This window comes from Scyliorhinus canicula, chromosome 4, assembly GCF_902713615.1.
Source record: "Scyliorhinus canicula chromosome 4, sScyCan1.1, whole genome shotgun sequence".
In the NCBI taxonomy this organism is placed as follows: Eukaryota; Metazoa; Chordata; class Chondrichthyes; order Carcharhiniformes; family Scyliorhinidae; genus Scyliorhinus; species Scyliorhinus canicula.
This window is the reverse complement of record NC_052149.1, coordinates 150,560,670-150,849,027: the sequence shown is the minus strand read 5'-3', so window position 1 is coordinate 150,849,027 and position 288,358 is coordinate 150,560,670. Positions and strand designations below refer to the sequence as shown.

Below are 288,358 nucleotides of genomic sequence, written 5' to 3'. Positions count from 1 at the left end.
TTAAAATGGGGACTTAGGAATTAGTTAATAATAACCTTCATTATTGTCACAAGTAGGCTTACATTAACACTGCAATGAAGTTATTGTGAAAATCCCCTAGTCGCCACACTCTGGCGCCTGTTCGGGTACACAGAGGGAAAATACAGAATGTCCAATTCAGCGAACAAGTACGTCTTTCGGGACTTGTGGGAAGAAACCGGAGCATCCGGAAGAAACCTGGTTAATAGTTAACCAGTTGTATTAGCTGCATATTTTATTATAATTTTTGTTATAAATCAACAGTAATCGTGTTTAAACTTACAAACCTGGTAACTGTAATTATTGGGCTGCCAACGGCCAAAGACTTTGGGTATTTTATAAGAATTGATTAATTCACTTGCGTTGTGACTCTGGGACAAGTGGGGCTGGAATTGACAGTGCCCTTACCCAGGGTGTCATCACAATAGATACACTCAAAACAGGGAGAGAGAGACAGACTGGCTCCATACTGAAACACACCAGGGAATGCGACACACCAACATACAGGGAGAGAGAATAGGGTGGGAGGGTTCCAGGGACCCACACAAGCATAGAGAAAAAACATAGGTGCTGGACAATCTCAGCATGTCTGACCGCATCTGTGGAGAGAGAACAGAGCTAAGGTTTCAAATTGGATGACTGTTTGTCAAATCTAGGAAAGAAAGTCGAGCAAAATTATGCACTTGAGATCACACAGGTTAAACTGGAATATCCAGTATCTAGCCCATTAACTAGTCTCACTGAGTTTTTGCAGGCGGGACTTTCCTGTATGGGTTGACATAATGATCATTAAATGTACAGCAGAAAGTGAAATCTTATCATTACGGGCATAACAACAACTTATACTTGTATAGCAACTTTAATACATTAAAAAAAATGATACAGAGCCACGTACAGAGATATTAGATCAGAACACCACAAAGATAGGTTTTAAATTAGGAAGAAGCAAGATGAAGAGGCGGATAGGTGTGGGGAGGAAATGGCAAAAATTGGGGCCGAGACAACTGGAGGTACAGACACCAATGGTGGCGAGATTAAAACTGGGGCCAGGGAGGAGGCCAGAGTTAGACAAGCACAGATACCTCAGAGGGATGTGGGGCTGGAGCTAATCACAGTGATAGAGAGGCACAAGACCATGGAGGAAGCTGGAAACAGTTTGTGTGAGTTAATCCATGGGCAGCTGAGCTTTGGATAGCCTCAAGTCTACGGAGGGAAAAATGTGGGAGACCAGTCAGGAGTAGGCTGAATAGTGAAGTCTAGCAGTAATAAAGGAATGAATGAGGGTTTCAGCAGCCGGTGAGCTGAGGCAAGGGTAAAATCGGGCGATGGTGCAGGGTAGAAATAGTCAGGCTTCAATAATGGCGTCAGCTTGAGGTCATTGCCTTTTCCTGAATGGACTGTGATGCCATGGTTGGGAATAGACTGGTTTCATCTCAGACTGTTGCCAGGGATAGGGATGGAGTCCGAAGCCAGGGAAAGGAGTTAGGAGTAGGGATCAAAAACAGTGGCTTCAGTCTTTCCAAAATTTAGTTGGAGGAAATTTCTAATCAGCCATTACTGGATGTCGGATAAACGGTTTGATAATTTAACAACAGTGGTGGAGTTGGGAAAGGTGGAGCTGGGTGTTGTCAGTGTACATGTGCACACTAACTGATGTTGCCAAGGGGTGGAGTTGGGAAAGGTGGAGCTGGGTGTTGTCAGTCTACATGTGCACACTAACTGATGTTGCCAAGGGGTGGAGTTGGGAAAGGTGGAGCTGGGTGTTGTCAGTGTACATGTGCACACTAACTGATGTTGCCAAGGGGTGGAGTTGGGAAAGGTGGAGCTGGGTGTTGTCAGTGTACATGTGCACACTAACTGATGTTGCCAAGGGGTGGAGTTGGGAAAGATGGAGCTGGGTGTTGTCAGTGTACATGTGCACACTAACTGATGTTGCCAAGGGGTGGAGTTGGGAAAGGTGGAGTTGGGTGTTGTCAGTGTACATGTGCACACTAACTGATGTTGCCAAGGGGTGGAGTTGGGAAAGGTGGAGCTGGGTGTTGTCAGTGTACATGTGCACACTAACTGATGTTGCCAAGGGGTGGAGTTGGGAAAGATGGAGCTGGGTGTTGTCAGTGTACATATGCACACTAACTGATGTTGCCAAGGGGCAGAGTGTAGTTGGGATACTGGAGAGGCCAAGGACAGATCCTTGGGGGACAACAGTCGTCATGATGCAGGAGCAGAAAGAGAAACTATTGCAACGAATCGACCTAGGCACCAGAAATGACAACAGCAAACTAGCTCAGTTGACCCTGCAGAGTCCTCTTACTAACATCTGGGGGCTTGTGCCAAAGTTGGGAGAGCTGTCGCCAAACCAGCCAAGCAACAGCCTGTCATAGGCATACTCACAGAATCATACCGAATCATACCTGTCTCACCACCAGGACAGACCCAGCAGGAGTGGCGGGTGGCATAGTGGTGTACAGTTGGGAGGGAGTTGCCCTGGGAATCCTCAGCATTCACATGAAGTCTCATGACAGCTGGTCAAACATGGGCAAGAAATCTCCTGCTGATTACCATGTACTGCCCCCCCAATCTCACCCCTCAGCTGATAAATCAGTACCCCTCCATGCTGAATACCATTTGGAGGAAGCACTGAGAATCACAAGGGCACAGAATGTACTCTGGGTGGGGACGTCAATGTCTTGGTAGCACCACCGCAGACTGAGCTGGCTGAGTCCTAAAGGTCATAGCTGCTAGACTGGGTCTGCAACAGGTGATGAGGGAACCAACAAGAGGGAAAAACATACCAGACCTCATCCTCACCAATCTGTCTGCTGCAGATGCATCTGTCCATGACAGTATCGATAAGAGTGAGCACTCAACGGCATTACCATTGCTCAATCCCAAATCAACATCCTGTGGGCTACCATTGAGCAAAACCTAACTGGACCAGCCATATAAATATTGTGGCTACTGTTTTGTTATGCTCTTGACGTAGCATAAGCCGCTTCCTTGATGTGCACTCTGACAAAGGAAGGTTCAGACGTGGAGATAGCTTCAACACATTTATTAAACTATTAACAATTCTCCTACTTGGATTCGACTCCACTGTTAATCCTTCTATAGCTACTCAGACTGACGAACCAGTCTGCTACAATCCACGTGGTGGGTGTGATGTTCAATCACTGAGTGTCTCCACTGGAAAGAGGAAGATGATGTGTGCTGTGTCCTTTATATATGGGTTGATGTAATGCCCCCCTGTGGTAGTGTCACCTCTGTGTGTATCGTGAATGCCCATTGGTTGTGTCCTATCTAACTGGCCTATTGGTTAAATGTCTGTGTGTCATGTCTCTGGTGCTCCCTCTAGTGTCTATCTAGTCTATGTGTATTTACATTAACCCCTTGTGTATTTACAGTGATGCATATCACCACAGCTACAAGAGCAGTTCAGAAGCTAGGAATCCTACGGCGAGTAACTTACCTCCATACTCCCCAAAGCCTGTCCACCATCTACGAGATGCAAGTTAGGAGTGTGATGGAATACTCCCCACTTACCTGGATGAATGCAGCACCAACAACACCCAAGTAGCTTGACACCATCCAGGACAAAGCAGCCCACTTGATTGGCACCCCGTCCACAAACATTCACTCCCTTCACCATCGATGCACAGTAGTAGGTGTGTGTTCCATCTAAAAGATGCACAGCAGGAACTCACCAAGGCTCCTTAGATAACATCTTTCAAACCCACAACCTCTACCATCTGGAAGGACAAGGGCAGAAGACAAATTGAACACCACCACCTAGAAGTTCCCCTCCAAGCCACTCACATCCTGACTTGAAAGTATATTCAACATTCCTTCACTGTTACTGGGTCAAATTCATGGAACTCCCTCCCAACAGCACTGTGGGTGTACCACACCACATAAACTGCAGTGATTCAAGAAGGCAGCTTGCCATCTCCTTCTCCAGGGCAATTAGGGATGGGTGATAAATATTGGCCTAGCCAGTGATGTCCACAAACCATAAATGAATTTTTAAACAATTGATTGTCTGGCTATGATCAGATAGATGAGAATGGAACCAGGCAAGCACCCTTTTAGCAATGTGGAAATATGTTAATAACTGTTTATCAGCCTTTCTGGTATTGAAATTGAACTGTTAGAAGCGTGGAGTCTCATTTCTTCAGGTTTTGAATTTTTAAAATGCCATATTTTAAATACAATTTTATTTTCTCACTTTATCGTTTTGTCTCTTTTATTCTCTCTTAATTCAATCTCTTTCCCTCTTTGTATTTCTTTTTCTGCACCTGATTTCACCCCCACACCACCCTCATACCCACATCACCCTCACCCTACACCACCCTCACCCCCACACCACCCTCATACCCACATCACCCTCACCCTACACCACCCTCACCCCCACACCACCCTCATACCCACATCACCCTCACCCCCACACCGCCCTCACCCCCACACCACCCTCACCCTACACCACCCTCACCCCCACACCGCCCTCATACCCACACCACCCTCATACCCACACCACCCTCATACCCACACCACCCTCACCCTACACCACCCTCACCCCACACCACCCTCATACCCACACCACCCTCACCCTACACCACCCTCACCCTACACCACCCTCACCCCCACACCACCCTCACCCCCACACCACCCTCACGCTACACCACCCTCACCCTACACCACCCTCACCCCCACACCACCCTCACCCCCACACCACTCTCACCCCCACACCACCCTCATACCCACACCACACTCACCCTACACCACCCTCACCCCCACACCACCCTCATACCTACACCACCCTCACCCTACACCACCCTCACCCTACACCACCCTCACCCCACACCACCCTCACGCCCACACCACCTCATACCCACACCACCCTCACCCCTACACCACCCTCACCCTACACCACTCTCACCCCCACACCACCCTCACCCCCACACCACCCTCATACCCACACCACCCTCACCCCACACCACCCTCACCCCCACACCACCCTCACCCTACACCACCCTCACCCCCACACCACCCTCACCCCCACACCACCCTCATACCCACACCACCCTCACCCTACACCACCCTCACCCCCACACCACCCTCATACCCACACCACCCTCACCCCTACTACACCCTCACCCTACACCACCCTCACCCTACACCACCCTCACCCTACACCACCCTCACCCTACACCACCCTCACCCCCACACCACCCTCACCCTCACACCACCCTCACCCCTACACCACCCTCACCCTACACCACTCTCACCCCCACACCACCCTCATACCCACACTACCCTCATACCCACATCACCCTCACCCTACACCACCCTCACCCCCACACCACCCTCATACCCACACCACCCTCACCCCCACACCACCCTCACCCTACACCACCCTCACCCCCACACCACCATCATACCCACACCACCCTCACCCTACACCACCCTCACACTACACCACCCTCACCCCCACACCACCCTCACCCCCACACCACCCTCACCCCCACACCACTCTCACCCCCACACCACCCTCACCCCCACACCACCCTCACCCCCACACCACTCTCACCCCCACACCACCCTCACCCCCACACCACCCTCATACCCACACCACCCTCATACCCTACACCACCCTCACCCCCACACCACCCTCACCCTGCACCACCCTCACCCCCACACCACCCTCATACCCTACAACACCCTCATACTCTACACCAGCCTCACCCCCACACCACCCTCACCCTGCACCATCCTCACCCCCACACCACCCTCACCCTACACCACCCTCACCCCCACACCACCCTCATACCCACATCACCCTCATACCCACACCACCCTCATACCCACATCACCCTCACCCTACACCACCCTCATACCCACACCACCCTCACCCCCACACCACCCTCATACCTACACCACCCTCATACCCACCTCACCCTCCTACCCACACCACCCTCACCTCCACACCACCCTCACCTCCACACCACCCTCACCCTACACCACCCTCACCCCCACACCACCCTCACCCTGCACCACCCTCATACACACACCACCCTCATACCTACACCACCCTCACCCTACACCACCCTCACCCTGCACCACCCTCATACCACACCACCCTCACCCTACACCACCCTCACCCCCACACACCCTCATACCCACACCACCCTTATACCCACACCACCCTCATACCCACACCACCCTCACCTCCACACCACCCTCATACCCACACCACCCTCACCCCACACCACCCTCATGCCAACACTACCACCCGCCACTCACACGCCCACCCCCACTCCCTCCCACCGGCCCGTGGTCTAATTATGCATCTTGTCTTGTGTCTTGCAGGACCTGCTGGAGATGGGGTGGGCCCATCAAGCGTCCCCCACCTCCAGCACCACAACCGGAGCCCCCCCCACCCCATGAGCCGAGCAGTGATGTGAGCAGCTCGGACGCCCCCCCCCCCCCCCCCCCCCCCCCCCCGCCCGAGACTCAGGAGACCCCAGAGATCGTGTCGGAGGATGACACAGATTCCCCGTCACAGCTGTGTCCGACGCCCTCCACCATCCCAGAGACACTCACCTCGGTTGGGCATTTTACTGAAGAGGCTCCTGGGACACTCTGGTGTGCACCACACAGCTGCTCCAGTACAGCAGGTGGAGGTAGGAGCACCCGAGGGGGCAGACGGCTGGAGGGCGGGCTGACCCGAGGAACTAGCTGCTGTCCAGACGGGTGTCGAGATTCTTGAACAAAGATCCCATCCCACAGTTCCAGAGGGCGATGGTGCAGTCACAGGCCCAGAAGCTGGTGGGACAGTCGCAACATGATGTGGTGCAGTCCAGACAGAGATAGTCCACTTCCTGTGCTCCACAGCCGCGAGCGTGCAGACCCTGATTGGTCACTCCCGCAGGGGAGGTGCCGGAACACTGCAGCACCTCGGACTCCCCCCACCACCTCCTGCCCCTTGTGCATCTGGTGGGCAGCGGGCAGAAGGGGGCAGCACCACGCCACCCAGGACACCCGAGCAGTATGATGACGCCCGCCAATGGGGACCCATGATGCAGGGCGGATATCACAGCAGTCCACCTCCACTCTGCTGTACCATCTGGGGATCTACCTAAATGTAGCATTAGGGCCCGTAATGATAGCAAGTTAGACACCAGTTAAGTAGGCACATGTGCAGGGCACAACTTAGTTCTCGGGGCTAGGGCACAAATCTGAATATATTGTACCTATTAAACACATGTTGCCACCGTTACAACCTATCTCGGTGCTCTGCCTGATGGGTGTGAGGGTGGGCTGGTCTGGGCTGGCCGCGGTGGCGGGGGGGAACGGGGGGACGTTGTGTGGGGGGAATGAACGCACCCTGTGGGTGGCCCGGGCTCTTCCCCCCCCCCCCCCCCCCCCCGACCGTCCCCAGGGATCTGATGGGATCGTGTGATAGAATTGCCAGTGGAAAGTGCTACCGTGGGCAGGGGTCAGACGTTGTCAAACGATGCCGAGCACCAGAGCTCATTGCAAAGCGGCTTCTCATCAGCCTCCTTCCCACCCCATGGATCAGACCTGTTGTTACTGTCAACCCAGGGCTCCCAGTCCACAGTGCGACAGGTATGTATCACGGAGTGAGTTGCAGGCGGGATTGGGGGGGGGGGGGGGGGGGGGGGGGGGGGGGGGTTGGCCGGGGGGTGAAGGGCGGGGAGTGAGGTAGTGTGGGGTTGGGATGCAGTGTCCGTGCCCCTCGCCAGTCCACCCCTCCACCCCTTGGTGGGGAACCTGGAGACGATCAGCGCGTCCCATGAGTATTGGCCCTGGCGTACACATTGTTCGGCCTCCTGTGCCAGCCTGTGCTCCATGTCCTGCCCACCCTGGTTGCTATGGGCATCGTTGTAGCGCGTGTCCACATCGGTCTGTGTCCTCCGGATAGGCGTCACCAGCCACGACCATTGTGGATACCCCTATCGCCCAGCAGGTGGGAGGGGGGGGGGGGGGGGTCTCAAACATGTCAGGAATCGTTGACTCCGCTCGTACAGCCGCAGGGCATCCCCAGGGTTGCGACCAGCAGGAAGCCACCATTGCTGGTTGAAGTCCAATATCCATTGTCTGCAGGGTATGAAAGGCCGACATGTTAGCCTGGTGCGTACCCCCGTGACCAACCAGGTCCACCGGGCTACATGGTGGCCCGGGTTGGCACTGGGGGTCCGCCCCCCGTATGTCCCTTCACCCTCCCCATCCTCACACCTCTGTTGAGGGCAGGCACCGTGGAGGCCTCTGGCCTTGGCGTTCGTCCCTGGTGGGGCCAATGGTACCATTGCCTGGCACTGCCCCACCAGGGGTAGGCACCGCAGCCCCTGTATGGGCAACTGCAGGCGTTGCCCTGGCTGGGCTGCTGGTGGAAGGTGGTCAGGTGGGGTTGGTTGTGGCGGAGGTGGGAGGCGTGGGGGTCACCCATATTGTCGGTGTAATTCTGCAGACCGGTGTGGGTGGGCAGTGGGTGCACAGCAAGATGGCTGCCTTGAAGGCTGCGGTAACGGTGGTCCGATGACTGGACACCGGTCCATAACTGGACATTTCCCCAGTCCAGTGGGGAATCACCCCGGCCACTTGGCCTTTCCCCCCCCCCCGGCCCTGACCGGCCCAGCCGTGGCTGACACTATCGTTTAAGGAGAATGCACTCAGTTTGCTCATATTCTAGAAATATAGGGGCAGCACGGTGGCCTAGTGGTTAGCACAGCTGCCTCACGGCGCTGAGGTCCCAGGTTCGATCCTGGCTCTGGGTCACTGCCCGTGTGGAGTTTCCACATTCTCCCCGTGTCTGCGTGGGTTTCGCCCTCACAACCCAAAAATGTGCAGATAGGTGGATTGGCCACGCTAAATTGCCCCTTAATTGGAAAAAATAATTGGGTAATCTAAATTTTTTTTTTAAATATTCTAGAAATACCCTGATGCCTGTCACCCCAACTGACCTGGAGAACGGCTGAGGATTATGGGATCTGGCTGAATAGATTTTAGCTTATCTAATCATAAAATGACTTTTAAATATTTTACACTGCATCAACTTGGAAGCATACAATACCTCCAATTTAAAAAGAAAAGATTTAAAAATAAACAATTTTGGACTGACCATTAATGTATTATGATGGGTTCCAACTGAGTGACAGCAGTTTGAGCTCTGATTTTCCACAGAGGGTGAACGCTGCCACCTGCTGCCAGGAGATGGGATAACGCCCACAGCTTCCCTGATTCCCACAGCTTCCTGAGCATCGGCTCAGGAAGTCACAAGGTGCTCCACAGCCAATTACGTACTTTTGAAGTGTAATGTAAAATCTGTACGCAGCAAAGCCCCTCCAAAAACAGCAATGTGATAATGGGTCAAATCTGTTTGAGTGACACTTAGTGAAATCCTGATCAGCATACTGGCCCGACCATCCCTGCTGTTGTTCAGAATCGTAACATTGCATTTTCTGTGTCCAATTGAGAGGCGCAGACAAGGCCTCAATTGAACATCCCGTCCGCAAGATGGAACCTCCGACAGCACAGCACTCCCTCAGCACTGTACTGGAGCTTCGGTCTTGATTTTGCATTGAAGTGGGACTTCAGCGCAGACTTAGTGAAGAATGGTACCCATCAGCCATAGCTGAACTTATTGGGTGCGTTGAAAGCCATGGCACTGCTTATGTTATGGCCGCAGTATTGGAGTACTGCCTAGGAGTGGGTCGATTCCTCAGGACATCAGCACATAAGCTATGTCGACACTTCATAAAATCTCAAGATAATTACAAACTGCAAGGTCATTTCTTTTAACTGAATTATCATTAACAATCTGCTCCCATATCCTTAACCCCACCCCAATGCAGCGCCCAATCGGTTCTGAGATGATCCTGGGGCTTTTACCTTAATTTGTCCTGAATTATTTTCTTTCTTTATTTAACAAATAAAATCCTCTTATCACCCCTAAATCCGTGTTTAATGCCTTCGCCTCTTGGCTCTTTATCATGCTCTGACAATTTGCTGTAAATTAATTTTACAGATTTATGTTTTCTAAATCACTTACTACGTCATCAACCTCTATAAGAGCACCTGCTGCTACCGCCTTTCAAAACTGAGAGCGCACATTTCCTAAGTCTTTTCTCATAATACAGACCAGGGGTCAGCCCTGTAGTTCCCCTCTGCACCTCACCCAGCACATGAATCCCTCGTGTCTCTGACTAGAACTGGACACTGTGCTGAAGGTGAGCTCTGTCATAATATACATCTATGTATATAATGGAGTGCAGACAGGCAGTGATTGACACACAGGATGACCAGTAAGCACACAGAACAGAGCAGCCAATCACCAGACAGGACACTACCACTATAAAGCCAGAGGGCACTAGGTTTCTCGCCCTCTCGGGACCCAGACACTGAGACAGTCAGAGTTCATGAGCTAGCCAGTGTAAACACCATGCGGTCGCTAGTAAGTCTGGTCAGGCTAGTACATAGGTCTCCAGTCAAGTCAGCATAGTATCAACCCACAGTTAAATATGTATAGTAGTTAAGACATTAAATAAAATCGTGTTGCATCTTATCAAGTGTTGGAAGTCTGTCTCTCGCTACATTACATCAAGTGCAGTCCACATCGACCCAGCCTGCCCAACACATCATAGTACCAGGTAGTGATGCTGAAATTTGACGGACGTACCTTGAGTGAATCAGCGTTGACCAGCAAACAGCCATCCGGTGACATGGAAAACGTCTGCCCTCCTCCGCAGCTCCGCATCGCCGGCAACCTTGACGCCAATTGGAAGATCTTCAAACAAAAGTTCCAACTCTATCTCGAAGCCACCGACCTCGAGGCCGCATCGGACGCCAGGAAGATCGCACTATTCCTCTCCACAGCGGGGGACCACGCTATCCACATCCACAACTCCCTTACATTCGCTGAAGGGGAAGACAAGACGAAATTCAAAACAGTCCTGCTGAAGTTCGATAGCCACTGCGACATCGAGGTGAATGACAGCTTTGAACGGTATGTTTTCTAACAGAGGCTTCAGGGTAAGGATTAACCTTTTCAGTCCTTTTTGACTCATCTCCGCATCCTTGCGCAGTCATGTAACTATGATTCGACAACTGATTCCATGAACCGGGATCAGATCATTTTTGTGGTCCACTCCGATTCCCTTCACCAGCAGCTCCTGAAAGTCAAGCAGCTCACCCTCACCAACGCCATCGAAACATGCGTTCTCCACGAACATGCTAACAATCGATACTCCCACATCAGGGCGGCAGAAACTGCAAAGCTAGCCTCCCATGAGGCAGAACGGGTGCAGGCCATCGCACAAATGCAGTGCTTAAGTATCGACGAGAGTGGCCATTTTGCGCGCTTTTCCCGGGCCCCTGCGCATGCGCGCCACGACCGAGGGGACGGCGAGACAGACGAACAGACTGCGCAGGTGCATACGTCATTCGACCGCACTGCGCATGCAGGATGATGCACGGAACGCGCTGACGTTGGCGTCATGGCGTGTCCGAATTGTGGCTCCGCCCATTTAAAGCGGCAATGTCTGGCAAAATCATGACGATGTCTACAGTGTGGCAAGCTTGGCCACTACGCAGCCCTTTGCAGATCTGCTCCACTGCCCAGCAGCCAGCGAACCCAGCCATGGCGCAGAAGCGTCCGTTCAATGCAGCAGGATTCAACACGCCAGATTCCGACCCCGACAGCCCAACAGATCCTGATGATGAGTGCCTCAAATCCCCATACCGGGTGGGCATCATTACGAAGCATGCGCTAACTCTCTCCAAGATAGTGAAGCACCTCCCGATCCTTAGCGTGGATCCTGACGCCGAGTGGTGTGCTGTCCTCACAATCAATGAGGCTCGCATCCGGTTCAAACTGGACACCGGCGCATTAGCGAACCTCATCTCGAAATCCGATCTCGACACCACCCGCGTCAGACCAAGCATTCTTCCACCGATCTACCAGCAATCCTGCTGATCCCTGCGACCACCGCATTGGCGGCGGTCCCGCCTATCCAAGTGCAGGTGGCCCTTGATCCACCCTTGCAGCGATCAACCAGAATTTGTCGCCCACCACAAAGACTAGATTTATAGACTGAACTTTTGTACATCTTGTCACCTCATCGTTTTGACCTCTGTAAATGTCGTTTTACTGTTTCATCTGCCCTATATCTGCACTAGCGACGCCTTCCTATGTATATAAGTTCATTTTAGCTCATTCTGTATATAGTCAGGCACATATACACATCCCCACACACATGCACCTTAATATTTATTATCTAAAAAAAAGGGGGGGAGATGTCATAATATACATCTATGTATATAATGGAGTGCAGACAGGCAGTGATTGACACACAGGATGACCAGTAAGCACACAGAACAGAGCAGCCAATCACCAGACAGGACACGATCACTATAAAGCCAGAGGGCACCAGTTTTCCCGCTCTCTCCGGACCCAGCCTCTGAGACAGTCAGAGTTTGTGAGCTAGCCAGTACAAACACCATACGATAGCTAGTGAGTCTGGTTAGGCTAGTACAAGGTTTCCAGTCAAGTCAGCATAGTGTCAACCCACAGTTGAACATGTATAGTAGTTAAGATGTTAAATAAAATTGTGTTGCATCTCATCAAGTGGTGGAGGTTTGTCTCTCGCTACACTGCATCAAGTACAGTCCACATCAACCCAGCCTGCCCAACACATCAAGCTCTGTCCAGGGCACGTTACAGGACTCTCCCAGACTCAATTTGATTGTTTTGGAGTTACATTCCGTTATTCTCTTAGTTCAAGGGCAGAAAATGCTGGAAATGCTCAGCCAACCTGACAGCATCTATGGGGAGAGAACCAGAGTGAACTTTCCGGGTCCAGTATACTCTTCGGAGCCGCCCTAGTGGCTGGCTCCTGTCCCAATTCCCTGCGAGTGTCAGCACAGATTATGGTAGGCACAATGGACTCCTAACCTTCTGACGCAAAGGCGGGAGGGCAACCCATTGAGTCAAGACTGACATTTGAAGAGCAGCACGGCGGCGCAGTGGGTTAGCCCTGCTGCCTCATGGCGCTGAGGTCCCAGGTTCGATCCCGGCTCTGGGTCACTGTTCGTGTGGAGTTTGCACATTCTCCCTGTGTTTGCATGGTTTTCGCTCCCACAACCCAAATATGTGCAGTGTAGGTGGATTGGCCACACTAAATTGCCCCTTAATTGGAAAAAAATGAATTGGGTACTCTAAATTTTAAAAAAAAGACACATTTGAATAAAGTTTGAGACACGGTGTGGTCGGTCTTCTGACAGCTCAATTAGGCCACACCTGTAGACATCTCAAGACCTCAGAGAATACACCAGTGCTCTCCCCTTCCCTCCTCTGCAGAAAATAAGGAAATACAAAGTTTCTACTATACTTTTCATGTTCTGTGAGCATCCTGATTCTGTTCACAGCTAATGTCATGACTGTAAGGTAGGCAAACACAGGAGTCTTGAAATTACCTTGGGCACCTGGCACCCTCCAGTACCTTGCACGCGTAGGTACTGTGGGCGGTGGCATAGCACAGTGGGTAGCACTGTTGCTTCACAGCTCCAGGGCCCAGGTTCAATTCCTGGCTTGAGTCGCTGTCTGCGTGGAATCTGCATGTTCTTCCTGTGTTTGCATAGGTTTCCTCCGGGTGCTCTGGTTTCTTCTCACAAATCCTGAAAGACGAGCTGTTAGGTGAATTGGATATTCTGAATTCTCCCTCTGTGTACCCGAACAGGCGCCGGAGTGTGGCAACTAGGGGATTTTCACAGTAACTTCATTGCAGTGTTAATGTAAGCCTACTTGTCCACATTAACCCTTACCAACTTTTACAGGTGCACCATAGAAAGCATCCTATCTGGCTGCATCACAGCCTGGTATGGCAACTGCTCAGCCCAGGACCACAAGAAACCTAAGAGAGTCATGAACACCGACCGTCCAGTCCATGACACAAACCTGCCTCCCATCAATTGACTCCATTTACACCTCCCGCTGGGAAAAGTGGGCAGCATAATCAAAGACCCTTCCCACCCAGCTTGCTCACTCTTCCAACTTCTTCCATCGGGCAGGAGATACAGATGTCTGAGAGCACGCATGAACAGACTCAAAAACAGCTTCTTCCCCACTATCACCAGACTCCTAAATGACCCTCTTATGGACTGACCTCATTAACACTTCACCCTGTATGCTTCATCCGATGCCAGTGCTTACGTAGTTACATTGTATACCTTGTGTTGCCCTATTATGTATTGTCTTTTATACCCTTTTCTTCCCATGTACTTAATGATCTGTTGAACTGCTCGCAGAAAAATACTTTCCACTGTACCTCGGTACACGTGACAATAAACAAATCCAATCCAATCCAACTTGTGACAAGAAAGATTATTATATTATAAAAAGTGGATTTGAACAAGGGGTATATTGGGAGAAACTATTTTCTTGTGTTTACTTTTCATTTCATTCCAACTTCCTCACAACTTGACTCCAACACCCAGAGAGTCTAGGACCAGTGGACAAGGTCAAAAGGTTAGAGTCAGAACTTTCAGGGTGGAATTATCTTCACCTGAAAGATGTTAGAGTTTTGGAACTATCTTCTGCAAATGGCAATAAATAGTGACTTGATTGTTCATATTCAAACTGAGATTGATAGACTTTTTGTTAATCAAAGATATTAAAGGATACAGGATGAAGTTGGGTGTTGGAGTCGAGTTGTGAGGAAGTTGGAATGAAATGAAAAGTAAACGGTTGGATAAAAATAAACCGATGGGGATTTAGCTGCACTGAGGACTTCTGAGAGTTTCCTCGTAGCAGGGTGAAACAGATACTTTGTTAAGCAAATTAAAAGCACAATCGTCTTAGTCCCAGATGACTGCAAACTGCTTTCCCCTTTGAGGGGGAGAAGAACTGACAGGTGGTGATTTAACCTGAGGATCACCACACCTCGGGCAAGGTTGAAGGGCAAGGATGAAGGGCAAGGTTGAAGGGCAAGGTTGAAGGGCAAGGTTGAAGGGCAAAGGTTGAAGGGCAAGGTTGAAGGGCAAGGTTGCGAAGGTGGAACCTTCATGAATAACCTCAGCCAGTCTGGGAATTGAACGCGGGCTGGCAGCCTAACTCTGTTACACAAACCAGCTGTCCTGCCAATTGAGCTACTAGCAGTCTAGAGAATAAGATCATAGGCATGCCCAGTTGCAAAGCAGAACTCTCTCAGAAAGAACAAGCAGTTGTGCAGGAAAGAAAGTAGAAGAGGTCCGACTCTGTCAGGCTCTATAAGTTCTATCTTAAGCGAGAAGGAAGGTTTTCCAAAAAGAAAGATACAGGTCCTGTGCGGTAATTATTTGTTGAATTTAGCTCATAGTTTTAAAACCTATGGGATGGTGTTTGGGGAAGGCATATGCTTGGCGTTTAGGAAAGTAGAGTTTAATAAATGCATTGTTATTTGAACATCTACTCACTGGCTTTCGACTCTTTTCTCACATTTCTTTCCAAATCACAAAAATAAATAATTACGAACTGGCACTTCACGATTCCCTTCTGGGATTTGGGATGCCCTCGATCCTAATAAAGTCACAAATCAGCCATGGTCTCATTGAGTGGTGGCATAGGTTTGAAGGGGTAAATGGTCTACTCCTAGTCTTGTGTTCCTGTTTTATCGATGTTTAAACTTTGACAGCGGCATCAAGACATTCCTTCACAGCAGTTATCATATTTGAGTGGAATCAATTGACTCTCAACCCCTCAATGCCTTAAATTTAAAATTCTCATCCGTCTGTTTAAATCCCTCCTTGTTCTCACCCCTGTTACCTCCTCAACTTCCACCTTTTCTTCTCCCAAAGTTGCCTGTTCTTTCGTGCATCTCTCTCCACTCTTCGCCCCACCATTGGCGGTTGTGCCTTGAGCAGTGTAGGCCTCAGACTCCAGGAAAACCCCACCCTTTATTTTGTAAACACAGACTGGGCCCAAACCTAGGCCTATTCTCACTGAACAACTCGTGGGTAAACCCACTGAGGTGACTGGTATGTTAGGGGACTTTTGTTTTGAAAAGGCTAAAAACAGATGGAACTCTGCATCCTCAGGGTCAGAGCTAATCACATGATTCTGGGAAGCCAACAGTAACACATTGCTGATCACACTGATGATTGTTTAAAAAAAAAACCCAGATTCCGCCAAGACAAGAGCAGGAAATTCACTTATTTCACTCTTTCCTGAACCTCCTGAATGACATCACAGGCTGCCTTGGGTACAATAGGTTCTGTGTTCTCTGCTATTATTAATAGACGCCACTTCCTGCTGGATCCATTTGCCAGTCAGTCAAACACAAGCATTCCAACATATGCTCACTGTTTCTGAGCAGCCAGTGATTCGGAACTTAAAAGTTACCACATCTGCCAGTACAGTCGCAGGTCCGACCTTGCCGCAGCCTCTGACCAGCAATGACAGGTTCCTGAACTCAACTTTGCTCCACATTTTACTTTTTACTTAAAAATGTGGGTGTGAGCAGGGGAGTATTCATGAAATGTAATCCCTCATGGAGTTTAACAACTGGAGCCTCAATGACTGCTAAGTATTGAGCAAAGATCCAGCACTGGTGACTCCTCCTCCACGTTCCCGAAACCAGCGGTCTGTGAAAGTAGTACACAATTCCGCCTTTGGATTTGCTTCCCACATGAGGTGATGAAATTGGTCGCCCCATCCGCAGCTAACTGTCCAAGCTGCTGGACCGGTCCCGACACCTTCTTCCCCATTCCCGCCTTTGCCTTTTTTTGAAGAGCATGGTCGCATTTTAAAAGTTAACAGTAATATTGCCACACTTAACCCCCCCGCCCCCTCCCCTCCTCACAATGGAAAATGTCAATGTGGACATGCCCCTTCATTCTTTCCAAGTGCTGACTCTCCCCACTATGGCATGATAAGCACCGGGCACACACAGCCTCTTGGTCCAAACAGCCATCGCTCAGGTTTGAGCCTCAACGGTGACTGTTGGCAGGCTGTTCGACTGCATGGGGCATCTTCAACCGAGTTTGATTCTCTGCCTCTCAACATCCGCAAAGGTCAAAGGAGATAGGTTGGGACATGTCTGAAGAGTGGGATCATCACTGCCATGCACTGTAGCTCCCCTAACTGTCCCAGCTGCGATTGGTACAGTCTAAGGGTCTCATTTAACCTACTGCGTTGAATACTCTTCTGAAGAAGTAGAGTTATATTTGACTCAAAACATTGGGCGCGATTCTCCGAGCCCCGCATTGGGCCGGAGAATCACCACAACCGCGCCATGATGCCCCGACGCTGGCGCGCAATTCTCCGAGGTGCGGTGAATCGGCATCATTTGCGCTGCCGCGTTTTTTTGATGCAGCTCCAGCCGCAGGCTGCTGGAACTGGCAGGGCCGCCGATTCTCCGGCCCGGTTGGGCCGAGCGGCCGCGTGGATACGACAGAGTCCCGCCGGCGCCGTTCACCCCTGGTCGCTCCCGGTGGGAACTCTGCGCAAAGGGTCGGGGGGCGGCCTGTGGGGTGGGGAAAAGCTATCCTTTAACGGGGGGGGGTGGCCTCCGATGGGGTCTGGCCCGGACAGAATTGGTCATCCCCGTGCCAGAGTTTCGCGCCGTCGCAAAAAGCGACGGCGTTCACAGCGGCGCAAACACTTCATCTCCATTTTGGAGAATCGCCCTCATTAAGTCTGGGTGGAATTTTCTGCACCCCCTATGTTTTGCGACGATGGAGGGAGCGTACCATAGGCTGTCGGCAGAACTTCCGCTCCCATTCTGTCAATGGGTTTTCCTGCTGCCAGGGGACCTGCAAGGGGGGGGGGGGGGAGAGAGTGGTGGTGGTGGTGGCAGGGGGGGGGTTGTCATCATCGGGACCAGAAGATCCCATCGGTGCGAACGGTCGGGGAAATTTCCTCTGTCTTTCTCTCTCCACAGATTGCCTGCTGTGTATTTCCAGCAATTTCTGTTTTTATTTTAGATTTCCAGCAACCGCAGTATTTGGCTTTTACTGCAGGCAGGGCGAAGGAACCTTCTGGTTTGTAGGACTGAGCCTTCATCACCTGAGTGACATTTCAGGCTTGGGAACTCACCGGGGGATGAATCTGAATGGACTCTCATTGGAGATTCAGCTGTGAACATAACTCAAACACGTTGGGTAATCTAAAAACTGGAATGTCGCACATGGACTTTGTGACGGCAAGAGATATTTATAGACGCACAATGTCACTTCTCCAGCTATCTCAAGCCACCATCATCCCACTCAGAGCAGCCAGGTCAGCTCAGATTGACATCGTGTTGGACATGATCAACAGATTTGATAGGGTAGATACAGAGGAAATATTCCCTCTGACTGCAGAATCCAGAACACTGTTAAGGTTGGAAACTGGGCATGCACGGGTGAAATCAGGAAACATGTATTCACATAAATGTTAATGGAACTTTTGGCTGACAGGGTAGCATAGTGGTTAGCACAGTTGCTTTACAGCTCCAGGGTCTGAGGTTCGATTCCCGGCTTGGGTCACTGTCTGTGCGGAGTTTGCACTTTCTCCCCGTGTCTGCGTGGGTTTCCTCCGGGTGCTCTGGTTTCCTCCCATAGTCCAAATATTTGCATGCTAGGTGGATTGGCCGTGTTAAATTGCCCTTAGTATCCAAAAAGGTTGGGTTGGGTTGGGTTACTAGGATAGGGTGGGGGTGGGGGTAGGGTGCAGACTCGATGGGTCGAATGGCCTCCTTCTGCTCTATAATTTCTATGATTGTGTGATTCTCCCCCCCCAAAAAAAAGCTGTATACAGAACTCATTTGGAGTATTCAAGACTGAGGTCGATAGAGTTTTTTTAGGTAGTGGCAGCAAGATCGATGGAGCATTGGCCGGTAAATGGAGTTAGTTAAAATACACATTAGCCATGATCTAATTGAATGGTGGGTGGAACAGACTTGAGGTGCTGAACACGCAGAGCGCAGCAGGTAACCAGGAAAGTTAATCAAATATTGGCCCTTATTTCAAGGGGGTTGGAGTATACGAGTGGGGAAGTCTTGCTGCAACTGTACAGGGTACTGGTGAGACCACATCTGGAGCCCTGTCAGCAGTTTGGGTCCCCTTACCTAAGAAAATATTTTGGGTTGGATTCTCAGTTTGGGTGATTTGGGGTGGGATTCTCCATTAGCTGATGCCGAAATCGGGAAAGGTGATTGGACGGAGAATCGGTTCCGACACCAAAATGTGCCGCCAAATCGCAACGCTCCATCACCTCGGCAGCGGCACCAATGCGTTCCGGAACGCATGTACAGTAGACACCGTTTGCATCTCATTAGCGGATCAGACCCGGTATTCGCTGGGGCCTCCGCGATTCTCCACCTCCGATGGGCCGAGTTCCCAATCGCGTGGTTCACTTGTGCTTTTAAAAATCGAGAAACTGGCATGGCGGCTGCTGAGGGAGAGAGAGGGGGTATGGAAGGTGTCCAACATCACCATAGTTTGCTGACAATTGTGCCGCTGGTCAGGGGGCTTCTGCCAGAGCTGGGGGGGGAGTAGTGGGGAGTGGCCAGGGGATGGGCTGTGGGGTCGGGGTAGATGGGCATGGAACACCATTGCCATAGCCGGCAAGGCAGCTATACAACTGCGCACACCGCGAACAGCTCACTTTGAACTTGGTGCCACGGGTCACATCGGTGTCCCCCCAGGTCACCCTGCTGGGTGCCCTCTGCCCCAGCCTATCCATCAGCTCCAGCACAACCAGTGCCATGTTTTTGACCCCCCCAACCCCACCCCCATCGTCAACACCACCTCCAACAGCGAGGAGGGCGGTTGATAAATGTGTGTGGGGAGTGTAAAGTGTATGTGAGGCTGCAGCTTGTCAGCCTCCCGAGTGTCGATCACGGACCTGACAAATCCTGCACCATTGTTCACTGGAATTGATTGTGTTCCACGCGGGACTGGTGATAGCCCCTCAATGGTAGCGGAATCGGTCCAGGTGTGGTGCCAGTTTTTCTGTCGTAAACGTCCACGGATTCTGCGTTGGCACCAACACGTAAGGCCAGATTCTTCGATTCTGAGGCTAAGTGCAGAGTATCTGTAGCGTTTTACATGGAGAAAATTGGCGGTGCCCCCTCACCGATCCTGCGGCCGGTTAAGGGCTCGCAGCCGCGCCACGTAAAACTCCTGGCCTCCAAGGAATTGACCGCTGGAGATTGGCCGAGTCCATGGCTGAGCATGCGTATGCCGATGACCTGCAACGGTACCTGGTCCAGGTAGCGTTATGTGTGGGTGTCTGGGGTACAGGGTGTGGGGTCTGGTGAACAGGGCCCCCCTGCAGTGGCCGGGGGTTTGTGGGCATGGTATGTTGGATGGCAGGAGATGTGGCAGGGGAGCAATGGGGGGACAGGAGGGTCCAGAAGTGGAAGACTGTGTTGGCTGTCAGTCTCACACCCTCTCCAATTATTTACAGATATCAAACAGTGCAGGGCCCTGCCCCAAACCCAATGAATCCGGCTGCCCATCAAGCCAGGGAAGGACCCTGATGGGTAGGACTGCAATGGCCCAAGGTATACAGATTCGCTGGTCGGTCGAACAAATGACGGACAGTGAGCGTCGCAGGAGGTTCCATCTCAAGAAGTGGGCGGTTTGTCACCTGTGTCATGTCCTCGGACTTGGCACCATGTGGAGGAGCTGGATACCCGCTCCCGGTGGCCTTCAAGGTCACCGCTGCCCTGAGCATTTATGCCTCAGGATCATTCCAGGGCTTGACCGGGGATTGTGTGGCAGCTGACAGGCTACAGCCCACATGTGCATCCATGAGGTCACGGATGCTCTGTTTGCCTGGGTGACTAACTATATAAAGTCCTCAAAGAAGGAACAAGGATGAGGAGACGCTGAACCAGGAGGGGATGGAGGACAGGCGGTAGCAGCAAGGGTCCGGCAAGCCTGGAGGGCCAGGGAGGCCCTCACCATTGCCTGCTTCACATAGGACGTGACATCGTCTGTCATTCCTCCTCTCCTTAACCCCCCTTCCCACTCCCCTCCGCCATCCCTCAGCCTTCTCCTCCATTACGGCCCCTTCATCCTGTTGGTGCCGCCCCACTGTCCTCACACCTCCCAGACCCTCTCCTCACCCTTTCCCCCCTCCAACAATACACCCAGCCCCCTTACCATCCCCCCCCCCCTCCCACCGCCTTCGTGCCCTCTCAGTGATACTCAACCTGATTAGCCTGCTGCCTACTGCACCCCATAGCCGGAGGGCCCCAGTGCACTTGCCAGTGCCACATGCCCTGCCATGTCACCATGTTCTTGGTGCTGACTCCGAGGCCGTTGTCAGTGGGGTGGGCCTCGGGGGAGAGGGTGTGAGCTGTTGCCATCTGTAGGGTGGCTCCAGGTTGGCAGCCAGCGTCCCTCCTCCTGGTCTGTCCCGTCGGGCCCTGGGGTTCGCCTCGGGACAGAGGAGCAGCTGGATCGAGCCCCAGCCACCCGTGCATCATCTGGATCTGCTAGCCCTGGCGACTCCCCAATGTCTGCAGCACTGTGTCGCGCCTTCGGTAATACTCCTCAGTGACTGGAACATGCTCTGCAGTGACTCAGCAATGCCCATCTGAGACTGGGACATGTCCTGCAGCACCTCAGCTATGTCCAAATGGGACTGGAGGACCTCCCCTAGCAACCAGAAGGTGCTCTGGAAGGCCTCGGAAATGTTGACCTCAGACTGGGATATGTGTTCCTTGTGTCTTTACAAAGCTCGTAGTCTCAAAGTTGGAGAAGATGCTTTATTGTGAATTTGTTCTGTCTTCAGAGCTTAACTTACAGCTACCTCAATGCTGCCTGCCTGTGTCCGTGTCTTGCTACCAGTTCTCCCTTCCATGAAGTGTGTCCTCACTTCCTGTCCCTGTGTATTTATAGCTCTCCCGTGCTCCCTCTAGTGCTTGCTCAGTTGTATTGCATCTACATTGATACACAATCACCACAGCAAGCAGCATTTGATACGAGTTGAGATTTATAGAGGGGTGAATGTGGAAGGTCAGCAGAAGAGCATTGGAATTGTTGTGTCCAGTGGTGACAACAATGTGGTTGTGGGTTTCTACACCAATGTGGTTAATGTGGTGGCCAATTGGCACACAGCAAGGCCCCTCAAACAGCAACGTGATAATAATCTGATAATCGGTTTTAATGAAGATGGTTTTGGATAACCAACTATTGGTCAGGCAACAGTGCCAACGGAACTTCGACATGTCAAATCTCCCCTGCTGTTCAGTTTCCAATCTCAGCGAACAGGAGCTGGTGAATGGCAAAAACGTTCTTCTCCAGACAGATAGGAGAATCATCCGGACACTGTCCCTCCCCCAGAGGAGAATCATCCGGAGACCGCCCCTTCCCCAGAGGAGAATCACCCGGACAATGTCCCTCCCCCCGAGGAGAATCATCCGGACACTGTCCCTCCCCCTGAGGAGAATCACCTCGACAATCTCCCTCCCCCCGAGGAGAATCATCCGGAGACTGCCCTTTCCCCAGAGGAGAATCACCTGGACAATGTCCCTCCCCCTGAGGAGAATCACCTTGACAATCTCCCTCCCCCCGAGGAGAATCATCCGGAGACTGCCCTTTCCCCCGAGGAGAATCATCTGGACACTGTCCCTCCGCCTGAGGAGAATCATCTGGACACTGTCCCTCCCCCCGAGGAGAATCATCCGGATACTGACCCTCCCCTCGAGGAGAATCATCCAGACACTGACCCTTCCCCCGAGGAGAATCATCCGGACACTGTCCCTCCTCCAGAGGAGAATCATCCGGGTACTGACCCTTCCCCCGAGGAGAATCATCCGGACACTGTCCCTCCCCCCCGAGGAGAATCATCCGGACACTGTCCCTCCCCAGAGGAGAATCATCCGGACACTGACCCTCCCCTCGAGGAGAATCATCCGGACACTGACCCTCCCCTCGAGGAGAATCATACGGACACTGACCCTTCCCCCGAGGAGAATCATCCGGACACTGTCCCTCCCCCCGAGGAGAATCATCTGGATACTGTCCCTCCGAGGAGAATCATCCGGACACTGCCCCTCCCCCCAAGGAGAATCATCCGGACACTGACCCTCCCCCAGAGGAGAATCATCCGGATACTGACCCTCCCCCTCCCCCAGAGGAGAATCATCCGGACACTGACTCTCCCCCAGAGGAGAATCATCCGGACACTGACCCTCCCTTTCCCCAAAGGTGAATCATCCGGACACTGACCCTCCCTCTCCCCAGAGGAGAATCATCCGGGCACAGTCCCTCCCCCCGAGGAGAATCATCCGGACACTGTCCCAACCGCGGAGGAGAATCATCCAGACACTGTCCCTCCCCCCAAGGAGAATCATCCGGATACTGACCCTCCCCCTCCCCCAGAGGAGAATCATCCGGACACTGACTCTCCCCCAGAGGAGAATCATCCGGACACTGACTCTCCCTCTCCCCAGAGGAGAATCATCCGGGCACAGTCCCTCCCCCTGAGGAGAATCATCCGGACACTGTCCCTCCCCCTGAGGAGAATCATCCGGACATTGTCCCTCCCCCAGAGGAGAATCATCCGGACATTGTCCCTCCCCCAGAGGAGAAGCATCCAGACACTGACCACCCCACCCCCGAGTGTCATTATATACACACAAGTATATGATGGTGCACAGACAGGCAGTGATTGACACACAGGATGACCAGTGAACACACAGAACACAGCAGCCAATCACCAGACAGGACACGACCACTATAAAGCCAGAGGGCACTAGTTTTCCCGCTCTCTTGGGATGCAGCCTCTGAGACAGTCAGAGCCCGAGAGCAACAACTAGAACATCCACCATGTGGTAGTAAGATAGTCTGGTCAGGTTAGCCTCAGGTCTCCAGTCAACTCAGCATAGTGTCAACCCACAGTTAAAGTATGTTTAATAGTTAAAAGCTCAATAAAATAGAGTTGCATTTCTTCAAGTGTTGGAAGCCTGTCTCTCTCATTGCTGCATTAAACACAGTCCTTGCAGGCCCAGCTTACCCAACACATCATGGTACCAGTGAGTCATGCTCGAGTTTGACGGACCTACCTTGAGATAGTCTGCCTTTGACTAGCGATCAGCCATCCGGTAACATGGACAGCGTCTGCCCTCCCCCGCAGCTCCACATCGCCTGCAACTTTGGTGCTGACTGGAAGATTTTCAAGCAAAAGTTCCAGCTATATCTTGAAGCCACCGATCTCGTAGCCGCATCGGATGCCAGAAAGATCGCTCTCTTCCTCTCTACAGCTGGGGACCACGCTATCCACATCTTCAACTCCCTCACCTTTGATGAAGGCGAGGACAAGACAAAGTTTAAAACAGTCCTGCTGAAGTTCGACAGCCACTGTGACATCAAAGTCAACGAGAGCTTTGAACGCTATGTGTTCCAGCAGAGGCTTCAGGGTAAGGATGAACCTTTTCAATCCTTCTTAACCCATCTCCGTATCCTCGCGCAGTCCTGCAACTCCGGCTCCACTTCCGACTCCACAATCCGTGACCAGATCGTTTTCGGGGTCCACTCCGATCTCCATCGCCAGCAGCTCCTTAAAGTTAAACAGCTCACCCTTACCATCGCCATCGGGACTTGCGTCCTCCACGAGCACGCTAACAACCGGTACTCCCATATTAAGGCGGCAGAGACGGCGCGGCAAGACCCCCACGATGCGGACCGGGCGCAGGCCGTAAAACAGCTCCAGGGCCTGAGTCTGGATGAGGGCGGCCATTTCGCACGCTTTTCCCGGGCTCCTGCGCATGCGCGCCACGACGAAGGGGACGGCGAGGTCGACAACCGAACTGCGCAGGTGCACACATCGTTTGACCGCACCACACATGCACGGTGGCACACGGAGTGTCCTGATGTCAGCGCCATGACGTGCAACAACTGTGGCTCCGCCCATTTAAAGTGGCAATGTCCCGCAAAATCTCGACGCTGTCTCCAGTGTGGCAAGCTTGGCCACTACGCAGCCCTGTGCAGATCTGCTCAACTGCCCAACACACAGCGATCCCAGCCACAGCGCAGGAACGTCCGGTCAGTACAGCAACCCGTTGCAGACTCCGACTCCGACAAGATTCCTGATCCCGACACCGAGGGCCTCACATCCCCATTCCGGGTAGGAATCATCACCAAGCATACGATGCTGTCAGCCAAAAAGGTGACACAACTCCCAGTGATGAGCATTGATCTGGACGACGAGTGGTGTGCCACCCTTACGGTCAACAAAGCTCGCATACGCTTCAGGCTGGACACCGGCGCTTCAGCGAACCTCATTTCCAAGTCTGACCTTGACACCATCCGCGTGAAGCCAAGTATTCTTCCACCGGCCTGCCAGCTCCTCGACTACAATGGCAATGCCATTGCTGCCAGTGGTTCATGCCAGCTTGCGGTATCCCATCGCTCTTCAAAAGCAACCCTGCGCTTTGAAATTGTGGGAACCAACAGAGCTGCCTTGCTCGGTGCTCAGGCCTGCAAAGTCTTGAATCTTGCGCAGCGGGTTCACACCATGTCGTCCGCAGAGGCAGCGGCCTCGCCAGATGTCAACTTCCAAACCCAATTAGATGACATCATAGCACAATACCACAGTGTCTTCGAAGGTATGGGCACACTCCCCTACCGATACAAGATACTACTGAAACCGAATGCCACACCTGTGGTTCATGCACCGTGTCGGGTGCCGGCACCCCTTAATGACCGCCTCAAGCAGCAGCTGCATGACCTCCAGGACCAGGGCGTCATTTCTAAGGTCACGGAACCCACGGACTGGGTCAGCTCAATGGTTTGTGTCAAAAAACCATCATTCGCATTTGTATCGACCTCAAAGATTTGAACCGTACCATCATGAAGGAACACTACCTAAGACCTAAACGAGAAGAGCTAACCAGCGAAATGGCTCACGCCAAGTTTTTCACGAAGCTGGATGCCTCCAAGGGGTTCTGGCAAAGACAGCTGGACGCGTCCAGTCGGAAGCTCTGCACATTTAACACCCCGTTTGGTCGTTATTGTTACAACTGGATGCCCTTTGGCATCATCTCCGCCTCGGAGGTGTTCCACCGCATAACGGAGCAAATGATGGAGGGCATCGAGGGGGTGCGAGTGTACGTCGATGATATCATTGTCTGGTCCACAACTCCTCAGGAGCACATCGATCGCCTCAAGTGAGTGTTCCACAGGATCCACGAGCATGGCCTCCGACTCAATAGAGCTAAATGCTCGTTCGGTCAAGCAGAAATAAAGTTCCTTGGCGACCATATCTCGCAGTTCGAACTGCGAGATATGGTCGCCAAGATGCAGACAAGGTGTCGGCGATCAACGCCATGAAGACCCTGGAGGACAAGAAGGCGGTCCTCCGCTTCCAAGGGATGGTCAACTTCCTTGGGAAGTTTATCCCCAACCTTGCATCACACACCACAGCTCTCCGCAATCTCATTAAAAAAACTACAGACTTCCAGTGGCTCCCCGCTCATGAGCGAGACTGGCGTGAGCTCAGGGCGAAACTCACCAAGGCCCCCGTACTGGCGTTTTTCGACCCCGTCAATGAGACGAAGATCTCCACCGACGCGAGCCAGGCTGGCATTGGGGCAGTACTCCTCCAGCGGGATGAATCCTCCTCCTGGGCCCCAGTCGCATATGCATCTAGAGCAGGGGTGGGCAAACTTTTCCGTGCAAGGGCCACATTCAGAAATTCACAATTCACAAAGGGCCGCATAGTATATTAAGTAAAATAATTACTTCACCCGGTTATGATTCTGGGCGCCTCATATAGAACATAGAACAGTACAGCACAGAACAGGCCCTTCGGCCCTCGACGTTGTGCCGAGCAATGATCACCCTACTCAAGTCAACGTATCCACCCTATACCAGTAAGTAACCCAACAACCCCCCCCCATTAACCTTAAAAAAAAATTTAAAAGAAAAAATTTTTTTTTTTTTTTTAATGACTTGGTGGGCCGCAGAAATACCTTTGGCGGGCTGCATGCGGCCCGCGGGCCGTAGTTTGCCCACCCCTGATCTAGAGCCATGCCACCTTCTGAGCAATGATGCGCTCAGATTGAAAAAGAATGCCTGGGCCTCCTCACAGGGATTGACAAATTCCATGATTACGTGTATGGACTCCACAAATTCACGGTCGAGATGGACCACAGGCCATTGGTTCACATCATCCAAAAAGATCTCAATAATATAATGCCACGGCTTCAACGTATCCTCCTCAAACTCCGCCGCTATGATTTCAACCTGGTCTACACCCCGGGCAAAGAGCTCATTGTGGCCGACGCACTCTCTAGATCCATCACCACGCCGTGTGAGCAGTCGGACTTTATCTGTCAGATAGAAGCTCAGGTGAAGATTTGTGCATCCAACTTTCTGGCCACTGATGAAAGGGTTGTGCAAATTCATCAGGAGACGGCCGGGGATCCTTTACTCCAGCGGGTCATACGACATCTCACGGATGGTTGGCAAAAGGGGCAGTGCCTACAGTTTTATAATGTAAAGGATGATCTGGCGGTAGTGGACGGCATACTAATGAAGCTGGACAGGATAGTAATCCCACAGAGCATGCGAGAGCTGGTCCTCAGCCAAATCCACGTGGGTCACCTGGGGGGCGAAAAGTGTCACTGTCGAGCCCGAGAGGCAGTATATTAGCCAGGCATCAGTCAGGATATCGCCAACACGGTCCTCAATTGCCCAACGTGTCAAAGGTTCCAGCCGGCTCAGCCTAAAGAGACTCTACAGCCGCATGAACTGGTGTCCTCCCCATGGACCAAAGTTGGTGTTGACCTCTTTCATGCAAAGGACCGAGACTATGTCCTCCTCGTGGACTACTTTTCCAACTACCCCGAGGTGGTCAGACTGACTGACCTCACATCAGCATAAGTCATCAAGGCATGCAAAGAGATCTTTGCCCGTCATGGCATTCCACTTACAGTTATGACTGATATTGGCCCGTGCTTCTTCAGTCAGAAGTGGACAGATTTTGCTCGGCTGTACAATTTTAGGCACGTCACTTCAAGTCCCCACTACCCCCAGTCAAATGGGAAGGCTGAAAAGAGGGTCCACATCGTTAAAAGACTGTTGTGCAAAGCTGCTGACTCGGGTTCGGATTTTAACCTGGCGCTGCTAGCCTACAGGGCAACTCCTTTGTCCGCTGGCCTGTTCCCAGCACAGCTGCTAATGAACCGCACATTACGGACGATGGTGCCGGCTATCCACATTCCGGACCTTGACAATTTTCCGGTTCTGCAGAGGATGCAACAGTCTCGGGCCCAATGCAAGTCGGCGTCCGACGCCCACGCCACAGATCTCCCTGCTCTGGTCCCTGCTGACCGAGTGCATGTTTAGCTATCTGACTGTGGTTGGTCTGCCACAGCTGTGGTGGTTAAGCAAGTGGCCCCGAGATCGTTCCTCGTTCGCATGCATGGTGGCTCCTTTCTTCGGCGTAATAGGCGGGCACTGCGGCTACTTCCACGCCCGCCACCTGAACGTGATGTCCCGCCTCGCCTGCTGGTTCCTCAGGACGCGCCCTTCAACGAGGCCACCGATCTGCCAGTTCTTTTACTGACCTCTGCATTGGAGGCAGTTCCGCCCGTTCAAGTGCAGGCGCCCCCTGACCCACCCTTGAGGCGGTCATCCAGCATTCGTTGCCCACCACAGAGACTGAATTTATAGACTGAATGTTGCATTACCTTGTGATCCGTTTACACATCTGTACATCTTGTTTTTTCCTAATTTGTTATCTGCCCTCTATCTGCACTAGACACCTTCCCATGTAAATACATTAACATACTTTGTATATAGTCAGGCTCCTGTACACACACCCAATATTTATTGACCTACACACATTTTTTTTAAGTAAAAAAAGGGGGGAGATGTCATAATATACACACAGGTATATGATGGTGCACAGACAGGCAGTGATTGACACATCCTGACCAGTGAACACACAGAACACAGCAGCCAATCACCAGACAGGACACGGCCACTATAAAGCCAGAGGGCACTAGTTTTCCCACTCTCTTGGGATCCAGCCTCTGAGACAGTCAGAGCCCGTGAGTAACAACTAGAACACACACCATGTGGTAGTAAGATAGTCTGGTCAGGCTAGCCTCAGGTCTCCAGTCAACTCAGCTTAGTGTCAACCCACAGTTAAAGTTTGTATGATAGTTAAGAGTTCAATAAAATAGAGTTGCATTTCTTCAAGTGTTGGAAGCCTGTCTCTCTCACTGCTGCAGTAAACGCAGTCCTCGCAGACCCAGCTTACCCAACACATCACCGAGGAGAATCATCCGGACACTGTTCCCCCCAAGGAGAATGAACAGGAATCTGTAATTCATCTTCTGTCCTCCTTTGGTGATCTCAGCCAGGAGCCTGGAGAAGGTAAGAGTGTAGTACTGAAACCTGAAGGCAGGCAGACATCATTGTCCACAGTCCTTGAAAATATAGCTGTCTCAATTTCTCATACCTGTTATTTACCCTCCCCTCCTTAAGGCACCACTCAGGTCAAAGTAAAATCCCAACAATCCAGTCCCTCACATATCTGTCCCATATTTCATAACGTGGGTTTGGAGAGAGAGGGCTGGCATGCAGGCTTATCGACCAAGTAAGGCATCATAGTTGAGCCTGAATCTGTTCTTAGTCAATGTCCACATAAGTTCTTATCTCTAGCACGGTATTGCAGTGAATGGTAGCAAAGAGTTTGAGAAATTCTCACTCCCTAGATCATGGGAGCTCTGAAACCAGTTGTAGATAGCTTACTGCTACATTTCCCAGCTGTCATCAACCAACTGGGGTGGAAGAAGCACAAAGGTGTATGATTTGTACCATACTCTTCATTTACCTGTGAAATCATCTGGGAGCTGTGAGGCCTTGCCAATAGGAATCATTTATTGTGTATTTGTCGGTAACAAGAGGTCCTTGGTGGTGTGCTGTGTCAATGCCGTGTGATTAAAGGCTTGTGGCCTTTGTCAGAATGCCACTTCGCTGCCACAGAATGTGAGAAAGTTCTGGAATTCCGGCAGGGCCATTCTCTGTCCTGGCACATCAAAGAGGGCACCCAGTTGTCTGACAGGAAGAGACGCCACAGCGGACAAGTATTCCAGAACTCCAAAGCCCTGGGAATGCTGGCTTGCGTCAGCCAAGTTATTGAATCTGCTATCAAAGTGGGAACTCCCAAAGGCAGGGAGTACATCATGAGGCCCTGTGAGAAGAAAATAATGGTACAAGAGCTTTACTGGTGCAGGTTAACAACACTTCTGTATTTTAGAGATTCTCCCTGTTTACTTAAACTTATATTACATTCCAGTATGAGGCAAATTCAGGTCTCCTGCTTTTTGTCCCTAAGGCACTGACTCTGGCTGGAGAATTTTATCATTGGCTGCAGCTTCCCTCTGGTGTAATACAGAGAGAGTAGGTGGGACACAGAGAGGCGTGACTTTGGGCTGCCGGGCTGGACACTGGCCGGGCTGGCTGGGGTGAGGGGGCCCTGCCAGGGTCGGGGTCAGGGGGGGTAAAAGTGGAACAGGCCGAGTGGCTGAGGTGACCCACCACGGGACTGGGGAGGTGTCCAGGCACGGACCGCCATTGCTGCAGCCTGTAAGCCAGCCATCTTGCAGTGCACCCCACTGACCACCCACCTTGGCCCCTGCTTCTGCAGAGTGACACTGGTCGAATGGGTGCCCCTACCCCCCCCACCCCTGCACCCCACCCTCAGCCATCCCCCCCCCCACCCAGCTGGCACCCATTGGCGGGCACCAGGCAGCCCATCCAGGGCAACACCCACTGTGGCACGTATGTGGGCGCCGGGTGGGAGTTGCGGAGTGTACTGCTGACAAGAGCAGTGCCAGCCATACCCCTGACATCGGGGACGGGCTCCAGGGCCAGAGGCCTCCACAGTGCCGGGCACCAACAGTACCAGGAGTGCGGAGATGGGGGAGTGACATGCAGGGGCAGAGTCTGCAGTGCTAAACGGGGCACCGTGTAGCCAAGTGAACCAGGTTGGGCATGGGGGTAAGCACCATGCTAATATATTGACCTTTCACCCCTGCAGACAATGGATATTGGAATTCAACTAGCAATGTTGGCCTTCCTCCTAGTCGCCGCAGCCCTGGGGGATGACCTGCAGCTGTACAAGCTGGAGCTGCTTGAGGGGAGGCGGTGCATGAGGCCTCGCGTGTACCGGCAGAGCCTGTCATTCGAGGACCTGCCAGATCGCATTGAAGACTTCGGCTGAGCAGGGAGACCCATGCAACGTAGCTGCCAAATCATGGCACGCCTGACACCATGGGGTATGGGGAGGGCACCTGCTCCCGGTGGCCATTCAAGGTGACGGCCACCCTGAATTTTTACGGCAAGGGTCCTTCCAGGCCCTGCGTTGGGACCTGTCAGGTGTATCCTTGCCATCACAGAGGCCCGATATGCCCAGTCAGCGCAATAGCTCCACTTCAATATGGGCCGTGCCCACCAGGATGTCCAGGCAGCGGGGTTCACCACCTTTGCCGACATGCCCCAGGTCCAGGGGATGATTGACAGGATGCATGTCACCCTATGAGCAACTGCAGATGACAGGCCGCTCTACACAAACTGAAAGGGGTTCCATGTGACCATCAGCTGCACATCATGCACGACTGTGCCCGATACCCGGGCAATGTCCACGATGCCTTCATCCTGGCCTACTCAATGATTCCTGATATGTTCGAGGCGCCCATCCCGGCTGGAGTGTTCGCTACTGGGTGACAGGGCTATCAGCTGCGGTTGCGGCTGATGACACCTATCCGGAGGCTGCAGACTGGTGCTGAGTCCCACTACAACAACGCACATACAGCGACCAGGAGTGTGATCGAGTGGTGCTTCGGCCCCCTGAAGATGCAGTCCAGGCACCTGGCCAGGAGCACAGACACTGCTTCCCAAGTTGGATTCAGCCCCCAGGCATGGTTCTGGGGTCAGGGATTGAACCTGGACCTTCTGGGCAGAAAGACCATGAAGCTAATGAAGCTATTGAGGATGTTGTCTTTGGATTATGTTTGCAATCATAACAGGAACAGCCATGAGTTTGTGTTTCTACCCTCTTATGTATTGGGCTCTTTAAACTTAATTGAAAAAAATATCCCCAGGAATTTTCCTGGTTTATTTCCAGTTTCCTGTTAATATTTTAAGTTTGATGTTTAGAATATTTGTACCCAGGTGTAATAACTGGATTTAAATAACACATCTGTAAATATTTAAGGGTCTCTCACTCGCATCAAAGTTTTATTTTCCAGGATATTTTCAGTACATTTAATTAGAAATATTTCAATCCTGGCTTCAACAATGTCTTTGTATATTTAATTCAAATTTCAAAGTGTGTTTTGAAATCGTTTACCTGTTTTTTCAAAAAATATTTGAAAGCAGGAAAAATAGCGAGAGTTTAAATAGAAATGTACCTCACTATGAACCAAGACCAGCAAAAACAAATAGCCGAAAGAACTCTGAAGTTATTGGAGTGCTGTAGCAACAGACTAAAATCGGGACCGATGAAGAGAAGACTCTGTAGTTAAATTGGCCTCTCCCACCTTGGGAAACCAGAGAAACAAAATTCCATTCATATAATGTTTTTCACAACTGCAGATGCTCCTAAACAGTCCTGTCACTGTTATAATGTAGGAAATAGAAGTTTACCATATAGGAGACCATTCACCCCATCATATCCATGCCAGCTCTTCACCAGCATATTCCAAAATTAATGCCCACTTGCCCTGCTCCCTCCCGATACTCCGGTATCACCTTCTGCTACAAATATTTATCCAAAATCTTTACCTCAACAGCTTCCTGCGGCAAAGTACTCCATGCATGTTTTAAAAATTCATTCATTCATTTTTATTCATTTATGGGATGTGTTTCTGGCCAGGCTAACATTGTTTTCCTAAGAACCTGGACTTAATAGAGTCTTAATGCTGGATATTCTGATTTTGAGGCTATGTCCGGAGGACGTGCCGAGCTTTACAATGAAAAAGTCGGCGCTGCCCTTGCACCGATGCTCCGCCTGGTGGGGGTCTAGCAGCTGCTCTGCGTATAGCCCCCGGCTTTACCTGCAGATATGGATGGAGAATTACCAGGACCGTGGCCTTGCATGCACATGGCGATGATCTGCGGCGGCCATGCCATACAACATGACGCCAGCCACTTGCGGACCCGGCCTGCCAAATAGTACCCCCATGTAACCTCCCTTATCACACCCGGACCACCCCCTACCGGTCCCCCTAGCCCCTGCCAAAGCCTTCCCGGTCAGCGGAACTGCTCTGCCCTCAACTGTGGCGGCGCTGGTCCAGGTCCCTGAAAACTGAGAGGACACGCGACCAACGCTGTCGGGAAGTCAGCCCATCGGGGGCAGAGCGTCGACGAGGACCTCGGCTGACGTCCTGAGGCCATCCCAACAGTGGGCGGCATACTCAGCGATTATGCTGTTTTTGAGGGGACGGAGCATCCGTAAAACGGCACCGCCCTGTTTTTGGTGTAAATTTCGGCGTCGGCAATCGGAGAATCCTACCCATAGAGTTTTACAGCAGGGAAAGAGGCCCTTTTGCTCATCGTATCTGTGTCGGCATCAAGGATTTATCTATTCTAATCCCATTTTCCAGCAGTTGGTCCATAGCCTTGTATACTGTGGTGTTTCAAGTGCACATCTAAATGCTTCTTAAATGTTGTGAGCGTTCCCGCCTCTACCAATCTTTCAGGCAGCGAGTTCCAGATTCTCACAACCCTCTGAATTAAAAAGTATTTTCCTCAAATCCTCTCTAAATCTCCTGCCCATTATCTTAAATCTATGCCCCCTGGATATTGACCCCTCAACTAAGGGGAAATGTGTTTTCCTATCTACCCTATCTATGTCCTTCATAATTTTGTGCACCTCAATCAGATCTCCCCTTCAGCCTTCTCAGCTCTAAGGAGAACAACTCAGCCTAACCAGCCTCTGTGATTAGCTGATACGCTCCAGACCAGGCAACATCTTGGTGAATCTCCTGTGCCCCCTTTCTAGTGCAATCAAATCCTTATATTATCCTCACTCTTAGAGCGGTAACCTCAAAGGATGTTCCCTCATCACTGACTGCCACAAAACTCTAACCCAGCCCTTCATAAACTTAATTTCTTCTTGGCCTTCTTTGCTCCTTTAGAAATTGTCTTGAAGAATCTCTTCAGAAATATAGCTTCCCACTTTTACATTTGAAGTGCATTCTGTGAATCCATGCTGTGAGTTTTCCATGCCTTCAACATCCTCTGTATTAAGTGACATGCACAAATTGCACAAAGCAGTCTAACAATGCCCTTAATATTTTGTATAAATTCATTGTTACTTCTTTACTCTTGTAATCTCAGCTCTCACTTATAAAACCCCAAATTATTTTGGTGTTTATGGCTTTGTTTAACTGTAGACAAACTTTCAAGAGATTATACACTTGAATCACCAAGTCTCCCTTTTGCATCTACACCTTTCAACATCTTTCTGGAACAATTCATTTCCTAAAATTCATTGGGCGGGATTCTCCATTCTCTGGTGGGGTGTGGCCCTGCCAGCAGTGGGATCCTCTGTCCCAGTAGCTGGCCAATGGGGTTTCCCATTGTGGACATCCCCACGCCATCGGGAGATCTGCAGGCATAGGTGCGCTGCCAGCGAAGCGGAGGATCCCGCTGACGGAGAATCCGCCTCATTATCTCACACTTTTGCTCATGAAGTTGTTTTGCATTGCGTCTGTCTTAATGAAATATTTTACAGCCCTCAGTGCTGCCTGCCAATTCTGCCCAGGTTGTGTTTCCTATACCCAGGTCCAAACCATCTATTCAAATGCTGAGAGAGTGTGTGGCTCCAGCAGTGATCCCAGCAAATAAACCATTTCCAATCCTTATGTGGTACGAGCAGCGTCTACGTACCCTGTTTCCTTTTTCCCAAACAATTTTCTATCCATGTTGCTATATTCCTTCGACATTGTATATCGAATATTCCTAAGCTAGCCTCTCGTGAAGCTCTGAATATTTTCTGACGTTCCATGTACTCTACGTCAGTTATGCCTCCTTTATCTCCTTGATTGGTCTTGGAAGGTTTGCAGAAGAAATTTACTGGAACAGCACAAAGGATGAGGGGCTTCCATTATGTGGAGAATCTACAGCAGACGGGATTGATCTCCTGAGAGCAGAGAAGGTTTAGGAGAAATTTAGCAGAGGTGTTTAAAATTTGAGTGGGTCGGGAGAAACTGTTTCTGCTGACAGGTAGGTTGGTAACCGAAGGACACAGGTTGAGGGTCATTGATTGACTCATGGATTTATAAATACAAATTAATTTGACCCCAAATGGTGAATTCTAAGAGTTTGCCCATAATTGGCAATGGACAAATGGACGCCAAAGCTGTGTGAGAATTATGGAAAGGTTGTAGCAAAGAAATCATGATCTGGCTCTGTCCCAAGATCCTGAAATGTTACAGAGGAAAATTGAGAAGGTTAGCCCAGCTCAGTGTCCTCTGGCTCTCCTCGTACTCTTCATTTTCACTAATGATTTAGAATCATATAGGGTTACAGAGCAGAAAGAGGACATCTGACCTGTCATATCTTTCCTAGCTCCTTATCTTTGCAAAATCAACGCCACTTGACTGGTTTATTTGCACTGTTGTTTTAATGCGTGAGGTTCATGCGTGATAGTAGGGTTGCGACAAGAGACAAAGTTGCCAGGTGAGAAAATTATTTGACATTCTGCTAACCGTGATCTGGAAAGGTGAAAGCCCAGCGGCGTGCAGAGGTCTGGTGATGCCCGGGGCAAATCTTGATTGTATGCCCCAAAGACTCAAGTAAAAGGCCTAATATACTGAGAAATATTATGAGAAAGGAAAACATTTTGAATATATAAACACAGATGAAACATGAAATAAACGCTTTATTCGATTTTAATATTAATCAATCAAATTTATTAAGTTCTTTTCCCCAAATGATACCTCCTGTCACAAAACACCTGAACTACTTCACTTTTTACATCAGCTGTGAGAAATTCTTTTTCAATGCTTATTAAAGCCAGGTTGGTCAGTCGCTCCTGTGACATAGAAGACCTCAGATATGTTTTTATTAATTTCAGTTTTGAAAATGACCTTTCACAGCTTGCGACTGAAAATGCAATTGTAAGCAGTAATCTGTATGAAACACACAGCGTCGGAAAGACATCCCTCCCATACTGCAGTAAAGACTCCAGAGCATCTTTAGGATCAGGGGGAACTCTATTCCCTCCAGCTCGAAGGAGCATCACAAAATCAATAATTTCGTCATATAACTGAATTGCAACCACATCATTGTCATAATAATTTGCAACGTCTGAACATTCCTTTTTTAATTTCTCTCTTTCTTGTTCATCTTCAATCACTACTGAATTGAAGTTCAGAAGAAAAGAAAATCGGTCACTGAGTCTTTGAAGACGGACACTGCGGTCTTCAATTTCAGTTTTTAATCTGTTCACAATCTCTACCATTACTCTATTCATTTCTTCTTGTGCCGTCAGTCCACTATCTCTTGCTGACTCTCCAGGCATTCTTCTTCTTCTCCTTGTTCGTGCAATTGGTATTCCCCAATTTTCACAATATTCATTGGCTAAATCTATTGCATTGTGGATAATTTCGTCATTCTTCAAATTCAAGATATGAATAAGTCCTCTCAGATCACAAGAAGCTTCATGGAACCCCATTTTAGGATCCTGCAAACGTTTTGAGACTTTCTCCACTGATGATAAAACTGAGTACCAAAAATTTAATAAAGCTATAAACGGGAACTGTTGAATAGAGTTAAGTAGCGATCCTGCATCAGATTTAGTTTCCCTTGAAAATTCTCCTTCCAGCAGGTGTTGAAGGCTTGCAATAACGTTGTCACACTCTTCGTGGATTACTTGCACAGCATCATGGCTGGAACTCCATCTTGTGTCACACTGTCTTTTCACAGTCCGAGTGACAAATGATTTTAACACTTCCCAACGAGAAGTAGATGAAGAAAAAAAAGTAAAGAGTTTTTCTAGAATGCCAAAAAATATAACAACAACAGGTTGCACCTCACTTGCATGGACACAGGCCAAATTGAGGCTGTGGTTCTCGCAGTTCACAAACACAGCTTTTGGGTTAACTTCAAGAATTTTTTGTTGAACACCTCCTCTCACTCCAGCCATAACTACTGCGTTATCATATGCTTGACCACGACAGTCATTCATGGAAATTTTGTCTTCTTCCAATCTTTCCTGAATTTTATTTACCAGGCTGACTGCATCTTTCTTGTTGACTTGAAAAAATCCCAGAAATGTCTCCTTTATTTCTACTTTTCTGTTTTCATCAATATGAACATAACGCAGAATTTCAGAAACCTGATCTTCATGGGCAATATCTGGAGTTGAATCCAGCATTATGCTAAAATATTTTGCGTCCTTAATTTCGGAAATTATATTTTTCTTGACAGTTTCACCAAGAAGATTGATTATTTTGTTTTGAATTCTGTTGGACAAGTAGGTGACACTTTTTGGTTTCTCTTTCCCTCTCTGCAAGTGTTTTGCTAAGATGTCATCATATTTGGCCAAAAGTCTGATTGTTGCTAGAAAGTTTCCTGTATTTTCACTGACTGTCTCCCCTGGCTCTGATAACCCAGATATTCCTTCTCCTCGATGTCCACGATAGGCCAGATTCTGTTTTGCCAGAAAGGATATAACCTCGACAATCCGTTCAGTTATAGCTTTCCATCTTTTCTTTTCAGCAGACATTTGCTGTTGAAGTTCAGCATCTATCGTAGTTGAATGATGGAGTCGAACTACAAGGTTCAGGTATTCCCTCATGTGAGCTCTATGAGAAGGGCTTTTCTCATGGTCAGGTATTGTTGGATTTAATTTTCTCCAAGTGGAGAAACCGTCTTCCTTTCCAAAGTTTGACACGGACGACAAATGCTCCTTTGAAAACAGAAAGCAAACAAAACAGTAGCATGCTTTCCGATATGGAGAGTATAACAACCATTTTCTCTCCACAATTTCTCCGTTTGTGGAAACTTTATCAAACCACTGTTTGGAAAATGATCTCCCATCCTTCTCAGCAAATGGACCACTTTTATTCTGATATCTTTCAGGGCCATGTTGTAATATTGTCATCTTCAAATGATCTGGAATCGGTTTCTTCAAACAGCCAAAATCGCTTCTTTGCAAAAATATGCAAATATCGTCTTTATTTTCTTCACATGGATTATCATCCTGACAACGAGACTGAGGAGAGAGAGTATTATGTTCTGACCGAGCTGAATCCGTATCAGAAAATTCCTTCTCTGCACCCACATCATCTTTTACTTCTCCAGGTTCTCCTACTTCTTCTTTACTTCTTTTTATCCATGCATCTAATGCCCCTCTTTGATGGGACTCTTCTTCGACTCTGGCCCTCTTTTTTTTCCTGTTCTGTGCTCCACTCGGTTGTACACGAAATACTCGTAACATATCATTTTCTATCTCAAAAACCGTAAGACGCATGAGAAAATGGGAAGAAAATGGTAAACAATCGGTCAGTTGCAGACGGATAAACCATATTTCATTTCTTTGTTCCTTCGTATCAAATTATTTCACACTGATTCTCCACTGATAATTTTGTGCAATTTATATCATAGACTTGCAAATTAGTGGTATCTGTATTCGAATATTAGCATGTTAAGGAATAAATGTCTCCTATTCCGAGATTAAATGCCATAGCAGTCCTCTGATCATCCAGGCTTCACTTTTACTACATCCCACGTAAATATTTCATTAAATATCGCCAAAAAACCTATAAAAACCATAGTTGCACCTGTTCTAGAGCTATTCACTGACCTGAGTAGGTAAAAGAACTAATCTAGATGCACAAAAAGCTGAAGAAAAGACGAGTTATGATTCGAGGAAACGCAGGAACGAACAGCCACGTCTGCTTGTTGCTTTTTATGGTTGCACCACATACATCATCTGCATGCGTGTGGGGGGATGGGGAGAAGGACCATTTTCTCTAGACAGAAAGGGTACACCATGTTAAAGGAATAAAGGGCTAACAACTGCCTCTGCAGTGTGGTGAGCCTCCAAAAATTGATTTATCACCGCTGAAATTTTAAAATTACTATCTTATTTCCTTCTCTGGGGCAGCACGGTGGCCTAGTGGTTAGCACAACCGCCTCACGGAACTGAGGTCCCAGGTTCGATCCCGACTCTGGGTCAATGTCCGTGTGGAGTTTGCACATTCTCCCCGTGTCTGCGTTGGTTTCGCCCCCACAACCCAAAAAATGTGCAGAGTAGGTGGATTGGCCATGCTAAATTGCCCCTTAATTGAAAAAAATAATTGGGTAATCTAAATTTTTTTTAAAAATTTTTTTTAAAAATTAAAAAAAAAAAAAATTTTTTTTTTTTCCTTCTCTGATTGGATGCCCCCATCCAATGGATGCCCGGGGCCAATGCACCGTCGGCCCCCCCCTCTGCACGCCACTGTGAAAGCCATTTGTATCGTGATAAGCAAACCCCTTACACACATCAATGTTGACCCAAGAAAAATCTTTAAATAATCATGTGAATGGAAACGTTCTTTGGGATCACAAGATTACACAGGACACTTACTGATCCAATTGAACCTTCGGAAATATCCTCTACCATTTTACCTGCTTGTCTTTTGCGAGGAACTTCCTGATTTTTACCAATGTATTTGTTTGAACCTGGGACCCCTTATTCGACTCCCAACATACCTTGAATGCTCCACATGGCAACAAGTTAAGTTTTCTAACCATTCTTTGGTAAAGATGTTTCTTCTGAATTCTTTATTAGATTTATTAGTGAGCTTCTTGTATTTATTTTTTATATTTTTGAAAATCTTTTTATTGGCTTTTCTCATATTTATAAACAGTTGTTGCTTAATATACATTACATTTTTCTTGCCCGCGCTAATTTGCTTTATTTTACAGAGAGGTTTGTTTTGTCCTTCATTTAACTAACTACGTATATTTTGCTGCCCTCTGGATTGGTCTATGATATCCCTCCTTCCTCAGCCACCCCATTGGTTTCAGCACCCTTCCTCTTCTTCTGTAGTTTCCCCATCCTCCTCCCCGGCCCCCGGGTTGCTCAGTCCTTTGAAATGAAAAATGAAAATGAAAATCGCTTATTGTCACGAGTAGGCTTCAATGAAGTTACTGTGAAAAGCCCCTAGTCGCCACATTCCGGCGCCTATCCGGGGAGGCTGGTACGGGAATCGAACCATGCTGCTGGTCTGCTTGGTCTGCTTTAAAAGCCAGCGATTTAGCTCAGTGAGCTAAACCAGCCCCTGTGAGCTAAACCAGCCCCTGTGGTTCCTCATCTTTTTTTCCCTGGCTTACTCCTTGTTGCTGGCCTCGAACAGGTGTTGAAACAGGCAGACAAACTGCCCCCAAGTATCCAGGAAGCCTTCCTCTGACCCTCGGATGGCATACTTAATCTTCTCCAGGTGACGAAATTCCGAGAGGTCAGCGAGCCAGTCTGCAGCTGTGGGTGGTGCTGCCGATCGCCAGCCGAGCAGGATTCTCCGGCGTGCGATTAGGGAAGCGAAAGCAAGGTTGTTGGCCCCCTTCCCCATGTGTAGCTCTGGCTGCTCCGATACCCCAAACATTGCCACTATTGGGCATGGCTTCACCCTCACCCCCACAACCTTGGACATTGCCTTGGAGAAGGCTGTCCAGAACCCAGCAAGCTTGGGGCAAGCCCAAAGCATGAGTGTGTGGTTGGCTGGGCCCCTCTGGCACCGCTCACATTTGTCCTCCACCTCCGGGAAGCACCTGCTCATTCGGGTTCTGGTCAGGTGTGCTCTGTGTACCATTATGAGCTCCATTAGGCTTAGCCTTGCGCAGGAGGAGGTGGAGTTCACCCTGCTCAGTGCTTCGCTCCAGAGTCCACATCCTACCTATGTCCCCAGTCATCCTCCTATTTTTGTCTGGTCCCGTCCAGCTGTGTTCGAGCTCTGTCCAGTAGCTGTCTGTATATTTTCCCACACAGCCCACCCTTCTCGCTGCTTGTGCCTATCAGGTCCTCTAGGAGTGTGCTTTCTGGGACCCCGGGGTACCCTACTGTCTCTTTGCGGAGGAAGTGCTTTATTTGGAGGTGTCTCAATTCCTGTCCTTTTGCTAGGTTTCCACTTCCTCATCAGTTCGTCCAGTGTTGCCAGTCTGCGCCCTACGTAGAAGGTTTCTTGTATTTATGGCTCTTAGTTTTGGACTTCTCAACAAATGATGTTGAATAAAATCTATGAGCCTTAGTAGACTCAAAGCTTAACTTGTCTAATCAATACAGAGGAACAAAGTTAATAGAAGGTTGACGTAAAATCCCAAAGCACAAGGGAACATACCACACCTACTTATGATTAATTAGTTTCTGCAGCTCCCTTTTGTTAATTATTGAGCTCGGAGACAGTTGGCTGACAAATACATTAATTGTGAATTTTGGATAAGTCCCAATAGAAAATGTGAATTCCACATATGTTTTAGTTTGTAAATTGAAGGGAGGGCATTCCGCTCATGGACGTTCACATTTTAAGAAGTTTTCAGAAGTATGTTCAGATGTGAACTAATCCTTGTGTCTGTCTGTCAGGGTTATCTGACCCTCGGTGGCCATCTTGGACTATATTTTGACCATGTTTAAAGTTATTTTCAGTAAGTCCACAGCTTGGAAATTAGGAAATGATATCCTTAGTGGGCATGACAAACCTTATCACCATGTGACACTTGACAAGATCCAGAGCTGTAGCCAACAACGTTCTCATCTCTTTGTGCTTTCACATCCATCCTGCAGTGTTCAGCATCATCAACAGCAACACCAGCACCATTCCAACACTTTCAAATTCTCTGTCATCACTATCTCACCACTGCTTTACCAATGTTTTGACCTGTTTTCCATCTAACACGCTGTCCCAAACCAGTGAATGAGCCCTGAAAAAACTTATTGCCCCCAAACTATCTATTTACATTTCCCACCATTCCCCATTTGAGTCCATCCAATGTGGTTTCTGATCTGTCCACAGCGCTGATCTCTGCAAAATGCCATCCCATTTGAGTACAACTCACCGTCCCTTCATATTTCAATGACCGGTCTCTTAATATCCTATTGACCTGGCCTTTCACACCCAATTGACCTGGCCTTTCACACCCAATTGACCTGGCCTTTCACACCCAATTGACCTGTCCCTTCACACCCTATTGAGCAGTCCCTTGACATTTTCTTGACCTTTTCTTTCACAACTTATTGACCTGTCCCTTCACATCCTATTGACCTGTCCCTTCACAACTTATTGACCTGCCCCTTCACAACTTACTGGCCTGTCCCTTCACAACTTATTGACCTGTCCCTTCACACACGATTGACCTGTCCCTTCACACCCAATTGATTTGTCTTTCACACCCAATTGACCTGTCCCTTCCCATCATATTGACCTGTCTCTTCACATCCTATTGACCTGTCCCTTCACACACGATTGACCTGTCCCTTCACACCCAATTGATTTGTCTTTCACACCCAATTGACCTGTTCCTTCACATTCTATTGACCTGTCCCTTCACATTTTATTGACCTGTCCCTTCCCATCATATTGACCTGTCTCTTCACATCCTATTGACCTGTCTCTTCACACCTTATTTACCTGTCTCTTCACATCTTATTGACTTATCCTTTCACAACTCATTGATCTATCCCTTCACATCTTATTGACTTATCCTTTCACAACTCATTGATCTATCCCTTCACATTTTATTGACCTGTCCCTTCACATCCTATTGACCTGTTTCTTCACATCCTATTGACCTGTCCCGTCACGTCCTATTGACATATCCCTTCACATCCTATCGACCTGTCTCTTCACCTCTGATTGACCTGTCTCTTCACATCCTATTGACCTGTCTCTTCACATCCTATTGACCTGCCCCTTCACATCCTATTGACCTGCCCCTTCACATCCTATTGACCTGTCCCTTCACATCTTATTGACCTGTCGCTTCACCTCTGATTGACCTGTCTCTTCACCTCTGATTGACCTGTCTCTTCACCTCTGATTGACCTGTCTCTTCACCTCTGGTTGACCTGTCTCTTCACCTCTGATTGACCTATCTCTTCATATCCTATTGACATGTCCCTTCACCTCTGATTGACCCGTCCCTTCACCTCTGATTGACCTGTTCCTTTATATCTGATTAACCTGTCACTTCATCTCTGACTGACCTGTCTCTTCACCTCTGATTGGCCTGTCTCTTCACCTCTGATTGACCTGTCTCTTCACCTCTGATTGACCTGTCTCTTCACCTCTGATTGACCTCTCTCTTCACCTCTGATTGACCTGTCTCTTCATCTCTGATTGACCTATCCCTTTACCTCTGATTGACCTGTCTCTTCACCTCTGATTGACCTGTCTCTTCATCTCTGATTGACCTATCCCTTTACCTCTGATTGACCTGTCTCTTCACCTCTGATTGACCTGTCTCGTCATCTCTGATTGACCTGTCTCGTCATCTCTGATTGGCCTGTCTCTTCATATCTTATTGACCTGTCCCTTCACATTTGATTGACATGTCCCTTCACATCCTATTGTCCTGAACTTTCACCTCTCACTGAATTGTTTTTATCTCCTATTGACCTGTCCCTTCACATCCTATTGTCCTGTCCTTTTATCTGTTATTGACCTGTCTCTTCATCTCTTATTGAATTGTTCTTTCATCTCTTATTGACCTGTCCTTTCACCTCTCATTGACCTATCCCTTTACCTTAGATTGATCTGTTCCTTTACCTCTGATTGACCTGTCCCTTCACATCTTATTGACCTGTCCCTTCACCTTTTATTGATGTTCCTGCACAATTTCAATGCTTGGTGGCTATTTAGTCGTTATGAAATGTAGACCTGCTGTTGTTTGTCTCCTATCTCCTCTAATGTGGCCACTCCATTACCCCAACCATTTTTATTTGCTCAGGTGGCACAATAGAAGGTGAAGGGCAGGTCAATAAGAGGTGAAGGGCAGGTCAATAAGATATGAAAGGACAGGTCAATTCTGGGTGAACATTTCCGATCTTAGCCATTTCTTATTCATAATTTGCACAAATCCCAAGCAATCGGGGGATGGGGGTGGGTGGGCTGGTTGGCTCAGGTGGCTGGATAGTTAGTCAGGATCAGATTGGTGCCAACAGCACGGTGTTCGATTCCCGTCCGGCAGGGGTGGATCAGGGACCTGCTTCCTTACCCTACCCATGGTGGGAGTAGGACCGGCCTTCAGACAGGGAATGGAGGAAATGTTACGGCAGTGAATACCTCAGAGAATATCCTTCATAGGAATGAGTTAGGGTACCAAAGCTAAAATAAGGGAGAAGGCATTTGTTTGATTGTGAAATACAAAGATTGAAAAGTGACCAGTCAGAAAGGAGAAAAGAATAGGAATAAAAATATATTTTCAATCTTTCATGAGAAGTGGGCTTCGCTGGTGTGGCCACCATTTGCTGCCCATCCCTTGTTGCCCTTGAACAGAGTAGCCTGCTTGACCATTTAAGAGTCAACCACATTGCTGTGGGTCTGGAGTCACATGTAGGCCAGACCAGGCAAGGATGGCAGATTTCCTTCCCTAAAGGACATTAGTGAACCAGATGGGTTTTTATGACAATGGTTTCTTGGTCATCTTTAGGAGTTTCAAGTCCAGAGTTTTAAAATTCAATTCAAATTCCACCATCAGCTGTAGTGGGATTTGAACCTGGATTGCCAGAGCATTACCCCGGGTCTGTGGATTACTGGTGGAGTGACAACGTCATGATGCCACCGCCTGCCCGCAGTGGGAAAGAAAATGGCTGAACTGATTGACGGTTACAAGGCAAAGGTTTCATTGCTGTCTCTCTGGCTGCTAATTGGCACAATTAAGTTGTTCTTTATATTTCAATCAGAAATAGAATCACAGCAGTGACCAGATACTACTGGAGTTTGGGAAGGTTGCACTGAGTAAAATACAACACCAGAGGGAGGCAAATACCACTTGCTAACAATACCGACTAGTTCAGTGAATAGTGGTGATTGGGATCTGTGACACACTCGCCTGCTGATGCCTCGTGCCCTATACCTGCAATGCACCTGTATGTTTGAGAAGTGGGTACTAAACTTCATACCAGCAATGATCAATCTGGTGAGCGATGACTGCTGTCCATGGTCAGTTAGTGGATAAGCAGATCGGCTTCATTGGTTGCTTTGGTGCTGAGCACCACACTTCCATAGGATCACAGAATCTTATGGCACAGAATGAGACCACTCAGCCCAGTGTGGCTGTGCTGGCTCTGTGAAAGAGTGATTCAGTTAGTCCCACTCCTCCTGCTCTTATCCTCACAGTCCTGCAACTGTTTCCCTATTGTAAAGCCCCAGACAAGCGACCACTCGGAAGCGATGACTGTGAGAAACTCAAATATCTAATATACCTATTATATTACACCTCCTGCTCCTAAAGGGTCTTACATGCACAGCCCACACTTGGACCAGAGTATTTATGCTCCAGAGGCCCCTGGATTAAGGGGGTCGCTCAGCCCCCTCATTTAAGTAGATCGTACTCAGGTGAGGCCATAAGGTTACAGAGGTTGAAGATTCCTTGACCTCCTATAGGGCTATGACACCCCATCCCCCACGTCCAATACGTCTTCCGTCTCAATGGCAGGAGGGGTGAGACCTTTTGCCCTCTTTGCTTGCAGTTGTCTCCAGAATGCCCGCTCTTCTGGGTCTGGAGTGATATAACGATTCGGGAAGCGCCGTTTTCGGGCAGAACGCCTGGATGGTTTCGCTGCGCTTGGCCTGGCGGTGGACCCGCTTCGACTACCGTAGGGAAATCTCCATGTCGGAGTCTGGGTCAAATGAGTCAACCTCCAGCATCTCTGACTCGAGAGGTTCCTTTGCCTCGCTGGGTGTCATCAGTGGCTGCTCCGGAGGAGTGAGCACCACTGGTCATGGGGGCTGATGTCTGTCCTCGTGGACCTGTGAGGCCTGGCTGCGGAGGTGGTCCACCTGTCTGTTTGATTCTTTGCCCTGTATCCATTCAGAGAATGAGACCGACCTTGATCCGTTTACTGTGGCGTGTGGGGTGGCAAGGCTGGTCTCCGGGGAATATGAGGTCTGTTTCCGCATGCTAAGCTTAAACGTCAGAACTGCCTGTTCGACCATGCATTTGGATGCCGACTGGTAAGGTGCAGTTCATACATGATGGACTCTGTTTTGCTTTAGAAAGTTGGCAAATTCGGAATTCCTAAAAGCGGTGCCATTATCTGACACCAATACCTCGAGTAACCCGTGAAAATTAAAGGTTTGCCTGAGTTGCTCAATGGTGGCTCTTGATGTTGTTGTGGTCATTTGGTAGACATCCATTTCGAATGTGAATCCATAATAATGATATGCATTGTCTCTTGAAAGGGCCCCACAAAATCTAGGTGGAGGTGGGACCATGTTCGGCCGGCCTCTCCCATGGAAGGAGTGGAGCTGCAGGGGGGAGCTCCTAGTGCTCCCTGCTGCAGCTCCACGGTGCTCCTGGCACCGTGTACATTGTTTCGCCAAAGTCCGAAAGCAGTGTCACTTCCGGCCACCATACATAGCTCCAGGCCAACATCTTCATTTTAGAGACTCCCAGGTGTCTGCTGTGGAGGTCTTGCAGGATTTCCCCCTTGGCCACGCTCGGGGATGACCACCCGGGAGCCCAACAGCAGGATGCACTGAGTTCGGCCACCTTCGTGGTGAAGGAGCGCAGATCCTCTGAGAGAGGGTGACACTGGGCCCCATACAGCACTATGTGGCAGACCCTGGCTAATAATGGGCCCGTCTGAGTCCATGCCTTCACCTGGGCCACTGTCACTGGCAAAGAGCCCATAAAGTGTCGGGCTGCGATTACCTCACCTGATACAGCAGGCGTCGGCATGCCCATGGGCAACGGGAAGCGGCTGAGAGCATCCATGCATGAATCATTGTTCCTGGGTGATGTTCCAACATATATTCATACACCACCAGCAGAGCCTAATTCTGAATGCAGGCAGACGCCATAGAGGGATTGCCCTATCCTCCTTGAACAACCCCACCAGGGGCTTATGGTGCGTATAAGCCATAAATGTGTGTCCGTAGATGTACTGGTGGAATCGCTTCACTTCTAAAACCAACGCCAACCCTTCTTTCTCGATCTGTCCGTAGCTCGGCTCTGCTGCCGTCAGGGTGCGTGAAGCAAACGCGATGGGACACTCCATACCGTCATCCATTTGGTGCTCCAAAACAGCCCGATGCCAGAGGGTGAGGCGTCGCAGGTTAACAATAAAGGCTTGGACGGGTCAAAATGAGTCAGCAGATGCGAGGATGTTTCACTTCACCTAAATCCTTTGTCGCGGTCCGTTCAAAAACCACCATTGGCCTTTATTGTCTCGTTCTCCTGTGCAGTGCAAAACTCTGCAAACCCAGCTCAATTGTACTTACGCTTGCCACCGGAGATACATACAACACATGTGCCCATGCCAAAAACTTCGGGCCAAACCCAAACATACCCAAAATTTAAAAAAATACCTCCACTCCACCCAATCAAAGGCCTTCTCCACCCACTGACAGGTGTTATAAGCACATTTAACAGGCTCCTGATGTTACTAGAGAGCTGGCTGCCTTAACAAAACCCATTTAATCCTCAGACACCACTCCTGGCACAAACCCCTCCATCCTCCCCATCAACAACATAGCCAGTACTTTCACATCCGTATTCCACAACAAAATGGGCCTATGCGACCCACACTTCAGTGGATCCTTCCTCTTCTTTGGGATTAGCATGATCGATGCCTGGGTGTCAGTGTCTCCAGATCCACCCCCCCCCCCCCATCCCTTCTCCAACGCCTCACTAAACATCTCCAACAGATGCGGTGCCAACTCAGCCAAAAACACCTTATAAAACTCCACCAGGAAACCGTTTGGTCCTGGGGCCTCCCCTGACTGCATTCCCTGATACTATCAATCAGGGCAGCAGGGTAGCATGGTGGTTAGCATAAATGCTTCACAGCTCCAGGGTCCCAGGTTCGATTCCCGGCTGGGTCACTGTCTGTGTGGAGTCTGCACGTCCTCCCCCTGTGTGCGTGGGTTTTCTCCGGGTGCTCCGGTTTCCTCCCACAGTCCAAAGATGTGCGGGTTAGGTGGATTGGCCATGCTAAACTGCCCATAGTGTCCTAATAAAAGTAAGGTTAAGGGGGGGGTTGTTGGGTTACGGGCATAGGGTGGATACGTGGGTTTGAGTGGGGTGATCATGGCTCGGCGCAGCATTGAGGGCCGAAGGGCCTGTTCTGTGCTGTACTGTTCTATGTTCTATGTTCTAACTCCCTCAGCTCCAGCGGCTCCTCCAACGCCTGCCTCCTCCCTTCCTCCAACCTGGGAAATTCCAACCCATCCAAAAATCACCCTATATCCCCTTCCTCTCCACCCGGCTTGACCCTGTACAGCTTCTCATAATAACCCGTGAATAGCTTGCTTATCCTCCCGACCCTGAAACCACCTCGCCCTTCTCTGTCCGTACCCGTAGAATTTCGCTAGATGCTGCTTGACTCCGCAGCTGGTGGGCCAGTATACGGACTGTCTTCTCTCCATACTCATATTGCACCTTCCTCGCCCGCCGTAACTACCCCATCGCCATTCCAGTCATCAAACTATCAAACTGCTCCTGCAACCTCTTCCTCTCCACCGACAACTCCTCAGTGCGAACTCCCGAGCATCTCCTGTTCACCTCGACTATCGTCCATGCTTCTCCCTCCTCCTCTTATCCATGTGTGCCTTGAACAAGATAATCTCCCCTTGGACCACCTCTTTCAGCGCCTGGGCAGCATGATAGCACAGTGGATAGCATAGTTGCTTCACAGCTCCAGGGTCCCAGGTTCGATTCCCGGCTTGGGTCACTGTCTGTGCGGCGTCTGCACATTCTCCCCGTGTCACAGTGGGTTTCTGCCGGGTGCTCTGGTTTCCTCCCACAGTCCAAAGATATTCAGGTTAGGTGGATTGGCCATGATAAATTGCCCTTAGTGTCCAAAGAAGGTTAGGTGGGGTTACTGGGTTACGGATATAGGGGGTAGGTGTGGGCTTGGCTAGGGTGCCCTTCCCAAGGGCCGGTGGAGACTCGATGAGCGAAATGGCCTCTTCTGCACCAGAACCCAGAACATGGCTGATTAATCTCCACATAATCCCCAGTCGCCAGCCTCACCTTTTTATAAAACACCTTGGCCGGGATTCTCCGGTATACGGTGAGAGGGCCGTACCGGCGCCAAGCAGTGGCGTGAACCACTCCGGCATCGGGCCACCCGGAAGGTGTGGAGGATGTGGCTAGGCCGGTGCTGGAGTGGTTGGCGCGTGCCAACCGGCGCCGAAGGGCCTCCGCCAGCTGCCGAGAGTTGGCGCATGCGCAGGAGCGGCAGAGAGTTCACAGAACTGCTGCCATATTTCCTGCGCATGCGCAGGCGGTTTCCTCTCCGTGCCAGCCATGGCGGAGCTTTACACAGGCCGGAATGGAGGGAAACACGGCACAGGCCCGCCCGCAGCTCGGTGGCCACCGATTGCGGGCCAGGTCACTGTAGGGCCCCCTCCTGGAGACTGATTCCCCCCCCGCCCCCCCCCCCCCCCCCCCCCCCCCCCCCCCCCCCCGAGAACTCCACAGGCCGCCCTCAGAGCCAGGTCTGAAAACGGACCCCTACCGACACGGTGCAATCCCCGCCCCCACTAAAAAAAACGCCGCCGGAGAATTTGGCAGCCCCCGTTGGAGCGGCGGGGTGGGAATCACGCGGCCCCCCACCCCCCCACCGGTGATTCTCTGACCTGGCGTGGTTCGGAGAATCCCGCTCCATGGTGTGCCGAAGCATCCAAATATAGTCTCCATCCCGGCCTCTGCACTTGGCCCGAGCTAAGTCTCAACTCCAGCCAATGCGGCCCATGATTGGATATCACAATTCCTGCACACTCCGCCCCCACCACTCCCGACACCATTCGACTCACCACAAAGAATTCAATTCTAGAATACACCTCATACACGTGTGAGAAGGAGTACTGCCTTCTCCCTGGGTACCTGAACATCTACGGATCAACCATTCCCATACGTTCCATAAACCCTCCCAACTCCTTCGGCATCCTCGACATTCCCATTGACTTGGGACTTCATTGGTCCACCTTCGGCTCCATCACACACGTAAAATCTCCACCCATAATCACCTGGTGTATATCCAAGTCTGGGATCGCTCCCACTAACCTCTTTAAGAACTCTGCATCATCCCAATTGGCCGTAGATACATTGACTAGCACCACTGGCATCCCCTCCAGCACCCCATTCAATATCACATATCTTCAATGCCTTTGAGCCGGAGCTGCCCAGTGTGCGACCACTCACTCCATGGCCGCCATCAGAAGTATCAAGCTGAAACTTGATGAATACCTTGCCAGTCACCACCGCACAAGTTTGCGATTGGACACAGAAGGACCCTGTATTGGCAAAATTACACCATGTCATCTTACACTGGGTTCAGAAACGGAGACTGCCTGAGGGACGACGGGGTTTTGAGACCAAGCAGCAAGAGCTCAGAGTGGAGACGGCATTCTCGTGGGGAGCTCGCGTTATAATAATAATAATCACTTATTGTCACAAGTAGGCTGCAATGAAGTTAATGTGAAAATCCCCTAGTCGCCATATTTCGGCGCCTGTTTGGGGAGGCCAGTATGGGAATTGGACTCGCGCTGCTGGTCTTGTTCTGCATTACAAGCCAGCTGTTTAGCCCACTGTGCTAAACCAGCCTGTAGTCCCTGATCCCAAGTCAGGGCTGACAGGACATACTTCAAGATCTACACAATGAACACCCGGGAGTGTCAATGGAGGAAATGCTAGCCAGGAGCTATGTTTGGTGGCCAGGCCTGAATGACGACATCAGAGGACTGGCTTAGCAATGCCAGGAACATAAGAAGCTCCCACCAGTCGCACCCCTCCACCCATGGGATGGGTGATTTTGCTGGACCTTTCCAAGGCTCAATATTCTTGCTGATAGTAGACACCCATTCCAAATGGTTCGACATCCATCGAATGCCATCCACCACTTCAAAGGCCACTATCGAGAAGCTATCACCCTCATTCCAGAGGAATACCAGAGGTACCACGTTCACTAGCAAGTAGTTTGCATGCTTCATGAAGACAGACGGGTGAAGCACAGCTGGACATCCCCATACCACCCTTCCTTAAATGGTCTGGCTGAACGAGCAGTGCAGACTTTCAAGAAGGGCATGAGGAAACAGGCCAGGGGACCCAGAGAGGCGAGTCTGGCGCGGTCTTTGTTCAGCTACCGTACCTCACCATGCATTATGACCGGAGTGGCACCGGCAGAGCTGTTGATGAGCCGGAGGCTCAGAACCCACCTTAGCCTAACGTTCCCCGAAATTATCAGGAAAGTGGAACGGAGACAAGACCTCCAGAGGCAGTACTGAAGCAGACGGACGCAGGACAGAAGTTTCCGACTAGGGGGAAACGGTATATGTCCAAAACTTCGGAGAATGTGCCCAGTGGATTCCAGGGGCCGTGGTGAGACAGACTGGATCGGTATCTTACACACGAACGAATGGCACGGAAGCATCTGGACCACTTCCGGAGCAAAGAGCCCGTGTCAGGACCAACCCCATCAGAGGAACTGTTTTCCAGCCCCACTTGTCTGGCACAGGGACATCCCCCCCTCGGACCCTGACACTGAGATGGGTGAGATGGAGGATTCATGATCCAACATGGCGACTCAGTCATTTGGATTTTTGGATGCTAGCCTTGACAGGAGAATTATATAAATTATTTTATGTACCGAGTTGCTAATCGCGGTCTAAAAGGGTAGTGGATGCAGACTGCATCATAACTTTCAAAGAGGAATTGGATCAAAGCATGATCGGTGCTATAACTCCACAGGAGGCCAAGGGATCTGCAACCTTAGAGCCCCTAGGGCCTCACCTGACTACGATCTACATAGATAAGGTGAGGTGGAACTGCCCCCTTAATCCAGGGGCCTCTAGGTCATAAATAGCCTGGCCTAAGTGTGGGCTAGATATGGGGGACCCTTCGGGGAGCCGGAAGTGTAATCTAATAGAACATGGAACATAATCTAATAGGTATAATGAGTACAAATGAGATGAGTTTGTAGAGTTTTGCACTTCACAGGAGAACAAGATAGGGATGTCCGTTGTCGTTGCTGCTGTTCGCGCTAGTGATTGAAGCCTTGGTGATTGGCTCTTAAGGAGTCTGTGGAGTGGCAGAAGATTCTGAGGTGGAGCAGGGAGCACCGTGTGCCATTGTACACCACTTCAAAGGCCAGACCTGTTGTTGTTTGTGTCGGAAGAGTGTGGGCAGAATCATGGGAATATTGGAGCCTTCTCCGGGTATAAGTTAAATTACAGGAAGAGTGAGGTGTTTCTGGTGAACGCGGCGGGGCAGAGGGCCAACTTGGAGGTGTTGCCGTTCTAGGTAGCTGGGGAAAGGTTTAGGTATTTGGGGATTCAGGTGACAAGGGAATGGCTCAAGGGAGTGGGTCAAGTTGGAGGAGTCCTGCAGGGGATCCAGTGACGGCTCCACTGCCGCTAGCTCTGGGGAAGTATATGGGGAGCCCGGTGGTGCAGTCGATGGTCAGTGTGTGGAATCAGCTGAGGAGACATTTTAAGTTGGAGGGGATGTCGATGTTGAATCCACTCTGTGGGAACCAGTGGTTCAAGTCGGGAGAGATGGATGGGATGTATGGGAAATGGAGGGAAGCGGGGCTGGAGAGGGTTAGGGACTTGAACTCGGAAAGGAAGTTTGCAGGTTTGGAGGAGTTGCGGGAGAGGTTTGAGTTACCGAGAGGTAGTGAGTTTAAATATATGCAGGTGAGAGACTTTGAAGGCAGCATGGTGGCGCTCTGCTGCCTCATGGCGCCGAGGTCCTCGGTTCGATCCCGGGTCTGGGTCACTGTCCGTGTGGAGTTTGCACATTCTCCTCGTGGTTGCACGTTTTTCCCCCACAACCCAAAGATGTGCAGGGTAGGTGGATTGGCCACGCTAAATTGCCCCTTAATTGGGAAAAGTAAATTGCGTACTCTAAATTTATTAAAAAAACAGGCGAGGGACTTTGTGCAAAAAGAGCGGAGGACATTTCCCAAGATGCCAGAGTACACTTTATTGGAGCAGCTGCTGCTCCCGGATGAGTTGGGGGTAGGATTCGAGAAATATACGGGTGTTTCGGGGAGCAAGTGGTGAGGATCAAGAACAAATGGGAGGAAGAGTAGGGGGAAATAGGCTGGGGGCTGTGGTGCGAGGCAATGCGGAGGGTTAATTCAACTCCCTCCTGCGCAAGGATGAGCTTGATTCAGTTTAAAGTGGCAAATAGGGTACTTGGGCGATGATGAATAGGTTCTTCTAAAGGGTGGCCAATGAGTGCGAGAAGTGTGGGCGAGGGCTGGCAAATCATGCGCACATGTTTTGGTGTTGCGAGGAGCTGGAGAGATACTGGGAGGCGGTGATCAGGATGCTGTCATAATATCCACTCATTTATATCATGAGATGCAGACAGGCAGTGATTGACACACAAGATAACCAATGAACACACACGGCACAGAACAACTAATCACCAGACAGGATACCACCACTATAAAGCCCATAGGGCATTAAGGCTCTCCCTCTCTCACACGACACGGCCAGGGAGATAGTCACAGTGCACAGGCCAATGAACATCATCACCATGTGATCCTGCAGTGTGTGTCTTGTGGTGCAGACCCTGCAGTGTGTGTCTTGTGGTGCAGACCCTGCAGTGTGTGGTCCTGGCGCAGACCCTGCAGTGTGTGTCTCCTGGTGTAGATCCTGCAGTGTGTGTCCCCTGGTGCAGATCCCACTGCGTGCCCCCTGGTGCAGTTCCTGCAGTGTGTGTCTTGTGGTGCAGACCCTGCAGTGTGTGTCTCCTGGTGTAGATCCTGCAGTGTGTGTCTCCTGGAGTAGATCCTGCAGTGTGTGTCTCCTGGTGCAGACCCTGCAGTGTGTGTCTCCTGGTGTAGATCCTGCAGTGTGTGTCTCCTGGTGCAGATCCTGCAGTGTGTGTCTCCTGGTGCAGATCCTGCAGTGTGTGCCTCCTGGTGTAGATCCTGCAGTGTGTGTCTCCTGGTGCAGACCCTGCAGTGTGTGTCTCCTGGTGTAGATCCTGCAGTGTGTGTCTCCTGGTATAGATCCTGCAGTGTGTGTCTCCTGGTGTAGATCCTGCAGTGTGTGTCTTGTGGTGCAGACCCTGCAGTGTGTGTCTCCTGGTGTAGACCCTGCAGTGTGAGTCTCCTGGTGTAGATCCTGCAGTGTGTGTCTCCTGGTGCAGACCCTGCAGTGTGTGTCTCCTGGTGTAGATCCTGCAGTGTGTGTCTCCTGGTGCAGACCCTGCAGTGTGTGTCTCCTGGTGTAGATCCTGCAGTGTGTGTCTCCTGGTATAGATCCTGCAGTGTGTGTCTCCTGGTGTAGATCCTGCAGTGTGTGTCTTGTGGTGCAGACCCTGCAGTGTGTGTCTCCTGGTGTAGACCCTGCAGTGTGTGTCTCCTGGTGTAGATCCTGCAGTGTGTGTCTCCTGGTGCAGACCCTGCAGTGTGTGCCCCCTGGTGCAGATCCTGCAGTGTGTGGTCCTGGTGCAGACCCTGCAGTGTGTGTCTCCTGGTGCAGACCCTGCAGTGTGTGCCTCCTGGTGCAGACCCTGCAGTGTGTGTCTATTGGTGCAGACCCTGCAGTGTGTGACTCCTGGTGCAGACCCTGCAGTGTGTGTCTCCTGGTGTAGATCCTGCAGTGTGTGTCTCCTGGTGCAGACCCTGCAGTGTGTGTCTCCTGGTGTAGATCCTGCAGTGTGTGTCCCCTGGTACAGTTCCTGCAGTGTGTGTCTCCTGGTGCAGACCCTGCAGTGTGTGTCTCCTGGTGTAGATCCTGCAGTGTGTGTCCCCTGGTGCAGTTCCTGCAGTGTGTGTCTCCTGGTGCAGTTCCTGCAGTGTGTGTCTCCTGGTGCAGATCCTAATGTGTGTGTCTCCTGGTGCAGTTCCTGCAGTGTGTGTCTCTTGGTGCAGCTCCTGCAGTGTGTGACGCCTGGTGCAGATCCCACTGCGTGCCCCCTGGTGCAGATCCTGCAGTGTGTGGTCCTGGTGCAAATCCTGCAGAATGTGCCTCCTGGTGCAGATCCTGCAGTGTGTGTCTCTTGGTGCAGCTCCTGCAGTGTGTGACGCCTGGTGCAGTTCCCACTGCGTGCCCCCTGGTGCAGATCCTGCAGTGTGTGGTCCTGGTGCAAATCCTGCAGTGTGTGACTCCTGGTGCAGACCCTGCAGTGTGTGCCCCCTGGTGCAGATCCTGCAGTGTGTGGTCCTGGTGCAGACCCTGCAGTGTGTGTCTCCTGGTGTAGATCCTGTAGTGTGTGACTCCTGGTGCAGACCCTGCAGTGTGTGTCCCCTGGTGCAGTTCCTGCAGTGTGTGTCTCCTGGTGCAGACCCTGCAGTGTGTGTCCCCTGGTGCAGTTCCTGCAGTGTGTGTCTCCTGGTGCAGACCCTGCAGTGTGTGCCCCCTGGTGCAGATCCTGCAGTGTGTGTCTCCTGGTGTAGATCCTGCAGTGTGTGTCTCCTGGTGCAGTTCCTGCAGTGTGTGTCTCCTGGTGCAGTTCCTGCAGTGTGTGTCTCCTGGTGCAGATCCTAAAGTGTGTGTCTCCTGGTGCAGATCCTGCAGTGTGTGTCTCCTGGTGCAGATCCTAAAGTGTGTGTCTCCTGGTGTAGATCCTGCAGTGTGTGTCTCTTGGTGCAGCTCCTGCAGTGTGTGTCTCCTAGTGCAGATCCTGCAGTGTGTGACGCCTGCTGCAGATCCCACTGCGTGCCCCCTGGTGCAGATCCTGCAGTGTGTGGTCCTGGTGCAAATCCTGCAGTGTGTGACTCCTGGTGCAGACCCTGCAGTGTGTGGTCCTGGTGCAGACCCTGCAGTGTGTGTCTCCTGGTGCAGTTCCTGCAGTGTGTGTCCCCTGGTGCAGACCCTGCAGTGTGTGTCTCCTGGTGCAGTTCCTGCAGTGTGTGCCTCCTGGTGTAGATCCTGCAGTGTGTGCCTCCTGGTGTAGATCCTGCAGTGTGTGTCTCCTGGTGCAGACCCTGCAGTGTGTGTCTCCTGGTGTAGATCCTGCAGTGTGTGTCTCCTGGTGCAGACCCTGCAGTGTGTGTCTCCTGGTGTAGATCCTGCAGTGTGTGTCTCCTGGTATAGATCCTGCAGTGTGTGTCTCCTGGTGTAGATCCTGCAGTGTGTGTCTTGCGGTGCAGACCCTGCAGTGTGTGTCTCCTGGTGTTGACCCTGCAGTGTGTGTCTCCTGGTGTAGATCCTGCAGTGTGTGTCTCCTGGTGCAGACCATGCAGTGTGTGCCCCCTGGTGCAGATCCTGCAGTGTGTGGTCCTGGTGCAGACCCTGCAGTGTGTGTCTCCTGGTGCAGACCCTGCAGTGTGTGCCTCCTGGTGCAGACCCTGCAGTGTGTGTCTATTGGTGCAGACCCTGCAGTGTGTGACTCCTGGTGCAGACCCTGCAGTGTGTGTCTCCTGGTGTAGATCCTGCAGTGTGTGTCTCCTGGTGCAGACCCTGCAGTGTGTGTCTCCTGGTGTAGATCCTGCAGTGTGTGTCCCCTGGTACAGTTCCTGCAGTGTGTGTCTCCTGGTGCAGACCCTGCAGTGTGTGTCTCCTGGTGTAGATCCTGCAGTGTGTGTCCCCTGGTGCAGTTCCTGCAGTGTGTGTCTCCTGGTGCAGTTCCTGCAGTGTGTGTCTCCTGGTGCAGATCCTAAAGTGTGTGTCTCCTGGTGCAGTTCCTGCAGTGTGTGTCTCTTGGTGCAGCTCCTGCAGTGTGTGACGCCTGGTGCAGATCCCACTGCGTGCCCCCTGGTGCAGATCCTGCAGTGTGTGGTCCTGGTGCAAATCCTGCAGAATGTGCCTCCTGGTGCAGATCCTGCAGTGTGTGTCTCTTGGTGCAGCTCCTGCAGTGTGTGACGCCTGGTGCAGATCCCACTGCGTGCCCCCTGGTGCAGATCCTGCAGTGTGTGCTCCTGGTGCAAATCCTGCAGTGTGTGACTCCTGGTGCAGACCCTGCAGTGTGTGTCTCCTGGTGCAGTTCCTGCAGTGTGTGTCCCCTGGTGCAGTTCCTGCAGTGTGTGACTCCTGGTGCAGACCCTGCAGTGTGTGTCTCCTGGTGCAGATCCTAAAGTGTGTGTCTCCTGGTGCAGATCCTGCAGTGTGTGTCTCTTGGTGCAGCTCCTGCAGTGTGTGACGCCTGGTGCAGATCCCACTGCGTGCCCCCTGGTGCAGATCCTGCAGTGTGTGGTCCTGGTGCAAATCCTGCAGTGTGTGCCTCCTGGTGTAGATCCTGCAGTGTGTGCCTCCTGGTGCAGACCCTGCAGTGTGTGCCTCCTGGCGCAGATCCTGCAGTGTATGTCCCCTGGTTCAGATCCTGCAGGTTGTGCCTCATGGTGTAGATCCTGCAGTGTGTGTCCCCTGGTTCAGATCCTGCAGTGTGTGTCTATTTGCGCAAATCCTGCAGCGTGTGTCTCCTGGTGCAGACCCTGCAGCGTGTGTCTCCTGGTGCAGACCCTGCAGTGTGTGTCTATTGGTGCAGACCCTGCAGTGTGTGTCTCCTGGTGCAGACCCTGCAGTGTGTGTCTCCTGGTGCAGTTCCTGCAGTGTGTGTCTCCTGGTGCAGACCCTGCAGTGTGTGTCTCCTGGTGTAGATCCTGCAGTGTGTGTCCCCTGGTGCAGTTCCTGCAGTGTGTGTCTCCTGGTGCAGTTCCTGCAGTGTGTGTCTCCTGGTGCAGATCCTAAAGTGTGTGTCTCCTGGTGCAGTTCCTGCAGTGTGTGTCTCTTGGTGCAGCTCCTGCAGTGTGTGACGCCTGGTGCAGATCCCACTGCGTGCCCCCTGGTGCAGATCCTGCAGTGTGTGGTCCTGGTGCAAATCCTGCAGAATGTGCCTCCTGGTGCAGATCCTGCAGTGTGTGTCTCTTGGTGCAGCTCCTGCAGTGTGTGACGCCTGGTGCAGATCCCACTGCGTGCCCCCTGGTGCAGATCCTGCAGTGTGTGGTCCTGGTGCAAATCCTGCAGTGTGTGACTCCTGGTGCAGACCCTGCAGTGTGTGTCCCCTGGTGCAGTTCCTGCAGTGTGTGTCTCCTGGTGCAGACCCTGCAGTGTGTGTCCCCTGGTGCAGTTCCTGCAGTGTGTGTCTCCTGGTGCAGACCCTGCAGTGTGTGCCCCCTGGTGCAGATCCTGCAGTGTGTGTCTCCTGGTGTAGATCCTGCAGTGTGTGTCTCCTGGTGCAGTTCCTGCAGTGTGTGTCTCCTGGTGCAGTTCCTGCAGTGTGTGTCTCCTGGTGCAGATCCTAAAGTGTGTGTCTCCTGGTGCAGATCCTGCAGTGTGTGTCTCCTGGTGCAGATCCTAAAGTGTGTGTCTCCTGGTGTAGATCCTGCAGTGTGTGTCTCTTGGTGCAGCTCCTGCAGTGTGTGTCTCCTGGTGCAGATCCTGCAGTGTGTGACGCCTGCTGCAGATCCCACTGCGTGCCCCCTGGTGCAGATCCTGCAGTGTGTGGTCCTGGTGCAAATCCTGCAGTGTGTGACTCCTGGTGCAGACCCTGCAGTGTGTGGTCCTGGTGCAGACCCTGCAGTGTGTGTCTCCTGGTGCAGTTCCTGCAGTGTGTGTCCCCTGGTGCAGACCCTGCAGTGTGTGTCTCCTGGTGCAGTTCCTGCAGTGTGTGCCTCCTGGTGTAGATCCTGCAGTGTGTGCCTCCTGGTGCAGATCCTGCAGTGTGTGTCTCCTGGTGTAGATCCTGCAGTGTGTGTCTCCTGGTGCAAAGCCTGCAGTGTGTGTCTCCTGGTGCAAAGCCTGCAGTGTGTGTCTCCTGGTGCTGTTCCTGCAGTGTGTGCCTCCTGGTGCAGATCCTGCAGTGTGTGCCTCCTGGTGCAGACCCTGCAGTGTGTGTCCCCTGATTCAGATCCTGCAGTGTGTGCCTCCTGGCGCAGATCCTGCAGTGTATGTCCCCTGGTTCAGATCCTGCAGTGTGTGTCCCCTTGTTCAGATCCTGCAGTGTGTGTCTATTTGCGCAAATCCTGCAGCGTGTGTCTCCTGGTGCAGACCCTGCAGCGTGTGTCTCCTGGTGCAGATCCTGCAGTGTGTCCCCTGGTTCAGATCCTGCAGTGTATGTCCCCTGGTGCAGATCCTGCAGTGTGTGACTCCTTGGTCAGATCCTGCAGTGTGTGTCTCCTGGTGCAGATCCTGCAGTGTGTGACTCCTTGGTCAGATCCTGCAGTGTGTCCCCGGTTCAGATCCTGCAGTGTGTGTCTATTTGCGCAAATCCTGCAGAATATGCCTCCTGGTGCAGATCCTGCAGTGTGTGTCCCCTGGTTCAGATCCTGCAGTGTATGTCCCCTGGTTCTGATCCTGCAGTGTGTGCCTATTTGCGCAAATCCTGCAGAATGTGCCTCCTGGTGCAGATCCTGCAGTGTGTGTCTCTTGGTGCAGCTCCTGCAGTGTGTGACGCCTGGTGCAGATCCCACTGCGTGCCCCCTGGTGCAGATCCTGCAGTGTGTGCTCCTGGTGCAAATCCTGCAGTGTGTGACTCCTGGTGCAGACCCTGCAGTGTGTGTCTCCTGGTGCAGTTCCTGCAGTGTGTGTCCCCTGGTGCAGTTCCTGCAGTGTGTGACTCCTGGTGCAGACCCTGCAGTGTGTGTCTCCTGGTGCAGATCCTAAAGTGTGTGTCTCCTGGTGCAGATCCTGCAGTGTGTGTCTCTTGGTGCAGCTCCTGCAGTGTGTGACGCCTGGTGCAGATCCCACTGCGTGCCCCCTGGTGCAGATCCTGCAGTGTGTGGTCCTGGTGCAAATCCTGCAGTGTGTGCCTCCTGGTGTAGATCCTGCAGTGTGTGCCTCCTGGTGCAGACCCTGCAGTGTGTGCCTCCTGGCGCAGATCCTGCAGTGTATGTCCCCTGGTTCAGATCCTGCAGGTTGTGCCTCATGGTGTAGATCCTGCAGTGTGTGTCCCCTGGTTCAGATCCTGCAGTGTGTGTCTATTTGCGCAAATCCTGCAGCGTGTGTCTCCTGGTGCAGACCCTGCAGCGTGTGTCTCCTGGTGCAGACCCTGCAGTGTGTGTCTATTGGTGCAGACCCTGCAGTGTGTGACTCCTGGTGCAGACCCTGCAGTGTGTGTCTCCTGGTGCAGACCCTGCAGTGTGTGCCTCCTGGTGCAGACCCTGCAGTGTGTGTCTATTGGTGCAGACCCTGCAGTGTGTGACTCCTGGTGCAGACCCTGCAGTGTGTGTCTCCTGGTGTAGATCCTGCAGTGTGTGTCTCCTGGTGCAGACCCTGCAGTGTGTGTCTCCTGGTGTAGATCCTGCAGTGTGTGTCCCCTGGTACAGTTCCTGCAGTGTGTGTCTCCTGGTGCAGACCCTGCAGTGTGTGTCTCCTGGTGTAGATCCTGCAGTGTGTGTCCCCTGGTGCAGTTCCTGCAGTGTGTGTCTCCTGGTGCAGTTCCTGCAGTGTGTGTCTCCTGGTGCAGATCCTAAAGTGTGTGTCTCCTGGTGCAGTTCCTGCAGTGTGTGTCTCTTGGTGCAGCTCCTGCAGTGTGTGACGCCTGGTGCAGATCCCACTGCGTGCCCCCTGGTGCAGATCCTGCAGTGTGTGGTCCTGGTGCAAATCCTGCAGAATGTGCCTCCTGGTGCAGATCCTGCAGTGTGTGTCTCTTGGTGCAGCTCCTGCAGTGTGTGACGCCTGGTGCAGTTCCCACTGCGTGCCCCCTGGTGCAGATCCTGCAGTGTGTGGTCCTGGTGCAAATCCTGCAGTGTGTGACTCCTGGTGCAGACCCTGCAGTGTGTGCCCCCTGGTGCAGATCCTGCAGTGTGTGGTCCTGGTGCAGACCCTGCAGTGTGTGTCTCCTGGTGTAGATCCTGTAGTGTGTGACTCCTGGTGCAGACCCTGCAGTGTGTGTCCCCTGGTGCAGTTCCTTCAGTGTGTGTCTCCTGGTGCAGACCCTGCAGTGTGTGTCCCCTGGTGCAGTTCCTGCAGTGTGTGTCTCCTGGTGCAGACCCTGCAGTGTGTGTCTCCTGGTGCAGTTCCTGCAGTGTGTGTCTCCTGGTGCAGATCCTAAAGTGTGTGTCTCCTGGTGCAGATCCTGCAGTGTGTGTCTCCTGGTGCAGATCCTAAAGTGTGTGTCTCCTGGTGTAGATCCTGCAGTGTGTGTCTCTTGGTGCAGCTCCTGCAGTGTGTGTCTCCTAGTGCAGATCCTGCAGTGTGTGACGCCTGCTGCAGATCCCACTGCGTGCCCCCTGGTGCAGATCCTGCAGTGTGTGGTCCTGGTGCAAATCCTGCAGTGTGTGACTCCTGGTGCAGACCCTGCAGTGTGTGGTCCTGGTGCAGACCCTGCAGTGTGTGTCTCCTGGTGCAGTTCCTGCAGTGTGTGTCCCCTGGTGCAGACCCTGCAGTGTGTGTCTCCTGGTGCAGTTCCTGCAGTGTGTGCCTCCTGGTGTAGATCCTGCAGTGTGTGCCTCCTGGTGTAGATCCTGCAGTGTGTGTCTCCTGGTGCAGACCCTGCAGTGTGTGTCTCCTGGTGTAGATCCTGCAGTGTGTGTCTCCTGGTGCAGACCCTGCAGTGTGTGTCTCCTGGTGTAGATCCTGCAGTGTGTGTCTCCTGGTATAGATCCTGCAGTGTGTGTCTCCTGGTGTAGATCCTGCAGTGTGTGTCTTGTGGTGCAGACCCTGCAGTGTGTGTCTCCTGGTGTAGACCCTGCAGTGTGTGTCTCCTGGTGTAGATCCTTCAGTGTGTGTCTCCTGGTGCAGACCCTGCAGTGTGTGCCCCCTGGTGCAGATCCTGCAGTGTGTGGTCCTGGTGCAGACCCTGCAGTGTGTGTCTCCTGGTGCAGACCCTGCAGTGTGTGCCTCCTGGTGCAGACCCTGCAGTGTGTGTCTATTGGTGCAGACCCTGCAGTGTGTGACTCCTGGTGCAGACCCTGCAGTGTGTGTCTCCTGGTGTAGATCCTGCAGTGTGTGTCTCCTGGTGCAGACCCTGCAGTGTGTGTCTCCTGGTGCAGACCCTGCAGTGTGTGCCTCCTGGTGTAGATCCTGCAGTGTGTGCCTCCTGGTGCAGATCCTGCAGTGTGTGCCTCCTGGTGCAGATCCTGCAGTGTGTGCCTCCTGGTGCAGACCCTGCAGTGTGTGTCCCCTGATTCAGATCCTGCAGTGTGTGCCTCCTGGCGCAGATCCTGCAGTGTATGTCCCCTGGTTCAGATCCTGCAGTGTGTGTCCCCTTGTTCAGATCCTGCAGTGTGTGTCTATTTGCGCAAATCCTGCAGCGTGTGTCTCCTGGTGCAGACCCTGCAGCGTGTGTCTCCTGGTGCAGATCCTGCAGTGTGTCCCCTGGTTCAGATCCTGCAGTGTATGTCCCCTGGTGCAGATCCTGCAGTGTGTGACTCCTTGGTCAGATCCTGCAGTGTGTGTCTCCTGGTGCAGATCCTGCAGTGTGTGACTCCTTGGTCAGATCCTGCAGTGTGTCCCCGGTTCAGATCCTGCAGTGTGTGTCTATTTGCGCAAATCCTGCAGAATATGCCTCCTGGTGCAGATCCTGCAGTGTGTGTCCCCTGGTTCAGATCCTGCAGTGTATGTCCCCTGGTTCTGATCCTGCAGTGTGTGCCTATTTGCGCAAATCCTGCAGAATGTGCCTCCTGGTGCAGATCCTGCAGTGTGTGTCTCTTGGTGCAGCTCCTGCAGTGTGTGACGCCTGGTGCAGATCCCACTGCGTGCCCCCTGGTGCTGATCCTGCAGTGTGTGCTCCTGGTGCAAATCCTGCAGTGTGTGACTCCTGGTGCAGACCCTGCAGTGTGTGTCTCCTGGTGCAGTTCCTGCAGTGTGTGTCCCCTGGTGCAGTTCCTGCAGTGTGTGACTCCTGGTGCAGACCCTGCAGTGTGTGTCTCCTGGTGCAGATCCTAAAGTGTGTGTCTCCTGGTGTAGATCCTGCAGTGTGTGTCTTGTGGTGCAGACCCTGCAGTGTGTGTCTCCTGGTGTAGACCCTGCAGTGTGTGTCTCCTGGTGTAGATCCTGCAGTGTGTGTCTCCTGGTGCAGACCCTGCAGTGTGTGCCCCCTGGTGCAGATCCTGCAGTGTGTGGTCCTGGTGCAGACCCTGCAGTGTGTGTCTCCTGGTGCAGACCCTGCAGTGTGTGCCTCCTGGTGCAGACCCTGCAGTGTGTGTCTATTGGTGCAGACCCTGCAGTGTGTGACTCCTGGTGCAGACCCTGCAGTGTGTGTCTCCTGGTGTAGATCCTGCAGTGTGTGTCTCCTGGTGCAGACCCTGCAGTGTGTGTCTCCTGGTGCAGACCCTGCAGTGTGTGCCTCCTGGTGCAGATCCTGCAGTGTGTGCCTCCTGGTGCAGACCCTGCAGTGTGTGTCCCCTGATTCAGATCCTGCAGTGTGTGCCTCCTGGCGCAGATCCTGCAGTGTATGTCCCCTGGTTCAGATCCTGCAGTGTGTGTCCCCTTGTTCAGATCCTGCAGTGTGTGTCTATTTGCGCAAATCCTGCAGCGTGTGTCTCCTGGTGCAGACCCTGCAGCGTGTGTCTCCTGGTGCAGATCCTGCAGTGTGTCCCCTGGTTCAGATCCTGCAGTGTATGTCCCCTGGTGCAGATCCTGCAGTGTGTGACTCCTTGGTCAGATCCTGCAGTGTGTGTCTCCTGGTGCAGATCCTGCAGTGTGTGACTCCTTGGTCAGATCCTGCAGTGTGTCCCCGGTTCAGATCCTGCAGTGTGTGTCTATTTGCGCAAATCCTGCAGAATATGCCTCCTGGTGCAGATCCTGCAGTGTGTGTCCCCTGGTTCAGATCCTGCAGTGTATGTCCCCTGGTTCTGATCCTGCAGTGTGTGCCTATTTGCGCAAATCCTGCAGAATGTGCCTCCTGGTGCAGATCCTGCAGTGTGTGTCTCTTGGTGCAGCTCCTGCAGTGTGTGACGCCTGGTGCAGATCCCACTGCGTGCCCCCTGGTGCAGATCCTGCAGTGTGTGCTCCTGGTGCAAATCCTGCAGTGTGTGACTCCTGGTGCAGACCCTGCAGTGTGTGTCTCCTGGTGCAGTTCCTGCAGTGTGTGTCCCCTGGTGCAGTTCCTGCAGTGTGTGACTCCTGGTGCAGACCCTGCAGTGTGTGTCTCCTGGTGCAGATCCTAAAGTGTGTGTCTCCTGGTGCAGATCCTGCAGTGTGTGTCTCTTGGTGCAGCTCCTGCAGTGTGTGACGCCTGGTGCAGATCCCACTGCGTGCCCCCTGGTGCAGATCCTGCAGTGTGTGGTCCTGGTGCAAATCCTGCAGTGTGTGCCTCCTGGTGTAGATCCTGCAGTGTGTGCCTCCTGGTGCAGACCCTGCAGTGTGTGCCTCCTGGCGCAGATCCTGCAGTGTATGTCCCCTGGTTCAGATCCTGCAGTGTGTGCCTCATGGTGTAGATCCTGCAGTGTGTGTCCCCTGGTTCAGATCCTGCAGTGTGTGTCTATTTGCGCAAATCCTGCAGCGTGTGTCTCCTGGTGCAGACCCTGCAGCGTGTGTCTCCTGGTGCAGACCCTGCAGTGTGTGTCTATTGGTGCAGACCCTGCAGTGTGTGACTCCTGGTGCAGACCCTGCAGTGTGTGTCTCCTGGTGCAGACCCTGCAGTGTGTGCCTCCTGGTGCAGACCCTGCAGTGTGTGTCTATTGGTGCAGACCCTGCAGTGTGTGACTCCTGGTGCAGACCCTGCAGTGTGTGTCTCCTGGTGTAGATCCTGCAGTGTGTGTCTCCTGGTGCAGACCCTGCAGTGTGTGTCTCCTGGTGTAGATCCTGCAGTGTGTGTCCCCTGGTACAGTTCCTGCAGTGTGTGTCTCCTGGTGCAGACCCTGCAGTGTGTGTCTCCTGGTGTAGATCCTGCAGTGTGTGTCCCCTGGTGCAGTTCCTGCAGTGTGTGTCTCCTGGTGCAGTTCCTGCAGTGTGTGTCTCCTGGTGCAGATCCTAAAGTGTGTGTCTCCTGGTGCAGTTCCTGCAGTGTGTGTCTCTTGGTGCAGCTCCTGCAGTGTGTGACGCCTGGTGCAGATCCCACTGCGTGCCCCCTGGTGCAGATCCTGCAGTGTGTGGTCCTGGTGCAAATCCTGCAGAATGTGCCTCCTGGTGCAGATCCTGCAGTGTGTGTCTCTTGGTGCAGCTCCTGCAGTGTGTGACGCCTGGTGCAGTTCCCACTGCGTGCCCCCTGGTGCAGATCCTGTAGTGTGTGGTCCTGGTGCAAATCCTGCAGTGTGTGTCCCCTGGTGCAGTTCCTGCAGTGTGTGTCTCCTGGTGCAGACCCTGCAGTGTGTGCCCCCTGGTGCAGATCCTGCAGTGTGTGTCTCCTGGTGTAGATCCTGCAGTGTGTGTCTCCTGGTGCAGTTCCTGCAGTGTGTGTCTCCTGGTGCAGTTCCTGCAGTGTGTGTCTCCTGGTGCAGATCCTAAAGTGTGTGTCTCCTGGTGCAGATCCTGCAGTGTGTGTCTCCTGGTGCAGATCCTAAAGTGTGTGTCTCCTGGTGTAGATCCTGCAGTGTGTGTCTCTTGGTGCAGCTCCTGCAGTGTGTGTCTCCTAGTGCAGATCCTGCAGTGTGTGACGCCTGCTGCAGATCCCACTGCGTGCCCCCTGGTGCAGATCCTGCAGTGTGTGGTCCTGGTGCAAATCCTGCAGTGTGTGACTCCTGGTGCAGACCCTGCAGTGTGTGGTCCTGGTGCAGACCCTGCAGTGTGTGTCTCCTGGTGCAGTTCCTGCAGTGTGTGTCCCCTGGTGCAGACCCTGCAGTGTGTGTCTCCTGGTGCAGTTCCTGCAGTGTGTGCCTCCTGGTGTAGATCCTGCAGTGTGTGCCTCCTGGTGTAGATCCTGCAGTGTGTGTCTCCTGGTGCAGACCCTGCAGTGTGTGTCTCCTGGTGTAGATCCTGCAGTGTGTGTCTCCTGGTGCAGACCCTGCAGTGTGTGTCTCCTGGTGTAGATCCTGCAGTGTGTGTCTCCTGGTATAGATCCTGCAGTGTGTGTCTCCTGGTGTAGATCCTGCAGTGTGTGTCTTGTGGTGCAGACCCTGCAGTGTGTGTCTCCTGGTGTAGACCCTGCAGTGTGTGTCTCCTGGTGTAGATCCTGCAGTGTGTGTCTCCTGGTGCAGACCCTGCAGTGTGTGCCCCCTGGTGCAGATCCTGCAGTGTGTGGTCCTGGTGCAGACCCTGCAGTGTGTGTCTCCTGGTGCAGACCCTGCAGTGTGTGCCTCCTGGTGCAGACCCTGCAGTGTGTGTCTATTGGTGCAGACCCTGCAGTGTGTGACTCCTGGTGCAGACCCTGCAGTGTGTGTCTCCTGGTGTAGATCCTGCAGTGTGTGTCTCTTGGTGCAGCTCCTGCAGTGTGTGTCTCCTAGTGCAGATCCTGCAGTGTGTGACGCCTGCTGCAGATCCCACTGCGTGCCCCCTGGTGCAGATCCTGCAGTGTGTGGTCCTGGTGCAAATCCTGCAGTGTGTGACTCCTGGTGCAGACCCTGCAGTGTGTGTCTCCTGGTGCAGATCCTGCAGTGTGTCCCCTGGTTCAGATCCTGCAGTGTATGTCCCCTGGTGCAGATCCTGCAGTGTGTGAGTCCTTGGTCAGATCCTGCAGTGTGTGTCTCCTGGTGCAGATCCTGCAGTGTGTGACTCCTTGGTCAGATCCTGCAGTGTGTCCCCGGTTCAGATCCTGCAGTGTGTGTCTATTTGCGCAAATCCTGCAGAATATGCCTCCTGGTGCAGATCCTGCAGTGTGTGTCCCCTGGTTCAGATCCTGCAGTGTATGTCCCCTGGTTCTGATCCTGCAGTGTGTGCCTATTTGCGCAAATCCTGCAGAATGTGCCTCCTGGTGCAGATCCTGCAGTGTGTGTCTCTTGGTGCAGCTCCTGCAGTGTGTGACGCCTGGTGCAGATCCCACTGCGTGCCCCCTGGTGCAGATCCTGCAGTGTGTGCTCCTGGTGCAAATCCTGCAGTGTGTGACTCCTGGTGCAGACCCTGCAGTGTGTGTCTCCTGGTGCAGTTCCTGCAGTGTGTGTCCCCTGGTGCAGTTCCTGCAGTGTGTGACTCCTGGTGCAGACCCTGCAGTGTGTGTCTCCTGGTGCAGATCCTAAAGTGTGTGTCTCCTGGTGCAGATCCTGCAGTGTGTGTCTCTTGGTGCAGCTCCTGCAGTGTGTGACGCCTGGTGCAGATCCCACTGCGTGCCCCCTGGTGCAGATCCTGCAGTGTGTGGTCCTGGTGCAAATCCTGCAGTGTGTGCCTCCTGGTGTAGATCCTGCAGTGTGTGCCTCCTGGTGCAGACCCTGCAGTGTGTGCCTCCTGGCGCAGATCCTGCAGTGTATGTCCCCTGGTTCAGATCCTGCAGTGTGTGCCTCATGGTGTAGATCCTGCAGTGTGTGTCCCCTGGTTCAGATCCTGCAGTGTGTGTCTATTTGCGCAAATCCTGCAGCGTGTGTCTCCTGGTGCAGACCCTGCAGCGTGTGTCTCCTGGTGCAGATCCTGCAGTGTGTGACTCCTTGGTCAGATCCTGCAGTGTGTCCCCGGTTCCGATCCTGCAGTGTGTGTCTCCTGGTGCAGATCCTGCAGTGTGTGTCTCCTGGTGCAGATCCTGCAGTGTGTGACTCCTTGGTCAGATCCTGCAGTGTGTCCCCGGTTCCGATCCTGCAGTGTGTGTCTATTGCGCAAATCCGGCAGAATATGCCTCCTGGTGCAGATCCTGCAGTGTTTGTCCCCTGGTTCAGATCCTGCAGTGTATGTCCCCTGGTTCTGATCCTGCAGTGTGTGTCTATTTGCGCAAATCCTGCAGAATGTGCCTCCTGGTGCAGATCCTGCAGTGTGTCCCCCTTGGTGCAAGTTTGACCACCAAGGTCTCTCTCATCAACTCACAATGGTTGGGAGAAGTAGAGAACTCAGAAGCTGGGGAGTGCCGGGTGTGCTGAGGATTGGTGCCCACCCTCCCCCTGCCGAATGCTTGTTCAACAATTACTTTTTTGCAGTTCACCAGAGAAATTCTTCAGATGCAACTCTGCCGGAGATGTCAGAGGTAGCTGTGCTAGAGGACCTCACACTGGAGTATCTTATATTTTGCCTGTGCATGAGCCAACAATGTCACAAAATAAATACAAGGCATCTTATTTTTTTAATTAATAAAATTATTTGAATTCTCATAAATATTTTGATGAGAAAATATCATCCAATTACATCCTTTGTACATAGTGTTGTATTTTTACCTCATACCATTGAGTATATATACAGTCACGCACTTGCATACCTCAGTGCAGAGGTGTCCAGATATTTGCCTGAAAATCATGGATTAGAGATTTAGGGGTTGAGCAAACAAGCCTTAATTTAGGTTTTCAGTTTGCTGCTAACCCAAACCTATTTCCTGGAACCTGGACCTGGATCACGGAATTTCAGCAGCCATGTAATTATAAGAAAAAACAATAGCTGGCTTTTGTTTATTGTGATTCTCCATTTCTTCATGAGACTGAAGTTTATCAAGAAAGTGGAACAGAGTAAAGCCCTGTGAAGAGAGATAACTTGGCCAAACATTAAACATTTGGGCCTAGTGTTGTCCAAACTGTTAGGATTGCTACCTGCGACAAGTCTAAAACAGAACAGCCTGGTTGGGCCTGGGAGTGAAGTGCAAATGGAACTGCGCCTTGGACTGTGATTTTGTCTTTCGGTTTTTCTGCTTGCGTTGTTGATAATGACAGCCATCGAAAGCTCCAGCAAATTCAACAGCAAAAAGACCCTGGCCTCTTGAGGCGTGATTGTCTAGCTGATAAATGGGCTGTCTTAGAAAGTCAAACTTTACACCTGCCTCGTTTTACATGTTAGACATTTCTGGACACCTTATTCAAAGAATAAAAATTGGACTGCGCAGGTCACAAGTTTACATGCAACAGTCTTATCCGTGAGTTCAGAGAGATTAGTAGTATAGGGAAACAGGATAAACAGACCAAACAAAAGCACCATTCAGAATCTCTTGGAGAAAGTTCAATCCAGATGCCCTGAGCAGCCACCTCTCCAAAACCATCCGGGTCCTTAAGCAGTGGTATTGACCACGACTGCTTCAGTCTGCCTAGTACCCCCTCTAGCCAAGTATGGTTTTTGTCAATGGTGGATGGCCAGAGGGATGGCACTTGAGGCAGGGGTACTAGTTCGCTCAAAGAGACATCTGAAAACTGGGCTGTGGGCAGTGCGTGCTCACATTTTCTTTTTAAATACAAGATGGGCAATGAGATTAGGAGTCATCGTGCTATTTAACACTTGGTGTCCTTTCTTTCGCGAGAGCCCAGCGATGGCAGGGTACAGTGCCAGGATCGAGGCCTTCACAGCTAGCACTGGTAGTGGAAGTGTTGATGTTGGTGGATCTTCCCTTCCGTGTGTGCGTGAGTATGGGTGTGGAAGTCTGTGTAGATCTTGGGGTACATTTTGGGGGTGACCGTGGGCACCATAGCAGGGGCTTGAACCAGCAGGTGAGGCTGGGCCGCCACAGTGAATTCTGGATTTCCAATGGGCATGCAGTCTTTGTCCAGCACCACACAGTCCCGCTGGTGCCGGTGCGGGGGTGGTGCCGACCTGTGCCTCCTGGTCTGGCAAAACCAAAGCAGAATCATGCCGGAGATGAAGATGGCTCCAGCTGGGATTCCGATGATTACCGGCCACGGTAAGCCACTGGCGGCACGCGAAGAGGTGGTTGTCTTCTCGATCTTGGGATCTATAGCAAGCAACAATCCAGGGGTGCCATAGAACAGAAGAGAAAGGAGAGCAATTACCACAGTGTTTCCAAGCTAGAAGTCAGCATTTATTGAGATAGTGGAAAGCTATTCAGTGACAATGTTTTGGGGGAGAGACAGAAATCTCCCAACATTTGCATGTTTAGCATAAATTTCTCATAATTGCACATTCTCCCCATGCCTGTGTGGGTCTCACCCCCACAACCCAAAGATCTGCAGAACTGGCCATATCTTTTATTAAAACAGTAAAAATATATACAAGGCCAAAGGGTACAAACACTAATTTTGTGTTGGAGAAACAGGGTACCCTCCCCTCAGTACCAATTTACAGGGAGGGGGGTGTGGAATACTCTGATCATTAAAACAGTTCACAACACATTTCTACAAAAAACAACTGCGACAAGCACTAAGCTTTGCACTGGAGAGACCAGATACCCTCGCCTCTGTACCAACAGAAGGGAAGGGATGGGGGTGGTGGGGAGGGAGCGACTCGGGGTGTTTGTGGAGGGGAGGGCTAGGACACTGCCTGAACTATCTACGGAGGCAGGAAAAAAACAGAACCCTCAACTATGATGTGCCGGATTCCGGGTGTCCCCCATAGGGGGTGAGGGGCGACACAGTGTCAGGCTTGAGTGAGCCCCGCACCCAGCTACAGAGCGTCTCTTGTCCATCCCTAATTGCCCTTGACAAGGTGTTGGTGAGCTGTCTTCTTGAAGCACTGCAGTCCACGTGCTGTAGGTACACCCACAGTGCTGTTCGGAAGGGAGCTCCAGGATTTTGATCCCGTGATAGTGAGGAATGACTCAGGATGGTGTGTGGCTTGTGCCTATTAAGTTTTGAGCTGGTGTCAATAAGGGTGGGACCTGTACAAAAGGTAAATGGCTTTTGCACTATGTTTATGGTTTCATGTATATTGTTTATTTTGTTGTCACTATACCAAAAATACCTCAATAAAATGTTTATCAAAAAAAAAAGTTTTGAGCTGGTGTCTGGCTTGAGCCTGTCCACATTCACCTTGCATAGGATTTGTATGGCCAACTAGGCGAGCAAGCTTTCATTAAACTCACATCTGAGATAGTGGACTATGTGTTAAGCTGGTTCACTCTCTCATTTGTTATTACAGCATCGATAATGGGAAAAATCTTGAAGAAAACTTACTTGGGGTAGACATTGGAAATGCTTTCTAGAGTTCTGAGAAGTGTTGAAAAGACCCTCACAGAGTCCTTAAATTCCATGTCAGAAAGCCATTTTGGGATTTATTAATCATGACGGTTGCCATATTAATGAGGATTAGGAAATACATTGAGCAACTTCCTCCCTCCCTCTTCTATCTCAACATCTGGAGAGGTTACAGAATCACGCCTTTTCCAAATAGATTCCTCAACTTAAAGCAAGAGCGGTTGATGGTTGACCCACCTGGAAGCACAGTGAGAAAGGCACTGCGAAAACTGTAGCCCATCGTATTGGCCCCTAGGCAGATGTACATGCCAGAGTGGTCTTCAGTCGCCCGTGCTATCAGCAGCTTGTTCAGGTAAGAACCGTCTGGGCGGAACCAGACATCGCCCGCGGGCAGGACCACAAACTTTTGCCCTCCGACCTCGATGGTGGAGTTGTACTTGTTCTCCGTCCCATACTCCACACGTTTTAACCACTGGACGACAGGCTTCACGTCACTGCGCACTTTACATTGGAAGGACGTCGTGCCTCCATATTCTACAGTTGTGTTAACTGGATGAGTGCCAGTCAAAACGGGTTTGGATCTTGTCCTTTCTGCAAGAAAAGAAAATTGAATAAAGCCTAAACTGATTGGAATGAGAGGAATTTGGCAGAGTACTTTGTTTCCATTAGTGGCCCTGAGAATTTGCGATGCTTTTATGTTTTTCCAAGAGGATCACATACTTTTGGAAGGTGCAGCAGGGAGGTAGAGAAGTGGTAAGTGCGTAGTCATTCTACCCAACCTATCACTAAGATGTGGGACCACGAGATGAATGAGCCCTGATAGACCAGCTTGACATTTAGGAACACAGAAACAGGAGTTGGCTATTCAGCCCATCAATCCTGCTCCTCCCTTCAATATGATCATGGCTGATCATCCACTTCAATGCCTTTTCCCCCACACTATCCCCATAACCCTTTACATCATTGGCATTTGAAAATCTGTCAATCTCTGCTTTGAACATAGTCAATGACTGAGCTTCCACAGCCCTCTCTGGGGTAGAGAATACCAAAGATTCACAATGCTTTCTCGGTCCTAAGTGGCTTTCCCCTTATTCTGAAATTATGTTCCCTGGTTCTAGGCTCCCAAACCAGGGAGACATCTTACCTGCATTAACCCTGTCTATTCCTTTAAGTATTTTATAGGTTTCAATGAGATCACCTCTCATTCTTTGAAACTCTAGGGAATACAAGCCCATTTTCCCAAATCTCTTGTCATTGAACAGTCCAGTCATCCCAGAAACAAGACAGGCGAACCTTCATTGTGTTGTATATGTGGGCTATTGTTGTGTGTAAAATGAAAATGAAAATCGCTTATTGTCACAAGTAGGCTTCAAATGAAGTTACTGTGAAAAGCTCCTAGTTGCCACATTCCGGCGCCTGTTCGGGGAGGCTGGTACGGGAATTGAACCCGCGCTGCTGGCTTGCCTTGATCTGCTTTCAAAGCCAGCGATTTAGCCCTGTGCAGAAAAAGTGGATGTTGTGGGATTAGAACTTAACGTTGTTTGGGAAAATGCACCCTTGCAGATTTCCTGTCTATAGTTGCATTCCGCCGCCACAGCCCCCCTGGATATTGTGGCCTTTATCTCTGTTCCAGGCTGAACAGTAGTCAGTTGGGAAATCCAGTAGCTAAAGAGAGGGCAGGCCAGCTGGATAAGTGCCTTTCCGGCGCTGCTTGTGGGCCAAGATGGAGCCTCCTGTCCTCTGGCCTACTAAATGTTCCAGCTTCCAGTTCATGAACTGGCCCCTTTCACATGTTTGGCGGGGGGGGGGGGGGGGGGGGGGGGGCTGTTAGGAATCATTGTCCAGCCTGGATGACACAAGCACACCTTCCAAAATGACTTCAGTGTGGCTCGCTATAATTGGCGAGGTTGAAACAGAATTGAAAAGAGATCACCCCCTGTTAAATTCAGCAGGACCTATAGGACATCTATATTTCTGACTGTCCTGGCTTCTAAACCTCCCCACCACTTCCTTGCTGCCTCTCCATTATTATTCGGGCTTTTGCATCTGCAGAATAATGAGGGGGGGGACCCCATTTTGTGGAACAGTGTCCTAGCAAGGAGATGGGGAAAAGAATTGGAAAGAAAGGAACGCTGACTCCGAAGGATTGTACAGTTCCTTACACATTAGACATAGTTAAAATTAATGCCCTTCAAAAAGTAGAAGGGAGTTGCAACCATTTTCAACACTGGCCTTGCTAAAGCCGATCCTGTGAATTGTGTCTCTTATTTTTTACAACAGTACATCTGCCATTGAGTATTTCTTGCTTTTGATATAACCTAAATAATATTGCAATATCTGAAATGTCATTGTTCTAAATGTTTTCTAAAGTGTGACTTCCAGGCAATGCTCGGTTTTTGCTCTTCATTCAGTATCAGTTACTCACAAACTGTTCTAGTTTTCATGTTTGGTTCGGTATGAAAGTTATCCGGGAATATTTTGATATTTGCCACTTTAGTCCGGATAGCAGAATGACTTTATATCTATACATATATATATTGTATAAAAATATTTTGCTAAACTGATTTTTATTATTCCAGTATCATATAATGGAAGCTAAAATAAATGCACACTGTTGAGTGACAATCAATAAAGTGCAATATATCTGCAAACATATAATGTGATTTGTTGTGCCAGGAAGATGAGAGAGGTGAATAGTTGTATTTGGAAGTCATATGCTAAACCTGAATGTCTTACTTTACATCTGCATTTACTAGTTTCTGTAGTGGGCACTAGAATTGGACAACATTTAAGTGCCTTTAAACACTGAAGCTACCTCCATGCATGTAAAGCTGTAAGGCACCGATTGCTACAAATAAAGTTTCTAAAACCAAATAAACAATTGTTGTTGTGTGTAATGTCTCTTTAAGAACCAAGTCACATGACATGCGTGACATCATCGGCTACTTCACCAGCCTTTTTAGTGACAACCTACTTAATAAACTTCTGTCAATGTTGCTTTCAACCCATGAACATTTGTGATCCATTTCTTTTCTGCTGTTAGTTTTAAAGACAATTAACAAAAATAAAAATTATTTTAAGAAGGAAGAGGAAAAGCAGCACTTCAACAGTCACGACGGCCGTGTAGAAGAGTTGAGCTGCTTCAACAGGTCAATCGATCAAACAGTTAACAGAAATTTGAAATCACACTTGGCATCGGAACCGGTTAAGGTTTTTGAGGCAAGAATTCAAAGGTAGGGCCTGTACCGATTTTAAACTAGCAATCAGAGACATTCAGGCCGCAAAGCTCACCCTGTGTAGTAGAGTAAGAGACAGAGGTAGAGCAGGGCAGAGAACCAAAGATTCTCACAGCTTGTGATGCGAGCTAAAGCTGTTACAAATTGATGATTCAACTTTATTTAACTGGATCATTCATTTAAGGGAAGTTGGAAGAACATTATAATACCATTAAAAATGGCGGGAAACTTTAGCGTGGTGGGCTAATTTGATGAAGACTCAAGAGAACCGAAAATCATACTCAGAAAGATTTCATTAGTATATTCTAGCTAATATGATTTTACAAGATATTAAGGTACCTGCATTCCCAAGTACAATTGGAAGCAAAACTTTGAATTTGTTAAAAAGCTTGGTTCAGCCTGAGAAACCTGGGGTTAAGACATATCAAGAACTGGTTAAAATATTAGAAGACTATTAGGCACCAAAGCAATAAATTATTGTAGAGACATTTGATTACATTAAAGTGCAAAGGGGCAAATATTGTACAATTTGTCACAACCCTCAAGGGACTTGCAGTTTTGTCAATTTGGCGACTCGTTAGATGACACAATTAGAGATTGTTTGGTGCGCGGTTTAAAAAATGAAGCCATTCAGAGAAGATTATTAACGCAATTAAATCTAAGTCTGAGGACTGCATTAGATCTTGCGGTTTCGATGGAACTTGTAGGTAATGAGTCTTCTCAGCTAGCAGCAAGTACGACGATCCATAAACCAACTGCAGGTCAGAAGGAGTTTACCCAACAACAGGTGTGCAATCGCTGTGCGATTACATTCCAGACATATTACCAGACATTCACAGGCTGAATGCTGGAACAAGGACAGCCAATGTAAAAATTGTGGTATAACTCGCCACATAACAAGAGCTTGCTGGAGTAAAATAACTTCTCCAGAGAAGAATGCTAAAAGGAAGATACAGAACTCACTTGAAGGAAGAAACAAAACAAATTCAAGTAAGGAAATTCACAATCTGGAAGAAAAGAACAAGAAGTTGATTCAATGTCAGACTTAAAGACCATCATGGGAAAATTCAGTGGCGTTTTTGAAGACACACTGAGGTCCATGACAGGAATAAAAATGGCGCTGAATATTAAGGAAAATAGCCAGTGGAAATACCTAAAGGCTAGAGCAGTACCCTATGCTGGACGTCCAAAAGTTGAATCTGAACTACTGGGCCTTGTGGAAAGCGGACTCTTAGAATCTGTCACTACTAGTGACTGGATAACCCCTATTGTGCCGGTCATGAAGGAGGATGGGCTTTGTGTCAAGAAAGATAAGTGTGACTTCTTTCAGACATCCATCCAATATTTAGGACATGTAATTGAAAGTAAGGGAGCACCTAAAAAGATGGAAGCTATTCTGGAGGCTCCATGACAAACGAATGGAACTCAACTTGTATCATTCTTAGGGTTAATCAACGACTATGAAACCTTGTTGTGGGCAAAATAGGCATGGCAATGGTCATAAGAATGCAAAAAAGTACATCAATCTGCAAAAAAAGCACTGAAGAATTCGGAAGTACTGGTACATTTCAACCCGAAGTTACCTTTAAAACTTCCCTGTGATGCTTCACCGAATGGTGTTGGAGCGGTGGTGCCACATATTCTACCTTCAGGGGAAGAAACACCAGTAGCTTTTACATCTCATACGTTAGCAAGTGCAGAATCTAACTGCGCTCAGTCGAAGAAGGAGGAACTGAGTATTATATTTGATATACGGAAATTTCACCAATACCTGTGCGGTTGTCACTTCACATTACTGCCGGACCACAGGCCCTTAAGAGCTACTTTTGGGTCACACAAAAGTTTCCCTTCGTTAACTGCTAGTAGACTCCGAGAATGGTCTTTAATACTACCTGCACAGTTCTACATGATCAAATACTGTCAGTAAGAAAATCATGCCAATGTGGATGCATCATCACGTTTGCCTTTACCAGCTGGTCAGATACTACCTAGTCGTGATAATATTTTTTATTGTGCGCAGATCATGAATGTTCCAGTGATTGCAGTTCAAGTCCAAAGACATGCCAGAAATGATCCTGTGATGAGAAGATACTGGGAATAGTATTAAAGGGGAGGATAGCAGGAAAACATCCTGAATTAAAACTGTACATTTCCAGGAAACTCGAATTAACAGCACAGGACGATGTCTGTTGTGGGGGACAAGAGTAATTATTCCATCAAATTTGTAACAAAGAGTATTGGAACAGTTACACGAAGGACACCGAGATATAGTTCGAAAGAAGGAACTTGCACGGAACTATTTTAGTGGCCAGGAATCGATGCTCAGACAGAGGAAAAAGCAGGACTGTACCACTGTGCCAGTCAGGTGCGTGATTCAGGTACACACCACCGTTGTCCCATTGCATCCATGGGAGTGGCCTAAATTGCCAGGGCAATGTCTGCATGTTGACTTTGCTGGTCCATTCGAGGCGCGCATGGTCAATGTGGATGCAATCAAAGCGTCCGAGTTGTTCCATTGAAGTCAACTACTGCAAAACAAACGATTGAGAAACTTGACGAGATCTTTGCGAGATTCAGAAAATTAGAGCAGATTGTGAGTGACAATGGGCCACAGGTTACAGCCCAAGAGTTTGAAGACTACTTAAAGATATGTGGAGTTCAACATATAAAGTCAACACCTTACCACCCCTCCACAAATGGTTTAGCTGAAAGGTTTGTTCAGTCCTTGAAGCATGGACTGAAAGCTTCCAAGGACAAAGGTTCACGTCATCGCTGGGTAAACAAGTTTTTAGCAACATGCCGGAATTCGGCACATGCGACTCCATAAAGTACTTCTGATGCAATCTCCGCTTCTGTAGATGAACTGGAAGTCACAGAGTCAGATGAAATGAAATGAAATGAAAATGAAAATCGCTTATTGTCACGAGTAGGCTTCAATGAAGTTACTGTGAAAAGCCCCTAGTCGCCACATTCCGGCGCCTGTCCGGGGAGGCTGATACGGGAATCGAACCGTGCTGCTGGCCTGCTTTAAAAGCCAGCAATTTAGCCCAGTGAGCTAAATCAGCCCCTCGATGTAATGGAGACCGTTACCACTTGAGATAGTTCTGGCACTGGCACACTAATGTGCATTGACAATCATTGATTCGCATGGCATCGCCACATAAGTTTGTCTGTCGTTTGGACCATGTAGGAGATTGGACCCATCTGAACCAATACCGTTGCAGGGACCCACTTCTCACTAGTGGTGTTGCTGCACAATAACACTTGCTTTCCTGGTTGAAACGAGCGTTTCCTTGAGTTACTTTCTCATCTCAAGATCTACGACTGTTAGTTTCGCTCTACAATGTCAGATGAAAGGGAATCTGAGGACTACCTTTGATTCACTCTGACATCTTGAGCGCAAACAAGACTTTGCTACTCCTGTACTCAAATCCTTTTACGATAACCTTTCAGCAGTCCTCTTAATTGTTCGCTGCACCTGCATGTTAGCTTCAGTGACTTATTGACCCGGGTCCGTTTATACATCTACACTTTCTACTCTTACCATTTAAGAAATACCCTGCATATCTGTTCCTCCTCCCTGGCACTAGGGAGGGAACATATCATCTTTACTGTTTACTGTCATGTTTACTGCTACAGAAAATGTCTATTTGATCCCCTGATTATTGAAACCTCTAATACTATTTGACTTCCACTCTTCTTCCTCCTTTCTGGTGTAGCAGAGCCACCCATGGTGCCACAGACTTGGTTATGGCTACATTCCCCTGAGGAACCCTCAACATTATCCAAAATGGAAAACCGTCAGCAAGCGAGATAGACTCAGGGGATTCTTGCATTATCTGCCTGGTTCTCGCAAGACTGCCTGGCTGTCACCCATTCCCTCTCTGCCTGCATGCTCCTAACCTGCAGTTTGACCACCTCCCGAAAAGTGCTACCACGTCATTCTCAGCCTCACGGAATCACAACAATGACTTCAGCCGCAGCTTGAGTTCTGAAACCCAGAACTCAAGCTTCTGCAGAGGTGACACTTCCTGCAGATGCATTTGTCTAGGAAATATAGTGCGTCTATGACTTCCCACATACCGCAGGGTGCACATTCCACTGCCCCTTCCACCTAACTCTGCAACCTTCTCCAACCCAAAATCACCTGACAAGCACTCCGGTATTCTGACTTCAATCCTCTGAATAACCCTCCTTCTCCCTTCATCTAACCAATGGTGGCAGGGCCTTCAACCATCTCAGTCTGGAAACTTCCTTCCCAAACTGCTCTGGCTCTGCACTCTCACCTCTGAGTCATAGGTTATTGGTTCAAGACCCACTCCATAGACTTGAGTGTACAATCCAGGCTGTAACACTAATGCTGTAACTAGGCTGTAACACATCGTCAGAGGTGGCACCTTTTATATCTTTTATTCTTTGATGAGCTGGAGGTGGCAAGGCCAGCATTTATTGCCCATCTCTAATTGCCCTTGAACTGAGTGACTTACTCGGCCATGTCAGAGGGCAGTTAAGACACAAACACATTATTGTGGATCTGGCATCACATGTAGGCCAGACCAGGTAAGGATGCCAGATTTCCTTCCTTAAAGGACATTTAGGAGCTTTTTTTATAACAATCCACAATGGTTTCATGAGCACCATTACTGAGAGTAGCTTTCAATTCCAGATTTTGTTAAAAATTAATTCAACGAGCTGCCACGATGGGGTGTGAATGCATGTCCCCAGAACATTAGACTGGGTTTTGGGATTACTCATCCACTGACCACTAGGCTATCATCTCCACCATAAAGATTAGCCATAAAATCCAGGTAGAGTCTGTCCTTTCTGGTGAAGGTAGAAGATTCCATGGTATTATTATTAAGAAGAGCAGGGTGTTCTTTTTGTCCTTGCCAATATTAATCTCTTAGCGAACATCACCGAATCAGATTACCTGATCATTACAACCTTGCTGGATGTGGCGGTTTGCTGTGTGAAAAATGACTGCCTCGTTTTCTACACTTCAAAAATACTTAATTGGCTGTGAAGTGCTTTGAGATGGCCTGAGAGATTCTATTTAAATGCAAGTCCTTCCGTCTTTGGTGCTAGCTCTTGTGAGAGCAGCAACTTACCAACAACGTCGAGTTTATAGGTGGCATTGATCTCCCCTGCTGTGTTGAAGACCCGACATGTGTACTTCCCACTGCTCTCAGGCTTCAGGTTCCTCAGGCTAAGCGTCCACCTGTTCCTCTTGCTCCCTGACAGCCGCTGGTCGTCCTTCCACCACACAATGTCTGGGCGAGGGTTCCCACTGGCAGTGCACTTCAACCGGACTGAGCTGCCGACAGGCCGTGCTATCACTCGCTGACGCATCTTACTGGGCTGTGTAAACCTTGGTTTAACTGTGTGTGGGGAGCAGAAAAAGGAGGGTTCAGCACATTGATACTTGCCAAGATCATTGATTAGCACAGATCAAAAAAGCCAGAAGCTGGGCAAAAATTAATAAGAGTGTAAATGCTGAAGATATGATAATAAATACAAAAATAAACTTGAAGTCGTCAGCAGATCAACCCAGTGAGTGTTGTGAAGTTATCAGAGTAGCTAAAGCTCCCTCTGGAGTATTATATGGGGCACGTCTGTGACAGAACCCACGTCTCATTGCTTATCATAGAAGTGACTGGCGCAACATTGTGTTTAGCCCTCCGCAAGAGGATGAACTCTGAAGAAGAGAAGAAAGCTCCCTCCCAGCCTACCTATGTCTTACCACCCACTTTGAGGTCAGGAAAGGTTGGAGTACAAGGCATAGTAAATCCTCGCGGATTCTGTTCTACCAAATACTCCCAAGTCAAAATGCCATGAAGGACAGACAAAATTAGTCTTCCCCCTCCCTGCCAGATTTCCTGAAAAATGCTCTTTAAGGTCAACTTCTATGGCACCCTAATTGTGACAAGTTAACTTTTCAACAACACGGGCCGGAATCATCCGCCCCTGCGCCGGGTCGGAGAATCCCCGGGGGGGAGGCGCAAATCCTGCCCCGACTTCCCTATTCTCCGGCGCTGTTTTTCGGGCGCCGGCGAGACTCCCGCTGCGCCAGTCGGGGGCTGTTGACAGAGGCCCCCCCCTCCCCCGGCAATTCTCCAGGCCCCGATGGGCCGAGTGGCCGACGAGTTTTGCCCAGTCCCACCGGCGTGGATTACTCACCTCACACATGGCGGGACCTGGGGGGGTATCTGACCCATGGTGGGCTGGCCCACGAACGGGACCTACCGATCAGCGGGCGGGCTGGTTCCATGGGGGCCTACTGTACTCCGCGCGGGGCCCCTGTAGGGCTCTGCCATATTGCCCAAGGGCCGGCGCGGAGAAGGGAAACCTCGCGCGTGCGCGGAAATTCATTGGCCGTTCTGCGCATGCATGGAAATATGCTGGCTGTTTCTCGCATGTGCAAATTCAAGCCGGCCCTTCGGCGCCGGCTAGAGCTGCGGGAACCACTCCGGCGTCAACCTAGCCCCCTAGAAAGTGGTGAATTCCTCACTTTCAGGGGCCGTTGATGCGGAGTGGTTGGCGCCGGTTTTCATGCTGGCGTGGGGACATAGCCCTATTATTGTAGAATCCCGCCCTCGATGTTTTCTTATCTCCATGTGAGAAGAAGTGCTTCCATGACAATTTTACACTGAGTTGGAAACAATTGGTTCCTGTGGACCAGGTACGACATGGAACAGCAAAATCCACTTCAGCTTCTGACACTGTAAGCTGGCAAAACTTCAACCCATCAGCCCTGATCACGTTAGAAGCCAGGCCTGGCCATGTCACGCATGTGAAAAGGTGTTGCCAGGTGTTGCCTAAAGTGGCTACCTACCCAGCTGCTTTCCTGTGAGCTCCTCACTCACAAGCTCAGATTGGTGTCCTTCAGGAAGGGGCTGGCCACTGCTTACAGTGCTGCTATCATCTGTAAAAGAAAAGCACATCATGTACTTTAACTGAATGGACAGCATCTTTCCACTGAGAAGCTGCCTCTGGGAGGGATCCCGTGTATTGTTTTACTGAATAATTTGAACTGAAAGCCGGCGTGTAATTCAAGCAGCCATCACCCACCCAGATCTTATGATCCAGTCTCCTTGCCCATTCTCTTGTCCAATCCTCACCCTCCAAACATCAAGGGGGGTAATGAGGACCAGCAGAGAACTGACAATTCTGGTTGCCATGATGTGTTTAGTTTGGCCTAACTCCAGGTGGGCCCAGTGACTTTGAGACATCCAGACCCAAGATGTTGCGGTAGATGTCCTCAACTGTGCCACAAACTTGATATTAGATTATTTTTTTAAACCCTCAACTAGAAGAGATGTGAGTTTTGTGCCAGTGGAACCATATTACTGGCAAATGCAGCACTTTAATTTGGTGCTTGCTTATGCCTGTTGCCCCGAGATTTCTTGTAACTCGTCCAAAGAAGATTTATTTTCACTTATTTATTTTTTTTGAAGAACCATTTCAGCTCCGATCCTTAGCTGGTCTCGAAACTGAAGTCAGTTTTTCTGCTGATTTTAATTTGGTGAATATTATTCTTGGATTTTTCCCATTTTGAAATTGGAGGTCTGATTTTAAAATATAAGTTAATTTTAGACTGTGCATTATCTTTTGGTAACTCTAGCTCTGTTTCCCTCTGGTTTTACCAAAGTTTTCCATCTCTCTCCAATACAATTTATACCATCATCTGTTGATGATAAATCGGCACGCAAACTTTAACACCCATGTAGCTCAAGAAATTTATCTTCAAAGCCAGAGCGGCTTACTTTTTATAAGTTCTGTTATAATCCTGCAAAGGAACAAAAACAACCGCTTAATAAAATTGAGTTGGCTATTCAGCTCCTCAAGCTTGTTCCAGCATTCAAATGAGATCATAGCTGATCTATATCCTAACAGCACTGGCTCCTGATCCCTTAATAACCTTGGCCAGTCAAATCTATCAATCGCAATTACAAATTAAACCAACATTTATTTATTTTTATGTCGAAGAGTTCTATACTCCTTACACCTTCTCTGTGAGGAAGCGTTTCCTAACTGCTCCTTAACCCGAATTGTCTAGCTCTGATTTTACGATTATGTTCCCTTGTGCTAGATTTTCCTTTCAATAGAATAGGTTTCTCTCTTTTTATCCTATCAGTTCATTCCAAGATCTTAAAACCTCATTAGGATGAGATTAATCTTCTGTATTTCGGGGAAAGCAGTCCTAGTTCCATAATTTCTCCTCAGAATTTAACCCTTGGAGCCTTGTTGCATTCCAGTGGATCTGTGCAGCATTTCTTTCAATTCTGACATACCCCTTCTAAGGTGCAATGTCCAGAATTGCATACAGTACTCCCCACCTTTATAAATCTGTACAAAAATCTCTTTCACTTTATATTCAAGTCCTCAAGTTCTTCTTCTTTAGTTCTCTAACCGAAGGCAGGGCCAACCCATACTGCCATGATCTCCATCGTGAGTATGGCAAGAGTCAGGTCCCAATTCCAATCCAACTGGAACAGGGATCCAACCATTGCTGTTGGCACCAATCTGATCCATGCCTGCCATCTATCCCCCCAAGATGTCCTTCCACATCACATTGTAGCCTGGAGCTATGTTTAGGGATGGTAAAGGCTCTAACTTCTTTCCATCACATGGGTGGAAATCTCTCTCACTCTTACCACCTGTCATTGTCGTGTGTTGGTAAGATTTACAAGTTTATATTGAACCTGTTTGGTAGCGTTATGAACGCACCTTTCTTGGCCATCAAGTCCTGGGGTGGGATTTGAACCCAGAGTTTCTTGGTCAGAGGGAAGGTTGATACCTACTGCACAACAAGACTTCATCCTCTAGTTATATTATTAGCTATAATATTCCATTAGCTTTTTGATTATTTTTGTATCAGGCTACAACATTATAGCAATCAGAGTACATGGACTTCTAAATCGCCTTGGATTTCCACTGTTCTGAATTCTTCACCTTAAGTAAATTCTCAGGTCTATTCTTTCCTGGCAGAATAGATGACCTCACACGTACCTGTGTTGAAATGCATCTGCTGCAGTTTTACCAAGTCATTTAATCTATGCTTATGTCAACAGTACTTACAGTGCCACCAATTTGTGTGTCATCAGCAAACTTGGATACATGGCTCTATGTTTCTAAGTTAAACTAATAAAAATATTTAATAGTTGAGACGCTCAGCAGAGATATTTGTTGGTTGTCACTTCCTTCCAATTTGAGTGCATGTCCATTATCCCCTACTCTCTGATGTCTAATGCCTAACCAGTCTCCTAACCAAATCAAGCCTTCAATTTCAAGAATTTAAACTTTAGTTCACAGTCTCTTATGTGGAACCTTATCAAGTGCTTTCTGGAAGTCTAAATATATTTATAAACAATATTTCTGTCTGCTACTTTAGTTATTTCCTCAAAAAAAAAAAATTTAGTTTATTGGCGTTCACAAAAGAATGTTTGACTCTCAAATTAGCTCAAATTCCTCTTTAGTACTCAGCCATGTTGGTGTAATTGCAGATTCCAATAACTTCTCCACAACAGCAGTTAGACTAAGAGGTTTATGATTTCCTGGTTTCTGACTCTCACGTTTTTGAGAAAAATGGAGCTACATTTGCAATTTTCAAGTAAGAAGAATCCAGAAGGCTGTGCTGGTTTAAAATTGAGTTGCAAACTGGCCTGCATCAGTGACAGTGGGGTGGGTTGGGACTCTGTTTGATTGACTGTCGAAAGGCCAATGGATTGGCTCAAAAGTCTGTGCTCTGCCTGGTGACTGGATCTGAGCCCATTGGAATGATTTTCAGAGTCCAAGGTTTGAGTTTGGTTTGAGTTTTGTTTCTGGCAGCACAATGAAGAAAGATCCAGCTAACACTCTCCTGAAAGATCCAGCTAACTCTCTCCTGAAAGATCCAGCTAACTCTCTCCTGAAAGATCCAGCTAACTCTCTCCTGAAAGATCCAGCTAACTCTCTCCTGAAAGATCCAGCTAACACTATCCTGAAAGATCCAGCTAACTCTCTCCTGAAAGATCCAGCTAACACTATCCTGAAAGATCCAGCTAACTCTCTCCTGAAAGATCCAGCTAACTCTCTCCTGAAAGATCCAGCTAACTCTCTCCTGAAAGATCCAGCTAACTCTCTCCTGAAAGATCCAGCTAACTCTCTCCTGAAAGATCCAGCTAACTCTCTCCTGAAAGATCCAGCTAACTCTCTCCTGAAAGATTCAGCTAACTCTCTCCTGAAAGATCCAGCTAACTCTCTCCTGAAAAATCCAGCTAACAGTCTCCTGAAAGATCCAGCTAACTCTCTCCTGAAAGATCCAGCTAACTCTCTCCTGAAAGATCCAGCTAACAGTCTCCTGAAAGATTCAGCTAACTCTCTCCTGAAAGATCCAGCTAACTCTCTCCTGAAAGATCCAGCTAACTCTCCCCTGAAAGATCCAGCTAACTCTCTCCTGAAAGATCCAGCTAACTCTCTCCTGAAAGATCCAGCTAACTCTCTCCTGAAAGATCCAGCTAACTCTCTCCTGAAAGATCCAGCTAACACTCTCCAGAAGGCTACTGTGAGGGGTGTTTCCCCCCCAGCAAGTGTTTTATTCTTGAACCTGCAGAGGCCTGAAGGCAAACCTTGAACTGAAAGCAAAGTTTGAACAAAAATAAGGGGCAGGATTCTCTGATCCTGAGGCTAAGTGTTGGCGCCGTCGTAAACGCTGTCGCGTTTCCTGACGGTGTCAACATGGCCTCAGGATCAGCAATTCTGGCCCCTACAGGGGACCAGCACGACACTGGAGCGACCCATGCCGCTCCAGCTGCCGATCCCGGCGTCAACTGGGCGCCATGGGGCCTGCACATGCGCAGTGGCTCCCTTCTCTACGCCGATCCTAACACAACATGGTGTAGGGCGGAAGAAAGGAGGCCCCCAGCCCGAGAGGCCGGCCCGCTGATCAGTGGGCCTCGATCATGGGCCAGGCCACAGCGGAGCCCACCCCCCCCCCCCCCCACAGGCCTCCCCCGGACCCTTCCACGGCGAGATCCTGCCGGGTAAGGCCAGGTTAGAACGGCGCCGGCGGGATCCGGGTTTTTTGTTACGGCCGCTCGGCCCATCCCAGGTGGAGAATCGCTGGGGGACGGCCCCGTGGAGCGGCCCCCAGCCGGCACCATGCCAGCACCAAATGGCGCCGATCGCGTCCCGGCGGTGTGGCGCGATTCGCGCCGGTTGTGGCGAGTCTCCGGCCCAGCCCTGGGCTGAGAGAATCCCGCCCAAGGTGTCTTTCCAGGAAAAGTTGTGAGTAATGCATTTTTAAATGACAGAGAACCTGAATGAATTAATCTACAAAGAAGATCATTACAGGCTGTTAACCAGAATTTAATCTGCAAGATTTCTGTGAAGAAAGTGGGCTAAAGAACCATCATCTGAAACAAAGACTCTTTCCTCCCTCCACTTATGAGTTTTATCGCTTTCCACCCCTCTGTGTTTGTCTGTCTTGTGTCTGTATGTAGAGGATGGGGGCAAGTTAATGTGTGTATTAGATATTAGCTTGTACTTACTGCATGTTTCATGATAGTGCTTGTTACAAATATATAGTAATCGTGTTTATATTTACAAACCTGGTGACTGATTATTGGCAGCCAAAGACCAAATACTTTGGGTATTTAAAAAAAAGATTTATTTGTTAATTCACTTGTATTATAACTCCGGGGCATGTGCAGCTGGAAGTGACCACGCACTAGCCATGGGTGTTATAACATAATTTGGGGGCTTGTCTGGGATCTTTGGAATGGTAGATGGTGAAGTTACGGTTACAGTATAAATTAAAAAGAGACACCAGTTTTACGGTGATATAACAGGACGGCTCTGGAAGCTGCTAAGTACTTTCTTCAGGTGGACGACTTATTTCTGGTTTATTCAAAGGAGCTTCAAAAAGACAACCTAGTCAAATTGGTAAGTGAATGTGTAAAAGAAGTACCAGGAAGAGCTAGGAAGGTGGAGATAATTGAAGCGATTGCTGAACATTTAAATTTGAAATAGATGCGAGGGCACAGGTTAGCCCACAAAGTAGTCTAGCATCAAGGTCATTATCTGGTGGGAACGTTGAGTTAGAGAAAGTTCAGTTGCAGTTAGAGCATGAAAGGGAATTAAAAGGAATAGAAATGGAGATGCAGCAAAAAGAAATGGAGACGGAAATGAGGAGGATGGAATTAGAGAGAGAGATAGAGGAAAAGGCGAAAGAGAGAGAGGAAAAAGCAAAAGAGAGAACCTTCCAGCTTAAGGCACTGGAGTGGAGAGCTGCCAGAAATTAGAGGGAAGCCTAATCTTAGAATGGTGGCACTCAGTGGCACTGTGTTTATATTTATGCAGGCCCTCCCAAAATTCAAAGAGAAAGAGGTTGAAACTTTTATTTAGGGCCTTTGTGAAAATAGCAACCCAAAAGGAGTGGCCAAGAGAAAAGTAGACAGAGTAAATTGACCGGGCGGACACAGTAAGCTTATGGTTCCCTGTCAGAGTGGAAGTCTAAAAATTATGACGTGGTGAAAAAAAAGGCTATTCTGGATGCATATTGTTTAGTTACCGAAGCATAAAGGCAAAAGTTTCGGAATTTAAGAAGACAGCTGGGACAGATCGATGCAAATTCGAAAAGGTTAAGCAGAACAATTTTGATAGATGGGTACGAGCTTTGGGAGCTGCACCTAACTATGAGGCTCTGAGAGAGGTTATTCTCTTTGAAGAATTTAAGAATTCCTTACCTTCTATGATAAGAACCCATGTTGAAGACCAGAGGGTGAAAATTGCTAGACAGACAGCAATTCTAGCTGACGATTATGAGCTAATCTATAAATTTAAACCTTTATTCCATCACCCCGTAATTTTGAATAGGATAGGAAGTGGGAGAAAGAGAGGAAGGCAGATGGTCAAGATAAAGAATAGATAGCTGGGAATGCTCCGAGATCTCCTCCTCAGAGCAGAAAGGAAGGTACTGAGGGTGTAGGAGTGAGACTCAAAAGCTGAGGGACGGTATTCTCCGCTCCCGATAAAAATCGGGATGGCCATCATGAAATTGGCTGAGGTTCACGACGGCCTCGGGGCCCGCTCCCCGCACCTAATTCACCCCCACCCGGGGGGCTAGGAGCGGGCATCAGTCTTTCCCGGCTGCGACCTCGTCACGCCGGTAATGACGTGCAAAACAGCGCATTTGTGAGGTCAACCGCGCATGCGCGGGTTGCCGGTTCCAAACCGCGCATGCGCGAAAGACTTCATCATGCAGACGGCGCGAACCGCGCATGCGCAGTGGCCGTCTTTCTCCTCAGCCGCCCGGCAAGACGTGGCGGATTGATCTTGCCGGGCGGCGGAGGGGAAAGAGTGCGTCTGTTTTGGACGCTGGCCCGAGCACAGTCGTGGTGCTCCCATGCCAATCGGGCCCCTAGATGCCCCAAACGGGCATCTGGCACCCGTTTCACGAATGCAACGACCAGGTGTGGTTGCTGGCGTGTTGAAACGGGCGTGAAGGGCCAGCCGCTCGGCCCATCGGGCTCGGAGAATCGCTGTTCGCCGTGAAAATGGAACAATGATCACCCTACTCAAACCCACGTATCCACCCTATACCCGTAACCCAACAACCCCCCCCCCCCCCCCAACCTTACTTTTTAGGACACTACGGGCAATTTAGCATGGCCAATCCACCTAACCCGCACATCTTTGGACTGTGGGAGGAAACCGGAGCACCCGGAGGAAACCCACGCACACACGGGGAGGACGTGCAGACTCCGCACAGACAGTGACCCAGCCGGGAACTGAACCTGGGACCCTGGAGCTGTGAAGCATTTATGCTAACCACCATGCTACCGTGCTGCCCATAAAGTCAACCAACTCAAAGTGGGATTGAACCCTCAGCCTTTCTTGTCACTGAAAGTAATCACATTCAGGACAAGAGAGGCCGTAAAGCTGGAGGGGCTGAAGAGTGTTTATTGGTTAAGAATGAACCAAATATTTCCCTCAACGTTGAAATGCTGCTTGTAGTTTGTTCCAGGAGTATCTCAAAAATTGGATAAACATTCATTGTACAGTCAGAAAAGACTGATGCATTAAACGAGAGTCAGAAGAGATAGATATAATAAAGATATTGAAAGAGGGGGCACTGCGTTAATTAATTGTGATGTAGACACAGGAAACTCTGAACTAAAAAAGCCACATCGTCCCCAACTAAAACCAAATTGGCTCAGTTAGAAACTGAAACATAATGCATCTTGGGCAACTGCACGGTAGCATTGTGGATAGCACAATTGCTTTACAGCTCCAGGGTCCCAGGTTCGATTCCGGCTTGGGTCACTGTCTGTGCAAAGTCTGCACATCCTCCCCGTGTGTGCGTGGGTTTCCTCCGGGTGCTCTGGTTTCCTCCCACAGTCCAAAGATGTGCAGGTTAGGTGGATTGGCCATGATAAATTGCCCTTAGTGTCCAAAATTGCCCTTAGTGTTGGGTGGGGTTACTGGGTTATGGGCATAGGGTGGAGGTGTTGACCTTGGGTAGGGTGCTCTTTCCAAGAGCCGGTGCAGACTCGATGGGCAGAATGGCCTCCTTCTGCACTGTAAATTCTTTGATAATTCTATGATGTTGGACATGTTACGGAAACAGGCGAAAATGCTGTGGTCCACAGAACTACAAAATGGCGATGCAGGAATAGAGAGGCCAACGTGGGATTTTTTTTCTAAAACTAAGTCCATGCCAAAGAAAGTATTCCACCAGTGAAAAGGAAGCGTTAGCCTTGCTACTAGCCCTTCAGACTTTGAAGTAGATGTCCAACATGACAATAAACAAAGCTTGGTTAATACAGACCATCATCCGCTTGCATTTGTAGAAAAGTTTAAAACTCAGAACACAAGATTATCCCGTTGGAGTTTATTATTACAACAGTTCAATGTTAAAATTGTACACATTCCTCGAAAGGATAATGTGATTGCGGATGCTTTGTCACATGTTTAAGGGCTGACTGGTTACCAATATAGAGACTGGGAAAGGAACTTGTATAACGGGGATGGATTGGTTGGATATCTGTTTATGATTCATGTCTTGCATACCTCATAATGAAACGCCCGTGCCCTGAAGTTTCATTCTTTTAGGAGGGGAGGTATGTATGGGTCCTTCCTGTTTACTCTATTATTTTTCGTTTCTTTTACTTTTGCCGTTACATTTTTGATCTCTGGGTCATTATTAGACATGTCTTTTTAAGGCCTGTATCTTTAATTCAAAGAGGAGAAATCTGGGAGGTTGCGCTGGTTTAAACTAGAATTACAGACTGGTCAGCATCAGTGACAGAGAGATGGGTTGAGACTCGGTTTGATTGATTGGCTGATGGGCAATGGATTAGCCCCAAAGTCTGTGCTCTGCCCGGTAACAGGTGGTGATTGGTTTTATGATCCCATTGGAATGCTTTTCAGAGTCCAAGCCGAGTTTGGTTTCAATTTGATTCTGGCAACACGGTGAAGAAAGATCTAGCTAACGGTCTCCGGAAATAACTAGCTACCTCTCTCCATAAGGCTACTTTAGGAGCTGTATTCTTGACCCTACAGAGGACTGAAGACAAACCTTGAACTGAAGGCAAAGTTTGAACAGAAATAAAGTGTCATCCAGGAAAAGCTGTGAGTAACATTTTTAAACTTCAGAGAACCTGAATGAATGAATCTACAAAGAAGATTATTACAGGCTGCAAACCAAAGACTTTAATCTGCAGGCTTGCTGTGGTGAAAGTGTGCTAAAGAACCATCATCTGAAACAAAGGGAGGGATCCTCTATCCCACCGCACCTGTTTTCTGGTGCAGAATGCCCCCGTTGGCAGCCAGATCCTCCATCCTGGCAGCTGGCCAATGGGGTTTCCCATTGTGGGCACCCCACACTGTTGGGAAATCTGCGGGAGTGAGTGCGCTGCTGGCGAAGCAGAGGAACCGGCCGACAGAGAATCCAGCCCAAAGGCTCTTTCCTCCCTCCACTTATGATTTTTACCCCTTTCCACCCCTCTCTGTTTGTCTGCCTTGTGTGTGTGTGTATATTAGGTATAAGCTTGTCATTAACCAAATGTATTTACTGCATATTTCATGATAGTTCTTGCTATAAAGAAACAGTAATCGTGTTTACATTTACAAACCTGATGACTGTAATTATTGGGCAGCTAAGGGCCAAAGACGTTGGGTATTTTTATAAGAATTACTGGTTAATTCACTTGTGTTGTGACTCCGGGGCATGGGGAGTGCACCCACTGCCACTCGCCCAGGGCGACGTAACAAGTTTACTTTCACCAATCTCTGTCTCATCCTATTAAAGTTCACTGAATCAACAGTTGAAATCTTAGTAACTTTTCTATGTTTCTTTTTTCAAACCTTACTATGAATTCAATTATATTATGATTACTGTTAGATAAATGTTCCTTTACGGTTAGATTATTAAAAAAGTCTGCTTATTACTGAATCTAATTTGATCTTTTCCCCTATTGGCTCCAGAAACTATGCTGCAAAATCTACCCTGAGTGCACTCAAGAAATTCACAACCTTTGAGACTTGAGCTATTCTGTTTTTCCTGATTAAAATTAAAGTTTCCCATTAACAAAAGCGCCACTTTTTGCTGCAGACCTCTGAATGCAACATGATCCGCCAACTCAATACTGCTGTAGGTAATTTGTTGCCTTCCTCCCTTGGTGGTTTCCTCCAACACAGGTTCCTCCAATGAGGAATCCTCCTCTGTGAAGGGTTCATCCCATGAGGGGTTCATCCATGAAGGGCCCTCCCATATATCTGGGACTGTGAATTATTAGTTGAACATTTGCAAGGTTCATTGTTCCCATCCTTGACTCTGGGCTCACATCTTTGCTGTCAATGGACAACTTGCTCCCTTGCTCCAGCCAGTGCGGCCCATTGGCCCGATAGCTTAGAGCAGGAATGACTGCCTTGCTTGCCTCAGCTGACTTGCTGCCCCATTAGACTAGTGACAAGTCTGCATCATGCAGAGTGAAGTTTCACCATGCGTTTTATAAGTGTTTAATCTTCAGTGCTCATAATGCGACAAATATTTGGGTGTGACATTGAGTGAAGACAGGATTGTGTTCAGTTTTAGTGCCCTCCCAATCAAATTACTAGCACCCACTGATTAGCTCACATCTGTACATAGTTTTCATAATGGCATACTAAAACTGTTATAGTATACAAAATAATGCTCATAATCTCACAATACTGGTGACTCTGCTGCAAAGAATTAATTCCACATATGTTGTGGGTCCACTTTTATGGATAGTAATGGATGCTTTCATTTATCTTCTGACTTCAGCACTTAAAGGGTTAATGGCCTTGCTCCATTTGACACAGAACAAACAGTGACTCTGAAGTGCTGGCATTCAATAGGAATAGACAAGGCAAGCACTGACTGCCTGATGGGTACACACCATCCTAGAATTCCCCTAGGATTAGGTTGCTTTTAACAAATACCATGACTTCATGGGAATCTGACCAAGTGCATTCATGCATACTACTGGAGCCATCAGGAGCCTCTCCTCCCCCAGTGTCAGAATCTCCCTTTTTTTAGATTACATTAGCGAGGCAGAGACGTTTGAACTGGTGCGACTGCGAGTGAGGATTTTAATGCTTAGAAACAAAAAATAGTGCAGGATGAGTTTGGGTTCAGTAACCTGCATTCAGAAAGCTATTTTTGGTACCTTTTTGAGTTAGGCAGTGCTAAGCAGAGGTTGTGGTCTCTATATGGGTGGGGGGGGGGGGGGGGGGGGGGGGGGGGGTGGGAATCTGAGATATATCGGGGCCTAGTAGTCTACTATGAACCCTGCCAACATCTCAGGTGCATGCTCTGCTTGTTTGGCAACAGAGATGGATCGAACAGGCAATAGCATCAACTTGCAGTTATAAAGAGTGTTCAATGTGGATAAAGTGTCCCAAGTTGCTTCACGGTGGAAGGAAGGAATCAATGCAAAGCTGGTTGTGGGAGAGTTAGGAGAGGATATTGAAGACTTGGTTGAAGTTTTTCTCGACGTTTTTTAAAGGTGATGAGAGGGATAGGGAGAAAGGTTTTAGGAAGGTAGGAAATAGTCACCAACCCGATCAGGGTCAAGATTAAGTAGACCCAAAATTGATGAAAGACCTGTGACTAACGGGTGAATTGATGATGGGTACATTCTGAGAGAAATAAATGGGGTGCGTGTGAAGCTGTAAGGATGGATCTGTTAAGTCAGGCTTGTAAATGAGAATAAAGATTTAAATTTGCTCCAATGGTGGAATAGTAAGCCAGTAAATTGGTTGTTTTTTTGTGATGTTGTGCATGTGATGACAGCGATTGCGAAAGTGTGGGGTACAGTTCCTGAGGCGAGTTAACCTGGGATTCATGTATTCTACTTACAGAACTAATAGGCTGCTGTGTCAAGAGACCGATAAGCAGCAATTTGTACTTAAATCACCTGGTGGGGATGGTGTATTCTCCGATTTTGCTCTCCACTGACTTTGTGGGCCAGATTTTCAATTGCCGGGAAAGGGTGTGGGCACAATTTGAATATCACATTCCCAGCGGTGGTACTGGATGCTGCCACCTCCAGAACATGACGCAAATTTCAAAGGGAGGGCGCGAGAGGTGAATGGGGAATTCCCCCCATTAACATCAGATTAAGTAAGTGGCTAGGGATTGCAAGAAGGTAATTTTCAAAGTGAAAAACATTGAACCCAAATGTTGATGCCTCTAGTGCACAGTTGTGAGATTCAAAGCTGGCAGAAGTGATTTTTAAAAAAATGTTGAAACAGCTTTGGGGCTGGGGAACTTGCGTTGGATCGAGTGCTTCACCTTCCATTTTACCACTTGACCACTTTTGTAAGGTTGCTGGTTTTCCGAGGAGCTGCACGTGCTCTCTTCTGCAAAGCAGTGGCAGTCCCCATCGTGGCTGCTGCCTGTCTTTGCTGCTTGGCTCTGTAGGCACCTCCCACCTCCTAGTTACACTTGGTGTCACTAACTCAATGACGAGCCTGCCTCCAGCCCATAGGGCATTTACGTTCTGGTGTTTGTATTAGTGATGCAGGTGCACTATGAGGGCAGATGTGGTCAAGGTCTGGAAATTATCTGGGCTTCTGGTTCCCCACTTCGATTTGAACATCACAACCTACGTGTGAGTGTGAAACGGGTTTCCAGGGCGGCACAGTGGTGCAGTGGTTAGCACTGCTGCCTCACGGCGCTGAGGACCCGGGTTCGATTCCAGCTCTGGGTCACTGTCTGTGTGGAGTTTGCACATTCTCCCTGTGTTTGCCCCCACAACTCAAATGCTGTGCAAGCTAGATGGATTGGTCACGATAAATTGTCCCTTAATTGGAAAAAAAGAATTGGGTACTCTAAATTTACTTTTAAAAAACGGGTTTCCGACCTGAACCCCAAATTCCACTGGGTTGTTGTTTAAAAATCGCAGTCGTAAAGTCACCCACAGAATGGCGAGCAAATGCCAAAAGCACAGACCAGTCTGCCACTCAACGTGGAAAGAAATAAAAGCAAAGTGACAGAATCCAGCAAATGTCAAGGTGTCAGACATTTACTTTTTGAAAGCTCCCACTGTTCACTGAGAAGTTGCTGACTATTTGTCCTGGCCTAACTTGTGCTGGGCTGAATGAGGAAGATTGTTCCTCACAGAGCGATTTTCCACACTTTGACCGGCCAGATGCACTTGCCTGTTTCCATCGGCAACACAGCGAAAGCAAAGCAAGAACTAAATCAGCAAACAAGTTCTCAGTCATCATGAGCCCTACCAGACTGATTACAATTACCTAAAGGTGGATACTCAGGGTCCTTCAAACAGTGGACAACAGACTTTACTGAGCTTATCTCTGAGAAATAAGAGAGGAAACAATACTTTAATTTATATGTGGTGTTTTCCTGACCTAACAATGTCTGAAAGCACTTTCCAACCAACCAATGAAGTACTTGTGAAATTGAGTATCACTGGAATAAAGACAAATGTCAAAACTTTTCATCTTGCACTTATCAGGACACTCGCAAGAATATCATAGAATCTTAGAATTTACAGTGCAGGAGGCGGCCATTCGGCCCATCAAATGTAAAGGGCGCAACAACATATAGTCCGTGAGAAGGGAGTGCGAATTGGTTGGCAAGTGGACTCTAATTGCTAAGGGGTTCTCTTCTCCAATCAAGCGCAGGTCCACCTTCACTGGTCAATAAACATGTTGGGATTCCTAAAGTTCCATGCGTTATATGATTGGCTTTATCGCCAACCTCGGAAATAGTGACTGAGCCATTTATCCACTGCACAAGCTTGATGCAGAAATCTTGCAGAGGTCTATAAAATAATGAGGGGCATAGATAAGGTAGATAGTCAACATCCTTTCCCAAAGGAAGGGTGTCTAAAACTAGAGGGCATAGGTTTAAGGTGAGGGGGGAGAGATACAAAAGGGTTCAGAGGGGCAATTTTTTCACACAGAGGGTGGTGAGTGCCTGGAACTAGCTACCAGAGGCAGTAGTACAATTTTGTCTTTTAAAAAGCATTTAGTCAGTTATATGGGAAAGATTGGGTATAGAGGGATATGGGCCAAATGTGGGCAATTGGGACTAGCTTAGTGGTAAAAACTGGGCAGCATGGACAAGTTAGGCCTAAGGTCCTGTTTTCATGCTGTGAACCTCTATGATTCTATGACTCTAAATAGCGAGCATCAAGGGCCTCATTCAGGATAATAGCTACCCTGATCAGATCATTGCGCACTGCACATCACAGAAACTCATGAATGGGCCTAAGGCTGTCACCTTTCGGCCCTGAAAAATGCCTAGTCTATCTCAAATTACCCAGGAAGGGCAAAGTATCTCAAAAATTTGAGCAACTGGTGAAGATAGCTGTTTTACACTGCTGCTCTGCAGTAGCAACACGAGTGGTATTCGCCACAAACCGGATATTGCTGTCAAGCCAAAAAGATGTTCTGCCTATCACACAAATGAGTAATGTGATGTATGAATTTTAATGCCAGTGTGATGCTAGGTATGTATGCCGTACGTTGTACGCTGTCGGCTTTCGGATCAGATCAAACAGCATGTCCTTCAGCTGTTCGCAACAGGCAAGGTACAGATCGTACCCAACCAGCCTGTGCTTTTAAAACTCAAAGCACTCTGTTCAACATTAAATGTGATTCTGCAATTGGACAAGTGCTAAAAAATCCTCAGTCTGCTAAGAACTACGCTGGCAATCAATTTAAGATTATCAGTCAGATCCACAAATGGAACCTCACCAGCCTGACGGAGGAAGTTAAAAAGGACCTGCAAAGATGGAACACACTCCCGCTCTCCCTCGTGGGGAGAGTCCAGACAATCAAAATGAACGTACTGCCCAGGTTCCTTTTCCTGTTTAGATCCATTCCGATCTACATCCCCAAGGCCTTTTTCAAAGCGCTGGACAAACATATCATGGCGTTCGTATGGGGGGGTAAAAATGCTAGGATCCCAAAGAAGGTCATACAAAAAACAAAATCCAGGGGGGGGGCTAGCCCTCCCGAATCTACAATTCTACCACTGGGCAGCAACAGCCGAGCGAGTAAGGGGATGGATCCAGGAGCCAGAAGCCGAGTGGGTGCGTGCGGAGGAGGCCTCCTGCACGGGAACCTCCCTCCGGGCCCTCGCCACAGCAGCACTCCCATCCCCACCCAAAAAACACTCCACCAGCCCAGTGGTGACAGCCACCCTCCAATCCTGGAACCAACTGCGGCAGCAATTTGGCCTGTACAAAATGTCGGACAAGGCTCTCATCTGCAACAACCATAGGTTCAAACCAGCACTGACTGACGCCACCTTCAAAAGGTGGAGGCAGGACGGGGGGACACTGACAGTCAGGGACCTATACACGGACGACAGGATCGTAACACTGGACGAACTGACAGAGAAATTTCAGCTAGCTGGGGGGAACGAGCTACGGTACCTGCAGCTCAAAAACTTCCTACGAAAGGAGACAAGGACATACCCACAACCGCCACGACAGACACTACTGGAAGACCTACTGGACGCAAGTATCCTAGAGAAAGGGAACTGTAGTGACATGTATGACCGACTGGTAGATAGGGACGACACCGTACTGGACGCAACAAGAAGGAAATGGGAGGACGACCTGGGGATGGAGATAGGGTGGGGACTCTGGAGCGAAGCACTGCATAGGGTCAACTCCACCTCCACGTGCGCAAGGCTCAGCCTGACACAACTAAAAGTGGTACATAGAGCCCACTTAACGAGAAACCGTATGAGTAGGTTCTTCCCGGAGGTGGAGGACAAATGTGAGCGGTGCCAAAGAGGCCCGGCCAACCACGCCCACATGTTCTGGTCTTGCCCCAGACTTGTGGAGTACTGGACAGCCTTCTTCGAGGCTATGTCCAAAGTGGTGGGGGTGAGGGTGGAGCCATGCCCGATAGTGGCGGTCTTCGGGGTTTCAGACCAGCCAGATCAATTCCTGGGGAGGAGGGTGGACGCCCTTGCCTTTGCCTCCCTGATTGCCCGCCGTAGAATCCTGTTTGGCTGGCGGTCAGCAGCACCACCCAGAGCTGCAGACTGGCTGTCCGACCTCTCGGAATCTCTCCAAATGGAGAAAATCAAATTCGCCATCCGAGGGTCGGACGACGGTTTTCACAGAACGTGGGAGCCATTCATGCAACTGTTCCGGGACCTGTTTGTGGCCAACGTACATGAGGAAGAATAGTCGGGTGGCCAAGAACCAGGGGAAAATGGACGGGAATCGGGGGAAGGTAGCCGGGGGGAGGGGGGGGGGGGGGGGGGGGGGGGAGATACGGGCTCGTATGGGGGTTTGATGGCAAGCCAAGGTCCAAAACCGAACTATAAATAAATGCCTATAAACATGTGCCTCGGCCATATTGGGAAATGTAAAATATGTATGCTGGCTAAAGGGGGCGGCCACAATTATTGTTATGAAGATGCTTACCTGTAAATATTCATGTTAAATTTTTGTGTTTTCCTTTTTTTCCTTTTTTTTTTTCTCTCTCTCTAATAACTTGTAATTTGTCATATATAAAATATGAAAACTCAATAAAAAAACATTTATAAAAAAAAAAGATTATCAGTCAGGCTCGTAGTGTGAATCACTTATGCGTATTACAAGCTGTATATATTCACAGAGAGCCCTGTTATTTGCAGACAGAAAGAACGTGTACACACATTATGCCTATTTCAATTGAACAAAATAGGTGACAGCCATGCCCCGATATATTCCCAAGGGCAATGCTTTCACCAATCAGAAGCAGTTTGCCTGTCAAGTGGTGCATTCTCCATGGCAATGCCTCTACCAATCAGGGTCCCTTGCCAACCACTCAGCACTCTCTTCCACAAAGTACAAATTGTTGTTCCCTTTACATTTGGAGGTTATTCATGAAGGCCTCGTCTTCTCAACCTTGCTTTTTGAGGTGCGGTGATCCTCCGGTTAAATCACCACCAGTCAGCTCTCCCCCTCAAAGAGGGAAGCAGCTTATGGTCATCTGGGACTAGGTAGACTTTTTAACCTGGTATTCTTATGAATATCCTGGTGAGTGCAAGGCGAAAAACTTTGACATGTGTCTTTTTTCACGCAAGTTCTAGACTGCCAAACTGCTACTTTTGGATTGAAGGAACTGTTGTAATATAGTAAATACGGAAGTGCATTTGTACACAGTTAGCTTCCACAGATGTGGTAATGACCAGATATCAACATGTGATGTTGGTTGAGGGATAAATATTGGCCAGGAAAGTGGGGAAAAGTTGCCGGATCTTCTTTCAGTAGTCCCATGGAATTTTCTCCATTTGCCGGAGGGGGCAGGTGGCATCTCAATTCAACATTCCATTTAAAAGGCAGCACCATCAACACTGTATGGCACTCCCTCAGTGTTGCCCCGGAATGTGGAATGTAGGCCTGGATGAGGTCCTCACGTCTCTGGATTGAGTCTTGAACCTACAACATTCCAAGTCAGAGGTGAGAGTGCTGCCACAGAGTCCCAGCTTACACCTGATAAGTCAGAAATAAGCAAATTGCTCAATGTCCTTGTCCAACCAAATGTGAGTAACTTGTTCCTGGTTCTAGCCTGCATGAGGCTGGCAAACTTTAAAATCTCGTGTTTAAGCAAGTCTTCCCTCATTGAAGGGAAACATGTGGGTACTGGGGCAACAACACTTGTCATGTGCACTACCAGGCCAGTTATAGCAGAATAAAGCTCCAACTAACACTACCCGAATAAAAAGGATCAAACCTGGAACGATACCCACCTACTATAACTGTGCGAATATTTCCAAATCAACAACAACTTGGATTCATGTTGAAAAGTCGTCATGGTTGTGGAATCAAGAAAAAAAAATGTATGCCAAGCTGAAGAAGGAGCTATTGGAAGAAGTGTCTAAATGCCTGATCAAAGAAGTGTATTTTAAGGACAATCTTAAAGCAAGGTGGGGGGGCTGTTGGAAGAGAAGGAAGGCTTTTAGAAGAATCACAGAGCATTGGACCTAAGAATTCCAGCCTTCCCCAATCCGAAAGAGATTTAGTGCCAAGCTGCGCTGAATTAGGAGCAGTGTTGAAGCTTCATAAATCTGCTAGGGGTTGGATAAAATTGTTCAAACTCAATTTGTGTGGGCCCTTTACTGCCAAGACAGCTCAGTATGTAAAGCCACTGGAACCTCAAACCCCATCCTCTCCCCCCGTATTGCTTTCGTGAGGTTCAGGAATTTTGCAACTTATTTGAATTTGGTCCAAATGCCCCACTTCATCAAATGTTGCATGACTTGTTAAAACATCGGAACTATGCTAAAACCTTTCATGCCATTCCGCTGAGCCACACAGAATTACATTGAGTCTTACAGCACAGAAACAGGACATTTAGCTCAACGAGTCTTTATTAATAATAAAGCTCCAAAATGGATCCCCTGTCATCTTACTTCAACCTGTCCAATCAACAAATCTTTCTATCCCTCACTCCTTCACTTGCTTATTTAGCTTTCCCATAAATACATTGATGTTGTTCACCTCAATTGCTCCACGTGGCAGTAGGCTCACCATTCTCTGGGCAAAGGGACCTCTCTTGTTGGATTAATGAGTGATTAATTTACATTTATGAACTTCACACAAGTGGAAACAACTTCTCTACCCATATCTGCATTGAATCCCCTGTTAATTAACAAAATTTCAATCAGGCGACTTCTCAATATTCTCGACTGCAGAGAAAAGAAGTTATGTTCTCTGAAATCTAACTACCAACTGCCCATGAAAGCTCATATCAAGGGTTAAATTCCCAAACTGTCAGTAATCCTGCTTAATAGTTTGACTCACCAAGTCTCTATCAGCAGAGTATCCTTCTACACTCCAAATCTGTGCCCTCTCCAGACCCCACTCCTCCCCCGCCACCAGGTCCATTACCCTCTGGATAACGCTCTTTGTTTTCCCCAGGTCTTTATCATTCCAATTCGCTTCCCACATCTAGTAGTATACTTAGGCAGCATTTTGTCTGTTTCCATAGCTAGTAATTCCCGGAATAGGTTGCTTGCCTGTCGCCAGTGGCTTGAGGGGCACAAGTCCACATCAAGCGTGGCTGACTAGGTGTCGCTCCCGCGCTTACTGTGAAAGTGTTTGAAGGATTTATAAATTGACACACTCAACCTGTTTGCCTGGTCTAAGTGCCTATGGTGTCAGCTGTGTCTCAGTTGCTAGCATTCTTACATGTGTGTCAGAAGATTACGGATTGAAGTCCCACTCCAGAGATTTAATCCAGGCTGACACTGCAATGCAGTTCATGAAGGAATGCTGCACCGTCAGAGGTGCTGGGCGCAATTCTCCCAAAGGGTGACAAACAGCCGACGCCGGAGTGAAACCTGGAGTGTTTCACTCCGGCGTCGGAGGCCGCTCCTCGCCCCCTATTCCCCCCCCCCCCCCCCTCCCCCCCCCGGGACTAGGAGTGGCGGCGCGTGAATTCCGAGCGCCCGGCCTTGACGCTTGCGTCAAAGCAGCGCGCCGGGAATGACGCAGCTGGTGGCGCCTAAGTGACGTCAGCCGCGCATGCGCAGGCTGGCTGGCGCCAACCCACGCATGCGCAGTTGCCGTCTTCCCCTCCGCTGCCCCGCAAGACATGGCGGCTTGATCTTACGGGGCGGCGGAGGGAAAAGAGTGTGTCTTTTAGAGACGCCCGCCCGACGATCGGTGGGCACCGATCGCGGGCCAGACGCCTCTTGAGCACGCCGTGGTGCTCGATCCTCCCTCCGCCCCCCACAGGTCCCACACACAGCGGTCGCGCGCTGTTCACGCCGGCAGCGACCAGGTGTGGTTAGCGCCGCGTGAACCGGTCGGGTTTGGCAGGCCGCTCGGCCCATCCGGGCCGGAGAATCGCCGGTGGCCGTGAGAAACAGCGAGCCGCGATTCTCCGCGCGGCCTGTCGCAAAACATGACACGCCATTTTGGGGGGGGTGGGAGAATCGCAGGGGGTGCCAGGGCGGCATGGCGTGATTCGCCCGGCCCTTCCGCGATTCTCCCACCTGGCGTGGGGGGGGCGGAGAATCGCGCCCGCTGTCTTTCAGACGAAGTGTTAATTACATCGAGGCCCTGTCTACCCTCTCGGGTGGATGTATAAGGCCCTGTGGAATAATGGCATCCTGCGTCAAACCTTCTCCCTTGACCAACATCAAAAAAAAAGTTAACTTGGTCATTGTCACCTTGCTGTTTGTGGGAGTTTGCTGTGCATCAATTGGCTGCCAAATTTCCTACATTACAACAGGGACTATGCTGCGAAAGTACAACATCGGCTGCAAAGCACTTGAGATGCTCAGTGGTTGTGAAAGGTGCTATGAAAATACCAGCCTTTATTTAGTGCTGGCAATTCCTTGACAGTCGTCCCCTTTCAGTTTGATTATCTTCCTATTAGATCTTTTTTGCACTTTGCCAGTGTTTAATATTGAGACTAGAAATGCGCACAGCACTCCAAGCGGTAAATTTTCTGGTCCCTCTAGCCACAGGAACTGTCGTGGGTAGAATTGAAAATTGACGGACAACTGACCTTGGGCGGGAATTTCTGATCTCGGGGCAGGCGTAACCGGATAATCCCACCCCAAGCGTGCGTAACCAAAGTCCTGCATGTTCAGCAGAGCGTCTTTGCTTTTGTATTGTGTCCTTGTAGAGATTAACCCCAATGCTCTGTCCAACTAAGTATGGATACCAATCTACAATATACTGAAGATGTTACCTCATTGGCTCAGAATGGGATCAGAGGTGATCCTGAGGGAACAAAAAAGCATTGTAAGAAACTCTCTGAACGTTAGCTGCTTGTTCCATGACCAGCATCCTCTTCCACACTTCCAGAGCCAATCAGCATCGACTGCCATCCATGCACGCAGAGGGAAACATTAAACCCTCCTACTCTTTACAGTGAATATCGGAGAAACACAGAGATATTAGAAGTGGGAAGAAAGAGTTATTTAAAGCTCCTAAAAATTCAATTTCCTTGGGGTTTTCAGCCTGTGTGTGTTGGGAGGGGTGGGGGTGGTTATAGGACAGTACTTCTTTGTAACACCTCTTGCTTATTTTCCATGGAGAAAGGTCACTGTTGTAAACTTAGCATGGAACCATGTTGACATAACCCTGTACAGGAAACCAGGGGAACGTAATTAAACCCAAACTGCTGCAAACTCTTATATGAGCTCAAGCTTTGTATTGGACGTTTCTGTGCAGTACAGCAGTCTTGTAAAATTACAGCACGCACTCCCATATCGCTCCCATTCACCATTGCTCTGCTTGCTTTGAGCCTGGGCTCCATGGTGGCTAAGAGAATGCACACTAACCTCAGCTCTTTTTTGGATTGCTTTCCCACATCTCAGGCATGGTGTTATTCTGATGACGTGTTATTCTGACTCGGTCACTCTCAATGCAGCTAGGAACCTACAAGTTCCCACTCTTCAGATGTTCTCCACTTCTGGAATCTAACTTCCAATAGCTGGATAGCCTCCTTAGCAACACATTGCCCTTTAACATCATAAGGGCTTATATCAATTTGTGAAAAGTCACAAATTGTCAGTAACCCTGCTTGACTCACCAAGCCTCCATCAGCAGAAGAACCAGCCACACTTCAAGTACCACCTATAGTCTAAGGAACATCTCTGTGCCCCCGTCATACAAAGCCTCACCCCCTGCCCCGGACCTCCACTGGGTCTATTACATTCTGTGTTACTCTCTTTGCTTCCCCCATCTACCCTCTCTATAAAACTCAGTGCCCAGTCTATTATGGTGTCAGCTGTGTGTCAGTAGGCAGCACTCTCACTTGTGAGTTAGAACAGGGGCTCCTAAACTGGGGTCCGCAGACCCGGGGGTGGGGGGGTGGCTGGGGTCAATGAAGGGTTTCCGGGTTCCACGGAACTGGCAGCTGCCAAATGACTGGCAAACGCTGGTTTGAAAGTTACAAGCAATCAATTTCAAAAAATAATTACTGCAATAAATTAGGCCAATCAGAGCAAGTCCTCTTGGAGCACAGGATGCTGAGATCCAAAAGGCCTTTCTCAGATTGTCCTATTTGATTTATACCATCTTGCTGTTGCTGGGTAGGTAACCCAGGGCCAACAGTAAGAATTGATGCTGAGAATGGAACCAATGGCAAAAAGAGGGTATGTGAAGCAGTGAGAGGCCTTAGACAGTTTGGCGGAGGCTGGTGGGGGAGGTTCAGGCATTGGAGAGACGTGCTAGAGAGACAGGAGGTGGGGGTTGGGCCTCAGAGAGACATGTGAGAGTGGGGGAGGGGTGGATTCAGGTCTCGGAGAGGTGTGCGTGGGAGGGCGGAGGGGGTGGTGGGGGCCTTGGAGAGGCATGCGTGAGAGGGGGAGTTCTGGCCTCAAAGAGGCGTGCATGATCGGGGAGAGGTTCAGGCCATGGAGAGGTGCGCATGAGAGGGGGGAGGTTTGCGTCTCAGCGGGAGGTGCATGAGGGGGGGGGGTTCGGGTCTCAGCAGGAGATGCATGAGATAGGGGGGGGTTTGGGCCTCTGAGAAGTGTGAAAGAGAGTGAGACAGGGGGTTAAGACCTCAGAGAGTCATTCATGAAGGGAAGGGATGTGGTGCGTGTGTAAGAGATGGGGTGAGTATGTGTGTGAGAGAGAAGGATGAGTGTGTCTGTGCGGGGGGGGCAATGGTGGTGTGTGTGTGTGTGTGTGTGAGTGGGATTAGTATGTGTATGAGAGGGGGGAATGAGTGAGTGTGTATGAGAGGAGATGAGTGTGTGTGTGTTTGCGCGTGTGTGTGGGAGGGGCTTTGTGTGGGGGCGGGTCATTGTGTGTGAGATAGAGATGTGTGTGAGATAGAGGTGTGTGTGTGTGTGTGTGTGTGTGTGTGAAGGAGAGAGAGGTGCGTGTCTCATATCAGAATCAGCTTTCCAGTATAATTCCTTCCATCAAAAATGCTAAAAGCTAATACTTCAATATTTTTTTAATAAGAGAACTTGATAGATTACCCACTCCTAAAATGAGCACTACTTCCAGGAGTTAACGTTAAGAGGCCATGGGAGGGTGGCTAGCTGCCTTGTAATGCAGAACAAGGCCAGCAGCGTGGGTTCAATTCCCGTACCGGCCTCCCCGAACAGGCGCCGGAATGTGGTGACTAGGGATTTTTCACAGTAACTTAATTGAAACCTACTTGTTACAATGAGCGATTACTATAGAAAAGACTCATTTACATTTGTGTTCGCACCATTTCACGGCAAAAACATTGGGGCAGCACGATAGCATTATGGATAGCACAATTGCTTCACAGCTTCAGGGTCCCAGGTTCAATTCCGGCTTGGGTCACTGTCTGTGCGGAGTCTGCACATCCTCCCCTTGTGTGCGTGGGCTTCCTACGGGTGCTCCGGTTTCCTCTCACAGTTCAAAGATGTGCAGGTTAGGTGGATTGGCCATGATAAATTGCCCATAGTGTCCAAAATTGCCCTTAGTGTTGGGTGGGGTTACTGGGTTATGGGGATAGGGTGGAGGTGTTGACCTTGGGTAGGGTGTTCTTTCCAGGAGCCGGTGCAGACTCGATGGGCCAAATGGCCTCCTTCTACACTGTAAATTCTATGAATGTTTAGCGTTCCCCGATGGTCAAGGGAGGTCCCAAGAGGCTTTGCGGCTCATGGTGTTTGGGGGAACCCTGAGTTAGAAGGTTATGGATTGTAGTTCCACTTCAGAGACCTCAGCAGATGGACAGTGCAAGGCAGCAGTGAAGGACTGCTACACTGTCAGAGGTATGGGGCGCGATTCTCTGATGCCGCGCGGCATCGGGAAAGCCGTCGCTACGGCGTCAGAGGCCGCTCCTCGCCCCCTATTCTCCCCCCTCCCGGGGGGCTAGGAGCGGCGTTTCGAGAAACTCGGCCGCCGGGCCTTAACGCTTGCGTCAAAGCGGCGCGCCGATAATGACGCGACGGCGGCGCCTAAGTGACATCAGCCGTGCATGCACAGCTTGGCTGGCTCCAACCCGCGCATGCGCGGTTGCCGTCTTCCCCCCCGCTGCCCCGCAAGACGTGGCGGCTTGATCTTGTGGGGCGGCGGAGGGGAAAGAGTGCGTCTCTTGGAGACGCCGGCCCAACGATCGGTGGGCACCGATCGCGGGCCAGCCCCCTCCCGAGCACGGCCATGGTGCTCGATCCCCTCTCCGCCCCCCCACAAGCCCCAAACTTACCTTTCGCGCTATGTTCACGCCGACAGCGACCAGGTGTGGTTGCCGCCGGCGTGAACAGGTCGGGAACGTCAGGCCGCTCGGCCCATCCGGGCCGGAGAATCGCTGGTCGCCGTGAAAAACGGCGAGTGCCGATTCCGCAACACGCCATTTTGGAGGGGGGTGGGAGAATCACGGGGGGTGCCAGGGCGGCGTGTCGTGATTCAACTGGCCCTCCCGCGATTCTCCCATCCGGCGAGGGGAGCGGAGAATCTCGCCCATGGTCTTTCAGATGAAATGTTAATTAAATCAAGCCCCATCTTCGTTAAATGTATAAGATTCCATGGCACTATTTTAAAAATAGGGAAATTCTCTCTGGTATCTTGCACCAATATTTATCCCTCAACCAACATCACAAAGAAACTTGGTCCTTGTCACCTTGTCGCTTGTGGGAGCTTGATGTGCCAAATTTCCTACAACAGTCACTATGCTGCAAAAGTACTGCAATGACTAGAAAGCACCTTGAGGTGCCCAGTAGTTGTGAAAGGTGCTATATAAATGCAAGTCTTATTTAGTACTCTCCATGCAACTCCCTGCCTCCGATTAGGAAGAAATGTTTACCCTTCACTTGTCGGTGAAGTTTTAAAAGATGAATAATGATGAGAATATTAAGCGTTAAAAATAATGTATTATTGAGTTATTTGACAAGGAGGCTGCCCACAGTTAACTCCATTCTTTGGTAATTTGGTGATTCCTGCCAGTTTCCTTCATTTGCCATAATATTGCCGAGTTTGGGGTGGGGGAAATCATCCAAAGTCAACACTTTGATTGCTGTCCTGTTGGAAAGGTTGTGTGTGGGGTCAGAGCCTGGCTCAGTGGCACTGCCCTTCACAATTGTATAACTGCTCAGTGCCCAAGTTACCTTGACGCTGCGGCTACAGTGTTGGTGCAAATTGCTTTTGCTTGGTGTCAGCAGGAAGAATATGTCGCCGAGACCTACCAGGGAGTTAACACTCCACTTCGCCAAGGAGTCAGGTCAGGGGCTGACACCAGGGGCGGGATTCTCCCCTACCCGGCGGGCGGGAGGTCCCGGCGGGACAGAGTGGCGTGAATCACTCCGGCGTCGGGCAGTCCCAAAGGTACGGAATCCTCCGCACCTTCAGGGGCTAGGCCTGCCCCGGAGTGGTTTGCGCCCCGCCGGCCGACGGGAAAGGGGCTTGGCGCCACACCAACCGGCGCCGAAGGGCCTCCTACGGCCAGCGTGAGTCGGCGCATGGGCATGAACGCCAGCGTGTGCTGGCGTCATCCCCACGCATGCGCAGAGGGCTTCGCTTCTGCAACGGGAATGGCGGAGGACCACAGCCTCCTGTGTGGAAGGATAGAGTGCCCCCCAGGGCACAGGCCTGCCTGTGGATCAGTGGGCCCAGATCGCAGGCTAGGCCACCGTGGGGGCACCTCCCGGGGCCAGATCCCCCCGCACCCCCCCCCCCCCACCCCAAGAACCCCAGAGCCCGCCCGCGCCACCAGGTCCAGCCAGTAAGGGACCAACTCTAATTTACGCCGGCGGAACTGGCAAAGAACGGGCGGGACTTCGGCCCTTTGCGGGCCGAGAATTCGTGGAGCCCCGGGCCCATTGAGTTGTGCCGGTTCCCGCCATTCTCCGAGGCGCGACTCACGCGGGACAATTTCTGGGGGGGCGGGAGAATTTGGAGGACGGCGGGAACGGGATTCAGGCCGACCCCCGGCGATTCTCCGACGCAGTGGGGGGGGTCGGAGAATCCCGTCCCAGATCCCCACGCCAACTTTAGCGTTGCTGTGAAGTGACGCCGTTTCTAGCCGAGCATCCAGGCTGACAGTTAGCCGTGATGGTAGTGGGAAATGGGGGCTGGTGGCCAGTGCCAGATGAAGCAGGCAGGAGTCAACGCTTCACACAGAGGCAGAGGAAGGGAAGAATATGCCTGGCGAGAGGAGGGAAAGGGGGGTTAACGTGGGGTGGGTGGGGGGAGTGGTGTGGTGGGCAGGTGAGTGCTGTCAGACGAACATTTTTGGTGGAGCGTTTGTCCCATTAGCCCAATGTTCTTTAAAAAGACTGTGGGCCGAGATCTTGGATTTGTGGGTAGGTTCATGTGGAGCATTAACTCCGGCAATGAGTCGACTGGCCTGTTCCTGCACTGTGAATTCTATTCAATGTGCATCTAAGATCAGACTTCTGATTTTCACACAGCCCCACTTGGTATGGTATATACAGAAAACAGTGAAGTTGCTATCCTCAGAAGCTGGAGATTTTGTTCTTTAACGTGTTCGTAGTGTGTGTTTTTCCCTTAAAGCTCACTTACTGCGTCTTGTGGTACAAAAGCTTATTTGTTTGAAAAATAAAATAAAATGTGTAATAATACAGAGCTGGCGGCAGCTCTGTTCTCCGGAACTCACCCAGCTACTCAGAAACTCTACACCTGCTGAAAGGCCTTGACGGGTCCAATCGGGGCCTTTGAAGGCCAGCTCGGAAAAAGCTGCTTAATCCGCAATTACACATCCCACATTTTCTACTGAATCGGAAACAAATTCAGCCACTTCAGAGCCCGGGGGTGGCTTAACTGCTGGGAGGAGTTGAGCTGCAGGCTAGATGAAAGGGCCTTGCCGCTGGCACAGGGATCGCTCCCAGGCATCGCCCTAGAGTGAACGTGGAGCGAAGGATCAAGTTAATGCGCTGAGACTAAATATAGGGTATCACGTTGGTAATGCCGAGGTGCTGGGTTTCGCTCGCGACCTGTGAAAGATTCGGATCTCACCAGAGTCTCGGGCAGATGGAAGCCAGTTCAGGAGAACAAAAAGAGGTTTATTCCCCGGGAAGGAGGACAGATTTCATCTCCCAACACCAGCCACCCTTCCAACAACACACCAGATGAGGGAGCAGAGCAACTTCAAATTCCCCAGCCACATTCAAATTTCTTATCTTTGTCAACATTACCCCCTCCAAAACAAATGTGGATGACCCCTGTTCCGATACTGCACATCCCAACCTCCGACAACTTTCTTCCCAAGTCACCACTTCTTGCTTTACGGATCTGTGTTCTCTAGCACTTCGCCTAATGATACATCTTCTGGTCTGATGCTACATCACAAGTGCTGCTAGCTATTCGACTGTGTCCTGCAGCACTAATCCAGAGAGCTAGTGGAGGTGTCAGCTTGCCTATTTAAAGTCCCACATGACCATAGGCTGCTTTCCCCTCTGAGGAGGAGAGCTGATTGGTGGTGATTTAAACGGAGTATCACCACATCTCAGGCGAGGGGTAAGATTGAGAAGGCGAGGCCACCATCGATAACCTCAGCCAGTACGGGGATTGAACCCACACTGTTGGCCTCGCTCTGCATTACGAACCAGCTGTTCAGCCAACTGAGCCAAACTGGCCCCATGGCCTATTTATAATACAAGATACTACGCACATGTGATACCCTTCTCCCTGGTTTTACAGCATATGGCACAGTATCTCCTCCATTTAGATCAGACACTTTAGTGGAAATTCAAGATTGGCAACTTGAAGGTTAAAGTGTCAATTCGGTTCAGTTTATAGTCAGTCCAAAGGCAGAAGTTTATCCCTAACTACAGACCTGAGCGTGCAATTTTTAAGCAGTCAGCCTTGGCTCAGTAGCAGCCCATTCACCTTTGTGGCTGAAAGTTCTGGCTCAAGTCCAACCTGAGCAAATAATATAAGACTGGATTTCACGTGGAGCCTGACCCCAGGCTGCAAAGTGCAGGGGTGAGCCTACCTCTGCTTGGCTGTGTTGACTGAACTGTTCTTTTATGGTTGTTGGGAAGATGACTCACGGTGAGAATTCTGTCCCCATCTAGGAGGAAGTTCTGCCTGTAAATGCTACCATGTACTGATGGCACTGCATGCAGTCCCCAATGTCGGAGCTCAGTGGGTGTGGGGGTCGTGGGTTCTGTCAGGCTGGGGGAGTACCGCGGCAATGGGCGTGATGGGGGTTTGTTTCTGCTGAGCACCTGGGGCGGGATTCTCTCAGCCCGGGGCCGGGCCGGAGAATTCCCGCGACCGGCGCAAGTCGCGCCACGCCGCCCCGACGCCGGCACACGATTCTCCGCAGAGGGGAGAATCAGCACCATTGGCGTCAGCGTAGTTGGCGCGGCGCCAGTCGGAAGGGTCGGGGGGGGCGGCCTTTGGGGCGGGAGGGGGGTACGACATCGTGGGTACCTCCAATGTGGCCTGGCCCGCGATCGGGGTCCACCGATCGGTGGGCCAGCCTCTTGGCTGGGGGCCTGATTTCTTCCACACCGGCCCCTGTAGCCCTGCGCCATGTTGCGTCCGGGCCGGCGCATTGAAGGAAGCCACTGCGCATGCACGCATTGGCACCGGTGCCACTGCGCATGCGTGGATCCCGCGGCGCTCAGTTGACGCCGGGATCAGCAGGTGGAGCGGCGTGAATTGCTCCAGTGCGGTGCTCGCCCCCTGTAGGGGCCAGAATTGCTGATCCTGAGGCCATGTTGACGCTGTCGAGAAAGGCGAAGGCGTTTCCGACGGCGTCAACACTTAGCCTCAGGATCACAGAATCCCACCCCTGGTGTCTGAACAGGAGGCAACCTCCTCAATCTGCAAACAAAAACATGTGGCATTTGCCCCTGGCCGCTGGTAAGATATCTGCAGTGATGGGTCAAGTCCTCTAAGTGACCAATACTTGGCTACTTAAGGCTCCCAACCCAAAGGTGAGTTAGCCACCTGACATCTCCCCCATTGTTGGTAAAATACCAGAGATGAGTATGCAATTGGCATGGCACTGCTGCCATGGCATCTGATTTTACGTTCCCACCCCTGCCAGCCAGTTCCCTGGGGTGTTGGGGGGAATAAAATGCCACCCTTAAAGTGTCACCATATTGCATTACCAAGGGTGCTGGATTGTAAATAATATCATCTTTCAGGAGAGGACATTGTGGGGCTCAGTCGGATAGAGCCCCTGACTCTGAGCGGGAAGATGTGATTTCAAGTTCCAGTCCACAAAAGGAGCATTCATGACAGGATTCAAGAGATTGATAACCAGCCTACTAATCCTTCCAATACTTTCCAATACTCTCCGGAGGTGGAAAGAATGTTTGTGTGAAGATGCAAATCGTACAAACAGACTGTAACGTGTTTCCACGAGATGGTTGTTTATACAGCGCACTGTGCAAGCTCATGGCATAGGGATTAAGATGCCATGCTCAGTGAGTAACACCTTGCAGTAGTTGTGCAAACCATGCAATGTGTTGGGGGAGGACAACCTGAAATGGTGAGTCTGTTTTAAGTGATGCAAGTGACGACCAAGCATTCCAGCACAACGCTCCAAGATCCACACAAGCTTCTTATTGTAAGTTAAATCGGAAGCCGGTAGCTAGCTCAGGGAAAAGAAAAATGAAGCTCTTTGATTGAAATTATTTATCTTAACATTTTATCTGACCAGCAATGACAACTGACGGTAATTACATGTTGTACATCCCGCTCTCTTTGAGCTGTACACCAGCCACACACACACACACTCCATTCACTTCAAACCACCGTCTCTCCACCCCTTTCCATCAGAGTTGGCCAAGATGAGCAACAGGTTAAACGGTTTCAACCAGCACTGCAACTAAATGTTGACACTCTGTGAACGGTTCTCTGATTAGTAATGAAAAAGAACCACAATCTTTCAATTGAACTCCATCTGGCAGAGGCACTATGAAAATACTGGAAGATTTTTTTTGATCCATGATTTGATTGTAGGTTAAACGGCATCAGTTGAGCTCAGTCGTTCTCCTCTCTGGCTGAGAGATATGTGGCTTCGGGCCCCATTCTGGAGATCTGAACACACAGTCTATGCCAGTGCTCCAGTGCTGCATTCCTGGATGTGGTGTCTTTCAGATGATACTTCAAACTGAGACCCTCTCTGTCTGCTCAGTTGCATGTTAAAGTTATTGTGGCATTGTCTGAAGAATAGGGAGTTACTGGTGTCCTGACCAGCAGGCCTGACTCAATCAAAAAAAGAGACTCACAGGCCATTTCTTATGCTCCCCGTACAACCCAATAACATTTGAAAGGAAGGAATCCTCAAGAAGCCAAGTGAAAGAAAACCGATGGACAAGATTTTACTTTTTAAAACTTTTACCATAGTGAACCAATTAAAATCAACATAGTTTAAACTTTAATTAACAGGTGAAGGCTTGTTCAAATAAAAGAGTAAATTTCACTTTAGTCAATACAATTAGAGTACAAGCACTCACATTACTTCCCACACAATTGTGGAACACATTCAATCGCAGTCTTTCCAACTCAGCCTCTGCTCTATAGAAGCTCTCTCTTCCTCATCAATCAATTAGCCCTCGAGTCACATTCAGCAGCATCTATATGCCATTTGAAGCCCCAGAAAAGGTTACCAGTGACAAGACACATGACTACGAACTCATTCTCACACCGGTCACAAAAGTCTGGAACATACAGAATCCCCAAAGACTCCCTTGTCTTCATACATTCAGGTGGGATCTGGCAACATTGAAACAGCAGCAATGAATTTTGTCCAATCCATTACAAATTTTCCTTCTTGCCCTTAGGTCTCTGTTCTTTCCAACTGTATAACATACAGCAACACAGTTTCAGCTGTACTTTCAGAGACTTGCTTCAACACCAGAATCTGTTAGAAGAGTGCCAACTAGAAAACTTTCAATTCGAAGAGAACTGTGCTTGTTTTCCCTGTGCATGAATTCTGAAATCTCAGTGTGTTCTGAAATGCCAAACAGAAAATACAGGCTTGCTCAACCCTACTGCAATTAGTTATCTATTTGCTCTTTGCTTCCTAGCTGGTCTTCCCACTGGCAAACCCAGATTAGAGCATGGAATATAAATCACAAAACATGCCCTCTTTCAGAATGCTCCCCAGCCCATTTTGGTCTTAAAGGGACATCGCACAATAAAGAAAATATTTGCTTCCTGAAGCAGATGGTTCGTCACACATTCATTGTACTCTTGGCCAAGTGCGCAAAATTGTCTGTGGTGTTTGCCTGCATAATGGCATCCTTTGCATTGCAAAGTGAGTTACATTATTCCAAGCGCTATGACAGTGAAATGGAAAAGTTATTATACAGATTCTAGCTTCTGCTGTAGATTTTTTAAAGCCTCAAAATATTGATCATTCTCTAAAGTTTGTAGCCACCTAAAATGGACGCTGAGCTACAAAATAAGCCAAGCGCTAAGTCTGCAGGGAAACAGACAGTTTAGCCAGAACAGCAGTCTGCAAAGAGAGCATTTTGCATTCTGCAAGCAGCAGAAACCAGTTTGGGCTCAGGTGAGAAGACCTTAGCTAGGTGCAAATGGCAAAACGCTTTGCATGCTAATGAGGCAATCAGACCTGAACACCCACACAATAGATACATTTGATTCTGAATGGACACATTTGAATCAAGGCCCAGACATCGAGGCACTAGAAACCTCCAAACAAAGGGCATAAGAAACGCCCCCCCCCCATCACGGAGACCCCCTCGCATTGGGGAATTAAAACAGTATCGATGAGGAATTGACCCAATAGGTAAAGCCCGCCCAAGAAGAGGGAAGGACAATGGGATCCCTATAAAAGACAGGGACCTCGTGTTGTCCGGTCTGCTTTTCCGTGCTCCGGCTCTGACCAAGACCTTGAAGATCCAATCTGACTCCAGCCGTCGAGCACCAGCCGCCGAACCGTAAGTGCCAGTACGACGCTCGCTACGCGAACTAAGCCCGCTAGAACCCCCAGTGACCAGAACGCTTGCTGAAGGTTGCAGCCCAAGACCAGGATGAAGGCCTCGCTCCCTGACCTTGCCTGTTCCTGTTAGATAAGTATTCTGATTACTTTAGTTTAGTCATAGCTTAGTCTCTTAGTGTGTGCATGAATATTTATTATTACTGTATAATAAATATTATCGTTTGGACCTTACTAATCGGTGTATCGTCTTTATTACTTTGAACTTGACCTTGGAATACTCGTGACGTTGTCTATACGGCAACTGGCGACTCCTAAGCTGAATAAATACATAGAACAGAGCCTAGTGGTGTTAAGCACTTGGAAGTTAATACACCCCAATAAACGCGTTTTACGCCCATAGTAAAACGTGCAACAAGTTGAAGGACAGGGAGGAAAGGGCTGTATTGTTTGCTATCATTGTTTCTCGCATAGGTTAACATCTGGGTGTCAATATATCAGCAATTGCCTCCTTTGGCAACTACATTGCTGAGCCAATTTTATTGTTAAAGTTGGATGATAAGCATTGGCTCACCTGTAAATGGAAACACCTGGAATAGTTGGTGTGGAAGGAACAAAGAGTCTGTTACTCTGCAGAGCTGAGAATAAACCTGCTTAAGGTAACAGGATAAGCTTCAGTCTTATTCTTTCACTGTATACTATTATTGGATTTAAAATGGGGTGTCCTAGAACAGTGGTATTTGCTAGAAAATCCAAAGATGTACAGGTTGTGTGGATTGGCCATGCTAAATTGCTCCTTAGTATCCAAAGATTGTGCGGGGTTATGTGACGGGGGTTGGGGTGTGTGCCTAGGTAGGGTGTGCTTTTGGATGTTCCATGCACACTTGGATGGGCTGAATGGCCTCCTTCTGCACTGTAGAGATTCTACAATTCTATGAAAAATAGTACGGGCCGATTGGGATAGAACATAGAACATAGAACAGTACAGCACAGAACAGGCCCTTCGGCCCTCGATGTTGTGCCGAGCAATGATCACCCTACTCAACCCCACGTATCCACCCTATACCCGTAACCCAACAACCCCCCCTCTTAACCTTACTTTTAAGGGCACTACGGGCAATTTAGCATGGCCAATCCACCTAACCCGCACATCTTTGGACTGTGGGAGGAAACTGGAGCACCCGGAGGAAACCCACGCACACATGGGGAGGACGTGCAGACTCCGCACAGGCAGTGACCCAGCCGGGAACCGAACCTGGGACCCTGGAGCTGTGAAGCATTTATGCTAACCACCATGCTACCGTGCTGCCCCTAAATGATAATGCCATTACACCACTGTCTGCCTCTGGATATTGGAAAATTCTGATCAGGCTATATATGAGAGCAGTGGAGGGGGGATGTAGATTATGAGTAAAGGAGCGTAAAGCTGTGAGAGCACGGTGGATGTTTGCTGGGTTGTACAGGCAAGCGGGGTAGTGGTAGAGTTGGTAGAGCGGGGATAGAATTGGAAGAGAGGGAAGAATTAGGAGAGCTGGGAGCAATGCTTTTACTCACAATCAGTTTTTGCAGGTTCTACAAGTGGCACTGCCAAGGCCTTGGAGTCCATTTCTCTAGGTCAAGCCCTGCAAATCATAGCAAGAAACAAAAAACATGTGTGCGCTCATCACAGGTACTCTGAGCCAATCTCAGGTTTGTCTGGAAAGAATCTCTGCTTCACATTCGGCACTGCTGCCTTGCAGGAGCAGGGACTTGTGTAACCCATCAGAAACACACAAAAGAAACCCATCCTTAACCCCCTGTAAGTTAATGCTCTGCCTCTAATCTCCCTTTTGCACTCCCAAATCTTTGAATGCATTGTTGCACTACAATGGTTTCTGTACCTGCCCCTGTACCTCTGGAGTCTTTCCTTTGTTCCACCCTATTTGTCATCTACATGCTGCCCCTTGGCAACACCACCTGAAAACATGTCAGATTCTATATGTATGCTAAGGAAACATGGCTCTACCTTCCATCCTCTATTTTGACTCCACCACTGCACCTGATGTTATGCTGTTTAGCCGACCATTAGAATTAGATGAGTGGAAATTTCCTCCAAGTAAATATTTGGAAGACAAATCCCACCACAATCTCTGTTGCCTAGCTACTTACTCTATCCATTTCCCTGGCCACTGTCTAATTTTCAATTAGGTTGTTTAGAAATTTGACATCCTATATGGCCTCAAGCTGTGTTTCTGACTCTAGACACTCTCTACCATACCCCTGCCTACTTCCTTGGATTGCGAATCAACTTGCTATGACCACGTTTGAATAACTGGCCAGTTTGAAAGACGCAGTCATGTGATGTGAAAACCAGCCCTCTTTGTGTTTTAATAAACTGCTTTTCTCCAGGCCAGTCAGACAATTAGTCAGTGTCAGACCAGAAAGACTGGGATTCTCCAGTCCTTCTCAACCCGAGATCAGAGATCCCTGTCCAAGATCAATGGACCTTTCAAGGTCCGTTAAATTTCTGCTCAGCCCGCAGTGGTTCCCACAGTGGGCCGGACCTGAAGATCTACAACCATGAGTGGGAGCCCTCGCTTGCTCTCTCTTGCCATCCAACAAACTCGAGCCCTGCTTCTTTTTTGACCAGCCACTTGCCCCAGGCTGCATTTTCAACTGCTGACTCCAGAAGAAAAGGCAGAAATCATCCATCACACCTTTAAATTGTCTGGATGCAAAATCTGGAAAGGCCATCGAGCTCAGTCTAAACATTTCCAAGTCATCAATCTACAGGGTCCACATGGAATGACCTTTATTTTGGACTCTTAAACAATTTAACTTCCCCTCCCACTTTGTAACTGACTTCTATGTGTGTGTGACTCTTGAATACATATGTGAATGAGATTTGCAGCGTTTTTATTATTTTTATTTAAGTCAAATGTTCAGTCCAAAAAACTATTCTCTTCTGTTAAATAAAAAAAATCTACCCGAGAGTCTTCTACAGTCACAAAACAGTTAAATACACTGAATTTGCCAGCTAATTCTTTAAAAAAAACACCTGTTGCGTTGGACCAGGGGCTGAGAGAGGAGCCATTCTACCTCTTCTCATCCTCCATTGCCTTGCCACTCTCAAACTCTGTAATCTCCTCCAGTTTTACAACCCTGAGAGATCTTTGCACTCCTCCAATTCTGATCGCTTGCTCATCCGCGATTTTAATTGCTCCACTATGATTAGCCGGGCCTTCAGCTTCCAAGCCCCTAAACTCTGGAAAACCCTCCCTAAATCTCCCTGCCTATTTCTCCTCCTTAAACCCCACCCCTTTTCCAGAACCATTGATCACTTGTCTTACAATCTCCCGATGATATTTCTGACATTGTTCCTGTCAAGCACCTTGGGACTTTTTACTACGATAAAGGTACAAATGCAAATTGTTGTTGTACCAAAACATACCAGACGGTGAGCTGCGTTGTTCAACATATTCCCTATCCTCCCCCTTCCCCTGTGCACCTTTTTCTGCCTGCGATCGCAAAAGGCGAACAATTCCCTGTTGAAATATTTCTATGCCTGGGAATTGAAACCGGAAAAAGCAATGCTCTTTAAGGGTGGGACTGCTTATCGGAAAGGAGTGTAGGATGTGAGAAATAAATCACACAGAGACAGCTGGAAGACATAACTCACTATTACCAGGGCAGGGAGTAGGCCGCAGGCTTCCTAGTGTCACAAAAAATTATCTAGCGCCTTGGCAGGTTAGGGACAGAAATAAATTTACAATTGGCACCAGTGAATTCCACCTCATGTGACTCAGAGACCCACTCTCTATTGCGATTCACATTTGTCCGTAGGATTCCCAACTTTACAACATATCTGGACAAGGAATTCCTGATGATTCCATCAACATCTGATTTGAAGTTGTTGATTTTCTTTGAGACCACGATGTTTCTTTGATGAGGAGAGGGAGAGATGGTGGAAAACAAACTTAAAGGATAAAATAATAAAAGAATGGAAGAGAGGCACAAGAAATGGAACACAGAGAAACAACAAAGAAAATGAAGATTGGAAAGAGAAATCAAGAAAAATTGAAGAGACAAAAACAAATATTGAGAATTCTATGGGATGCAGGAAAGATTTGAGGAAAACAGCAGTGTTTAAATATCAAGCATCATTCGCAAGCCTATATAGTGTAAGGTCAGCAACCGGAAAATCGGCGGCCTGGTGTCAGAGCGGCATGGCGGGAATTTCCCGCACCCTGCCGATTTTCCGGCGCGAGCTCGGACAAACCCGGTCCCCCTGTCTCAGACCCTGTGTGATATAACTGTAAGCATCCCTTGTCTCTCAGTGTGAGACATAACTGTAAATACTCTGTGTCTCTCAGACCCTGTGTGATATAACTGTAATTAGCTCCTGTCTTTCAGGACCTGTGCATTATATCACTGTAAATAGCCCATCTCTCTGACCCTGTGTGTGATAAAACTGTAAATACCTTCTGTCTCTCCCACCCTCTATGACATAACTGTAAATACCCCGGGCTTGATTCTCCGAGTTTCAGGTTATGTCCTGTCGCAAACGTGGGAATGGTGCCGTTTTACGACCAAAAAATCAATGCCTAACGGCTACCGATCCTCCATTTGGTGGGCGGCTAGTAGGCAGGTAGCATAGAGCAACCGGCTCTAGATGCCAATACAGCCAAAGAATTGCTGGGTCCGTAGCCGCGCATGCACACGGCGCAGACCTGGCCTGCCAAATAGTGCCCCCATTTGACTCGGCTCGCGACCCCCGACCACCCACCAACAGTGCCCCCAGCCCCTGCCAAAGACCCCCTGCCCGCGGATCAGCTCTCTCCCAGCTGTGGCAGCGCTGAATTCAGTCCGCAGCCGCCACGCCGAGTTCCTGACAAATAATAGCACACGCGACCCGTACCATCAGGAACTCGGCCGGTTGGGGGCGGAGCATCGGGGGGAGGGCCTCAGGTAACGCCCTGAGGCCATCCATACAGCGTGCTGTGTACTCCTAGAGCAAGTTGCTTTGGAGGGGGTGGAGCATCGCAAAAGCAGCGCCGCCCCTGATTTCGGCGCCAATGTTGATTCTCCGGCCGATCGACGAACGTGACTTTGGAGTCGGCGACCGGAGAATCCCGCCCCTTGTCTCAGCCCCTGTGTGATATAACTTAAATACCCCATGGGCATGATTCTCTCTTGGCCGATGCCAAAATCGGGAATGGCAATCGAGCAGAGCATAGCTGCTCACGGCAAAATTGTGGCAGGCGGCAGTTTGACGCCGAATCCCAATGCTCCGCTCCCTCCAAAATGGCATCATTGCGACGCAGTTGGTAATTGAAACCCCGTTTGCATCTCATTAGTGGGCCCACCCGCGATGCTCCAGCACAAGCAGTGCCATCCTTTTCGCCACGATCAGTATGTGGGGGGAGTGTATAGCATGAGCACGGCTGCAGCTTGTCAGCCTTGTGAATGTCCATCACGGATCTGATGGTTCCACATGGCGCCAGTGCTAGCCCCTCACCGGTAGCGGAATCGGTGTGGGTGTGGCGCCAATTTGTCTGACGTGGAACTCCACAGATCCTCTGTTGGCGTCAGCACTTAGACTCAGGAACGGAGAGAGCAGCACCGTGTTTCTCACAGTGTGTGTGATTATAACAGTAAATACCCCCTGTGTCTCAGACCCTGTGTGATGTAAGTGTAAATTTTCCCTGTCTCTCATACCTTGAATCTAACCCCCTACCTGCTAGATCTCCTTCTTTGAGCTTCCTCTCAGCTTCTTCCCCACTCATGTTCCCAAGCCTCCCCTTCTGTTCAGACCTCACCCATTCTTCTGTCTCATCTTCAATCATAAGCATTTTAGTCTTCAGTCTCCTCCTCTCCAATTAAAACTGCAAGACGGAATGGAGATGTGATGGTGAAATGTTCAGACCGCAATGGTGATCGGTAGTGAAAGCAAAACGGCGTCACCCACATGGGCATCCACACTCACAGATCTCTGTTTCTGACTGCTTAAGAAGAACTGAACAACAAGAAAAGGGATGGGTTATCTGTGAACTGAACAACTTTGCAGAGTGAGCAGACAAAATCAGCTCCCTCGCAGATGGAGCGGGGAACTTAGAATCCTGGAGCAGGTGGCACTGCAGGGGGTTTGGGGGGGGGGGGGGGGGGGGGGGGGGGAGCGGGAACTGGTGCCAGCTGACAGACAGGAAGATTGACGTCACATGGACTGGCATTGAAATCTCCAGAAGATGAAGGGGACCTACATGGTATTTATAGTCAGCAGGTGCTGGGTGACACAAGTGCTCGAATCATCGAGTGAAGGGGTGATATTTTAGAACAAAATCATGATAGATCTCTAATTAACAGCAGACAGATGTCAAACTCCTGCATTGTAAAACGCATACCTCAGGAGCAGTGCCCGGAATAAGTGAGGTTTTCCATTAACCCCTCCAGTGCTGAATTGCATCTGCAGCTTTCAAATCTTTCACAATCTCTAAAGACCTTGACATGTGAAAGCTGAAATGCAACTTGTCTTCCACAAAACTTTAATGTAGCTTCCTTGTTTTTCTGCTCCATTTTCTACTAATAAAGCCAAAGATCACTGTTCTCTTTTAATTGCCTTCCCAACATATCTCACTACCTTCCAACATTTGGGTACACTCTCTGTTCCTGAACCCCCTTTAAAATTGTACAGTTTAGTTCAAGGTTTGCTCAAGGTTTCTACAAAAATGCATTCAATTTCACCTGATGTTTGTCTTCCCAAGTCATTAGTCTGTCTATGTCCTCCTGAGATCTGTTGCTACTTCACATTATTTATTACAGTTCTGATGTGAAATTAATGGAAAATTGTGAAATTATGTTTTGGATACCCAAGTGCAGGTCATTAATATCTATCAAAAAAGCAGTGGTCTGGGGAGCACTGTAAACATCCCTCTAAACTGAAAAACAACTGCTAGCCACTACTTTTTTTAAATGATTCATGCATGGGATGTGAGCATTGCTGGCTAGGTCAGCATTTATGGCCCATCCCTAACTGCCCTTGAGAAGGTGGTGGTGAACTACCTCCTTGAACTAATTTAGCTCAATTGGCTACCCATCATACTCCAGGCAAACGTCCAAGCGACCGAAAACAAGCTGGATGAACTTAACGCTAGATTTACCTCTCAGAGGGAAGTAAGAGACTGCGGTGTGCTCTGTTTCACAGAGACATCTCTCACCCCCGCCTCACTGGACTGTGCCATACAACTTGAAGGCTTCTGAATTAATCGGGTGGACCACTCAGGCAAAGCGAAGGGTGGAGGGGTTTGCCTCCTCATCAAGTCCTCCTGGTGCTTGGATGTGGCGACCCTGGCGACCTACTGCTCCCCGGAATACCTGACCGTGAAATACCACCCATACTATCATACATGAGTTCACTTCAGCCATTATCCCAGCGGTCTACATCCCACCCCAGGCAGAAGTGAGGAAGGCGCTGGATGAACTGTACACAATTATAAACAACTACAAAACCGAACACCTAGAGGCCTTGTTCATTGTGACCAGGGTCTTCAACAAGGCCAACCTCAAGAGTGTACTGCCAAAATTTCACCAGCACATCTCCTGTTCCACCAGAGGCGACAACACTCTTGACCACTGCTGCACAGAAATCAAGGGCGCGTACCATTCCATCCCCCGACCGCACTTTGGGAAATCAGCCCATAAGACTGTGCTCCTTCTCCCGGCATACAGCAGATACACAAGCGGGAGAATCCAGCTAAGAAGGTCGTGCAGTGCTGGTCCGAAGAGACAGAAGAGCTCCTACGTGACTGCTTGAAGACAGTGGACTGGTCCATATTTAAGAACTCAGCGACCAACTTAAATGAGTATGCCATCACAGACTTCATCAGTAAATGTGTGGACGACTGCGTGCCAAAGAAAGCAGTACGTACATTCCCCAAACGGAAACCATGGCTCAATCGTGAGATTGACTCCCTACTGAAGAACAGGTCTGAGGCATTCAAGTCAGGCGACCCTGACTTATACAAGAAATCCAGGTACGACCTCTGCAAAGCCATCCAAGATGCCAAGAGAGAATATCAAACCAAGCTAGAGTCACAGACTAGCGTTACAGATTCTTGGCGGTTGTGGCAAGGCCTAAACATCATAATGGGATACAAAGCGAAGCCAAGCAGTATCTGCAGCAGCAGCGCACCCCTCCCCGATGAACTCAATGCATTCTATGCTCGGTGCGAGCAGGAAACCAACGATCCTCTGAAGAGTGACCCAGCAGCCCATAACATACTCATACCCACCTTCACAGCTTCCAAAGTCAGATCGGCTTTCCTGAAAGTGAACCCTCGGAAGGCAACGGGTCCGGATGGGATCACTAGTCATGTACTCAGAGCCTGTGCGGACCAGATGGCAGATGTGTTCGCGGACATCTTTAATCTGTCCCTACTTTGCTCCGAAGTCCCCACCTGCTTCAAGAAGACCACCATCATACCTGTGCCAAAGAAAAACCAGGCAACGTGCCACAATGATTACCGGCCAGTTGCCCTGACGTCAGTCATAATTAAGTGCTTCGAGAGGTTGGTCATGAATCGCATCACCTCCATACTCCCAGACCCCTTGATCCACTGCAATTCGCATACTGCTGCAACCGCTCCACAGCAGACGCCATCTCCCTGGCCCTACATTCATCCCTAGGGCATCTCGACAACAAGGACTCCTACATCAGACTCGCATTTATTGACTATAGCTCTGCCTTCAACAGCCAGGCTCATATCAAAGCTCCAAAACCTAGGACTTGGCTTCTCACTCTGTAACTGCTCGACTTTCTAACCCACTGACCACAATCAGTAAGAATAAACAACACCTCCTCCATAATAGTCCTCAATACCGGGGCCCCGCAAGGCTGCGTACATAGCCCCCTACTATACTATACATACACGGCTGGGTGGCAAAATTTGGTTCCAACTCCATCTACAAGTTTGCTGACGATACGACCATAGTGGGGCGGATCTCGAATAACGATGAGTCAGAATACATGAGGGAGATGAGAACCTAGTGGAGTGGTGCAGCGACAACAATCTATCCCTCAATGCCAGCAAAACTAAAGAGCTGGTCATTGACTTCAGAAAGCAAAGTACTATACACATCTCTGTCAACATCAACGGGGCCGAGGTGGAGATGGATGGCAGATTCAAATTCCTGGGCATACACATCTCCAAAAATCTGTCCTGGTCCAACCACGCCGACGCTACCACCAAGAAAGCACAACAGCGCCTATACTTCCTCAGGAAACTATGGAAATTCAGCATGTGCACATTAACTCTTACCAACTTTTACAGACGCACCATAGAAAGCATCCTATCTGGTTGCATTACAGCCTGGTATGGCAACTGCTCGGCCCATGACCGCAAGAAACTTTAGAGAGTTGTGAACACAGCCCAGTCCATCACACGAACCTGCCTCCAATCCATTGACTCCATCTACATCTTCCGCTGCCTGGGGAAAGTGGACAGCATAATCAAAGACCCCTCCCACCGGCTTACTCACTCTTCCAACTTCTTCCATCGGGCAGGAGATACAAAATTCTGAGAACACGCACGAACAGACTCAAAAACAGCTTCTTCCCCACCATTACCAGACTCCAAAGTGACCCTCTTATGGACTGACCTCATTAACGCTACACCCCTGTATGCTTCACCCGATGCCGCTGATATGCAGTTACATTGTGTACCTTGTATTGCCCGGTTATGTATTTTCTTTTATTTCCTTTTCTTTTGATGTACTTAATGATATGTTGAGCTGCTCGCAGAAAAATACTTTTCACTATATCAGGAATTGAAAGAAAGATTTCTAAATTTGCAGACGACACCAAGCTGGGGTGTAGTATATACAAATGAAGATTGTGACAAATCACAAGGAGGCATTAAGAAACTTGCAGAATGAATCTTCATCTGGAAAATAATTTCAAAGGTGTGAGGTGGGGTATTTTAGTCAGCAGATTTGGGAGGTTATGTACTGCCTGTCTAATAAGCGACTAAATTAGGTGGAGGAACAAAGGGATATGGAGTCTGACGCACAGGTTAATAAGTCCATTAAAAAGATAAACCAAGCATTGAGGTTCATTTATCAAGGGGTAGAATTGAACAGTGGATAGTTTGGAATGCATATTATAAAAGGATACACTAGCACCGTAGAAAGGGTAAAAAAATTCACAAGATGATATCAGAACCGAACAGTTACACTTATCAGAAAAGAATGGACAGGCTGTGGTTCTTTTCTCTGGGGCACACAAAGTGCTGAGAGGTGACTTGTTCAAAACTTTTATAGTGTTGAAGGGGTTTGATAGAGTAAATGGAGAGAAGATGTTTCCATTTGGTGAGGTTTCAAAAACTAAGGCCATTAATACGAGTGGTCACCAAATCCTTATAGAATTCAGGAGGAACACAAAGAGGAGACGGATTTTGGAACTTGCTAACACATGGAGTAGTTGAGGCAAATAGCGTATATGCATTAAAGTGGAGGCCAGATAAGAAAATTAGGGAAATATGAATAGAAGCGTGATTGTATCACTGTAATGCATGACATTCCAACAGCCTCTATATTTCAAAAGTTCTTCATTGGCTGTGAAGCATATGAAAGGACCAGTTTAAATTCCAGTCTTTCTTCCTCTTTCTATAATACAATGAATAGTGATTGTATCTCGGTAATGCAGTGATGCTATCTTTATAATAGTAATGGTATCTCTGTAGTAGGACTGAATCTCCGAAATACCATGATTTATATCTCCATAATGCAGTGACTCCCATGGAATATTGAAACAGGTGTTTCTTTCACACCCAGTCTGTTATACACTCGTTTTAAACCCAACATGTTACACACCCTCTGTTATACATCTTGCCTGTTACACACCCTACATGTTATGTAGCCCGCCCACTATAAACGCTGCTTGTTACTCACCCTGTCTGTTATACGGCTTGCTCCTTATAAACATTGCCGATTATATGGCCTACCTGTTATAAACCCTACCTGTTCTAAGGCCTGTTCGTTATAATCCTGCCCCTATACCTGACCTGCCATGCATCATACATCCTTCATAAACCCTGTTCTGGGCTCACCCATTATAAACCCTTTCCATTATACCATTATTACCATTATACAGCCCCTATAAACCCTGCCTGTTATAAAGCCTGTTCATTATAATCCTGTCTGCTATACAATCCAACTGTTATACAACCCACCTTGTCATAAACCCTGCCCATTAAATGGCTCCCTCTTTGTACTGCCCACCCATTATAAACCCTGCCTGTTACACATCGGCCATTAAACACCCGGTCTGTTATATGGCCCGCCCGCTATAAATACTGTCTGTGACATATCCAGCTGTTACACACCCGCCCAATCTTTCTGTCCATTGACAGTGGCCATTCTGATATTGCCTGCTTCACACCCACAACTTAGCAAACAGAAGCCACCAGGTGGACAGTATTTTAATGGGTGAGCTCAGTAAAATGAAAGGGAGCAGGTTCCGGCAGTACTTGAACAAACTTATTTATCTTTCGAATTGTGATTCCCTCGCTTTACTACAAAATCCAAATGCAGAAATAAGTGGGGCCTCAGCGGGTAGGTTTCAAACATCAGCTGACGTGTCATTTTCAACTTGGCCATCTCTGGGGCAACTGGCTGATTGGATTGATCACTGGTTGTTGGACTGGCCCATTCATTGAACACTTTGGTTGTTCGACCCACTTACCAGTTCAACAGCCATTCAATTTTCATTCCATTGATTTCAATGGGATAAACATGGGGTTGGTTCCACCATAGGTGGCTGATCTGCTTTGCTAAGTTACTGCACAGGTTTTAAAGTGAAAGATTGGCCCCTACTCTCCATTATGCGATACTGAAATATGGGGTTGTAAAATTCATGTCGCCACTGTCGTCCTCACTGCCACAGGTTCCTGCTATCCTGCCCAAATTGGCGTTCGTTGGGAATGTTGACCAGTTCGCCCGGCGACTGGAGATTCCCGCCTGAGGTCAATGGATTTTTCCATTCTATGCGGCTCGCCTGTGGCGTTCTTGCGGCGGGCTGGGCCGGAGAATCCAGTCCAATATCGTTTATAGTAAGAAGTCTTACAGCACCAGGTTAAAGTCCAACAGGTTTGTTTCAAACACGAGCTTTCGGAGCACAGCTCCTTCCTCAGGCGAATGGTGAGGTATGTTCCAGAAACATTTATATAGACAAAGTCAGAGATGCTGGACAATGCTTGGAATGCTCTCGTACAAACGGGATATGGCGCTCGACTCATCGATCGACAGTTCCAACGCGCCACAGCAAAAAACCGCACCGACCTCCTCAGAAGACAAACACGGGACACCACTGACAGAGTACCCTTCGTCGTCCAGTACTTTCCTGGGGTGGAGAAACTACGACATCTTCTTCGCAGCCTTCAACACATCATCAATGAAGATGAACATCTTGCCAAGGTCATCCCCACACCCCCACTACTGGCCTTCAAACAACCGCGCAACCTCAAACAAACCATTGTTTACAGCAAATTACCCAGCCTTCAGAACAGCGACCACAACACCACACAACCCTGCCAGGGCAATCTCTGCAAGACATGCCAGATCATCGACTCGGATACCACCATTACAAGTGGTAACACCACCCACCAGGTACGCGGCACATACTCGTGCGACTCGACCAATGTAGTCTACCTCTTACGCTGCAGGAAAGGATGTCCGGAAGCGTGGTACATTGGCGAGACCATGCAGACACTGTGACAACGAATGAACGGGCATCGTGCGACAATCACCAGGCAGGAATGTTCCCTTCCAGTCGGGGAACACTTCAGCAGTCAAGGGCATTCAGCCTCTGATCTCCGGGTAAGCGTTCTCCAAGGCGGTCTTCAGGACACGCGACAACGCAGAATTGCCGAGCAAACTTATAGCTAAGTTCCGCACGCATGACTTGACTTCCGGGCGGCGAGCGAGGAGGTCGCAGGGAGAGGGGCTCCCGCAAGCGGTGGACAGCAGGAGGAACAGCCCCCCCCCCCCCCCCCCCCCCCGACAGGCCGGACGGCGGAGGAGGAGCGCCGGCGGAGGAGCCGGAGCGGGAGCCGAGGAGCCGGAGCCGAGGAGCCGGAGCGGAGGAGCCGAGGAGCCGGAGCGGAGGAGCCGAGGAGCCGGGGCGGAGGAGCCGAGGAGCCGAGGAGCCGGAGCGGAGGAGCCGAGGAGCCGGAGCGGGAGACGAGGAGCCGGAGCCGAGGAGCCGGAGCCGAGGAGCCGGAGCGGAGGAGCCGAGGAGCCGGAGCGGGAGCGGAGGAGCCGGAGCGGAGGAGCCGGAGCGGAGGAGCCGGAGCGGCGACAGGGGGGCCCAACAGCAGCAGGTCCATCCCCTCTCCCCCCCCCCCCCCCCCCACGCGGGCCAGGAGCGGTGCGGCGGCGGCGGCGGCGGCCCCTCTTCTCTCCCCCCCCCCACGCGACCCAGGAGCGGTGCGGCGGCGGCGGCGGCCCCTCTTCTCTCCCCCCCCCCCCCCCCCACGCGGGCCAGGAGCGGTGCGGCGGCGGCGGCCCCTCTTCTCTCCCCCCCCCCCCCCCCACGCGGGCCAGGAGCGGTGCGGCGGCGGCGGCCCCTCTTCCCTTCCCCCCCCCCCCCCCCAGCCAGCAGCGGGGACCCCCCCCCCCCCCAGCCAGCAGCGGGGACCCCCCCCCCCCAGCCAGCAGCGGGGACACAACCCCCCCCCCCCCCCAGCCAGCAGCGGGGACACAACCCCCCCCCCCCCCCAGCCAGCAGCGGGGACACAACCCCCCCCCCCCCCCCCCAGCCAGCAGCGGGGACACAACCCCCCCCCCCCCCCAGCCAGCAGCGGGGACACAACCCCCCCCCCCCCCAGCCAGCAGCGGGGACACAACCCCCCCCCCCCCAGCCAGCAGCGGGGACACAACCCCCCCCCCCCCCCAGCCAGCAGCGGGGACACAACCCCCCCCCCTCCCCCCCCCCCAGCCAGCAGCGACCACCGGCCCACTCGCCCCCCCCCCCCCCCCCCCCCCCCCCCCCCCAACTGCTGTGACCACCACGTGGCAAAGACAAAGGGACTCTCTCTCCTGGTTGAGTGGGGAAAAAAGAAAAAAGAGACTTGTATTTCTGTTCTTCCCAAAAGAAAACTGGTAAAGAGAAAAGGGGTAGGGGAAATAAATTTTAAAAAAAAAATATATATATATATATATATATATACATATATAGATATATAATAATAAATAAAATAAAAATAGGGTGCGGAAAAGGGGGAAAAAGAAGAACAAGGAGAGAAGAAAAGATGAAGGGGAAGGGGGAGAAAAAAGTGCCAGAAAGGAGCCAAGAGAAAGGGGGCACCGGAAGTAGACTGGGCAAAGGGAAAGCCAGCTCGGGCGAACGAGTCAACACGCGAAGCGGCGGGAAGGATGCTTCGCCGCATCCAGAAGAGCTGGACGGGCGGGCAACCTCTCCCCTGGGGTTAGAGGCGGGCGTGAATTGGAAGGAAGCCTTTGCCGAGGTGGTGAGGGAGCAGCTGCAGGCATTCAAGGCAGAGTTAAAAGCAGACGCAGAGGCCGCAGCACAGGCAGCAGTGACCAGGGCCATGTCAGGGGTGCAGCAGGTTCTGACCAGATTGGAGAAGAAAGTGGATGCCCAAGGGAAGATACTGGAAGCCCAAGGGAAGATACTGGAAGCCCAGGGGGCAACCATTAAAGAGCTGGAGAAGGCAGCGACTGACGCGAGCGACCGGGTCATATCCCTGGAGAGGGGAATGGTGAAACTGAGTGCAACACAGGGGAGCCTGAAGGGCAGGGTAGACGACCAGGAGATCAGCTCGAGAAGGCAAAATATCAAGATAGTGGGCCTGCCAGAGGGGATAGAGGGTAGAAATCCCACAACATTCGTGGCTGCGATGCTGGGCTCCTTAGTGGGGCGGGAAACTTTTCCCACCCCACCGGAAATGGACAGAGCTCATCGGTCACTGCGCCCGAAGCCCAAGGAAGGGGAAAAACCGAGAGCAGTTATAGCCAGACTGCACCGGTACCGGGATAGGGAGACAATCCTGCGCTGGGCCAAGGAGAATAGAGCCTGCAATTGGGACGGGCACGCCATCCGAATCTACGAGGATTTTGGAGCGGACATAGCTAAGAGACGGGCGGAGTTCAACAGAGCGAAAGCAGCTCTCTATAAGAACAAAGTACGTTTTGGTATGCTGTACCCAGCAAAACTCTGGGTCACATACCAACACAAGGAATATTTCTTTACAGCCCCTGCCGAGGCGAATAGATTCGTCGAGGAGCACGGGCTGGAAAAACGCCATGGGAAGTAGGGACGAGGGGCCCATGGCAAGGAGACACGTCATGCCGACGGGGGGGGTGGGGAGGGGCGAGGCAAAGCCAGCCCCCTCCCCCCTGGCAGAAACACCCAGAACGGAAAACAACCCAATGCCCTAGGGCCCGCTCCAGGTGGGAGGCCAGGCCCCGGCACGAGGGAACGGGAGTACTGGAGAGGGGAGAGGGGAAGCGGGACAGCAACCTCCGAGAGGGGAGCCACCGTGCTAGCAGGAAAGCTAGCGAAGGGGGCGCGCAACAGAGCAGGGCCGCAGCGCACCCCCAACAGGGGGGAAGGCGCCAGGCAGGGGAGGGGGGGGATCACCCATCAAAGGTGGGAGAGCAAATGGGGACAGGAATGGGGGAGAGAGGGGCAATGGAGGGGTACACAGGGGTATCCCCGAAAGGGATAGAGCGGGGGGGGGGGGGGCACCCGGGGGGCGAGAGACCAGGGAGGGGAAACGCAGGGACGAAGGGACAAAAGAGGCCAGTAAGGGAATAGGGCCACAAAGTGCCACAGACAAGGGCTCGAAACAGGGAACTGCTGCAAGCACCCACCCAGTACGGTCTGTGGGTGAAGGGGCCCCCCGGAGTGCAGGGGACTACCCGCGTGGCGGACACAAAGTGGACGGCCATGGCGGGTGTCCCCGGGACAAGGGGGAACCCCGGAGCGCAGGGACCCGACCGCATGGGGAGAGCAGTGATAGTGGACATCCTGGACGGCCCCCTAACATAGGGAAACCCCAGAGGGCAGGGGCGCGTCCACCGGACAAATATGGTTAACCCCACAGGAGCAAGGGGGCAGAAGCCCCCCACCAGAATAGTCACCTGGAACGTAAGGGGACTTAACGGCCCAGTGAAGAGATCTAGAGTCCTCACCCACCTTAGAAACATGAGGGCCGACATAGTCTTCCTCCAAGAGACGCACTTGAGGGAGCAGGACCAACTGCGGGTAAGAAAGGGCTGGGTGGGACAAACCTATCATTCCTGTTATGGGGCAAGGGCCAGGGGGGTGGCAATCCTGATTGGCAAGAGGACAATGTTTAGGGCGACAAAGACGGTTACGGACCCAGGGGGACGGTATGTCATGGTCAGCGGGGCCCTGGATGGGGCGCCGGTAGTTCTAGTTAACGTGTACGCGCCCAACTGGGACGACACGAGCTTCATCCAAAAGACCATGGCAGAAATCCCGGACATAGCGACGCACCGACTAATCATGGGGGGGGACTTCAACTGTGTACAGGACCCAACGACGGACAGATCAAACCCCAGAACGGGGAAAACCTCAAACATGGCAAGGGAACTCAGCCACTATATGGAGCAGATGGGAGCAGTAGACCCCTGGAGATTCGCCCACCCGGGGGAGAAAGAATTCTCTTTCTTCTCCCCAGTACACAACGTGTACACCAGAATTGACTTCTTTGTGGTGGGGAAAACGGTGCTTCCAGAGATAGACAAGGTGGAATACTCCGCAATTGTGATATCAGACCACGCTCCACACTACATGGATGTGCGGCTAGAGACGGGAAGGGCCCAGCGCCCCAAATGGAGGTTGGACGGTGCCTTACTAGCTGACAAGGCCTTCAGCGAAAGGATAGCGCAGGCCATAGCGGAGTACACTGAGATCAACCAAAACGGGGAGGTCTCACCCTCCACGTTCTGGGAAGCGCTTAAGGCCGTACTAAGAGGGGAAATCATAGCCTACAAAGCGCAAAGAGATAGGGAGGAAAGGGTGGCTAGGCAGAAGCTGGTCGACTCCATACTGGAGGTAGACCATAAATACTCCGAGGCCCCGACTGTAGAACTCCTGGCGGAGAGAAAAGAATTACAAAGGAACTTTGACCTGCTCTCCACCAGGAAAGCAGTACACCAACTCCGCCAGGCACGCGGGGCCCTATACGAACACGGAGACAAAGCCAGCCGCCTGTTGGCCCACCAGCTGAGAAAGCAGGCAGCCAGCAGAGAAATTGCGCAAATCAGAGATACCAGAGGCACGTTGGAAACAGAACCAGAGAAGATTAACAAAACCTTCAAGGCCTTCTACCAAGAGCTGTACACCTCAGAGCCCCCAACGGGGAAGGCTGGGATGAACCGGTTTCTTGACGGACTGAACATACCAGTTGTGGGAGAGGGCAGAAAACGGGATCTGGAAGCACCACTAGCACTGGGAGAGATCATGGAGAGCATTAGCTCCATGCAGGCGGGGAAGGCGCCGGGACCGGACGGATTCCCGGCGGACTTCTACAAAAAATTTGCGACAGCGCTGGCCCCGCACATGCGGGAGATGTTCACAGACTCGCTAGCTAGGGGCACGTTGCCACCCACGTTAGCACAGGCCTCAATCTCGCTGATACCTAAGAAAGACAAAGACCCAACGGAATGTGGGTCATACAGACCCATATCTCTGCTGAATGCAGACGCCAAAATACTGGCCAAAATCCTAGCCAAAAGGCTAGAAGACTGTGTACCTGAGGTGGTCACAGAGGACCAGACGGGCTTTGTCAAAGGTAGACAGCTGACCGCGAACATCAGGCGCCTGCTGAACGTGATAATGACCCCCTCCGGGGAGAGAACACAAGAGGTGATCGTCTCCCTGGACGCAGAAAAGGCCTTCGACAGAGTCGAATGGATATACCTCATAGAGGTACTGGAGCGGTTCGGGCTTGGAACAGGGTTCACAGCTTGGGTAAAGCTCCTGTACAACGCTCCCATGGCGAGTGTACAGACCAACAATACCAACTCCCAATACTTCCAGCTGCACAGGGGCACCAGACAAGGATGCCCACTGTCCCCGCTGCTGTTCGCACTAGCAATCGAACCGCTAGCAATCGCGCTCAGGGCAGCAAAAAATTGGAGGGGGATCCGAAGGGGAGGTAGAGAGCACAGAGTCTCACTCTATGCGGATGATCTGCTCCTCTATATCTCGGACCCACAAAGCAGCATGGACGGAATCATCGCGCTCCTGAAAGAGTTTGGAGCCTTCTCGGGCTACAAACTCAACATGAGCAAAAGTGAGATCTTCCCATTACACCCGCAAGGGGGGGGGGGGGGGGCAGCACTAAAGGGGCTGCCGTTCAAACAAGCCCGACATAAATTCCGCTACCTGGGGATCCAAATAGCCCATGACTGGAAAGGGATCCACAAATGGAACCTCACCAGCCTGACGGAGGAAGTTAAAAAGGACCTGCAAAGATGGAACACACTCCCGCTCTCCCTCGCGGGGAGAGTTCAGACGATCAAAATGAACGTACTGCCCAGGTTCCTCTTCCTGTTTAGATCCATTCCGATCTACATCCCCAAGGCCTTTTTCAAAGCGCTGGACAAACTCATCATGGCGTTCGTATGGGGGGGTAAAAATGCTAGGATCCCAAAGAAGGTCTTACAAAAACCAAAAACCAGGGGAGGGTTAGCCCTCCCGAATCTACAATTCTACCACTGGGCAGCAACAGCCGAGCGAGTAAGGGGATGGATCCAGGAGCCAGAAGCTGAGTGGGTGCGTGCGGAGGAGGCCTCCTGCATGGGAACCTCCCTCCGGGCCCTCGCCACGGCAGCACTCCCATCCCCACCCAAAAAACACTCCAGCAGCCCAGTGGTGACAGCCACCCTCCAATCCTGGAACCAACTGCGGCAGCAACTTGGCCTGACCAAAATGTCGAACAGGGCTCCCATCTGCAACAACCATAGGTTCAAACCAGCACTGACCGACGCCACCTTCAAAAGGTGGAGGCAGGACGGGGGGACACTGACAGTCAGGGACCTATACACGGACGACAGGATCGCAACACTGGACGAACTGACAGAGAAATTTCAGCTAGCTGGGGGGAACGAGCTACGGTACCTGCAGCTCAAAAACTTCCTACGAAAGGAGACAAGGACGTACCCACAACCGCCACGACAGACACTACTGGAAGACCTACTGGACGCAAGTATCCTAGAGAAAGGGAACTGTAGTGACATGTATGACCGACTGGTAGATAGGGACGACACCGTACTGGACGCAACAAGGAGGAAATGGGAGGACGACCTGGGGATGGAGATCGGGTGGGGACTCTGGAGCGAAGCACTGCATAGGGTCAACTCCACCTCCACGTGCGCAAGGCTCAGCCTGACGCAACTAAAAGTGGTACATAGAGCCCACTTAACAAGAACCCGTATGAGTAGGTTCTTCCCGGAGGTGGAAGACAGATGTGAACGGTGCCAAAGAGGCCCGGCCAACCACGCCCACATGTTCTGGTCCTGCCCCAGACTCGTGGAGTACTGGACAGCCTTCTTCGAGGTAATGTCCAAAGTGGTGGGAGTGAGGGTGGAGCCATGCCCGATAGTGGCGGTCTTCGGGGTTTCAGAACAGCCAGATCTATTCCTGGGGAGGAGGGCGGATGCCCTTGCCTTTGCCTCCCTGATCGCCCGCCGTAGAATCCTGTTTGGCTGGCGGTCAGCAGCACCGCCCAGAGCTGCGGACTGGCTGTCCGACCTCTCGGAATCTCTCCAAATGGAGAAAATCAAATTTGCCATCCGAGGGTCGGACGACGGCTTCCACAGAACGTGGGAGCCATTCATGCAACTGTTCCGGGACCTATTTGTGGCCAATGTACAAGAGGAAGAATAGTCGGGGGAAGGTAGCGGGAGGGGGGGGGGGGGGCTACAGGTTCGTTACGGGGGTTCGATGGCTAGCTAAGGCCCAAAACCAAGCTAAATAAACATGTTGAGGGGGGGAGGGGGGGGGGGGGGCGCAGTTACTACTACGAAGATGCTTACCTGTAAATATGTATGTTAATTTTTGCGTGTTTGTTTTTGTTTGTTTTTTTTTCTCTCTCCTAACAATTTGTAATTTGTTCAATATAAAATACGAAAACTGAATAAAAACATTTATAAAAAAAAAAAGTTCCGCACGCATGAGTGCGGCCTCAACAGGGATCTTGGATTCATGTCGCATTACATCCACCCCCCACCATCTGGCCTGGACTTGCAAAATCCTAGCAACTGTTCTGGCTTGAGACAATTCACACCTCTTTAACCTGTGATTATCCCTCTCCCTGGATATGTAATGATTTGATTACCTGCAAATGCCTGCATTCAAAGCATTGTCCAGCATCTCTGACTTTGTCTATATAAATGTTTCTGGAACATACCTCGCCATTCACCTGAGGAAGGAGCTGCGCTCCAAAAGCTCGTGTTTGAAACAAACCTGTTGGACTTTAACCTTGTGTTGTAAGACTTCTTACTGTGCTTACCCCAGTCCAACGCCGGCATCTCCACATAATATCTTTTATGTCATTTGCATATCACCTTCCTCAGCCATTGGAGATGATCTGAGCTGAAAAAGCAGCCAGTTTTCTTTTCTTTAAAAATCTTTTTATTGGCATTTTCAAAATTATATACATTGCTGTTCGTTTTCATTTATTTTATAGTCCCAAAGGTTCTTTCTTAGGTTTCTCTATTTACAGTCTGTTGCCGCCTGGCTGGCTCAGCCTACAATCCTCCTTATCCCTCCCCTCCTCCAGCTCCTGTCTCCTTGTCCTCCCCCCACCTCTTCCGCTCCTTTCCCCTCTTTTTCATTGCTGTTCCCAATTTCTTCTTGCTGGGTTTTGCTACTTCGCCTTGCTCCCCCACGCCCGCCACTTCCCGGTCCTCCCTCGCTTTCCTCTTTCTATCTTGTCCTGGCTATTTCCCCTGGCTATTTTTTTATGTGTTGGGCACAAACAGGTCTCGGAGCAGTCAGATGAATGGCACCCATGTTTTGTGGAAGCCCTCTTCCGAACCACGCGTGGTGAATTTGATTTTCTCCATTTGGAGAAATTCTGAGAGGTCGGACAGCCAGTCTGCAGCTTTAGGTGGTGCTGCTGATTGCCAACCACGCAGGATTCTACAGCAGGCAATCAGAGAGGCAAAGACAAGGACGGCCGCCCTCCTCCCCATGAAGAGAACTGACTGGTCTGATACCCCGAAGACCGCCACTTTCGGGCATGACTCCATCCTCATCCCCACCACTTTGGACATTGCCTCGAAGAAGGCTGTCCAGTACCCAGTAAGCATGCTGGGGCAAGACCAGAACATGTGGCCGGGGTTGACTGGGCCTCCTTGGCACCGTTCGCATCTGTCCTCCATCCTTCAGGAAGATCCTACTCATTCGGGTACAAGCAGCCAATTTAATCACAGGACCATAGTAGAAGGAGGCCATTCAGTCCATCCAGTCTGCATCAACCCTCCGAAAGAGCACCCTACTTAGCCCCCCCCCCCCCCCCCCCCCCCCCCCCCCCCACCACCCTACCCCCATAACCCTGCACATTGATCTCGAAGGAGCAATTTAACATGGCCAATCCACCTGACCTGAACATCTTTGAACTGGAGCACCCGGTGCAAACCCACGCAGGCACGGGGAGAATGTGCAAACTCCACACAGACAGTCACCCTAGGTCCGATTCAAAACTGGGTGCCTGGCGCTGTGAGGCAGCAGTGCTAGCCACTGTGCTGCCATTAACTATATCTGGTGCCCCACAATCCTTCCTTGTCTTCTGATATGATGCCAAAGCTGGATAGGTGTGTGAATATTCTGGTGGTACAGAATTCACGTTGCAACCCTTCATGCGTTAAGTCTCCATGTCACCTCTAATGGTTGGGCTGAGCTGAGGAAGCGGAAAGATTGATCCTTGATTCTGTAATTCATTTACCACGTGACCAAATGTTGAAACATCACAAGTAGTGTTGCCAATTGGTTTGGCATATTCCTAGACATTACATCAGGTGAGCTCCCATCACCATCTGCCCCACTCTGTCTAACCGCTTTTACTTCTATCTCCAATTTTAAAAATAGCTAATAATAATAATCGCTTATTGTCACAAGTAGGCTTCAATGAAGTTACTGTGAAAAGCCCCTAGTTGCCACATTCTGGCGCCTGTTCAGGGAGGCCGGAACGGGAATTGAACCCGAGCTGGTGGCATTGTTCTGCATTACAAGCCAGCTGTTTAGCCCACTGTGCTAACCAGCCCATGGTAATAAATACCATGGTCGTGATTTTGCGTCCGCGTTCACTACAAGTAGAAACAGCGATGTGGGTGCAAAATATCGCTGCCGAAATCTAATTTTCCGATTCACCCTGCCCCCTACCAGTGACGTAACAAGGTTTCCATCCAGGGAGGCCAGGAACTTCATTTCAATAAATTTTAATTTAATTAGACGGCTTCCTCACCGTTTCACCCTCCAAGTTTGAAATTCTCCAGTCGCTGACATGAATCACATTGGCGAGGTTTACAATCGTTTTTCAAAAATGGGAACTAGGCAAAAGGAATAGGTACATAAAGCCCCTGGGGTGGGGGGGGGGGGGGGGGGGGAAAGAGAACATGCCCGGTCAGTACTCTTGTATTGTCCCCTGGCACTGCCCCTGGGGCTGTGTCAGGCAGCAGTGTCGGGTGGGGCCCCTGGGGAGCTCCATTGCGGGAGTTTCCCTTTATTTGTTGGGGGGTGGCGTGGGGTGGGGGGGGGGGGGGGGGAAGAGGAGGATGATCCTGTATCTGTGTGGGGATGGGGGCCCCTGTGTCCGTGTTTGGGGAAGGGGGATGTGAGGGGGTTCCTGCTTTTTCTAACGGAGGTCAGGGTCCTTTCAAAATGGCACCTCGATCTTGGGATTTCTGGCTTTCGCCATTTATTGCCTCGACAACAATGGCGTCACCCACGCCTCCAGAGATTTTCTACGCCGAGTGCTGGATTATCAGGAGAGAAAGGCTGGCTGTGCAGCCTATGAGCTTTCTTGCCTCAGCCAGCACTCTGTACAGAGAATTGAAAATTCAGCCATATATCTGCAGAGAAAATTTTGCTTTAATCTCCTGGTGATTTCTTTTTTGTTTGCAGCAGCGTCCAGAGATTCATTTTTAATTCCTAGAGACTCCAGGGAAATCCTGGCGTGTTGGCGACCCTGGTGGCACAGGCTGTATGTAGCTCCCTGTGTTGGACCATGGTAAACCCATCTACTGCAGCAATGAGCATAATACAGGGTGGTCTCCGAGTTATTTCTCAGCCTACGCTCTTCTGTTTGAAGCTGAAAAACAACTTTCCACTGTTATAGTACTAGTGATTTTAGATGGAACACCTTTACAAAGCCCAGTGTGTGAGAATAGAGAAGGGTTCACTTGGCAGTTTTTATATTTAAAGAAAAAAAACCTCTCATTCAGAAATGCCGAGAGGCTCCGTCTTTTATTGCTGTATTTTCTCTTGAACAAAATGAACATTTTGCTGAAAGGTTAAACAAATAGCTGGCACTTTCTGTAGCTTGTCAATTCCTGTACTTCATGTAATGAGAGGAAAATAGGGAGCATTAACCGAAGACAGATGGAAATAATTTGATCCGACAATCTAGCTTTTCATGTGTTAAGCGAGGGAGGCCTGGAAGACTCCATTACTCCCTCCAGCGCCTTTACTTGTTTCAATTTAATTTTAATCATATTCCCAGATTTAATAGGCAATAATTACTGGGTAGTAGTGTCACCAACCTAAATTGTTGCATGTCTATGCCAGCTCCAACAGACTACAAATGGCTGTAAGTGGGGGAGGGGGAAGGGGGCGGGCAGGATGTGCTTATGTAATGTTCTTCTGTCCATTATTGTAGTTCAGCTACACTGGCTCATGCTAGCTCCATTGACAAGGACCATTGTGTGTGGCACTGCTGCTGAGGATTTCTGACCAGTGAAGATCCAGGTTTAGCCCATGGCCTAACCTGATCACAGCTCAAGTGATGCTGGAGATGCTAATCGGGCACAGTGGGAGCTTACTGTCTGCAAATTGGCTGCCGTTCTGGCTGTAAAAATTTTTAGGATGTCCTGCAGAGAACTTTATCTGGTGTGGGGAATGCATTGCTGGTCGCTCCGGTAGAAAACTCAGTCAGCAACTCGCTGACTTTAGAATAAGGGCTGCCCTGCAGCAATAAATACCTGAGGGGCGATCTTAAAGAAGTTGAGAGTGGGATTCCTCATTTTCAGAGACAGGAAGCCCTGCCCTCGAGAGCTGATGGCTAATCTGATTGGCCGACATAGGAGTAGTCCAAGCGGTGAACACAGTAGTAGCCATTGCTCGGACTGCAGGGGAGTCCCAGGAGGAAGGATTTGGTACTGGACTGAGGGTAAGTCTGGGGTTGTTTGGTTGCGTGCTATAGTGAGTATGTGTTTGGGGGGAGAGTGGGGGAAGGGTTTGGATTTGAGAGGCTTGGGGGGGGTGGATACACAAATGGAGTGGTACAATGTTGTGGGGGATGATGTGAGGAGGTACCTCCTGCCCCTTCCTTCTCATTGAGTCAAGGAAGTAGTGGGCTAGCTAGTTTTCTTCTCCCACGCCGTATTATAGAATCATAGAATTTACAGTGTAGAAGGAGGCCGTTCGGCCCATCGCGTTTGCACCAGCCCTGGGAAAGAGCACCCTACTTAAGCTGACGCCTGAACCCTATCCCCATAACCCAGTAACCTCACCAATTTAGCATGGCCAATCCATCTAACCTGCACATCTTTGGACTGTAGGAGGTACTGGAACACCGAGAGGGAACCCACGCAGACACGGGGAGAAAGTGCAAACTCCACACAGAGACATCTGTGGCCAGAATTGAACTTGGGTCCCTGGAGCTGTGAGGCAGCAGTGCTAACCACTGTGCCACCGTGCCACCCATAGCGGCAGAGATGGAATGAAGTCCTTAAATGATCTATAATTAGCAACTTATAGACCTCCAAAGGTCAAAGGGCAAGAAGACTGACTGATGTTTTTCACACCCATTGTAAAAAAGCTGCCTTTCTTTCACGTGCTTCCCTCCCTCTGCATTCATATACACTGGTGATAGGGGGATGTAACCTCCGCTCCTTCCAAGTTTGTGAAAGGTGCTGTAAGTCTGCCTATCAACAATTTCCTTATTTTCTTTCCAGTTTGGAAAGTTTATATGTCGTGTTGAACAATGACAAGTTATCAGAAACTTTCATCTTCTCCATCCCTCTGACTGAAGAACACTGGACAATGTGCTGTGGCAGCTGTTCAAACCCTTGTGTCTAGGCGAAGAGGGCAACGGTAGCAGAAAAATCCAAAGGGCATCAACACAGCAACTAGACTTGACACGAACCATCTTTCGTCTGTCTCAACAGGCTGATCGGAAATTTTGAGAATGCAGATTAGAGGTCAATGAAACCAATTTTCTCACTGTGTGCCATGTGATTGGCAAAGGTTTTCCACTAGCCAGTGGGCATTTGAAGATTTAGCCACTTAAGGAGTTTGGTTTGGAGCAATATGATGCCATTTGTTCACTGGCTGCGAACGTGGAGGCAATTCTGTATGCCTATTTTTTTGAAAAGTAGTATGGTGCTTTGCTTGGAGCTTGCATACTTGGCAGCAGCCTTTGTCATTTCTGACATCATGGGATCCAGGGCAATTTGGCAAATTGGATCCAAAATTGGCATAGTAGCAGGAGGGTGATGGTCGAAGGTTGTTTTTGTGACTGAAAACCTAGGTCCAGTGGTGTTTCGCAGGGATTGGTCCTGGGTCGCTTGCTGTTTGTAGTGTACATTAATGATCTGGGCGTGAATGTAGGAGGTAGGTTCGGAGATGACACAAAAGTTGGTGGTGTGGTAAGTAGTGAGGAGGAAGGCCTTACATTGCAGGATGATATTGATGAGCTGTTAGATGGGCAGAACAGTGGCAAATGGAATTTAACACTGAAAAGTGAGAGGTAATGCATTTTGGGAGGACTAACAAGGCAAAGGAATATACAATGAATGGTAGGCCCCTCGGAGGTACAGAGGATCAGAGGGACCTCAGTGTGTGTGTCCATAGATCTCTGAAGACAGCAAGACAGGTAGATAAAGTGGTTTAGAAGGCATATGGGATATTTGCCTTTATTAGCCGAGGTATAGATTATAAAAGCAGTGAAGTTATGATGGAGCCGTATAAAACACTGGTTAGGCGACAGCTGGAGTACTATGCGCAGTTCTGGTCACCACATCAGGAAGTCACCAAGGAAGGAAGTGATTGCATTAGAGAGGGTGCAGAGGCGATTCACCAGAATGTTGCTGAAGCGTTTCAGTTATGAATCGAGGCTGGATAGGTTGGAGTTGTTTTCCTGAGAGCAGAGAAGGCTGAGGGTGGACATGATTAAGGTGTATAAAATTATGAGGGTAGATACGAAGGAACTTTTCTCCTTGGCATAGGGGGGGTCAATAATAACTTATCGTCACAAGTAGGCTTCAATGAAGTTATTGTGAAAAGCCCCTAGTTACCACATTCCGGCACCTGTTCGGGGAGGCCGGTTCGGGAATTGAACCTGCGCGGCTGGCATTGTTCTGCATTACAAGTCAGCTGTTTAGCCCACTGTGCTAAACCAGCCCTTTATAGCCAGGGGCCATAGATTTACAGCAAGAGGCAAGAGGTTTAGAGAGGATGTGAGAAAAAGTCTTTTCACCTAGAGAGTGGTTGGAATCAGGAACTTGCTGCCTGAAAGGGTGGTAAGAGGCATGAACCTTCACTCCATTTAGGAAGCATTTAGATGAGTACTTGAAATGCCATAGCGTACAAGGCTACGGACTGAGTGCTGGAAAATGGAATTGGAGTAAATAGGAACTTGATGGCTGGCGTGGACACGATGGGCCGAAGGGCCTGTTTCTGTGCTGTAAAAACTCTGACTCTATGACACTTGACCGGCTTCCTCAGACAGCAGAAAATGCACAATGGATCGCCTGGAAGCTGATAGTCAAGGGTATGTTGTAATAGGTTTGATGGGAAACTTTACCGCAATGGGCTCGCACACATTTTTAAAAAGATTCTCCCCTAGGATGTCAGCATCACTTAACAGGGCCAATATTTGTTGCTCATCAATAATTTCCCTTTGAACTTAGTGGCATACCAGGCCTTTTCAGAAGGCAACGCAGAGTGATAGGAATATAGGAACATAGGAATTAGGAGCAGAAATAGGCAATTCAGCCCTTCGCTCCACCTGCTCCACCATTCGATCAGATCATGGCAGATCTCTTCCTGGTCTCAAAACCACATCCCTACCTGTCCCCCATATCCCTTTAACCCGTTTTTAAAATCAGAAATATAACTATCGCCTTCTTGAAGCTATTTAATGACTCAGATTCCACTGCACTATGGGGCAGCGAGTTCCACAAATTCGCCACCCTCGGTGAGAAGTAGTTCCTCCTCATTTTTCCTTCCCAAAGGGGCATTAATGAACCCAATGGGGTTTTACAACAATCAATGGTTTTACGGTCACCATCGCTCAGACTAGCTTTCCAATTCCATATTTTTGTTACTTGAATTCAAATTGCATCAGCTCCTATGGTGGGATTTGAACCCAGGTTCCCAGTGGGTCAGTCTGGGCCTCTGGATTACTAGGTGATGTGACTATCAATTCACTAGACACATGATTGGAAGTAAACTGTGGTTTTAATAGTCTTACAACTAAGCTAGCCTGGGACCAGAGGAACTGCGAGCAGGCTTACGGCTGCAGTACTTTATACTTCCGGTTAGTGGGAGGAGCCATGGGCGGAGACATGGGCGGAGCCCAGTACAAACTCCTCATCTCCCCCTATGGGCAGAGCCGTGCAACGGCTCACATACAGAGCCCACAAGGACACAATACAACGCAAGGCAATACAGTGTGAATTACGATGCATATAATTCACCACACTAGGTCAATGACGTTGCTACAACACCACCATATCCCTCCATTGTTCACAAAGGAGTTCATAATGCACAAAGCTTTGGAGGAGATGCCTTTGTCAGAGGTAATGGTTTTGTTATTTAGTCGATGAAGATGGAGTAACTGTGCTTTCTCGCCCTTCTTTATCGATCAAGGTTTGCATCATTCTCAGTGCGACACCAGAATTCAAGGGGAAGCTGATTTTGATGGGGTTAGATGGAAAAGGATTGGAGGAGGTTCATATGGAGCATAAACGGACCAGTTGCAATGAATGGCCTGAATTGGTGCTGTGATTACTGGGTAACACTTCAGAAGTGCCCTTGAACAGCCTCAGGAGCCCCAAAGCTTAAGGTTTTGGTGATTAACATCCAAGCTTACTGACCTGACTTAAGTGCTGGGTATGTCCCTAGAAGATGAAAATTGTGTATTCCACACCCATGAGCCAGAAGCACCAGGTGCAATCTTTTCAGTCGCTGCTTTGGAGACTCATAATGGAGCGGTGAGGTTCCACATCCGAGAAAAACATGTTTTCATACCACAATTGGGTAGGATTTCTCTATGCTTTATCCTGTGAACACATTGGCGGCCTAGGAACCCCGAGGGTTCAAAGTTCATATGCGGTAAACAAATGCCTGAGCAGCGATGAACTGTTGTCCAGTGCTATCTATCTATTACTAAGAACTTAACCCATTGACGCATGTGTAAAAACCTGGGATTCTCCAACCCCCACCAGGTCGGAGAATCGCCCGGGGCCGGTGTCAATCCCGCCCCCGCCGTGTCCCGAATTCTCCGCCACCCGAGATTCGGCGGGGGCGGGAATCGCGCTGCGCCGGTCGGCGGGCCCCCGCGGCGATTCTCCGGCCCACGATGGGCCGAAGTCCCGCCGCTGACAAGCCTCTCCCGCCGGCGGGAATCAAAACACCTACCTGACCAGCGGGATTGGTGGCGTGGGCGGGCTCTGGGGTCCTGGGGGGGGGGGGGGGGGGGGGGGGGGCGCGGGCTGATCTGACCCCGGGGGGTGCCCCCACGGTGGCCTGGCCCACGGGCAGGCCTGTGCCGTGGGGTCGCTCTTTTTCTTCTGCCTTTACCATGGCTGACGCGGAAGAGACCCCCTCCCCTGCGCCGGGATGACGTCAGCAGCCGCTGACGCTCCGGTGCATGCGCGGACGTATGCCGGCCGGTGAAGTCCTTTCGGCACCGGCTGGCGTGGCGCCAAAGGCCGTTCACGCCAGCCGGCGGAGCGGGAACCACTCCGGCGCGGGCCTAGTCCCTCAATGTGAGGGCTTCGCCCCTAAAGGTGCGGAGACTTCCGCAACTTGGGGCGGCCCGAAGCCGGAGAGGTTCACGCCACTCCAACACGCTGGGACTCCCCGCCCCGCCGGGTAGGGGAGAATCCCGGCCCTGGTCGTCTAGCTGAACTGCAGAAATACAAACAATATGTGGGTATACGTATCAGGAAATAATTGACTGAGTCTCTTTTCTCTTGAAGAACGATATGGAGGGCTGACCTAATGTGTAGAGGGCATTTGAAATTCTGAAAGGTCTTGATCGTGTGGATACAGAGAGGATGTTACCTCCTTGGGAAGAACATAATCATGGACCATCAATATAAGCTGATCATCAAGAAATCAATAGGGAATTCAGAAGGAACTTCTTCCCCCAAAATGTAGAACTGGCTACTGAAGGCAACGGCTGAAGCAGATAGTACTGATGCATTTACAAAACTAGGCCAGCATTTGAGGTAGAAGGAATAGAGGGTTACAATGGTAGATTTAGATGAGAATAGATGGAGGGGAGACTCGAGTGGAGCATTAATGCCAGTATGGGACTGGGCCAAATAGCCTGTTTCTGTGCTGTATATCCAAATGCAAATCTGAAAAATCCATTTGTTGGATTGGATGTCTGGGAGCTCAAAGGGCGAGGGATTGGACACCACCTGAAGCTGAGGAACACTCATCGCCCGGCAGTAATGTGGAAGGAGAACTGTGAAATGGGGACTGAAGCAGGAAACAAGGGAGCTCTCGAGGAGGGTGAGATCAGGAATACAAGCTACTGCCCACAATTAAATCACTGAGTGGCGATGTGGATCAATAGGATAACGAATAAACGAGGAGAAAAAAAATCCACAAGAGCAAGGGTCTGACAAAACAGAGAGGTCTCATCATGAGAAACACTTTCTCCTCTTTGGATTAATGTGAGACGCATGCTGGGGAACTACTGGCTTTCCTCAGTCCTTTCAGACCTCTGTCTATTTACTGCTTCAGTACAAGTGCAGTGGAGAGTGAATTCCAGAGACAAATTTCTGCCTTTGTTGCTGGTTTGAAAGACAACCACACGTCTGCTCCTACACATCAAGAGCATTCCTCCCTTACATCCCCAGCTTAGCCTTCCCCATTTCAATCCCCTTTCTCTTCAGCTGTGACACACAGCCACTCCCCCTTCCAAACGTGAACAAATTACGCTAATCCTCCCTGTAAAGAATGGCCCAAATAGTGCAGCCTTTGAACTCTGGGCCATCCATTTTGCCTCCTGCTGTTTCTCTTCATCCATTTCTCTCGCGTCTCTTTTCTCATTAGTACTCCCACTGCCCCTCTGCAGTGACCCCAGCCCTTTAGCCGTGCCCTTTGATAAATTTGATCTTGTACTAACAAGAGCCTGGACACATTCTGAGGTCCTTTTTAATTGCTGCGCAGTCCCACGAGCCTCAGATTCCTAAAGTGCACACACCTCTCCATCAATTTGAATGCTCACTCTCTTGGCTTTCGCTTGCTAGCTCGGATCTGCTGGACTATCGTTCAGTTTAGCTCACAACTTGCTGCGGAAATTCAATACCTAGGGAATTATTCGGGATATTCTTACATTTTGTGTAACGCCCCCCCACCCTGCATCCATCACTACCACTGATGCACACAAAGAAATGGGCAGATTGGAATCCATTTTAACAATTTGATGCAAGGGTCAGGGAATCCTAGAAAGTAGTTTGAGAGAGCTGTGATGTCCAAGCACCATTCTTCTCATTAAGCTCAATGTCCCAGGGGTACTGTGATGGGTCTCTTAGAAGCCTGTTAGAGATAGGCCCCTCTAATTGCTTTGCATTCGGCAACAGTTCCCAGGACTGCTATAGGGCACCAGTGATGGTGTAATAGTGTGGGCCTTTAGCAAGACAGAGTGGATTCGAGACCGAAAACATGTGGCAAGCTGACAATTAAAAGGGCTAAGAGGGAAACTGGAGCATTAATTGCGCTCCCCCCTCCCCATCTCAACTTTGCTGAACAAGCAAGCTTTGCATGCTCATGAAAGATTGAAATAAAATATAGGGCAATGCACAAAGCTCTTTATCACTGGCACACTGCAGCCTTGTGTAACATACTGCACCCACAACAAGGCAATGTATACACGTCATGCAGGCTTCACTTCCACAAGTCAATTTGCCAATCAGCACAGAACCCCAGTCTGTAATTATGTTTAGTTTAATGAGCCATGCTACAAACCGCAGCATCAAATGAGGGCCTAAGATTTACACGCCTGGAATGTACATTGCGTGTCTCCTAGACAGGCACTAATATTACATATTTCTCTCAATTTAAGTAGCATATGCACACTTCCGTAGTCCCCTCTGTTTCTTTCTGTGAAATATGTTTAAATTGGCAAAAGACTGAATCAATAAACTATTTGTTTGCAGCTTATGCTGCCTGAACTCCTTGAATACGTTTGTCATCTGCTCAATCCTTTTCTAATAATGACTCTGGCTTCTGAGTTATATAGTGTCTGACACATTCCCTGCATGTTACATTCTCCCACAACACACTCTGAGGTCTGTATTATGCTCTGTTAAACTGCGCACTCTCAGTTTTCTGTTGCCCTCTATCTCACACACTCCGGGATTTGTGCGAACCTCAGTCAAATCCCTGATCACTGTCCAAAACAGATCAACCTTTCTGAGCCTCAGACAAACCCGAGAGTTTCAGGCAGAAAGATGTGCATTTCTATAGCACCTTTCATGACTTCACACACAGTCCCAAAGCGCACTACAGCCAATGATATACTTACTGTTGCGACATAGGAAATGCTGCAAAATGCTCACAGCAGGATCCCCGAGACAGCAATATAAAAATTACCTAATCATTCACTATCCGTCATAGATTGAGGGAAATACATTAGCCAGTGTAGTAGCCCCTTATGTACATGAGCCAGAACACCAGGAGTAACTCCCTACTCTTTGAAATAATGCCATGGAATTTTTCCATCCGGCTTTAGAAGCCAGACCAGGCCCGAGTTTAACGTTGTATCTGTTAGTTGGCAGGGATGATCTATCGGCTGTGTCCCACCGGAATTAGAGGGGGACACGTAGATGTTGGGTAGATGCTGGGAGAGGCCTCCCCCGGCCTTTCCGACAGCCGTTATGCCTCATGAGATCTAACCATACTGGGCGGGACCCAGTATCGCACAAGAACCTACTTAACCGTGCTGACGCCAGTTCTGACTGGCGCCGTATCTATCGGCCTTCCCAGGGAGACCCGAGCCGGATGCCCTTTAGTACTGTCCCACGCAAATGTGGACCAGGCGGAACGGCATCCGGGGGGTCTCTCAGGCCATTGGTGGGCTCTGGGTGGTCAGGGATAGAGCAGGGAGGCACCCTGGCTCTCCCCTGGCACATTAGCATTGCCACCATGGCACTGCCAGGTTGGCACAAGCATTGCCAGTGTGGCAGTGTCAGGGTGTCTCGGTGCCAGGGTTGCACTGCCAAGGGTCAGGGCCTGGGGGAGTGGGGGTCATGCCCGGGTATGAAGGGGCCTCCGGAAGGTTGGGGGGGGGGGGGTAAAGAATGGGGGTCCTGGAAGGGGGGGGGGGGGCTGAAAAGAGACATGGGAAGGTCTGAAACGGGGGAACCTTCAGCGACCCCATAGTAGGGTGTACACATTTGGGCGGGGGGGGTTGGGGAATGCCCATGTGTGTGGTGGGTGCCACTGCCCATGGGTGGGGTGTGTGGGGGACCCTCAAGCTTATTTAGAGATCAGGCACCCTTTCAAAATGGTGGCTTGATCTCTGTGGAGCCGGTCTGGCCACAGAGTTCAGCTCCCCAGTGATGAAAAATATTCAAAGTGGGCTTGACCGGAGAGAAACGCCTCAGGGCCCGAAAAAGTGACCAAGTGCGGTTAGATAGCAGCGGGGAATTCACTGACAAAGCTGGGGAGAAACTCCCAGCCAAACTCTCCTGAAACAGCACTTGGAAATGTTTCTGTTAAACTGTGCCCGGCGTCTCTGACAGTGTTGCACTCATTCAGTTCTGCACTGGAGTGTCAGCCTAGATATTTGCTCTTTGGAGTGGGACTTGAAGCCACAACCTGGTGACTGAGCGATGACAGCATTAGCAACTGAGCGCACAATCCATTCCCAACCCTCCACCCATACCTTTCATAATCTGAAACACAATATCAAATGAAGCGGTGAGAGAATCCCACCCTGTTCACGCACAACAGCTACCTCATTCAGCAGTCGACAACTCACTTCCCCGAGGGCTCCAAACAAAAACAGAAAAGCAGCTCCCAATCTGGTGTGAAAATTCAAGCAGCCACCTCTAAACTGACAGTCTGGGCCCATCCCCATCCCCACAGCCTGCCACCCACGCTGGTGCATTTGTTCATTCAATTAGCATGGAACATCCAAAGGCCTAGTGACTGTGAGTGAAAAGAATAAAATAGGTCCCACGAAAGCTATACTAGACCATCCTCTTCTATTCCTCCTCCCCACTCCTCCTCCCACCCCTCAAACCCTCCCTCCCCCGCCCCAGCCCCACCATCAGATTTGTACCGATTACTGCCTCCTCTCATCTCTCCTTTGTTAATAGTAAAACCACCTCTTCATCTCTGCTTTAATTCTACTTGAGGCAACCCAGAACCTACGACACCATTCAGATAAGAAAATAGACTCAGCAAAGGCCGCTTTATGGGTGCTGAGAAGAATCAGCTCCACTTGAGAGGTTTTAGATTGATGAGGTCCTTATTGTCTTGTATTGTGACAGGCCTTGTATGAATGAAGGAACATGACACTAACCAGTGGCAGCTCCATTGGACCCAATTTGCAACTCACTTTTCCCAGTTGCCATGGAAGCCTAAAATTATGCACCGCAATGGGGTTATCATTGCAAATATTTAACTTTTCCGTCACACTGGGCTAAATCGCTGGCTTTTAAAACAGACCAAGGCAGACCAGCAGCACCGTTCAATTCCCGTACCAGCCTCCCCGAACAGGCGCCGGAATGTGGCGACTAGGGGCTTTTTACAGTAACTTCATTGAAGCCTACTCGTCACAATAAGCGATTTTCATTTCATTTTCTCTCAGCCTGCAGCAGCTGTTTTGATTATTTGGTCACTCATTTGTTGAACTTTTTTTTTAAAGTTGACGTTATGTCCTTTTGCAAACATAGTCCAAGGTAATTCACCCCTGGGATTCTGCTGTGATGTTGCCTGACAGTGCATTGAAGCCATGTGTCAATAAGCAATTGGTTATGGATTTGCGGCAATAATTCCACGGCCTGGCACAGGTTGTGATGATTGGATGATGTGGAGGTAAGGGGACCATGCTGAGAGAGGGCAAATACATAGTGAACTGTGGCTATGCGCTTGTTCATAGAGGGAGTGATGAAACAATAAGTTAATGGAAAAATCACTTGGGTTGAACACAGAATCACAGAATTGTTACAGCGCAGGAGGCCAATTGGTCCATCGTGTCTGCACAGTCCCTCTGAATTAGCAGTTCACCTGGTGCAATTCTCCCACCTTTGCCTGTGGCCCTGCATTTTCTTACTTTTCAGATCATTCCACTCAGCGGTTTATTTGAATATGAAAGCAGCAGAGAAGGGCAGACTAGAAACAAAGAGCATGACTTCCCCAGCTTCCTCATCCTGATGTCAGGATTAAATAGTGTTCAGAAGCGCATATTATGTGGGGAACAGTCACCCAACAGTGATTGTTTCCCCCCCTCCCCCCCCCCCCCCCCCCCCCCCCCAGTTAGTCAACTAGTGGTCATGGGAGGGCATACTGTCCAGTTAAGGATGGTCAGTGGCCTCTCGAAGCTGGGAGGGGTGTGGAAGGCCGCCTCAGGTAAGAAAGTGAGAGGGCACCTCAAGATGGAAGTTCTCACTCCCTCCAACTTTTTAAACAATATTAGAATCCATGCCCCCAGGTGTCCACCAAGAGACCACCTCCAGGCAGCTGGGCTGGTCCCCGACTGCTCTAACAATGAGCCTTAGTAGGCCTTAACTAGCTGAGTTGGCTATTCACTGCTTGGGGCATGGGCACAGAAAACCGATATGCTGACCAACGACATTAATTTTTGAGCCCCCCGCAAGCCCATCATCTGCAATTGTTGCAGACTTCACAGACTATATTTGGAAGAGAATTTCAGATTTCTACTGCCTTTTATGTAGAAAAATGCTTCCTGACTTCCCTCCTGGATCACCTAGCTCAAATTTTATTATGCTTCCTCACTCTTGTTGCCCATACCAGAGAAGATACTTTCCGGTGTCTGGTCTATCAAATCCTTTTAGAAGGTTGGGTAACTCAAGTCACATCACTCCTAAATCTTCTATGCTCTTTGCTTAAACCTGCCCTTGCAATTTAAGCCTTTTAGCCCCCAGTTTCATTCTGGTGAGTCTACACTGTACCCCAAAAATATCCTTCCTTGAGCTATGGTGCCAAAACTGAACATAGTTTTTCTGAAGGTGTCTGACTAATTCCCTAAGCAATTAACGGATAGCTTTGCCTCTTTGTATTCAGTGGCCCCCTTGCGAGGGAGAGACCATTATTCCATTCACCTCTTCAATTACTCTTTGTACCTGTCTGCCAATTTTCACTACAGGTTTCATAACACCAGTGAAGAACATGAAAATCCAAGTGAGACTTCTCAAATTCTTATGTGCTAACTTCCTTTTCATAACAGCAGAGAGAAGACTTCTTTGTTAGCACTCTGCTGCCAATAGTTCACTGCTTAGGAAAAAAAGAAATGAAACCTCACCACATATACATAAAGGACCAAAGTGTTTTTCCCAGTTGTTCAGCTGATAACTATAACAGCTAGCGTGGAACTTAAGCCATACAATCCGAGATTCAGTTCTCAGTCTGTGTTGGGTTAACCACTCTCCAGAACACCACTACTGGGGGCTACGAGTGAAGATTACAATTGGTTTCCTCACCTCTGGATATGAAAGTAGGAGATTAAAGACCTGCCAGGTATCCTGCCAGATGATTTCCCTGTAATGATTTAGATTGACCAATTGGAACACAAGATTGACCAATTGGAATACAAGTTCCCTGATTAGTGGGCCAATCAGGGAACCTCTTCTTTGTATATAACAGGGACTGTCAGATCCTCTGCACTCCCAGTGTGGACAGCAAGCTGAATGCACATGGTCGTACTGCTGTTGGTTTTGTTAATAAACGGATTCTGGTGAAGGGACTTCTGTCTCCGTGGACGTTTTATAATCCCCCAGAGTCCTTTTCTTGGAATTTGGTTGAGAATGGGATGTGGGTCCAGCTGTACTGCCTCCTACTGTTGAACAGCTTGCTGACTAACTCATGCAGGTGAAACTTCTGCTCCGGGACTAAATGGGGGATTTTCTGCTCTCGCCCTCTCCTGATGGGGAGAGGAAATTCCCATCCAAAGTCAGTGAACTTTTGGCTGCTCTCCAAATGTTCCTGTCCCGCTGACACGGATTCCCACCGCAGGTCAGACTGGAAAACCCCAGTCGATCTCATGACAGTGAGGTTGGGAGAAGAGCAGTGCGAATGGCAAAGTCGGCGTTGAGTGACATGCCAGGTGCAGACCACGTTTGCAGATCAGTAAACGGAAGCGGTCTGATTTTCCCACTGGCGGGACACAACATTTCACAGGAGCGCAGGATTCCAGTCATTAACGAGCTTCATGACATACAAAATACGATCCTGACATTCACCAACAGAAGTGCCGACCTGCAATGAAGATGCTGAGGGAAGAATTGCAACTTCTTTTCCCGCCGGCGGATTTCTGACGTTTGGCCTCACTCCAAATTCTCTAGTCTTGCTTGTCATGATTCCTGCAGTTGTCAGAACTGGAAAATTTCACCCATGGAGGATAGTCACATGAGTCATGGTGACTGGTGGTGATGGTGGAACCCTGGGTGGGATTCTCTCAGCCCAGGCCAGGCCGGAGAATTGCTGGGACGGGCGCGAAGTGGAAATTCTCCGCCCGGGATGGGCCTAATTTGTAATGGCGTGGGTCACTCCAGTGCTGTGCTGGTCCCCTGTAGGGGTCAGAATCGCTGATCCTGAGGCTAAGTGTTGACACTTGGCCTCAGGATTAGAGAATCCCGCCCCCTAACTCTAACCTTAACCCATTGCAAGTCAGTGCACGGGATTCTCTGTCCCGCCAGCCGGCCAATGGGGTTGCCCATTACGGGCAGCCCCACACCATCGAGAAATCCCCGGGTGTTGGTGCACTGCTGGTGCAAAGGAGAATCCCACCAGTGGAAAATCCAGTGTCTTTAAAGGATGGAAAAATATTGAGCTGAATTCTCCGCACCCCAACGCCGAAATCGCGTTCGGCGACGGGGCAGAGAATCCAGTTTCCCGCACAAAATCGAGACTGCTGCTGATTCTCCGCCCCCTTAAAAGCAGCGTACAAGGGGGAGTACACCGCTCCGATTATCCACCACCTCGGGCCATTGCCTGAAACCTGTCCCGCTATTCTCCGTCCCTGACCGGCCGAATTCCCGATGGCGTGGACGTCCCACTGTCTATGATACCCACGTGGCGGCTGTGGACTCAATCCGGGGTCGTCACAGACGGGTGAGGGCCGATCGGAGGGCAGGGGGGACTCATTCAGGACTGTTTTTTTTTGTGGGCAGTCCGGGTCGTGCGAGCGGCCGACCGGGGGCAATATATCCGGGGTCCAGGTCCGCGGGCTGAGTCCACCAATGAATACAGCGCAGAGGCTGGAGGTCGCCACCGTGCGCATGTGCGGCCTCTGACCTAGAGGTGCGGGGGGCTGTACTGGCAGCTGAAGCTGCAAACTCCACGATAGCTGTCTGCTAGCTCCCTGCAAGGCTGTGAATCTGTGGCCTTTTGACGCCAGTTTTTCTGGCATAAAACACCACAGTTTTCACCACGGCATGGGGACATAGTCCCAAAAACAGAGAATTCAGCCCATTGAACGAGTTTGCAGATTGAAAGAAAACAGGAATAGGAGTAGGCCGTTCAAGCCATCAAGCCCGTTCCAGCATTCGATTGTGACTAATTAACTCCATCTTCCTGCCTCGATTCCATATCCCTTCATATCTTTGCCTCAGAAAAATCTATCACTCTTCAATTTTGAAATGTTTAATTAACTGAATGTCAGCAGCTTCTTGAGTGTGAGAATTCCAGATGTTCATTTCTTTTGTGTGACGACATGCTTCCTGATATCCCCTCTGAACAGCCAAGCTCTAATTTTAAAACCAAGGCCTGTCTGTTCTGGGCTCCCCCACCAGAGGAAATAATTTCTCCCTATCTACTCTATCAACTCCTTTAATCATCTTAAATAGCTCAATTAGATCACCCTCTAATCTTTTACATTCAAGGAAATACAAGCCTGGCGTGTGCACGTTGTCCTCATAATTTAACTCCTTAAGCCTTGGTCATTCTGGTAAATCGGCTTCGCACCCCCTCCATGGAGTGAACAGGAATGCGCATGGAGCTTTAATCGTGTCCTTTCCCTGTCTACTCTCTGACAATGATGACATTTATGGACTGCCCCTGAGTAAAGCACATAACAAGCCATCCATAAGTCTCCCAAAGACAGCTGTACAAAGGACCCACTGTATTTACACAGTGATCTGAAGCCATTTATGGCATAAGTAGATAACTTAGCAAAACTCTGCCTCTTTGTGTGTGTGTGCATGCTGATCCCTTCATGCACTAACATGTTTATTTTCCCAAAACCTCCATTGGATTGGGTTTGTGGTGTGATTAACAAGCAAGAGAAAATCAGTTCATTCATTCTGCATGATCCTGGGGGTGTGTCAAGTCATTCATAGGAAGCAAGCAGGAGAAACAGATGTCAGGGATTACTACAGAGTGTCAAGGGCCTGGAAATGGAGGAACAGTGGCGAGATGAATATCATTAGGAGAACGGAGTCTTAAAAAAAAATCAAGCATTTTCTGATGGTTCAGCAGGGGAAGGAGAGCAACAGATAAACAAATCATCAGTTGCCAGGTTTGAAGATTATTCAACAGTTAGCAGAATGTAATCTGGGAGGTGGTTTAAATAGATTTCATAGAATTTACAGTGCAGAAGGAGGCCATTCAGCTCATTGAGTCTGCACCGGCCCTGGAAAGGGTAGCCCACCGAAGCCCACACCTCCACCCTACCCCCATAAACTAGCAATGCCACCTATCCTTTTTGGGACACTAATGACAATTTAGCATGGTCACTCCACCTAACCTGCACATCTTTGGACTGTAGGAGGAAACTGGAGCACCCGGAGGAAACCAACGCAGACACGGGGAGAACATGCAGACTCCGCACAGACAGTGACCCTAGCCGGGAATCGAACCTGGGATCCTGGAGCTGTGAAGCAACAGTGCTAACCAATGTGCTACTCTGCCGCCCATGTGAGCACCCTCCACCAGACTGTGAGGGAGGATAAACAGGCATGGTTTCCTCCTCTAGGATGTTATCCAGGGACTCCATCTGGGAAGTGGAATGGTCGACGTTTCACCCTTCATTACAAAGTTGAAGATCTGAGCTCACATGTCATGATCACCCACTCAGCTGTGGCACTGGAGGGTGCGGCCTTTCGAGTCGCACCCCAGCATGAAGCAGCCTCTTCAGTGTGTATCAGCTGTTGGCTCAGTTGGCAGTGGGTTGTGGGTTCAAGCTCCACTCCAAGACTTGAGCACAAAACAAAAATCAGGGCTGACACTCCACTACAGCACAGAGAGATGTGCTGGAGGAGACCGTACACCAAGGCCCCGTCAACCGCTTGGGCAGATGGGAAAAGATCCCATGGCACCCATTCCAAAAGGGAGTTGCCATTCAACCAACAAAACAAAGAAAATCAGAGGACTGGTCATGATCATACTGCTGATTCAGTAAGACGTCTCACAATGTGCGAGATGAACCTGAGGAAGGAGCTGCGCTCCAAAAGCTAGGATTCAAAACAAACCTGGTGGACTTTAACCTGGTGTTGTAAGACTTCTTACTGTGCCCACCCCAGTCCAACGCCGGCGTCTCCACATCGTACTGCTGATTGTGAGAACTGGCTGTGCACATTCTGGCTGCTGCATTTCCTACTGTACAACACTTCAAATTGTATTAATTGGCTGGAAAGTACTCTGCGACATCCTATGGTCATGAAAGGCACTATGTAAATGTATATTTCTCGTCTTTTCTTCAGGGAGTGGGGTTGGGTGCAAGAGAATGAAAATACTTGAACTCTATTGGTAGTCTTTTTAATTAAGGCCTAAAACGGGGTCAGATGTAGTAACAGAAATTGCAAACAGTGAGCTATAGCTTCCATGGAAATGATATCTGGCAGCAGGGGATTAGCCACAGCCAGGCCTAGCTCCTTAAACTGGCTCCTCTCCAACATGGCAGAATTGGCATCGGGACAAGCAGAATTGTCTGGATTTCATGCTATAGCAGAAGTTTTTAATCTTTATTTTAGCAGAAGTTATATTTCAGAATTTTCAGAATCGCTATATTAAAAGAATATGAGTCTCACTGGCTGAGCATTTGCTGAAAGTGTCTTGAGCTCAGAGTGGTGAGGGAGCTGCATTCAAACACTGTTGATGCTGAGCCATGTCTCGGTCTGGAGCTGTGTGGCTGGGATTCAAATAACTGTTGCAAGCCAGTAAGCACCGTCGGTAGTATCAGAACACAGCTTAAATATAGCATCCATTAATGGAAGTTCTTTCTGCTATAGAATTATATAGAATGTCCAGCATAGACTGATGCGACCATCAATTCACCCGAAACAGAGAGCAGATGTAAACTGTGGCTTTAATCGACTAGAACAGAGCCTGCCTGCGACTGATCTGCTAGAGAGAGCCGCCTACAGAGCTGCTGTTCTTTATACCTCCCCTCAAGGGGCGGAGCCCACAAAGGCACCAACATGATACATCATGTGCAATATCATACAATGGCCCATAAGTGGAGCCCACATGGACAACAGCGTGATACAGAGTAATACATAGTGAATGGTTAATACAATATGTTCACCACATAGACACGATCCATTCAGCCAAACTTGTCAATGCCAGAATTTAAACTTCCTCCTACCCGTCTTCATCTCATCAACCTATGTCTCCCCCTCATCTACTTATCCAGTTCCTCCTCAAATGCTAATTTCTTTAACTATTTCATGTGCCACCAAATTCCCACTCTCTCCTTTAACAAGGTTGCTGCTGAATTCCTCATTGGATTTATTAGTGGCCGCTACTTTCCAATAGCTGTCATTATCAGAGGTGTGAGGGAAAGCCGAGTGCCCCAACTATTTTGATTCCTGGCTTGGGTCACTGTCTATGCAGAGTCTGCACGTTCTCCCTGTGTCTTTGTGGGTTTCCTCCGGGTGCTCCGGTTTCCACTCACACGTCCAGAAAGACGTGCTGTTAAGTGAATTGGACATTCTGAATTCCCCCTCAGTGTACCCAAATAGGCGCTGGAGTGTGGCGACTAGGGGATTTTCACAGTCACATCAATGCGGTGTTAATGTAAGCCTACTTGTGATACTAATAAATATTATTTGGATTATATTATCATTATATTTATAATCTCTAGCTTTAGACTCTCACAAGTGGAAGGATCCTCTCTGGTCTACTCTATTAAATTCTTTCATGTTTTAAGCACCTCCACGAGGTTTTCCGACAGCCTTCCCTTTTCTGGTGGAAAGCCAGAACCTTCAGGAGAGAGGATGTGTGGAAATAAGGGTGCAGAGGAGGCATCCATTGAGTAGATCTCTTTCTTTGGATATATTTGTGGCTTTACCTATGATGTTTTCTCCACCAGTTTTATTAAAAGATATGAATAGGTAGAACAGGACCTCAGTCAATGATCATATTTGAATCAATAATCAGTCAATGATCACATGAAGGCAAATTTCAGAGAAGTGCAAAAGTAATAGGATAGGGATAGTGGGGGGATTACAACTCCCTCCAAAGTTAACTGAGGTACTCATAGTGTAAAAGAGTTAGAGGGAGCGGAATTCTTAAAATGCATCCAGGAGAACTTTTTAAGCCAGTACGTTGAAGATCCTACAAGAGAGTGGGATGGTCCTCGACTGAATTATAGGTAATGAAGCTGGGCAAGTGGTTGAAGTAACAGTGGGGGAGCATTTTGCAGACTGTGATCATAACTCTGTTAGATTAGGGCAGCACGGTGGCCTAGTGGTTCGCACAACCGCCTCACGGCGCTGAGGTCCCAGGTTCGATCCCGGCTCTGGGTCACTGTCCGTGTGGAGTTTGCATATTCTCCCCGTGTCTGCGTGGGTTTCGCCCCCACACCTCAAAAATGTGCAGAGTAGGTGGATTGGCCACGCTAAATTGCCCCTTAATTGGAAAAAATAATTGGGTAATCTAAATTTATTTAAAAAAAAATAACTCTGTTAGATTCAAGATTGTTATGGAAAAGGACAAGGATGGGCCTGAGATCAAAGTTTTAAACTGGGGAAGGCCGATTTTAATAAGATAAGATATGATTTGGCCAGAGTGGACTGGAAACAGACACTTCTCGGTAAATCTGCAAAAGAACAGATGGGTGGCACGGTTGCCTCACAACACTTGGGATCCGGGTTCAATTCCGGCCTTGGGTCACTGTCTGTGTGGGGTTTGTACGTTCTCCTACTGTCGGCGTGGGTTTCCTCCTGGTGCTCTGGTTTCATCCTGCAGTCCAAAGATGTATGGGGTAGGTGGATTGGCCTAGATATATTGCCCCTTAATGTCCAGAGACATGCAGGTTAGTATTGGGATTGCAGGGATAGGTGGGGTAGGGCGGGTGGACATGGGTGGCTGGGCAGGCTCAATGGGATGAATAGCCTGCTTCTGCACTGTAGGGATTCTATGATTCTATGAGAACAGTGGGAAGCATTCAAGAAGGATATAGGGAGATACTTGTTCCAATCAAGAAAAATCAAATGAACCCTGAATATCGAGGGATGTGCAGCATTGGATAAGGAGAAAAAGGGAAGCTAATGGCAGCTATGGGGGGCTCAAGACAGCAGAAGCCATAGATGCAAACAGAATGTGCAACAGGAAACTTAAAAAGGAAATTAGGAGGGCAAAAATGGGAGAAAGGATTCTGGCAGATAAAATAAAGGAAAATCCTAAATTGTTTTGCAAGCACGTTAAGGGTAAAAGAACTAGGGAAAGAGTAGAGCCTATTAAGGACCACAGTGATAATTTGGGTGTGGAGCTGGAGAGTCTAGGTAGGGTGCTAAATGAATACTTTGTGTCAGTGTTCATAGTAAAAGGGCCGGTGTGAATGTAGAAATCAGGGAGAAGGATTATGATTAAATTAAAGACAGAGAGGACTTTCAAAGTGGTCTGTCATGCTTAAAAGTAGACAAATCTCCAGAACCAGATTAAATGTATCCCAGGCTGTTGATTGAGGCAAGGGAGGAAATAGCAGGGGTGCTGGCAATAATTTTCAATTCCTCTCTGGCCACAGGAGAGGTGCCAGAGGACTGGAGGATAGCCAATGTAGTATCATTATTCAAGAAGAGAATAAGGGATAAACCAAGAAACTACAGGCCAGTCAGCTTAACGTCAGAGGTTGAGAAATTATTTGAAGCAATTCTGACAGACAGAATTGATCTGCATTTTGAGAGGGTGGAATTAATCAAGAACTGTCAGCATGGTTTTGTTAAGGGAGGTCCTGTCTGTCCAACTAGATGTAATTTTTCAAAGTAGTGGCTACATGTGTAAATGAGGGCAATGCATTTGACATGGTCGACTTGGATTTCAAGAAGGCTTTTGACAAGGTCCCACATGGGAGGCTGATAGTGAAGATAAGAGCCCATGTGATCCAAGGAAATTTGGCAAATTGGATCCAGAATTGGCTGAGTGTCTGGAAGCAGAGGGTGATGGTCGAGGGGTGTTTTTCTGACTGGAAGCCTGTGTGTTGGATCCTTTGCTGTTTGTGGTTTATATAAATAATTTAGACTTGAATATAGGAGAGTTGATCAGTAAGTTTGTGGATGATACAAAAATTGGTGGGGTGGTAAATACTAAGGAGGATAACCTTAGATTACAGGAGGCCAAGAGATGGACTGGAGAAATGGGCTGATCAGTGGTAAATGGAATTCATTACGGGGAAGTTTGAGGTGATGCACTTAGACTGGAAAAACAAGGCAAGGGAATATATGATAAATGGCAGGACCCTGGGAAGCACCGAGGATCAGCGGGATCTTGGTGTGCATGTACCCTGGTCCCTTAAGGTAACAGGGCAGGTAGATACAGTGGTTAAGAAGGCATACAGTATATGCCTTTATTATTATAGAATCATTATAGAATTCCTACAGTGCAGATGGAGGCCATTTGGCCCATCGAGTCTGCACCGACCCTCCAAAACAACATTCTACCCAAGTCCACTGCTCCGTCCACCCCATCCTATCCCTGTAACCCCATAATCTAACCTGACCATCTCTGGAAACGAAGGGGAAATTTAGCATGGCCGATCCACCTGGCATGCACATCTTTGGACTGTGGGAGGAGACCCATGCAGACATGGGGAGAACATGCAAACTTCACACAGTCACCCAAGGCCAGAATTGTACCCGGGCCCCTGCCACTAAGAGGCTGAGGCATAGAGTTTAAGAGCAGGGAGGTTATGCTGGAACTGTATAAAACATTGGTTAGGCCACAGCTAGAGTATTGTGTGCAGTTCTGGAATCCACATTATAGGAGGGATGTGATAGCACTGGAAAGGGTGCAGAGGAGGTTTACCAGGATGTTTTCTGGGCTGGAGAGTTTTAGCTATGAAGAGAGATTGGATAGACTGGGGTTGTTTTCCTTGGAACAGTGGAGACTGAGGGGGAATTTGATTGAGATATATAAAATTATGAGGGGTATAGACAGAGTCGACAGAAAGAAAATTTTCCCCTTGGTGGAGGAATCAACGACCAGGGGGCATAGATTTAAGGTAAGGGACAGGATGTTTACTGGGGATGCGAGGGAAAACCTTTTCACCCAGAAGTTGGTGGGACATTGGAATTCACTGCCTCAAAGGGTGGTTGAGGCATAACATTTAAGAAGTATTTAGATGTACACTTGCGAGGTACACTTGTGATGCCAATGCATACAGAGCTATAGGCCAGTGCTGGAAAATGGAATTCGAATACTTAGGTGATTGTTTTTGACCGGTGCAGATTTAATGTGCCGAAGGGCCTTTTCTGTGCTATAGACCACTATGATTCTATATTCAAATCGAATGCCAATCAAACCCAGAACAACACTAATGACAGTCACGATAGCCAACATCACCTTTTTAGCAACTGAGAATAGTGGATCCACTCCTGAAATAGTGACTGAGAAATGTGGACCCTCTCTCCAGTACCAATTACTGAGAAATGTGGACCCTCTCTCCTGTAACTGTGACTGAATTAGTGGACCCTTTCTCCAGTACCAAATACTGAGAAATGAGGACCCTTTCTCCTGTAACAGTGACTGAATAATGTGGACTCTCTCTCCATTAACAATTACTGAGAAATGTGGACACTCTCTCCTGTAACAGTGACTGAATAATGTGGACCCTCTCCTGTAACAATGAGTTAGAAAAGTGGGCCCACTGCTGTGACAGTAATTGAGAAAGGCAGACCCTCTCCTGTAACAATTACTGAGAATGTGGACCCTCTCTCCTGTAACAGTGACTGAATAATGTGGACACTCTCTCTGTAACAGTGACTGAATAATGTGGACCCTCTCTCCTGTAACAGTGACTGAATAATGTGGACCCTCTCTCCTGTAACAGTGACTGAATAATGTGGACCCTCTCTCCTGTAACAGTGACTGAATAATGTGGACCCTCTCTCCTGTAATAGTGACTGAATAATGTGGACCCTCTCTCCTGTAACAGTGACTGAGAAATGTGGACCCTCTCCTCTAAACATTATTGAGAATGATGTGTTAGGCAGGTTGGTTCGATGTGGACTGCGCTCGATGCAGGGAAGTTAGAAACAGACGTCTAACACTGTTTTATTCAACTATAGAACTGCTATACGTATTCAGCTGTGGGTCGACACTATACTGATCTGACTGGTGACCTTGTAGTAACCTGACCAGACTGACTAGCTACCGCATGGTGTTTGCACTGGCTAGCTCGGTGACTGTCTCAGTGGCTGGGTCCTGAGAGAACGGGAAACCTAGTGCCCTCTGGCTTTATAGTGGTAGTGTCCTGTCTGGTGATTGGCTGTACTATGTTGTATGATTACTGGTCATCCTATGTGTCAATCACTGCCTGTCTGCATCTCATTGTATACATGAGTGGATATTATGACAGAGAAATGTGGACCCACGCCTGTAACAGTGACTGAGAAATGCAGACCTTCTTTCCTGTAACAGTGACTGAAAAATGTGGCCCCTCTTTCCAGTACCAATTACAAGAGAAATGTTGTACCTCTCTTGTAACAATGACTGAGAAATGTGGACCATCTCTCCTGTAACAATGACTGAGAAATGTGGACCCTCTCTCCTGTAACAATGATTGAGAAATGAGGACCCTCTCTCTTTTAACAGTGACTGAGAAATGTGGACCCTCTCTCCTGTAACAATGACTGAGAAATGAGGTCCCTCTCTCCTTTAACAATGACTGAGAAATTAGGTCCCTCTTTCCTTTAACAGTGACTGAGAAATGTGGACCCTCTCTCCTGTAACAGTGACTGAGAAATATGGACCTTCTCTCCTGTAACAATTATTCAGAAATGTGGACCCTCTCTCCTGTAACAATTACTAAGAAATGTGGATCCTCTCCTGTAAATTGAGAAATGTGGGCCCTCTCCTGTAACAGTGGCTGAGAAATGTGGATCCTCTCCTATAATATCTGTAATATCACTGGTTAAAAGAACAGGTCAGAGGCTGGAAATTTTGCAGTGAGTAACTCAGCCTAGGGCTCCCCAAAACTTGTTCACTGTCTACAAGGCACAAGTCAGGAGTGTGATGGAATACTCACCACTTGCCTGGGTGAGTGCAACCCCAACAACACAGGAAGCTCAACACCATCCAGGACAAAGCTGCCTCATTGATCGATATCCCATTCATCACCTTAAATATTTGCTCCATCCACCACTGATGCACAGTGGCAACAGAGTGGACCATCTACAAGATGCACTACAACAACTCACCAAGTTTCCTTCAACAGCATCTTCCGAACCTGTGACCTCTCCCGCCTGGAAAGGGCAAGGACAGCAGGCGCCTCCCCTGGCTCCCACACTCTCAGGACCAGAACATCACAACGTTGTGGTGCAAAAACACCAATTCTGAAAACTGTATTGGAAGAAAGCCTGACATTGGCGATAAGCTTGCAACCTCTCCTATTTTTCTCTGGAGATTTCCAGGTTCTGGAAGTGCGATAAGCTTTCATTAAAACAGTGCTAGTTCTCCGACCTGTTCTCACTTTGAATGCTGGCGAGTGTAGGACTGGTAAAGTCACCGTATTTTCCATTAAACATCCTCCCATCATATAGAAATACCTCACACAACGGTTCAAATCCGTGAACCAGTGGGGGCGATTAATCCCTCCGCTGTATTGCTTACGTTAAATGATTGGTATAAAGCACTGAAGTTAGGATCGACATTGCCCAGTGTGAAATGCAGCCATATAGAGAAGGATGGTTCCCACAGTTTTCGGCAACAGTTAGCTGATCTCAGTTGTGGAGACTCTGCAGTTGATCAGGTCAGGGAACAGAAAGAACAAGTCAAGATTCCTGCTCTGACTGTCATCCAGTGACACCCCTTCTGATGGGAAAGTGCATGTGTGGAGAACTGATGGCGGGAGGATGCCTTGCGAAAGGTGGTGAATTACCTGCCTGACACTGATTGTATAGGTCCACGCATCAAAGAGGCAACACCCCTGAGAAGAGCGACACGCACTTCCAGGACCTGGAAAAAGGCGGAGAAAAAGAGAAGTGGATGCAAAAAGGGAATGTTGCTTTGAAGATAATTGGTGCAGCAGCCGGGGGGCATTGACCCAGGAAGTAAAATTCAGAAAGAAAGACAAAAAAAAAGTATCCACTCCTTGCAACAAATAATCATCCTCGGCACAAAAGTAAAATGCTGCAGAAACTGGAAACGTGAAATAAAGTTAACTCCCCCTGCTCGCTGAGATTTAAACTGTGGCTTACATTTGGCTGGCCAAGTGTTTTCTTCCCTAGAATTTCTCCAGTGTGTAAAACAGGAAATTACTGTGTTACAGACATAGCTGGCCCTTGCAGGCTCCAGCCTACACGGCGAGCTCTCGTCAGCACAGCAGGGAATACTACAGCCCCTTCTTGTTCATTTTTCCCCTCACAGATACCTCAGTAAAGAAAACTGAGGAAAGTGTTCCTGAATTCCAGAAAACGCACATAGCACAAACAGCACACAGTCGGCCAAGACACACAAGCAGAGGAAATCTTTCTTCACTGCTTAACAGAAATGGCTCTGTGCAAAGTCAGGGCCAGGGTCCAACTGACAGAACACCTTTTGTTGGTATCTGCAAGGCCTTACGTTTAAGAGATGGTTCTTTGTGACATCACATGACCTCCTGGCAGGGTCATCGCTGCACTGGGCACGGATTAGGAGGTGCTCAATATATTATTTTTAATTCTCTAAAATAGCTTTGGGGCTTCCTCCAACCCCCACCCCCCAGGTTCTAGATTAATGCAGTCATGATGGAGCCATTTAATCCACCTTGCCCATAGCAGCTCTGAGCACTCTATTCACTTCGCTCCAGTCCCCTGCTCGCTCCCCAAACTCTTTTCATGTGTTTATCTTTCAGGTATTTTATGACTTCCTTGCTAAAAGCTCCAACAGATCTGCTTCCACCACTATTTCTGGGAGGATATTCTGTTTCCTAATGACCCTCTGCATCAAAATACAATTCATTCCTGGCGCTCCTTTGATGATGACCATAACTGGGTGCCCTCGCGTTACCGACTCACCAACTGATGGAAGCAATTTTTTCCCTACTTCCCCAAAACTGCCTCAGAATTTTAACATTTCTGCAAAATGTAATTTTAACCTACTGTGTTCTCATACAAAGGATGCCAAGCTTCTTTTCTCTCTGATGATTCAAGGCTGCCATCTTTGTTGATTACTCCGCAAAACATCCTTCCTAAAGTACAGCTTTTAATATGTGGGGGGAGAGGAGAATGGACAAGGGAGGGAAAAGCTATCAGGTACTTTGTTTTTTTTTACTTCCCACACTATACAAACATTCCCCACTAAATGCCACACAGCTAATAATTTCCTTAGCTGGTCATTAGGAGGTGATCGACAGTGACAAGACAAAGTCTCGCCTCTGACCTTTGGCTATTCCCTGTGTGGAAGCTCCTGGCATTCTGTAGATGGCCCAGATGAGTGAAGATAATTTGGAAATATATCCTGGAAATCTGAATTGCGAACCTGGAATCAAGGGCACAGTAGCCCCAGCAGATTCTACCACCTGACTCCCAAACCTCTTTGAACATAATTACAGTCATCCTTGGAGTATTCATATACCTGTTTGGTACATGCCCTAGGGGCAGGAAAATGCATCACAACCAAGTCCATGAGGAAATTTTGGATGGGCTGTGCCTGCATTCACTGAATTTTAGACAAATGAGAGGTGATCTTATTGAAACACACAAGATCTTGAGGGATCTTGGCATCAGAATATCGGCATCAGAAATTTTTCACCATGCCATGGAGCACATAATCGAAGGCATCACATGTGTGTATGTGGATGATATCATCATTTGGGCTCAACTGTAGAAGAGCACAATATGAGGTTGCTTAAAGCTAATGAGCATCAGAAGAAATGGCCTGAAGCTCAACAAGCAAAAGTGCCAATTTGGAGTAACTGAGGTCACATTCTGAGGTGACAAGCTCTCATTGCATGGCATTGAACTTGACAAGGACAAAATCCAAGCAATTCTCAACATGCCTGTGATGAATGGGTAATGTGCCATTAAGACCATGCATGTAATGTCCCTTTAAGACTGGGTTTGGAACCCTGGGGGACTCTGCCTCCGGCTCCACCTCTCAGGGGCCGGATATAAGGTGACATCCTGTGGGTGGCGCTCAATGAGCACTCATCTCCCCGGCTGGCAAAGTTCTCTATTTATTAAAGCCTTTGTTTTACAAGTACACTCTCTCGTGTCTGAATTGAGGGTATATCAATGCCAAAACCACACGACAAGAAAGCCATCTTAAGAGTGATGGGTATGATCAATTTTGTCAGGAATTTCATTCCAAACTTCTCAGAAAAAACAACACATCTACGTGATTTCCTACACAAGATAACGGATTTCACTTGGACTGAGCTACATGAGCAAGAGTGGAAGAAGCTCAAGACTTCACGAACCACCACATCAGTTCTCACATTTTTTGACCCATTTAAGCAGATTAACATGTCAACAGATGCGTCAAGGAGCAGACTGAAGAATGATGATTGGAAACTAGTCGCATATGCATCACGATCCATGACAACAACAGAGCAGAGGTTGCTCAAATCGAAAAAGAATGTTTGCGTTTAGTTGTAGGCTTGGAGAAATTCCACAACTACCTATACGGGCTTCCAACTTTAGCAATTGAGACAGGACATCGTCCTTTGGTTAACATCATCAAGAGGAATCTCAACCAAATGTCTCCACGCATTCAGAGGTTGATGAGGAAGTTACAAGGCTACGACTTCAACCTCATCTACACGCAAGGAAAATATTTGTTCTTAGCAGATGCAATATTGAGAACGCCGATACAAAATATCAGTAGCGAAATTGCTGAAGATGTAGATCTGCATGTCAATCTTATTTCCATACTGCTACCAGTATCAGATACAAAACTACGTGAGATCCAAGAAGAGATCAGGAAGGATCAAGCCCTTCAAGAGGTGATGAGGAACTGACCGAGAGGTCAATGTATGGAGTTCTACAATATAAGATTCTTAATAGAGTGGTACTTTGTTTGAACACTATAGTTATACCTCAATCTCTTCGCAAGGATGTACACAAGACCCGATAGCACAGTGGTTAGCACTGTTGCTTCACTACACCAGGCACCTGGGTTCCATTCCTGGCTTGGGTCACTGTCTCTGCGGAGTCTGCACGTTCTTCCCATGTCTGCCTGAGTTTCCTCCTGGTGCTCCGGTTTCCTCCCACTATGTCCCATAAAGACATGCTTGTTAGGTAAATTGGACATTTTGAATTCTCCCTCAGTGTACCCGAACAGGCGCCGGAGTGTGGCAACTAGGGGATTTTCACAGTAACTGCATTGCAGTGTTAACATAAGCCTATTTGTGACACTAATAAAGATTATTCTAAGATTTCGGGATTGAGAATTGTAAACGGAGAGCTCGTGACTCTGTTTACTGGCCAGGGGCTTTTCACAGTAACTTCATTGAAGCCTACTTGTGACAATAAGCAATTATTATAATATTATTAATAGGTACAAACCAGGATACTGACAGGATGGTTAGTTGTTGTGACACATGCCAGGTGCATCGTTGCAAACAAACAAGAAAACCTATGCAAATATCTGATTTACCTACGGCACCATGTCAGAAAGCAGATTTGAATCTTTCACCGACAAGGAAAAGATTATTTAATTATCATAGACTATTTTTCAAATGATCCCGAAATGGCTCTGCTGTTAAGCATAACGGCAAGCAGTGTAATACTGCATACCAAGTCAATTTTTGCTGGACATGGAATTCCACAAGTCGCCATGAGTGACAACGGTCCTTGTTTTAGTGTGGCAACACTTTGCAGTCACATATGATTTCAATCACACCACGTCAAGTCTGTTGTACCCACAAGCCAATGGCAAAGACAAAAAAGGTGTACATATTGTCAAGCAATTGTTGAAGAAGTTACAGAGCGTCACATTGTCACATGGTAGATTGCCAGCAGAATTAGTCATGAGTAGAAGGTTGCGTACCAAACTTCCATACTTGGAAAAGAAGGAGGAGAATGCAGTGGTACTGCAGGAAATGCAAAATATTAAAGCAAAACAAAAGCAGTTCTATGATAGAGTGTCTAGAACGTTACCACCTCTGAGTAGTGATGACATTGTGAGAATAGAAGATTCAGACAACTGGTCGAGAAAAGCCATTGTCCTTGAAGAAGTAGTACCTTGTTCCTACAATGTACAGACAAAGGATGGGTTAGTTTTCAGAAGAAATCATCACCTGCTGTTGAAAAACAGGGAAGACTTTCACAGTAACGTGATGGATGACGAATCTACGTCAGAATCAACGTCAGCTGCAGTGTCACATAGTTCCTGAGCATGAGAATGTCATGGAGAACATTGAATCTACAAGCTCTGAGCAGCAAGTCAAACTTTGAGAAGATCAACCAGTGTCCGAAGAAAACCTGATCGACTCAATTTGTAGATTTGGACTATTTGTACATACTCTGCTTGTCTGTGTGTGTATATATTATTTCTTAAACTAGTTTTTAAAATTTTAATGGAAAAAATGAATACTGCTAGATTAACAGGCTAAAGATATCACATGTAAATATATTGATGGTAATGTATGAATTTATTCCTTCAAAGGAAAGGGGATGTAATGATATCATGGTTGTGTTTTACTTCACCGACTGGCCACTAGGAGTCACATTAGTCAATGTTAGAGCCAGGTGACCTCAGACTGACTAGGGAGCTGGGAGAGACAGTGGTTTGTGCATGTTCATACTGTTACTCATCTGTTGTTTTGCATTTATTTGAACCACAGTTTTTTTTTTAAATTTAGGGTAGCCAATTATTTTTTTGAATTAAGGGGCAATTTAGCATGGCCAATCCACCTAACCTGCACGTCTTTGGGTTGTGGGGGAGAAACCCATGCAGACACGGGGAGAACATGCAAACTCCACACGGACAGTGACCCAGGGCCGGGATTCGAACCCGGGTCCTCAGCGCCGTAGGCAGCAATGCTAACCACTGTGCCGCCCTATTTGAACCACAGTTAATGTTAATAAATCATTTATAGCTTTAGCCACAAGTGTTCTTGTAATATAAGTCAGGCCATCCAACAAGAACATTGTTAACATCACCTAAAAAATTGTTAAAAGAAAAGTGTCGTCCACAAATGAATCAAAGATGCCAGTGAGCCACACAGATGGCGAAAACCTTGCTCAAAAATGTAGTCTTAAAGGAGTATCTGAGAGGAAGAAAATGAAGTATAGAGTCAAAGAGGATTCGGGAGGGCATCCAGAGTTCAGGGCCTAGGCAACTGAAGGCATGGCCACCAATGGTGGAGCAATTAAAATCTGACCTACTCAAGAGACCAGATATAGAGGAATAAAGAGATCAGGGCCGGGATTCTCCCCTACCCGGCGGGGCGGGGGGTCCCAGCGTGTTGGAGTGGCGTGAACCACTCCGGTGTCAGGCCGCCCCAAAGGTGCGGAAGTCTCCGCACCTTTAGGGGCCAAGCCCTCACATTGAGGGGCTAGGCCTGCGCCGGAGTGGTTCCTGCTCCGCCGGCTGGTGTGAACGGCCTTTGGCGCCACGCCAGCCGGGGCTGAAAGGACTTCGCCGGCCGGCGTAAGTCTGCGCATGCGCCGGTGAAGACCATGGCGAAGGTGGAAGAAAAAGACTGCCCCCACGGTAGAGGCCCTCTCGCTGATCGGTGGGCCCCGATTGCAGGCCAGGCCACCGTTGGGGCACTCCCCGGGGTCAGATAGCCCCGCGCCCCCCCCAGGACCCCGGTGCCCGCCCGCCAGGTAGGTGTTTTGATTCCCGCTGGCAGGAGAGGCTCGTCAGCGGCGGGACTTCCGCCCATCGCGGGCCGGAGAATCGCCGGGGGGGGGGGGCCCGCCGACTGGCGCGGCGCGATTCCCGCCCCTGCTGAATCTCGGGTGGCAGAGAATTCGGGACACGGCTGGGGCAGAATTGACGCCGGCCCCGGGCGAGGGGTCGGAGAATCCCGCCCCAGAAGGTTGGGGGGGCTGTTTAAAAATGTAACTTAATGGTGATTCTATTTTACAAGTACTTAAGGTCAGCACAAACTTGTTGCCCTTTGTCATGATGGCCCAAAAAATAAAGTCTTGGAGAAAGATTAGAATTGCAGCAAGTAGGGCAGCACGGTGGCACAGTGGTTAGCATTGTTGCCTACGGCGCTGAGGACCCGGGTTCGAATCCCGGCCCTGGGTCACTGTCCGTGTGGAGTTTGCATATTCTCCCCGTGTCTGCGTGGGTTTCACCCCCACAACCCAAAAGATGTGCAGGATAGGTGGATTGGCCACACTAAATTGCCCCTTAATTGGAAAAAATAATTGGGTACTCTAAATTTATAAAAAAAAAAAAAAGAATTGCAGCAAGTAAATGAGGTAAAAGAAATGGATCAGCTTTAACCGTCTGAGAAACAAGAGCCGCAGCATTTGGATTAACGAAGGCATGAAGTGGGCTTCATGGAAGTTGTGAAAACTGTTGTGGCGAAGGTCCAGAAGCAGGACACAAAGAAATCAGATGAACCCCCATTCAATAAATGAAATGTATACCTTGCTAATTTATACAAAGATGTCATCCTTTCACTGGGTTGAGAACACCCACAGAAGGGGCACATGATGCCTTCAAAAGTCAAAACTCTGGGGAGAGAATTTCTAATCATTCTTAACATGCTTTTTTGCCTGCAGTATATCTCTTTTTTTAATAAACCCACACCAAACATTGGAACAAAAAGAAACATTCTTGCAATGTTTATCGGTTCTTTCTTCTAATTCAGAGAATGAAGACGACACAAAGCACCAATAGTCAAGAAAACATAAAAATAATAATGAATAACAGGCCCAAGGCCTTTCATCACTGAGGAGTGAGAAGCCTGTCCTGTTGATTGCCATCCCTGGGAGGCCAGTTAACCTTGAGATTCAGAGGCAAGCATTCCTTTAGACAGAACAACTGAGACCTTTCAGTCTTGACCTCTATTAGGCCCCAACAAATTGCAAAAAAAGACACCTGCCACGTGTTAGTAACCCGAGACTGGTGCCCAGCAGTGTCTTCGGCTTGGAGCTGCTGATAAAATAATCATTCGTCCCGAATGGCTGTCTGGCACAAGACCTTGAGGATGACCGTGCCTTGAATTAAAATAAAGAAATATCCAACTAAAACCTGCAGCAGCTGCAACCTTCCATGGACTTTTACAGATTTAGACTGTGGAGCTTGTTAATGAAACAAGAACCCTGTCTTGTTAAATATCTGCCAATGCAGAGCTCGTCGAAAGTGCGCACTTGGAACAAGAATTCTACCTGCCTCATGACACTCGAGGTCAGGGAAGTGAAAAAAAACCACTCACTCAAAGAACATCATCATTTATATCAAGGCGACAGCTTAAAGAAAGAAAATGTACATTCTTGTAGTGCTTTTCACTACCCAAAAACATCCCAGAGAGTCTCATTGCCAAGGAAACACTTTTGAAATTTAGGACAGAATTTTCCCAGGATCTGAGTGGTGGCTTTGAAGGGGAATGGAGTGGGCAAGTCCCAGAAAATTATGTTGGGTCAGGATCATGATGTGATCTGCACTCTTTTGGCTTGCCCTGGGGTGGGATTGAAGGTGAGCGGGGAACCCCTTTGGATTTTTAAAATTCATTCTGGAGATGTGGGCTTCACTGGCTAGGCCAGGATTTGTTCCCCATCTCTAAATGTCCTTGATAAAATGATGTTGAGCCTCCTTCTTGAATTGTTACAGTCAATGTGGTATAGATTAAAGCACAGTGCAGTTAGGAAGCAAGTTCCATGATTTTGATCCTGTGACAGTTAAGGAAAGCTGATTTCCTTATTTCTAAGTCATGATGGCATGTGACTTTAAGGGGAACTTTCAGATGGTGGTTGTCCCATGCATCTGCTACCCTTGTCCTTCCCGCTGGTCGAGGTCATGGGTTTGGAAGATGCTGTTGAAGGAGCCTTGATGAGTTGTTGCAGTCAATCTTGTAGATGGTACACACTGCTGCCGCTATGTGTCTGTGGTGGAGGGAGTGAATGGTGAAGGTGGTGGATTGGGTGCCGATCTAACAAGCTGTTTTGTCCTGAATGATGTTGAACTTCTTCAGTGTTGTTGGAGCTGCACTCATCCAGGCAAAGGGCGAGTAGTCCATCACACTCCTGACTTGTGCCTTGTAGATGGTGAGCAGGCTTTGGGGAGTCAAGGGTAAGTGACTTGCCACAGAATTTCCAACCTCTGATGCGCTTTTATGGACACAGTACTTACATGGCTATTCTCGTTAGGTTTTTAGTCAATGGAAATCCCTATGATATTGATAGTGGAGAATTCGGCAATTTTAATGCTATTGAACGTCAAGAGAAGATTTTGATTCTCTTGACGTTCAAGCTCAAGTCTGAATGTTGTTCAGGTCTTGCTGCATTTGGACATGAACTGCTTCAGTATCTGAGGAGTTGCGAATTGTGCTGAACATTTACGCCATCATCAGTGAATGTCCCCATTTCTGACCTGAAGACAAAGGGAAGATCATTGGTGAAGCAGCTGAAGTTGGTTGGGCCTAGGACACTGCCCTGATGAATTACTGCTGTGATGTCCTGGTGCTGAGGTGAATGGCCTCCAACAACCACAGCCATCTTCCTTTATGCTCGATATCCATTTCAGAGGCGAGGTCACTTGGTTCACATTCTAATAGAACTGTTGTAAATCGCGCCGGTGTGATGTCCGATGAATATTCAGTGAGGGGGTAAGTGCCGGTGGGAGTGCTTGCTAATAAGCTGCTAATGCATTTAAATGAGGTACTCAAATTTCCATGGCAGGATTTTTGTTATGCCACCGGCGAGAATCCTGGAAGATCGGAAAATGCAATCTCGCTGGCGGGAATCACGTTTCCTGATTCTCGCCGTATTTTGCGCACGTGTCGCCGTTCTCACTGATGGCTAATGCAGGCTGAAAACCACCCCAGATATTTCATTCGTTTGCCATTGCTGATGATGGCAGGTGGAGTGCATCAGATCCCTGGCTGAGTGATCAAGATACTACATAATCTTTGCAATAAGCAGTGCAATTCCTTTAGAGAAGTTTAGATAAAACTGCGAGGTCTTCCCTTATCTTGGCCTTGTACATCATTGATGACGGCATTTAACAAGATGGGTGATAATGGAGGAATTTTCCGTATTCCACTTTTTGAGAGAAACCAGGGTTCATTGAATCTCCCAGCTACCCTTCCATGGCACTTGGAGCAGGAATGCCCACCATAGGAAAATTGTGAGATTTATCCTTGTGCTTATGTAGCTTCCAGCTCTTTTGTGAGGATTTGAGAGAATTAAGGTCAAGAAGGCATAAAAGGTATTTTCTTTCCAAGGAAACTAGAATATGGCATGCATTTCCTCAAGCAACTACTGGAACCAAGGTACAGGACTTGAACAAATAGAGAAAAACACTAAAAGAAATAAGTGAAGAGAGGTAAACAGATGTGGAGCCTGCAGAGATACAGGGATAGGCACAGAAAGCAGCTCAGGCATGAAATTTCTATGATGATATGATTGCTGCACTATATGCACATTATTGTAATAATGTAAATGTTGCCACAGTCCCAGAGGATGCTCTCCCCTTTGAGAGCTGACTGGTGGTGATTTAACCTGAGGGTCACCACACCTCAGGCAAGGGGCAAGGTTGACGATCTTCATGAATAACATCAACCGTTACAGGAATTGAACCCAGGTTATTGGCATTGCTCCACATCACAAACCAGCCATCCAGCCAATTGAGCTAACAGACCTCTGTACACTGTATATAAAGTTGTCTGCTCTACAAAATTGCAACAATATATAACGCACCCTGCTAGAAGCACAAAGTCATAATAGTTAGCCAGCATGTGATGTAATATTGTAATGGGAGTACGCAGTACATGTAATGTGTAGCACACTATATCTGACACAGTGCACTGCGTATTCAACAGAGTACATTGTAATACACCAGAATGTGATAATATACACTGAACACACAATCGAATGTGATAATTTATAGTGCACTGTATTTGTTAATATGCAATGCATACAACTGTTAACCACATTTGGCATACGTTATATATCATGGAGCACTTGTGGTGGAGAGCAATATATAATAGAGCAAGCATTACGAGGATAGTTGTGTATTTTTAATGTAGAGACATGTCTAAAGCATTGATCAAATAATTCAGTATAATATTACAGCCCTATCTCTGATATTTGTCGTTTATTGAGAGGTCAGGATCATGGAGTTACTTTGTCCATATGGTAATATATTGTGTATGTATATAGCACATGTATTATTGAACATTCTATTACAGTATTCTGCATACTTTATAGAGCATGCAAATAATATTAAAAAATTATGAAGTATAATTTTTAAAAAAAAATTTCTTCTTGGATGTCCCTCATCCCTTGACTTGAATCAGCGTGGGGAAATTATTCTCATACCTCAACATCGTAGCCAGGGCAAAGGAGAGATTGGTGAAGGAATGCCTGATGACAGGAGCCAATGGACAGATTGTCTGCCTGCCTTCCTCGCCCTGGAATAGCATGGAGTCCAGTGACAAAAAGACAAAAGGAAAAATTGAAAAAGTAACACGACCGTGGGGTTTCACACATGTCAGCAGATCCATCCTCATTCTTTTTTAAAATAAATTTGATCCAATTAAGAGCCAATCCACCAACCCTGCACATCTTTGGGTTGTGGGGGTGAGATCCATGCAGACACGGGGAGAATGTGCAAACTCCACACAGACAATGACCCGAAGCCGGATTGAACCCGGGTCCTCAGCGCCGTGAGGAAGCAGGGCTAACCATGTCGTCCTGACTCCATCCTCATTCTGCTATGAATTTTTTTTTTTTTTATAAATGTTTTTATTCAGTTTTCGTATTTTATATTGAACAAATTACAAATTGTTAGGAGAGAGAAACAAAAAAAAAAAACAAACAAAAACAAACACGCAAAAATTAACATACATATTTACAGGTAAGCATCTTCGTAGTAGTAACTGCGCCCCCCCCCCCCCCCCCCCCCCCCTCAACATGTTTATTTAGCTTGGTTTTGGGCCTTAGCTAGCCATCGAACCCCCGTAACAAACCTGTAGCCCCCCCCCCCCTCCCGCTACCTTCCCCCGACTATTCTTCCTCTTGTACATTGGCCACAAATAGGTCCCGGAACAGTTGCATGAATGGCTCCCACGTTCTGTGGAAGCCGTCGTCCGACCCTCGGATGGCAAATTTGATTTTCTCCATTTGGAGAGATTCCGAGAGGTCGGACAGCCAGTCCGCAGCTCTGGGCGGTGCTGCTGACCGCCAGCCAAACAGGATTCTACGGCGGGCGATCAGGGAGGCAAAGGCAAGGGCATCCGCCCTCCTCCCCAGGAATAGATCTGGCTGTTCTGAAACCCCGAAGACCGCCACTATCGGGCATGGTTCCACCCTCACTCCCACCACTTTGGACATTACCTCGAAGAAGGCTGTCCAGTACTCCACGAGTCTGGGGCAAGACCAGAACATGTGGGCGTGGTTGGCCGGGCCTCTTTGGCACCGTTCACATCTGTCTTCCACCTCCGGGAAGAACCTACTCATACGGGTTCTTGTTAAGTGGGCTCTATGTACCACTTTTAGTTGCGTCAGGCTGAGCCTTGCGCAAGTGGAGGTGGAGTTGACCCTATGCAGTGCTTCGCTCCAGAGTCCCCACCCGATCTCCATCCCCAGGTCGTCCTCCCATTTCCTCCTTGTTGCGTCCAGTACGGTGTCGTCCCTATCTACCAGTCGGTCATACATGTCACTACAGTTCCCTTTCTCTAGGATACTTGCGTCCAGTAGGTCTTCCAGTAGTGTCTGTCGTGGCGGTTGTGGGTACGTCCTTGTCTCCTTTCGTAGGAAGTTTTTGAGCTGCAGGTACCGTAGCTCGTTCCCCCCAGCTAGCTGAAATTTCTCTGTCAGTTCATCCAGTGTTGCGATCCTGTCGTCCGTGTATAGGTCCCTGACTGTCAGTGTCCCCCCGTCCTGCCTCCACCTTTGAAGGTGGCGTCGGTCAGTGCTGGTTTGAACCTATGGTTGTTGCAGATGGGAGCCCTGTTCGACATTTTGGTCAGGCCAAGTTGCTGCCGCAGTTGGTTCCAGGATTGGAGGGTGGCTGTCACCACTGGGCTGCTGGAGTGTTTTTTGGGTGGGGATGGGAGTGCTGCCGTGGCGAGGGCCCGGAGGGAGGTTCCCATGCAGGAGGCCTCCTCCGCACGCACCCACTCAGCTTCTGGCTCCTGGATCCATCCCCTTACTCGCTCGGCTGTTGCTGCCCAGTGGTAGAATTGTAGATTCGGGAGGGCTAACCCTCCCCTGGTTTTTGTTTTTTGTAAGACCTTCTTTGGGATCCTAGCATTTTTACCCCCCCATACGAACGCCATGATGAGTTTGTCCAGCGCTTTGAAAAAGGCCTTGGGGATGTAGATCGGGATGGATCTAAACAGGAAGAGGAACCTGGGCAGTACGTTCATTTTGATCGTCTGAACTCTCCCCGCGAGGGAGAGCGGGAGTGTGTTCCATCTTTGCAGGTCCTTTTTAACTTCCTCCGTCAGGCTGGTGAGGTTCCATTTGTGGATCCCTTTCCAGTCATGGGCTATTTGGATCCCCAGGTAGCGGAATTTATGTCGGGCTTGTTTGAACGGCAGCCCCTTTAGTGCTGCCCCCCCCCCCCCCCTCCCCCCCTTGCGGGTGTAATGGGAAGATCTCACTTTTGCTCATGTTAAGTTTGTAGCCCGAGAAGGCTCCAAACTCTTTCAGGAGCGCGATGATTCCGTCCATGCTGCTTTGTGGGTCCGAGATATAGAGGAGCAGATCATCTGCATAGAGTGAGACTCTGTGCTCTCTACCTCCCCTTCGGATCCCCTCCAATTTTTTGCTGCCCTGAGCGCGATTGCTAGCGGTTCAATTGCTAGTGCGAACAGCAGCGGGGACAGTGGGCATCATTCTGCTATGAATGAGAGCTTGTCCAAGTTCCCTATCTGAACCAGGCCAAGCTGGCAGACACAAGGACTATGAGGATACGCTCCTTGCTATTGCTAGGGAACTCCATTTGAAGCCATGGTCTTATCCATCAGCTGGCGCACTCCAGAAGAGCATGTGTTACCCCAGGCTGAAAAGGAGCCACAAATTATATGCCATCCCCCCCCCCCCCCCCCCCCCGCCCCCCCTCCACCCCGTCATTAAGTGACTTACAAGAACAGGCTCCTTATGGCATGTGGGACTCACATTGGCATCACAGGTTATGCTTTAAAAAAAAATCTTTATTGTCACAAGTAGGCTTACATTAACACTGCAATGAAGTTACTGTGAAAATCCCCTAGTCGCCACATTCTGGCGCCTGTTCGGGTACACAGAGGGAGAATTCAGAATGTCCAATTCACCTAACAGGACGTCGTTCGGGGCTTTTGGGAGGAAACCGGAGCACCCGGAGGAAACCCACGCAGGCACAGGGAGAAAGTGCAGACTCCGCACAGACAGTGAACCCAGCCCTGGCGCTGTGAAGCATCAGTGCTAACCACTGTGCTACCGTGCCACCCACTGGCTGCAGCTTATTTTATACACTGCCTGCCACCTATCCAGCATCAGTTTTTTCCCATGTACCATTATCCATTCTGTTCTCATCAGCCATGCACAAGGGGGAAACCCTTTATCCAAATCTAGACGCCAGTCCTTTATTTCTTTTTAGCCCCCGACCTTCAAATATTTCCTTCTGAACCAGAATTGATGCCAAACTTTCTGTTTATTACCCACAGCCTGAAGCATCGGAGAATGACGAGATTTATTTCAGCGAGAAACCTGGTTGTTTTCACCACTGGACTGTACACATTTCTCTGTTAAAGAAATCTGCTAATACTGAATTTACAGACTTAACTGGGTCAAAGTTGATACCTGCTTATTAAACTGCCAATTCCATTGATTGCTGATGTTTGGTCTGTTCAAACTAAACTAGAAAGGTCCAGATTCATCCCTGGTCTGAGCTAGTAACCTCAGCTGGGCAAGTAGTTCATGTTAATAAGTCTGAACTTACTGTCCCTGGGGTGCAGACTTTACTACGCCTCCTGGTTGTACCAGTGCATGTTTAAGGCTGTCAAAATGAGGGCATGGCAAAGTCTGGCTGTGATGGCTTCCGCAGTTGAATAACCTGTGAAGGCTAAACTCGTGTTACCATCTGAAAGACGTACCTGACAGTTGGCAGTGCTCATCCTGCTTCAGAATTCTTGCATCGAAAGGAAAGGAGTGGCAGGGGTGGGGAGTGAGAGGGATTTGTTGGTGGGGGGGGGGGGGGGGTGGGGGGGTGGGGGGGGGGGGGGGGGGTGGGAGGCATGCGGTTCCAAAATTGGAGCCAATGAATAGAGCTGGACTACAGAATTCTCTTCAACAGGATTGCTGTCTTCTTGAATTTTCCCCTTCCCTGTTGTGCTCTACAGGATTTGGATCTTAGCTTAAGGAGGCATGGCCATTCCTCACTTGAGGACTATGGCAGCTAAGATAACATTTGGTCCAGCAGTATAATGTGGTCACAGCAGGCAGCACGCATGCTTGCCATTCAATAATGGAAGTTGGGGATTTACCATCACGAGGTACCATTTATAAAATAATAATAATATCTTTATTGTCACAAGTAGGCTTACATTGCAATGAAGTTACTGTGAAAAGCCCCTAGTTGCCACATTCCAGAGCCTGTTCGGGTACACAGAGGGAGAGTTCAGAATGTCCAAATCACTACCAGCATGTCTTTCGGGACTAGTGGGAGGAAACGGGAGTACCCGGAGGAAACCCATGCAGACACGGGGAGAACGTGCAGGCTCCGCACCGACAGTGACCCAGCCAGGAATCAAATCTGGGACCCTGGCAGTGTAAAGCCACAGTGATCTGTTGCATACTTTAAAACAAAGTGTGTAGAGAGATTCTGTCTGCAGCAACCCACTATGGAGTCAGAAATCAGTCAATTTTAGTTATATAAAGCTCTAGGCCCTTTGACCCCATTTAGAGTAGTATTCAATTCTGGGCACTGCATGTTGGGAATTATATGTTGGCCCTGGAAGGAGTGCAGCGCAGATTGCCTAGAATGATCTGGGTTAAATGAGCAAAATTATAAGGACATGTTGAATAGAGTAGGCATGTATTCTTTTGAGCATAGAAGATTAAGGGTGATCTAATTGAGATGTTCAAGATGATTAAAGGATTTGACAGGATAGATAGAGGGAAAAATCGTCTGGTGGGGAACACAGAAGGCGGCAGCATAAGCTTAAAATTAGAGTTGGCTATTCAGGGATGATATCAGGAAGTACTTGTCCATGTAAGGAATGGTGGAAATCTCAAACTTCCTCCCCAGAAAGCTTCTCTGAGGCTTAGTTAATTGAACATTTCTCAACTGAGATGGATAGATTTTGTTAGGCGTGGGTATTAATGATTACAGAATGGTGGAATTCTCCCATGCCCCCCAACAGTGGGTTTAATGGCGATGGTGGGGGAGAGGGGGTTTGAGGAGAATTTAGAAAGAGCCCAAAAAATCGTTTTTACACCGGCTTGAATTTCCCACAGGCATACCATAATGGATCATAGTGGCTTATGGCCACCATGAAACTGATTTGCACCCCGCCAATGGGATGGAGATGAAGGCCTGACCGGATTCTTACCCCATTCCTGATTCTCTGTGACACCAGCGGGAACACGCACGGGTCCAGAACACATCTCAACTAGGCGTGAGTAAGTCGGGACTTAACTGAAAAATGCCTCTGGAATTCGAGACGCAGGCCGTCTGCAACAATGGACCCCTGAACACCACAATAGTGTGTTGGGGAGGGTGGAAGGGCGGGAGGGAGGGAGTTGCGGTAGCATCTACAAGTGGATCTTCCACATTCAGTGTCATTGAGGAGGTCCACCATCCAGCCTCAGAATACTCCTGGAGATCCATCTTTGTTCATCAATGGTAGGTCAGTGATGTTGGGTGCCTTTTAAATATGGCTCCCAGATATACTGGCATGATGTGCACCATGTAGCCCACCCCGTCACGGAATATGCCATTAAACCCCTGGACCGTGCGGAGTCTGCACATTGGTTAGCACAGTTGCTTCACAGCTCCAGGGTCCCAGGTTCGATTGCCGCCTTGGGTCACTGTCTGTGCGGAGTCTGCATGTTCTCCCCGTGTCTGAGTGAGTTTCCTCCGGGTGCTCCAGTTTCCTCCCACAGTCCAGGAATGTGCAGGTTAGGTGGATTGGCCATGATAAATTGCCCTTAGTGTCCAAAAATGTTAGGTGGGGTTACTGGGTTACGGGGATAGGGTGGAGTAGTGGGCTTACATAGGGTGCTCTTTCCAAGGGCTGGTGCTGATTTGATGGGCCAAATGGCCTCCTTCTGCATTGTAAATTCTATGATTCCATGCATAATTAATGAGGTTGGGGGTGGAAGATATGGCATGGTTTCCTGTCAGTTTTGTAGTGGGAAGCATTCCCCGTCCCCTAGCCCTCTCCTTGGGACTTAGTCCCAGATTGGGGAATTCCATTAGTAAATGAAGTTCAGATCCAGATCTGGTATTGAGTAGTGGAGCAATCTGAGCAGGTTCTACGGTATTGTACGGTATGGTAGCACAGTGGTTAGCACTGTGCTACTTCACAGCGTCAGGGACCCAGGTTCGATTCCGAGCTTGGTTCACTGTCTGTGCATGTTCTCCCCGTGTCTGCGTGGGTTTCCTTCAGGCGTTCCGGTTTCCTCCCACAAGTCCCGAAAGATGTGCTTGTGAGGTCAATTGGACATTCTGAATTCTCCCTCAGTGTACCTGAACAGGTGCCAGAGTGTGGCGACTAGGGGATTTTCACAGTGACTTAATTGCAGTGTTAATGTAAACCTACTTATGACACTAATAAAAATTATTGTTGTTGTAAAAGTCTGATTCATGATTTGAATCAAAATCCAGACTGCAGGCATTTTATCGTTATTCCTGACCTTCAAACATATCTCTCTGGGAAAAAAAGGCTTACAGCTACAAAGTACTATTCACAAGTGCCAGGTGTCTCAAAGCACTTTACAGCCATTGAAGTACTTTTGAAGTTTGGGCACGATTGTAATGTGGGAAACATGGCAGCTAGCTTGCCTGTGGAAAGCTCCAACAAACAGCAAATTATAGGATGATCAGTTTTTGAGACGTTGGTCGAGGAATAAATGTTGGTCAGGACATTGAGGGGTTAACTCCTCTACTCTTCTTCAAATTATAGTATCATAGAATCCCTACAATGCAGAAGGGGACCATTCAGTCCATCGAGTCTGCCGACCACCTAGGCCCAGAGCCCCACCCTATCCCCACCTAAACCTGCACATCTTTGGACACTAATGGCCAATATTTTTTAGCATGGTGAATCCACCGAACCTGTACATCTTTGGACTGTGGGAGGAAACTGGAGCACCCGGAGGGAACCCACGCAGTCACGGGAAGAAGGCGCAAACTTCACACAGAGAGTCACCCTCGACCAGAATTGAACCCAGGTCCCTGGCACTGTGAAACAGTAATGCTAACCACTGTGCCACCATTATTATGCCGTGAGATATTGTACATCCTTCGGAGAGGTCAGACAGGGCCTCGGCTTAGCACCCTATCTCCAATATCAACCCCACCCCCCCCCCCTCCCAAGCATTGCAGAATTCTCTCAGTGCAGCGCTTAGCATCAAATTTCATTTTAGCGCTTAAGTCCTGAGGTGAAACTTGAACCCAGAACCTCATGACTCAAGAGTGCCACCAAGAGAGCCACAGATAACGCAAATATTGTGGTTTATACATTTAAGGATACATTTTCTCTTTATTTTCTACACACATTATGCAGAAAAATATCAGCTGGAATTCTCTGGCCATTGGGATTTCCTGTTCCCGTTGGCAGCGCATCCCAGCCCATGGGTTTCCCAGAAGCGTGGGGTGGATTCACTGGGAAATCCCATTACAAGTAGTTGGAGTACAGAATCTCGCTGCACGTGAGCAGCGCGCTGCCGAGAAACCCGCACGGGGGGACCGGAGAATCCCGCCCATCATATAAAACAAAATGGACGGGAATTGGTTCTATTGTGAACCCTTGGTTGAAAGGCAAAGGCCCACACACGTCAGACTAAACGCCATAATTTAAAAGAGGGGGAAAATGATTTTAAAAACATCAAAACCTAAGCAAATGTCAGAATACTGAAGAAGTTTAATTGCAGTTTTACTCCAAGAGGTGACAGTTACCGAGCAAAAATAAAAAGCACACAAGCATACTTTCTCTGATCCTTGCATACCCAACAAGCAGTCCTTGAAAAATATCTTGTTCCACTTTCCAGAAACGTGCTGAGAATTTCAGCCTATTTCCCCCTAAATTTGGCTCAGGGGACAATTTAAAACTAGAAAGGTTGAGGACCGAGTCGCCCATTTCCTTTCCTTGGCTGTCAGTCAACGTTGTGCGAATCACTGCCAAATATCCCCAACAGGAGAAGATAAATCCACAAATAGGAGATGTTTTGTTACTTGAAAATCTGATTAAAAGCTTGAAGTATTTCCCATTTTTTAATACTGTAAACCAGATAGTTCTGTCTGAATAAATCTCCAACCCCCCCCTCACACCCCACCTTCATCCAGAAGGGGAAAAATAACAAATTCTTCACTTCTTCTTGCCCCATTGATTCTTTGAGACATGCAAGCACAGCAGTCTCGCACCCATTTTGAATCCACTAACTCACTCCAATCCTCAACAAATGTAAATCTGCTGACCACTGCAGACTGCTGTTGGTGACTCAAATTCATGGGAGGTTATTCTGTGTACATGGATGAAATTCAGTGTGGAACAGATGGGGCGGCCCAATGCAGCAAAATCTACTTGCTTCCATATTTCCCAAGCGTGTCTTCACTCGTGCGTTGACAGGGTGACAAAGAATGCTTGGAAAAGAATATACGCACTCTCTGTGATAGCCTTCTCCTCCTCTTTCCCTTGTGCATCTGTGCTTTCTCTCTCTACCCATGTGCTGTTATCTCACACTTGTAGTACTACATTTTTCTTTCCCTCCCTGTCCATAGCTTATTTCTGTTGTTTCTCTCTCTTTCTCGCTTACTGGGGTTTTCTCTTACCTTCTTTTCATGTGTCTTTCAATTTGGATTTTTCTTTAACTCTGTATCTCATTTGCCATTGGACTCTTGACAGGGCTGAAGGGAGTGGGGGAGATTGCGGGGGGAGGCCTGGAGGTGGGCTATGGGGCCGCGGTGAACAGGCACGGAACACCATTGCCTCAGCCTGCAAGGCAACCATGCGGCTGCGCACGCTGCTGACTTCCTACTGTGAACTTAGTGCCATGGGTCATATGGGTGTCCTCTGACCCCTGCCACATGGAATGGGCGTGCTCCAGCACAATCAGTGACATCTTACTGGCTGGAATGAGCGTATGTGGAGAGTGGAGTACTAGTATGCGGCTGGGGCTTGTCAGCCTCGCAAGTGCCAATCCCGGCCCCGGTGAATCGGGCACCATTTTTCATTGAAATCAATCGTGTTCCACCTGGCGCTGGTGCTAGCCCATTAACAGATCCGAAATTGCTCCGGGACCAGCGCCAAAGTTGCTGTCGTAGAAGTCTCCAAAACTTAAATACTAAAAATCTATATTCGCAATGACAAAATATTTGGCAGGATAGATAACAGAGAAATTGGGTGGCATTTTCTAACGCCCTCTCATGGTGTTTTGCAGCAGTGGAGGTGGGCCACCATTGGCTGATGACAGGATCCTCTGGTCCTGCAACTGTCAAGGTTTCCCCATTGTTTGCACCCTCTGGTGGCAGAGGGCCACTGTCAGCGGGACCGGACAATCCCGCCTGTGGGGAAGGCCAGAAAGGTTTGGCCACTATTTCCTCTGCTGATGGAATCAAGAATGAGAAAATACAGGGTGAGATTCTCTGATCCTGAGGCTAAGTGTTGACGCCGTCGGAAACACCGTCGCGTTTCCCGACGGCGTCAACACGGCCCCAGGGTCAACAATTCTGGCTCCTACAGGGGGCCAGCACGGCGCTGGAGCAGTTCACGCCGCTCCAGCTGCTGATCTGACCGTGGAATGGCTGCCAGGGGATGCACGCATGTGCAGTGGGTCCGGCGCGAATGCGCGCGTGCGCTGTCCCACCGGTGTGATCTCCGCGCATGCGCGGCGTCTCCCTTGTCCGCGTCGGCCCCAACCCAACATGGTGCAGGAGTACAGGTGCCGGCGCAGAAGAAAGGAGGCCGGGAGACAGAGAGGCCGGCCCACCAATCGGTGGGTCCCGATCGCAGGTCAGGCCATATCAGAGGCACCCCCCAGCAGAGTCGGACCCCCCTCCCTCCCACAGGCCACCACCCCACCCTTCAACTGCGAGTTCCCGCCGGTTGAGAGGTGTGGACGGCGCCGGCGGGACTCGACTCGGCATTTCCACGACGGCCGCTCGGCCCATCCCGGCCCGAGAATCGGTGGGCCGGCTGCGTAGAGTGGCCTGCGACCGGCGCTGAGCCAACGACGCCGGCGCCAATGGCGCCAATTCTCCGCTCTGCGGAGAATCGTATGCCGGCGTCAGGGCGGCGTGGCACGATTCGCGCCGGTCACGGGTATTCTCCCGCCCGGCCCGAGAGAATCCCGCCCATAATCTTAAAATCAGAGCTCGGCCATTTGGGTGGGTACACTTTTTTCCACAAAAAGATTAGTAGAAATTTTGAACTCTTTCCCTGAACAAACTGCGACTGCCGGAGTCAATTGGACTTTTCAAGATGGAGATCTTTTTTGGTGAGTGTAACAAGATACTTACAGGAAAGGTAAGAAAATAGAATTATGATCCATGTAGTGTTCAGGTGATCTGTGTTTGATTGTGAGAGTCTGGTAAATAATCACTGCTCACTGTGCTTGATTAGTTCAGCGCAGATTAGACACCGCAGGAAGCTGCCAGAAGCTGAGCTGCAAGTGCAGATGTTTTGTGAATGCAGAGATACTTTAAAACTCTTGTAAATAAATCTGTTGCACACCGAGAAACTAGAGTCATTTCTGCATTGCTCCTAATTATATAAAATATACAACAGTATGGATAAGGCATCATCTAATGGAACGATAGGGAAGACTTAAGGTGTCTAATGGCCTACTCCTGTATCTATGTTCCTATCAATTCTGAAGTATAAAGATGTTTACAATTAATCAGGAAAATTTGTCTTCAGGCCCCTTGAAATGCACATAAATTGGTTTGCAGCTTTCAGGAGGTAATATTACCATTCCTAGTTGGATGCATTTCTGGATCGGATCACGCTCCGGTGTACACCACACCCAGTACAAAACCTGCAGTATCTCTACAACTAGTAAATGAAAGTGCAGAATAGAACTGGAAACAAAAATATTTTTTGTAATACCTGTATGATCCTATGAAGAGCAAGGAGAAAACTAATATTACAAAAATACTTTGAGAGATGAATATAGGAACAAAATTGAAGTCAAAGAGGACTACAACATTCTTGTTTATTCTATTCACATTACTCTATACCACGTGCTTCAGTTTTACAAAGATACTTGCTGGGGCGATACCTTTTCATTTCTGCCCTAGAACACTTGCTTGTGCACATGATAACCTGACACCACACCAAGTTAACCATCTGAACTTATCTTGGTCATTCACATTGTCCTTTATTTATACCAACGGTTCTCAAACTGCATTCTCCAGAACCTTGGGGATCACTGTATCAATGAGATCCGGGGACGGTGTCATGGGCAAGCAGTCGAGGCACTTCCAAGGCTTAGGTGAGTGAGCAGTGGATGTGCTGTGCGCTGTCTCTCTCCCTGTTTCTCTACTACTTGTCCCCGCCCTCCCTCCCATATTCTGCTCTCTATCTGGGTTCTTGCCCTCCATGCTCCTGCTCTCTCCATGCTCCTGCTTGTCCTGTGCACTCATACTCTCTTTGTGTTTTCTCTAGGTTCCTGCTCGCTCCATCGTCCCGTTTCCATAATACTCCTGCTCTCGACGTGTGGTGACAAGAGGGACACCCATCCCTCTGATATTTGCAAATAAACACCAATTTTCTTAAAATAATTATTAACTGTCTCTTTACACGCTGCACTTTTACATTATGAAAAAATAGAAAATAGGAGCAGGAGGCGGCCATTTGGCCCTTCAAGCTTGCTCCACCATTATTAAGATCATGGCTGATCATCCAACTTAATAGCGAGCTTTCCCCTCATTTCTTTTGATCCCTTTCGTCTCAAGAGCTATATCTGACTTCTTCTTGAAAACATACAATGTTTTGGCCTCAGCTACTTTCTGGGTGAAGAAAGTTCTCCTCATCTCTGTCCTAAATGGCCTACCCCGTATCACCAGACTGTCACCCCGGGGTTCTAGACTCCCCTACCGTCGGGAACTTCCTTATAAGTACCGAACGGTGTTATAATTTCAATGGGGGACGGGTGTGGATAATTACAAATCACTTTGAAAAGAGGTCCAACAACTAAACATTTTTGAGAACCACTTTTCGATATTGTTCATGGTCTCCCTGTGGTAATAAACCTTCCCACAGCTGCATTGGAAGGTCTGGTGACCTGCTTACAGGGTACCTTGTAACGTCCATTGGGAAAAAGTGCTCGCTATTGTGGAGCTTACACAAGAGGAAGGGCGGACACTTAGTAAGCTGAAACGTTCCACCAACCTTTAACCATTACAGGTCACCAACAGATACAACATTGTCTATATTTCAATTGTAATTCATCAGTTGAGAAAAACTTTGAAATGTCCTCTGGATGAGAAAGATTCTATATAGATGCAAGCTCTTTCTTTTGCAAGCCCTTCAGGACAAGTATTTGCAGCTTTCATAGAACCAGTGAAGTGTTATGTAAGAGGTTGTTTCAGGACCCGACATGGTGTGCGAATTTCAATACAACTGGAAAGAAGAACAAACTATTCCAAAGAACCAAAAATGGAGTCAAAGGCCATTGGTGTACTTACTGATGATGATAAGGGTATAGTTGAGATGGATGCTGCCAAACCCATTAGTTGCTCTGCAGACGTAGACTCCCGCATCCTCCACTTCCACCTCCTTGATCTTAAGACCATGCTGAAGGACTCGGAACCTAGTCCAGCCACTGTGGATGGTGCGTCCATCTTTGATCCACATGGTCAGAGGTGGAGGGTCGCCTTCCACTGGACATGCCAACCTGACTGTGCGGCCAAGCATCACCGGCTGCCGGCTCATCACTTTCTTAGCAATTCTCGGAGGACCTGGACACAGGCAATAAGGAGAAGTCAGCAGTTAGTAATGGTACAAATGATACCTCAGAATACAAGAGTACTTCACTGATATTCACCGCAACATTATCATTTATTTTCCATTTGTGTTCTATTGGTGTACTGAGCCATGTTTAGAGTTTAGTTATTGTTAGTTTATGGTGCCCTAGGGGTCTTGCCATAATATTTTAATACATCAGGCTGGAGTAACATCTTGTCAGCTGTACAGGCTGATCTTGAAAGGCCTAAATGCAGGTGATTGGTCCATTTCATCCAACTGATTATTTAATGTGGATTGAGACATAATAGGAAATAGACCAAGTTCAAAACATCACGTCCTTCACCCGAACAAGAAGTTCTTTAAAATCTTCCAAATGACTCATGTCAGCTCAACAAGTCAACTAGACTCCTCACTCACAGAACAGGAGGAGGCCATTTAATGCCTCGCCGTCATTCAATTAGCTTAATGCTGATCGGTGGCCTAACTCCCTGGCCAGCCTCTGTCCTACATCCCTTATACCATTGGCCAACAAGATCTCAGATTTAAAATTAACAGATCAAGCATCAGTTGCCATTTGTGGAAGTGAGTTTCAAAGCTCTGCCTGCTCCTCGCAAATAGTTCAGACAGTCACTCAGCTGTCACACACTCCACTCCACATGGAAGCTCCCAAGCTCACGTGCCAGAACGGAATCCCACCAAGCACTTGAACAAACACAGTGAAAGCATTCCTTGAAATGAGCGCGTAGTGTGGTCCGCATCTAAGACTACCACCACCACAATATATCTTAAGCACTTTATCATGTCCCCATTAAAACATTAATCTAATGTGTTACACACCTCTGTAATTAAAGAATAATTGCCCTCGTTTAGCCTTAGCTCCACACCAGACATTAGCAATCAAACGTTACAGGTAACATCATCAATCACCCTATCCTAAAACATATACCAACCAGTCTGAATCAGTGTCAAACAGTGCTTCCTTCCCTCTATTGAATCACAGTTTGACCCGATAGCTCATAAATGTTAAAGCACACTGTTGTATTATGCTGCTTCGGATAACACAGGCTGCTACTTGATGCAGTCTTAACTAAAGGATGCTCCAGACTCTGAAATGAGTTCAACGTGTTTATTGAACTATTACCACAGTTCTCAAATGAGTTCAACTCTCTGCTGATCTAACTGTAGTAACTCAGTCTAACTGTACCAGCTTGCTCTAAGCCACGTGCTGCGGTGTGATGCTGCTGATCAACCCTGTCTAACTCTCTAGATGTCTGTCTGTGGAAAGAGGCAGGGTGTGAGTGCATCATCCCTTTTATAGTGTTTATGTCATGCCCCCTTGTGGTGATGCCACCTCTGAGTGTCCTGACTGCCCATTGGTTGTGTACTATTCTGAGTGTTCATTGGTTGCATTTTTGCATAACATGACACACACATTATAGACTGCCTGCCAGTCCCAAAATAGGAGAGAGACTGAAAGCTTTGTGCATGACTAAGAACAGGTCTGGGTGTTCATGGGATTGTGTGCTTGAATGTGTGTGTATGTGAAGGTGTGAATATTGCACATATGTTTGTGCACATGTGTGTGTAACTAAATGTGAATGTATTTGCATATCTGGTTGCATGTGAGGGTTGAATGGCTAGGCTGTAATTTCTGTGGTAGCAGAAGAGGAGACAGAGCAGTGCCTGCAGATTTTGGGTTTCCGCTTAACAGCGGTTTCTGGTCTTTCAGAAACTGTGCTCCTAACGCATTCCCACTCTAGCAGGGAGCACCGGTCAGTGAGAGATCACAATACTAGAGGCCAACTTCACTGTGTGAAGCTCCCTGCTGGGATTGGTAGTGTTTATAGCTCTAACAGACCTCTGGGCCTAGTTTCAATTAGAGACAACCCACTCTGTCTGCTTTGCATTTAGACACAGCTACTAGAGGTGAAAGTTCATCATTCACACTTGAATATGACCACCCACCCAATTCTCTTTTCTAAAAAAAACTTTCTTAAAAAAGGACTTTTTTTGTACACAACAGTGATACATTATCCTGGATCATAAAGTGCTTCTCACAGCATTTGCCGTGCCAACCATCCATACACACTCCTTATTTATTCAGCAGGGCAAAGGTTAACGGAAAGTGAAAATATCATGTGATGTTTTACTGAAATGGATTTCAGCTTCAAGCCTGTGTTTCTTGGATGTGGCGATCCCCATACTCTTTCTCCGTCGTGTTCCCAGTTCTTTGCATTCCCAGTTATGAATTTCCACCCCTGGAGGTTCCTTTGCTGCGTTTATATTGGAATGTTCCTGTGCCAGAGACCTGGCAAGTGTGTATCTTGGATGGCGCTGCAGCATCACATCTATTCAAATCATTTCCTGTTGCATTACCAGCCTGTTCCAAACAGCAACTTCTTATTTTCACTTCGGATATGAATGAATCATTTGTGAACATAGTTTGTTAATGGGTTATCTTTGCTTTGCAGAGGCAGGGCAGGCTGGTAATTGAGATTTAAATAACCACTTGGTGACAAAAGGCCAAAATCACTGATAGTTGATTGCTTTTCTTACAATGTTACTTCACATTTTCCCTCCTCACCACAACCAGCGCCAACTCTGCCTGTACGGTGCTTTCATTCGTACTGCCCGTCCAATTCAATTGATCACAAGTGAGGGCAATTATGTCCCTCACTTTAAATTAGTGAACTTTCACTCTCCAACGGATTGGCAGAGAGCAGTCAGGCTTGGAAATCTGCCTTGCAAACTACATTAAACGCACTCCAACCCCCCCCCCCCCCACACACACACCCACCACCACCACCCCCCCCCCCCCCCCCCCCCCCCACCACCCCGATCCACAACCCCCCCCACCCCGATCCACAACCACAGCACTGTCCTTCCCAGCCAGGAATGCTGAGGCCATTCTTTACTGTCGATTGGGAAATCTGGCACAGACCAGAATGACCATTTGTAAGAAGTGTTGTACTAGAAGCTCAGTGAACACTGAGCTTGAGGGCAGAAGTGAAAAGCAGCTGGTGAAGTAGCACGGAACGCACAGTGGGTCAGTGAGAAGGTGTTTTTTTTTTAGCTGCTTGCGGAAACAGGAAAAGGAGGTGACAAGGTGAAGGAATTTCAAGGTGGAGTTCCAGACAGCAGGGACATGCTGGCTGACCAGCCTGGTGACCCCCCCCCCCCCCCCCCCCCCCCCCCACCATGCACTCTTAACGCTCAAAGCTACAGCAGAAAACTTATCTACCAACTGAGCTATAGCGAGGGGAGTAAAACACCTTCTTAAACAAAAGGCTTTCTTTCTTCTTCTTAACTTGAATTGGGCTGTTTAAGAAATAGAAAAGGAAAGAAGAAAATATACAGGAAATAAAATCGGTAAAACAGCAAATAATAAAAAAAACAAAGATTTAATTTAGAATTCTCGATTCTGCCAGCTCTTTCTTCACGATTATTTATTTCTTGAAATCGTGCCTGATAATTACAGATCTGATCCAAGTATAATTCCTACATAATCGCAGAATGGAATTCTGATATATCAAATCATTTACACTTTCCTCATCGGGTTTTGAATTCCCAATCCAGGCATAACACTTGCATCCATCATCTTGATCCAACGATAATATTTCTCTCAATTCCTCTGGTTTTCAGATTCCTCTGCAGGCTGAATATTGGGAGCTCACTGCCGACACGCATGCTCAAGCTGCCAGCTACACTCTCACCTTCCTCAGGACCCTGTGTCTCACACAGGCAGCCAGTCAAAAGCTCTGTCTTAAAGCCCCTCCAGCCCTCTGAAATCTATGTGCTTTTCCAAATATGGCCCCTTAACATCTCCAATTATCATTGCTCCAGCATTGGCGCCCATGCTTTCAGCTGCCAATGTCCCAAGTTCGCCAATTCCCTCCTGTAGAAGTTCTGGGTTCCCAAACACTGACAACAAAGACTTGTAGCAAACAAGACTTTGTTCACAAGCTGAGCTGCTACTGCCGTCTTACACTTTGCCTGCGCTCCGGGGAGAACTCCCGTGCTCCCGTCATGTGACCCACTTTTGTAGCCGTATCATCACGTGACCATTTGGTCTATACCTCCCCCAACCACTCCACATCACTGCACCATCCCTTCTCCTTTTAAACGCTCCTTCCACTTTCCCCAAGCTTTGGTCACCTGTCCTAATATCTCTGCTCTGATAGGCTCTGATGGTGCTCCAGTGAAGCAATTTGGGGTGTCGCTATAATGTTAAAGTTACTGGCGATGGACGGTCACTGTTTACTCAGGGAGTCTAGGTTGCTGTGGTAATGTGCACTTTGCACATGCACGTTGTAATCTTGAGTTATGGAGAGTGAACTTCGTCTTTCCGTCACATGGCTGACGAGGAATCCCTCCCGCACTTACCATCTGGTGCTGTTGGAAAGATTTGCAGATCGATAATTAACCCGTTTGACTGCGTTATGAATTTTGGTCATCGAGTCCTGGGGAGGGGTTTGAACCCAGGGCTTCTGGCTTAGAGGCACGAGTGCTACCCATTGCGCCACAAGACCATTAAAGGTGCCGCAGAAGTATAAATTGATATTAAACCCTTCGTCTCAATTGCTATCTACCTGCACTATCGTATCTCTTTGACCCTGACTATTGTTTTTGTCTCTTTTGTTGTGGCAGAGGTTGGTGAGATACCAAGGTTATATTGTTGTCTATGCAAGCTGTGAGAGTGGGGAAATGTTTGGAGCAAAAGGAAAAGAGCAAATTGAAATGGGAGAAAAGAAAGAGAAAGAAAACCGGTACAGCTTGAGCAAGAAGAGAGAAGACAGGCAAAGGGAGAAAGATAACCGCCGGAGGGAATGAGATTATATGCATGGGGGGGGGAATGCTGACTGTTGGAAGTTGAGTGGAACAGGAGTCAAAATCGAAGTTCCTTTCTTGACGTAATGCTGTTCACAGAATTTTTACGGCGCAGAAGGCGGCCATTTGGCTCATCATGTCTGCACTGACTCTCCAAATGCATCATGACTTTGCGGCATTCCTCTGCCTTTTCCCCATACCCCTGCACATTGCATCTAATTCCAGTAATCATCTGGGGCCCTCTTGAATGCTTCAATTGAATCTGCCTCCATCACACTTCCAGGCAGTGCATTCCAGAATTGAGCCACTCGTTATGTGAAAATCGTTCTTCTTGCATCGCATTTGCTTCTTCGCAAATCACATTAAATCTGTACTCTCTCATTTCTGATCTTTTTACGAGCGGGAAGCATTTCTCCCTATCCCCTCATGATTTTGAACATCTCGATCAGACCGCCTCTTAGCCTACTTCTCTCCAAGGAGAACAGGCCCAATCTATCTTCATAACTGAAGTTTGTAATCCTTGAAACCATTCTTATAAACCTCTTCTGCACTTCCTGCAACATATCCTTCCCATAGCGTAGCACCCAGAACTTTACACAATATTCCAGCTGAGGTCTAACGAGTGTCTTGTATAAGTTCAGCATAACCTTCCTGCTCTTGTACTCTATATCTTTATTAATAAAGCCCAGAATACTATATGCTTTGTGAACTGCCCCCTCCACTTGTCTTGCCGTCTTCAATGATCTATGTACATATTGATGTAGGAGCGGTTTCAAGACCTGTGTATTGAGTCAGCTTCCACGTGGGGTTATTCCCTGTGGCTCAACTCAGTACAGAGAGGAACAAACACAACGACAACCTGGACAAGATGGCTATTTAACCAAGCTTGTTACGTGTACACGGAGAACAGACTGGATATCTGCCAAGACCTGTTCTGCCGAACAAAGACCAGAACACAGTACCTATACAATGTTCAAAAATCAATAGGCTACCCCAGCTGGACGCGATCCAATCCCTGAAGCTGCCACGTTTAAACTTATCCAATAGAATTGCAAGCGGTGTTTAAGCTTCACCCAATAGAATTGCAAGCAGCTCATGACTAATCCTCATTCTGACAGCTATGTACAATCCCAGCAGCCTGTGCTGACTGTTTGTGAGAAATAGAATAACAGAACCAGCTCCCTGGATTGTTTAACAAAGTCAGGATGTCAGAAGTAATGTCCTTTTGGTCAAGTTAGCTATCCTAAATCCCATTTGATTACTTATTACTGCTATGTCCTAAAAATATATGTTTAATGATTAATAATGATTACTCAGTACTCTAATTCATCTCAATCCTTAATAAAGTAACTTATGTAAAACTACTCAAGTGGCATGCTAACTATTCAGTTTTAAGAGGTATCATCGCTGAACCCCCTCCCGCCCCCTTACCATATACACCCAGGTCCCACTGCTCCTGCACCCCTTGTAGAATTTTACCCCTTCTTTAATATATGTTTCTCCATGTTCTTCCTACCAAAATGCATCACCTCACAATTCTCTGCATTGAACTTCATCTGCCACCTATCTGTCCAGTCCACCAACATGTCTATGTCCTTTTGATGTTCTATTCTGTTCTTTAGAATACATTAGAACAGTACAGCACAGAACAGGCCCTTCGGCCCTCGATGTTGTGCCGAACAATGATCACCCTATTTAAACCCACGTAACCCGTATCCCAACAATCCCCCCATTAACCTTACACTACGGGCAATTTTAGCATGGCCGAGCCACCTAACCCGCACATCTTTGGACTGTGGGAGGAAACCGGAGCACCCGGAGGAAACCCACGCACACACGGGGAGGTCGTGCAGACTCCACACAGACAGTGACCCAGCCGGGAATGGAACCTGGGACCCTGGAGCTGTGAAGCATTGATGCTAACCACCATGCTACCGTGAGGCCCCGAAGGTCTCTTCACAGTTTACAATACTTCCAAGTTTTGTGTTATCTGCAAACTTTGAAACTGTCCCCTGCACACCAAGATCATTAATATGTATCAGGAAAAGCAAGGGTCCCAATACTGACACCTGGAGAACACCATTACAAACCTTCCTCCAGCCTGAAAAATATCCATTGACTATTGCTCTCTGCTTTCAATTTTCAGCCAATTTTGTATCCTCATTGCTGCTGCCGCTTTTATTCAATGAGCTATAACCTTTCTCACAAGTCTGTTGTGTGGCACTGTATCAAATGCCTTCTGAAAGTCCATGTGCACCACATCACCAGCATTACTCTCATCAACTCTTTCTGCTACCTCCTTAAAAAACTCCAGAGAGTTAATTAAACACAATGAAATCCATGCCACTCTTCCTAAACAACCCATTTGGTTACTTATTCCATCCTGAATAATTGTTTCGAGAAGCTTTCCCACTACTGATGTTAAAATGGCTTCAGTAATTGCTGGGGCTATCTTTACAATATTTTTTGAACAAGGGCGTATTGTTTTCAATTCTCCAGTCCTCTGGCACCTCCCCCAAGTCTTGGGAAGACTGAAAGATTATGGTCAGCATCCCTGCAATTTCCATTCTCACTTCTTTCTATATCCTTGGATGCATGTTATCTGGTCCTGGTGCCTTATCAACTTTCACTACCGACAGTCTATTCAACACTTGCTCCTGATCAATTGTGAATCCTTCTAGGGACAGAATATACTCATCTGTTGCTATTTACCTCAGCCATGGCCCCTGCCTCCATGTGTCAATACCATTTTAGGTCCCACTACTCCTTTTCCCACAATTTTACTATTTATATGCTTATAGAAGACTTATAGAAAAATTGTTTTCACAATGATTCAGACACTTGTTGGACACGTAATTTGGGTCTCGTGTTGTAATTTGGAATCCGATGCAATTTTAACGGCCTATTGAGCCACTGATGCTCTGCTCGGTAAAACCTGACAGGCGTTCAGCAATTGCCTTGTTGAGATAATTTCAGACACACCTTGGTGAGGTCTAGAGGAGCTGGAGTGGGAGCCACTGAGAAAGTTTAAGCTGTATTATAAATAGCTATCCTACTCATAGATAACGTACATCATCAGTGGTGTCAAGTCACGTGCCTTTAGAACTCAGAGAGATGTCACTGGAAGGAGCCTCGTGCTCATCTGTCCCCTCTACATAGTTGGAAATAATCACTCGCCTGAGGAAGGAGCTGTGCTCCGAAAGGTAGTGATTGCAAACAAACCTGTTGGACTTTAACCTGGTTTTGCAAGACTTTGTAAGACAGCCCAGTCCAATGCCGGTATCTCCACACCATGGAAATAATTATTTTTAATATATTTACAGTACCCAATTATCTTTTTTTTTTCCCAATTAAGGGACAATTTAGCATGGCCAATCCATCTAACGTGCACATCTTTGGGTTGTGGGGGTGAAACCCACACTGACACTGGGAGAATGTGCAAACTCCACACCGATCGTGACCCAGGGCTGGGATTCGAACCCGGTCCTCGGCGCCGTAGTCCCGGTGCTAACCACTGTGCCAGCGTGCTGCCCCTACATCATGGAACTAATTAACACATATTTGAAAATTCTAGGTATTTCTGGTCAAACACATCCTGGGCCTGTTTGATATTATTTCATGGTGGCAGTGGTAAATTAACCAATTTGCAATGATTCCCAACGAAACTGTTGATGGCAGGAAAGGAAAAAACAATGAATATACAGCAGCAAAGGAATGACTGCAACAAGGCGTTGAAAAGAAAATTGCTCATGGCATCCCAAAACAGTCAATTAAAGTAACAGATGACCATGGAAAAAGCCCTGTTTCTACCTGACCTTTCTGACCAATTTAGCAGCACACTAGAAAAACCGACACTGTAGATTCAACATGAATAGGACCGCTTCAGGGTTAGCACAGAAGCCTGAGCTAGAGCAAGTCAGTACACTTCTCAACTCTATTGGAAGCAGCACAAATGACAATTTAGTCAGACAAGGTGTTAATGAGGACACACCAACCTATGAAAATGTTACAAAAGCATTTAATTCGTACTTAAGTCTTTGGAGGAAGACTATCACAGACAGAACCTTAGCTGACGGTCTGCAGTCCAGAAAAGAACTACGGGTGGGATTCTTCGTTAGCTGATGCCAAAATTGTGAAATGTGATTTACTGGAGAATAGCTTCTGACACCAAAATCGCGGCAGGCGCCAATTTGACGCCAAAACGCAATTCTACGGCCGAGTTCCTGACAGCGTGGTTCACTTGTGCTTTTAAAAATCGTGAAAGCGGCGTGGTGGCTGCTGAGGGAGAGGGGGGGGGGGGGGGGGGGGACGGAAAGTGTCCAAAATGGCTATAGTGGACTGACAGTGGTGCCAGGGGCTTCTGCCAGGGCTGGGGGGGGGGGGGGGGGGGGGGGAGTAGTGGGGTCTGGCCAGGAAGTGGACTGTGGGGTCAGGGTGGACGGTCATGGAGCCCCATTGCTGCAGGCAGCAAGGCAACCATGCAGCTGCGTACACCGCTAACAGCTCACTTTGAACCTGGTGCCACAGGTCACATAGGTGTCCCCCAGGTGCCCTCTGGCCTCAGCCGACCCATCAGCTGTATGGGCATGCTCCAGCACAACCAGTGCCATCTTTTTGGCTGGGATAAGTGTGTGTGGGGATTGTAATGTGTATATGCGGCTGCAGCTAGTCAGCCTCCCGAGTGTCGATGACGGACCCGGCATATCCCGCATCATTTTCCAGTGGAATAGAGTGTGTTCCACGCGGCACCGGTGCTAGCCCCTCAATGGTAGCAGGTGTGCCATCGATTTTTCCGATGTGAAACACCATGGATCCTCCGTTGGCATCAGCACATAGACACAGGAATGGAGAATCCAGCCCCTAGTCTCAGAAATGGAGAATCCATAAGACCATAAGACATAGGAGCAGAATTAGGCCACTTGGCCCATCGAGTCTGCTCCGCCATTCAATCATGGCTGATATTTTCTCATCCACATTCTCCTGCCTCCTCCCCATAACCCCTAATCCCCTTATTAATCAAGAACCTATCTATCTTTGTCTTAAAGACACTCAGTGAATTGACATTCACAGCCTTCTGCGGCAAAGAGTTCCACAGAGTTACCACTCTCTGGCTGAAGAAATCCTGCTGGTGGGCCCTCTTCACCACCGAAAAACCCGCAGCGGGTTGGTCGGTATATCCTGCCCATAATTTTAATCTCACCAGTTTCAGAGCACTTTTTTTCCTCATGTACAGCTAATTTGCATACTTATTCAAAACTTCAAATACAGACTTGGACAGGTGCACGTAGGCAATCCTGGTGGTGGGTACAGAAAATTGCCCGTATGTATCATTTAAAGGGATATGGAGAATTGAAGGGGAGTAACAGAACAGGGAGGACAAACACCTGCAACCTCTGCATAGGCTTGCAAGGCAATTCAACCTATTGACAGTCTTTGCCAAGGTCAGAAAGAGATGGGGCTAAGAAGTGACAGGCAAACGTTGAGTGAAAGAAACATAAAAACATAGGGAATAGGAGCAGGAGATGGCCATTCAGCCCCTCTGTGCTCTGCTATTTAACTAGATCATAGCTGATGATCAATGCCATTTTCCTGCACTATCCCTGCATCCCTTCAATATCTGGTCTTGAATTAACTCAATGATTGAGCACTGTTAGGTAGAAAATTTCAAAGATTCACCTCCCTCTGACTGATTAAATTCTTCCTCATCTCAGTCCTAAATGGCCCACTCCTTATTCTGAGACTGTCCCGTGGTTCTAGACACCCCCAACTGGCAGAGATATCCTATTTGCATCTATCTTGTCGAGCCCTGTAAGAATTGCACAGCCTCGCAAAGTCCGGGTAGATCTCGCAAGGCGTAATGGCTGGCGGGAAGCCTGTGGGAGGCTTCTCCTGGCATCTACCGGCCAAATCGCACTCCTGTTCAGGCTCCCTTGTCTTGGCTTTTCTCATTCAGAAGTACAGACCAGGGGCGACATATGGCACTGTGGATAGCACTGGGACTGTAGCGCTGAGGACCCGGGTTTAAATCCCGGCCCTTGGTCACTGTTCGTGTGGAGTTTGAAGATTCTCCCCCACAACCCAAAGATGTGCAGGTTAGGTGGATTGACCATGTTAAACTGCCCCTTAATTGGGAAAAAATAATAATCTGGTACTCTAAATTTATTTTTTTTTTAAAAAGAAAGACCGACTGATTAGAATGTGTTTGAAAATGCACCTGACCTTCACATGCATGGGCTATTGCTGCCCATCTTGGAAACTGCACACTAAGGGCGTGATCTACCGGCTGCCTTATGCCCGAAAGGCAGCGAGCGGGTACAGCACATACAACACAGTATATGCTGGGAGATCTTTCTTTCGCGATCTACCTGGCACGCCCCGCCTCACAGGATTGACGTTGCAATGTGAATCCCGCCCATTGTGGGTGAATTACTTTTTAGAAAATCTGCACAGTAGAGTGAGACAACTAGTCTCACTCTAATATGCGCTTCCACGATCTACCCAAGGCTTTGGGATCAAACCCATTTGTCTTGGAGATCTTGTGTGATTCCATTCTGTTCTGGTCCCCATAGATGGAATGGCAATCATGGGGTCTCCCAGGGAACTGGAGGCCCCTAGGTGGCTATGCTCAGGGCAGCGTGGCACCCTGGCACTAGGTCATCTGGTAATGTCAACCTAGTGTTGTGCCACTGCCAGCCTGGCACTGCCTCAGTACCCATGTAGCACAGCCAGCTGGCAGGTGCACTCCAAGGTGCCAGGCTGATATTTTTTCTATAGCAGTGATCGGGCCCGGGAGTGCCCTGTTGAGGTGTAGTGGAGTGCGGGGGTGGGCCTGAGGACCCCTTTATAGGTGAGTTGGGGCTTTGGGGGGGCTCAGGGGTCATGTCGGGGCAGTTGAGCGATCAGGAAGCCATTTTCCCCTTCTGAACTGAGGAATTCCGGCGAGCAGAACACTTCTGTGCAGAAAGCGGGACGAAGTGTGGCCTTGCTGGGGAGTTCCCTGCTGAGGCCCCAAATCTATCCAAATGGGAACAAAATCACATTCAATAGCGTGCGGTTTCTTGGCACTCCGATCGCTAGGAAACACCCGGCTAAATACGCTCGTTCTGGGCCTCTGTTCCCAAATAACTCTGTTGTGGCTTTTTAAAAATTAATTTACGGAATGTGGGCATCGCTGGCTAAGCCAGCATTTATTGCCCATCCCTAATTGTCCTTTAGAAGGCGGTGAGGATTTGCTTTCTTGAACCGCTGCAGTCCAGGTGGTGAAGGTGCACCCACAGCATTGCGAAGGAGGGAGTTCCAGGATTTTGACCCAGCAACAGTGAAGGAATGGTGATATAATTCCAAATCAGGGTGGTGAGTGGTTTGGAGATGAACGTCCAGGCGGTGGCGTTTCTATGCATCTGCTGCAGGAGTAATTATTTTTAAAGCGTTGCAGAAATGGTTTAAAGCTGTTGAACGTGGGTCTCCACAAGGCCCTTTAACAAACCTCCCATCAACATCTCCGCGTCTACCAATTCTTCTTTTTTTAAATTAAATTTAGAGTACCCAATTATTTTTTCCAATTAAGGGGCAATTTAGCGTGGCCAATCTGCCGACCCTGCACATCTTTGGGTTGTGGGGGTGAAACCCACGCAAACACGGGGAGAATGTGAAAACTCCACACGGACAGTGACCCAGGGCTGGGATTCGAACCCAGGTCCTCAGTGCCGTAGGCAGCAATGCTAACCACTGTGCCACCATGCTGCCCATGTTTACCAATTCTGAATGCTCTTTATAAACAGGCATGGTGACCCCCTCAGGAAATGCATATTGGGACATATCAGGGGGAAACTTCCGGACTCTGTATTTTCAGGAGCTCAAACTGGGCACAGATCCCACAGAAGAAGTTACTGCACCTGTTCCCAATAAATTATAACACATAAACCTGTATCAACGGAATGTAACAGAAATGACCCACTCTCGCTGGAATAAAGAATAGATCTTTCCAATTCTCGATTATAATGGATTGATGAAGGACTACTACATTGATATCATACTGGCTTTAAAATGTAATCACAGATGCATACCACTGTGAGAAAATAATAAAAAGAAGTGAAAGGTACAGATGAAATAAATAAAGGAGTCCTTTATGTGTGAAATGTTATGTTACCCAACCCACAATCTTTTAACAGATTTTATAAATCAGAAATTGAAGCCAATGTTATTTCTTTATCGCCTGTCTGACCTCCGCAACACTTTGAAGTTCTCCCATGAAACTTTGAACTGAACAATTCTCTGTGGGCCTGAAGCGCTGACAGATAAGAGGTTCCAGAAGGGGGCTTGGAGCTGGGCCAGCTGGATGGGCTTGACTCGGGCCTATGCTAGATCTACGCTAGATCAATGCTGGAAAAAGAAAGTGTCCTTGTTGTGGGGTGTTGGATCGGCCCAGGAATTTGGACACTGCTTCGCCCAGCAGGTAACACAGGAAGATGAAAGAGTAAGGCACGGGGGACTGCCAGACATATAAGACTGCCGTCGTTGGAAAACCTCAGAACAGTTAGATTGTTTTGTCAATGATCAAACTACCCCTGGTGTGGCAGAATTACACAGTGGTCAACTGGGGCAGCAGAGTTGCACAGTGGTCACCCAGGGCAATCTAAATGGAGGTATTGGCCCGTAGTTACGTATGGTGGCCAGGGATCGACAGGGACATTGAAAGTGTGGTCAATTGGTGTGACCACTGTCAATCTCAACACAAACTTCCGCCTCCAGCAAGTTTGCACTCTTGGGAGTGGCCAGGGCGTCTGTGGACGAGACTCCACATTAAATTTGCGGGTCCCTTTTTGGATATGATGTTTTTGGTCATCATAGATGCCCACTCAAAGTGGCTAGATGTCCGGCCTATGCGTTTGACCACTGCAGCAGCCACAGTGGACAAGCTAAACATTTTTGCCATTCACGGCCTGCCTGAGGGGATTGTCTCAGATAACGGTACCTCCTTCACACCAGAATTGCAACTCCTCATGAAGTCCAATGGGATACGAAATGTAAGGATAGCCTCCTACCAGCCCGCAGAAAATGGGCAGGCCGTAAGAGCTGTTCAAACTTCCAAAGCATCAATGAAGAAACAAGCGAATCAGCCACTTCTGCTCCACTTGACGGACTTCTTGCTCTCGTACAATTCAACTCCACCTACCGCCACTGGGGCTACCCCGGCTGAGTTGTTTATAACAGTACCCAGCTCAAATTTATTTTTCCAAATTTGTAGGGGAGGATGGAGGTCAAGCAAGACTCACAGAAAAGCCACCAGAATAGGACAGCTACTTTCAAGCAGATGGTTTAATGTACATGCAAAACCTGGGTGGAGGACCAGAATGGTTACCTGGAAGATTTGTTCAAAGGACTGGTCCAGTATCCTATGTCATAGAGCCACAGGGCCATGAGTCTATAAAACATGTTGACCATCTGAGGAGGAGGAGAGAATCTGACATCCCAGAAAAGGGGGCAAGTGGATCCAAATCAAGGTGCCAGTGTACATAGTTCGCCTTAGTTCAGTCAACCTCATTGTGTTTCCACACTGCCTCACCAATTGCCTCACAATATAACAAAGGTCTATTAAAAGAGGACAGGTAGGGTAGCACGGTGGCGCAGTGGGTGAGCCCTGTTGCCTCACCGAGGTCCCAGGTTCGATCCCGGCTCTGGGCCACTGTCCGTGTGGAGTGTGCACATTCTCCCCGTTTTTGCGTGGGTTTCGCCCCCACAACCCAAAGATGTGCAGGGTAGGTGGATTGAACGTGCTAAAAATTGCCCTTTAATTGGAAAAAAATGAATTGGGTACACTAAATTTATAAAAACAAACGAGGACAGGCAACTTATTTAAATACAAATATCTACACACACAAATCTCTCTCTTCAATTATACTTTCAAAGAAATTATCCTTGCAACTCATAGAAAATTTTTGATAACATTACAAGTGTGAGGGCATGATGGGCCAATTGGCCTCCTTCTGTGTTGGATAATACAAAGATTTAGCCTTGATTTGATAAATAATGTTGTTTTCTCCCCTCCAGTGCCAACAGCTCAGGTTGATTTGGCTTGAGGCCTACACGCCCCAAAGATAGGTTTGCCAGATTTTGTGGTAGGCTCATTGGCACAGATCTTTTAAAATACATTTAGAGCACCCAATTATTTTTTTCCAAGTAAGGGGCATTTTAGCGTGGCCAATCCACCTACACTGCACATCTTTGGGTTGTGGGGTGAAACCCACGCAAACACAGGGAGAATGTGCAAACTCCACACGGACAGTGACCCAGAGCCGGGATCGAACCTGGGACCCTGGTGCCGTGAGGCAGCAGTGCTACCCACTACGTCAATGTGCTGCCCCTCATTGGCACAGTTGAGGTAGATGGCTGGTGCCCTCAGGAGCTTGTCAAGGGATCCTGCCCAAATGGAGCCCCAGAACACTGAAAGGTTGCCATGGAGTTCTGAGGTAGGAACAGGAGATTTCTACCCTCTTGTGAGGCCCTGGAGTTCTCTTTGCACAAAGTCTGAGCTTCCACTGCAGTGCTCTGATGAATGGAAGCAGAGACATTGGCCATCAGACACTGCATCATGTTTGGATCTGTAGGTTTGCTGATGGACGTGACAGCCTGCTCCTTGTTGGAAAGACTGAGCTCCAAGCTCGGTACAATGCCACATGCTGTGTTATGCAAAGGATGGTGCTCAGACTACACTCCCCAAATCTGCTCTCCAACAAATGATGAGGAGTGCCGAGGAGCTCCCGGGGGTGTGACAGTGGCTCCACTGAGTATGAACATGTTCATTGTTCATTTGGGAAGTGCAGTCTGAGCACCATCCTTTGCACAACACAGCATGTGGCATTGTACCGAGCTTGGAGCTCAGTCTTTCCAACAAGGAGCAGACTGCCACGTCCATCAGCAAACCTACAGATCCAAACATGATGCAGTGTCTGATGACCAGTCTCTGCTTCCATTCGTCAGAGCAATGCAGTAGAAGCTCAGACTATGTGCAAAGAGCACTTCAGATATAGGTACACCCACTGTGCTGTTAGGGAAGGAGTTCCAGGATTTTGTCCCAGTGACAGCGAAGCGACGGCAATATATTTCCAAGTCAGGATGGTGAGTGACTCGGAGGGGAACCTCCAGGTGATGGGATTCCCAGGTATTTGCTGCTCTTGTCCTTCTAGATGGTAGTGGTCGTGGGTTTGGAATGTGTCGTCTAAGGAACCTTGGTGAGTTACTGCAGTGCATCCTGTAGATGGTACACATGGCTGCCGCTGTTCGTCGGTGGTGGAGGGTTTGAATGTTTGTGGAAGGGGGAGCAATCAAGCGGGCTGATTTGTCCTGGATGGTGTTGAGCTTCTTGAGTGTTATTGGAGCTGCACTCATATAGACAAGTGGAGAGTATTGCATTACATTCCTGACTTGTGCCTTGTAGATGGTGGATAGGCTTTGAGGGGTCAGGAGGTGAGTTATTCAACGTAGGATTCCTAGCCTTTGATTTGCCCCTTGTAGCCACAGTGTTAATGTGGCTAGTCCAGTTTTTGATCAATGGTAATCCCCAGGATGTTAACTGTGGGGGATTCAGCGATGGTAATGTTGTTGAATGTCAAGGGGCGGTGGTTAGATTTTCTCTTGTCGGAGATGGTCAATGTCTGGCACTTGAGGTGCGAATGTAACTTGCCACTTGTTAGCCCAAGGCTGGATACTGTCCAGGTCTTGCTGCATTTGGACATGGACCGTTTCATTATCTGAGGAGTCATGAATGGGCCTGAATATTGTGCAATCATCTGCAAACATCCCCACTTCTGACTTTATGATGGAAGTGAGGTCATTAATGAAACAGGTGAAGATGGTTGGGCCTCGGACACTACCCTGACCTCCGTTAAGTAACACTGCACTGAAAGCAGAAGCCAAATGCATACATATCAGAGCCATAGGCACCCTGACAGTCACAGGCAATATAATCCTTAAGCCCGACTAGTTCATTCAGGGCTGGGGAGAACTTGTTTGTGAGGAAGCCTGAGCTAGTAAAAAAAGCACTTTGACACCTTACACACCACTCCCTGTACAATAATTAAATCTAACAAACTATGGAAAGCACCTATAATGTGTGCAACCACAGCAGCAGCCAGAGAAAAAAATAAATCAGCAACTCACCTGAAAGCAGTAGAAGTAGAAGATATTTAAATAATATTGAGGGTCAGTGGGTTAAGATGTGCTTCGTCTTGAATATGTTGAATTATGCATGTGGATTGACGTCACGATGCCTGCGCTGTATGCACATGATCACCTTTACAAATATGGTGCCTGATGTGATATCTATTGGAAGTGTGTGCGTGCACTTCCATTTTTCTTACATGCTTTTATTGAGTTTTCATATTTTATATCCAACTATTTATAAATTACAAAACCGGACCAAAAACCAACACATATATTCACAAGCAAGTATCTTCACAACAACTGTGCTCGTGATCCCTCATTATTTAAAAAATAAATTTTGAGCAGCCAATTTCTTTTTCCCAATTAAGGGGCAATGTAGCGTGCCCAGTTCACCTACCCTGCACATCTTTGGGTTGTGGGGGTGAGACCCATGCAGACACGGGGAAAATGTGCAATCTCCACATGGAGAGTGACCCAGGGCCAGGATTGAACCGGAGTCCTCAGCGTTGAGAGGTAGCAATGCTGACCACTGCGCCACCGTGCAGCCCCCTGATACCCCCCTTGTCGGCATACATATTTTACATTCTCCAATATGGCCAAAACACGTATTTACAGGCATGTATACACAATTTGGTTTGGGCCGTACCTTGCACTCGAACCAGTCCGTTGCGGCTTTGTTCCTCCTGCTTGTCCCTCGCATTCCTTCTGCATGCCTTTGTCACCACCTCCCCCACCCACCTCCCCACCCCAATCCCTCAAATTTGAAATTAATCAAATCCTTCCTGAGAAGCTGCTAAAAGAAAGAAATATCCTGGCTGATCCTTATGGCATATCCTTCTAGTGGCAAGCAACCACAGGCCAGCTGGTTGTTAAAACTGTGCAAATGTGCATCAAATAAAACACATTTATCATATCAGACAGTGTGAATGTACTGTGCCTCCGCTGTACATAGGAGTTGGCAGCATTACATTGAATATTTGAATGAACATTTCTCAAGCTTGAAGCTATTTCTTCTGTAATCCAGACATCTTTTTTAAACAAGTGCTCAGAACTCTGCTCTTCAATATTTCTCTCATCTCGGGGCTGTGCTGAGAAATCTCTTTCTAAGCTGTGCTGGGAATTGGCAGAAGATGGGAGGGTAAAAATCCCTTCTTGTTGCTGCCTTTAGGGATGACCGAGCCTCGCCTTACACGGAAACAAATTGAAACCAGGCCTCGCAATAATCTCCATTACTTGATTTTCAATACTGCTACTTGTTACGCATAATTGAAACCTGGTTGGTTCATGGTGCATTGCAAGCAGTAATTTAACAAATAATGTGGAAGGAGGGAAGACCCCTGCCCTCCTTAAAACATTTTAAGATCAGTCGTTCAATCAAAAACACAGTTCTGTTGCTCAGTCTCCTGAACTGTGTGCGACTATGTCATTGCCATTGAGGCTTCCATAACCAAATGGTTTTCTCTTTCCAAATATCAAGGCTGCGGCCTCGCTCGGTCTGTTCCCCTTTCTTGCCACCCTGAACACTTCCTTAGAAACCACATTCCATTTAACCCACTGGTAAAAATATGTCAGTAACTATTATGAGTATAATGCGGCATGGAGGTGGGTTTATACCAGACTGAGAATGCAGTGTTAGGAATACAAAGGAATTTAGACCAGTATTTCTCTTGGCATGGCTTGCTACAGTCAAAGTTCTTTCATATACTCAGTAAGCCTTCTATAGGACCCTACGGGCAGCTGATTGTGAAGATCTGTAACTTACATCATTATGGTATTTATCAGGTCTGTGTGGTGGCAAATATTTGTCTTTTGACTGAACGGACATTCAACTTTCCAGTCTTGGATAATCCTGAATAAAGTAGAGTTTCACCATAAAAAACACGCTTCTAATACGCAGAGGTATCAGGTCAAATTCAGTGTTCACCGCTGAGAATGATGCCTGAAGACCACCTGGAACAGATATGGGATTACAATACCGATTCTCCGAGCATCGCTCTCTGCTATGAGCACTAAATCCATCCTGGTGTTATCAGGGAAACCTTTCTAACTACATTCTTTATTTTGGTTATGAAGGGATGGGGAAGGGGAAGGAGGGGAGGGTATGGCTGGGGAGCTTTACAAAAGAGCCTGTGGTTATTTTCACCTTTCAGAAAGATATTTTCTCTTTCTCATGGGTACTTTTGTTCGTGATTATTACTGGTGCCTCACGGCACCGAGGACCTGGGTTCGATCTTGGCCTCGGCCACTGTCCGTGTGGAATTTGTACATTCTCCCCGTGTCTGCATGGGTGTCGCACCCACAGTACAAAGATGTGCAGGTTAGTGGATTTAATGAGTGGACGGGCCTTGTCCGCATAACTGGGGACCCACTGGGCATATTAAGAGAAGAACCCCAGGCATCTCTTCAGGGCCTTGGGACAGTGGGGGAGGGGAAGTTCCAGGAGGGGGCGCATGCGGTCAGGGTCGGGCCCTAGGACTCCGTTTTCTACAACGTTAGCAAGGATGTGCGGAAAACGCATTTCTCCTTATTGTAGGTGAGGTTAAGGAGCTTAATGGTGTGGAGGAAATGCCGGAGGTTGGCGGCATGGTCCTGCTGGTCATGGCCGCAGATTGTGACATTATCTAGGTACGGGAACGTGGCCCGCAGCCCGTACTGGTCAACCATTCGGTCCATTTCTCGCTGGAAGACCGAGACCCCATTGGTGATGACAAAGGGGACCCTGAGGAAGTGGTAGAGGCAGCCATCTGCCTCGAAGGCAGTGTATTGGCGGTCCTCTGGGGGAAAGGGAGCTTGTGGTACGTGGACTTCAGGTCAACTGTGGAGAAGATTCGATACTGCGCAATCTGATTGACCATGTCAGATATGCGGGGGAGGGGGTACGCATCGAGCTGCGTGTATCGGTTGATCGTCTGACTGTAGTCGATGACCATCCGGTGCTTCTCCCCAGTCTTGACGATCACCACTTGGGCTCTCCAGGGACTGGTAGTAGCCTCAATGATCCCCTCTCGTCGGAGCCGCTGGACCTCCGACCTGATAAAGGCCTTGTCCTGGGCACTGCATCGTCTGCTCCTTGTGGCGACGGGCTTACAGACCTGGATGAGGTTAGCAAAGAGCGAGGGTTTGGCGACCCTAAGAGTCTCGAGGCTACAGACTGTGAGGGGGGGGGGGGGGGGGGGGGGGGGGGGGGGGGGCAAGGGTCCACCGAACTTTAAGGTAAGGCTTTGGAGGTGGCACTGAAAGTCGAGGCCCACTAATAGGGAAGCGCAGAGATGGAGGAGGACGTAGAGCTTCAGGTTAGTGTACTCTACGCCTTGTACCGAAAGGGTAGGTAGATTGGTCACGCTAAATTGCTCCTTAATTGGGAAATAAATGAATTGGGTACTTTAAATTTATTTAAACAAAAGACTTTTAACAGAAATTTAATGTATGGATGAGGACCTGCACTCCTGGTGGGTCTTATTTATTATTGATTATGTTAATGCATTGGAATATTTTTAGTGCAAATATTAATTCAAGTTAGACCTTTGTAATAGGGTAATTTTCTTTATTTTTATCCATTCACATGTAATTTTTTTAATGAGCAAGCAATGTACTCAAAACAAGTTTCCATATGAACAATGAAGTGAATTGAATTGAATTGAAATAGTTCTTGTGAGAAGAAGAAAATCCCACCCAGGAACAGGTAAGTTTTTCTGCCTGGCAGAAAAGGAAGCTCTTGGAAGTACTAAAGGAACAGGAGCTCTTGGAAGTACTATGCGAGTCGGCTAAAAAGGTCTAAAAGCTGGAAAGCTATGGGAATAGTTCAGAGACGCTAAAGATACGGAATGCTTTGCTAAAAATGGCCAAACATAAACTGGGGTGTTATCAGTTGGTTGGTTGAAAAGGAACTCTGGAAAACTAAAGCATCAGGTCTGTACTGACCAGAGGGAGCGAGGGCTCACTGAATTATGCCTAGTTGATGACATTCATACACTTGAAACTCAATGGTGAAAGCTATTGTCAGATAGGACTCATAAACTACCCAGCATGAATAAAAACAATATTGTGCAACTGTGTAGCTGTGTCGTGTCACAACGACATGTAATTGCGACTGAGTGAAATTGATCTATGACTTTACCAGCTAACCATATTGAATTATTTAAATAGGACCTGTTAAAAAAAAACACAAGAAAAGATACTGGCCAAAAATGGCTACCATGAGTCACCTGATGTAAAAAGACCTGGTTTGATTATCGCCTTATTCAAAAGTAAGTACAATTGTAAACCTAAAGGAAAATGCTGGAAAATCTCAACAGGTCTGGCAGCATCTGTAGAGAGAGAAAAGAGCTAACGTTTCGAGTCCAGATGACCCTTTGTCAAAGCTAAAGACAGAAAGTGGGAAATATTTCTACTGTGGAGTGAGAATGAAAGATGCACGCTGGGGGTGTCAAGGTTCACTTCAAAAATTTACTCCTGAATAGAAGGCATTAAAAATTCAAGGCGCAGACTTTAATCAATTGTAATTCTGTCAAGACAATGGGAACTGGGGGACAGCACCATGGCGCAGTAGTTAGCACTGCTGCCTCACGGCACTGAGGACTCCAATGGGAACTGGGAGGCAGTCTCGGCACTGAGGACCCAGGTTCAATTCCGGCCTCGGGTCACTGTTCGTGTGGATTTTGCACATTCTACTCGTGTCTGTGTAGGTCTCACCCCCACAACCCAAAGATGTGCAGGGTAGGTGATTGGCCACACTAAATTGTCCCTTCATTGGAAAAAAATAATTGGATACTCGAAAAAAAAATTTGTTAAAGTCAATGAGAACGGAACTGTTAACCAGACATTCAAAACCCTCTGTTGAGGATGAAATAACCCCACCTCCTGTTGGTTTCTATTATCTTGAAATGTGTCAAAAGTTTCTGAGGTGCAAAATCAAAAATTTGATTACCTGTTCTGCAATAATAACTGCAAAACAAGTTAATCAAATTCCTTCTTCAAATATACAGGGAGGAGGTTTAAAAATTTGTTCTGCCAAACCAGAACCAGAGAGAAAAATAAAAGTAATCCAGAAAGACTGCTGAAGGAAGCCGTAATCTCTCTCTGACTCCGGCTGAGCTAAAGTCGTCTTCAGTCAGATGCAGTTATGTGAACTTCAATTCAATTCTAGGATTTTAAGGACACCAGTAAAATTCAAACAGCCACACTCATTGCTGCCTCAAGGCGCTGAGGTCCCAGGTTCGATCCCAGCTCTGAGTCACTGTCCGTGTGGAGTTTGCACATTCTCCCTGCGTTTGAGTGGGTTAGGCCCCCACAACCCAAAGATGTGCAGGATAGGTGGATTGGCCACACTAAATTGCCCCTTCATTGGAAAAAATGAATTGGGTACTCAAAATTTATTTTTTAAAGAAAATAATTTACGCCTCAAAGACAAGCTAAGGACGTAATCATAGAATCTCTACAGTGCAGAAGGCCATTCGGCCCATCAAGGCTGTACCAACCCTTTGAAAGAGCACTTCACCCAAGCCCACTCCCCTGCTGTATAACCCCATAACCTAAGCTGCACATCCCTGGACACACTAAGGGGCAATTTAGCATGGCCAATCCACCCATGCTCACTTCCCCTCCAATAACCCGTTAACCTATTTTTTTGGATACTAAGGAGCAATTTAGCATGGCCAATCCATTTAACCTGCACACCTGTGGACCATGGTGGGAAACCGGTGCATCCGGCGGAAACCTACGCAGACACGGAGAGAACGTGCAAACTCCACAGATTGGAATTGAACCCGGGTCCCTGGCGTTGTGAGGCAGCAGTACTAATCACTGTGCCACCATGCCACCCTATTCTTTTACCTTTCATTTGGACTCTTTTTTAAAAAATTAAAATTTTGAGTACCCATTTCATTTTTCCAATTAAGGGTTGTGAGGGCTAAACCCACGCAAACACGGGGAGAATGTGCAAACTCCACACGGACAGTGACCTAGAGCCGGGATCGAACCTGGGACTTCGGCGCCGTGAGGCAGCAGTGCTAACCCCTGCGCCACCATGCTGCCCAACTTTTATTTGGACTCTTAACTTCTTACTTTTAAGAACTGTGTATGTGCATGTTACTGCGTCTTTTATTATTGTTTTCTCTGGTTTAGTGATTTGAATATAAAAATTGGCATGTTATGCTTTATCTGTACAGAACCTTAGTTAGGCCACACTTGCAATATTGCTTACAATTCTGGTCGCCGCACAGCCAGAAGGATGTGAAGGCTTTGGAGAGGGTACAGAAGAGGTTTACCAGGGTGTTGCCTGGTCTGGAGGTTATTAGCCATGAGGAGAGGTTGGATCAACTTGGATTGTTTCAGTGGGAGGTTGAGGAGCGACCTGATAGAGGTTTCTAAAATGATGAGTGGCATAGTCAGGCGCTTTTTCCCAGGGTGGAAAAGTCAATTACTAGGGGTTTAAGGTGCGAGGGACAAAGTTTAGGGGAGATGAGCGAGGCAAGTTGTTTTACATAGATGGTGATGAGTGCCTGGAACGCGCTGCCGTGGGAGGTGGTGGAAGTCGATAAAATGCGGTGTTTAAGAGGCATTTTGAGGAATACATGAATAGGATGGGTATCGAGGTATATGGACCCCGAAAGTGCAGAAAAGGTGTCAGTTTCGACAGACATCATGATCGGCGCAGGCTTGGAGGGCTGAAGGCCTGTTCCTGTGCTGTACTGTTCTTTCTATTCTTTGTATTCAATAATAATCACTTAATGTCACAAGTAGGCTTCAAATGAAGTTACTGTGAAAAACCCCTAGTCGCCAAATTCCGGCGCCTGTTCGGTGAGGCTGGTATGGGAATTGAACCCGTGCTGCTGGCCTTGTTTGGCATTACAAGCCCGCTGTTTAGCCCACTGTGCTAAACCAGCCCCGCTATTCTTTTTATTCCAAGCGATAAACTTACCCTTTGACTCAAAAAGACCTGGTTTGATTATCGCCTTACTAAAAAGTAAGTACATTTGGACTGGAAATGCCTTTACGGGGACAAATAAATAAAACAAGAACCTTTGTTGTGGCCAACCGAGGGGGCAGAATAAAGGTGAGCCAGTTCACTCCTCCTCACTTGCTCATAACAGTGGGGCCACTTTAATGCAGGGCTGATGCACAAGCCTAAAATTGCACTGGACTGTTGTAACGACTCTTTGAAGTGAAATTTACCATTTTATTTGAAGCATCATTTTCCTTCTAACTTATCTGTAATCAACATTCATTCTGATTTGTGTTGAGGTGCAAGTTCCAACAAGTGGAAGCTTGTTGGTAATTTTTTTATTTGGGGGTCGGTTAGTAAATTTGGTTTGTTTGCTTCACAGCTTTCCCCCCATGGGAATTGTAACATCTGAGTAAGGATGCTTCTACTTCTGTGTGGTGAAGGTTTCTCCACTTATGGATAATCTTGTGGACTAGAGTTCTTTCACTGAAATATTGACTGACTCCAGGTAGAAATTAAGGCCTTCCAAAAGATTCCACAGGTGCCTCTTCAAAAAGAGCCGAATGCTCCTTTCAAGTCTGTAGGGCATTCAGCGCCCTGTATAATGTCTGTCACCATGCACGCAAGCAAGCTGATTCAGAGACCCTCACTCCCCTTCATCACAACAGGCCACCATCGAGTTCTGCAAACAGACCCTTTGAGAAGTGAATCCAGCTGACAAGCATTCTCTCCACCTACATTCACGACCGGCATGCAACAAGCACCATCAATTCAACAGCTGTACAAACAAGAGTTCGGCCAAGCTCAGAGTGCTCTGGTTAAGGCTGACTTGCACTGAACAATAAGGATCTGAATGGTTACTACAGCACTGTTTCTGTTAACCAGTGATACACAAGCATGGAGAGGGCTGAACCCAAGAGATCAGAATTTCTAAATTGAGCCACATCACTGCCAAATGCCCCTCCTACCCTCCTTAATACTACCCCACTGCACCCTCCCTCCACTTTAGGCTGGCCATGTCCACAAATTCCAGTCAAACTGCTAACTCTTCCCTTTTAAATTGTGTGCAGTATTTGGGTCTGAGTCACAGATTCATAGAGCTGACTTGTTCAGAACAAAAACAAGGAGAAAATGGGTGGATATGTACGGGCATCCAGGGCCAGAGACAGAAATCATGGCCCCTTGTGCTTCTCCTCTTTTCGACCCCTTTTTGCCCCACCCACCCTTTAACCCTCTTCCTCAATCATATAATTTTTCCCTTTCAAGAGTCAGTTCACCAAGCAATCACAGAACGTCCAATATATATGCAGCCTGGGTCATTGCTATTAGGAGCAGCGGTGATATAATGCAGTATTAATTTGTGTGGGCCCTATAGATGATCTCACTGTAATTATTCAACAAACCAGAAAGTACAAATATGCTTGACAATCATCATGCAATATTACTAATTTGCCAAATTTAGAAGAGTTTGAGGTGACTTGATTGAAACCTTTATGATTCTGAGGAGTCTTGACAGGGTGGACGTGGAGAGGATGTTTCCTCTTGTTGGAGAATCTAGAACTTGGGGTCACTGTTTAAAAATAAGGGGTCGAAGGGGCAGCACGGTGCTGCAGTGGTTAGCACTGCTGCCTCACAACGCCGAGGTCCCAGGTTCGATCCCGGCTCTGGGTCACTGTCCGTGTGGAGTTTGCACATTCTCCCAGTGTTTGTGTGGGTTTCGCCCCCACAACCCAAAGATGTGTAGGCTAGGTGGATTGGCCACGCTAAATTGCCCCTTTATTGGAAAAAATGAATTGGGTACTCAAAATTTTTTTTTTTAAAAATAAGGGGTCGCTCATTTAAGACAGAGGCGAGGTGAATTTCTTTCTCTCAGAGGGACATGAGTTTTTGGAACTCTCTGCTTCAAAAGGCGGTGGAAATCTTTGCATGTTTTTAGGGCAGATCGAGGTAGATTCTTGATTATCAAGGGGGTGAAAGGTTATCGGGGGTAGGCAGGATGGTGCGGTTGAGGTTACAATCAGATTAGCCGTGACTCTATTGAATGGTGGAGCAGGCACGAGTGGCCAAGTGGCCTACTCCTGCTCCACCATATTCATATGTTCCTAAAGCCATTAGTTATTTATTATACTGTACAGACAATAACTCTGCCTCCAGCCCTCACTAACATGTTCTACACATTGCACCATGGTGAAAATAGATTTGTAGTTGAGGAAGATTCAATTCTTTCAACCCAGCTAAACTGCACCAGATCTTTTTCATTCTGTAGAAGTAGAAGGTTTTCTCCTGCCTGGGTGCATGATATTAGTCAATATAATTATTTCTTACAAGGGGTGTAATTGAATTCTACCCTATCAGCAATCTCACAGGCTAGAAAGATCAAATGACTCCTGAGCAACAAAGTGAAATGATTGAAGAACATAGATCTTCACCATCAGTGAGAAGCATTCCGGTGTGACACAACTATCCAAGGGACAGGCTGAACGGTTCACAATTGTACCTATATGTTTTCTTGATCAGCAAGTCTGAAGACATTGTTGATTGCTGCTTTTTCTATAAAATATTTTCAATATCTACTGTGCGACACAACTTTATCATGAAATTTCAGTACCTCAAAAAAGCAGCAAGATAAAGTGGGATAATAGGTAAGCCGGCAAAAGAGCAAAATTGAAGTCAAAGGATAAGACTCTTGGAAATCATATATTTTTTATTTGTTCATGGGACGTGGCCGTGTCTGGCTTGGCCAGCATTTATTACCCATCCCTAAATGTCCTCGAGGGGACAGTTAAGAATCAAACACATTGCTGTGGGTCTGGAGTCACATGTAGGCCAGACCAGGTAAGGATGTCAGATTTCCTTCCCTAAACGACATTAGTGAACCAGATGGGTTTTTAACGACAATCAACAATGGTTTCACGGTCATGATTAGACTTTTAATTCCAGATTGAGTTTAAATTCCATCAATTGCCCTGGTCGAATTCAAACCCGGGTTCCCAGATCATTATCCTGGGTCTCTCCGTGTTTGCGTGCGTCTCACCCCCACAACCCAAAGATGTGCAGGGTAGGTGGATTGGCCACACTAAATTGCCCCTTCATTGGGGAAAAAAAATAATTGGGTACTCAAAAACTTATTTTTAAAAATCCTGAGTCTCTGGATTACTAGTCCTGCAACAATACCACTATGCCACCACAGTGTAACCAGGTTATTGATTCGCCATTGAGCTCACTATGCACTCCTGTCCTGGAAACCTCAGGTTATTGATTCACCATTGAGCTCACTATGCACTCCTGTCCTGGAAACCTCAGGTTATTGATTCACCATTGAGCTCACTATGCACTCCTGTCCTGGAAACCTCGCCCCACAAAACCTGCTCAGTAAACTTCCATTAGCAACAAAACAGGACTCCAGCCATGATTCTCCACTCTGTCTGCAAGATAATTATGGTGACAAAGGCCACCTAGCTCAGGTCATCTCATCCAACCAAATTATGTATGAAAATATGTACTATGAGCAGGAGTAGGCCATTCAACCTCTCAAGTCTGCTCTGACATTTGATAACACTGCCTATATTAAACCAGTGACTGTTACTCAAAAAGTACTTAATTGGCTATAAAGTGACTTGGAACATTCTGAAAGATACTACCTATCTGCATAGAGTAGGCAAAGTGACTGAAGCAATGATGAAACTGAAGGCCCAAAGCTGACTCTCTAATGGTAATTAATCAGAGAGCAATCAATTGATGTTACGAAAGTGGCTACAAATAAATCACGCATTTACAAAAACAGTTCAACTCTGTAGCCGATGAAACCTTATTATTCTGAATTATCTGGTGCCAACCTACACGATACTATAAATGGCCTCTGCCCCTTTTATGCTAGTGAAATTGCCCCTGAATTTGACACTCAGACATTTACCAGCAGCTAAAGAAAAATGTACATTAAATTGTATCTGAATTTTTTTAAAGAGATGAATGATATACGGTACAAAAATTCAGTATGGCCAGATTTTGCAAGAGTACTAAAACGAGCAATAGTGAGTCAACACGTTGTTTTGTATCACTCTCGGCTTTTATTTTCTTACATTTATTTCGACGAGGTCCAAAATTCTCTACACAGCATGTCATCAGAACTGTGGCTACTTAAGAGCGGAATGAAAATTTAGACTGCTATTTATATGCTGGTTTAAATTCAGAAGAGAATTTTGAAAAGTGTACAGTATTTAATTTTGTGGTACTAAGCGTTAAAAGTGGCCCTTCCACCCTCCCCCATTGCACCCTAACACCCCACACCCTACCCACCAAACCCTGCCCCCAACACATCCAAACGGCTCTAAAATGATTACAGGGACTTGCCATTTTCAAGCAGATATTCAACTAAGAACACTGCCTGACAGTTGTTGTGCTGTTGTTCTGGCCTTTGGAAAGCTTTGTGGTTTCCTAGTAGGGTATTCAGCAAAAATCAGACCCATGAAAGCTGCTGGAAGGTTCCAAGCAGCAGCGCAGCAACGGTCAGTGACATTGTCCTGACCGTTTATTTAAAAATTGGAACTGCAAAGCTAGTTTTCCAGGCCTTCACATGACTACCAGCCTTCAACCGCCTCACCCTCATGCTCCCGCTGTTAGTCACCCAAGATGTCCGCGCTCTCAGAGAACAGCTCCCAACACTAATTGGGAAGCGCACAGTTGGATCATTCTTTGGCTGTCAGTCAGTCGATTTTTTTTCTTTGCCATCTCCAATGTCTTCACAACTAATAAATCAAGACGTTTCAAAACAAATAATAAAACGAAAGAGACATGCAGCCTGAATTTTCATTTCCCTACGATTTTTCTCCTGGATTGCTTGGAGCGATGCTCAGGACATTTATTCCTGACATGTTGGCTACCCTCGGGCTAAGGTATCTCAGACTCTTTGATTTAGATAAACAAAGTCAGTCTAAATAAAAAGATAAAGAACTAAATACATGCATTATTAGCCAGCTCTCATCCTTTGTTTGGACTGCAGGCCCTGTGGTACTGTATACACATCTGACAGCAGCTTGTGGGGGGGGGGGGGGGGGGTGCTATATCCTGTGAAGGCTCAGCTAACGCAATGAGTAGCCTGAAGGCCGGAACGTCCGAGGTTCCAAAGCCCCAGCATGTGCAGAGTTTGCTACTCTCAGCTGTCTGGTGGCTTGGTAACGGTGCTGTAACTGGCTTCAGCCAGCCCCTCCCCCACCCTAACTTAATGGGAAAAACATTTGTGGGGTTTACCTGGTTTTGCCGGTCAGCCGTGAACGGAATGCTGCTTCAAGGCTGGAAAGTTCACGCCACCGCATGAGCAACTTGCCTTGAGCAGAGGAAGCTGCTCTCGAGAGCAGAGACAAACCAACGTGAATTGAACATGAATCGGCCCCACCAATCTCCGATTTTAACCATTCCGTGGAGAATTTTGCCCGGATGCAAAGATATAAAATCTCTGCCGACTGAGAACAATTAGTCTCGCCACGAGTACTTTCAAGCTAAATACACTCAGACGTTATTTGCATTGCATCACTACTTCAGAAATCAGAATATGTGAGTCCACATTCACTTACACAAGAGGTAAAATTGGGCCCATGTGTGCCTCTAAAGGGAATGTGGCAGCAACATAAAGGAGCCTCTGAAGCAGATATATGTGAACAACTCAGCCTCTACAAGCCTCTGGGATCCAGTCACTTGGAATCTCCGATTTTCATTGCTCCACCATTGACAGTTGTGCATTCAGCTGCCTCTGCCCAAAGTTCCAAATGTCCCTCCCTAAACATCCCTCCGAAAAGGCAGTCCTACCACTTTGACCACAGTTTTGATCACCTACCCTAAAGTCGCCTTTTGGTTCTGTCTCAAATAGTGCTTGATAATGATCCTTGGGATATAAAATGCTGTCGGAGGCTGCATGTCAGTGGGAAGCACATCTGTCGATGAACAACGGAGACCAATCTCAAGAGGCAGTTTTGATTCCTGCCTCTGGAGTGCACCCAGGTTAACAACTGCTGCTACTATTGCTTGGCATCAGGTGTGCAACTTTGACTAAGGTTGTGAGCAGGCTGCTCCCCCAGTTTCCATGCTGGCACTGAGGTTAACGTTGCTGCTGGTTGTGCTGGCCCTCCTTCCCCAAATACTGGGAGGGTCCATAATGATAAAGATTGTTAAATTTTTTTCATGAGACATGGGCGTCACTGGTCAGTTGACTGTTGCCCATTGCTAATTGCCCTTGAGAGAGTGATGGCGAGACACTGCAATCCATCTGATGCAGGTGCTCTCACAGCGCTGTGAGGGAGGGGAGTTCCAGGACTTTGACCCAGCGACAGGGGAAGGAACAGCAGTATATTTCCAAGGGGAACTTCCAGGTGGTGATGTTCCCATGTGTCTGCTGACTTATACTTCTAGGTGATAGAGGTTATAGCTTTGGATGTTGATGTTGAAGACTTCTGACTTGTTGCAGTGCATCTTGTAGACGGTATACACTGCTGCTACTGTGCTTTGGTGGTGGAGGGTGTAAACAATTAAGGAGCTGGATGGGGTGCCAATCAAGTGGGCTGCTTTGTCATAAATAGTGTCAAGCTTTTTGTGTGTTGTTGGAGCTGCACTCATTCAGGTAAGTGGACAGTTTTCTATCAAGTTAGGTGAATTAGACATTCTGAAGTCTCCCTCTGTGTACCCGAACAGGTGCCGGAGTGTGGAGACGAGGGAAATTTCACAGATGATTACTTCAGGCTTGTGCCTTTTCGATACTGTCGAGGTTTTGGGGAGACTAGAGGTGAGTTACTTCCCTCTGGGTTCCCCATCTCTGATCTGCTCTGATAGCCATAGGGCACGATTCAACCAAGTCAAGAAAGACTTGGCTATACAACGCGAGAGCTAGGGCACCACTCTGTCCAAAGGACATACAGCTAGGGGTCTCCAATCCCCTGGCAGCCCCCCATGAGTGTTGTTCTGTCTGGTCACTTTTATGTGGGGACCAGTGCTGAATGGCACTTACTGAAGGTCTCTGAGGTGAAGGGGATAAATCCCAAAGCCTCAGATACCTTGGGAATCTGCACATTAGAGCGAGACTAGCTGTCTCGCTCTAACATGCAGCTTTCCCAAAAAGTGGCCCTCCCACAATGGGAAGGATTTACATCGCAACATCTTGCGAGATCGCATTGGTTCTCGTGAGGCGTTGAGAGCTGGGTAGATCCTGGTTTTTATCAGCCACACTGCACTGCGCGCGGCGAGCTGCTTTCCGGGTGCAGCATGGCCATTGGATCAAGCCAACAGTATTTATATGGCTGGTCCAGGTCAGTTTCTAGTCAATGCTAACCCCCAGGTTGATAGTAAGGGATTCAGCAATGGCAATGCCATTGAATGCCAAGAGGAGATGGTTAGAATGTTTCCGTTGCGCACCTTGATTTATCCAGCGCCTGCCAGCCTAACAATTGAGGCTGGGCAGGAAAAGGCCCTTACGTGGCACTTAAGGGCCTTACCTGGAGCAAGGTGGGGGGCTTCCAGCCCAAGGCCCAACCCACCCCACCGCAAAATCGAGTCAGCATTGGGGCGGGCGGGATCCAGGGTGATATCTCTTCCTTGCAGTTTCACCTTTCTACCCGGTCTCAAAAGCCATTGGGGGCGGGGTGAGCGTACAATTCACGTCTCCATCTTTTTTTCCAATTCAGCATGGTTTTCCACGTGTCCTGCAAATCTTTTGGGTTGTGGGGGTGTAGCCACCTGGGGTGACCACTGTCCAACACAAAATGGAAGATTGCAAGGAATGCAGGGAAATTGGACATGTTGTAAAGCAAGCAGCTTGCAAAGCGCTTGTATATTCAGACTACTGCAGAAACCAGTTTTGACTGCTGCAGAAACCAGACAGCACTATGAAAAGAAAACAGTTAGCATACTAATGAGGCGATACCGGGCGATCCCCAGATACAATGGAAACAAGTTAAACACAGATCGATACATTCAATGGGAGGCCAGACCTTTCGGCGCCAAAGAAGCCCAAAACAATAAGTCCCAAGAATCGCCCCAGTGATCGAGGGATTGCCCCGCTATTGGGGAATTCAAATCAATCGATTGGGAAGAGACCCAATCGATTGCGAGAGTATAGAGGGTCCGCCCAGGTGGGTGCAAGACCCTGAGAGGAGTATAAGACAGAGACCGCGACCCCAGCTCTCTCTCTCTGCCAGCCTCTCCTTGACCAGCCAGCCCTCCCAGCAGAACACCGTTGCAGCAGAAGAACCTTGTGCAGGAGAGGTCTGGGTAGAAGCCGCCAGCAAGTAAGTCACAACGTACGCTACGGGAATAGACACTCCTGACTCCTTTAGACCATAACCACTGGAAGCCTGCGGACCCAGGACAAAGCTAGAAGCCATTGTTCCCTGATCCGACAGTCCCCTTATCCAGATAAGTATTTGGCCTAATAGTGGTAGGATTAGCCTAGTCTTATAGTTTATATGCATGATTAGTAGATTACTGTAATATAATAAACGTGTCTTGTTTGAACTTACTAATTGGTGTATGGTTTTATTGCTTTGAACTTGACCTTGAAACTTGTGGCGGTATCTTAACGATACCTGTGGACTCCAAAGCTAAGTAACGAAACAGAGCCAAATTGAGTGTTTAGCACACTCACCCTGAACGAGCAACAGGTGTGAGACCCACGCAGATACAGGGAGAATGTGCAAACTCCACATGGACAGTGACCCAGGGCTGGGATTGAACGCGAGTCCTCAGTGCCGTGAGACAGCAGTGCTAACCACTGCACCACCAGGTCTACATCTGAGGGATGCTATCTCTAATAATGTGGCACGCCCTCAGTGATACACTGACATCTCAAACTAGATTGTGTTCTCATGACCTGTAGGTTGTAAACTCACAACCTTCTGACTCCGAGACAAGAATCCTGGCCTCTATCACTAGCTAGTGGCACCCTCACCCCTGAGTTAGCAGTTTATGGATTTGAGAAAGAAACTCCATTCTCATGATGGACAAGGGAAGCCACTCATTGCAGTTTGGAAGAGAAAGAGAAAGGAAACAAGAAGGGCGTTCCTTTATGTTTCAGCAAACTGATTAATATATTCACCTGAAATTCCTTTGTGGACTAGCCTAATGTCACCTTTAACACATTTGCTTGATGTAGGTAAATGATTAAATCCAATTCATGCATGGGGAATGCACTACCTGAGGAATTAAATGCAACTGAATGAATGACAGAAATTTAAGAAAGGAATAGGGTCCAGGTTATTGTTGACAGCTGCCCTCAGACCTGCTGGGTGATCCCAATTTCTCGATATCAGGCAAATTGAGATGGGGCCACTTTCAGACAGCAGCATATGTGACAAAGCAGATCACAAATGCAAGAACTCCAGCTAGCCAGGGGGAACGAGCCAAGGTATCTGCAGCTCAAAAACTTCCTACGAAAGGAGACAAGGACATACCAACAACCGCCACGACATACACTACTGGGAGAACTACTGGACGCAAGCATACTAGATAAAGGAAACTGTAGCGACATGTATGACCGACTGATAGAAAGGGCCGACACCGTACTGGACGCAACAAGAAAGAAATGGGAGGAGGACCTGGGGATTGAGATAGGGTGGGGACTCTGGAGCAAAGCACTGCATAGGGTCAACTCCACCTCCACGTGCGCAAGGCTCAGCCTGACGCAGCTAAAAGTGGTACATAGAGCCCACTTAACAAGAACTCGTATGAGTAGGTTCTTCCCGGAGGTGGAGGATAGATGAGAATGGTGCCAAGGAGGACCGGCCAACCACGCCCACATGTTCTGGTCTTGCCCCTGACTTGTGGAGTACTGGACAGCCTTCTTCGAGGCCATGTCCAAAGTGGTGGGGGTGAGGGTGGAGCCATGCCCGATAGTGGCGGTCTTCGGGGTTTCAGACCAGCCAGATCTATTCCTGGGGAGGAGGGCGGACGCCCTTGCCTTTGCCTTCCTGATCGCCAGCTGTAGAATCCGGTTCGGCTGGCGGTCAGCAGCACCACCCAAAGCTGCAGACTGGCTGTCCGACCTCTGGGAATCTCTCCAAATGGAGAAAATCAAATTCGCCATCCGAGGGTCAGACGACAGCTTCGACAGAACGTGGGAGCCATTCACCCAATTGTTCCGGGACCTGTTTGCGGCCAACGAACAAGAAGAGGAATAGCCAGGTAGCCAAGAATCAGGGGAAAGCAGCCAAAGCATGAGAGGGAGAGATAGACCGGGAGGGGGGAATAGCTAAACCTAAGAGGAAAGAAAGGCGAACCGGGGGGGGGGAAGAGAGGGAAGAGATAGGGAACAAGAGAGAAGAACCAGGGAGGTGGGGGGGGAGGCAGGGAAATGAGAGCCGGAAGACAATAACGAACATGGCATCTCCAGGAGTAGGGAACGAGGAGAATGAAGACGAAAGACGGGAGGAACGGCAGAAGCGGAGGTTAGCGCGAGACGGCAGCGAGATCCGTCCGGGAGAAGCAAGCGACAACAACACCAAACCCATTCGAGTATTGCCCACTGTAATTGTTTCTCCGGCACCCGAATGTATATTTACCTCTCCAGTCTCCCCCACCGCCACCCCCCACCCCTCCCCCTGCCACCCCCCACCCCTCCCCCCCAAACAGTCACCTACTTATGTGTTGTAAATAATTTTGCCAGTTGTACAGAGTTGCTGCTGTTGAGCTGGTGCACAATACCTTACCAGTTATTCTATTTTATTTTTTATTGTATTTTATTTTACTATTTACTATTTTCTCTTCTTTGGTATGTTTGGGTGTGCCCTTCTCTTTTATATATGTGTATATATGTATATATATATATATATTTCTTATCCTGTGTACATAACGGTAAATATACTTCGTTCAAAAACCCACTAAAAAACATTTATTAAAAAAAAACAAATGCAAGAACATCAGCTCTCCCGCAACTTTGACATGGCCAGCCAGTCACGCAATGACAAGACTGCGCTATTACAGAGAGAGTCAGTCACACAGTGACAGGACTGAGCTATTACAGAGAGAGTCAGTCTCACAGTGACAGGACTAAGCTATTACACAGAGAGAGTCAGTCTCACAGTGACAGGACTGAGCTATTACAGAGAGAGTCAGTCACACAGTGACAGGACTAAGCTATTACACAGAAAGAGTCAGTCTCACAGTGACAGGACTGAGCTATTACAGAGAGAGTCAGTCACACAGTGACAGGACTGAGCTATTACAGATAGAGCCAGTCTCACAGTGACAGGACTGAGCTATTACAGAGAGAGTCAGTCACACAGTGACAGGACTGAGCTATTACAGAGAGAGTCAGTCACACAGTGACAGGACTGAGCTATTACAGAGAGAGTCAGTCACACAGTGACAGGACTGAGTTATTATAGAGAGAGTCAGTCTCACAGTGACAGGACTGAGCTATTACAGAGAGAGCCAGTCACACAGTGACAGGACTGAGCTATTACAGAGAGAGTCAGTCACACAGTGACAGGACTGAGCTATTATAGAGAGAGCCAGTCCCAGTGACAGGACTGAGCTATTCCAGAGAGAGTCAGTCACACAGTGACAGGACTGAGCTATTACAGAGAGAGTCAGTCTCACAGTGACAAGACTGAGCTATTACAGAGAGAGTCAGTCACACAGTGACAGGACTGCGCTATTACACAGAGAGAGTCAGTCTCACAGTGACAGGACTGAGCTATTACAGAGAGAGTCAGTCACACAGTGACAGGACTGAGCTATTACAGAGAGAGTCAGTCTCACAGTGACAAGACTGAGCTATTACAGAGAGAGTCAGTCACACAGTGACAGGACTGAGCTATTACAGAGAGAGTCAGTCACACAGTGACAGGACTGCGCTATTACAGAGAGAGTCAGTCTCACAGTGACAAGACTGCGCTATTACAGAGAGAGTCAGTCTCACAGTGACAAGACTGAGCTATTACAGAGAGAGCCAGTCCCACAGTGACAGGACTGAGCTATTACAGAGAGAGTCAGTCACACAATGACAGGACTGAGCTATTACAGAGAGAGTCAGTCACACAGTGACAGGACTGAGCTATTACAGAGAGAGTCAGTCTCACAGTGACAGGACTGAGCTATTCCAGAGAGAGTCAGTCACACAGTGACAGGACTGAGCTATTACAGAGAGAGCCAGTCACACAATGACAAGACTGCGCTATTACAGAGAGAGTCAGTCACACAGTGACAGGACTGAGCTATTACAGAGAGAGCCAGTCTCACAGTGACAAGACTGCGCTATTACAGAGAGAGTCAGTCTCACAGTGACAGGACTGAGCTATTACAGAGAGAGTCAGTCACACAGTGACAGGACTGAGCTATTACAGAGAGAGCCAGTCTCACAGTGACAAGACTGCGCTATTACAGAGAGAGTCAGTCTCACAGTGACAGGACTGAGCTATTACAGAGAGAGTCAGTCTCACAGTGACAGGACTGAGCTATTCCAGAGAGAGTCAGTCTCAGTGACAGGACTGAGCTATTATAGAGAGAGTCAGTCACACAGTGACAGGACTGAGCTATTATAGAGAGAGTCAGTCACACAGTGACAGGACTGAGCTATTACAGAGAGAGTCAGTCACACAGTGACAGGACTGAGCTATTACAGAGAGAGTCAGTCTCACAGTGACAGGACTGAGCTATTACAGAGAGAGCCAGTCTCACAGTGACAAGACTGCGCTATTACAGAGAGAGTCAGTCTCACAGTGACAGGACTGCGCTATTACAGAGAGAGTCAGTCTCACAGTGACAGGACTGCGCTATTACAGAGAGAGTCAGTCACACAGTGACAGGACTGAGCTATTACAGAGAGAGTCAGTCACACAGTGACAGGACTGCGCTATTACAGAGAGAGTCAGTCACACAGTGACAGGACTGAGCTATTACAGAGAGAGCCAGTCACACAGTGACAGGACTGAGTTATTATAGAGAGAGTCAGTCTCACAGTGACAGGACTGCGCTATTCCAGAGAGAGTCAGTCTCACAGTGACAGGACTGAGCTATTACAGAGAGAGTCAGTCACACAGTGACAGGACTGAGCTATTATAGAGAGAGTCAGTCACACAGTGACAGGACTGCGCTATTACACAGAGAGAGTCAGTCACACAGTGACAGGACTGAGTTATTACAGAGAGAGCCAGTTTCACAGTGACAAGACTGCGCTATTACAGAGAGAGTCAGTCACACAGTGACAGGACTAAGCTATTACAGAGAGAGTCAGTCTCACAGTGACAAGACTGAGCTATTACAGAGAGAGCCAGTCTCACAGTGACAGGACTGAGTTATTATAGAGAGAGTCAGTCTCAAAGTGACAGGACTGAGCTATTACAGAGAGAGCCAGTCTCACAGTGACAGGATTGAGTTATTATAGAGAGAGCCAGTCTCACAGTGACAGGACTGAGCTATTACAGATAAAGAGTCAGTCTCAGTGACAGGACTGAGCTATTATAGAGAGAGTCAGTCTCGCAGTGACAAGACTGAGCTATTCCAGAGAGAGTCAGTCTCGCAGTGACAGGACTGAGCTATTACAGAGAGAGCCAGTCACACAGTGACAGGACTGAGCTATTATAGAGAGAGTCAGTCTCACAGTGACAGGACTGAGCTATTATAGAGAGAGTCAGTCTCACAGTGACAGGACTGAGCTATTACAGAGAGAGCCAGTCACACAGTGACAGGACTGAGCTATTATAGAGAGAGTCAGTCTCACAGTGACAGGACTGAGCTATTATAGAGAGAGTCAGTCTCAGTGACAGGACTGAGCTATTATAGAGAGAGTCAGTCTCAGTGACAGGACTGAGCTATTATAGAGAGAGTCAGTCTCACAGTGACAGGACTGAGCTATTACAGAGAGAGCCAGTCACACAGTGACAGGACTGAGCTATTACAGAGAGAGCCAGTCTCACAGTGACAGGACTGAGCTATTACAGAGAGAGCCAGTCACACAGTGACAGGACTGAGCTATTATAGAGAGAGTCAGTCTCAGTGACAGGACTGAGCTATTATAGAGAGAGTCAGTCTCAGTGACAGGACTGAGCTATTACAGAGAGAGTCAGTCACACAGTGACAGGACTGCGCTATTACACAGAGAGAGTCAGTCTCACAGTGACAGGACTGAGCTATTATAGAGAGAGTCTGTCTCACAGTGACAGGACTGAGCTATTACAGAGAGAGTCAGTCTCACAGTGACAGGACTGAGCTATTCCAGAGAGAGTCAGTCACACAGTGACAGGACTGCGCTATTCCAGAGAGAGTCAGTCACACAGTGACAGGACTGAGCTATTACAGAGAGAGTCAGTCACACAGTGACAGGACTGCGCTATTACACAGAGAGAGCCAGTCACACAGTGACAGGACTGCGCTATTACAGAGAGAGCCAGTCACACAGTGACAGGACTGAGCTATTACAGAGAGAGCCAGTCCCAGTGACAGGACTGAGCTATTCCAGAGAGAGTCAGTCACACAGTGACAGGACTGCGCTATTACACAGAGAGAGTCAGTCTCACAGTGACAGGACTGAGCTATTACAGAGAGAGTCAGTCACACAGTGACAGGACTGAGCTATTCCAGAGAGAGTCAGTCACACAGTGACAGGACTGCGCTATTACACAGAGAGAGTCAGTCACACAGTGACAGGACTGAGTTATTACAGAGAGAGCCAGTTTCACAGTGACAAGACTGCGCTATTACAGAGAGAGTCAGTCACACAGTGACAGGACTGAGCTATTACAGAGAGAGTCAGTCTCACAGTGACAAGACTGAGCTATTACAGAGAGAGCCAGTCTCACAGTGACAGGACTGAGTTATTATAGAGAGAGTCAGTCTCAAAGTGACAGGACTGAGCTATTACAGAGAGAGCCAGTCTCACAGTGACAGGATTGAGTTATTATAGAGAGAGCCAGTCTCACAGTGACAGGACTGAGCTATTACAGATAAAGAGTCAGTCTCAGTGACAGGACTGAGCTATTATAGAGAAAGTCTGTCTCACAGTGACAGGACTGAGCTATTCCAGAGAGTCAGTCACACAGTGACAGGACTGAGCTATTATAGAGAGAGTCAGTCTCACAGTGACAGGACTGAGCTATTACAGAGAGAGTCAGTCTCACAGTGACAGGACTGAGCTATTACAGAGAGAGTCAGTCACACAGTGACAGGACTGAGCTATTACAGAGAGAGTCAGTCACACAGTGACAGGACTGAGCTATTACAGAGAGAATCAGTCTCACAGTGACAGGACTGAGCTATTCCAGAGAGAGTCAGTCTCACAGTGACAGGACTGAGCTATTACAGAGAGAGTCAGTCACACAGTGACAGGACTGAGCTATTACAGAGAGAGTCAGTCTCACAGTGACAGGACTGAGCTATTACAGAGAGAGTCAGTCACACAGTGACAGGACTGAGCTATTACAGAGAGAGTCAGTCTCACAGTGACAGGACTGAGCTATTACAGAGAGATTCAGTCTCACAGTGACAGGACTGAGCTATTACAGAGAGAGAGTCTGTCTCACAGTGACAGGACTGAGCTATTATAGAGAGAGTCTGTCTCACAGTGACAGGACTGCACTATTACAGAGAGAGAGTCTGTCTCACAGTGACAGGACTGAGCTATTACAGAGAGAGTCTGTCTCACAGTGACAGGACTGCACTATTACAGAGAGAGAGTCTGTCTCACAGTGACAGGACTGAGCTATTATAGAGAGAGTCAGTCACACAGTGACAGGACTGAGCTATTACAGAGAGAGTCAGTCACACAGTGACAGGACTGAGCTATTATAGAGAGAGTCAGTCTCACAGTGACAGGACTGAGCTATTACAGAGAGAGTCAGTCTCACAGTGACAGGACTGAGCTATTACAGAGAGAGCCAGTCACACAGTGACAGGACTGAGCTATTACAGAGAGAGTCAGTCTCACAGTGACAGGACTGAGCTATTACAGAGAGAGTCAGTCACACAGTGACAGGACTGCGCTATTACAGAGAGAGAGTCAGTCACACAGTGACAGGACTGAGCTATTACACAGAGAGAGTCAGTCTCAGTGACAGGACTGAGCTATTACAGAGAGAGTCAGTCTCACAGTGACAGGACTGAGCTATTACAGAGAGAGCCAGTCACACAGTGACAGGACTGAGCTATTACAGAGAGAGTCAGTCTCACAGTGACAGGACTGAGCTATTCCAGAGAGAGTCAGTCTCACAGTGACAGGACTGAGCTATTACAGAGAGAGCCAGTCACACAGTGACAGGACTGAGCTATTACAGAGAGAGTCAGTCTCACAGTGACAGGACTGAGCTATTATAGAGAGAGTCAGTCTCAGTGACAGGACTGAGCTATTACAGAGAGAGTCAGTCACACAGTGACAGGACTGAGCTATTACAGAGAGAGCCAGTCTCACAGTGACAGGACTGAGTTATTATAGAGAGAGTCAGTCTCACAGTGACAGGACTGAGCTATTACAGAGAGAGCCAGTCACACAGTGACAGGACTGAGCTATTATAGAGAGAGTCAGTCTCACAGTGACAGGACTGAGCTATTACAGAGAGAGTCAGTCTCACAGTGACAGGACTGAGCTATTACAGAGAGAGCCAGTCACACAGTGACAGGACTGCGCTATTACAGAGAGAGCCAGTCACACAGTGACAGGACTGCGCTATTACAGAGAGAGTCAGTCTCACAGTGACAGGACTAAGCTATTACACAGAGAGAGTCAGTCTCACAGTGACAGGACTGAGTTATTATAGAGAGAGTCTGTCTCACAGTGACAGGACTGAGCTATTCCAGAGAGAGTCAGTCTCACAGTGACAGGACTGCGCTATTACACAGAGAGAGTCAGTCTCACAGTGACAGGACTGAGCTATTACACAGAGAGAGTCAGTCACACAGTGACAGGACTGAGCTATTACACAGAGAGAGTCAGTCTCACAGTGACAGGACTGAGCTATTACACAGAGAGAGTCAGTCTCACAGTGACAGGACTGCGCTATTACACAGAGAGAGTCAGTCTCACAGTGACAGGACTGAGCTATTACAGAGAGAGTCAGTCTCACAGTGACAGGACTGCGCTATTACAGAGAGAGAGTCAGTCTCACAGTGACAGGACTGAGCTATTACAGAGAGAGTCAGTCTCACAGTGACAGGACTGAGCTATTACAGAGAGAGTCAGTCTCTCAGTGACAGGACTGAGCTATTACAGAGAGAGCCAGTCACACAGTGACAGGACTGAGCTATTATAGAGAGAGTCAGTCTCACAGTGACAGGACTGAGCTATTACAGAGAGAGTCAGTCTCACAGTGACAGGACTGAGCTATTACAGAGAGAGCCAGTCACACAGTGACAGGACTGCGCTATTACAGAGAGAGTCAGTCACACAGTGACAGGACTGAGCTATTATAGAGAGAGTCAGTCTCACAGTGACAGGACTGAGCTATTACAGAGAGAGTCAGTCTCACAGTGACAGGACTGAGCTATTACAGAGAGAGCCAGTCACACAGTGACAGGACTGCGCTATTACAGAGAGAGCCAGTCACACAGTGACAGGACTGCGCTATTACAGAGAGAGTCAGTCACACAGTGACAGGACTGAGCTATTATAGAGAGAGTCAGTCTCGCAGTGACAAGACTGAGCTATTACAGAGAGAGAGTCAGTCTCAGTGACAGGACTGAGCTATTACACAGAGAGAGTCAGTCTCACAGTGACAGGACTGAGTTATTACAGAGAGAGCCAGTCTCACAGTGACAAGACTGAGCTATTACAGAGAGAGAGTCAGTCTCAGTGACAAGACTGCGCTATTACACAGAGAGAGTCAGTCTCACAGTGACAGGACTGAGCTATTATAGAGAGAGTCAGTCACACAGTGACAGGACTAAGCTATTATAGAGAGAGTCTGTCTCACAATGACAGGACTGAGCTATTCCAGAGAGAGTCAGTCACACAGTGACAGGACTGCGCTATTACAGAGAGAGCCAGTCTCACAGTGACAGGACTGAGCTATTACAGAGAGAGTCAGTCACACAGTGACAGGACTGCGCTATTACAGAGAGAGAGTCAGTCTCACAGTGACAGGACTGAGCTTTTTATTTTATTTGTTCATGGAATGTGCGCATCAGATGCTGTGCCAGCTTTTCTTGCCCATCGCTAATTGCCCATGAGGGGGCAGTTAAGAGTTAACCACATTGCTGTGGGTCCGGTATTACATGTAGGCCAGACCAGGTAAGGATGGCAGATTTCCTTCTCTAAAGGACATTAGTGAACCAGATGGGTTTTTACAACAATCGACAATGGCTTCAGGGTCATTACTAGACTTTTAATTCCAGATTTTTATTGAATTCAAATTTCATCACCTGCAGTGGTGGGATTTGAACCTGGGACTGAGAGAAATACTCTAGGTCTCTGGACTACTAGTCCAGTGACAATTCCACTGCACCACCACCTCCCCACTACAACTAATTAAGAGAGAGTCAGTCGCACAGTGACAAGACTGCTCTATTGCAGAATCAGTCCAATCGTGACAGGACTGCACTATTACAGAGAGTCAGTCAAATAGTGACAGGCCTACACTATTACAGCGTCAGTCAGTCTAATAGTGACAGAACTGCTCCATTACAGAGAGTCAGTTCAATAGTGACAGGACTGCACTATTGCAGGGTCAGTTAGTCTAATAGTGACAGGACTGCTCTATTACTGAGAGAGTCAGTCCCACAGTTACATGACTGCTCGATTACAGAGTCAGTCCAATGGTGACAGGACTGCACTATTGCAGAGAATCAGTCCCACAGTGACTCAACTGCACTTTTGCATGATCATTTAGTTGTACAGCGAGAGGACTGCAGAGAGAGTCAGTCACACAGTGACAGGTCTGCACTGTTGCAGAGAGAGTCAGTCCCACAGTGACAGGTCTGCACTATTGCAGAGTCAGTCAGTCACACAGTGTCAGGACTGCACTTTTGCAGAGTCAATCAGTTACACAGTGACAGGTCTGCACTATTGCAGAGTCAGTCACACAGTGTCAGGACTGCACTTTTGCAGGGTCAGTCAGTCCCACAGTGACATGACATCACAGAGTCAGTCCAATGGTGACAGGACTACACAGTTATAGGGACAGTCAGTCACACAGTGACAGGCCTGCACTATTCCAGGGTCAGTCACACAGTGAGAGATCTGTGCTATTGTAGAGAGGGTCAGTCTCACAGTAACAATGATGTGGAGATGCCGGCACTACTTGTCACTCACAGTAACAAGATTACACTATTGCAGAGAGAGTCAGTCCCACAGTGTCGAGACTGCAATATTGCAGGGTCAGTCAGTCCCACAGTAACAAGATTACACTATTGCAGAGAGAGTCAGTCCCACAGTGTTGAGACTGCAATATTGCAGGGTCAGTCAGTCCCACAGTAACAAGATTACACTATTGCAGGGAGAGCCAGTCCCACAGTGCCAGGACTGCACGATTGCAGAGAGAGACAGTCCCACAGTGCCAGGACTGCACTATTGCAGGGTCAGTCAGTCCCACAGTGCCAGGACTGCACTATTGCAGGGTTAGTCAGTCCCACAGTGCCAGGACTGCACTATTGCAGGATCAGTCAGTCACACAGTGAGAGGTCTGTACTATTGCAGGGTCAGTCAGTCCCACAGTGCCAAGACTGCACTATTGCAGAGAGAGACAGTCACACAGTGAGAGGTCTGTACTATTGCAGGGTCAGTCAGTCCCACAGTGCCAAGACTGCACTATTGCAGAGAGAGACAGTCCCACAGTGCCAGGACTGCACTATTGCAGGGTCAGTCAGTCACACAGTGAGAGGTCTGGGCCGGGATTCTCCGATATTGCGGCCAAGTGTTGACGCTGACGTCTAAACCAGCGCGAGCGACGCCGGCACTAACGGGCCTCCGCGCTAGCGCACGAGTGTGGTTCCCGTCTGTGCGCTGGCGCGGAGCAACATGTCTGCGACCGAACAGCGGGCCCGCATGAAAGGAGGTAGGTCACCTCCAGATCGCGGCCGCGTGCCAATCGGAAGCCCCCGATCGCGGGCTTGGACCCTGTTGAGGTCCCCCCGGAGTCAGATACCCCTGCATCCCACCAGGGCATCCACATCGGCTGCGGCTCCAGACTCCCGCCAGGTGGTACCAGGTTGAACCACACCGGCAGGACTCGGCGGAAGTTCGGCCCGTTGCCCGCGGAGAATCGCCGCGGGGGCCTATTTCAGCAGCCCCCGACCGGTGCCACGGTGACCGCGCGGGTGCGACTGCCGCCGATTCTCCGGTCGCCGGAGAATCCCGGCCATGCGCTATTGCAGGATCAGTCAGTCACACAGTGAGAGGTCTGTACTATTGCAGAGTCAGGCCCCCAGTGTCAGGACTGCACTATTAGAGGTGTAGTTAGTTATCCTGTGTTGTTGTCCAGCTATCAGTTACACAGTTTTGGGTTAGGTTAATTGGTTACACAATGACTAGGTAGCGGATTACATAGTCATCCAGTGATTGTGGGGGTTGACGGGAGGAGGGCAGAGGTTAATGATTCACACAGTGACTGTGCAGCACTGTTGAGTCAATAGCTCCACATTGCAGTAAGTGGGCCTGGTGGTAAAAATACAACCTCCCAGCTCCATCAACAACACTGAACAGAGACGTTAAAGAGGTCATTGGTGCAACAATAACGTTTTTACTGCCAGCCAATCAACTTGAACCTTATTCTATTCATGCGGGACACACAGGCTACTTAATCATATGGGTAGCTGAACTGAGTCAATAGTGTCTTTGTTCCACTAGGTATTCACTTTAAGACTAGGCGTCTAAAGTAGGTGAACCATACATGGCCTGCTATTTTCTTAACTCCAGGCCCTCTGATATCGGAAGATGTTAAATGAGAAATAGAATGTTCACAAAACAGATCTGTGCAATCTACCTGCTGTGGAATATGGTTTCAGCTACTCTGGAGTGTTAACCTGTTCCAATTCCTGTACCTACACCGAGAATTATTTTCCAAAACTAAGCTCCTGATTAGCAGTAATTCGATTTGGTTACTTAGCCCATTGCATTATTATCAGGAGTCATCTGTTTCTGAGAAAGTGAGGAGGTACCAGGCGATGTGGAGAGGTGAGGGGACATCAGGAGTTCCTGGGTGGTGTGGAGACATCAGGAGTTCCCCAGCAGTGTGGAGAGGTGAGGGGACATCAGGAGTTCCCGGGCGGTGAGGAGACATCAGGAGTTCCCCAGCAGTGTGGAGAGGTGAGGGGACATCAGGAGTTCCCAGGCGATGTGGAGAGGTGAGGGGACATCAGGAGTTCCCCAGCAGTGTGGAGAGGTGAGGGGACATCAGGAGTTCCCCAGCAGTGTGGAGAGGTGAGGGGACATCAGGAGTTCCTGGGCGGTGTGGAGACATCAGGAGTTCCCCAGCGATGTGGAGGTGAGGAGACACCAGGAGTTCCCGGGCAGTGTGGAGAGGTGAGGAGACACCAGGAGTTCCCAGGCAGTGTGGAGAGGTGAGGGGACATCAGGAGTTCCCCAGTGGTGTGGAGGTGAGGAGACATCAGGAGTTCCCCAGTGGTGTGGAGGTGAGGAGACACCAGGAGTTCTCGGGCAGCGTGGAGAGGTGAGGAGCCATCAGGAGTTCTCGGGCGGTGTGGAGGTGAGGAGACATCAGGAGTTCCCCAGTGGTGTGGAGGTGAGGAGACACCAGGAGTTCCCCAGCGGTGTGGAGGTGAGGAGACATCAGGAGTTCCCCAGCGGTGTGGAGAGGTGAGGAGACATCAGGAGTTCTCGGGCAGTGTGGAGAGGTGAGGAGACATCAGGAGTTCCCCAGCGGTGTGGAGGTGAGGAGCCATCAGGAGTTCTCGGGCAGTGTGGAGAAATGAGGAGACACCAGGAGTTTCCCAGCAGTGTGGAGAGGTGAGGAGACACCAGGAGTTCCCCAGCGGTGTGGAGAGGTGAGGGGACATTGTTTTCCTGGCAGACTAAAATCAGAAGAGGTTAGAAGTGAGTACAGGAACAGGCGGAGGCAGAATTCAGGGAGACGGCTCAGTGGGCAGTATGAAGAAGGGGTTTGGTAGAAGGAACTCTGCAGCAAGCCCGACAATCTAGCTATGCAAGGTGATGACGTGTTGCAACTCTTTGACTTTTCCCACTCACAACTGCCGTGAATTGCTGGATTTGGATCTTCATTATCAACACTTCATGCAATGACAATCTGTTGATTGCGGCGCAGCAGCAGGAACGTGGACAGTTAACGCAACAATAAAAAAATTATCCTCAAGACTAGCCTCCAAACTGCACAGGCCATAGGCAGATTAGGCCACCATAAAAGCAACGCCCCCCCCCCCCCCCCCCCCCCCCCCCCTCCCCACCTCCCACCGCCAGCCTCACACAGTCAGATAATGACACTAATTGGAGCAGCTCTCTAAGTTCCCACTCATGTCTCGGTGGTTAAGAGCACAGTGCGTACACAGTCATACAGACAGGTTCTATCCTTGATCAGTAATAGGCTAGTTGGTTAGGATAGTAATAGAAGCACTGCAATTGTTTTCAACTGAGCCAGGAAACTATTAAGCATTACTCTGCTCCTGTTTCAATCTAATACCCTTGGCAGAACTGTAGGTATCAACTGAAGGCTGGATTGAGCTGAATTGTAATAACTGCCTGATATTTAGTGAGACACCAGAAAGCAGCTGATCCTGTGGACCCATATCCCAAAGGGAATCACAACCTAACGGGAGCAAAAAAGGAAGTCCTGGATGGGCATCAACACCATAGGGATGCACAGGGTTCTCCCATTTGTCCACTGTTACTTTGGCAGAAAAGCCATGGGATTATGGTGGGAGATGGGGAAATCTCCACAATGGTTCATCCATCACAAATTGTGGAAAGCAACCATAAATCTATATGGTAGGGGACTGAGCCCTTTGAGTGCCCGTTTTGACCCCTGGGGCAGGATTTAACAAAATGGGAACAAAGTCTCATGGCGAGCCGTTTGCTGGCGCTTGCAGCACAGAGAAACACAATGCTATAAAACGGCACCGGGTTAGATTTGAGGCCTCAGTGGGGAACGCAGGGCTGAGGCTGCACATAGCGCCAGTTTATGCACTGAGGAACTCCCCTCACCCCTCACCCCCCCCCCCCCCCCCCCCCCTCGCCCCCCCTGCCCAGTTTATGCACTGAGGAACTCCCCTCGCCGCCCCTCACCCCCAGGGCACTCCTCAGCCCAATCGGCACCACACAAAAAATGTCAGATTGGCACACTGGCAATGCTCCTTCCAGCTGACAGTGCCACCCAGGTACCTTGGCAGTGCCAGGGGGCCACCCTGCATGTACCAGGGGGCCTCCGATCCCCTGGGAGACCCCCACATGTACCACTTTGTCTGGTCCCCATTTGTGGAGACCAGTACTGAACAGCACACACCAAGGTCTCTGAGGTGAAAGGGATAGATCCCAATGCCTCGGGTACCTTGGGAATCTGCACATTAAAGTGAGACTAGCGGTCTCGCTTTAATATGCAGATTTGCCAAAACGTCACCCCGCCCTCCATGCGCGGGATTTACATCGCAACGTTTTGCGAGTTTGCATTAGTTCTCACGAGACGCTGTGAGCGGGGTAGATCCCGGGAGAGGGGTATCCTGACTTCTATCAGCCACAGTGCGCTGCTTTTCGCACGCAGTATGGCTGTTCGATCATACCCTTGGTCTGTGATGGGATTTCTGGTCACACAACCAGGCAGCAATTGGTCTCAGTATGTCTTGGGATGGAAGGGGGAAAAGAAAAACGAACTTGCATTCCAGATTTTCGTTGTATGTCCAGTCACCTTTGCTTGAGAGCATGTGTCTGTGTTTCATATTGTCCAGAAATACCTGGGGCTGTTGGGATGGAACCCTAAAGTAAGAGCAGTGATGAGGAGGAAATATAGAAACATTGTCACCAGAATTTAAAATCACAGATTTCAGTAACATTTTGGCTTTCTGGCAAAATGTTACTACAGTTTTCCTCAGCCCTACGTCCAACTTTGAGAAATTGTGCTTCAGCCTGCTAAATGTTTTCTTTTCATTCTTGTTCAGTCACACTTGAATTCAATGGTCAGAGGGTATGAGGGCCTCCATCTGACTTTCAGAGCCCTTTGTGGTCAGTGATCCTGTCACCAATAAGGAGGAAGATAAATGAGTAGGCCCAGGCTTCTAGGCCTGTCAGAGTGATGTATTGTTGTGGCATAGCGATGACAGGCTGTGATTGATCACAGCATAGGCCCTGGTAAAAAGGCCTTTTGCAGACTCTATACTAACCTTCACTCTCACTCTGAGTTTGAAGCATGCATGACAGTAAGGCAACACTACTCTCAGATCAAGTGTCAGGCACCAAGTGCAGTAGAGACTTGGATCAGAGCTCATGGTGAACTACAGGTTGATATCATGATATTAATATTGTAAAGCACACAATCTGTTTTTTTTAAACCGGTAAAAAACTCTGATGGTGGACTTAATCATGAGGAAGTCACTTTTTAAATGTGTGAAACAGTCTGACTGATGACGACGGCTTCAGGCTATTTCCAATCAGAAACAGGGCCACAAGATTCAAAACTTCTTATTTTATTATCTTCTTGCTCGCACACAAGAAAATAAGCCTGTGATGGTAGCAATGACCAGCCAAACTGAAATGAATTTGAAAATCGCTTATTGTCACGAGTAGGCTTCAATGAAGTTACTGTGAAAAGCCCCTAGTATGAATGATGGCCCAATCTTGTCCTTAGCCAACACAGGCAGAAAAATCATGGGTGCTGGATTGTGATCGGGAGCAGGAATCCTACTGCCGTTCCTCTCTTAACCAAGGACGGTTGTCTCACCCTTTCTGGAGGTCAGCTAACTGGGGATAGAAGCTGCCTTGGTCAATATGACTCTATCATTATCAGATGTGACTTTATCAAAAGGACCTTCAGGGAAAATTGCATTGTAAAATAAATTGACGGATAATCAGTGATCCTGGTGGGGAGCTGATGGAATGGACAATGCATCGGCAGGCTCCTATAGTTCCTCCTGTGCTTGAAATAAACCATCCTGCACATTCGTCCCTTTCCCGCTATAAAGACACGCACTAAATAGAACATTTGCCCTTTCATTAACAAAAAGCATTTTCCCCTTGCCATCTTTCTTTCTCCCACCCCATGCAGGCTTTGAAAACACATGCAAGGCATCTTCTAATCACTCCTGTAATGTAACCATTCCTGCCCTTCATCCCATCAGAAATCCTATGGATCTTTGGCTTCCCACCTCCTTCCCTGCATTCTGTATTTGCTTAAAAGCTGTTCATCTCTAATTGCGTCCAGTTCTGTGGAGTGGCAGCACTGTAACACAGTGGTTAGCACAGTTGCTTCACAGCTCCAGGGTCCGAAGTTCAATTCCCGGCTTGGGTCACTGTCTGTGCAGAGTCTGCACGTTCTCACCCTGTCTGCGTAGGTTTCCTCCGGGTGCTCCAGTTTCCTACCACAGTCCGAAGATGTGCGGGTAAGGTGGATTGGCCATACTAAATTGCCCTTAGTGTCCAAAAAGGTTAAGTGGGTTTACTGGGTTATGGGGATAGGGTGGAGGTGTGGGCTTGGGTAGGGTGCTCTTTCCAAGGGCCGGTGCAGACTCGATGGGCCAAATGGCCTTGTAGCCATCTAAGGTGGCCACCTGCAAAGGACCATGGGAATTATGGCCAAGCCAGGACTCAGAGAGATACAGAGCCTATGTGCATCCCGCTTGTTTGCATTTTAATGGCCCATTTTCCCAGGACAATAGAACTCCAATCAAGCAACCGGTACAGCCACAGACTGATCGGCGCCACTCCCCTTACTCAGAAAGCACAACTGCCAAGGTCAATGACCGCTAAGGACCCGCCCGGCCACCAAGACACCCATGCCTTTATTGGCCAAAATCGAAGACAGTGATCAGAGCCCTGTCGAACTACTGGGTCCAAAGTTAAGGACCGCCCCAAAGAGCGTGAAATCCTGGAGGGATAAAAGAGGACACAGCCATGTGTTCTGTCTCTTTTGGATCCAGCCTGTGCCAACCCATCGTAGCAGGAACAGTCAGCCAAGTTCAAGACCAACGATCGCTACCTGACGGATGAGCCCAGCAGAGACAGAGCCACTTTGTTCGACTCAGCCAAGTGAAATCCAGATAAAGGCCTTATCCATTTGCACAGTGCCGGTCGCCCTGAAGTTAAGTATAGCTATTGTAGCTGATAGGTGTAGTTTAACTCGTAGTAGATATTGTGTTTGCATGTAGAGATAACTCCTGTGTATGTAAATAAATCATCTTTTGAACTAACTAACTGGTTGTGTGGTCATTTGATCGATATAAGGGAAGGCTTGTGGTTCACCAACATTATTAATAGAGCAACAGCCTCCTTCAGCACTGTAAATTCTATGATTCTGATGAGAGGTTATTGATCAGCAGCAGGAGTCAGGGAATGGTTTCAGGTCCAGAAATCACCTTCAGCGGGAAACTGATTGAAGTGAAGGTTTTCACTCTTATCGAAATGACTGGAAAATTCAGCTCATCTGTTTCTTTATATGTAGATGCTGCCCACATCTGCTCAGTGTTTCATGCATTTAGGGCTTTTATTCATAATTATCATTCCTTGATTTACCTATTCATTTGTTTCTCTCTCCAAACTTGCTGCCCTCCTCCACTGTGAGTTTTGGCCAATAACTTATCACTTAGGATTCTTGAGCACCATTGTAGTCCTGTTGAAGGATGGAGAAACTGTCTGTAGAGGCAGTAACCCCTACCACCCCCCTCACCACCACTTACTCAAACAATGTATTTAATCTTGTAGTAAAAACATTTCAAGCCAACGTGCTGTCGATTCAGATTCCTGCAGGGCCTCTGAAGCTACAGAGGGAGCCACTTTCAGAGAGAGTGCTGTTTTGGAATGTGGTGCACAATATTATCAGCAAGTCTGTCAACGGTCACAGCTGTCCCGGGATCCGGACACCTGTCTCTGGAAGGCTCGGAATTTCAGTGAGAAATCACGCACCCTTTCCTAAAGGGACAGCGTCACTCAAGAGGGTTTGCGTTAGCTTTGTGTGGAGGTTAGCCCAGTTTCCAGAAGTCTGCCCAGAGAGCGAAGCTTCAATGACGTGCCACACCAGTCTTAACCCCACAAAGTGGATGAGGCCATCTAAGAGTTTCTAGGCTGTCATTAGATGTTTAAAGGAATTAGATAAAATCTCTTCATCTCCTGGCTGCATTGATCTGTGCTGGGTTACAGTGCAAGGAGGCACCACCAGTGTGCTGCATCCCGCTTCAGTGCCCCTTCAATCATATCTTGGCCTAGGTGGTGATATTTGGCATGTCATTCAACAGTGGCACTGCACCATTGTCCAGCCCTGTGCTATCCTCCTAAGCATTCCAATCACTGGGCATAGTAATGGGATTGGAATCCTGGCTGATTTATTCACGTTACTCCCCCATCCTCAACCTGAAAGGAGCTACACAGGGCAGAAAGGCTCCAGGTTTAATTCAGTTTGCAGTGAGCTGGTTATTATAAATCTTTTGGGGCAAGGCCAAATAATGCACAGAGGGTGGAAAAGACTGAGGATCAAACCGGGGCCTTCATGGTGTGGGATAGTTCAGTATCAGAACAGAAAGTTGACAAGACACCTACTGGAGTCAAGGAAAAGATTGGGTTCCCCAATTTTGATGAGATTGATCACTCTTTCAACTCCCCATCCTTTGTGTCACAGGTCATTTCCTGGTTTCTCAGGGTTAATTTGTAACTAATGCTGGAGAAGCCCGTGTGCGACAAGACAGGAGATGACCATTTTGCCTCCTGGGCCTGTTCAGTCATTCGGTGAGATTATGGCGGATCTGTGACCCAACTCTACATCCCCACCTCTGGTGCATATCTCTTACTACCTTTGGCTAAAAAAAACTATCACTTTCAGTTTCAAAAGTAACTGTTGAACTACCATCAATTGCCACTTGTGGAAGGGTTCCAAACTTATACTGGCTTTTCTTTTGAAGAAATGTTTTCTCCTGGAAGTGGTTGTCTTGTGATTCAGTTAGTAGTACCCCTGCCCCTCAGAGCCGGATGCTTCAGGTTTAAGTCCCACCCCAGGATGTCTTGGCCACAGACATTTTCATGCCATGGCACAACAGGTTGCCGAACAGCCGAATAATCCGTCCAACACTTCCTCACTATTCCCCAAAGCAACAAAAGTGTGTGTGAAGATACAAAGCAAACTCCTGAAAGATTTGGCTCACACTTTTTGATTATGTGCCCTGGTCCCATACTTCCCAGCCAGCAGAAGTAGTTTTTCCTGATATGCCCTATCAGTTCCCACTTAATCCCTTGAAACCTTGGACAAAATCACCCCTTAACATTCCAAATTCTAGGCAATACTACCCTGGTTTGTTTAACCTCTCCTTTTAGATGAACCCTTGGAGTCCAGGTATCATTTTAGCATATCTACTCTGCACCCCCTTCACTGCCTATATATCCTTCCTAAGGTGTGGTGTTCAGAACTGCTCATAGAGGTCTAATCAGGGCTTGGTAAAAGACAGCATTCTTGATATACTCTTGCGCTGTGCTGAACTGGCTTCACTTCAGGCAGTCAGTTCCTTCAGCAGTCCAAGAAGGAGCACTCCTGTGGGTGGGCCCATGTCCACAGCTTCATGGGGCATTGGCAGTGGGCCTCCTCACCAGGCTGATCCCATGAACTCACACCCAATCCTGATCACTCTTGGCAGTAACAAGACAACTTCCTAAGCACAAGTACAGAGTAAAGCTGTCTCTATTCTACCCTCAAACCATTAATTCCCCTATCTCCTATTACATTACAACACCATGCACACTTAAAAAGTACTTCAGTAGCTGTTTTCCCTGAGGTTGTGAATGGAGCTGTGTAAATGCAGGGATTTCTTTCTTTACGTATACCTTTACATTTATCAAAAGAGAGTAATTCTCTCCGAATTATGAGCAGTTCATGCTGAAATGCAACAGTATTCAAGCTGGGACTGACAAATGGCAAGTAACATTCGTGCCACATTAGTGCCAGGCAGCGATCATCTCCAACAAAAGAAAACCGAACCATCGCTCCCTGACACTCAATGGCATTACCATCACTGAATCCCCCACTATCAACATCCTAGGGGGTTACCACTGACCAGAAACTGAACTGTACTGGCCATACAGATACTGAGGCTACAAGAGCAGGTTAGAGACTAGAAATCATGTGCAGAGTAACTCACCTCTGTACCCCCAAAGCTTGTTCTCCATCTACAAGGCACAAGTCAAGAATGTTATGGAATGATCTCTACTAGCCTGGCTGAGTGCGGCTCCAACAACACTCAAGAAGCTTACCATCATCCAGGACAAAGCAGCCCACTTGATTGGTACACTATCCACAAACATCCAGTCCGTCCACCACCAAAGCACAGTGGCAGCCATGTGCATCCTCTACAAGATGCACTGCAGCAACTCACCAAGGCTGCTTAGACAGCAACTTCCAAACCTACGACCACTACCATCTAGAACAGGGGTGGGCAAACTTTTCCGTGCAAGGGCCACATTCAGAAATTCACAATTCACAAAGGGCCGCATAGTATATTAAGTAAAATAATTACTTCACCCGGTTATGATTCTGGGCGCCTCATATAGAACAGTACAGCACAGAACAGGCCCTTCGGCCCTCGACGTTGTGCCAAGCAATGATCACCCTACTCAAGTCAACGTATCCACCCTATACCAGTAAGTAACCCAACAGCCCCCCCCCCCATTAACCTTAAAAAAAAATTAAAAAAAAAAAAAAATTAAAAAAAAAATTTTTTTTTTTCTTTTTTTTAATGTCTTGGTGGGCCGCAGAAATACCTTTGGCGGGCCGCATGCGGCCCGCGGGCCGTAGTTTGCCCACCCCTGATCTAGAAGGACAAAGGTAGTAGATAGATCCATGGGAACACTTCCGCCTGCAAGTTCCCCTCCAAATCACTCACCACCCTGACTTGGAAATATATTTCCATTCCTTCACTGTCACCGAGTCAAAATCCTGGAACTCCCTCCCTAACAGCGCTGTGGGTGTACCTATGCCACATGTATTGCAGCGGTTCAAGAAGGCAGCTCATCACCACCTTCTGAAGGGCAATTGGGGATGGGCAATAGATGCTGGTCTATCCAGCAACACCCACATCCCATGAAATAAGGAAAAAGGTTCAGCACTTTCGGTTCGGTCATCGCTTGCGGCCTCTCAAACCTATTTCACACTAATTCCTTAAAGCTACCAGAAGGTACTTTGGGCGGAATTCTCCGCTCCCGGGAAAAATCGTGAAGACCGTCGAGAACTCAGCCGAGTTTCTCAGTCAAAATTCCAGGAGAGCTGAATTGGTGTAAAGTTGATAAGTGCCCATGAAAAAATGAAAATCGCTTATTGTCACGAGTTGGCCTCAATGAAGTTACTGTGAAAAGCCCCTAGTCGCCACATTCCGGTGCCTGTTTGGGGAGGCTGTTACGGGAATCGAACCGTGCTGCTGGCCTGCTTGGTCTGCTTTCAAAGCCAGCGATTTAGCCCTGTGCTATGAAGCTGAGCATATGATTAGGGAGAATTGAGGGAAGGACTGGGGAAGAGGGGACAATTTTTTTTTTCTTCATAGGATATGGATGTCGCTGGCTAGGCCAGCATTTATTGCCCATCCCTAATTGCCCCAGAGAAGATGGTGGTGAGCTGACGTCTTGAACCACTGCAGTCCATGCGGTGTAGCTATACCCACTGTGCTATTGGTGAAGGAGTTCCAGGATTTTGACCCAATGACAGTGAAGGAATGGCGATATATTTCCATGATGTGGAGATGCCGGCATGGGACTGAGGTGAGCACAGTAAGAAGTCTTACAACACCAGGTTAAAATCCAACAGGTTTGTTTTGAATCACTAGCTTTCAGAGCACTGTTCCTTCCTCAGGTGAATGAAGAGGTAGGTTCCAGAAACACATATATAGACAAAGTCAAAGATGCAAGATGATACTTTGAATGTGAGTCTTTGCAGGTAATTAAATCTTTTCAGGTTCAGACGGAGAAACTGGAGAGAGGGCCATCCCCTATGGACAAGCCCTCTGTATATAGGATCTGCTCAGACGAGGAGGAGCGTAAAAGCCATCTACAGACGCTGAAAGATGCCCTCGTACAAACGGGATATGGCGCTCGACTCATCGATCGACAGTTTCAACGCGTCACAACAAAAAACCGCACCGACCTCCTCAGAAGACAAACACGGGACACAACCAACAGAGTACCCTTCGCCATCTAGTACTTCCCCGGAGCGGAGAAACAACAACATCTTCTTCGCAGCCTTCAACAAGTCATCGATGAAGATGAACACCTTAGCAAGGTCATCCCCACACCCCCACTACTTGCCTTCAAACAACTGCACAACCTCAAACAAACCATTGTTTGCAGCAAATTACCCACCTTCAGAACAGCGACCACGACACCACACAACCCTGCCATGGCAATGTCTGCAAGACATGCCAGATCATCGACACGGGGACCACCATTACATATGAGAACACCACCCACCAGGTACTTGGTACTTACTCCTGCGACTCGGCCAACGTTGTCTACCCCATACGTTGCAGGAAAGGATGTCCCTAAGCATGTTATATTGGCTAGACCATGCAGACGCTGCGACAATGGATGAACGGACATCGCACGACTATCGCCAGGCAGGAATGTTCCCTTCCAATCTGGGAACACTTCAACAGTTGAGGGTATTCAACCTCTGATCTTCGGGTAAGCATTCTCCAAAGCAGCCTTCAGGACGTGCGACAATGCAGAATTGTCGAGCAGAAACTTCTAGACGAGTTCCGCACAAGAGTACGGCCTCAACCAGGACCTTGGATTCATGTCGCATTACATTCACCACCCACCATCTGGCCTGGGCTTGCGAAATCCTACCAACTGCCCTGGCTTGAGACAATTCACACCTCTTTACCTGTGATTATCCCTCTCTCCAGTTTCTCTGTCTGAAACTGAAAAGTCTTAATTGCCTGCAAAGATTCGCATTCAAAGTATCATCTTGCATCATTGACTTTGTCTATATATATGTTTCTGGAACCTACCTCTTCGTTCACCTGAGGAAGGAGCTGTGCTCCGAAAGCTAGTGATTCGAAACAAACCTGTTGGACTTTAACCTGGTGTTGTAAGATATATTTCCAAGTCAGGGTGGTGTGTGATTTTATGGGGAACTTCCAGGACGTGGTGTTCCCAATGTAAGAATTCTTCCCGTTTGTCCACTTATTTCCCCTTTCTTTTATTTTGCTGTTACCATTTTTGATCAGTCGGTGATTAATGGACATGTATCTTTAAGTCAAGCAGCAGAGACAATGGGGAGCTTCAGACTGCCGTTTGCCAGTCATTCTCACCTCACCTCTTGACTTTGGCTCTTTTGTCCATGGGGATCAAGGTGTAAAGATATACAGAGGGAAAGAGATTCCGGGATACAGGAGATCTGAGAGAATAATGAGAGGAGATATTTGGGGAGGAGAAGAGAGTCAAAGAGCTGTAACAGGGGCAGACGGGCGGCAGGGTGTCACAGTGGTTAGCCTGCTGCCTCACGGTGCTAAGGACCCGGGTTCGATCCCGGCCCCGGGTCACTGTCCATGTGGAGTTTGCACATTCTCCCCGTGTCTGCATGGGTCTCACCCCCACAACCCAAAAAGATGTGCAGGGTAGTTGGATTGGCCACGCTAAATTGTCCTTAATTGGAAACATTTTATGAAAAGTTTTTTTTAAAGTAAGAGGGACAGGCAGAAATGTTTCCAGAGGGCAGGAATCATCTCCCCTCAGCCCATTCACATTTTCTGTTTCAACTTACTCTTATGATCTACAGTCATGTAACGGCAGGATTAACCTCAAGCACTCATTCCTTATAGAAATCCTCTGCTGCAACGGAAAATTTGGACTGCTCGGCTGACATCCCATTCTAAAGGTTACATGGCATCCTGGGTTATTGAGAGAACAGGGGCTGGCTGTCCCAACGAGTGCTTGGCTCAGCTCTCATTTTCCATCAATCTAGCTCAGGATTTCCTGATCAACAAAGGGTTTCCGCCATTTTACAAGAGCTCCTAAATCTGACCAGTGGAGGTGGATCTGACTTTTTGAACTGGAAAACCCCCACAATCGCCAACACAAACCCCACGTAAAGGAAAGAAGCTTGTTCAAATTGGTTGTTAGTCTGCCAGTTTTACTTCTGAACTCAGGCAGAAAGCTCCATTGATTCCACTAGGCATGGACATCACTGCGCACCAGGGCTGCTCATTAAACCACTACCAGGATCTGTGCTTTGGCGACTCTGTGCAGTCAGGCATGAACACATAGCACCACTGTCTTGTCATGTCTATTTAGCTCAGCAGCTGTATTGAGCTGGTAACATAATACTGGAGCTCACTCACAAACAAAATCATATCTGGCTCATGAGCAATTTTAATTGTGTGATAATGCTTCATTGACCATATTTGAACAGTCTGATACAAACTTAGAAAAATATATTGACCATGCTGCCACAACATTATAATGTGTGTGGTAGTGTGCATGATGAGAGACCGCTGAGTGAGTGTGTGTGTGTGTGTGTGTGTGTGTGAGAGAGAGAGAAAGCACCGTGAGTACTCTGTGCACAGCCACTGTGTGTGAGTGAGAGAGGCATAGGGATGAGAAAATTAGGGAAGTTAACACATGGCTAAAGGAGTGGTGCGGGAAAGAGGGGTTCCATTTCATGGGGCACTGGCACCAGTACTGGGGCAGGAGGGATCTGTACCATTGGGATGGTCTCCACCGAAACCCATCTGGGACCAGTGATCTAGAGGAAAAGATAAATTGGGTGGTCACAAGGACTTTAAACCAACAAAAGGGGGACGAGAAAGGTAAAACTGCAAGAAGTATAACGTTAATGCCAGGTCAGCATGTGAGGAGAAGGTAGAGGTTAATACTGTAGGATGAACAGACAGGCCCCGTCTAATAATTACGGAGGGGGAAAGGAAACATTAAAATCAAAATGTAAGGTGACTATAAGAGTGAAAATTGGGGATGAGGCTGAGTGTTATCAAAGATTAATTTGGGGTTAATCTTGGGGTCAAAATGTTAGAAAAGCGTAATGCACAAGAAAACCCTGTAAGGGAAAGACAAATCAGTAGGACATATTTAGAATCTAGTAGCTAAATGCACGCAGTATTCGGAATACATTCAATGAGCTGACAGCACAAATAGAGGCAAAGGGATATGATTTGGTGGGGATTCCTCAAACATGGTTGCAGGAGGACTGAGACTTGGAGTTGAATGTCCAAGGGTACTCAGTACTCCAACAGGATAAACAAGAGGTGGAGTTGCTTTATGGTGAATTTATCTGGGTGGAAATAGAAAATAAGGGAAAAACTTCCTGCTGGGATAATTTACAGGCCCCCGATCAATACTTCCAAAGTGGGGCATAGCATAAACCAAGAAATAATGAGAGCTTGTGAGAAGGACACAACGGTAATCATGGGTGATTTTAATATGCATAATGACTGGATTAATCAAATTGCCAAAGGTAGTCTCGAGGGAGATTTCATAGGGCCTATGAAGGATTGTTTCTTAGAGCAGTATGTTATGGAGCCAACCAGGGAGCAGGCTATTTTAGATTTAGTATTATGTAACAAAGAGGGGTTGATAAATAGCCTTGTCATTAAGGGTCCTCTTGGATGGAGTGACCACAGCATGCTAGAATTTCAAATTCAGATTGAGCAAGAGAAGACAGTGTGCCATACTAGCACTTTAGCGTTGGGCAGCAGTAATTATACAGGCCTGAGGAAAGAGTTGGCCCAAGTAGACCGGGCAATGATAATTTAGGCTAGGACAGTTGAGGAACAATGGTCGATGTTTTGGGAGATATTAAACACCTCTCAATTAAAAGTATATTCCTGCAAAGAAGAGAAATTCTAAAAAGGGAGAAAAATGTTCCAGAGCTAAACAAGGAAGACATAAAGGCAAAAACTAGAGCATACCATACTGCAAAAGCTAATAGTAATCTGGAGGATTGTGAGAACTTTAAGGTTCAGCGAAAGGCTACTAAACATAAAATCAAAAGACCCAAGATGAACTACAAAAGGAAACTAGCAAAAAAAAAATGGTAGCACAGTGGTTAGCACTGTTGCCTCACAGTGCCAGAAACCTGGGTTCAATTCTGGCCTTGGGTCACGCCTTTGTGGAATTTACACTTTCTCTCCGTGTCTGTGTGGGTTTCTTCCGAGTGCTCCAGTTTCCTCCCACAGTCCGAAGAAGTGCAGATTAGATGAATTGGCCATGCTAAATTGCCCATTATTTTCCAAAGATGTGTAGGTTAGATGGGGTTCAGGGGTTAAGGGTATAGGCTTAGGTAGGGTGTTCTTTCAGAGGGTCAGTGTGGACATGGTGGGCCAGATGGCCTCCTTCTGCTAAATTGCCCCTAAATGTCCAGGAATGTGCAGGTTAGGTTATGTGATTATTTTTTAAATAATCTTTATTGCCACAAGTAGGCTTACATTAACACTGCAATGAAGTTACTGTAAAAAGCCCCTTGTTGCCACATTCCGGCGCCTGCTCGGGTACACAGAGGGAGAATTCAGAATGTTCAAATTACCGAACAGCACAGCTTTTTTTCATAGAATCTACAGTGCAGAAGGAGGCCATTCAGCCCATCGAGTCTGCACCAGCCCTTGGAAAGAGCACCCTACCCAAGCGCGCACCTCCACCCTTTCCCCACACTTCCACCCTATCCCCTTAACACTACCTCACCTTTTTTGGACACTAAAGGCAATTTAGCATAGTCAATCCACCTAACCAGCACGTCTTTGGACAGTGGGAGGAAACCAGAGCACCCGGAGGAAACCCACACAGACACGGGGAGAACGTGCAGACTCCGCACAGACAGTGACCCAAGCCGGGAATCGAACCTGGGACCTTGACGCTGCGAAGCAACTGTGCTAACTACTGTGCCGCCTACGCTAGCACAATGGATAGATAGGGGTGGACACATGTAAATGGGCAGAGTGTTCATTCGAAGGGTCAGTGCAAACTCGATGGGCTGAATGGCCTCCTTCTGCACTGTACGAATTCTGTGATTCTATGCTTCGCATCAGGCGCAAATCCCATTTCAGTCCTCTCTCAGAATTGTCCTGACATAGCAGGATTTACGCTGGGTGCAACGTGGCGGGAGAACGCCCTATTATATGCACAAACACTGTGGCCAGAATTTTCCAGCCCTTCAAGCCCTTGGAATGTTTTGGTCCCACCAATGTGACTGGAGATTTCAATGGCTCGCCAGCTCCGCGGTGGGGAAATCTGTGGCGAGGTGGAGGAGCTGGAAAATTCTGCCGTGTATACATGTGTGAGAGAGGGAGAGAAAGATCACAGTATTAACTGTGTACAAGGCCACTGTGTGTGTGTGTGTGTGTGTGTGTGTGTGTCGCAGATGGCAATATTGTACTACGTGTAATGTGCGAGTACAATATGTAGTTAATATCGAGCCACTAGTGGCAGGTCAGCAGCATTAGAGCCTACACGCTGGGACTCAGCAGTTAGGTTAATTTTACCAATAGAGCAACATTTATTTACCAGCAGGGATTTCCTGGTTTACAACAGTGTACATTTTGCGTGTGAATGTGCGAATTTGCATGGTATGTCAAACATGGGTTAGAATATCTGTGGCGTTTCTCCCATTCTCTGCTGTAACATCAGTGAAAGATCAACAAAAACTAGAGGAAAAGAGGTCATTGTAATTATAGTGAGGAGTAAACGGAGTACTCTCAGATCAGCCACCCCACCCAGACAGAATTTACTTTCCGAGCAGGGTGTGTAATGGGTGGACGATTGCTAGCTTGAACCCCCACCAAAACTTACAATGATCCCCAACAGTGACTACTGTCTGCCAAAGTTCCAGTTGGAGATTAGGAAGAGTATCTGGAAATATCAAGTGATGGCAAAAGATGGGAATTAAATGCCCTTTTCTTATTGCCAAATCCTGACAGGGCAAATGGAGGTGAAAGTTTCTTTGAATGAAATGGTCACGATGTCAATTGGAATTCATCGAGTTAAACACAGATACCGACTGGCCCTCCTCTGCCCTCCATTCTTGCTGCCTGTTTGTTTTCCCCGAATAATCACATTGTCTCACTGACATTAATTAAACAGTTTCACAGCAGGGAAGTGTTTGTTAAACATCAGCAAGGTACAAATTACCAATTAACACTTCAGCATGCACTGTTGGCCGTTGCATATTCATTGTGATTCGCAGGAGAACTGTTCTCAGTTTTATCGCTTTGGCACGCAGAATGTCTGAGCCCAGTTTGGTATTTTTGTAGGCTATCTCCTCCTGGAGTCCTTCACTGCGATCCTCTTCACTGCTAGCTCCCCCCGCACCCCCACCCCTCATATTTTCAAGATTGTGTCCCCTCTGTCCAAGACCAAACGTAATCCACCAATACACTTAATCTGTGAATTGACCCAACACTAAACCCTGGAGTTCACTTCCAATCCATGGAAGACGTATCAGTATTTATCCTAGCTGTTTGCTTCCAGCCATATTATAGCACATTTAAACAATTTGATGAAGTTCTTCCATCTGCTACAGTACTTCATTTAAAGATAAACAGATTAAGGTTTTGTCAAAATAGCAAGCAAAGGGCAGCAGGGTAGCATGGTGGTTAGCATAAATGCTTCACAGCTCCAGGGTCCCAGGTTCGATTCCCAGCTGGGTCACTGTCTGTGTGGAGTCTGCACGTCCTCCCCCTGTGTGCGTGGGTTTCCTCCGGGTGCTCCGGTTTCCTCCCACAGTCTTTGTAGAAGAAGTGCGGGTTAGGTGGATTGGCCATGCTAAATTGCCCGTAGTGTCCTAATAAAAAAGTAAGGTTAAGGGGGGGGTTGTTGGGTTACGGGTATAGGGTGGATACGTGGGTTTGAGTAGGGTGATCATGGCTCGGCACAACATTGAGGGCCGAAGGGCCTGTTCTGTGCTGTACTGTTCTATGTTCTATGTTCAAGAGGTACCATCAAATTCCATACAGTGCAATTTAACCTAGGTCACTCTGCAATCTTACATTAGGTCAGGATAAAGTCACTAGAGTCCCAGACGACAATAGTCTGCTTCCCCCTTTGAGTGGTGGTGATTTAACCTGAGGATCACCACACCTCAGGTGAGGGGCAAGATTATGATGATGAAGCTTTCATGAATGACCTCAGCCGATACAGGAACCTGCGTTGTTGGCCTCATTAAACATCACAAACCAGCTGTTCAACTAACTGAGCTAAACCAGCCCCCTTACATTTGGAGGGCATTGCTTAATGTACAAACAGTGTTTTCTGATCAGTAATGACGTTGAAGTGTTAATTCTGCAGGACACCTCAATGAATGGTCACAGTTATCACTGTTGAACACACTTCAGCCTCCATGGCTAAAAACAACACCAGCCTACATTGGCAGCTCAATAAAACTTAGGCTCCTTTGATATGAAGAGTAAAGAAAATGCCATGAATTTTAGTCTCCGGGGAGCTGCTGTCCTCCTCCTAACAAACGATTCCAGGAAAATAATCAGCTGGTTTGTAGAAAAGGACACTGTTGTTTGAAATCAATATATTTATCTTATCATTTTCCCTTTCCATCCCCACCCCCCCTGCACCCAAGGTTACTTTTTTTTCCTATTTATTTCAGTCCCCACTCCCGACTCAGCTATTTTCCATTATTTGCCACCCTGTTATCTGCTGCCAGCACTAACTCTTACTCCATGGGTGCCAGCACTCCTAGTAATTTGTCCGAATGGTCATTATTCTTATGCTTGCTCGACAAAGAACCAACGGGGACTCAACAGACCGAATAGCCTCCTTCTGTGCTGTAACTATTCTTTGATTCTATAACATTTAATTGTGGAGGTGTCATGTCTGGGCCTGATCCTGTTCTGACCACCATTCACACACACATGCACTTGCTTTGTAGAAGAGGTAGTAACAATCTGACGTGGAAACCCTGACAGAAATGGTGTCCCTCTCTAACCTGGAAGTGCCAAGACTTAACATTAGAGCCCAAGAACTGACTCATCCCTAACCTGGAACCTTCTGAACACCAGTTGACTGGGGATTTTTCTTTAAGAATAGTCACTTCTCATTCTCTAAGATTAATGTACCCAATATTGGAACTCAACAAAATGGTTATCACATTGAAGTAATAATTATTCACCTTGCTGTGAAACCTTGCTGTTTAAAACTGCCTTTCAAAGTTGGCCTTTGATTACCTCATATTGATTCGCTAATCAGACACCATCTTGCTCCATCTTTAAAAGTCTTCTTAAGGGTAGATTCAGAAAGAATGTCCCCAATAATGAGGGAGTCTAGAATTAGGGGTCATAGTTTGAGGATAATGGGCAAACCTTTTGGGACTGAGGTGAGGAGAAATTTCTTCACCCGAAGAGTGGTGAATCTGTGGAATTCACTACCACAGAAGGTAGTTGAGGCCAAAACGTTGTGTAATTTCAAGAAGGAATTAGTTATAACTCTTGGGGCTAAAGGGATAAAGTGATATGGGGGAGACGGGATCAGGGTATTGAACTTGATGATCAGCCATGATCATGATGAGTGACGGAGCAGGCTCAAAGGGCCGAATGGCCTCCTCCTGCTTCTGTTTTCTATGTACCTATGTAACATATCTCTTTGATCAGGAATTTCATCCTTTTTCCTTGCTCTCCCAGCATAGTTTGGTGTCTGTTTTTATTTTGTTTTTGGTAAAAGTGCCTCAGCATTGAATGTACTATATGCAAATGATTAGAATTGTAGAATGGTACAACACAGAGGAGGCTATTTGATCCATCATGTCTGTGCAAGCTCTTTCAAAAATAATTATAGGACAGTCACAGCACAGAAGGAAGCTATTCAGCCTATCCAGTCTATGCCAGCTCTCTGCAAGAGCAATTCAGTTAATCCCATTCCCCTGCCCTTTCCTCATATCCCTAAACATTTTTTTAAATGTTCAGGCGTTTATTCAGCTTCTTTTTAAAAGCCACAATTGAACCTACTCCACCACCATTTCATACAGTGCATTCCAGATCCTAATCACTTGCTGCGTAAAGGAAAATGGTTCACATGATGCCCTTCGCTCTTTTGCCATCAACTTAATCGGTGGCCTCTGCTTCTTTCGCAATGAAACAGTTTCTCCCTTTCCATTCTGTCCAGACTCCTCATGATGTTTGAACACCTCTGCGGAAACCTCCTCTCAACCTTCTCCAAAGAACAATCCCTGTTTCTCCTATCTATCTTTATAACTGAAGCGTCTCACACCCAGAAGAATTCAGGTAAATCTTTACTGCCGCCTCTCTAAAGGCGTCACATTGTTCCTAAACTGCGGTGCCCAGAATTGTTCTGCAATTAATCCCATTTTGCTCCCAGGAACTTATTTCCCCCCCCCCCCCCCCCCCCGCCCCAAGTATATATTCGATTCCCTTTTGAAACATTAAGATGGAATCTGCTCCCACTAGTGTTTCAGAGGTGCAATCCAGATCATAAAAAATCAATAAACAAAGAGATGTTTCATCTCTCCCTTGGTTCTTTTGCCAAATACCTTGAATCTATTTCCTCCAGTCGCCCATGTGCCTGCTATTGGAAACATTTTCTCCTTATTTATTCTGGAAAAATCCCTCAAAACTGAGTGTTTCTGCAAAATTCCCCTTAATCTTCCCTGCTCTAACAAGAACAATTTTAACTTCTTTAGTCTCTCCATGTAACTGAAGTTCCTCAACCCTGTTACCATTGAGCCCTGACTGATGGTTACAATACAGAGCTGTACCATATCCCCCCCCCCCCCCCCCACATAAACGTGTTACTGAAAATTAGCAAAACTTGAGAAGTGTAGACTTTGGTAAAATGCTGGAAAAAGAGAACTCAATGCAGCTACTCCCTTTGAAATAATTCATATAATGAAAGTAAAAATTGTTATATATTATATTCTGTATTCCATTGCAGTAATGTTCTCAAAAATCCTCGTTTAATATATATATATATATATACAGGCAGTGTATCTGCCAAAGCTGTAAATAAAGAGTCGTAATAGGTGAGGTAATCATTCATTCCGACCACTTACTTGTTATGGATAAAGGGTTAATAGAATTCAGTGTTGATGGCTAGAGAATCCCTGGAATGTAGATAATTTATAATTTATGAGGGAGCGGTGTTTAGTCCTAAGCAGGTCATGGAACGTAGTGGGATACAGATGATGTAATTAATGGGAGAAACCAGGTCTGTTTGCAATTTTGCAGTCTGTTATAGGATTTTAAGTTGAACAGCAGTTTTGCTAAATGCTGTTAGGTTGAGCAGAAGTGTACTGGATCTTCTCTTTAAAGGACCTCTCTACAAACGACTGTACAGATAAGCACGTAACCTGTTTTGTTAACTTTATTTATTTATTTTTATTAACTTCTACTTATAAATTGGAATGGTAAGTGTAGATAGTAAGTTGAAGTTTTTCTTTTTATTTAAGAACTGTTAACTGATAATTGTAAAACTATTTATTTGATGTTAATGCAGTTAATTCTGTGTTTAAATTTAAGTTTGTTTTAACATAAAAGATACCTACTGGTCAGAGTCATCACTCCTGGGTGAAGTATCCTTTTGTTATGGGCCAGGGCTTACAAACTCCAAAGTGTAATATGAAGTTTACCTGACTTACAATCTTTATGTTGAATTTGGCTAGGATGAGCACAAAAGCCTTTACTTCAGGTGTGATACATCAGACTTCCTAAACACTTTAATCAAAACAAGGTTTATTCTAAGAATGTAGCTAACATACATATATATATAAAAACACAGCAAGAACTGTTATCACTTACAAACATAAAGACACCATACAGCTACAGTAATGTATGTATAATACTTAACGAATTCCCCCTTAGCTGTTCCAATTCAATAACAAAATCCAATTAAATCAAACGCCCTTTTCAAGGGTGTGACCCACCACACTGTATTCTCACTTGAATGGGCCTGGTCCTTTTTTTGGAACTCTGATCCAGTTCCAAACATCCAAAGATTCAAACTCCTTCCGTAAAACAATTGTATCTTTAAAGGTATCACAGCAGGTAGCCACAACCAATGTGCTTTTTAGTGGAACAGTTTTTAAAAATGAAAATAGAGAAAAACGCTTCTTTCTCCTTCTGCAGTCCAAAGGAGTCAAACTGAAACTGAAACCCCTCTCACCTCACAGCCACAGCCTAATGTGCTACAAGTCACATGATAAGAGACTGAACCTTTCTTAAAGGGACACTCACATGACATTTTCCACATAGTTTGACAAATAGAAAATTGTTTGGGATTCTCGTTGGTATCTTAGCAAGAGTTGGGCTCTGATCCGGTATCCCAACATTCATTAAATCCTAAACATCAATCAACGGACGGCAAAATAAAAAATATGCCTTCATATTTTTCAGTCATCACAGATAGCCCTCAGATTTGCAGGATTGCTTCATTGGAAACATCTTGTCTCACAGAGCATCTCAAACAAAGGTTTTGAAATTATTACATACTGGAAATCATTTTGACATTAGAAGAAGTGATTGGGCAGAACTACAGCGTCCAAATGTGCAGCACTGTGTGAGAGGTATCAATGGGGGGGGGGGGGGGGGGGGGGGGGGGGAAGTAGGGGCAACGAGAATGATGGATAGCAAGAGGATGTTGAGAGAGTGGCTAGAAACAGAAATAGAAAATGAGGCAGATACATAGGGAGGGAGAGACTGGAAGAGAATTAGAGCGTGCAAGGGTTAGACGTAGACCTTGTTTTTGCAAGAGAAATAGAGTAATGGTAAGGCTATCAGTGCTACCATTATTATGGAGCAACGTTTAGCATCCACACACACATGGTTAAATGTGGAAATCTGAAAGCTACTATCTGATTTGACCTGCTCCACACAAGCCTTGCTAAACTGATACCACACCACAAGGCATTAAAATAAATGAAGGGCAGGATGTTGCTGTATTTATAGGGAGTCACTAAACATGCCAGAAAAAGCTGCCGCATTTCTAATGGTGTCAGAAGAATTAATGGATGTAAAATAACTTCTGTGGCATTGAAACATAATTTTACAAATGTGGATTCTCATTCCTTCAGAATTTATTTCTTGGAGATTTTTAAAAGTTGATTATTTCTCTCTTAAATTATCTCTCTTTCTTCACCCCTTTTCTTCTCTTTCTGTACATGATTTTAGATCAAACATTCTAATTCATACTTCTTGGTTTCGACTTTTTCACAGAAACTACAGTGCAGGAGGAGGCCGTTCAGCCCATCGTGTCTGCACCAGCCCTTCGAAAGGGCACCTCTAGGCACCCTACCCAAGGGCGTTTGATTTAATTGGATTTTGTTATTCAGAGGGCACCCTACCCAAGCCCACACCTCCACCCTTTCCCCACAGTTCCACCCAATCCCCTTAACCTCACCTAGCCTTTTCTGGACACTAAAGGCAATTTAGCATAGCCAATCCACCTAACCTGCACATCTTTGAACAAATGGAGCAAACCGGAGCACCCAGAGGAAACCCACACAGACATGGGGAGAACGTGCAGACTCTGCACAGACAGTGACCCAAGCCAGGAATCAAACCTGTGACCCTGGAGCTGTGAAACAACTGTGCTAACCACTGTGCTATTTTGCTGCCCAGGTTTCTTCAATTTGATTGTTTGAGGAGAGATGCAATTGTTTGCCCTGCTCAGGTGCCTCTGATCCCCTGTAGAGATGCCACATTGAGAGGTATCTCTTGATTCCAAAAGTTGCCACTCAAAAGCCTGCGAAATGCCAATGGCCATCAGTCAGGGTAATGAATGGCGAACATCATTCCTTCGTTGTGACCAGAAAATCCAGACCTTATAGTGTGAGATGAGAGGGCAAGTGTGAAAGCAAGCATTGGACAACGTGAAAAGGACAAGAGCAACACCAAGAAGCATGAGAAAGTGTTGCTAAGACATCTTTGTGGACTGAGGTTATTCTACCTTGTTCTAGTTATGACCATTTTAATTCCAGGAGCCTGTAAGCACAATTCAGAGGTGCAGCATTTGCGTTAAGTGTTCATAGAAGAGTTTCAGGCAGCTTTTACAAAAAACAGACAATCCTATTTCAAATTTAATGTGAGCGAACAATGAGTGGATGTTAAGCTGGAATTTACAATTTGTTTATTTACTCTTTCACAGCAGAGAGAACCTGTCCTCTTCCCTACCATTGCCTCAGTTGGAAGAGGATGGGTCTAAAGTGACTGCAGTTATTTTACCAGTCAGTTACTGTCCTGTAGCCTGAGAATGTTTGCTAACTCTCATCATAGTCACTAAGACCAGATCTACCAATGTTAGATTTTCAGGAATTAGCTAGAGTGTTGCAGATTGGAAACCTACTTAGAAATAAATATACTTATACTTAAATATAAATATAAATAGGGAGACTACACAAATTCTGCCAGAAGACCATGCCCAACCATTTCCATCCGTACTGCTTTAGGAACAGAGCACAAGGTGGGCCCTTAACTTATTTCCATTGATTCCACTGCCAATGGTCACCATCACAGGTCACCCGGATAGAGGTGTTCGTACCAATATAATTAAATGAAATGGAAAAAATGAAAATCGCTTATTGTCATGAGTAGGCTTCAATGAAGTTACTGAGAAAGCCCCTAGTCGCCACATTCCAGCGCCTGTTCGGGGAGGCCGGTATGAGAATTGAACTGTGCTTCTGGCCTTTAAAAGCCAGCTATTTAGCCCAGTGTGCTAAACCAGCCCCTGGTTTAATGGCGACCTGATTCAGTTGATGGCACTCTCTCTCTAAGGCAGAAGGTTGTGGGTTCATGTCTCACTGTTGGACTTGAGTATATAATATAGAGAGGCTTTTTGGTACAGTGCTGAGGGGCTTTTGTACAAATCAAATCCACTTTTTTTTTTATCAGTGACAATCTTTGGGACATTTGCTCAAATAGTTGTTCATCACTCACAGGCCTCATTGCCTTACAGTCATCCTTTTTGTTATTTAATCACTCCCAATCTCCCATTGATTAACAAGGGGACAGGCAGGAAAGTGGAGCTAAGGGCGTAATCAGATCAGCCACGACATTATCGACTGGCGGAAGAGTGGCTGAATGGAGCTACTCCTGCTCCTGATTCTCATGCTCCTACAGCCGCTGACTTTAAATCTCGCAAGCCTCACACCATCATGACGTGGGATTATGTTACCATTCTTTTCATCATCTTGGGGTAAAAAATCCAGGACCCTGCCCACAGCAGTGGGAATACCACCACACTGACTGCAATGGTTCATAAAGGTGGCTCACCACCTCCTTCGCAAGGGCAACTACAAATGCACAATCAATACCAGCCTCTCCAATGATGGCCAGATCCCAGAAATATTAAAAAGAGATCAGGTTCAGAGTCAGCATCGGGCTAGCAGGGTACATTTTGCCAGCTGGGCACACTGAACAACGTTGAACTTAGTTGTGGGCCACTCACCAGCCTCATAACGGCACAAGGAAACCAGAAACACGGGACAAGAAACAGATTCACTAGCAGAAGGTACCTTGAAACATGATACATACAGTGGTCACCACTCCTCCCCTCATGTGTCTCTCCTCTTTGCTACTGGGCAGAACAGAGAGGGGGAGTAAGGGGGGGGGGGGGGGAGAAGGCTGGGCAGGATGATCTCAGCAATGTCCAATGTAGGTTAGAGGGTAGAAAATGAATTGAGTTCAGTCACGGGGGTGTAATTCCACCTGCCCAGTTTTCCTCCAAGCGCTCCACTTTACATAAAGCTTTTGAAAGGAAATCTCACCCCATCAACTCCCATTCCTTAAACCTGCCCCCAAGAACTCCTTGATATTACAATCTAAAGGCTTTTAAGGCCAAAGCTTGACATTTAACTCCTAATTCATGATTTACCTTGTCGGCCTTTGGAACCTTGCTGGAGTGTCCAACATATGGACCTCGGTCTTTCACCTCGGCAGCTTAATGTTTAGCCAAAAAGATACTTACTACTTACCCCTCACACTACTGCACAGGCCAAACATCATTGCAAAGGCAAGGAGATACAGCAAATCCATCCTCAGCTTACTGCCTCGCGACACCAACCCGTTTGCTCAAGGCTAGAGAAAATGAAGCAAAAGAATAAGAATCAGTTGACTTGCCTTTTTCTGGTGTGGGTTTTCACCGAATTCCTCATCAGACACCCACCCCTCATTGGCTTCAGCGGGTTGCAGCTGAGGCACTCAAACATCCACTACTTGGTCTACTTGGTCTAGGCCACATGCATTCTGACACATCCCGCTAACAAGCCAGTGACGGGGAGTAATGGCATTGTTATAATAATAATCTTTTTCGTCACAATTAGGCTTACATTAACACTGCAATGAAGTTACTGTGAAAAGACCCTAGTTGCCACATTCCGGCGCCTGTTCGGGTACACAGAGGGAGAATTCAGAATGCCCAAATTACCTAACAGCACGTCTTTCGGGAGTTGTGGGAGGGAACCGGAGCACCCGGAGGAAACCCACGCAGACACGGGGAGAACGTGCAGAATCCGCACAGGCAGTGACCCAAGCCCAGGAATCGAACCTGGGACCCTGGCACTGTGAAGCAACAGTGCTGATTCAACCTGGGACCCTGGCACTGTGAAGCAACAGTGCTGACCACTGTGTTGCCCTGTTACGTATAGGGCAGCATTACTGTGTAACATAGAGAGCTATTTTGTCCTATAACAGAGCAGTGGAATTGTATGTTAAACAGAGCAATCTTAGGCTATAGAGTTACAGCAGATAATAGAGCTATAACAGGAAGCAGTGATACTGTACATAATTGAGCTGTTTTTAAATCGGGGGGTATGGGGTGTGTTTTTAAAATTTTACCAGAGATATTGTGTATATAGGAACATAGAAAATAAACAGGAGTAGCCCTCGAGATTGCTCCATTATTTAATGAGAAATACTACATTTTATTGTGTATATCTCAGAGCAATGATACTGCGTATAATATGGGGCTGTTTTATTATACATAAAAATGACATTACTATATATAACACAGCAGTGTTACAGTATATAATACATAGAGCACAGCAATGCTGCTGTATATATTGTTGCTGTATTTCTATATATAATACAGAGCAGTGTTATGATACACGGTAAACTGAACAGTTACTGGGTGCGATCTACCAGCCATGGTGCCCCCGAAAGAGGACACAATGCGGCCGGTAGATGCCGGGATAGGCCACCCCTGGGCTTCCCCACAATGGGAGATCTAACCAGATCTCGCGAGATGTTGTGATCTGGATCCCGCCCACAATGAGCAGGATCCAATCTCACAGAGTGAAGTCTTAGAAGCTGACTTACCTCTGCCTTCGCTGGATCGCCAGGCTCGTAGACCCCAGCCAGGCGCCTTTCAGTACTAGTCCCCACAAATGGGAAGCTGGCGGAACGGTACCTGAGGGGGGGGTCTCCGAGGTGATCAGAGGCCCTTGGGTGTTTGTCCTCAGGGCAGGGTGGCACCCTGGCACTGCTGGTGTCACCCGGGCACCTTGATACTGCTAGCCTGGCACCCTTGCAGTGCTACCTGGGCACTCTGGCAGTGGCATGTGGGTGCCAGCTGGCACTGCTTGGATGGCAGGGACACTGCCAGGGTGCCTGAGTGGCAGTGCCAAGCTGGCATTGTGCCCATGCCAGGGATCAGGCCCAGGAGTGCCCTGCCCATGGGAGGTGAGGTGCGGCTGGCCTGAGGACCCCCAACAGGTTAGTTTGGGAATGGCAGGGGCATCCCGATCCCTTCCTGCATCGAGGAGCTCCGCTCGTCAGAAATGTGGCGAAGTGCGGCCTCGGTGGGGCATTTCCCACCGGGGCACGAAACCAAGACAGAGTGCTGATAGATAGCGGAGCTGTTCCTGGCGCTACAACAACTGGAAACTACCCTGCTAATCCAGTCCAGAACGGCACTCTTGTTTTATTTTGGTTAGATCACACCCACTGTGTATAGTAGCATCATAGAATGTTACAGCACAGAAGGAGGCCATTCAGCCCATCATGTTTGCACTGGCTTCCGAAAAAGCGTCCTACCTAGTCCCATTCCCCAGCCCTATCTCCATAGACCTTTAAATTCATCACTTTCAAATATATATCCAGCTCTTTTGAAATCTCCTATGAAATCTGCCTCCACCACTCTCCCAGGTAGCCCATTCCAAATCCCAACAACTCTCTGAGTAAAGAAGTTTCTCCTCATCTCACTCCTCGCTCTCTTGCTGACCAGCTTGAAATTGTGAACACTTGTCACTGACTTACTTACCAACCAGTGGAAACAGAATATTCTTCTTTACCCTGTCAAACTTGTTGAGAATGTTGAACACGGCAGCACGGTAGCATTGTGGATAGCACAATTGCTTCACAGCTCCAGGGTCCAAGGTTCGATTCCGGCTTGGGTCACTGTCTGTGCGGAGTCTGCACATTCTCCCCGTGTGTGTGTGGGTTTCCTCCGGGTGCTCCGGTTTCCTCCCACAGTCCAAAGATGTGCTGGTTAGGTGGATTGGCCATGCTAAATTGCCCTTAGTGTCCAAAATTGCCCTTAGTGTTGGGTGGGGTTACTGGGTTATAGAGATAGGGTGGAGGTGTTGACCTTGGGTAGGGTGCTCTTTCCAAGAGCCGGTGCAGACTCGATGGGCCGAATGGCCTCTTTCTGCACTGTAAATTCTACGAACACCTCAATAAGGTCACCTCTTAATCTTCTCTGCTCCAAGGAGAACAAGCCCAATATCTCTAATCTTTCCATGTATCTAAAATTCCTCATTCCTGGTATCATTCCAGTAAATCTCCTCTGCACTCTCTCTAGTATATAACTCTCTAGTATATCTCTAATGCATATAACAACGCTGCCATACAATACAGGACACTATTACTGGATAAAAGCTGTGTTCCTCTATATAATAGAATGTGTTACTGTATATAACAGAGCAGTGTTACTGTAGGCAATATACTGTATATAATGTACGCTGTAGTATTTATGTAGATAATACAGAGCTATGTTACTCTATACAATACAGTGCCGTTCTACTGTGTATATAACATGTGCTTTACTATGGAGCTGTGAAATTATATATATCACCCTGAAACATCCAAAGCAGCATTTAATGCAGAGCATTGCCTCGAGTATAACTAAAAGCAGTACTTTATGGCTGCAAAATATCCTGAGATTCTGAGACGCAATGATAATTTTATAATTGCAAAAGAATTGTCATTCTTCATACTGAGCGGATTTACTATAATAGACAGAACGGTTTCTCCCTATTGTTGAACTGTGTTACATTTTGTAAAATAGTTATGTTGTTATATGTGGTACATAAAACCATGTATCTATATAGACCAGGGTGACTATTGTCTACGGAGCACTGCTATTATATGTAACATGGAGAGAGACATAATATGTAGTACCGACCGGTAAGATATTTACTTAAAGGTCGGATTCTTGCTTCCAACTTAGAAGGTTGTGGGTTCAAGCTCCACTCCAGAGGTTTGAGTGCGAAATCTATGCTGACATTCCAGTGCAGTACTAAGGGAATGCATCACCATAAGAGGTGCTCTCTTTCAGATGAAATGCTAAACCGTGGACTCGCCTGCCCTCTCAGCTGGACTTAAAAGATCCTGCCGCACTATTCAAAGAGCAGGGAATATCTCTTAATGAGCTAGGCAGTATTTATTGCTCGAATAACATCACGCAAACAGATTACATATTCAATTATCTCATTGGTGTTTGTGGGAGCTTGCTATGAACAAATTGGCTGCTGCATTTCCTGCATTACAACTCTTCAAAAGTACTTAATTGGCTGTAAAGCCCTTTGGGAAGTCCCAAGGTCATGAAAACCATCCCATAAATGTAAGTCCATTTTTATACATGGCTTGGCTAGAACAGATTTATTACTCTACATAAGGCATGAGCAATATTATACATAATACAAATAGCAGCATGACTATAATACAGCGGAGCAGTGTTACTGTATATAACATCAAGCAATATTCTATATTACACATTGTAACATATTGACCAATATTGTATCCAATATATTATATATCATTATATATATTATACAGAGCTGTTTTATTTGTATGATAAATACAACCCTATCCTCTAAATGCAAGAAGCATAAATCATACTATATTTAATAGTGTTTTACAGCAATATTACAGAGTTTACTGTGGTATGATTCTATATCACAGAAGTGTTATAAAGAACAATAGACTTCCATTTCTAAAATGTACTTCATGGCCTCAGGACATCCCAAAGCTCACATGTTTCCTTTTAAATTAATGTAGTACAGTGTTAAGATAAGTCTATAATAGTGTGATATGTAATATTCAAAATGTTATGAATTATAGGGCACTGCAATTAACTTTAGTAACAAAAATAGAATGTTGGGATATATAGCCACCACTGTAACCATTTCATATGTTCAATGGCACTCTGCTTCACTCTTTAATATATACACTTAGATATATACCACAGCTTCACTCTTTAATATAACCATACCCACACTTATGGATATATACCACAGCTTCACTCTTTAATATAACCATACCCACACTTATAGATATACATCACAGCTTCACTTTAACTAACATCTCCTGCATTTCTTCCTGCAACAGTGATATAAAACACACCATTCTTTGAAGCGTTCTGATATACCTTAACACTTAATTGCAAACCTCTGATGTACTGTATACATAATCACTCTCCAATATATCCTACAACCCTCACAATAATATTCTTTCATATTCTCCAAAATCCTCACTTATAACTGTCATATACCTTCCAACATTCAGAGACATTTTCTCATACTCCTTATAGCTGACAGCATAGCACTCCCACACACCCCATACCCCTCACTATAACATTATCATACACGCCACACTTCTCATCAAAACACCTTCTCACATGCCCCACAGACTTCAGTGTGACACTCTCGGATAGGAAAGTTGGGCTTAGGAGCAAGAGTAGACCATTCAGCCCTGCGAGCCTGCTCCTCAATTCAATAAGATCATGGCTGATCTAGTTATGGTCTTAACTCCACTTTCCTATCTGCACCCCATAACCCTTGGCTCACTTGCCTATCAAAAATGTATTAGCCCTGAATCAATTCAATGACCCAGTTTCAATTGCTCTCTAGGGAACAGAATTCCATATACTAATGACCCTCAGAGAAAAAAGAATTCTCCTCCTCTGTTTTAAAAGGGAGACCCTTGCTCTTAAACTGTGTCCTCTAGGTTTGTCTTGCTCACAAGTGAAAACATCTCAGTATCAACCCTACCAAGTCCTCTCAGGATCTTTATGTATTTCATTAAGATAATATATTATTTATATATATATGCTAATGATTCATATATTATGTTAACAAATTATACAATATATTAATTATTAATATCTAACAATATACTCTCATATACCATTGTAGCATTCCTTGACAACACTGACTGGTATTGATATTTTCTCTATAACTTATCCCTCAATGGCAAACTGTTGGAATCACTTTGAAATGCAGCTTTATATAAACTCTCTATTTCTCAGATTTCCAGTATATTTTTCCAAACATTAATTTTGGTGCCTAACCAAATAGAAAGAAAAGAAAGTCTGGATGGTTTCCTTTTCCACACTTTGAACAGCAAAAGCTGAGGTGCAGAAATTAAAATTACAGCTAAATATGACTGCTGATATTAATGATACCAAGAACAAGCATGGAGTGTTTTCAGCATTATTTAAATCACTTAAAAAAATCACTGCAAGAATAGTAGCTTTTTGTGCACAGTTTAAATCTTTCCACTCCCAGGGCATTGAGTAAAGGACCTCCTTTATTCTCAATTGTATCCAGCTGCATTAGATTTACATTATCCAGGAGGTACCAGAGAGTTTGGAAAAGTTCACCTTAACTCCTGATATTCCCCGTGCTCCAAGGTTCCTTCTTTGCCACTTAATGTATATCTTTCTCCCTCTCTCTCCCTTTCATGCATATTTCTCTGTCTCTCATTCCCCTCTCCTTTTCGTCTCTGCTCCCCTATTTCTCTGTCCGCTTCTCTCTACTTCCGTGCATCTTCTGCCTCATCCTCTCCTTGATGTTTGTCTGTTTCCCCCTCAATCTCCACTTCTCTCGAACTCACCATGTCTGTCTGTGCATCTGTTTCTCTCACTCTCTTCACACACACATTCTTATCCTTAAAACAAACTGTGAACACTCAAATTATCTTTTAAAAAAAACATAACTTACCCCACAATGTCTGCACCCACCAGTTCAAACGATTTTCCATCAAACTTACACTTTTACCACAGATCAATCAATCCATCGCTGTCCTGGTGCAGGCATGGCAAACAAGCTTCCAATTCTAAAACAAATGTTTTTAAAACATAAGGCTGGAGTGTTGTAACTTTCAGTACATGTATGTTTTATAAAAGGGGTTATTAATTTCCAGGATCTTTTTGTCGGTGAAGAGATCGATATAACTGTCACTGTAAAGATCCCTTGACGGTCACAGATATCCCTTGGACGGCCCTCTCAGAGTTTCCCAATTTGAAAGGCTTCGCTGGCATCAGTCATGACTGATTTTGTTTTTCTATATATACACGGAGTTCTGTCCCTGAGATTGCAGGCCGATATTATTCCTCCGTGTCAGGTTGGCGGTGCCGGACACACTGTTGGACCAGCCTCAAACTCCTCAAACTTTCATCGCGCCTGGAAACTTTTCACCAATCAGATTGCAACTTTTGATGTCCGCCGCCCTCTGCTGGCAGCTTTGAGTCATTACCAATGCACTCGAGGTGAGTGGCAACACTGGATAGAGATAGAGGGCGCCATTTAACCCAAAAGTTTTTTAAGCGTGGTGGTGAGCGAGAACTGCCCCGAGCTTCCCGACGCGCAGCCCGACGAGGCCGTCACCTCTATAAAATGTTAATTGGCCCGTATGAGAAGGCCCCACGGGCTGATTCGCTGGGACCCCTCTCACAGACCCCCGCTAACAAAGGAGAGCAGCACTTAAACCGCTCCTGCACAGTCAACCCCACACAGCTCTCTGCCATGCCGCTGAGCCCCACCATTCGGGGATGTCGACCTGGGCAGATTACTCCATGAGGACAAGGCCAGACATGATGCCCTGTTCCCACGAGGGTCTCAGAGGGTCTGCCACAGGGCAGCCAGTGCTGCCTGGGAAGAAGTGGCAGCAGCCGTCAGCTCTCGGACTGTGACCAGGAGGACCGGCACCCAGTTCTGCAAGAAGATCAATCCCCTCCATTGAGCTGCATGGGTGAGTTAGCACCGGACCTCCGACCCCCCCTGCCCCTCCCCCAGTATGTGCCTGGCACCACCCCGCCCAGCACCATTCTGTCCACCGGTCCACCCATGTCCAGCAGTGTTGCCCATGATGCCTCCCCCCACCACATACTTCCCCCCCCACCACATACTTCCCCCCCAGCACATACTTCCCCCCCCACCACATACTTCCCCCCCTCATATGGTCAGTCTCCCCCAACCACTCCTGCTGAACGCCCAAGAACCCATGTCCCCCCGAGCCCCTTCCTCCTCCCATGTCCCTGCAAACTCTGCGATGAACGATGCATGCAGTTAACGATGCCCTCTCTGTGTCCCTGCAGGAGAAGTTGGCCCACGATAGATGGGAGAGGGCCAAGACGGGCGGTGGGGTGCGGACATCAGAGTCCTCACCCCCTATAAGAAACGGGACCTGAAGATCGCAGGGAGTGGCCGAAGACAGATCTGTCACCAACATAGAGATTGGTTTATGCCAGAGATGAGGCTGCACTGGTTCCTGCCCAGATGACCTGTCACACGTGAGCTGTTAATGCCATCCCGACTGACCCATCCCTCCCACTAACCACATGCCCATTCTCCCGCAGAGCCTCCATCCGATGGCGGTGGCCCTCCCAGGTTGGTCCCCCCTCCCCAACCCCTGCCTCCCATGAGAACACCTCGAATGGGAGCTCCAATGTTGCCACACTCCAGCAAGTCCATAGCCGATTGGAGGAGTCCTAGCGGCTACGGGTGCAGATGCTGCGGCAAAGTGTAGCACTGAGGCCAACACTGCTAAGGTGGCGACCGCCATGGAGAGCCTGGTGCACGACGTCAGCGGCATGAGTGGAGGTGCCCAAGGCGTAGCTCAGTCAGTGACGCCTTGGCTGAGCATCTCAACAGCGTGTCCCAGTCGCTAGGGGACGTGATCCACCACTGGGCGGACCTTAATGAGGCTAGTCCTAGTCTCAGGATTTGCCGTGACCCTCCAGAGCACGTCCCATTCGCTAGGCGATGCCTCCAAATCCCATGTGGGCATATCTAAAGTGCTGCAGGACATGTCCCAGTCTCAGGTAACGTAGCTGAGACGCTGCAGAGCATGTCCCAGTCACTGAGGAACACCACCGAGGGCGTTGCCACTATGCTGGCGACATTGGGGAGCTGCGAGGGCTGGCAGAGCCAGATGACGCAGGGGCAGCTGGAGCCAAATCCAGAGGTGAACCCCACAGCCCTATAGGCACCCACCGGGAGGGGATGATGCTGGATGTCAACCCGGAGCCACCCTGTGGAGTGGCGATGGTGGCCACTCTCTCCCCCAAGGCCCACCCCACTGACAACGGTGAGTCTCGGAGTCAGCACCCAAAACAGGCCGGCACAGCAGGTCGTTCTGAGGACACACCTAGACGCAGTGGTAGAACACGGAAGGCTAAGCAGATTGAGGCAATGGCATCACACCAGCACTCAGCTCTCAGCGGGTTATCATCACCCCCCCCTGCCTTCAATAGTGACTCACTGACAGCGCCGACAGCCCCAGCACACTGGATTGATGCACAGAGGGTGGGAGGGTGAGGAATTGCGATGGGGGGGGGGGGGGGGGGGGGAGGAGGGTGAAGGAGAGGTGTGGAATCTGAGGGAGAAGGAGGAAGGCTGAGGGATGGGAGCGGGGGGCGTTGGCGAGAGGGGGAATGACGGATGAGGCCACGTCCTATGTGACGCGGGCGAGGACGAGGGCAACCCTGGCCGTCTGGGCTTCCTGGACCCTTGCCATTGCCACCTGTCCTCAATCCTCTGGCTGGTCCTGGGGTCCCTCCCGGGCTCATCCTCCAGCCCCACGCCTCGTCCCCCTACCCCTCGGAGGTAGCCACATGTTCCTCCCCCTCCAGCTCCAGCATGTCGCCCCACTGCTATGCCAGGTTGTAGAGGACACAGCAGACCACCACAAAGCGGGCGACCCTCTGGGGGGTGTACTGTAATGCACCACAAGAATGGTCGAGGCATCGGAATCACATCTTGAGGAGTCCGATGCACCGCTCAATGCCATCCCATGTGGCCGCATGCGCCTTGGATCTCCACATCGATCACCGCAGTGGGGCACTTGTTCACTGGATCCCACACACTGTACCCCAGATACCCGCAAGTAACGTTACCTGGACCAGGCGCTGGTCCCCTCCCCGGTGCAGACACCCACACTCTGGTCGCCAAAATATCCCCGGTGCTGGGGCCTAGCCTCTGGGTATTCGGATGTTGGCTGCTGCTTTCTTGGTGTTGCCTCGATGTGGAGATGCCGGCGGTGGACTGGGGTGAGCACAGTAAGAAGTCTTACAACACCAGGTTAAAGTCCAACAGGTTTGTTACAAACACTAGTGCTCCGAAAGCTAGTGTTTGTAACAAACCTGTTGGACTTTAACCTGGTGTTGCAAGACTTCTTAGGGTGTTGCCTCCTGCAGTGCTCAGGCAGTGTCCAGGCATCACGGTCTCATTGGGATGCTAGGCAATAACTCCCACATGCTACATGGCATACCTATCCACGGGAATCCACTTAACTACGATTGCCAATTCCCTATTAGCAATAGCACTCAGCTGCACGGTGAGAGGCCTCTATGGTGAGTGGGAGTTACGGGTTGTCGGTGGGGCAGACGGGCAGGAGTTGCCCCCGGAAACCACCCCCCATGGACCCACCTCCATAGCTCAGCTACCTTGAGGCTATGTCTAGTCCAATTCTAGGATAGCTGTCATGAATTACCTCGGTCTGGGGTAAAACTTGAACCTGGGATCTTCTCACTGATCAAGTTAATTCCATATTTTTAATTGTCTTAAGGTATTCTCACCTCTGCTGAACTCTCTGGTGTTCAAAGGGTTGATCAAGATCTCAGGTTCTGTCCACGGCCTGTTCCGTGCACGGTCACGAAGGGAAACATCAGGTGGATCTCTGTTTCTGGGAGGCACACCTGGGTGAATGTTGGGTGAGGGTGGAGTTTGGTTTGGTTGTGTATTCACCACAGTTGAATGGCTCATTAATACGACTTAGGAATTTCCACTTGGGGGGGGCGGGGGGAGCTATTGAAAATTCAGAGGAAGCTAATGTGGTTCAGAGATCTATTATAGCACACTATGGTTTAAGATAATAATAATAATTGCTTATTGCCACAAGTAGGCTTCAATGAAGTTACTGTGAAAAGCCCCTAGTCCTCAGAAAGGAAAGAAAGAAAATAAGACTTTTATTTATATACCACCCTCCACACCCATAAGATGTTCCAAAATGCTTTATAATCAATTAAGTACAATTTTTTTTTTTTTTTTTTTTTTTTTTAAATATGTATTTTTTAAATTTTAGAGTACCCAATTAATTTCTTCCAATTAAGGGGCAATCTAGTGTGGCCAATCCACCTACCCTGCACATCTTTGGGTTGTGGGGGCGAAACCCACGCAGACACGGGGAGAATGTGCAAACTCCACACAGACAGTGACCCGGAGCCGGGATTGAACCTGGGACCTCGGCGCTGTGAGGCAACAGGGCTAACCCACTGCGCCACCGTGCTGCCCCAATTAAGTACAATTGAAGTATAATCAATATAATAATAATATTTATTAGTGTCACAGGTAGGGTTACATTGACACTGCAATGAAGTTACTGTGAAAATCCCCCGGTCGTCACACTCTGGCGCAGGGTACACCGAGGGAGAATTCAGAATGTTCAATTCACCTATTAAGCACGCCTTTTGGGACTTAATTATAGAATTTACAGTGCAGAAGGAGGCCACTCGGCCCATCTAGTCTGCACCGGCTCTTGGAAAGAGCACCCTACCCGAGGTCAACACCTCCACCCTATCCCCATAACCCAGTAACCCCACCCAACACTGACGGCAATTTTGGACACTAAGGGCAATTTATCACGGCCAATCCACCTAACCTGCACATCTTTGGACTGTGGGAGGAAACCGGAGCACCCGCAGGAAACCCACGCAGACACGGGGAGAATGTGCAGACTCCGCACAGTGACCCAAGTCAGGAATCAAACCTGGGACCCTGGCACTGTGAAGCAACAGTACTAACCACTGTGCTATATAGATGACGTGGCAATCAATTTGCCCATCGCAAGCCTCACAAACAGCAACATTTAATGACTAGATTATTTATTTTTGCAGTGTTGATTGGGGGAATAAAATTTGGCTCAGATCCCAGAACTAACACTTTTACTTTCCTTTGGAACGGTGCCAAGGGTCATTTACATCCACCTGGGTGGGTAGATGGGACCTGGGTTTAAGTTCTCATCCGAAAGACGGCACTTCCGTCTGCGCTTAATGGCTGGTGTGGACACGATGGGTCTGTCTGTGCTGTAAAATGTCTATGACTCTCTATGAGCACTGTCTCGGTGTGGATCTGTCGTGCCAGCCTTGATTTTTGTGTTGTAGCCCAGCGGGTATGGTGACCAAATAGAAGGGAAGATGAAAGACTGCCTTCAGTTCTATTCCATGGAATCCCAGGTATCTTGCCATCGAATAATTGGGTCTGCCATTCCTCGCAATGCTTGATGTTCGGCTGAACTGATGTAACATTGCAAGGACTCAATAGTATCTCTATGCTGAGCATGTGGATGTAGCTCCCTGAACTGAACCAGGTACCTCTTAAATGTTGCTAATATATTAGGTATTATTTGATGATCTTAATTGGGTATTAATAATGATGTAATTTAAAGTATTAATTGTTCAGCATTGCACCAGGAGACAGTGTGGCTCCTTTGGCACTTTTCTCTGTGTTATTGGCACTATATAAATGCAAGTTTTTGCTACTGCAGAGTGAGAATGGCAATGTCCTTATTGCTGTAGTTAGCTTATGAATTGACACAAGCCCCCATGTGTTTTCCTAGGCTTTTAAGTTGTGGAAGAATAAACACTCCAGCAGACTGTGCAACTTAAGCTGCAAACTATGAATCAGGTTTATTCAAAGTAATAGACAGTAGTGGAAAGTCAATACATCAGGTTTCACTTAATGATGGAGTTTTTAAAATTACACCTCCTCAGATATACAAAATATAAGGTACAACATTATTTAACTCTCAATGGCATCAAAAAACAGATCAGTGCCAAATATCGACTGTATAGGAGGCATCCTGCACCAGGAGAGAACATCCAGCCTCTCTCACCATCGGCTCAAAATAGCCCAGGAGCTTGCTCCTTGTCATGTACCACGTATACTCTTTGAAGCTCAAAGTTGATCTTCAATATGCATCTTTGATAGTTGAAGAAAGCTTAAAAAGTTAAGGCAATGTACTAACGGCAAATAGTGGGACGGTAAGGAGGTTCTGTGATTAGACTTTCAGGAGTTTAGGAGAAAATTTAAAAAGTAGGATCCCAAAAAAAGTCTCTGGATTACTCCCAGTGCCACGTTCTATTGAATAGAAATTGGATGAATGGGAGGATAAATGTGAGTCCTGGTGTGGGAAGGTGGACTTCAGATTCTGGGGCACTAGGACCAGTTCTGGGTAGAGGAACCTGTTGAAAAGAGACCATGGCCTCGTGCGGAAGTTCACCAGTGTGGTTAGGAAGGGTTTAAATTAAATTGCAGGAGATGGGCGCCAGTATTTCAAAGTAGAAAAGAGGAATGTGGTGTATATTGGAAAGGATGACAGTGTTGGACAGTAGTGGAGAAGGAGGAAATACCATATTAGATAGGGGCAGACTAAGAAGGATTATAAGAAATGAAAAGACAGGTTTATAATGTGTGTTTGTAAAAGGTAGCCATGATGTGGAGATGCGTTGGACTGGGGTGAGCACAGTAAGAAGTCTTGCAACACCAGGTTAAAGTCCAACAGGTTTGTTTCAAACACTAGCTTTCGGAGCACCTGAAATTCACCTGAGGGCGGAGCAGTGCTCCGAAAGCTAGTGTTTGAAACAAACCTGTTGGACTTTAACCTGGTGTTGTAAGACTTCTTACTGTTTGTAAAGCAGAGGGCTTGATGAATAAGATTGGTGAGCTCCAAGCATAAATAGCTGTGTGAGAATATGATACAGTGGCAATAATCGAAACGTGGCTTATTACTAGTGAAGCCTGGGAGCTTAATATTCATCAATACAAAGTGTTCAGAAGAGGTAGGGAAGGGAATAAAGGGAAGAGGATTAGGCAAGACTAGGGGAGAAGGACAGATTGATTTGATTAGATTTGGGCAGCAAAAAGAGTATGATCAAGTTCTGGTGGGCTATTCTCTCCAAATAGTGAGGGATCGATAAAGCAAATCTACAGGCAAATCACAGAGATGTGCAAAATCATGAAGTCATGATATTGGGGGACTTTAATTATCAATATTTTAATTGGAATGATGTTAGAGGAAAGGGAAAGTGAGGACGAATTTCTGACACCAAAACCTGGGCTCTTGAATGACAATGGAGGAGATGGAATGTGGCATCTGTGATGCCATCTTTCAAGAAAGGGTACAAGGACATTCCATGTCCGGTCAGGTTAACATTAGTGGTGGGTAAGGTTTTAGAAACAATAATCAGGGGAAAAAAATAACAGAGGCCTGAGATAATTAAGATGAGTTGCCTTGGATTTTTAAGAGACAGATAATGTTTGACCGGTTTCATTGAACTTTTTAAATAAAGTAATATAGAAGGTTAATGGGGACGGATGTTTTCTACATATTAAGAAAGGCTTTGACAACGCACCCCATAAAATGTTGGTCAGCAAAATTGAGACTCATGGAATAGGAGAGTCAGTAGCAGTTTAATTTTTTTCAATGGGCTTAAGGACAGAAAGCAGTTTTTCAGACTGGAGTTTATGGACAGTAGTGTTCCACAAGGGTCCGTGTTAGGACCATAGTATTTTTGCTATATATAAATGACTTGGATATTGAAATAGTTTTTCAATGAGAAAAATTTGGAGGATTAGTAAGCAGCGCAAGTAACATTACATATAGGTTAGCAAAATGGGCAGGTAACTGGTAGATGGAATTTAATATAAAGAGCTGAGGTGATGCATTTTGGCAGAACGGACAGGGACAGGCAACATAGACTTAATGGCAGTTTTAAACAGTGTGCACGGCGGGCAGCACGCTGGTGCAGTGGTTAACACTTCTGCCTCATGGCGCCGAGGTCCCAGGTTCGATCCTGGCCCTGGGTCATTGTCCGTGTGGAGTTTTCACATTCTCTGTGTTTGCGTTTCATCCCCACAACCTAAAGACGTGTAGGGTAGGTGGACTGGCCACGTTAAATTGCCCCTTAATTGGAAAAAATAAATTTTTTTAAAAACTAAAAATTTAAAAAGTGTGCATGGCCACAGAAACCTTGGAGATGCATGTACATAGAGCTTTGAAGATGGCAGAACATATTGTATTATACTGTAAAGGCTACAGACCCTAACAACATCTGGCAATCTGTGTCCATATGCAGCAAGACTTGGATAACGTTCAGGCATGGGTCATTAAGTAGCAAGTAACATTCACACAAGTGTCAGGCAATGTTCACCTCCAGCAACAGGGTTTCTAACCATCTCCGGCTGACATTTAATGGCATTTACCATCGCCGAATCACCCGAACATCAACAGATTACCATTGACAAGAAATGGAACTGGACCAGCCATATTAATACTGTGGCGACAAGAGCAGTTCAGAGGCTGGGAACTCTGTGGCATGTAATACACTGTCTGACTCCCCAAAATATGTCCACCATTTCCATGGCACAAGTCTGGAGTGTGATGGAACACACTCCACTTGCCTAGATGTATGTAACTCCATTCCAGAAGCTTGACACCGTCCAGGATAAAGCACCCTGCTTGATCGGCACTCCATCCACCAACTTACATATATTAATTTTCTCCCTCATTGATGCAGAGGGGCAGCAGTGTGTACCATTTACAACAAGCATTGCAGCAACTCACGAAGGCTGCTTTGACAACAGTTTCCAAGCCTGCAACCTCTATCACCGAGTAAGCCAAGTGTAGCAGACACATGGAAACACCAGAACCTGCAAGTTCCGGTCGGTCGCACACTATCCTGACTTGGACAGTAGCGCCGTTCCTTCGCTGTCACGCAATCAAAATCCTGGAACTCACTTAACAGCACCATGGGCTTACCTGCACCAGATGGACTGCAGTGGTTCAAGACAATTGCCCACCTCAGGGGTAATCAGGGTGGGCAACAAACGTAGGTCTAGGCAGCAAAGGCCCCATCTCATGAAATAATTAAAAAAAATATATTTTCAGTAAAGTATATGAAATCTTGGGCTTCATAGAGGTAATAAATAAAAAGCAAAGAAGTTACACTGAACCTTGATAAAGTTCTGGTAAGGTCTCAACTAGAATACTGTACCCAATTCTGGCCACTAGAACAATAAGACCATTAGATATAGCAGCAGAAATAGGTCATTTGGCCCATCAAGTCTGGTTCGTCATTCTATGAAATCATGACTGAACTGATAATTCTCAACTCCACTTTATCCCCATAACCCTCGATTCAATTGCCGATGAAAAAGGTCTATCTTAGCCTGGAACATACTTAATACCCCAGCCTCTGGAGTAAAGAATTCCAGAGATTCGAGACTTCCGGTGGCGGTGATGTGGTGAGCGGACACATGTCAGGTGGCTCTCCTCCCAATTGGACTCAAGACAGCGAATGGTTTTGAGTTTTTTGGCCTAAAAGCCATCTAAAACTCCCCCAAACCTAAAAGGCACGAACAACGATGAGGGGGAAGGAAGATGTCGGCAAACAGCAGTTCAAAGAGCCGGCAAGAAGGCAGAAGCAGGGGAAAGGGGCAGGAGAAATGGGTGGGTGGACCAACGGCTCCACGAGGCGGAGGCCCGGGTGAACCAGGAGACAGGAAGGTCGGTGACCCGAACGGCGGAGCAGGAGCAGATAGCGACAACCCCCCCCCCCCCCCACACACACAGGGGAACAGATGGAAGAGTGTCTTAAAAAAGGAACTGACCTCCATGAAGGAAGCAATCTAAATGGAGTTCCAGGTGGCAATGAAAGAGGTGGTGACGAAAGTGATGGCCACCCTCCAGCGCACGATATACAGCCTGGGGAGGAAGTTGGAGGCCCAAGGGAAGGCGATCCTGGACCTGGTGAAGACGTCAATGGACCAGAGCAACAGGATCGTGGCTCTGGAGGCCAATGTGAAGAGGTTGGTAGCGGCCCATGGGAACTTAAAGGGGAAGGTCGAGGACCAGGGAAACAGGTGCAGATGGCAAAATGTCCGCATCGTGGGCCCGCCAGAGGGCATTGAGGGAAGGGACTCCATCGCCCAAATGCTGGGCAACCTAGTTGGGAGAGAAAGCTTCCCAAGCTCCCAGAACTTGACAGGGTGCACTGGTCGTTGACCAAAACCAAAGGCTGGGGAGCAGCCGAGAGCGATAATTACAAACCTGCACTGGTACCAGGACCGGGAAAAGATCCTGAGGTGGGCCCAACAGATAAAATCATGCAAGTGGGAAGGACATAGAATCAGGGGTCTATTATGACATTGGGGCGGGTTTTTCTCAGCAGTCCATAAGGTAAATTCACGGATCGAATTTTTTGTGGTGGGAAGGCTTTGCTGGCTGGGGTTAAGGGGTCGGAATACTCGGCAATTGCAGTGTCAGATCATGCTCCGCATTGGGTGGATATGGTGCTGGAGAAGGGGGTAGCGCAGAGGCCGGGGTGTAATTAGATGAGGGCATTTTGGGGGACCAAGTGTTCTGTGACAAAATTGAAAAGGTAATTAAGGAATATGTAGGTTTCAACTGTACGGGTGAGGTGTCGAAGGCAGTGGTCTGGGAGGCTCTAAAGGCGGTGTGAGGGGGGAGGTGATTTTGTTTAAGGCCGGGTGGACAAAGAGGTTGGAGCAGCAGAGGGTAATAGATGAGATGGTGGAGATAGATAGTTATGCAGAGGATGGGGACCCAGCAAAGCTGGAAAAGAGGAAGGAACTACAGGCGAGCTTTGAGCGACTATCTACAAGGAAGGCAGTGCGCCAACTGAGACGAGCAAGGGGTGCAGTTTACGAACATGGAGATGTTAGGTCAGCTCTGGAGGGAAGCAGCAGCAAGGGAAATTGTGCAGGTGAGAGATAGGGCAGGGAAGTTGGTGGTGGCTCCGGATCTGATTAACAAGGTTTTTGAGGAATTGTACTAGTCAGAGCCACCTCGTGGAGACCGTGAGATGCAGGAATTTCTAGATGGGTTGGAGTACCCGAGGCTAGGGGAGGGGGGACAGGGCTACATTAGAAGGAGCGATAGGGGAGCAGGAGATAAAGGATGCGACTGGGAGGATGCAGTTGGGGAGGGTGGCAGGGCCGGATGGGTTTCTGGTGGAATGTTATAAAAAATTCAAGGATAAGCTGGCATCCCTGATGGTGGGGATGTTTGAAGAGGCGATAGGGAAGGGGGTGTTGCCACAAACTTTGGGGCAGGCATCGATTTCCCTGTTGCTAAAAAAAATAAGGATCTGACGGAGTGTGGGTCGTATAGGCCCATATCACTTCTGAATGTGGAAGCAAAAGTATTGGCGAAGGTACTGGCGTGTAGGCTGGAGGAGTGCCTCCCGAAGGTGATGAACGTGTTGCCTCGATTTCGATTTATTTTTCAATGCCTGCCGATTTTTCTGCCAAAGGCTTTTTTCAGCGAGATTGAGGGAAGGATTACGTCGTTCATATGGGGAGGGAACGTGGCCAGAGTTAGAATGGTGCTGCGACATAGGGGAAGGCAGGCAGGGGGTTTGGGTCTTCCGAACCTGATGTATCAATATTGGGTGGCGAATGTGCGGAGCTGGGTCAGAGGGGTTGATTCCCAGTGGGTCAGAATGGAGGAGAGTTTGTGCAGGGGGTCGGGATTCAAAGCACTAGCAACAGCGCCTCTCCCGATAGCCCCGGGGATCTACTGAGTCCAGTAATAATAGCTTCATTGAGAATTTGGAGGCAGTTTCGCCGACATTTTGGGTTGGGGGCAGGGTCAAGGGAAATGCTGATTCGGGGAAACCACAGATTTGAGCCAGGGAGGTGGGATGGAAATTTTCGGAATGGGAGAAGAAAGGGATTAAGACACTGAAAGTTTTGTTTCTGAGGGGTCAGTTTGCAGGATTGAAGGAGCTGGAAGCGAAGTATGGGCTGGAGCAGGGGGAAATGTCTAGATACATGCAGGTTCGAAATTTTGCCAGAAAGGAGATACAGAGCTTCCCGGTGGAGCCGGCCTCCACATTGCTGGAGGAGGTGCTGACAACAGAGGGACTGGAGAAGGGGGTAGTGTCAGCAGTTTATGGAGTTATTTTGGAAGAGGAGAAGGCACCACTGGAAGGGATCAAAGCAAAGTGGGAGGAAGAGTTGGGAGAGGATATGGAGGTGGGGTTCTGGTGTGAGGTGTTCCGGAGAGTGAAAGCCTCCACCTAGTGTGCGAGGTTGGGCCTGCTACAGCTGAAGGTGGTAATAAGAGCACACCTCATGAGGGCGAGGATGAGCCAATTCTTTGAAGGAGTAGAAGATGTGTGTGAACGTTGCGGGGGTGGGGGAGGGGGGGGGGGGCACTAATCACATTCATATATTTTGGTCCTGTCCAAAGCTAGAGGATTACTGCAAGGTTTTTAGGGTAATTTCTAAAGTGGCGCACATGAAACTGGACCCGGGAGGCCATATTCAGGGTGTCGGACCAGCCAGGGTTGGAAACGGGTGTGGAGGCAGATGTTGTAGTCTTCGCCTCATTGATCGCCCAAAGGCGTATCCTGATGGGATGGAGAGCAACCGCTCGACCCTGTGCCCTGGCGTGGCCCGGGGGGGGGGGGGGGGGGGGGGGTTTGTTTGGAATTCTTGAATCTTGAGAAGGTTAAGTTTGAATTGAGGGGAAGAAGGATGCAGGGGTTCCACAATTCATGGGCATTATTCATCATGCACTTTCAAGAACTGGATAACCGACCATTAGTTGGGGGTGTGGGAGGGGAGCGATGTGTGTTGATGGTGACTATGGGTGATTCCTGATTCCTTTTGGTCATTTGTTTATGTGAACATGCGGGCTAATGTTTGGGGTTTGGTGGGAGGATGGGATCATTGTTATTGATATGGGGATTGACATATTTCTTACTCATTAAGGTTTATTGTTGGCGGGTGTAAATTTGGGAGAAAATGTGAAAAAGGAGAATAAAGAAATATTTTTTTAAAAAAAGGACATTGGGGCGGACCTGGCAAAAAAGAGGGCCGAATTTAACAGCAAAATCGATGCTCTACAAAAATGGGGTGAGGTTTGGCATGCTGTTCCCGGCCAGTCTCTGGGTCGCGTACCAGGGGAAAGAGCACTACTTCGGCACCGCAGCGGAGGCCGACGGCTTTGTAAAAATTAACAACCTGGAGAAGACAGATGCGGCAGCGGCGAAGGCAGCAGGAAAAGAGGAATGAAAGTGGAGGACAAACTGAGAACAAGGACTGTATTGTGGACTATGTGTTTGCGCGGGACTGTCCTGCCTCGTTTTCAGTTCGAAGCCGGGAAACAGAAAAGGCAAAAACAGGTAAGGGGCGAGGAAGGGGACAGGGCTAGATCTGCCCAGGGAGGGGAGCCACAGTACTAGTAGCTGTATATTTTTCCACAGAGTCTCCCCTTACGGTCTGTGTTCATCAGGTCCCCTAATTGTGTGGTCTCTGGGGCCCATGGGTATCCTACTGTCTTTGTGGAGGATGTGTTTTATCTGTAGGTGCCCCTAGACAAAGGGGGACCCCGGAGCCGAAGCCATGGTGAGAGTGGCGACCGTGGCCATTTTGGAGGGCCCCCTAACAAAGGGAAACCCCAGAGTGCAGGGGCACGTCCAACAGGTATGTATGTTTGATCCCACAGGACCGGGGCGGGGGTGTCAGAAACCCTCCACCAGGATAGTCACCTGGAATATAAGGAGGCATAATGGTCCAGTGAAAAGTTCCAGAGTCTTTGCCCACCTGAGAAGCCTGACATAATCTACCTATAGAAGATGCACCTGAGGGTCTTCCGGTTGCAGCTATGCGGAGCTAAGCCGCACGTTCGGCAGCTCCCGCTTTAATAGGACTTGTGGACTCTTTTAAGGGTCCCAAACGGCGCTGATTCGACGATTCCTGGTTGATCAAAGGGTCTGGAGCAAAACTCCCCGGGATTTATGGTGCGGACTCGGAATGGGGTGAGGAGAAAAACGGCAGCAGCTCCCCTGGAAAAGCGGGGGAAGGTGGATAAAATGGCGGCTGGTGGAGCCCCTGAGGAGTGGAGGCAGTGGGGGGAGGAGCAGCAGGTGGCCCTTCTGCGCTATTTTACGGAGCTGAAAGGGGAGTTGCTGGAATCCCTTAAGGTAACGACAAGTAAGCTGCTGGAGACCCAGACAACTCAGGGTGCAGCGATACTTGAGTTGCAGCAGCTGGCCTCTGAGCGCGAGGATGAGGTTTCGGCCCTCGTGGGGAAGGTGGAGATGCACAAGGTGCTCCACAAAAAGTGGCAACATCGTTTCGAGGAGATGGAGTTTCGATCAAGGAGAAAGAACTTGCAGAGGAGGGGTCGGACCTGCCGGCCTATGTGGCCGTGATGCTGAACTCGCTGGTGGGGGCAGGATCCTTCCATCTGCCCATGGAGCTGGAGGGGGCCCACAGAGTACTGGCCAGGCGGCCTAAGGCGAATGAACCCCCGCGGGCGGTGCTGGTGCGGTTCCATCGATTCAGTGACCAGGAGTGTGTGCTGCAATGGGCCAAGAAGGTGAGGAGCAGCAAGTGGGAGAATTCGGTAGTGCGCGTCTACCAGGACTGGAGTGCGGAGGTGGCTAAGCGGAGGGCCGGGTTCAACCGGACGAAGGCGGTGCTCCACGGCAAGCAGGTGAAGTTCGGCATGCTGCCGCCTGCGGGTCACCTACAAGGACCGGCATTACTATTTTGAGTCCCCGGAGGAGGCGTGGGCCTTTGTGCAGGCTGAAAAGTTGGACTCGAACTGGAGATTGGGGACTGTGGGGTGTTTTTTGTATCACTGCTTATGCTGTTGCTGGTTATTGTTTTTTTTTCTCTCACTTTCGGATGATGTTGGTTATGGTTTTGTGTCTTAAGTGGGGTATTAGGGTTTGTGGTTGATCTGTTTTTGTTTGTACGGGGTTGGTGGATGGGTTGGGACTGCTGTTTGGGAGCTGCGTTGGGGGGGGGGGGGGCAGTGTGAATGTGCAGGCTTTCCTCTGGTTTCCCGTGCTGCGGGACATGGAGCTGGAGGCAAGGGGCGTGGATATCAGATCCGTTTTCCCCGCGCTGAAGCTGATATGGGGGGGGGGGGGGGGGGGGGGTGACCTCGTATCGGGAGGGGTCGGAGTTAGGGCGGGAGCTGCCGGGGTCAGCAGAAGTCAGCTGGCTCACGGGAGTACTATGAAGGGAGCGTCGCGGCTAGGAGGGGTCCTAGCCGGGGGGGGGGGGGGGGGGGCAGGGGGGATACCGGGTTGCTGCTGGATTGGCCAGGGAGGAACTGGTGTGGGTTGGGGTGAGGTTCTATCGCCGTGGGAAACGGGCCGAATGGGTGCTGGCCAGGGGGCGAGCAGTCGATGGGCCATGGCTAGTCGAGGGGGGCGGGGTGCCCCTTGATCACGTGGAACGTGAGGGGGTTGAATGGGCCAGTTAAGCGGGCCCGGGTGTTTTCGCATTTGAAGGGGCTGAAGGCAGCCATGGCTATGCTCCAGGAGATCCACCTGAAGGTGGCGGACCAGGTCCGTCTGAGGAAGGGGTGGGTGGGGCAGGTTTTCCATTCAGGGCTTGACTCGAAGAACCGGGGGGTGGCGTTTGAGGTGGTGGCTGATAGTGGTGGCAGATATATGATGGTGAGCGGTAAGCTGCAGGGGGAGAGGGTGGTGTTGGTAAATGTGTACGCCCCAAATTGGGATGATGCTGGTTTCATGAGGCGTATGTTGGGCCGCATTCCTGGCCTGGAGGTGGGAGGCCTGATAATGGGGGGGAATTCAATACGGTGCTGGAGCCTCTACTGGATCGTTCTAGTTCAAGGACAGGCAGTAGGCCGGCGGCGGCCAAGGTGTTGAGGGGGTTTATGGACCAGATGGGAGGAGTGGATCCCTGGAGGTTTGGGAGGCCGAGGGCTCGGGAGTACTCTGTTTCTCCCATGTGCACAGGGTTTATTCCCGTATTAATTTCTTTGTTCTGAGTTGGGGACTGGTCCCGACGGTGGAGGCCGAATGTTCGGCTATTGCGATTTCGGACCATGCTCCGCATTGGGTGGATCTGGAGATGGGGGAGGTGCGGGACCAGCGCCCGCTTAGGCGTCTGGACGTGGGGTTGTTGGCTGATGAGGTGTGTAGGAGGGTCCAGGGATGTATCGAGAGGTACCTCAAGGTCAACGATACTGGGGAGGTCCGGGTGGAGATGGTGTGGGAGGCTCTGAAGGCAGTGATTAGGGGGGAGCTGATCTCCATCCGAGCCCATAGGGAGGGGGGGGGGGGGGAAGAGAGACTGGTGGGGGAGCTGTTGAGTGTAGATAGAAGGTATGCGGAGGCCCTGGAGGAGGGATTGCTGGGGAAGCGGCGTAGTCTGCAGGCCAAGTTTGATTTATTGACCACCAGAAAGGCAGACACACAGTGGAGGAAGGTGCAGGGAGCGGTCTACGAGTATGGAGAGAAGGCGAGCAGGATGCTGGCGCATCAGCTTCGCAAGCGGGACGCGGCTAGGAAGATTGGTGGAGTGAAGGGTAGGGGTGGGAATGTGGTGCGGCAGGGGGCAGAGGTCAATGGGGTCTTTAGGGACTTCTACATGGAACTGTACCGGTCGGAGCCGCCGGTGGTGGGAGGGGCAATGGAGAGCTTTTTGGACAGGCTGCGATTTCCAAGGGTGCAGGAGCAGGTGGAGGGACTGGGGGCGCCGATCGAGTTGGAGGAGTTGGTTAGAGGGATTGGCCACATGCAGTCGGGGAAGGTGCTGGGACCGGATGGGTTCCCGATTGAATTTTATATGAAATATACAGACCTGTTGATTCGGACTTTTAATGAGGCATGGGAGGGGGGTGTTCTGCCCCCGACGATGTCACGGATGCTGATTTCCCTGATCCTGAAGTGAGATAAGAACCCCCTGCAGTGTGGATCATATAGGTCAATTTCACAGCTGAACATGGATGCCAAGTTGCTGGCGATCTTGGCCACTAGAATAGAGGACTGTGTGCTGAGGGGATACATGAAGATCAGACGGGGTTTGTGAAGGGGAGGCAGCTGAACACTAATGGGCGAAGGCTGCTAAATGTGATAATGATGCCGGCGGCAGGAGAGGCGGAGATTGTGGTGGAATTGGATGCGGAGAAGGCCTTTGACAGGGTTGAGTGGGGGTACTTGTGGGAGGTGTTGGAGAGGTTCGGGATGGGGTTTATTAAATGGGTGAGGTTGCTGTACGAAGCCCCGATGGAGAGTGTAGCGACAAATGGGAGGAGGTCTGAGTACTTCATGCTCCACCATGGGACAAGGCAGGGGTGTCCCCTGTCCCCCTTAGCTGGCTTGATTTAAGCTATGAATCTCCAAGAAGCGAATTAAGCTTAAATCATATGGGGAATTTCTCTTTTTTTTATTAAACACACAAGTGGTAGTGACCTGGCTCTGACAAGCAAAGTTGGTGAAGGCCGAGATGATAATAATCACTTGTCACAAGTAGGCTTCAATGAAGTTACTGCAAAAAGCCCCTAGTTGCCACATTCCAGCACCTGTTCGGGGAAGCTAGTATGGGAATTGAACCCACACTGCTGGTCTTGTTCTGCATTACAAGCCAGCTGTTTAGCCCACTGCTAAACCAGCCCTAGATCAATGATTCGGTTTTAGAAATTGTATGGGCCCTTTACTGATTGCGTAATCTATTCAAGTTGGTCTCCTGCACGTCTGTCAGCACTCTCCCTCTTGCATTATTGGAGGTTCTTTCTCAAGAAGTCCTTTCCTGCCTCACTGTCAGTATTTGCCCTTTTGCTCACCACTCACTATTTTAGCAACCCCATGTACTCAACCAGTAACAAGCTCCATGCCCCACAAATGCACCCCTGTTTATTCACTGGTCTTGTTTAATCTGAAGAGCATTTTAATTGTCTAAAATAGATTGGGAGCTGCAAGACCAAAATCTCAATGAATGGTAGATGTTCATCTTTAAAACAAACTACAGGATGCGCAAAATTAAGACATCTAATAGCAGATTTAGGATACTCTTATATTAGATCAGGTGGATTGGTTGTGTTAGATTGCATCATGTCCCCAAAAATAGTGGGGTTATGGGAGTGTAGGCCTGGGTGACATGTGCCTTTGGAAGTGTAGACTCAATAGGCCAATTGATCTTCTGCACTGGAAACGGTTGGAAGGCACAGATGGGCAGCACGGTAGCATAGTGGTTAGCATCAATGCTTCACAGCTCCAGTAAAATTCTAGGATTTTAAGGACACCAGTAAAATTCAAACAGCCACACTCATTGCTGCCTCAAGGCGCTGAGGTCCCACGTTCGATCCCAGCTCTGAGTCACTGTCCGTGTGGAGTTTGCACATTCTCCCCGCGTTTGAGTGGGTTAGGCCCCCACAACCCAAAGATGTGCGGGTTAGGTGGATTGGCCATGCTAAATTGCCCGTAGTGTCCTAAAAAGTAAGGTTAAGGGAGAGTTGTTGGGTTACGGGTATATGGTGGATATGTGAGTTTGAGTAGGGTGATCATTGCTCGGCACAACATCGAGGGCCGAAGGGCCTGTTCTGTGCTGTACTGTTCTAAATTCTAAATGGTTGAGGTTGGAGATGTTAAACAGCCACATATGGCCTGAGAGCAGACCCCTGTGTCACCTAAATATTCCCTTGGGAATATTGGCACAGATGCAATAACTGATCACTTGCATATCCAATCTGTCATATGCTATTCCTCAACACTCATCACCTGCTTTCCTCCAGATACTGCCTGACCTGCTAAACATTTCCACCACTTTACTAAACTTCAGGGAATATTACAATATTCGCAAAACGTCCAAGTTGTTAGAACAATATATTGGGAGTGACCAAATAGGATTTTAAGGGAGGCTATGCCAGAGAATGGGCCTGGTGAAGAGCCAGCTACCAATAGCAGGCTAGAAAGAATGCCACAGCCAAATGATAGGAAACGGCCACGATCACATGAGGACTGGAGCACAAGGAAAAACCTTGCACCAACATGACAGGGAGCATGGGTTATACCAGCAGCTTTGGACAAGTGAATGAATTTGACTCCCCCAAGGATCAGCATGAAAAGCAGGATACCAGTGCTCAACTCTCCACACTATGGATTATATATAAACCAACCGATGGAGTTTACTGCACATGTGCCAAAACATGTTCCAAGTCAGTGTCAAGAAACAGTAATTTAATTCATCTAGTGATACAAATGCTGCCAGCACTGAAAGCCAGACAGTAATGCTGTAAAGTGAACACCAGCCTGGATATAGATATTACTATGAATATAATTACTGAAATTGTCACATTTGATTAACAATCCTTGAAAAATAGTTGGCACTGGTGTTCCAAGTACAATTAGTTCGGTCTCTCCCAGGAACAAATGTTATGGCTATGTAAATTTCCATACAGAACATGTAACATTGCAAGTTACAGGATTATTTAGCACGTTTTAACAATCAAATGTGTAAAGCACAAGGCAGCACACCAAGGCCATAGTTAAACATGGAACATCAAATACTGCAGTCTCAAATTTAGACTTGCATCTAAATTATTAACAGCACACAAATGTAGATACACTATTTATCTTTATTTGTTCAAATTGTTCAGCAAATGAACATTGATTCACTATTATTTTTAGCAAGTATTGTTGCTGTTGTCAAATCGTCACCTCCAAGTAACACTGGAATCTTCAAATACCCACGGCACTGGAAAGGAGAAACATTTATAATTTAGTGTTAACACATATGCACAAGCCAAATCAAAACAGACCACTGATTTATCATTTAGCAGACTGCAAATTCTAGACAATTCTAACATACGTTCCTCAATTGATTCTTCCCCAAATATTCCAGCTGTACCACATCTGGCTGACCATTATTAATTCTTGAAAACAAGGAATCAGCTGTGTACCAACTTCATTCCAAGAAAGCTCACCTGTTTGCCGAGACAGCTGGAGAATCCATTCTCAAAAAGCAACAGCTGGTTTATAAAGTCAGGGATGACAATCACATCAACTTATTAAATTGATGTGCCATCAATGAACACAAAACGAGTAGTGAACATAATTGAGGCTTTGGAGATGGCACTGGAAGTCAAGTCCCAGCAGAGATGGGGAAGGACAGATTTTAAAATTAGTTCACTCTACGCCTTGTACAGTAAGGGTCGCGACACAGCACCCCCGGATTTCTACTGAATGTGATCTGGAAGCCAGGGAGATTTTCTGGATCACGGGTAAAATTGGGAGGGAGCAGCGCCTTACCGATCTGGGTGTATTAAGCTGTCTGTGCTCCCAGAGTCGAAAAGGCAGGCCGTCTCGTGCCCGTTGATCCAGTCATCGTAGATTTTGTGAGGTGATGAGGCCGGGACTGGTCGAGTGTGACGGAGACGAGCTTCAGAAGGTGATGGGTAGGCTGGTCAGAGGTAGCGGCGACAGCATACAACTTGGTGAGCAGGGCTCCCGGGAGGCTGCAGAGTGGTCCCAAGATGACAGTCCCCATGGGTAGCACATGGCGGGCAGAACAGCCTTGACAGGCAGCACTGCTGGACCTAAGAGTTGTAGGGCGAGATCGGGCCTGGCAGGCTTTTGCAAAGTGACCCTTCCTCCCACACCAGTTGCAGGTCGCGGTCCGTGCAGGGCAGCGTTGTCTGGGATGCTTATCCTGGCCGCAAAAGTAGCACTTCGGGCTTCCGGCGTTGGCGGGTTGCTGCGCGGCATGGCCTTGCGCAGCACTCGAGTCAGATGGTGGCGACGCTCACGAGTGCCCCATGGTCGCAGCTGTTAGCCTCCATGTTCTGGAAGGCCAGCATGTTTGAGAGCTGCACTGTCTCCCGGAGGCCAAGTGTACCCCTTTCTAGCAATTGCTGGCGGATGTAGTTCGATTTCATGTCTGCGACAAAGGCATCCCTGATCAACAGCTCCATGTGTTGGGCAGCTGATACCGCCTGGAAATCACAGTTCAAGCTGAGTATCCACAAGGCACACAGGAATTCGTCTAGATTCCCCAGGGCATTGTCACCTCATGGCAAGAAGGTGCCTAGTATATACCTCAGTTACAGGCTTTACATATTGTTCCTTCAGCAGCATTATCGCCTCCGCATACGAGGGGGCGTCCCTGATGAGGGCTTGCAGGCTCACCCAGGGGTTGAGGATCTGCTTCTTTTGGAGGTCAATTAAGTCTTTGGTGGAGGAACCGAGGTACCCTTCGAAGCAGATTAGCCAGTGCTTGAATATGGAAGTGGCATTGGCTGCCTGTGGGTCCACCTCCAGGCGATCAGGCTCGAGCATCGAGTTCATCTTAGTTTAGTTTATTAATGACTGAAGCAAGCAGATTGCGATGGTACTCCCTGAAAAAAATTCACACTGGGTATTAGCACAGCATATGGTCCCTTGGTGACAAGTACTATTTTACGTAACAGCTGCACGTGCCTGTTTTTCAAATGTACCAATGAACTGTAATGTTAAAACTGTTAATGTGAAAAGTTCAGTCTACCCATGAAGATTGCTGTTCTGCACACTACTACACAGGCCATCTCAGTGTAACAGCTAGTGAAATCATAGGCAACAGTGGTTTGCACTGCTGCCTCACCTGTGAAGTTTCCACTTACTCCCCCAGGTGCCCTGGTTTTCTCCCCCAGTCCAAAGATGTGCAGGTTAGATGGATTAGCCATGATAAAATTGCCCTTTCGTTTCCAGGGTTATGGGAAAAGGGCAGGGGAGTGGGCCTGAGGTGGGGTGCTCTTTCAGAGGGTCAGTGCAGTCCTGATGGGCCAACTGGATTCCTTCACTGTAGGGATTCTCTTCTACTTTATACCTAATGTTTCTGCAGAGTGGACACATGCCTGGGCTCTACATGCTGACAGCTTAAACTAGATACACATCAATCAAGACTCAGCCCTATTACACCATGAACTGGATTTTTCAAGGGACTGCAGAAGTAAACACCAGGTCACAAACAATCAGGAGACGGGTGAGGCATTGAGCAGCACGAAACAAAATATTTAAATCTCCACAATTTTGATTTAATTTTTACAAAAAGTGTTACAGGTATTATTAGTCAGGCAGCTGTGGGGATAAAAGCCACTGCAGCCTGTGCCAAATTCCTGTTTATAATATCCCAAGTTTAGAGTATCACAGCAAGGGCAGGCCTGTGCCATGATCGTACATACTTGGCTTTCCACCAACTCTTCCCCCCCCTGTTGTACAATCGCTACATATACAATACAAAAAGATGACCTAGTTCACCACAACAGATCCCATTCACTATTTTCAACATGTTACACTTAACCTGGGAACTAGCACGTTTGTCGCTGCGCCTAAACAGCAATTGTCAGGTGTACATCATTAATGTTCATGCAGATCCCTATAACATTTTCTGAGCTGATGGGGAATTGCCCCTTTGGGCCTTCCTGGTTCCAACTAGCCAAAAGGACCCAAGGAGTTCAAGTTCTATCAGGTTATTACAAAAGTTGTATTAATCCTAAAAAAGCCCAAATGACTCTTTCCAATTAGGAAGGGAGATTGGCAGATTTCTAGAAAGCATGGAGATAAATCGATGCCAGTGTTAATACATCAGTTAACAGCATAATAGTCATATCGACTAAACTGCACATGGGCCTTTATCTTGACATGGGTCAGCATCACCAATTCCCAAAGAACCTAGAATCTCCTGTGCATGTGTCAGCCAAGGGCTGCTCATGCATGGCTTGGAATGTTTTATGCTTCCAAGCCATGCATGTGCCAACCAGGAAAGGGCCACACATGCAAAATCAGTCGATATAAAAAAAATCCTACTGCACGTGTAGCTCATTCCCAGTTGACATGCGTGGGAGGCCCAAGGTTCATCAGGACATGGAGATTAGACTGTTTTATCATTTTGAATCGTATTTTGCAGCACACTTGGAGCCTTCACAGCATAACAATTGGGAACCTCTGCCATACACCCATCAGCATCAGATACAGAACTGTTACAGCAAATTACCTTACTGCCCCGTCTTCTGGGGAGACAGCTTACGAACAATCTGTCCATTCAAGCAGTCCAACCCTACAGATTAGAAACAACAGTTCATTGCAAAGATCAATTTAGAAGCAGGACAAGACTCACTGGTTATGACATAAAAATGAATGCACACTGGTAGAAGCCTAATATGAAATTCCACTGCAGATTTCATTCGGAGCAATGAGATGGAGACAATAACAATCTTAATGGGCAGAAATACAAAGATCAGCCAATAATTGCAGGGTTAGTAATGGCAAACTGGCTAGATCTCCAGTCTACTAAATAAAAATAATGCAGCACACCTGACGAGAAACAGTTAATATTTTGTCCAAAAGGGCTTTTTCAAAACTCAAAAACAACCTCAAATGTTCTGTAGAAGAGCCACATTGGACTGGAAACCTTTCTCTCCAGACTGTGCCATACCTGCTGAGTTTTTTTCAGTACAATGTTTTTATTTCAGGTCTCAACAGCCACAGAATTTTCTTTACTTTTAAAAAAGAGTGGCAACGACCTGGACTAGCTGTCTGCAAGGGTGGTGGAAAGGAAGCAGAGATCAATGATTTCAAATTGGAAATTGAATACACTCAAGGGAAACCTGAGGATCATGGGAAGGTAGAGCCAGTGTGGGCTCAACAGCAAAAAAGGCCTCTTTCTGGGTAACCATTTTGAAGCAGAAAAGCATGAATGCAAATAGGTCGAGGAAAACAGAAGAATCCAAACACACTTTCTCACTGATTCAATCAAGCAAAGCGTAGGGTTTTTTTTAATTTTTTAATAAATTTAGATTACCCAATTATTTTTTCTATTAAGGGGCAATTTAGCGTGGCCAATCCACCTACTCTGCACATTTTTGGGTTGTGGGGGCGAAACCCACGCAGACACGGGGAGAATGTGCAAACTCCACACGGACAGTGACCCAGAGCCGGGATCGAACCTGGGACCTCAGCGCCGTGAGGCGGTTATGCTAACCACTAGGCCACCGTGCTGCCCGCAAAGCATAGGGTTAACTGGCTATGAATATTATCCACAGGCCTCTAGGCGGAGAATAATGACAATGGAGATTCCTGGACAATAAAGGTCCAGGCAAGGAAAGTGAATTTGATTTAGTAGTTCAGCTATGAATAGCTGAGCAGGGTTGAAGGGCTTTTTGGTCCACTGCTTATTTATTGTACAGTAATCCAAGCCAGTTACATTGCATAATGTAGTTAACCTACAGCACGGTAGCATAGTGGTTAGCACTATGGCTTCACAGCACTAGGGTCCCAGGTTCAATTACTGGCTTGGGTCAGTCTGTGCGGAGCCTGCACCCCCCGTGTCTGTGTGGGTTTCCTCCGGGTGCTCCGGTTTCCTCCCACAAGTCCCGAAAGACATGCTATTAGGTAATTTGGACATTCTGAATTCTCCCTCAGTGTAGCTGAACAGGTGCCAGGATGTGGTGACTAGGAACTTTTCACAGTAACTTCATTATAGTGTTAATATAATGTAAGCCTCCTTGAGATTAATTATTATAATAACAGACAAAGCAATTGTCTTCTGGATATGACAGGCAAGTCTGACTGCATAAACTCCAAGCAGTGTTTGTAGCTGAAAGTTTCACCACACAATTCACTACAGCAGGACTGAGCTCTCCCACTTATTTCCCAACTCAAAGCATTTATTGTAACAGCACAAAAACAAATTTTTAAAAGATGTATGCAACCAAACTAGGACCACCAAAGCCAGTGGTGGCCCACTCTCAACAGATGCACAGCACTGCCCAAGCCTGGTGTTAATCATTACCAAAACAGCAACAGTCAACAACCAGGAAGAGAGAGCAGCCCCATTCATCTCCCAGCAGTCTAACACTGGTCCAGGCACTGCACAGCACTGGACAGCTGACATACCACTGGGTCAGGGTTAAAATACTACCCACCAGAATACGCAGTAATTTCTTTCAGAAAGTAGCAGTGGGGTGTGAGAGAAAGGCTGAACTACAGCAGAAGGCAGACAATGTACACTTAGCACCAGAATCAAATATTGTCAGATAACAATCATGTAAACCAGTTGGTAACATTCTGCCCACTGTAAAGTCAACACATTAATTATCAAACATTATTGAAAATCCAGAACTATACATAAAATGGCAGTTTGCAAACAATATACGAATTGAAAATCTGGGCTATTATTGTGGAGTACAAGCATGTTCTATGAACAAAACACAGGAACAGGCCCTTCGGCCCTCCTCCAAACCTGTACCTGTCATACCAACCTTGCCAAAACCCGTAGCACTTCCTGGTGCTGTATCGCTCTATACCCTATCCATGTGAGTTTAGTACCTCACCCATTTCCTGTGGTTCAACAGATTCCCCCTACTGTCCTCATGTGGTCCAATCCTTTCCCTGGCCACCCTCTTGCTTTTTACAAATGGATGAAAAGCTTTGGGATTCACCTTAATCCTACTTGCCAAGGATTTTTCATGCTGCCTAATTTCCCGCTTGTACCATCCTACTTTCAAAGTGTTTTGACTGTCCTCGACCTTCTAGACTGTACAAATTCTAGCCTTCCTTTTCGATGAGGTTTACAATATCCCTCATTATCCAAGGCACCCTAAACTTCCCATACTTACCCTTCATTCTCTCTTTCCTGAATCCTAATCAACTTGAAAGACTCCCACATGTCCGATGTTGATTTACCATCCATCAGCCGCACCCAATCCAAATTCTTCAATTCCTGTCCAAAATGTTACCGTAATGTGCCTTTCCCCAGTTTAGCGCCTTAATGTGTAGGTTACCCTCATCCCTATCCAAATGTACTCTACAACAGGAGGTTACTACTCCCAAAATGTTTGGGTACTGAAACATCCAACCATCTGTCCGGGCTCATTCCCTAATACCAGATCTAGTACTGCTCCTTCCCTAGTTGGACTATTTACATCCACAACGACCGTGTTACTTTTGCACCTATCCAAAATCACTACCTATCTGCTCCTCTATCTCTTGCTGGCAGTTGGGGGGCCTGTAATAAACCCCCAACATTGCGATTACCTCCTTCCTGTTCCTGAGCGCTACCCAGATTGCCTTATGTGACCTGCAGCACGGCTATAATAATCTCCTTAACCAGCAATGAAATTTAGATAATTAACATTACCAAAACTTTCAGCATACATTCCAAGATGGCGCTGGAGAATGGCAACTCTCAGAACCAGATCCTTTTATCTCTTATCATCGTTCTGATCTACTAAAACTCTTCTCCACTTAATATATAATTATTCGTTTGGCCCTTGTAACACACTGTAATCAGTGTGTAATTTGTTGATGTACCATTTGTCAATGTACTCTTTTGTATACTATGTACGTACTGTGTACACTCCTTTGGCCGCAGAAAAATACTTTTGACTGTACTTTGATACGTGACAATAAATATTTATCAATCAATCAAGCCCTCCCAATCTGATATTAAATAGTAGCGTTTTTATGCACTTGTGGCTCCAGAACAGAAACAAAACACTGATCCCGCAAGTGGAACTAATGCCACTCACATGGCTGGATTAGCCATAACACATTTACCTGCAGCGTTCTTTATTAAAATACCTATGGCTGCTCCCTTGTTAATGCTGCAGAGTCATCGAGATGGTGCCATTCTTCCTCACCCCCACGCGGCCCAGTTACTCAGCCCGTGACAAACCCATCGGATTATCAGAAAATAAAAATACATCATCCTCTCTCCAGATAGCTCCCCTCCGATCCTCACACCCCTCTCTATCACTGTATGGTAATCTGGTGGTCTTGCAGGCCTCTCCTTCGCAGGATTACACCGGATTGTGTTTCCTCCCTTTCCCTACAACACCTACCTCTCCGACGGCCATCGCAAAATAGAAAATGGCGCCGCGCCACTGGTCCTTTAAATACGCATCGCCATTATCGCGATGTGTCAACTGCGTCAGGAATACACGCATGCGTACTTCTGGCCTGTGATGATTCGCATGCAAGGCATTCGCCATCTTTGCTCAAGGCATTAGGGAAGTGCCAGGATCTGAGCTGCATTATATTCCAAGACCTTTTAAACTGTAGCTCACTTCAGTTTAAAATCGTTCTTTCCTCCTGCAATAGGTTTGTTGTGGCAGGACAAGAGTGTGTCTATTGTTATAAAAACGGAAAGTGTTGGAAAGGCTCAGAAGGTCAGTCAGCGTCCGTGGAGAGAGAGAAACAGAGTTAATGTTTTAAGTCTAATAATAATAATCACTTATTGACACAATATGGCTTCAATGACGTTACTGTGAAAAGCCCTAGTTGCCTCATTCCAGCACCTGTTCAGGAAGGCTGGTACAGGAATTGAACCCACGCTGCTGGCATTGTCTGCATTAGGGGCAGCAGGGTAGCATGGTGGTTAGCATAAATGCTTCACAGCTCCAGGGTCCCAGGTTCGATTCCCGGCTGGGTCACTGTCTGTGTGGAGTCTGCACGTCCTCCCCCTGTGTGCGTGGGTTTCCTCCGGGTGCTCCGGTTTCCTCCCACAGTCCAAAGATGTGCGGGTTAGGTGGATTGGCCATGCTAAATTGCCCGTAGTGTCCTAATAAAAGTAAGGTTAAGGGGGGGTTGTTGGGTTACGGGTATAGGGTAGATACGTGGGTTTGAGTAGGGTGATCATGGCTCGGCACAACATTGAGGGCCGAAGGGCCTGTTCTGTGCTGTACTGTTCAATGCTCTATGCATTGCAAGCCAGCTGACTCGAAACGTTGAGTCTGACCCTTCCCACAGATGCTGCCAGACCTGCTGAGTTTTGTTGTAGATTCCCAGCATTTGAAGTATTTTGCTTCTATATTGTGTGTCCGTAGTGGAAGAGTCGAACTGACTTCAGTGTGGGGTTGGACGCCGGACCCTTCCTTCTCTGTGGGATCTTCCCCGTGGCTGTTAAGCTGTCCCATCAACTGGGCCTCTGTTGGTAAATGGCGATGCTGGAGATCAGCTTCCTCTGGGGCAGAGCCACAAGTGGCGTTGGGAGGGATGTGCATAGGAGGAGCCTTGAGCAGAGAACAGCAGAAGTAGCAGGAGTCCTTTGGTAGGGGCAACAGCCCATAGCACCTATCGGTGTCTGGAAAACCGGCTGAGAGGAACTGGAGTAGACATACTGTGATGATCGGAATACCTTGGCCCTTTAAGAGGCTTGTGATGATCGGAATATATTGCCCCTTTAAGAGGCTTGGAACCCTGGGGGGCTCCGCCTCTGGCTACGCCCCCTGGGAAACAGTACTTAAGATGAGACTCCATTTTACGAGCACACTTCTC

General features: G+C 48.2%; 1 protein-coding gene, 1 long non-coding RNA gene and 1 other non-coding gene across 6 annotated transcripts; all 3 read right to left on the bottom strand.

The window, feature by feature from the left end:
• Nucleotides 1-68,135: 68,135 nt before the first annotated feature.
• Nucleotides 68,136-260,444, bottom strand: LOC119965075 (fibroblast growth factor receptor-like 1). Of its 3 annotated transcripts, none has more exons than XM_038795338.1 (7): nucleotides 259,977-260,444; nucleotides 253,731-253,833; nucleotides 183,542-183,814; nucleotides 81,005-81,094; nucleotides 79,281-79,550; nucleotides 71,174-71,527; nucleotides 68,136-69,738 (listed from the first exon to the last, which is right to left on the bottom strand). In XM_038795338.1, exons 2-7 carry the CDS (start codon nucleotides 253,789-253,791, stop codon nucleotides 69,356-69,358), a joined length of 1,431 nt encoding a protein of 476 aa, XP_038651266.1. In that variant the 5' UTR covers nucleotides 253,792-253,833; nucleotides 259,977-260,444; the 3' UTR covers nucleotides 68,136-69,355. The 3 variants fall into 3 exon arrangements, with proteins under 3 accessions (XP_038651266.1, XP_038651267.1, XP_038651269.1); XM_038795339.1 differs by lacking the exon at nucleotides 259,977-260,444 and adding an exon at nucleotides 259,637-259,735; XM_038795341.1 differs by lacking the exon at nucleotides 259,977-260,444 and having other exon boundaries at nucleotides 253,724-253,834.
• An 18,825-nt stretch (nucleotides 260,445-279,269) lies between these two features.
• Nucleotides 279,270-286,962, bottom strand: LOC119965074. Of its 2 annotated transcripts, none has more exons than XR_005460426.1 (4): nucleotides 286,924-286,962; nucleotides 283,077-283,139; nucleotides 280,358-281,442; nucleotides 279,270-279,803 (listed from the first exon to the last, which is right to left on the bottom strand). It is a non-coding gene; the product is annotated as an uncharacterized LOC119965074 (long non-coding RNA). The 2 variants fall into 2 exon arrangements; XR_005460427.1 differs by lacking the exon at nucleotides 286,924-286,962 and adding an exon at nucleotides 286,640-286,902.
• LOC119965536 lies at nucleotides 284,782-284,984 on the bottom strand. Its single transcript, XR_005460545.1, has one exon. It is a non-coding gene; the product is annotated as a small nucleolar RNA SNORA74 (small nucleolar RNA).
• Nucleotides 286,963-288,358: the final 1,396 nt, after the last annotated feature.

Excerpts from the sequence above, each read along its gene's own strand:
- LOC119965075 (XM_038795338.1), bottom strand. The coding sequence starts at position 253,791 with ATGGATTTGCTGTATCTCCTTGCCTTTGCAATGATGTTTGGCCTGTGC. Across the intron at positions 183,815-253,730 it reads CCTGTGCAGTAGTGTGAGGG|GTCCTCCGAGAATTGCTAAG; the intron begins GTAAGTAGTAAG and ends GCCTGTGTCCAG. Across the intron at positions 71,528-79,280 it reads CTATAAACTCGACGTTGTTG|AAAGGACAAGATCCAAACCC; the intron begins GTAAGTTGCTGC and ends CTTTTCTTGCAG.